Source organism: Paroedura picta, chromosome 7, assembly GCF_049243985.1.
Source record: "Paroedura picta isolate Pp20150507F chromosome 7, Ppicta_v3.0, whole genome shotgun sequence".
In the NCBI taxonomy this organism is placed as follows: Eukaryota; Metazoa; Chordata; class Lepidosauria; order Squamata; family Gekkonidae; genus Paroedura; species Paroedura picta.
This window is the reverse complement of record NC_135375.1, coordinates 20,147,438-20,366,164: the sequence shown is the minus strand read 5'-3', so window position 1 is coordinate 20,366,164 and position 218,727 is coordinate 20,147,438. Positions and strand designations below refer to the sequence as shown.

The 218,727-nt window shown below is 44.0% G+C and overlaps 6 protein-coding genes and 1 long non-coding RNA gene across 19 annotated transcripts; 5 read left to right on the top strand and 2 right to left on the bottom strand.

Moving 5' to 3' along the window:
- The first annotated feature begins 6,224 nt into the window (after positions 1-6,224).
- Positions 6,225-12,073, top strand: LOC143842172 (uncharacterized). Of its 2 annotated transcripts, none has more exons than XR_013233016.1 (3): positions 6,225-6,302; positions 10,807-10,982; positions 11,537-12,073. It is a non-coding gene; the product is annotated as an uncharacterized LOC143842172 (long non-coding RNA). The 2 variants fall into 2 exon arrangements; XR_013233017.1 differs by having other exon boundaries at positions 6,230-6,302; positions 10,839-10,982.
- Positions 12,074-46,791: 34,718 nt separating this feature from the next.
- On the top strand, positions 46,792-95,866 carry RANBP3L (RAN binding protein 3 like). 6 transcript variants are annotated; one of them, XR_013233011.1, is made up of 17 exons: positions 46,792-47,319; positions 65,088-65,146; positions 66,119-66,155; positions 68,056-68,133; positions 69,931-70,005; positions 73,969-74,037; positions 75,145-75,275; positions 77,164-77,246; positions 78,365-78,449; positions 79,695-79,797; positions 80,320-80,450; positions 81,353-81,473; positions 83,282-83,424; positions 85,414-85,588; positions 88,690-88,841; positions 91,809-91,965; positions 95,589-95,866. XR_013233011.1 is itself a non-coding variant. In XM_077346978.1 (15 exons), the coding sequence occupies exons 1-15, from the start codon at positions 47,178-47,180 to the stop codon at positions 95,630-95,632; spliced, it is 1,464 nt and encodes a 487-aa protein (XP_077203093.1). In that variant the 5' UTR covers positions 46,792-47,177; the 3' UTR covers positions 95,633-95,866. The 6 variants fall into 6 exon arrangements, 2 of the variants coding, with proteins under 2 accessions (XP_077203093.1, XP_077203092.1); XR_013233010.1 differs by lacking the exon at positions 91,809-91,965; XR_013233012.1 differs by lacking the exons at positions 88,690-88,841; positions 91,809-91,965 and having other exon boundaries at positions 85,448-85,588.
- Positions 95,867-103,037: 7,171 nt separating this feature from the next.
- Positions 103,038-129,764, top strand: NADK2 (NAD kinase 2, mitochondrial). Of its 4 annotated transcripts, none has more exons than XM_077346980.1 (12): positions 103,038-103,590; positions 114,883-114,971; positions 116,831-116,919; positions 117,962-118,043; positions 118,454-118,537; positions 119,877-120,013; positions 122,344-122,422; positions 123,994-124,137; positions 125,109-125,164; positions 125,250-125,303; positions 126,278-126,401; positions 127,419-129,764. In XM_077346980.1, exons 1-12 carry the CDS (start codon positions 103,243-103,245, stop codon positions 127,555-127,557), a joined length of 1,425 nt encoding a protein of 474 aa, XP_077203095.1. In that variant the 5' UTR covers positions 103,038-103,242; the 3' UTR covers positions 127,558-129,764. The 4 variants fall into 4 exon arrangements, with proteins under 4 accessions (XP_077203095.1, XP_077203096.1, XP_077203098.1 ...); XM_077346981.1 differs by having other exon boundaries at positions 103,042-103,590; positions 124,042-124,137; XM_077346983.1 differs by having other exon boundaries at positions 103,449-103,590; positions 114,883-114,977; positions 116,831-116,929.
- A 1,077-nt stretch (positions 129,765-130,841) lies between these two features.
- On the bottom strand, positions 130,842-142,109 carry SKP2 (S-phase kinase associated protein 2). 2 transcript variants are annotated; one of them, XM_077346984.1, is made up of 10 exons: positions 141,874-142,109; positions 140,206-140,456; positions 139,142-139,253; positions 137,771-137,914; positions 136,686-136,820; positions 136,115-136,213; positions 134,601-134,728; positions 132,751-132,802; positions 132,247-132,354; positions 130,842-131,369 (listed from the first exon to the last, which is right to left on the bottom strand). In XM_077346984.1, exons 1-10 carry the CDS (start codon positions 141,879-141,881, stop codon positions 131,156-131,158), a joined length of 1,251 nt encoding a protein of 416 aa, XP_077203099.1. In that variant the 5' UTR covers positions 141,882-142,109; the 3' UTR covers positions 130,842-131,155. The 2 variants fall into 2 exon arrangements, with proteins under 2 accessions (XP_077203099.1, XP_077203100.1); XM_077346985.1 differs by lacking the exon at positions 136,686-136,820.
- A 101-nt stretch (positions 142,110-142,210) lies between these two features.
- Positions 142,211-177,882, top strand: LMBRD2 (LMBR1 domain containing 2). 2 transcript variants are annotated; one of them, XM_077346976.1, is made up of 18 exons: positions 142,211-142,432; positions 149,446-149,675; positions 150,910-150,998; positions 152,246-152,341; positions 153,576-153,743; positions 155,592-155,802; positions 157,215-157,289; positions 158,606-158,719; positions 159,897-160,080; positions 160,808-160,989; positions 162,288-162,421; positions 163,040-163,145; positions 164,604-164,701; positions 165,808-165,911; positions 167,310-167,356; positions 168,607-168,712; positions 170,125-170,254; positions 172,497-177,882. In XM_077346976.1, the coding sequence occupies exons 2-18, from the start codon at positions 149,502-149,504 to the stop codon at positions 172,555-172,557; spliced, it is 2,079 nt and encodes a 692-aa protein (XP_077203091.1). In that variant the 5' UTR covers positions 142,211-142,432; positions 149,446-149,501; the 3' UTR covers positions 172,558-177,882. The 2 variants fall into 2 exon arrangements, with proteins under 2 accessions (XP_077203091.1, XP_077203090.1); XM_077346975.1 differs by having other exon boundaries at positions 142,212-142,432; positions 170,122-170,254.
- Positions 177,883-181,602: 3,720 nt separating this feature from the next.
- On the top strand, positions 181,603-193,957 carry CAPSL (calcyphosine like). Its single transcript, XM_077346974.1, has 5 exons — positions 181,603-181,723; positions 186,286-186,422; positions 188,717-188,894; positions 189,920-190,129; positions 193,822-193,957. Exons 2-5 carry the CDS (start codon positions 186,286-186,288, stop codon positions 193,921-193,923), a joined length of 627 nt encoding a protein of 208 aa, XP_077203089.1. The 5' UTR covers positions 181,603-181,723; the 3' UTR covers positions 193,924-193,957.
- Positions 193,958-197,080: 3,123 nt separating this feature from the next.
- Positions 197,081-213,133, bottom strand: IL7R (interleukin 7 receptor). Of its 2 annotated transcripts, none has more exons than XM_077346972.1 (9): positions 213,067-213,133; positions 212,771-212,900; positions 208,910-209,054; positions 206,400-206,557; positions 204,239-204,396; positions 202,030-202,204; positions 200,971-201,061; positions 199,080-199,155; positions 197,081-198,091 (listed from the first exon to the last, which is right to left on the bottom strand). In XM_077346972.1, the coding sequence occupies exons 2-9, from the start codon at positions 212,862-212,864 to the stop codon at positions 197,573-197,575; spliced, it is 1,416 nt and encodes a 471-aa protein (XP_077203087.1). In that variant the 5' UTR covers positions 212,865-212,900; positions 213,067-213,133; the 3' UTR covers positions 197,081-197,572. The 2 variants fall into 2 exon arrangements, with proteins under 2 accessions (XP_077203087.1, XP_077203088.1); XM_077346973.1 differs by lacking the exon at positions 213,067-213,133 and adding an exon at positions 210,331-210,462 and having other exon boundaries at positions 212,771-213,036.
- Positions 213,134-218,727: the final 5,594 nt, after the last annotated feature.

Genomic DNA, 218,727 nt, shown 5'->3' with positions numbered 1-218,727 from the left:
AAGCAGGGTATAAATCTCTAAATAAGTATACATAAATATGCTTATAGGTTGCAATTTTCGATGTCTGAGTTTAATAGGCTGGACATCCCCAGAAGGTGCTCCCTCCCCGGGGCAGTGGTGGCTCTTATGGTAGGGCATGGACAGGCAGGAGAGGGGAGGTTTATAGATTGGTTTCTGCTGCCAGTTTTGTACATTATTGTTACGTATTGTATGTGGGTTTTTAAGATTTTATTGTAAATCACCATGAGCCGGCAGGGTCCGAGAACAGCAGTTAATAAATGTGGATATACATAAATAAAATAAATAATACAGTATGGTAGTTGAGGATGTATCAAGATAGATTCAAGTGGGTAGCCGTGTTGGTCTGAAGTGGCACAACATAGAATCATAGAATCAGAGAGTTGGAAGGGGCCATACAGGCCATCTAGTCCAACCCCCTGCTCAACACAGGATCAGCCCTAAGCATCCTAAAGCATCCAAGAAAAACAACAAAACAAAAAGATTATTCACCTGCTTATAGACGATTTTATGTATTGTTCTTTGTTCTTATGTAAACCGCCCTGAGCCTCGGGGGAGGGCGGTATATAAATTAAATAAATAAATAAACAATAAAATAAAAACAGAGGATTTATCCAGTTATTGCTTCATTGAAGGCAACTCCTGTGATTTTTAGGAGTTGGCTCCTAAAATTCTGCTGAGCTCTCTGAACACGAAGTGCACTATTCAAACAGTAATGATTATTAATCCATCCCAGCCACACTGAGCTTACTACCTCCGTGACATGTGGACCTTTAAAATGTTCCTGTGCATTGCTGGAACTTGCTCCCATTGGCCAGCCTCATCCCGCAGTGTTGGCCCGAGACCTTTGTTCCTGGACGCATCATCCATATCTTTGGTAACAAGCAGGTTACCTGAACTTGGACCGAGGACAAATTGTGCAATGCGGCGAAATACGAGGAGAGCTGTCCAAGTGCTGCCGATTCAGCCATATAAACAAGGTATAGTTGCAGCCAGTCTAACAAGTCCCTGGGATAAAGACTGACAAAACACATGGTTTATTGAGATCCACAATACGAGGGCTTTGTACCAAATGTTAAGGCATTTGCAGCCATTCAGTGGGTAATGTTATCCAGGCTAGGTGAATTTTGACATCTCTCTTTCTTCTACTCATTTGCTCCTGTTTGCATTCCCATACAATGAGCTTCCAACCCAAGAAGAAACTGTAGATTTGCGGTTCGAAGGCAACTCATTTTCAGCCCTAGATACCAACAAAAAGGCTACTGTATGCCATTGAATGGCCGTTCTGGAGCTTTATCAAATGACAGGGTCACGTTTCAAAAAGCTGATAACCAAGAGGCTGTGTGAGGGCTTGTTTATTGTGCCAGGACCTGCACAGAGAGCTGGATGTTCCTGCAATGTGTTCTGTCATACGTCCTACAAGATATGCATGTGCACATTTATACATTTATGCAGCTCTGCTGAACGGACATGGTTATGGAATAGCATGAGATGTTACTTGGTTACATCCCCATCCCAAGCCAAGCTGTATAAGAGCGTAATTTTGGATTAAAGCCCAAACTCAGTGGAATCAAGGGTAACAAAAATTAGACCACCACTAAATACACTAAATAAGAGCCTCTTGTGGCGCAGAGTGGTAAGGCAGCAGAAATGCTGTCTGAAGCTGTCTGCCGAGTTCGATCCCAGCAGCCGGCTCAAGGTCGACTCAGCCTTCCATCCTTCCGAGGTCGGTAAAATGAGTACCCAGCTTGCTGGGGGGTAAACGGTAATGACTGGGGAAGGCACTGGCAAACCACCCCGTATTGAGTCTGCCATGAAAACGCTAGAGGGTGTCAACCCAAGGGTCAGACATGACTCAGTGCTTGCACAGGGGATACCTTTACCTTTAAATACACTAAGGACATCTGTAGAAAGTCATTGCTTGGCTTTCCTTGGGTATCTCAATGGCCGAGAAATCAATGCACGGAAGATTCCGTTTGACCTTCATGAGGCATGCTAGATGACCTTGGGTGGCTTTTCTGTTTGCCATTTGAAATGTGAGAGTGAAAATATTGACCTAATTTACTAGAATGTTGTAATGTTGACTGAAAAAGAAAAAGAAAATATGGTTTTCATACTCAGGTTTTTTCCACCCGAAGGAGTTTCAGAGTGGCTTACAATCACCTTCCCTTCCTTTCCCTATAACAGACACCTTGAGAGGTGGGGCTAAGAGAGCTCTAAGAGAACTGCTCTACAAGTCCTGTAACTAATACAAGGTCACCCAGCTGCTGTCATGTGGAGGAGTGGGAATGAAATCGGGTTCTTCAGATTAGAGTTCACAATTCTTAACCACTAATGCTATGCTGATAGCCAGCTTTTCCACTCAATTTTGTTTAGTTCATCTTGGGACTTTTCCTTGTTTTCATTTTCCTTGGCTGTGTGTTTCTCTTGCCTCTGGTGTATTCATTGGTGCATTTTCTATACATGTTTTGCTCCCTCTAGTGATGGATTTGATATTACATGCTTTATGTCCCACATAGAATCATAGAATTGGAAGGGACCTTCAGGGTCATCTAGTTCAAACCCATGCACAATGCAGGAAGTCACAAGTACCTGCCCACCCTTCTCTCATCCTGTTATATTACAACTTTTGTTCTTGATTTACTTTTTAGCCTGTGGGCACCTTGAAATTCTGACATCATGGTGGGTACAGCAACAAAATGGCTGCCAGAGGAGGAGCCAGATACAAAATGGCTGCCGTGGCTTTCCTTCAGCCTCACAGTGAAGATCCCTGTGCTATTTTGGCAGCTGCTGTCAAGGCAACCTTTTTAGAAACTCTGCATTCCCAATCAAATCTTCAGTGGCCAGTCCAAACCTTGCTGGGCAAGATTCCCACTTGGACCCTCATATTTTCTTAAAAACTCTCAGTCGGTTCTAGGAAAGGTGATCATGAGTACCATGCTACTTGGGATGCCATGCTGGGAACCCCTGCTGTAGTCACTGAAATTCTCTCCTGCAGAAGGTTGGCAGTACTATAAAACTCAAGGGCTCCATGCTTTACTGCCCGTTCCAAGTCTCCTTGTAGATCTCCAGTATCAATCTACTGAACTATTTATATGCTCTACTAAACACATAATGAACCATGTTTTAAAAACATAGCCTTGGTTAGGAAAGAGCTGTAGGCCTCCTAAAGGAAAATCTCACAATTCTCTACTCAGGAACTGCGAAATCATTGATAGATGCACAAAACGACATCATATCGCTGATTTCTTCCAAAATCATCGTACTTGAATTAAATGTGTCTTTGGCATCTGCCTCTCAAACTTTCCTCAAGCCGTTTAAAGTACAATTAATGGTAAAATACTCCATTCTCAAGGCCACCAATGAATTCAAGTTCAAAAACAATTGAGATTTGTGCTTAGTATGCGGATCAGATCAGCTCAGACTGAAAAGAAGGGCATTAGGATTCCGGACACCTGGCCTTGCCTGGCTGTGAATGGAGAAAAGGGTTGAATGTTGGAGTCCAGTTGTTCAATTCTGGATGTTAATCCTCTTTGTAACGGTCGATTTACATATTAGAAAATCTAAAGGCAGGAAGTACAGAGAGCCTTGCTTTCAGTGTTTCTCTTTACAGTTTTCCTTTTCCTTTTTTTTTTTCCTTTTATGTGTTCAGAGACAACCACCCCAAATTTGTGAAAATGAACAGAAGATACTGATTGGCTAAATGTATAACTCTTCAGGAGGGTAGCCATGTTTGTCTACAGTTAGAAGAAGAGCTGGGCGTTTTTATACCCTGCTTTTTACTACTGAAATGTGTATCAAAGTGCCTTACAATCGCCTTGCCTTCCTCTCCCCACAACAGACATCCTGTGAGGTAGGTGGGGCTGAGAGAGCCCTATGAGAACTGCTCTGCAAGAACAGCTCTAAGAGAACTGACAGAGCTCCCAGAGAACTGTGATTAGGCCAAGGTCAACCAGTGGGCTGCATGTGGAGGAGTGGGGAATCAAACTTGCTTTTCCAGATTAGAAATGGCCATTCAACCACAACATCACATAAGATTTTCAGGGTGTAAACTTTCAAGACTCAAAGCTCCCTGAAGGAAGTTTGGTGCAGTAGTTAGGAGTGCGGACTTCTAATCTGGTGAGCCAGGTTCAATCCTGCACTCCTCCACATTCAGCCAGCTGGGTGACCTTGGGCTCGCCACGGTGCTGATAAAGCTATTCTGACCAAGAAGTGATATCAAGTCTCTCTTAGCCCCACCAACCTCACAGGGTGTCTGTTGTAGGGAGAGGAAAGGGAAGGTGACTGTAAGCTGCTTCTCTACCTTTGGGTAGACAAAAATGGCAGATAAGAACCAACTCTTCTTCTTCTTCTTCTTCTTCTTCTTCTTCTTCTTCTTCTTCTTCTACTACTACTACTACTACTACTACTACTACTACTACTACTACTACTACTACTACTTCTCCCCAAGTCTTGTTGGTGGCTAAAGTGCTACTATACTTGAGTCTACAGATCAGGCACAGTCCAGCCCACGTTCAGCATTTCTAGAGCACATGATTTTCAATAGGGAAGTTAGCTGTTTGCTTCTGCCTCTCCCACTGAAAGCAACAAGACATAAAAGAACCCACCTTTGGTTAGGCTATGCTCATTTTTTCATGTATCGAGACATCTGGAAGCATCATGTATGCAAATTTCAAAGCAATAGGGAAAGGAAACCAACATGCAAGTGGAAAGAAGGGGTCATCTGACCTTGTTTCTTGCAACTACATGGATCTGTGGGTAGTAATTGCACGTGTTTCAGGTGGGGCTCCCCACACAGGTGGGATACCATAGAGTTTCTATCAGCAATTGCCTTTGGGACAGAAAGGAATTATCCTTTCTCCAGTGTACTTTGCTAACAAAATAGTGCAGAATAAAATTAGCTAGGCTCTTAAATACAGTGTTGTAGTAACACCATCATCACCTTCAAGACATTTTGCCGATCTCATCAAAATTCTTTAAATTTTTCACTGAAGTTCCATACCTCACTTTTTACCACTCAAACGTGTATCAAAATGCCTTACAATCCCCTACCCTTCCTCCCCCCACAACAGATATCCTGTGAGGTAGGTGAGGATCAGAGAGCTCTGAGAGAACTGTGACTGGCTTAATGTCACCCAGCCAGCAGACCAAATCTAGGCAAAATAGTATGAAGTTCACTTGCATGTTCCTAGTGGGCTGTGTCTTAAAAATGGCACAAGGAAACTTGAATTTCCTGTAGTGCAATAATAAAATTCTCTACTTCATCCACAATATACTTGCAACATGAAAATATTTTAATATTTACAGCATTATTTATGTAGATTTCTGTCACCTTCTCTAAAAGGGTTAAGGTAGATGGTGTAATTGTACTTTGAATTTATAGCATACTTTCACGACTCCAAGGGCTTTTCTGCACGCCATTAATTTAGTGTCATGCCTACCATCTGAGAGCCTCTTGTGGCGCAGAGTGGTAAGGCAGCCATCTGAAAGCTTTGCCCATGAGGCTGGGAGTTCAATCCCAGCAGCCGGCTCAAGGTCGACTCAGCCTTCCATCCTTCCGAGGTCGGTAAAATGAGTACCCAGCTTGCTGCTGGGGGGTAAACGGTAATGACTGGGGAAGGCACTGGCAAACCACCCCGTATTGAGTCTGCCATGAAAACGCTGGAAGGCGTCACCCCAAGGGTCAGACATGACTCGGTGCTTGCACAGGGGATACCTTTACCTACCATCTGAAGACGCTATATTCTGGCCACTCCACATGATGTCGCCAAACTCCCATGTCTGGCCAGAAAACTGCTTGCTACATCCGCAATTTTAAATCACGAGTTGGAGAATCTCAAAAAGTAGATTCACCAACCTAAAAAGTGTTATCCCCTGGTGGACAACCAGCAGGCCACCAGTACAAGAAATGTATGTAGGCGAAGAAGCGCTACATCCGCCTCCAATGTCCTGCCCTCACACCTGCCTACCTCTTCCCGGGGCAGGAAGTTCTTTTTTAAAATGGAGAACTGCCTGGAGCAACGAATTGGCCGTGACGTGCGGACAGGTATTTATATTAATAAGTCTATTAAAAACATTTTTTGGTGGTCACTGTAAATTCATATGTCAATCAGCCATGCTGGGAGGGAATTGATTGGTGACAGTGGTAGGCAGGCCAAATCGCAACAAGACTAAAGCGGCTTCCTCTTTCTTCTCGCATTTCCGGCAGCGAGCGAGCGAGGAGTGCAAGATGCTCAAAAAGCACCCGGAAACATTCAAGACAACTCAAGAGGTGTGGAGTACCGGTGAGTTGCGATTATTTCTCACACTTTGCCATGCGGCAGGCTTCACGCGATAATGCCCATTGTGCGGAAAAGCCCCAAGTATTTCACAGATGTTTTTGCAGTCTTCTTTCAATAAGGCTAGTATCCCCAAAACCTCAGAAAGGGGAGTATGGTGTTGAAAGATATCGATTTCAAGTGGCAACCTCCATTTTGAGAATTTATTCCCATCCTCATTATGCTGAACCAACTCTTGTTTCAAGAAGCCCTCGTAAAAGACTAATATTTGTAATAATTACTTTTGAGCAGCTTCATCCATCTTTTCCATCTTGCACCATTTAGTTCTCAGGCTTCCTACCCCGGCCCCCTTTTGGGTTGTCTCTCTACAGCTTGGCAGGGGACGGGAAGTTCCATCACCATAGCAACCCCGGGGACATGTGGTACTGCATGTGTGCAGCATCTTTCAAGAAGGTACGGAGCGCCATGGGAACCGAGTTGTTGACTCCTGTCAGGCCTGCACAGAGTAGCAGTGGGGACCAATCAAATGGCCCACTCGAGCCAATGAGAAAACCTGCCCAAAAGCAAAACAAGAGAAAGCTTTCTGTAGGGGTCGTGAGAGCATTCATGACAGAGATTTTTCTGCTACCCCCTTGACAGTAGTGGAAATTGCTTTTTTAAAAAGTGCACATGGGTTCTTTAAGTCAGCTGGCATATGCTCAGTAGAAAGCCATGGGAGAGTTGGACACAACCTATGGGAGATCTGTATGGGGAGTGTAAGTTTTGTAAGCTTATCATCTGAAAGATTGCCTTGAGTTTGTAGAGTTATGTCAGTAATTTACTTTGGAGCTTTGATTGGCTGCTGTACATATTTTATATGTGTTAAGAACTGGGGAGTGTTAAAATCAGACCTTTGAAGAAGGCCCTATAAATGCGTCAGTCAGTTCATATAGTGCATAGCACACTGTTTTGCAATAGACTATGGGCTGTATATTCAAATACTTTGGCCACCTCATGAGAAGGAAGGACTCCCTGGAGAAGAGCCTAATGCCGGGAGCGATTGAGGGCAAAAGAAGAAGGGGACGACAGAGAATGAGGTGGCTGGATGGAGTCACTGAATCAGTTGGTGTGAGCTTAAATGGACTCCAGGGAATGGTAGAGGACAGGAAGGCCTGGAGGATGGGGTCACGATGGGTCAGATACGACTTCACAACTAACAACAGCATGGGCTGCATATATTGGCAGTCTTCAAGCAAAGGTTGGATACACACTTTTCTTGGATGCTTTAGGATGCTTAGGGCTGATCCTGCGTAGTGCAGGGGGTTGGACTAGATGGCCTGTATGGCCCTTCCAACTCTATGATTCTATGATTCTATATGTTTTTAATTCATAAATCTTTTTTAAAATTGTGCACAAGAAAAGGTATACAATTTTAACTTAAGATCAAATCAAGCCTGAACTCTCCCTAGAAGCTAAAATAATTAAATGGAGGCTATCATACTTTGGTCATAATATAGAAAAACAGCATATAAGAACCAACTCTTCTTCCTTTTCTTCTTCTATCTCACAGGGTATCTGTTATGGGGAGAGGAAAGGGAAGGAGACTGGAAGCAGCTTTGAAAATCCTTCTGGTAGAGAAAAGCAGCATATCAGAACCAACTCCTCCTCCAACTCCTCCTCTCCTCTCCTCCTCCTCCTCCTCCTCCTTCTATTCCTGGGCTTGAAATATACAGGGTCCAGATGAATTAAGATGCAGCATTTATGAAACTGGTTCTTACGAAGGCTTTTTAATGGGTTTGCAGAGGAGTTGCGGAAGAACAGATTCTTTCTTGGAAAGCTCCCTCTCCTGCTGCCCCCTTTTCATAGATGAGCAACTTAAATTACATCATTCCGACTCGTGTCCAACTGGCTAGCGTTGGGCAAGACCTTTTGAACTGTGAAATAGGGAAATGTAAAACTGCAGCGTCCCTCTTGCCTGTAAATAAATCTTGAACCTTTTATTTGATCTTGCTGCGTTCCCGAAGGCCGATTGGGGAGTGTCCCTCCCCACGGAACAGCCTGCATTGATAGTGAGCCATGGAATTGGAACCACGCAGGGTCATGGTGAGGACAGAAAACAATACCTGCATGCTAGGACTGTGATTCTCATGGATTAAACTTCAAATGAGCCATTCCACTTCAATTATACTTGAGTGGGAAATGGCTACAGCTTGTTCTTACATCTGAGAACAAGATCATGTGTTTTTGGGGGGTGGGGGGAGGCCTGCTCAGTGGTGTATATTGCAGTGAGTTTATTTTTTCCTTTGCTTGTTTAGACAGACAAACAGGCATCATTGTGTGTGTGTGTGTGTGTGTGTTATGTGTCAAACATTTTCAGTGTAGTCTCTAGAATCCAAAAGGTAGGACAAAGACTCAGTTCGGCCCCCTCCCCAAGCCAAAACAAGGGAACAACAAGCAAACAAAAAGAGAAAGCTACAAAAGGGGTTGTAGGGCTGGGGGGGGGAGAGTTTAATTAGGCAAAGAGGGCAAAGCACCAAGCTGCTTAAAAGAATAATGTAGTTTTATTAAGATGAGGGACAAACTTTGTATAGAAAGAGGGGACAGAGAGAATCCTAACATTTCTTGGTGAATCAGAATCTGTCTTGCTTTCTCTATAGCAGCTCAACAGGTGCAAGAAATGTCGTTTTACAAATCTGCAAAGAGACCAGTTCTGTTTGGAACTACAGCATGATGGTAGGAGGGGCTGTGACCCCTAAACACACATACACACACACAGTTTTCCCCAGCTGAAGCTAACCTCAGTAGGGAATTAGATAACTTCTTGCCAGGACCATTTCAGCTAGGGAAAACAGTGCAGGAGGGAAGTTTATTCTAGGCCAGGGGTAGTCAAACTGCGGCCCTCCAGATGTCCATGGACTACAATTCCCATGAGCCCCTGCCAGTGAATGCTGGCAGGGGCTCGTGGGAATTGTAGTCCATGGACATCTGGAGGGCCGCAGTTTGACTACCCCTGTTCTAGGCCATGGGTGGCCAAACTGTGGCTCGCCAGATGTCCATGGACTACAATTCCCATGAGTCTTTGCCAGTGCTGGCAGGGGATCATGGGAATTGTAGTCCATGGACAACTGGAGAGTCACAGTTTGGCCATCCCTGTATGTAGGCACTAAAATGTTTTTCTGTGTTGGTGCACAATCTGTCCACTAGAAACAGAATTGGACCATCTGAGAAAAACATCAGTCCCTTAAAAAAAAAAAAATAAAGATTAGCCCCCAGCATCGCAGAGAAGAGGATCAAAGTCATACATTCTTTACACTTCGCTTATCAGTGCAATTCCCTTGGCACTTCCATTGCTCTTTTTATCTCCAGACATTTTACTTGTGTTAATAACTGTCAGAAGTGTAATCCCCTTTAAGCCTTTCAATTAAGTACATGATTTGAATTCTGTATTGGAGATGGTAAATGGAGGCAGGTGATATATGCAAGAAGAACAACTGTTCTTCCTAGGCTCCGTCCCTGAATCTGCAGAGGTTTCCCAACCTGGATCTGGCAACCCTACCCCCTCCATACCCAGCTGGTGGTAAGGGGTGACCTGGCTACCCTAATCAATCCTGTATTCAGTGACATAGTCTAGAGCAGGGGTAGTCAAACTGCGGCCCTCCAGATGTCCATGGACTATAATTCCCACGAGCCCCTGCCAGCATTCACTGGCAGGGGCTCATGGGAATTGTAGTCCATGGACATCTGGAGGGCCGCAGTTTGACTACCCCTGGTCTAGAGTCACTTTCCCTTTATAAGGTAGCTCCCTGAACATTATAGAAGAAGAGTTGGTTCTTATATGCCTCTTTTCTCTACCAGAAGGAATCTCAAAGTGGCTTACAATCACCTTCCCTTTCCTCTCTCCACAACAGACACCCTGTGAGGTGGGTGAGGCTGAGAGAGCCCTGATATTACTGAAGAAGAAGAAGAAGAAGAAGAGTTGGTTCTTATCTGCCGTTTTTCTCTACCCGAAGGAGTCTCAAAGCGGCTTACACTTACCTTCCCTTTCCTCTCCCCACAACAGAAACCCAGTGAGGTAGGGGAGGCTGAGAGAGCCCTGATATTACTGAAGAAGAGTCGATTCTTATATGCCGCTTTTCTCTACCCGAAGGAGTCTCAAAGCGGCTTGCATTCACCTTCCCTTTCCTCTCCCCACAACAGACACCCTGTGAAGGAGGTGAGGCTGAGAGAGCCCTGATATTACTGCTCACTTAGAACAGCTTTATCAGTACTGTGGCGAGCCCAAGGTCACCCAGCTGCCTGCAGGATGGGGGGGGGGGAGTGGGGTATAAACCCGGCTCGCCAGATTAGAAGTCCACGCTCCTAACCACTACACCAAGCTGGTCCTATTATCTTTAGAAATCCCCTCCTTTTTCGTTACATGTACAGTATGAAATTATTCAGTTAATTATCTGAGTTTGTTTTCCTGGTCTGTTTCTGATGAGAGTTGCTACATTCACCACTGAGGCACTGTTTAAACCTTTTTAACAATTAGGGCTTAAATCCACGGAGGTTTGTTTTTCTAAGGGCTTCCCGGAGACCACAGTGGCTTGGATTATGGCCCTGAAATTCTGGGAAATGAACACCTCTGGACCAGAGAAGTGTGGGACTTCTGGACTGACTAATCAACGGAGACACTCTGGGACTCTGGGCAACGCAATCTGCTGAGAGGTAATGAGACGGTCTTTGTCTCCTCTAACTAATGATGAAGCCCCCTCGCCACAAGCCGACTCTGCTTCCCGTCTCTCTTTCTCACACACTGCCCCACATTTCCTGTGGCTGAGGAATGCTAGCGCCTGACCGGAGGCTGCTGGCCAAACGGAGGGGGAAACCCCAGTTGAGACACTGGGAACCAAGACAGGCTGCACGGTGTGTACAGTCTATGTACACAAATTATGAAACCCCCCCCCCTGCCCGATCTCCATCATATCGGACAACTTACCCTTGAAGATATGCAGACGATGCACACATGCCTCCCTCTGTTCTGTTATAATTTCTCTTTGACTGTCTATGATGATATAGCTCATACTGCTTCTTAACTTATTCATTCTAAACAGATTATGAAAATTTTGTTGGGTGGCCAAAGTGTGGCTCTCCAGATGTCCATGGACTACAATTCCCATGAGCCCCTGCCAACATGCCATAGGTTAGGGGCCTGCCTTCACTGACAGAAGAGCCAGAGTGATAAATATAACACACATTAATGTCTGCGACTTGTTTTTCAGGCCTGAAACTATTTGTGGAGGATCTAAGACGATGGCAAATGCTGGGGTTGATTTAACAGCACATAAGCGCCACCTTCCGGCAAGATGTACAATTAATCTGAAATGAAAACACTTTTAAAAACTTAATTGTACAGTGCAATCCTAACGAGATTTACTGAGACCGATTCCGCATGGAGGCGTAAAACTCGCTCTGCATCCTGCTTGCAAACACACGGTTGTAAGCCACACATTTGGAAGCTTCCTGACGGGAGCAAGGGAAAACAATATGAATTTCTTCCCCCATATCTTGGCTTGCCGGAGGATCATGCCACAACAATAAAACATTCCCTCCTCTTTTCGGGATTCTTGGAAGAGTGCTTGCACTCAAAAGCTCACACCTTGAATAAATCTTTGTTAGTCTTAAAGGTGCTACTGGACCAACATGGCTACCCATTTGAATCGGTCTCTATTTGTGTTTGGGTAGATTTGTGATATGTTAGCCATGGTAACTGGACCCCGATGAGTGAGTGACTGTTCACAGTAAGGTGTTAAAATAAAGAGCATGGATGCCTAGCTGATCGGGTGAGGGCTGCTTTATCACACACACACACACACACACACACACAAGCATTCCCTGTTCATACACAAATGGGAATATATTTTGGCCGCCCGATCCCAAAATTACTGTGCACAGTGAGGAGAACATTTTACTTTAACATATAGCATGTAGCTTTGTGGTGCCGCAGCAATATGGACCATGCCATAAAAAAAAATGATCAGGAAATGGAGAGGGGAGAGTGGGTGCAAGGGTGGGCAAAAGGCTGCCGAGACTATTGCATGTTTCTTCCTCAACACAGGATTGCCTCTGGTTGCTTCCAGGATTGCTGTGTGGCAAGAAGTTGCAAATCCAGTTTGGATGATTTCCCTCATTGCAGAGCAAATCTGCCAAAAATTCATGCCAACCCCTGCCCAGCCTGCTGCTGACGTCATGTGGAAGCAACACTAAAACCCTGCTCCCCCACATGCAGCCAGCTGGGTGGCCTTGGGCTCCCCAGGGCACTGATGAAGCTGTTCTGACTGAGCAGGAATATCAGGGCTCTCTCAGCTTCACCCACCCCACAGGGTGTCTGTTGTGGGGAGAGGAAAGGGAAGGCAACTGTGAGCCACTTTGAGCCTCCTTCAGGTAGAGAAAGGTAAAGGTATCCCCTGTGCAAGCACCGAGTCATGTCTGACCCTTGGGGTGATGCCCTCTAGTGTTTTCATGGCAGACTCAATACGGGGTGGTTTGCGAGTGCCTTCCCCAGTCATTACAGTTTACCCCCCAGCAAGCAAGCTGGGTACTCATTTTACCGACCTCGGAAGGATGGAAGGCTGAGTCAACCTTGAGCCGGCTGCTGGGATCCAACTCCCAGCCTCATGGGCAGAGCTTCAGACTGCATGTCTGCTGCCTTACCACCCTGCGCCACAAGAGGCTCTCAGGTAGAGAAAAGTGGCATATAAAAACCAACTCTTCTTCTTCATCAGTAATATCAGGGCTCTCTCAACCTCACCCACCTCACAGGGTGTCTGTTGTGGAGAGAGGAATGGGAAGGCGACTGTGAGCCACTTTGAGCCTCCTTCAGGTAGAGAAAAGCAGCATATAAAAACCAACTCTTCTTCATCAGTAATATCAGGGCTCTCTCAACCTCACCCACCTCACAGGGTGTCTGTTGTAGACAGAGGAAAGGGAAGGTGACTATAAGCCTCTTTGAGACTTCTCCAGGTAGAGAAAAGTGAGGTATAAAAAACCAATTCTTCTTCTACATGGGAAAAGGCCAGAGGCTTTTCTCCTTTCACTAATGGATGTGTGCAGCATGATGATATTTTCAATGCTTGTCTGAGAGAGAAGAAGAAGAAGAAGAAGAAGAAGAAGAAGAAGAAGAAGAAGAAGAAGAAGAAGAAGAGTTGCTTCTTATATGCCGCTTTTCCCTACCTGAAGGAGGCTCAAAGCGGCTTACAGTCGCCTTCACATTCCTCTCCCCACAACAGACACCCTGTGGGGTGGGTGAGGCTGAGAAAGCCCTGATATCACTGCTCGGTCAGAACAACTTTATCAGTGCTGTGGCGAGCCCAAGGTCACCCAGCTGGCTGCATGTGGGGGAGCGCAAAATCGAACCCGGCTCGCCAGATTTGAAGTCCGCACTCCTAACCACTACACCAAACTGAAAAGTGGGCATCCAGATTTTCAAAATAAGCAAATGAAACCCACGCCTACATCATTTATTGCCAAAGGCGACATGCTGAGGTCTTCCATGAAGAACTGTTAGCTCTCGCTGATCGGGAACTCTGTATTTCATGGGTGGATGAACGCGCTCACATGTCTGGAGCAACTATGCAATGCTAGTTGTTATGAATTATGGAGGCTTTGTCCTGCAGGGCGATGCCTTTAGAACTGTGAACAAGCAGAGTGCACTTGGCAGCACAAAAGAGGCTTTAAATATTTTGGCAAACAGCTCCCCAATGGGGAGCAATTGCAGGGAGCATCCTTAAAGAAACAGCTGGCTGGGCAACCAACCCCTAGATGGCACCAACAGAGAACGTTATTTTGATGGGAGCCTCTCCGTTTGTTTAACTGTGGGGTTTTCTGCTTGCGAAGAACAGATGTCTCGAATTAGGTACTGCTGATGTTTCTTAATGTTGTTGCAGGTGACAGCAAAAAGGATTCAGTGAGAAGACTCAAAAGCAGATCAGTCTGCTGAAGGCTTAAAGGAAGCTATCCGGGAGGCTTTTGTAAAAGACAATAAGCTCAATACATGAGCCAGCTGTGACTGTTATCCTCTGTTAAGTCATATATTTTTCTGTTTCTTTTTATTCATCTGTAACTTATTCTTCCTTGGAACGCCCAAAGCTGTTCACATAGACCTCCCACCCAGAGGTGAGAGGTTCGCACATCTCAGGGCTCAGCCACCCGTTTCTTTCATGTTACGTCAAGTACTTTTTGCACCAAATTCCACTCCCCTCATTCCCCCTCTCTCTCTCTCTCTCTTGTTTATTAACAGTTTTCTCTCTTTCAATCTCTCTTCCATATTTGTAGCACCACCCAGTTTCTTTTTACACAGTTGCAAGACAGAATTTGTCCACAGTTACCAACCCTCATTCTGTACAGGAGTTCCCAACTAGTCTTTTGATCTAAACTTGTCTTGTTCAGAAAATCTCTCTCTCTCTCTCTCTCTCTCTCTCTCTCTCTCTCTCTCTCTCTCTCTTCCTGGCAGAGTAAAAACATCAGGCAGTGACCTTATGACAGTTGATTTGTTACCATTGACTGCATGTTCTGAAGAACAGAACTCTAATAGAGCTCTAATAGCATCATAGAGTTGGAAGGGGCCATACAGGCCATCTAGACCCACCCTCTGTTCAGTGCAGATCAGCCTAATTCATCCATGATAAATATCTCTCCAGCCGCTGCTTGAAGGCTGCCAGTGATGGGAAGCTCACCACCTCCTTAGGCAGCCAATTCCACTGCTGAACTATTCCAACAACGTTTTCCCCCATGATATCTAGCCAGTATTGTTCTACACACAGTTAAAGCCTATACTGCAGGTCCTATTCTTCGCTGCCAACAGGAACTTTCCCCTGCCCTCCTCTAAGTGACAACCTTTCAAATACTTAGGGGCTTTTTGCATGCCTTCAAAATAGCACAATGGTTGCCAATTGAAAACGCTACTGATTTGCCGTTTTGCACAACGTCGTCGACAATCTGCCACACACCTGAAACCAATCTGCAAAAAGCGCTTCCTTGTAGCGCTTTCAGGGAAATCCCCAAAAGTGGATTCACCCTCCGGAAAGCGATACGCTCCTGCAACCAATCTGCAACACTAGCGAAAAAGACCTGTGCGTTAACATTGTTGCGGTTTCTACAAAGTCCCTCCCCCTGGCTCTCTCCTCTGATCTTCCGGCGAAGCGATCGCCATTTTTTTTTTCTCCGAGCGAGCGGGGATAAACGCACCAGCGAGCCTCTTTCTGTTTAGAGGCTTCCCTGGCTTCAGTCCCTCCCCTTTAGTCACTAAGCACAAACCACAGAAAAGCACGTTTGCTGAAATAAAGTCCCTTTATTTTTTACACATTAATTCAGCCGAAAATCGGGCCCGTGAGAGGGGGGGGGTTTCACTCGGAGGGAGCGTGGCAACGATCAAACGATCAAACGACAGCTCAAACACACCAGGCAGCTGGATGGGTCTCTCCGTTGCAACGAATCTACCCAGATTCGTTGCTATGGGTCTGTTTTTTTTTTTTTTTTTAAACCTTTCTTAAAGGGAAAGGGGCTGTTTGGGAGCATGCTAACGGCTGCCCATTGGCTGCTTGACGGCCAGGGGCGGGACGAGCTTGGCAATAGCGCTTCCTTTCTAGCGATTTCTGCCGAGACCGGAAGCCTGTGGGAAACGCTACAAAACGCAACTGGATTCCACTACAAAGGCAGGTATGCATAACGACGAATTCCACTACTTTAAATGGCCATTTTTCATTCAGTGACCAATTTGCAACAAAGATCCCGGTGCGTAAAGCTCCTTAAAGACAAGCCGTCATGTCCCCTCTCAGCCACCTCTTCTCCAGGCTGAACATTTCCAGGAACCTCAGCCTTTCCCCATAGGGCTTGTTCCCTAGGCCCTGGATCATCTTCATTGCTCTCCTCTGTTTGTGACAAGGACAGACTCTTGGTGTGGCATTAAAATGATTTCAAGGAATAAATTGTGTCCTTAATTCTACCAATAGAATTAAGAATGACTGAGAATTAGAATTTTACCTTCATCTGTACACCACCCGTGGCGCCATGGGCGCCACGGACTAAATAAAAGAGTAAGGGGTTGTGGGGAGGAGTTAGGGCGGGACCGGTCCGGGATAAAAACTCGGAGGCGTCCAATCAGGAGCCACGAAGCAGCTCCTGATTGGGCCCCTCCGAGTGCCACTCGAGGGCCAAGTGGCCAATTGGGAGGCGCGCTATGCGCGCTTCCCTATTGGCCACTTGGCCCGCCCTGGACTGGCCACCCACATCCGCCCACTTGCCGCTGAGCTGGACGCATCTCCAGCAGGACCAGCGCCTCCTCCTGTCGCCAGTGGCCCGCATACGGCTGCCAGCAGCCCGCCTTGCCGCCCTCCCAACCGGCTTCTTCTCGCCCGCCGACACACTCGGCCGTCGCCCACCCACCGCCGCTTTCACCTGCCCCAGTGGCCCTGATGCGAGCCGCGCCGCCGCGAGAGGCGCAAAGCGCCTCCCGACACCTCAGCCCGCCGCACAAGCTGCCGCCGCACGAGCCCCAGGAGCCGTCCGGCAACATCGCTCCCTTCCCCAGGCCGGGAATCGCCCCCAAAAGCCGCCGCTGCACGAGGCCCGGGAGACGCCCGGCAGCATCGCTCCCTTGCCCAGGCCGCCAATCGCCCCCAAAAGCTGCTGCCGCCGCCGCCAGAGGCCCGGGAGACGCCCGGCAGCCGCAGGGAGAAGCCCAACTGGCGCCACGCCCTGAAACTACTCTTCACCGATCTGGAGCTGCACCACCTCGACGCCAGCCGCCCGGTGAGTGAGCTGGGGCCAGCAGCACTCCGCACGGCTGCCATGTGCTCCCTGCGGCAAGAGGCTAGCGCCCATTGTATTTAGACATACAATGGGCTTTTTTACTAGTTGTACTAATAATTCTGTAAGGCTGAGAGGGGTAGTCATGTAAGTCTGCCTGAAGCAGCAGAAAAGAGTAAGAGTTCAGTACAATCTTAAAGACTGGCTACATTTGTGTGGGGAAGACGTGAAAAGCGAATCATGAATCACAGAAAAGAATCATAGAGTTACGAGGGATTTCCAGGGTCATCTATTTCACCCTTACAACTTTCAATAAGAACAGCTTCTGAATGAGGAGTGGTCACATAACATAACACAGGGGGGGAGGGTTGCCTGTGGTTAAGCAGCTCAGAAAGTTTTTTTATAGCAAAAGATAAATAAAAATAACATCTGTTCCCCTTAATATGTCTGGTAAGACCTTGGAGACAGAGCATGTCTCATGGCTTAAGTGCCACTCAGCGCTTAACACCCACTCAGGGCAGTTGTCCCGCCCCTGAGTGCTTCCTGACTAAGGTTCCGCAGGGCCTGGGTCTCTTTGGGCAGGGCATTCCACCAGTGTCGAAAAAGCCCTGACCCATGTCGAGGCCAATTTCATTTCCTTTGGGCCATGGATCCTGAGCAGATATTGTTCTAATGATTCTATTAGCTGGGCAGATTTTTTTTTTAATTATGGCTTTGGCATCAGCTGCCACTGGAGCACAAAGATCTTCAGTGCATGGCTGAAAGTCAGCTGTGTGTATGCTGGAAAAGATGTGTAAATTATATGCTTGTTTAAAAAGACATCCTGGGCTCGGTACAGAATCTTATTTTAAGTCGCACAACATCCAGAAGGTGTCAGCCTTTGCTTTCAGAGAATGCAAAAACTCTCAGAGTGTTCCCTAAAGCAGGGGTAATCAACCTGTGGTCCTTCAGATGTCTATGGACTACAATTCCCATGAGCCCCTGCCAGCGTTTGCTGGCAGGGGCTCATGGGAAATGTAGTCCATGGACATCTGGAGGACCACAGGTTGACTACCCCTGCCCTAAAGTAAGGACTTTGTAGCCAGCACAATACCAATTTACACTGAACGTTTTTTCATGCTGTTGTGGGTTCAAGTCGACGTGCTGGCCACGATCCAACAGAATCCCAAGCATGTACACAAAACATTTAAATTTAAATAAAGTAAAACAGAATTGTTTAGGAGGGACACTTTTACAAAAGGAGTAGCATGGCATGACTATGGGGATTATTAGATTGTTTATTGAATTGCATTGCACCATAGTTGGGTAGAAGAGCCTCTTGTGGCGCAGAGTGGTAAGGCAGCTGTCTGAAAGCTTTGCCCATAAGGCTGGGAGTTCAATCCCAGCAGCCGGCTCAAGGTTGACTCAGCCTTCCATCCTTCCGAGGTCGGTAAAATGAGTACCCAGCTTGCTGGGGGGTAAACGGTCATGACTGGGGAAGGCACTGGCAAACCACCCCGTATTGAGTCTGCCATGAAAACGCTAGAGGGCGTCACCCCAAGGGTCAGATGTGACTCGGTGCTTGCACAGGGGATACCTTTACCTTTACCTTTTATAGGTGGGTAGCCTGTTTGGCCAAAGTGACAAAACCAATGCAACATTTACTTGTGAAGATGCTGACATTCTGGCAAATAAAACTGGGTGGGGGAGTTGGCTAGGCATGGTCAGATATGCTTTTAACCCCTCATTTCCTTTTCCATTGGGAGGGTGGAGTGGACGAGGCGCCCTTTCCAGAGCTGGTACTATATCCTACTCTGAGCACATGCTAAGCAGCACACAAGGCAATTGTAGAATCATAGAATCATATAATAACAGAGAGAAGGGACTTCCTGGATCCTCTAGTCTAAGGGTTGTCAACCTGTGGTCCTCCAGATGTTCATGGACTACAGTTCCCATGAGCCCCCACCAACAAACGCTGGCAGGGGCTCATGGGAATTGTAGTCCATGGACATCTGGAGGACCACAGGTTGACTACCCCTGTATAGTCCAACCCACTGCACAATGCAGGACACACACACAACGCTATAGCTCATCCACTGTAAACTGCCACCTCCTTGAACCTTCACAGAATCTCCGTCAGATGCCTATCTAGCCTCTGTTTAAAAGTTTCCCCACCACCTCCCAAGGAAGCCTGTTTCACTGAGAAACCGCTCTGACTGTCAGGAACTTCTTCCAGATGTTTAGATGGAATTTCTTTTGAATTAATTTCATCCCATTGGTTCTGGTCCGTCGCTCTTGGCCAAGAGAGAACAACTCTACTCCATCCTCTATATGGCACCCTTTTAAATACTTGAAGATGGTTTTCAGATCCCCTCTTAGTCTTTTCCTCTCCAGGCTAAACAGACTAAGCTCCCCCAATCTTTCCTCATACATCTTGGTCTCCAAACCCCTTACCATCTTAGTTGCCCTCCTCTGGACACGCTCCAGTTTGTCTACATCCCTCTTCAACTGGGGTGCCCAGAACTGAACACAGTACTCCAAGTGAAGCTGAACCAGAGCAGAGTAAAGCAGTACCATCACCTCCCATGATCTGGACATGATACTCTGTTTGATACAGCCCAAAATCCCATTTGCCTTTTTAGCCACCGAGTCACACTGCTGACTCATACTCCATGTATGGTCTACATGCTGGTGTTCTAAATTATTCAAATCAAAATCTGCTTTGTACCTCTGCTAGGGGATACTTCGTATATGCGCCTATATATTCAGTCTTATCAATCCTTCACAGCAGGAAAAGTCTGCAATTTGTTACCTTGCCTGACTTTCCAGCCGCGTTCTGATTCCCTGGCTGATTCTGGAACTCATTCTGGAACACAGGGTCCCTAAATTTCTGTCCCCAAAGCGCCTTGGAAAACATATCTCTTTCCCTCCATGTATCCTTAACCGTGTGCGTCAGAAGCCGTACTTGCAATGGGCAGTCTGTAGCGCAGAGGCACACTAAAAATATCCACGCCGGACAAATATTTCATCGTTTTAGACAGTGGACAGCAGCATGCTGCGAAAATAATACATTGGGTGTACAGGGTGATCTCCCACAGTTTTCAGGCAGGCAAAGCCCTTGGAGGTTGGGGTACAACTATGTACTCTCTGACCCCTAAAAACTCAGGAAAGCAACACACAAAAAGGAGCCAGAAAGCAGAGAGAGGAAAAAAACAATGTGACACAGCATTCCAGGGTGTTTATGAAGAGACTGCACAAACACACACACACATACACACACACATACACACATGCACCCTTCCCGATGGGTATGGCTTGTTCCACTACCAATAAAGCACACACTGGAAATTTCCACTGCCAGACACGGCCTTTAACCCTAAATCTCCTGAACTTTCGCAACTCTTTATTGGTGGCGGCTAAAACGCTCAACCTTTACTTTAGCCGAGATAATGACTTGCAATCTCTTTCTGGATCTCATCTTCACAAATTGACGAATAATGAAACCATTTGTTTTTGACATTTTTATCAGGAAGTACCCTTCAGCGGTAATGATCTGAACCGGTCGGCTGCTTTGACAAACTCTTTTCCCAACAGAACCATCAAGTAATGCGAACAAAGAGATGACTCTTAGAAAAAGCAAAATATACTTTAAAGCAGGGGTAGTCAGCCTGTGGTCCTCCAGATGTCCATGGACTACAATTCCCATGAGCTCCTGCCAGCATTTGCTTTACCCCTGCTTTAAAGGATTTGTTTTATTTTATTTCAAACTTGCGTGTGCTGTTTTTCCACTTATCAGGGTCCCACAAGGCACCACACATTAAAAAGCATTAAAACAATTAAAACAGCATTAAAAGCAGAAAATAATTCCATAAAAACACATTACAAAAAATAGAGGATGAGGGCCAATACCTGTGATTGGGGGTATGACTAAATGAAACAAGAAAGTCTTCACACTGGTGGAAAACACCAATAGGGAGAGAGATGGAGGAGTTTCCCTTCGACATAGTTCCGACATTTTGGTGCCACAACCAAGAAGCCCCTTTCTTGCCTTAACACTTGTCTAGCCTCATATTGCTATGGCAACCAAAATAGGGCCTCTGGCGATGAGCAGATAGGTCCATGTGGGATAAAGTTGTCCTTATTTATGACATGTGCAGCTATATAATTAACTAGAAATTAAGCCCGCCGTAGCTAAAATACAGTGGGCGCTAGTGGATTGGGAAGAATAAGGGAGGAAAGGAAGGTAGAAGAAGGAAGGTGGGATGGGAGTGAGAAAGGAGGGCAAGGGGTGGATGTGTTATTGGTTGCCTTGCAGAGGATGTGGTCTTTTTTGTGAATGTGCTTGGGTGGCTTGCATCATGGCTTGCATCAGATTATAAATCATATCAAATGCAAATTAAAGCAAAAGAAACTTTAAGCTAAAGCAATACTAAAACTCTTAGTCAAATCACTCCGTCCCATAAACTGCCCAACAAGTCAGGCATGCCAATTATATGGACCTACTGGGTGGACTGGCTCAAGATGGGGCTCACAAACTGGGCAATAACCCCAGATGTGGGGTAGGGGGGGCTATGTTTGGAACTGATTCTGCCCCCCCTTGTTACCATAAGCCAGGCGTAGTCAACCTGTGGTCCTCCAGATGTTCATGGACAACAATTCCCATGAGCCCCTGCCAGCAAACACTGGCAGGGGCTCATGGGAATTGTAGTCCATGGACATCTGGAGGACCACGGGTTGACTACCCCTGCAATAAGCCACCTTAAATCTCTCGCAAGAGGACCAGCAGGGATCTGTCCAGGGCTCAGCCATAAATAAAACTAATCCAAAACAAATAAATAAAATTCATGCAAGCTCACCTCCCTGCTCCCTCCTCAGTCTGAAGCGCTGCAGTTAAGACATAGGCTGTGTTTATTACTTTCTGCATTATTGATTTCTCATTCCGCATTTTGCATCTTTGGAGATACGATTCCGCTCATGGTGAAGTGGAAAGTTACAGGTATGCCCAGGACTATCAGGAAGTGAGAAGGTGAGGTCAGAGAGAATGCATGCAGTACCCTGGCTTTTTATAAACTAGGACAAACAAAGCACTGGCTTGTAAAATATTTTGAGCAGGGTCTGACTTTTCAGCTAGCAAGCAGCGTCCTGCCTTTCTCTGCTGAGTCTGCGAGATCTTTATTTCTGAGCAGTAGAACAAACAAACAAACAAAAAAACTCATTGGGAATTCAGCCTAAAACAGCCCATTTCTAAGGAAAACCATGAAAGCAAAGTTCTGAACACTTTCCAGGGAAAATGGAACAACATGACCAGGGCTGAGCCAAGCTGCGACTTAAGCCGACCAAGCTGCTCACCCTGCCACAATCCCTGTGAAAGGGTCATTCGACCCCCAAAGGGGCCCCAATCCCCAGGTTGAGAACCACTGCTCTAGACCATCCCAAAAAGGCCAAATTAGAGAGTCACCGAATTGCAATATATCTCCTGCCGCCTGGCTAACCTTTCCTCTTAATATTTAAAACAACCAGTTTCGGTTTAATTTATGTGAAAGAACACTTGCATAATTTCATGGTTGGGGGTCACCGCAACATGAGGAACTGTATTAAAGGGTTGCGGGATTAGGAAGGTGAGCACCACTGACCTAGAGAAAAAGCAGTATATTGTGAATGAGAGCAACAACCTTTCCAAAAAGACCTGCATATCAGAAGAGAATGAGATAAGATCTTGGTGTTATGAATCTAGACACAGAATGGAGGTGTAATTATGCCTTTTGATCTCTGGTTGGATGTCTTGTTTGTTCTTGGAAGTAATATAACTCAGGGGTAGTCAACCTGTGGTCCTCCAGATGTCCATGGACTACAAATCCCATGATTTGCTGGCAGGGGCTCATGGGAATTGTAGTCCATGGAAATCTAGAGGACCACAGGTTGACTACCCCTGATCTAACTGGTTTATCCATAGGCTGAGGGCATAATCAGACATAATGCTGTCCTCAGGTCCATCTCAGGGACTTCCACTTTTCATAGTTGCAGGAAAGACTGTTTAAAATAGAGGTTCATTCCTGGCTGGGAGGTCTCCCCAATGATGTTTTTCAGACCTTCAATGGTGCCATGAGTGAGTGTCAGGAAATGCACCCTCTGGCCCTGTCTGGGGTTGGGAAATCACTGTACGTAGGGATAGGGTAGTACCTGGAGATCTTAGCTTTACTCTGCTCTGGTTAGACCTCACTTAGGGTACTGTGTTCAGTTTTGGGTACCACAGTTGAAGAGGGATGTAGACAAACTGGAGCAAGTCCAGAGGAGGGCAACCAAAATGGTGAGAGGTTTGGAGACCAAGACGTATGAGGAAAGGCTGAGGGAGCTTGGTCTGGTTAGCCTGGAGAGGAGACAACTTAAGAGGTGATATGATGCTTGAAGGGCTGCCATATAGAGGATGGAGCAGAGTTGTTTTCTGTTGTCCCTGAGGGTGAGACCAGAACCAATGGGATGAAATGAATTCAAACGAATTTTCGGCTTAACATCCGGAAGAAGTTCCTGACAGTTAGAGCAGTTCCTCAGTGGAACGAGTTTCCTCAGGAGATGGTGGGTTCTCCTTCCTTGAAAATTTTTAAGCAGAGACTAGATAGCCATCCTACAGAAATGCTGATTCTGTGAACTTAGAGAGGTTATAAGTGGGTGGGCAGAAGGGACTGTGTCTGAGCTTGGCTCTTGTGGACTTTTCTTGCATGGCCAAGGAAATGTTGATTGCCACTTTGGGAGAAGGAGAACTTCCTCCAGACCAGACTGACCAAGGATTCTGAAGGGTGTGTGTGAGGGGGGGAGCCTCCTCTGGACATGGAATTGAGGGAACTGTGGGTGGGCAGATAGTTGTAAATTTCATGGACTAGATGACTCTGGAGGTCCCTTCCAACTATATGAAGAGCATAAAGAGCAAATGACATGTGCAAAGCTGTATAAAAGGGTAGAATGCACTTGCATTCAGCACTTTTCCAATATCATCTGAACTCGATACAAATTACCCTTCTCAAATCTCTATTTGTCTATTGTTTTGGAGACCATATTCCATGCAATAGCCACTACGGAACTGGTTGTTTTAAAAACATTTAGGATAGAATAATCACTTTCTGTTTTCAACTTTTATTAGAGCCCCCAAAGCTTTCCAGATGTCCTTGACCCAAATAATTAAATCTGCACAGTACATTATGTTGTCCCTAGTCAGAGCATGTTAGAGAGTTCCCACATGAGGCCATTTAGAATCATAGAATCATAGAGTTGGAAGGGGCCTTCTGGGTCATCTAAACCCCCTGCACTATGCTTACAGCGGGGGCTTACAGCGTTCCGCAGGGCCTGTAAAACGGAGCTCTTCCGCCAGGTCGCTGAATGAGGCTGGGCTGCAAGGAAGATCTGCCCCCCCCCTTATAGCAGCGTGGCAGCAATAGCAAAATGTAATCAGCACCCTCTGTTTTCCATCACCCATCACCCCTCTAGAATGGGTTATCTGGGGTAACTTATATAGATATTATTGGCCACACAGGCCATCTAGTCCAACCCCCTGCTCAACGCAGGATCAGCCCAAAGCATCCTAAAGCATCAAAGAAAAGTGTGTATCCAACCTTTGCTTGAAGACTGCATCTGTATTATTATTTTATTTTGTGTATTACTGTGTATTGGGGTTTTATGGATTTTATTGTATGGTTTTATTGGGGGGGTTATGCTGTAACTCACCATGAGCCTCTGGGGAGAGGTGAGTAACAAGTCTAATAAATAATAATAATAATAATAATAATAATAATAATAATAATAATAATAATAATAATAATAATAATAATAATAATAATAATAATAATAATAATGCAGGACACTCACAACCCTATTGCTCACCCACAACCTTAAGCCTTCACAGAATCAGCCTCTCCGTCAGATGGCTATCCAGCCTCTGTTTAAAAATGTCCAAAGATGGAGAACCCACCACCTCCTGAGGAAGCCTGTTCCACTAAGAAACCGATCTAACTGTCAGGAACTTCTTGTGGATGTTTAGACGGAATTTCCTTTGAATTAATTTCAATCCATTGGTTCTGGTCTGTACCTCTGGGACAAGAGAGAACAACTCTGCTCCATCCTCTATATGGCAGGCTTTTAAATACTTGAAGATGGTTATCAAATCCCTCCTCTCCAGGCTAAACAGACTATGCTCCCCCAACCTTTCCTCATAAGTCTTGCTCTCCAAACCCCTCGCCATCCTTGTTCCCTCCTCTGGATACACTCCAGTTTGTCTACACCCCTCTTCAACTGTGGTGCCCAAAACTGTGTGTGTGAATGAGAATGTGTTTGTGCGAAGAACATTCTTTAGTCTGGGAAAAAGAAAGACAGAGCAGTGAGACGGCTGAAGCTGTGAAGTAGTTCATGGTGCTTGTTGTCATGGTTAAGCTTGGTGTAGAGAGCTAGCTTGGTGTATTGGTTAGGAGCTCCAACTTCTAATCTGGTGAACTGCCTTTGATTCCTTGCTCCTTCCCATGCAGCCATCTGGGCAAACTTGGGCTCACCACAGCACTGATAATGCTGTTCTGACAGAGCAGTAATATCAGGGGTCTCTCAGCCTCACCTACCTCACAGGGTGTCTGTTGTGGGGAAAGGGAAGAGCATTGTAAACCCCCTTGAGATTCCTTTGGGTAGAAAAAAGTGGCATATAAGAACCCATTCTTTTTCTTCAGTAATATCAGAGCTCTCTCAGCCCCACCTACCTCACAGGATGTCTGTTGTGGGGAGAGGAAAGGGAAAGTGAATGTAAGCCACTTTGAGACTCCTTCGGGTAGAGAAAAGCAGCATATAAGAATGAAAAAGAAAAAGAAACAAGCAGCCCCCCCCCCCACTTTGCCTGTAGAGGAGACGAGCGGCAGGAAATAAACCCCTCTCCAGCTTTGTGCTCCTTCAATGTTGGCTGGAGCTTCACAACCACCGCTCCTCTCTCCCCTCTTAGCCTCCCTAATCAAGCGGGAAGGCGAGAGCAGCCAGACAATTAAGTGTATTTGGGAAAAACAAAAGCGGAAGACCCAGGTTCAGATCGATCTGAATTCAGCAGGATCGACAACGGAGAAAAAAAAGGAAGTGCAGATCCAGCCTTAGACTGAAGACCTCATTAATTAGTTTTCCCTTGACTAATCAAGGTTAAATTTGGGATCTGTTTTGCTCTCTGCTGGCAGCACTCAGGACTGGAAGAGATCTTTACATATTGATGAACCAAGTTTTGGCAAGGCCTTGGTGAGAAATCAATCTTCGTGTTCCACTTTCAACAAAACTTTTGTCTGTACTCTAAAAGCAGCCCAAAAAACAAAAACAAAGCAAAACACTGGGAACTGTTACACCAAAAGGAGGCAAGGGAAAGAATTTCAGAGAACAAAGAATGGCTGTTGGACTGGTATCTGTTGAGGAAAGAATAAGACCAAAGGGAATTGTGTAGAATACAGTGGATGATGGAGTAATTTTTCATTTATTGGCAGCAGACCTGCAGCATTCTGGGATAATGAACTTAGGAGAGAACCTGTGGGATTGGTGACATTTAAGGGCTAATTCAAACTGTGTTCCTCACTTCATCTACCAGTTGTGCTCTGCAAATTCTGTGCTTGGAACTTATTTCTCAGCTGTGCAATGCGGATAGCCTTCCACTATGAACATTTTCAGTCCTGAAATGACCCCAGGGAACTGCTGCTCATTGTGGAAACTTACACATGACTTCATAGAATCATAGAGTTGGGCCATGCAGGCTATCTGGTCTAACCCACTGATCAATGTAGAATCAGCCTAAAGCATCCAGAAGGAGTATCTGTCCAGCCCCTGCTTGAAGACCACCAGTGAGGGGGAGCTGACTCCTCCTTAGGCAGTTGATTCCCCTGCTGAATTGCCCCCTCCAGGAAATTGATCTTGATCAGCTGGAGCTCAATTGTAATAGCAGATATCCAGGTAAGACCTGGAGGTTGGCAAATTTATGTGGGAATCATCTATTGGAACTCTCCATCAAATCTAAAATTAATCATGTAGGAATAGCCCCACTGGGGAATTTCTCCTTTGGGTGGAGAAAAGCGGCATACAAGAACCAACTCTTCTTCTTCTTCTTCTTCTTCTTCTTCTTCTTCTTCTTCTTCTTCTTCTTCTTCTTCTTCTTCTTCTTCTTCTTCTTCTTCTTCTTCAACAAGGCATTGGGCCCTATTGCCACAACTTATCGGGCTTCGCTTTGGCACCAGGCTCCGGATGCAAAAAATAAAACAGCGCTCATCACTGCTGCATTCGGCTGAGCGATCGCTTGTCGGATTACTCCGACCACGTTTGAGAAAAAAACCTTCCATCTGTTGAAAGGGAGCCAAAATATGCGCGGGAGGAGAAGCCAATTGCCAGTGGTGACTTTGTTTTGCCCGCCACTTCCTTAGTCAAGCACATCAAGTGCCCCTCTATCAGCTCTGGGATCAGATACCTTGAGATTCGACTGCCCTTTGAAAAATTTTCCTGAAGCTTTGACACTGTAGTGGAAAATCCCCAGCTCTTAGGAGGCATGAAGGGAGAAGTAATAATTTACCTGATACGCTGTATATATGGGAACACTGCTGGCTTTCCATGTATGCATTCCTCCGTGTAAGAATATAGGGAACAGGAAGGAACAGGAAACAATGCAAAGAAAGCACAGCTCACACCTCAGCAGGGCTTTTTAATGGTGGTACTTAATACTGGGGGGGGGGGGGTCTGCCTGTTGAGTCCTGTCTAATTGCAGTGGATACTGGCAATCTCATAGGATTTTCGAGGCAAGAAATTCCTCCTTAAATGATTAGCCCCTCCATTATGATATTGACAGTTCCTTTGCATGAAAAGGGAAGATTGTGTTGCAGACGACTCTCTCCGTATGCGCATGTTCACTATTTTGTGTCGATGGAGCGTTATCTTCTGCTGTGCAATGGAGCTCCCATGAAGTCTAGGAATGAATGGACAACGTCTAGTTGAATGTCTTGTCTCTCTCTTCTTTTGCCATCACATCACAATCTGACTTGGGGCGCCTCCGCAGAGTTTTCAAGGAAAGAGGCTTTTAGGAGTGGCTTGCCGTTGCCTGCCTCCACTTCATGGCTTTGGAGGCCTCCCATCCAAAAGCTACCATGTGTCAACCCTGCTTCGCTTCTGAGAGCTGACAAGTTGAGACTATCCAGGTCAGTGCATATATAAGAAAAGAAGAAGCTGCTGGGTAGTGAAAAGCAGGGTCCTCTCCCCAAAACAGACACCCTGAGAGGTGGGTGAGGCTGAGAGAGCCCTGATATCACTGCTCAGTCAAAACAGCTTTATCAGTGCTGTGGTGAGGCCAAGGTCACCCAGCTGGCTGCAGGTGGGGGAGTGGGGAATCGAACCTGGCTCACCAGGTTTGAGCCTCCTTCGGGTAGAGAAAAGCGGCATATAAGAACCAACTCTTCTTCTTCTTCTTCTTCTTCTTCTTCTTCTTCTTCTTCTTCTCTCTAAAGTTTGCCTCTAAACAAAGTCCACGCTCCTAACCACTACACCAAGCTGGCTCTCTTCCCCTGGATCCTTTCATTGGGAATGCCAGGGATTAAACCTGAGGCCCTCCACCTATAAATTGCTGAGTCAAATTCTTAAGTGTATTCTTAAGTGTATTAGAAGTGTATTACAATTAAGTGTATTAGAAGTGGCTGAACATTGTTCAAGGCCTCTAAGATACAAAGCACCTACAGATATAAAGCTGCTCCAATGAAAAGTGCCCTCTCACAGACGGGAGGCGGGAACCCAGCTCTGCATCGGTAGGCCCCATTGGTTAAGTTCCAGGGTGTTGATTGGCAATTTAAATTGATCTATGGCATGACACCCACTTTAGGGCTTTACAGCATGGCAGTAAATCCGACCCTCTTAGTATGCCGTAGCTGGCTAATTAATGTGTTAAAACAGGTGTTCGGAGGCTTGGGGTATTCATCTGTGGAATGCGTGAAGCAGCTGAGTTCCAAAAAGACATGAGGGGGGAGGGACAGAAGGGCGAAAGAAGAGTAGCAACTCTCAAATCATAGAAAGCATTTCCAAGAATGAAGTGAGCTTTCACTCTTGAAAGTTTATGCCAGGTTTGCTCAGCCAGGTTTTCATGAAACCCTGGGGTTTCTTGACGGCCCTGGGGTTTCTTGACGGCCCTGGAGGGATTTCTCGATTGGCTGGGAGTTAATTAATATAAATAATTAATATTTTTTAAAAATCGTTTAACACTTATTGGGTGAAATGACCATATATGGTCATGTTGACCTCCCCCTCTCCCAAAATGGCCAATGATTGGAAGGGAGAGGGTGGGATGGGGAGGGGCCCTGGATGGGCGTGTCCACAGCCTTGATTCCTGACCATATTCTGCATCATCAGGCCACTCCTGGAGTTTCTCAAAGCCTGAAGAATGTCTCAATGATAAAAAAAAACCAAAGGGCTTTCCATCATTCTCTTGCCCATCATTTTATCTGCACATCCCTGTGAGGCAGGTGAGGCGGAGAGTTTGTGACTGTCTCAAGGCCACCCAGCAACCTACCTGTACCCTATTCTTAGCAGGCGGAGTATACACTACACTACTGGAAATAATTCACTTTAGCTCTCCAGTTTTCTTCTAGTGAGTCTTAGAAGGTATTATTTGTTGAGGATGCAAAGAATTCATTGTTGGAGTGATCCTTAATACTCCATTCACAAAGCTGTACCTCAGTTCAAGCATGCAGAGGAGAGACAGAAGAAACCAGGTTTTCCCTTGGTCATCAACAGGAGATGGGGGGTTAGAGTTACCGGCTCCATGCTGGGAAACTCCTGGAGATTTGGGGGTGAAGCCTGGGGCAGACAGGGACCTCAGTGGGGTACAATATCATAGACACAATCCTCCAAGGCAGCCATTTTTGCCAGGGGAACTGATCTCTGTAGGCTGATGACAAACTTTAATTCTGGGGGATCCCCAGGTCCCGCCTGGAGACTGACATCCCTGGAAGAAACCTATGCATGGTAAAATAAGAATTTATTATTGGGCTTGTAGATTGCCCCTCTCCGACAACAGTCTAGGGTTAAAATCCAGTAGACAATTTTAAACAGTTTAAAAACTATTTTCATGTACAAATATAAAATGCTTCGACAATAACACTCAGTTGCTTCTGTTTTGAGCTTCATGCTTCTAATTCGGGCCCCAGAATCCTCATTCCGCTGGTGAGAAGGAAGAGAGGTGGTGTTTCTGCACTTATATTGGCCCCAACCATAACCCTGGCAGAAGAGTGCTGTTTTGCAGGCCCTTCGGAATTCCGATCGCTCCAATAGGCCCGGATGTGTGCAATCCATACCCATGGCCATCTGCACATCGTCCGCTGGTTTCAAAACCGCAGGAGAACTGTCTGTGATTTGATAAATGACCTTTAGGAAAGAGATCACCTATTTAAATGGAGCTACTTCTCGCTTGGCAAGGCTCCTCGGGCCCTTGGCCAAGACGCGAAAGGAATTCAGAGCATGTCACATGTTCATTCACACCCCGTGGACAGTGCTCTGAGGTTGAGGCTTCTTCCCAACTTGCTCTTTTAAAATAACAAACCAAACAAACCAACACTTGCAAAAAGAAAGAACTGGACCTCCACCCAGAGGGAAGACAATTCAGCATGCAGGAACATCAAAAGACGCATTGATTTTTGTTTTGTTTTTAAGCTCTCGGGAGGTCGCCACTTCACCGGCCTCTGAAAACATTTGCAGTGATGCAAGCTACAAACATTATTAGGGTCATGAAAATAGCACCCCTTCGACAAGCCGAGGGCAGGTGTTTTTGGCTGTGTGCAGCAGCAGCAGCAGCAGGGTTGTGGCCATTTCTTCTCGACAGACAACTGAGTCCATCTTTTTCAGTGAAATTAAAATATTCAGTCTATTCACACTCCTGACAGGTGCTGAATCCAATCTCCTCCTAAAAACTTCCAACAAAGGAGACTACAGCCCTCACCCGAGGCAGCAGATTCCATCTACGAACAACCCTCACCATCAGAAAATGCTTTGTAATATTGTAGTGGAAACTCCTTTCCCGTAATTCTAACCCATTGCTCTAAATTCTTGCCAGTTTGGTGTAGTGGTTAGGAGTGCAGACTTCTAATCTGGCATGCCAAGTTCGATTCTGCGCTCCCCCACATGCAACCAGCTGGGTGACCTTGGGCTCGCCACGGCACTGATAAAACTGTTCTGACCGAGCAGTGATATCAGGGCTCTCTCAGCCTCACCTCCCTCACAGGGTGTCTGTTGTGGGGAGAGGAATGGAAAGGTGAATGTAAGCCGCTTTGAGACTCCTTTGGGTAGAGAAAAGCGGCATATAAGAACCAACTCTTCTTCTCCTTCTCCTTCTCCTTCTCCTTCTCCTTCTCCTTCTCCTTCTCCTTCTCCTTCTCCTCCTTCTTCTTCTTCTTCTTGTCTCTAAAGCTCCAGTAAGCATGTTGGCCCCCTCTTCAACATGTCTACCTTTTACATAGATTCAAGTGGGTAGCCGTGTTGGTCTGAAGCAGCACAACAAAACAAAATCAGAGTCCAGTGGCACCTTTAAGACCAACAAGGATTTATTCAAGGTGTGAGCTTTCGAGTGCAAGCACTCTTCCTCAGACTAAGAACTACCATCATGACAGTGGGAATACAAAGCTAATTCTGTTAAATTAGTAAACTGTGTACATAGTTAAACACAGCTGTCGTATCACTCTGTACCCTCCTCTTCTCCAAGCTACACATACCCGACTCTCTCGATCTCTCTCAAAGAGACAACTGCAGCAGCTATCCCTATTCATGGCATATTCCAGCCTAAGCATCTCCTAAGGAGCCTCTTGCATTATGCTGTGGGACCACCAGGCAGCACCCCTGGAGCTGATGGAGAAGAAATAATGGCTAAACAAAGGATCCAAAAAAGAGATGAAGACAAATCAGGGTAGAGCGTCAGCCGGTAAAGGTATCCCCTGTGCAAGCACCGAGTCATGTCTGACCCTTGGGGTGACGCCCTCTAGCGTTTTCATGGCAGACTCAATAGGGGGTGGTTTGCCAGTGCCTTCCCCACTCATTACCGTTTACCCCCCAGCAAGCTGGGTACTCATTTTACCGACCTCGGAAGGATGGAAGGCTGAGTCAACCTTGAGCCGGCTGCTGGGATTGAACTCCCAACCTCATGGGCAAACAGCTTCAGACAGCATATCGCTGCCTTACCACTCTGCGCCACAAGAGGCTCATTGTCAGCCGGTACAATCACTAAAAGAATCGTCACCTTATTCCAGCTTGTGCTTTGAGCCTAGTTTAGGGTTTTCAGGACCCGCTCTGGCCACCAGCAGGGGATGTGGGGGGGGGCAGATTTGCTAAATCCAGGGCCCATTCTGCACACATTGGATAATGCACTTTCAATGTGCTTTGGCAGCTGGATTTTGCCCGGCGGGCAAAACAGGAAAATCTACTTCTAAAGTGCATTGAAACTGCATTATCTATTATGTGCAGACTATGCCTAGGATAGGAAACTCCTGGATATTTGGGGCTGGAGCCTGGGGTGGCTAGGGGCCTCAGAGGGGTAAAACGCCATAGAATCTACCTTCATTAGCAGCCATCCAGAACTGATTTTGCTTAAATGAGCTGTAATCCTGGGGATTCTTGGAGGCTGCATCCCCAACCTACTTCAGAAGAGAGGTTGCGAAAGTGCTCTAAGTTTGCCATATGCTAGACTGATATGCTCACCACAACGCCTTGCACGAGCGCCCCAGACATCTAGATTTGCTGGTGCCTATTCCTCTTCCTTTAGGGCTCCAGACCAAAATGCGGTTCACTCTAGCTAAGGTGTCTAGGCTTACTGGGGATTTGGGAGGTGGAGACTGAGGGGGCAGGTCTTGGGGAGGGGAGGGATGAAATTAATTCAAAAGAAATTCTGTCTTAAAATCAGGAAGAAGTTCCTGACAGTTAGAGCGATTTCTCAGTGGAACAGGCTTCCTCGGGAGGTGGTGGGTTCTCCATCTTTGGAGATTTTTAACCAGAGGCTGGATAGCCATCGGATGAAGAGGCTGATTCTGTGAAGGTAAAGGGGTGGCAGATTACAGTAGATGAGCGATAGGGATGTGAGTGTCCTGCATAGTGCAGGGGGTTGGACTAGATGACCTATGAGGCCCCTTCCAACTCTATGATTCTATGATTCTATGAGGGACCACAGTAGGGTGTAATGCCATAGTTCAATGGTTGAATTCTAATTTTGTTCTTTTTATTAGAATTTGATGTTGTCATTTGTGAGTATTTATGCGGAGCGCCGGAATGCAAGTGGTTTTAATTCCGCAATCAATAATATGTTCCAATCTCCAGGTAGGGGCTGAAATTCTGCAATGATCACAGGTCTCAAGGCTATGGAGATCTATTCCCCTGCACCGATTGGCAGCTTCAAGGACAGACTCCATGACATCTCATTGCTGATGAGCTCCTTTCCTTCCTCTCCCCAAACTATGCTTTTTTCTAGGTACCACCCCCAAATCTCCAGAAATTTCCCAAGCCAGAGTTGGCAACCCTAATCCAAGACAGATTCAGATCTAAGCTCAATGAAGAATGAATGGATTTCTGCTTGCCAGGCTGTATTGCACTATGAAATTTGCCTTCCTTTAGGATAAGGTGAACAGTTTTTAACATTGGTAAAGCGGGACACCATTGACCGGGGGGGGGGGGGCTTTATTAAGAATTTGGTCTGTATAGAGCAACAAAAATTTTCATAGAACACATAGAATGCAAAAATAGTATTGTAATATATATATATATAAATTTCAACATAAGTACAATTTGCCAGCTACCCCCAGATGTCCCTCCAAAAGTGGGACAATCTGGTCACCTTACCTAAGGAAGATAATTGGTTTCTTGGATGTTCAGACGGGGATGTGAAAGGCTTGTGTTAGTTGTTAGATCCGTGAGTTCAAAGACCAGGAAACTGAGGGTTCATCTCAGCTCTTTATTGTGATCCCAGCTAGATGGTACGCAGAGAATAAAACTGAACTAAGAAACCCGCACAAAACCACAACTTATATACAAATACGGATCTTCCCGCCAGTGTGCGCTATTGGTCAGTTTTGCCTTGAACCGACTGGATCCTGCAGAGGGGATCCGACCACGTGCTGGCCCATCGTGTTCCCAGAATTACAATCCTCAGCCTCAGTGCTCAACAGATCTATAGACACAACATTGGTAACTGGTTTTCTTTTCATGGTCTTCCTACTCAGGAATATGGGTGCATAGCTTGTTCTTTGCAAAAGATGAGTAAGGTAGCTTTACAGCTTTATAGTGACCGCTTTATAGCTTTATAGCTGCCTTACACTTAAAGGTAAAGGTATCCCCTGTGCAAGCACTGAATCATATCTGACCCTTGGGGTGATGCCCTCTAGAGTTTTCATGGCAGACTCAATACGGGGTGGTTTGCCAGTGCCTTCCCCAGTCATTACCGTTTTATCCCCCAGCAGCAAGCTGGGTACTCATTTTACCGACCTCGGAAGGATGGAAGGCTGAGTCAACCTTGAGCCGGTTGCTGGGATCGAACTCCCAGCCTCATGGACATCGCATTCCTGCTGCTTACCACTCTGCGCCACACTTACCCTGCAGCAATACCTTTATAGCTTTATAGCTACCTTACTGCAGAGGAGCAAGAGGGAATCCCTGCTGTCACTACCAAACACCTTTCCTCCCAGTCTTGGAGAGGTTCTCTTTGAAAATGGAGCAGAGGTGCATTCAGTGAGTGGCAGCCCACTTTTGGCCACCCTTTTTCACTGCTATATTCCGCAAGCAAATACATTACAGCAGGGGTAATCAACCTGTGGTCCTCCAGATGTTCATGGACTACAATTCCCATGAGCCCCTGCCAGCATTTGCTGACAGGGGCTCATGGGAATTGTAGTCCATGGACATCTGGAGGACCACAGGTTGATTACCCCTGCATTACAGGACATGAATAACTATGGAACTTTCCATTGGCATATTTTTTTCCCTACAGATGGAAAATTCCATGGTGCAGTTGTACGGGGGAGTCTTGCCTGTTGGGATAAATACTGTTTTTAGTAGCTCCGACAGTCATTTAGTAGCAACGGCAGTAAAGTAGCACCTTACTGTACAGTCCTTCTCTCCTGGCTTTGCTTTTGTTTTAGAATCTGTTATAATACGTTATTATAATTTGTTTCATTATAATTACAGCTTGGGTAATGGAGGTGACTATGCAGGAGCCAGAAATGCTGCAGCTTCAACATTATATATATATATATATTAAGGTAAGAAAGAGAGCTAGCATCTGCATGACTAGTATCTATATCTGAGGGTTGATTTCAGGAGAGGATTAGCCCTTGAACTTATCAGGAAAGTTCTTGTTGGTCTATTGCCCTGGATGGCTGCTAGTAGCCAAATGCAAGCTGATCCGAATAGCCGCTGTGGTGTGAGCAGTGCCACAGGATGTGTTTGGCTAGGACCTGGGCTGTGGTGATATTAGGCAAGCCTAAACCTATTGTCATAATTGCTGTATCCTGGAGAGGCCTTGTAGGACATCTGCTTAGCTCCTGTCAGGGTTGTTTTGACATCCTAGCCTATTCTTGTGTTCTTTAGCATGAATGCCATCAATAGTAGCAAGTTCCAGGTTACGGAATACCTGGACATTTTTGGGGGTGGAGCCTGAGGATGGTGGAAGGAGAGGACTTCATGTTACCCAAACTGGTGTTTGAATTTAGTTGGGGGGATTAGCTTAGCAAGAGAGGGGTAACAACAGGACCTTCTCCTTTGTATACCAGGTGGTCCCCTTAAGAAACTCTAAATAAATCAGCCCAGTATAAACTGGAAAGTAGTTTTAAGGAGAAGCATGCAAAGCAAGCTCCTAAAACATACACACAAGATTTATCTAAGGAAAATAAAGGGTGAAAGGGAATAGCTTTGGGGAGAGAATAGTTACCATCACAGTGTGAAGAAGACAAGTCCACAAATTCAGCAAAATAGTCAGTGCTTCATGGAAAGACGATGGAAACCTACATACAAGTAGGAGGTGTATGCAGGATACCAAAGGAAAAACAACACACATATTGCTTCTGGGTGCTCTATTTTTATAGGAAAATGTAACCTTGGGCTATAGCTGCCATGCTAGACCTTCAAACAATGTATAGGTGTGATTTCCTTTGTATGACAAAGAACTTAGGAGGCATGTGATGGGTTTGGCCAGGAATGGACTAAGTTCTGGATCCAACCACAATGGATTCCCAGGAAGTTAGACAATAACTGCGATTGCTCTACTGGAGTAGAACTAAAGATGTTCAAGTTTCTTGATGACCCCTTGATTGCTGGACAGGAAACCCTCAAGGTGACGCAATGTGTTAGTAATTCCTAATTGAATCCCATGGGTGTGTGGGGAAGGAAAGATTGGGAGAGGGATGAGATTGGTACCATTTCCTTGGTGAGCTTATTGTCCCAAAGATATGCATCTCTTTTGTGTGGGGTGAGAAAGACAAGCTTCTCTTGAAATCGTGCAGAATCTAATCTAAATGTCCAGATAGGTCCAGGAGATTGATATCTGGCTGGCTTCCATGGTTTCTATATGTTTATGTTTATGTTTATGTTTATTCCCTGGCAGGCTTGTGGCGGGTTACAGCATCTTGTAAAATCCCCATTAAAATCCCCATTAAAATCATAAAAACCCTACATGACGGGAAACCCACTCACAACCCCCACTACTAGCGGGATGGAGAAGGAGGTCTGCTGATGTACTACTCAAATCTCTATACCTCCTTGGGAGTAGACAGTGCATTTTGGTAGTTTGCAATGAAAGTGACCTGTATTCCAGTGTCCATTCCATCCAGGAAGTATGCTGCAAATTAACGTTTGATGTTGAGAGGTGTATATGCTACCTATAAAGAGGTGTATATGCTACCTCAGTGTGAGGAGGGGTCTGGCTGCTAACATTCAGTGGGGTATAATGCTATAAAGTCCACCTTCCAAAGTGGTCATTTTCTCCAGGTGATCTCCGGATTTTCAAGAAAAGTAGGTATGATCCACATTTCACTTGGTCTCCTGGACAACATTGCAAATACAATAAATTTTCTACCAACATTTAGATGACAATTGCTGAACAGAATAAATGACTATACTTTAAATACAAGTTTTATCATTTCCTTGCCACTGAGGCAAATGACTGAAAACATTCTGTAATCCGACCCCAAAATCTCCAGGAATTTTCCAGTGGAGTTGTCAATCCTAAATTGCTTGTGCTTTTAATAGAGTGAGCATATCACCGGTACAAGATTAAAAAATAGGGTTAGAATCTAGATTTGGGGCACTGTCTCTGGAGCAGGCCAATTCCTTTTAGCATTTTTAGGATCTCTTCTCCTAAAAGCCCAGAAATCTAATAGAGCTTTCTTTAAAATGTTTTTAACTACTCGGAGCAGAATTTGCTGGCAGAATCCAGCATTTGCCTAAGTGTTCAGGGGCCAATGAAACAGTGGTAAATCTCTGCCCCACCTCTCCTGATGTTAGCATTACAATGTTCCATTCCCCAGTGAGGAGAGAGCAGCTCATTTTTATCATGGCTGTATCTGTTGCTATTCCTGGTCCCGTTGATCCATGAACATTCTGAGAATTTCCCACTGTGGCACTATCCCACAAGCTGGGAAGAGCAGAATGAACTAATCCTGACCCCCCTCTTGCATCTTGATATAGCAATGAGTCACCTGTAGAGAACTGGAGTTTTGTACCTCACTTTTTACTACCTGGAGGAGTCTCAAAGCAGCTCACAATCGCCTTCCCTTCTTCTCCCAACAACAGACACCCTTTGGGAGAGGTGAGGCTGAGAGAGTTCAGAGAAGTATGACCAGCCCAAAGTCACCCAGTTGCCTGCAGGTGGGGGAATCCAACCTGGTCTCCCAGATTAAAGGCTGCCATTTTTCTTTATTATTGTTGTTATTATTACTATTTAGAAGTATTGGTTGCCCTACCTGGCGGCAGGCTCCAAGTGGCTAACATTAATAAATATATATATAAAGTAGATATAAAAACATTTACAAAAATTTACACTAAGAACCCGATTGAGTGCTCTGACTCGGCCCACATAGGTCAGAGTAATTCTGGCATTGATGTTAGATCCGGCTTTCAGGTGGAGAGGGAGGTGGAGAGGGAAGGGGGGGTCTTTCTGATGTCACATTGTGCTTGTGTGGACCTCAACCATATGACTGGCAGAAGAGTGTCATCTTCCAGGCCCTTCGGAGGTTTGGCAGCTCCATAGGGCCTGGATCTTGGCTGCGAACTCATTCTACCAGGCTAAAGTCAGGGCCAAGAAGGTCCTGGTTCTGATCAAGGCCAATCGTAGTTCTTTGGGATCAGGGACTACCAGTAAATTGGAATCTGCAAAATGCAATGTTCTGCAATGGATATACTCTGAGACCTGGTCCCTCTGGTCACAGGTCCCGGACTGTGTAAGGCCTTCAAGTTAAAACCAATACCTTAAACCGGGTCGTCAACCTATGGCCCTCCAGATGTTTGCTGGCAGGGGCTCATGGGGATTGTAGTCCATGAACATCTGGAGGACCACAGGTTGACTACCCCTGCCTTAAACCTTATCAGGAATTCAACCAGTAGCCAGTGCAGCTGCTGTAGAGCAGGTGGAATGTATACTCTCCAGGGAGTCCTGGTGAGGACCCAAGCAGCTGAGTTCTGGAACAGCTGTAGCTTCTGAATCAAGGTTAAGGGTAGGCTCTTTGAAAGCAAGGTACAGAAATTTAACCTGGAGGTGACCACTGCATCTCTGTGGCTAGGTGCCCTGGGGCCTGCTGAGTTCTCCTTGAGATCTGTGCCTCCACAGAAAAGGAGGCTTCAAAGATCATCCCCGGGTTCTGAATGGTATGTGCTGCTTCTAGTTGCACCCCATCCGGACAGGGGAGGCACACTTCCTATTCTGGTCCCTTCTTTCCTTCTTCAAGGGATTAAACTTCAGGCAGCTTTGTTGGAGTCCCTTCATCACAGCTCCAAAGACCCCTGGCCAAGGATCTGGGAGGAATGTTCGGCCGGCTGCTCATCAACAGGTAGAGCTGGTTGTCATCTACATGCTGGTGATACCCCAGACTGTGTCCCCAAACAAGCTGAGCTAAAGTGCACTTTTAACCACTACACCAAGCTGGCTCTGAGCATATGAGCAGAAAGAGATGGAGGTTGTCACTATGACTGGTTGGTTATAGCAGGCAAGTAGGCAAATAAATGAGGAAGAAGAGATTAAGGGGAACAGATGATTCAATAGCTTTGCATATCTGTTTTCACAAGGGCCCAAGCCCTGCCAATGTCCCCCTTGTTCATTGTTTCAGGGGACTTGGGGTGGCTTCATTATTTATCCCATGCCAAAATTCTTGCAGAATCATTTCTGGAAGCCATTTCTTCTTATGTCCATGTAAAATGGGCCCCTACCAACTGCATGGATTAGTAGCAGTCAATCCCAAAGGTCCACCTGAATCATACAGTCCCTATATTCCACGAACTAGCCACATGGCACACATGGATGGCCCACAAATGAAAAATCCATATATTGGATTTTCTCCAATGTGGCTGGTGCACTGCAGGGTCCATGTGCTTCTGATGCATGACTAGCAAGCTTTTAGTCTGCATGGACAAGACATCTGAAAAAAGCTCACTCCTCTCTATACAAAACTATTTGTCTTCATGATAAAACTATTTTATTCTTTTAAGCTTTACACGCTTGCATGTTTAAAAAAAGCTCAGTCTTGAGCAGAATTACACCCCTCTAAGTCTACCGGGCTGCACTTTTAAGTCTCCCACTTCCTGGAGATCCCCAGCAGTTGACCCAATTTCATGCTGTGCCAACTTTGGTGCTTTCTCCTCCTGTGCTTTCTTGGCATTAACTTCCTCTGACAGCTGAAAGTAAAAGTCTACAAGAAAAGAGGCAGAGGGATGGAAATGAGATTACATCACAGCAGGTGATTAAGAAGACAAACAGGGTGCAGAAGAAGCGGCCAGATTCTTAACTACTACTGCTTCACATCAGACACATTTCCTATATCAAAACAATATCAAAAAGTGAATTTGCATGCAGTAAACCTCGTCTTGTGTGAAGTAGCTGTTTCAAGGTTTGAATAGGCTTGCCTGTATTGGAATGTGCAAGATCTATAATGTGCCAGATTCAAGAGCATATCAGGAATATCCTCTAGGGGGCATCAGAGGAGATGATTAGCTTTGATTAAATTAATAATTTAATTTGGAAAGTTAAATAGTTATCAACTGTCATTAATGTCACTTCACTGCATGTACATGCCTGTTGTGACCCGCCCTGAGCCAACTGGAAGGGCGGGCTATAAAAATAAAATAAAATAATAATAATAATAAGTTGAATGTCAAAGAATTGAGGTTTTTGAACTCTGGTGCTGGAGAAGACTCTTGCGAGTCCCTTGGACTGCAAGGCGAACAAACCGGTCAGTCCTAGAGGAGATCAGCCCAGACTGCTCCTTAGAGGGCCATATCCTGAAGATGAAACTCAAATACTTTGGCCACCTCATGAGAAGGAAGGACTCCCTGGAGAAGAGCCTAATGCTGGGAGCGATCGAGGGCAAAAGAAGAAGGGGATGACAGAGCATGAGGTGGCTGGATGGAGTCACGGAAGCAGTCGGTGCAAACTTAAATGGAATCCGGGGAATGGTAGAGGACAGGAAGGCCTGGAGGATCGTTGTCCATGGGGTCGCGATGGGTCGGACACGACTTCGCACCTAACAACAACAACATCCTGTCCTGCCTGTCAGGCTTAAGAGCAAGTCTAGTGAAATGGTTTCCTTCTTGGCAGAGCTCAAGCAGGGGGAGGCCAGGGGAGCCCTTGGCTTGTGTGGAGGCTCAAGACCTTCCAGGATTTTGTCATGAAGAATCAGTCATTGCTTCACGCCTGTTTGCTCCGGCAAAGGGGTAAACACATTTCCAAATCTGCATTAGGGCACTGCAGAAGTAACCTTGGGAAGGCGCCCCCGAACTTGTCTGTCGCCAGGTGAACCTGATGGGTTCAGGTTTGAGCCACTTCCTTCTTGCCTGCGTCCCCGGCACAGACACTTGATCCGGTTTCACGCACCTTGTTTGTGTTTCTCCCGGCCTCTGACAGAACAGATCGGAACAACTGTTTCCACTCGTGCCACTGCCTCCGCTCACGTGCGGTGGTTCCTTCATCGTTACTTTCCCCTCTGGTTTCAACAGGCTTCCTCGAGGGCCTTCGGCATGACCCAAGGTTCAGGGAAGCTTTTCGACCTACGTGACATAAAGAGTCAGGGTGCCTTTTTACAAAGTGTCAAAACCACTGCGAGAGAGCTCCTTGGACACTCAGGCAGTAACCGGAGAAACAAGGAGTGTCCTTTATAGCAGTGGTCCCCAACCTTTTTATCACCGGGGACCACTCAACGCTTGACAGTTTTACTGAGGCCCACTGCCCTAACGCTCTCTGACTCCGGTCGCTATGGTAATGTTTAAACATCCCTTCAAAATAAGATACAGACACGCCACAACAATGAACATAAGGAACATTTTATTTTCATGGAAATTTTAACTCATGACAATGACAAATCAATGGGAACCCTGAGCTTGTTTCTCTGCAACGAGATAGTCCCATTTGGGAGTGATGGGAGACAATGACACCCGAAGTGTGTTGTAAAGGGCCGGGGGGGATGAAGTAAAGGGCCGGGAGGGGAGGGAAGGTGTCCTTCGCGGCCCACCTCCAATTAGTCGACGGACCACATGTGGTCCACAGTCCACAGGTTGGGGATCGCTACTTTATAGCTTCTCTTCTTTGGTCCCCCCCATTCATGGCAGCTGGGAGCTACTGTGTTTCTGCTCGTTGTTTGTGTAGTCTTGGAAAAAGAAGGAAGAACTTGACTTGACTGGTTCAAGAGGATGCCCTTGAAAGCAGAAGTGCAATGGGGATCCCTGGGATAAGTTTCAGAGAGCACATCTGGCCTGTTATGTCCAGAGCACATTCCATCACAGGGAAAGAATATCACTGATATGTGCACAGAGCATTTATATACCTCCAGCTCCAAGGCGGGCATAATACAAGTGTATTCTCTGCTTCAAGAGATGCTTAATCAAAGCAATATGGGCAATCTCCAGCTGATGGGGAGAGTATCACTTCCAATCCATCCACTTATCAAAAAGAGCCTAATGTCGGATCCATCCAGGATAGGCCATCAAGAGGGCAATTCTACCTTTATTCCAGCCCGTCTCCCCGTTGTTTGTCAATGTGCTTTTATTAATTAATTTCTGTTTTCTCTCCTATAAGTTGTGTTTTGCTGTCATTTGGGGGAAGGGGATCAATAAAAATGTTCCACGGAGAGGATAGCCTCATTACATTTCTAATTTTCTGCCCATTTGAGCTTGAGTTGTTTGATTACCTTGTTGTTTTTTCTACCGCAAGGGACAGTATTTTTCTTTCTCCCTTCAGTAAATTGAACTGTGCTGTCCAACACCCCCCCCCCCAAGTCCTAAGACTTTTTCTCATATTTTAAAAAGAAGTTTAGTGTTTTAATGAAAAATTTAAATAAATGCTTGTGCCTCCCCCAACCCCCATTGTGTGGCTCCTCCACCCCCAACCTAAGTGTGTGTGTGTGTGGGTGGGGGGGGGGTGAGTTGCAGCCAATTCTCTTTTTATAACCCCCCCCCCATTGCAATTTCTCTTCTCTTTTATCACGGGCATCCACAGTATGGCTATGGAGCCGTGGGGAGCTTTTTAAAAACAAAATTACACAATAATAATGCATCATCAAGAGCCTCTTGTGGCGCAGAGTGGTAAGGCAGCCGCCTGAAAGCTTTGCCCATGAGGTTGGGAGTTCAATCCCAGCAGCCGGCTCAAGGTTGACTCAGCCTTCCATCCTTCCGAGGTCGGTAAAATGAGTACCCAGCTTGCTGGGGGGTAAACGGTAATGACTGGGGAAGGCACTGGCAAACCACCCCGTATTGAGTCTGCCATGAAAACGCTAGAGGGCGTCACCCCAAGGGTCAGACATGACTCGGTGCTTGCACAGGGGATACCTTTACCTTTACCTTTAATGCATCATCATTATAACGAAATTATACTGTTTCATAAATAAAATACTCCCTCCAGCTGGCTGCATGTCGGGGAACGGGGAATCCAACCTGACTTGCCAAATTAAAAGTCTGCACTCCTAACCACAACACCAAGCTGGCCATCGCTGGAAATTCTATAGCAAAATCCAGAGTTTCTGGTGATTGCTAGAGAGTGCTACTGTCACATCTGGGTTTCCCAGGAAAATTACACCAGTCTTCTAGGACTTGCCAAACACCTGCTCTTGAGGGCAGCAATGGGCCCACCCCCTCCTAGGCTCACGCGGGCAAGCGAGCAGGTCCTCTTGAAGAGGCAGAAAGGGAACAGCCCTGAAGGGCACAAGAGCTCTGGCCCCTGATCCCCACGAGTCTTCTTTAGAGAAACACTCCTGCTTGTAGCTTGGTTTCTAGCAGGTATGACCCATGTTGCAGCAGTGGAAAGATAGAAAACCGTGAGAACGGCTGAAGCTGAGATCCTAACACATGACTTTCTCTTCATTTTTACAACACTGGTCACCAGCAGACTACCATAAATTCTGGAGCTCACATGTTGTCATCCAGCACTGCAACTTTGTTTATAGTGCCCCATCCCCACATTGTTCTGTTTTGTAGAACAGATACCTTTTTACTGTGAAAAATAATTTTCTACCTCCTTACTTTAAAGATGACTACTTGAAGACTGGCAGTCTTCAAGCAAAGGTTGGATACACACTTTTCTTGGATGCTTTAGGATGCTTAGGGCTGATCCTGCGTAGAGCTGGACTAGATGGCCTGCATGGCCCCTTCCAACTCTATGGTTCTATGATTCTATGAATTAAACAGCTTGCCTTAGGACAGTTTTCTCAACTTTCTTATTGTTGAGAAAGACATGAAACATTCTTTAGGCTTCGAGAAACCTCAGAAATGGTGTGATTGTGCAGAATGTGGTTGGGAAGCAGAGCCGTCTGCATGCCCACCAGGGCTCCTTCCCTTCCTACCCCCTCCAGGCCCATAATTGGCCTTTTTGGGAGGAGGGGAGGGGTTGACATGACCATATGTGGTCTTATCACCCAATGAATGTTTAACAAATTTTTAAAAATATATTCAAAAATAATTAACTCCCGCCCACTCAGGAAACCCTTCCAGGGCCATCAAGAAGCCCTAAGGCAGGGGTAGTCAATCTGTGGTCCTCCAGATGTCCATGGACTCAAATTCCCATGAGCCCCTGCCAGCAAACGCTGGCAGGGGCTCATGGGAATTGTAGTCCATGGACATCTGGAGGACCACAGGGGACTACCCCTGCTCTAGGGTTTCATGAAACCTTGGTTGAGGAAGCCTGCCCTAGAGAGCAACTCCAGCACATTTGGGACAACCAAGGAAAGCACTACTCTCTAAGTTGGTTACAATTGGTGCCATATGACTGATGTGAAGATTCTTGTTCAGTGAACTGAGAGCAGCAGATGGAGGAGTATTATGGTGTATCATTAGTAATAGCCAAGGCTGAGTGATTTTCCTTCCTCAGCTCCATGAGTCACAATCTGTCATAGCTGTACTGAAAGCTATCACTTGAGTTGGATGTGGCGGAATAGATATTACTGGGAAATAGATATTGTTTGGTGAAAGTCGTCCATCAAATGTTAGAACAGCCTCACCCAATGCACCTTTATCATTCTGGGTCACCTGAATCTTTACATAGATTATTCCCTGCTGCCACTCAAAAGGCATTGCTGCCCCAGGAATCCCCTTGGGTTGCTGATTCCATGCTACACTATCATTGACCTCATCAAACCGAACATCTGGCTCTGCCCTTGAGGTCTCAATCTTGCTTGAGGTCTCAATCCAGAACCTTTAGTCCCTTCTCCTCCCTTCTCTTACAAATTACCTTTTGTAATTTCCCACTCTTGTCAAGTTGTAGTTTTTATCCAGACAGACTCTATTCATTGTTTTAAGATGGCTACAGCAAATCCAACAGATTGGCTCATAGAACACCAACAAAAGAAGTCTTAGAACATTGGTAAGGAAAATACACTGATAAATTCTAAGCACCAAATGTCAGATGCTCAGCAGAAGACCACAGCACAGTTCTCCACCTTTTGTGGAATCTGTGATGACAACAAAGAGATCTCCCAAACCAAGTAACGAATGAGCCACTGCCATTGTCAGTTTGATAAGATTCTTTGGACAAATATTTTTCTCCGTTCTATGTATTAGAAGCTATATGGCAGGTAATTATCATACTAGACTAGCCTTTCTCAACTTTTTTACCATTGAGAGGCTCTTGAAACATTCTTTAGGCTTCAAGAAACCTCAAAAGTGGTGAGATTATGCAGTGTACATGCCCACCCCAGGCAACATATAAGAATAAACTCTTCCTCTTCAATAATATCAGGGCTCTTTCCAAGGTCATCTAGTCCAACCCCCTGCAGAATACAAGAGAATTACCAGCAGAATTCAGCACATGTCATATTGCTTATGGTCTATTCCAGTGGTCCCCAACCTTTTTATCATTCTTCCAGATGTTTAGACATAATTTATTTTTAATTAATTTCATCCCATTGGATCTGGTCCATCCCTCTGGGACAAGAGAGAACACCTCTGCTCCATCCTTCAGTGGTCCCCAACCTTTTTATCACCGGGAACCAGTCAACGCTTGACAATTTTACTGAGGCCCGGGGGGGGGGTAGTCTTTTGCCGACGGACGTCACTGCTGCCGCCTGAGCCCCTGCTCCGCTTGCTTTCCCGCTGGCTCCCCTGATTTCCCGCCACCCACTGGGGGGCACTGCCAGCAGCAGTTGTGCAGTGCCACACCGACGGGGAGCCCCAGCCATGGCAGCCACCGGAGAGCACCAAAGGTGAGCCGGCGGCAGAGTGGCAGGGCACCCCCCGAAGCAGCAGCCTGGGAGTAGGACGAAGAGGAGCCGTGGCCCACTACCGACTGATCCACGGACCGGTCCCGGTCCCGGTCCCAGTCTCTGGACTGGGGGTTGGGGACAGCTGGCAGCCTTTTAAATACTTGAAGATCATTATCAGATCCCCTCTCAGTCGTCTTCTCTCCAGGCTAAACAGACCAAGCTTCCCCAATTTTTCCTCATATGTCTTGGTCTCCAAACCCCTTACCATCTTTGTTGCCCTCCTCTGGACACGTTCCAGTGTGTGTACATCCCTCTTCAACTGGGGTGCCCAAAACTGAACACAGAGCAGAGTAAAGTGGTACCATCACCTCCCATGATCTGGACACGATACTCGGTTTGATACAGCCAAAAATCCCATTTGCCTTTTTAGCCACCGAGTCACACTGCTGACTCGTGTTCAATATATGGGCTACTAAGACTCCTAGATCTTGCCAAGACAAGTCTCCCCCATCCTACATTGGTGTATTTGGTTTTTCCTACCTAAATGCAGAACTTTACATTTGTCCCTACTGAATTTCATTTTATTCAGCTTAGCCCAGTTCTTCATGATTAGCTTTGATTAAATCCTCAGTTGTCAGTTTGCTAACCGACATTAGCGGTGGGCTTGGCAAAAGCACCTCTGCAATGAAAGACTTTTCTTCCGACACATCTGGGACAGCAGCAAAACTTCTCCCTTTGCTGCGGGTAAACATTCTGTGCACCAAGCCTAGCGTTTCCCACCACCCCTCCCCTTTTTATGTAAATCTTTCTGGCTTGACATGTCTCCTCCCAAAGCCCTGCCTCTATTAAGCACACCGCCCTGAGCTGTCAGAAACAGAGCAGGCTGGCTTTGCGAAAGTCTTTGCTTTCCTTTCGGCTGCAGTGCTCAGCAGAAGGGTGTCTCTTTAGTCTTTGGATGTGTTTTCTTCCTAACCACTGTGATCGGGTGGAACTACAATTTCAAGCTTGGAACTTCTGTAAAAGATTTGGCAGTGCTGAAAACAAGAGGGGGGGGAAGCAGCGTTTGAGTACCTGTTTTGAACAGTGTCGCTGAAGTTTTCATAGGGGAGAGGCAACAGCGTTGTGCCGTGTGACATATAGAGTTGTATGTTTCTAAATTCCCTGGTTGTGAGAAAACCAGCGAGTCCCTGCAAATGCAGGAATAGAGGCTCCGTGTACAGCTCACCATTGTTACTTGACAGCCAACTCCGTGCATCCGATGAAGGGCAGACCTCATTTCACCAAAAGAAAGGACTGCAACGACTCATGGACCATGAACCAAGCCAGCTGCAGTCCTAGGACAAATGTCTACTTGTTCCACAGTTTGGGAAGCAGGAAGCAAAACGAAGAATACTACGACGGTAAGTGATTTTAGATACAGCGCGTTAAAACTGAGAGCCAGTTTGGTGTAGTGGTTAGGAGTGCGGACTTCTAATCTGGCATGCCAGGTTCGATTCTGCACTCCTCCACATGCAGCCAGCTGGGTGACCTTGGGCTCGCCACGGCACTGATAAAATTGTTCTGACCGAGCAGTGATATCAGGGCTCTCTCAGCCTCACCCACCTCACAGGGAGTCTGTTGTGGGGAGAGGAATGGGAAGGCGACTGTAAGCCGCTTTGAGCCTCCTTCAGGTAGGGAAAAGCGGCATATAAGAACCAACTCTTCTTCTTCTTCTTCTTCTAAACTGTGTTGGGGAGAGGACAAGACATATGCTCTTGCAGCGCCAATACTTCAGAGCAAGGGTGACAGGAAAAATTCCAGTGGCTCCAAAATAATCCCAGCCATGGCATGATGAACCGAATCCATCTGTCACTGGAGCTAGTAGGAACAATCACTAGAGCTTGTGTGGTGTGATGGTTAAGAGAGGTGGACTCTAATCTGAATAGCTGGGTTTAATTCCCTGCTCCTCCACCAGCTGTGTGACCTTGGGCTAGTCACAGGCCTGTTAGAGCTGTGCTCACAGAGCAGTTCTCTTAGAGCTCTCTCAGCCCCACCTACCTCACAGAGCGTCTGTTGTAGGGAGAGGAAGGGAAAGGTGTCTCTAAGCTGTTCTGGGCCTCTGGATAGTGAAAAGCGGTGTATAAACAAAAACCTCTTCCTCTTCTCGTCTTCTAAATGTTTTTTGGGGGTCGTGAAAAGCAGGTATATTTGTTTGCTTGTTTGTGTAAGTGACAAAACTAACTGCTTTATTTAAGATATAAATATGAAATGTAAATGCTCCAATAAAAAAAAAAAAACATCTCTTCTCTTCTTTGATAACTGGTAGTGGAAAATGGAGACAACGTATATCAGCCCAACCAGGCTTTTAAGGCAAGAGATTATCAGAGGCTTTTTTCTACTGCCTGGCTCTGTGCAGTGACCCTGGGACTTCCTTGGTGGTCTTCCAAGTACTCACCAGGGCTGACCCTGCTTAGCATCCAAGATCAGATGATATCGGGTTAGCCTGGGCCATGCAGGTCTACATTTTGATTTGTAAAAAGGAATTCTGAGCTTCTTCTCCTGCTCCCAGATGTCAGATCTGTTCATGTAGCATTTCGCTTCTGGCCATGTTCAGATCTTCAGGACAGTACAGCAGTTGCAAAGCGATTCAGCCAGAATCGTCCTTAATTGCTCTCCCCCCCCCCCCCGCACGCCTTTCCTGTAAAAAGGGAAACAAGGATCAAGAGGAAGGGCAAGGCTCTAGGTTTTGCAAGGGGAAGAACTGTTACTAGTGTGATAATGAATTCTCCTGAGTATACAACTAGGAGTATAACTCTTCCCCTTCATCTCTGTATCCAAACATCTTTATTAGGTCTAATCCAAAGTAAGGAACAATTTAAGCTCATATTTATCAATGCTTTTTTTTTAAAATCTCAGCTTTGACTGAATTGATACTTTACAAAATCTTTGAAAAATCCCAACTTTGAAATCGCTCATTGCTCATTATAAAATATACTTTGGCATTTCTACTAAGAACCTGCTGTAAGCACAAAAAAGCCCAAAGTCCTAAGAACAAATGATTAAAAATACAAAAGACACCAAAAACACTAATAACGTTTATATGTTAAAAACATTTATTTGTTTATATATTTTTGCCATTGAGTCACAGCTGATGTATGGTGACCCCAAAGGGCAGGGATGGCCCAACTGCAGCTGTCCAGATGTCCATGGACTACAATGCATGCTGGCAGGGGTTCATGGGAATTGTAGTCCATGGACAGCTGGAGAGCCACAGTCTGGCCATTCAGAGGGAGTTTGACATTCCCAGCCTCTGTTGCACCCCTGGTATTACTTGGAAGTTTCTCATCCAAATACTGGCCAGAGTCAATCCCAGTTCCTTTCTGAGATCTGATGAGATTAGGCTAGCCTGGGCAATTCAGGTCAGGGCAATAGGGTTTATAATGCGTGATCAATCCAAAAGATTTTTACTCAGCATCCGAGAATCACTGTGATATAGTGATTAGGATATGAAACAGGGATATAGGAGGACCTGATTTGAATCCCCACTCTGTCGTGGAAGCTTATTGGTAGATAAGTCTAGTTTAGGCTTAGTCTCAGCCTAAACTATCTCACAAGGCAGTTGTTGTGAAGATAAAATAAAAGAAGGGGAAATGTTATAAGCCGCTTCCAGCCGCAGTGGTGAGATAGTCTGAGGAAAGGTGCTTGTACTCGAAAGCTCACGCCTTGAATAAATCCTTGTTGGTCTTAAAGGTGCTACTGGACTCTGGTTTTATTAAGCCTCTCACTAGTTGTTACAAACCAGGAACATTTAAAGTACTTTCATTTTCTACCATGGGATTATTTCAGGGTGAGCATTTGAAGATTGCAGTTAGCACTCAACCAACCAACTGCATGGCCGAGTAGCTCTTGGAGATGAATCCCCTTGAACTAGGACATTGTACCGTCCTTTGTGCATCGTTGGATAAATTGCACACTTGACTGCATAAGTTTTGCAACTTCTGGTAATTCTTCTACTCAAAGTTTTTTGTTTGTTTGTTTTACCTCCCCCCCCCCCAAAAAAAGTAGACACTTAGAAAATTACAGGAACTATCAATCTTCTCCGAAATGCCAGTAAAATGTTCAGATTAAAGAAGCTTTGCTCTTTTGCACCCTCCTTTCCCATTGAATCTGTTCTTATTTTCCAAACAATGCTGTTGTCTTACACTAGTTCTCCAAAACTAGTCTGGCTTTTCCTGGTTCCTGGCAAAATTTTATTTTCATTTTCATTGACTCAGAAAAAAGCTATTTAAAGGAGGGGGGTAGGATAGATGGAAATGAAATCTTGAATTTCTGAGCAATGGAAATTACTGTTCTGCGATCTGCTTTTTGCACAGGGCCTGGGAAAGGGTCATGGGGGAGAGAGAATCTCACAGGGGTGTATTCCACCTAGAGGAATTAGCAGGTGCTCCTGCCGGAGAGATTCATTTCTATAGGTACTCTGTGTACAGTATTTCCACTTGCTTTCAAATAGTGACCTATATTCTGCACACAATAGATAATGCACTTTCACTGCTAGAAGTAGATTTTCGAGATCTGCACAGGAAAATCCAGCTGCCAAAGCACATTGAAAGTGCATTATCCTAGGTGTGCGGAATACACACTTTGGGAGAACATTCTTGATTATATAACCACTAGGATACAGTTTACTATCTATTCCACTCTGTACTCCCCCACATGCAGCCAGCTGGGTGACCTTGGGCTCGTGGCTGATAAAGCTGTTCTGACTGAGCAGTAATATCAAGGCTCTCTCAGCCTCACCTCCCTCACAGGGTGTCTGTTGTGGGGAGAGGAAAGGGAAGGCGATTGTAAGCCGCTTTGAGACCCCTTCTGTTAGAGAAAGCAGCATATAAGAACCAACTCTTCTTCTTCTTCAGTAATACCAGGGCTCTCTCAGCCTCACCTCCCTCACAGGTTGTCTGTTGTGGGGAGAGGGAAGGGAAGGTGACTGTAAGCTGCTTTGAGACTCCTTCGGGTAGAGAAAAGCGGCATATAAGAAACAACTCTTCTTCTTCTTCTTCTTCTTCTTCTTCTTCTTCTTCTTCTTCTTCTTCTTCTTCTTCTTCTTCTTCTTCTACACAGTGATACTTTAATTACCATCTCTAAAATAAAACCCATTGTTTGTCTACAGGTTTAGGCAAATCCTGCTTTTAGCTCTAAGGCTTTAGTGATTCTTCTCACCAATGTTAGTATGGGTAGAACAGGCTAAACATATCTCATTACACAAACGTCATCGTGGGCTCTAGGGAACTGTGAAATGTAGCAAAAAACCAAAGATTTCTAAACTCTTATCTAAAAGGAGAATGAGATGAAAGAGACACCAGGTATAATTGCTCTGTGGGAATATTCAGAAGAAAATTGAAATTTTAATGTAATTTACTGCCATTCCTTATTAGAGTTAATTAGGGGGAAAAACACATTACACCGAACTATTCGTAACAGGTTCCTGTACCGAATATTCAAGCATGCTGGGTTTTGAAAATTTGATTCTTTGCTACATAAATTCTTACCATTTAGTGGTGAAAACTGAACTGAAAAGAATGTCAAAACAGCTGATAGCAGTGGAATATCAGATGTCCTCTTTTAAGGAATGTGTCCTCCTTTTTTGGTGTCTGTTCTCTTTTGGGCCCTTTTTAAAAAAAACTGAAGAAAATGTCCTCTTCTTGGCTTGGAAGGTTAAGGATATTCCTATTTAGTAGCAATCATCACAGCATAAATAGTGGGGATATTTAAAATGAGGTTTATCATAGTGATCACTTGTTTGAAGCAGCCAGTCAGGAAGAAGAGCTGGTTTTTGTACCCAATTTTCACACCCTGAAGGAGTCTCAAAGCGGCTTACAATCGCCTTCCCTTCCTCTCCCCACAACAGATACCCTGTGAGGGAGGTGAGGCTGAGAGAGCTCTGACAGAACTGCTCTCTGAAAACAGCACTGTCAGGACTGTGACTAGCCCAAGGTCACCCAGCTGGCTGTATGTGAAGGAGCAGGAAATCAAACCTGGCTCGTCAGATTAGAAGCTACAGTTCTTAACTACTACACTGAGGCTGCTTTCTGTTTTACCTTTCAAAATAGGCCCTCTTTTGTTTTCTTCCAAAAATCTGGTAACCCTAGACAGCAAGCAACCTGATCCTCTTTCTTTTCTGAAGCCCCTAAATCAGCATGAAGAGACTGAGGAAAAGCTAAGTGCTTGTTTTGCCCTAAGGAATTGATACTTGACATATGTACTCAGCTGTACTGAAATCAGCACGATTTACTTCCAAGTGAATGAATATATAGATGTGCATTTGGGAAGCACCTTCCCACTATACAAACCCACAAATATATCTAGCCTTTTCAGCTCTGAACATGCTAGCTCTGCATGGCTGGTACCTGTGATGTCAAAAAGCTTTTAAATATATTTGGTGATTTGAAAAAAAATTGCAACAAATTAAAATTGTTGTGGGGAGGAGGAGGGTAGGCGATTGTAAGCTGCTTTGAGACTCCTTCAGGTAGATAAAAGCATGGAACAAAAAACTAGTTCTTCTTTCTCTCAGTTGTAAAACTGAGAGAAAGTTTGGCTTAAATCAAGATTTAAAAGGTCTTTTACCAGTCCTCTTACTTGTCAAGCTTTTGTGTGAATCTGAATAATTTAAGAGTCTGTAGGGTTGTCAATAACTGCTTTTTAAAAGGAACATAAGAACATAAGCGAAGCCATGTTGGATCTGGCCAGTGGCCCATCCAATCCAGCACTCTGTATCTCACAATGGCTAAAACCCAGGTTTTCTGGATTGGCCTTGGTGGCAGAGTTAGAGCAAAATTTAGCAGGTCAGGAACAGAGCTTGAAGGAATTTGCTGGCCAAGGGATCCAGAATGGAATAAACTGACATCCCTGCAAGGGATGGATTGTCATTGCCTGCCTCTGTGTCATGGCTCTGACATTCCTTGGAGGTCTTCCATCCAAATGCAGCTGGGAACAATTTGAGGCAAGCTGAAGACAAATATATAACAGGAAGATTTTTAGTAGCTACCGGTCAGTGTTGCCTTTGGAATTTTGGTTCCCCAGATGACATATGAAATCAGGAGCCTTTTAGAGACACCTAAGCCTAGTCATTCCCTGACCCGGATAGCCCACGGTAGACTGATCTTGTCAGATCTCAGAAGCTAAGCAGGGCTGGCCCTGACAAGTATTTGGATGGAAGACCTCCAAGGAATGTCAGAGCCATGACACAGAGGCAGGCAATGACAATCTATCTCTGAATGCCTCTTGCATGCAGCATCCAACTGGGTCATCAAAGGTCAGTTGTGATTGTCAGCAGGGCAAAAAAGTCAAGGATATGCACAAGCTGTAATTAGGGCCCATTCTGCACACAATAGATAATGCACTTTCAATGCACTTTAGAAGTAGATTTTCCTGTTCTGCACAGGAAAATCCAGCTGCCAAAGCACACTGAAAGTGCATTATCTATTGTGTGCGGATTAGGCCTAGGATAAAGGAGGAAAAAAGGATTTATTGATGGAACGCTATACTGTGATAGTGCAGCGGAGGGACAGGGAGATGTCTGCTTACATAACTACCTAAAGGAGAAGAGAGAAGAAGCTTCCTAGAAGAAGGAGGAAATTGCCTGGAGAGTAGCAATCTAGGACAGACAAAGGCATACTTAAAAGATAGAAAGGTCCTGAACTCTCTGACCTATCTAACAGTCTTCTTGCAGTCTTCTTCAGTAATAGTTCTCCCCGTCCTTTCCTTCAGCTCTCATTTACTATAGTTGCACCATGCTGGGGTCCTCTATTCTGGGTAAACCAGGGCCTAGTCTGCACACAATAGATACTGCACTTTCAATGCACTTTCGTAGTAGATTTCCTGTTCCGCACAGGAAAATCCAGCTGCCAAAGCACATTGAAAGTGCATTATCCTGGTTTCCAATACTGAACAAATCCTCGCAGTGCTTTAACTGACATTGTTCTTGTTAGCACCGCACCTGGAACACAAATAACAGTCTGAATGAGGGTGCCAAGGGAAACGTCACATAACAGCATGGACCACTACAGTGTGATTTTAACACCCCACATAATGTAGTAGTGGCTGCTGGCAGGGCTTAGCAGAGTCATGATGTTATAGCAGAAGTCCATGCATTTAATAGATATTGTCAGAAAATGCTTTCTAATATTTAAGTGAAACCTCCTTTCCCGTAATTTGAACTTGTCTCTAAAGCCACAGTAAACAAGATGGTCCTGTGTTCGACATGTCTACCTTTTACATAATTAAACTCAACTATCATGTCACCCCTCGCCCTCCTCTTTTCCAAGCTACACATAATAAAATTCTCTCAACCTCTCCTCATAAGATATGGATTCCAACCACTCAACCAACCTGGTCACCCTTTGGATTCCAGAAGATCTCCAGGCTCCATCTGGAGTTGGCAACCCAATTACCATGGTGTACCAGTTTATCATAGAGAAAAGCAGATGGAAGAGTACTCTAGCATCTTTTCCTGACATCTCCAAACACTTCTGTATATGTTTGCTGATCTTTACATCCACCCATCCACCCACCCATCCATCCATCCATCCATCCATCCATCCATCCATCCATCCATCCATCCATCCATCCATCCATCCATTGCTCCGATCTTTTGGCAGTAAAAAAGTTCCCCTAGCAACTCACACTTAACAAATCAGAAGATAAAATGTACATAAAGCCAACCTAAAAGGACTGCCCAAACCCGAGAGTGCCATGTTCAAAATACTACTTGGCTCAGCCTTTCAAAAGTAAATAAAAATATTTTAACCGGCTGTCGAAAACAAATCAGCCAAGGGGCATTTCTTCACACTCTGAGGGAATTGCCACAGGCCTTTCCTTTTAAGGGAAAACGGTTGGGAATACACCCTCAAAGCATAAAGACAGTCTGAAAAGAACAGCCTTGTTTTATTTTCCTAATACCACAGCCTCAGAAGTCTTTGGGACTGGCAGAAAGGAATGGGGAGTCCTCCTCTGCAGGCCCTTTTAAAGGGGCCCCGACAGATTTGTTGCATCGTCTTCCCTTGGCACGGGAGGGGGGGTTATTTCTGTCCCAACGGCCAGAAGCAGCCCACTTGGCAGGCTTCTGCAGTATCTTTTCCAGCAGCCTCTTCCACTCAATGGTGAAGCTGCTCTGGACTGGAGCAACCCGGTCTCATCCAGTTATTGCTCAAGCAGCCTGTCACAGCATGTCCCCCGCTGCTTAGGAAGAGGAGGAGCCCCCCCCCCCGTTGCATCTAATCCCATCCTTTGCCACTGCTTCCATTCATTGTGCGTCCTCAAAGGCATCAGATGGGAATTTAATCTGGGCTGCCTTTGTATGGGACTGTGATTCTGAGCTACTTTCCCTGTTAACCCCTGCTGTTGCTGAAAGAACAGGCCATGGGTTGGATCCAGAGAGCTCTTTCCCTCAACATACCTCAATGCCCACACGTCTGTTGTCAATGCAGGCCCCGTGTTCTCTTTGGGTGATCAAAGAGGTCCCCATCCTCTGTTCTTCACCAATGAAAATGCAGGTTAGATCCAACTCCATGCTCTCCTTCCCCCCTTTCTTAAAGCCAGCTGCTGTTTATTCTGTCCCAAGTAAGCTGGTATCATTAGAGGTACCATAATGAAGAAGAAGAGTTGGCTTTTATACCCTGCTTTTCACTACCAGGAGGAGTCTCAAAGCGGCTTACAATCGTCTGCCCCTCCTCTCCCTACAACAGGCACCCTGTGAGGTAGGCGAGGGTGAGAGAGCTCTGATAGGAACTGCTCGGTCAGAACACTGTTTGGTCTCAGAGGGAAGCCTAAGACATTGCAACTGGAGTATAGCCTTCACTTGCAATACATTTTGGAGCCACAATGCCATACCTGTTAGAAAAGAAATATGGGGTTTCTATTAAATCCCTGGGTTCAGTAAGACATGGACACTTACCTCCAACAAGTTTATTGGAACCAGAAATACTGAACAACAGACAAGCAAACGGTGGAACTTATATTCACTCCTGCCAAGGGATGTGATCGGTCCTTAACAGAGGCCCATGACTGGATCTTAAGTCTGGCTCTTGATTGGTCCATGAGTCTCTTCTAAAACTGGTTAAGAGCTCAGGGCTGGTGAATCCTAAGTAAGGATCCCAGCCTCAGGTCTCAAGTTCCCAGTCTTGCATAGTCTCTTAATGTCTGCATCCACAACAGATCCCAACCCCATCGTTCTAAAGCAGAACAAAGGCCATGGAGAGAGACACTGAGAAGGTTGGGGGCATCGTCCTTCATCTACACTTGGATTCCCCCACTGAAAATACCCTTCAGGGCAGAATTTTTCCCTTACCAGGACTCCAAATGCTGAAGGCAAAACAGGAATATTTTTCCTAGAAGAATCAGCAGCATTGGGAGGGTTTCCATTGTTTTGGCCGATGTAGATGTGGGACCATGTTTTATTTATTTGTTTGTTTGTTTTTGTATTTATATACCGCCGCATTCCCTTCGGACTCACAGCAGTTCACAATAAAATGATAAAAACCAGTATAACCCTGTTAAAACCCATTGAAAAATAACATTAAACAATGAACATTAAAAAGAACATTAAAATGCAGAGTTCCAACCCCCCGCCCTCTCCCTCTGTCCAATTATATGTGTTATGTTGGGGAGAAAAAATCCCTCACTCCCACTGTGTGAAAATATATGCTGAGGGAAATTTACCTCAGTTTACAACTGCTGCTGCAAGTGAAGTGGCCTGCAACAATGCAGTGATTGCCTCATTGCTCTACACCACAGCAATACAGATAGTCATTTTACAAAATAGAGATTTTTTTTTCCAATGAAGGGCTGACCAAAGTAGTCAGGTTTGAACTGTTTTTTTTTCCTTTTCTTTCTGTAAGGCTGTAACTGTACAGCCAATGACAGACGCTAGGGCCAAGCCTAACAGCAGTTAACACATCTATACTGTATTTCCACATATTTTAGAATATGCTTAGAAAGGTTACATTAACACACCTAATCTGAAACGGAGCCACAGCCAAAAATTATTTAGGAGCTGCCTGTTGTAGAGAGTTTAGTCAGCTTTTTTTTTTCTCCTTAAAATCTTGTAGTTCTCAAAATTCTCAGTTTTTCCTGTCATGTGTGCAGAACAAGGGACATCAATGATCAAGATCTTACATAGCTGGCTTTTCATTTCTTTAAATTAATGACCCACTCCACAAGGCTTCTTCAAAGATCCAGAAAGCAACACTGAGGGAGGGAAAGATTAAGTTTTTCCTTTAGCTCTGTCTCTGCCATCTAAATCCTGCCTTTATCCTATCAGTTATCGCCATGGAGTGAAAACGGCAGGAACAGACACACATGGTTAGGCAGCCGCTGTGAACTTGTTTCCCCATGCACGCTTCCATTCTACTATCCACATCTTCTGAGTTATTCCCATTCTTCAGTCTGTTCTCACAACATCTCAGCGAGGTAACAGGCTAGTAGAAAGCGACTGTCCAAAAGTCACAGGGTGAGTTTTAGCCTGAGCTGTAACACCTACACCACTGTGCCTCAGAGCAACACAGTTCTGAGTGCTTCGCACCCAAGAACAGACATGCATTTCCTTAGGGAAATTATTCTATAGACCCCGAATCTTTTAAAAACCTAAGCAGAAGATAAGCCTTTCCCATTCAGTTTCAGTGCCCTTTGAAAGAAAGCACTAGTATTTCACCACTAACAAAAAATTGGCTTTTATTATTATTTTTATTCCAGGAATAGAATAAGATTTATTGTTTTAATATGCCCGGTATCCCAATCTCTGGTTTGTCTGCCAGTCATCCAGCCACTCAGAAATCTTCTCTCTGTTCCTCCCATTCTGGAGTCTTCTCTGTTGCTACACTTCCCCCTCCCTAGTTTTGGCATAGGATATCAGTGACTCTGGCCAGCTTCCAATGGCATTCCTGTTTCAGTAAACGGTTATTCATAATAGCTGACAGCAAGAAACAGCGATAGTCTTCTCAGATCCTTTCTTCTTTGCTTTGCCTCCCCTTAAATGCAATATGTGGCAAGACTTTCAGAGTGGATGGCTTTTAAAAGGTTTGAGGTTTTCCACAACAAGGTGGGTGGGTCAGATATTTGACTCACTGGCAGTTTGGATACACACTTTTCTTGGATGCTTTAGGATGCTTAGGGCTGACCCTGCGTTGAGCAGGGGGTTGGACTAGATGGCCTGTATGGCCCCTTCCAACTCTATGATTCTGTGATTCTTTCTAATGTCAGATATTTGAATGGGAAGAAAGAAATGGGGAAATGTCTGCGTCCTCCATTAAAAATCCCTCGGAAATAGGGATGCCAACTTTAAATGGGTCCTTCTTTTTTTTTTAATAAGATTTTTATTTTTATTTTCCAGAATTAAAGATAGTAAAATACATGCAATCTACATTGTTAGTACAGAAAAAAGAAGGGTTATGCTCTTCATTTAATACATTTAGTTCCCCGTTTCAATCCCTTTTGTATTATTTTCTTAAATAGTTCAGGTAAGGGCCCCATTGTTCTTGAAAGGCCTCTTCTGTTCTTCCATTAACTATTAATGTCAGTTTAGCCATCTTGGCAAAGTCAGCTAGTTTATTCAGCCAGTCTTCTGTCGAGGGTAGTTCTTGCGTTTTCCATTTCTTGGCCAATTCTAGTCTTGCTGCCGTCGTCGCATAGAAGAAAAAACTTTGTGTGTGGGTTGGGAGGCACTGCGGAGGAACACTTAATAACATAGCTTCAGCTTTCATAGGAAATCTAAGACCCCACATTTTCTGCATAATAATATGTATTTTTGTCCAAAACTTGGGTCCTTCTAATATCAATCTGACCTGTGGGGGATACTATAAAATATGTTTACCTCCATGCCATACAGTTTAAGTCGCTGGGAAATGAGAATGCTTTTCTCACCTGGTCAGTTGGCAACCCTAAGATGTCACATCTGTATTCATTTGGGGGGTGGGGGCGACGACACAGTTCTGTTAGCTTTTGGGTAACAGGAATAACCTTTTTCATTTCCACGTGTACTTGTTAAAAGATATTTTTTCCTGTCTTATTTCTTGCTGAGAACTTTTCTTGCTGGTTTTAAATGGAAGTATTTCCCCCTGCTGGCTTTCAAAGTAGAGTGTTGCCTCTTTCTTTTCTGCTTCTTTTAATGATCTCATTGACATTCTTATTGATTTTTATGCTTCTTTGGGGTTTTTTTAGTCTATCGGTTAATAAGAGATAAAAATTACATTAGTAGTGTTGGGTAGAAGTCTTGTACATAAGTAAATAAAGGGGATTCTAAAGGGGAGGCACCTATACACCTCTAAAGTCATACACAAACATTAAAAGGAGGAATTTATTTATTTGTTTGTTTATTTATTTGTTTGTTTGTTTGTTTATTTGACCGAAATAAAATAGACGGCTGCTACTGCCCTCTGCTGAGTTTTGAATTGCATCAGAACTGGTCCTCTATGAATATCAAAAAACATTTATGGCTGCTTAAAAACAAACAAACAAAGGTTTCCTTTTAGATGAGTTAGAGGGGAAGGATTGTGGTTTGGGTGTGAGAAAGTCAGAGTCTTCTAAATGTTCCTGCTATCAAGAATATTAAACTAGTGATAAGGTTACCCAAGGAAGGACCTACAATCTTTTGTGGATTTCTAAGTGGATTCAATTAATTATGTCAATATCTGGCAGACATGTATTTCCATCTGTGCTGGAGGGGGGCTAATGGGTGAGCTTCCTTACTCCCCCCCCCTCCATTTCAGCAGGCATTTTATCACTGAGGGAGGGAGAAAAAACAGAAGCTTGTTACTCAGCAAACAAGGGGAAAGTGGTAAGAGGTTTTCAGATTTTATCATTTTGTACAGTAGGAATTACCAGCTACTCATACTAGAAGCATATGTTACCTGGAAATGAATTTCTGGAAAAGTACCAGAAATGAAGCTTTTGTCTAAACAGCACAAAGAAAAATCCAACAATTTTTTTTAAAGCCTGGATTGGATCTTTTGATGTGTCCCTCTGTTTTCTAGTGTTGCCAGAACACTCTGTGGAGTTCCCCTGACACCAGTTCCTGCCTCCCAGATGCTGATCGGCTGGCCAGCTGGAGGACTTACCAGGAAAAAAATGAAGGCCCAGGGCATGTTGCTGGCATTGCATAGACAGTGACTGTCATGGTCCATGGCAATTCAGTGACAAACTCAGGGTCCTGTTTAGAACATCAATAGTTTACTGAGGAGACTACAAAGGGTTACATAGGTTTCATTGCTAAAGCTAGAGGCACCAAAAACTTTGGAACAGATGTAGGGCCAGCCTTGCCCCTTATGCCATTTGTTCCCACAGCCTGTGATCATACAGTATGCATCACCTTATCACAGTTTGCAGCTTGATACCTAGAGGCAGGAAAGAACAGCCATAATATTCGGATGATAGGAGACCAGATGGCCTCGAAACAGACCAGATGGCCTGAGAAACAGGGAAGAGAGACTTGACAGAGGAAACCTTCCAGCTGCCCCGAGAGGATCCTGGGACTCTGATCAAGGCAACCAATGTCAGGAGCCAAAGGTGAACATGACAGTGATGTCATAATGTCATAATGCCAATGACTTCCAGTTGATACTTTGGAATTTGGGCAAAACTCTACAGTAGAAGCCAGTTTTACCATAGAGTTTTTGCCCAAATACTAGAGTGACACTCAGAAGTCATTGGGATGATGACGTCACATCCTGTGCAACACTGGCATCATGGCCTGGGCCTTTCTTTTTCTCCTGGCAAGTCCTCCCATCCCCCGCTGGTTTCCAGGAGGGATCTGGTAGCAGTTGTTGACCTTTGGCTGCCAACCTTTTAGTGAATGCACTGGCTGCTCTACAGTAGAAGAATCCTATAGCTGTAAGAGAATCCTGTAGCTAACCATGTCAGGTTGGCTATCAGCCCCTATACCCTATTGCCATTCAACAGGATGATGGGGGATGGGGGTAAACAGGCAGGTTATAACTGGAAGTGAAGCTACCACATTGTGGGATGCTCTAGGATTCACCAAAACTCTTTGATTTTTGTATATCCCATAACCCAAAACTCAGTGTGCCCAGGATGCAGTGATGTCACTTCCAGTTATATAGCTGAGAGTGATTTCACAGCTTCCTGGGGTGATGTTTATGTAAGTCACTTCCTATGCCAAAATTTCCATTCTCTTATTGAAGCTTACACATTTGCAGCCTAACCTGCAAACCTGGGGCATTTTTTAGGTTTGTAGAAAGATCCGTCATGTCTGTCCATGGCTCCACTCTTTGGATTTAAGTATCTGCAGGTTTTGGCCATGTTGACTATATTGATTATATTTATGTCCTGTTTTTCAGCCAAATCTGGCTCACAGAACTCAAAAACCTGTGCCAAGGACAACTGGAATATCTAGCTGACCTGGATCCAGATACAAAGAATAGGTGTCTGGCTGCTTTCTACCCTCCTCTTGATGGCTCCACTGATAACAGTTAGAAACTGGAATCCAGGGGCTATTATGCAAATACCAGTTTTCTTTGCAGTCAGTTTGCTGACCCTTTTAAATCGTCCTTTTAAAAAACATTTCCGTTTATGTATGTGCTCTGATACTGCGTGTGTTCTTGCAGTGATTATGCATTTGAAACTGTTGGGGGGGGAACTTGCTCTGTTATGCTGTAATGTCACCTGACCACCACGCTGGCACATACTGCTGGCAGGGACTCAGGGGAATTGTAGTTCATGGACATGGAGGCATTTCCATGGGATTACACAGGCTTCTGAATGCCAAAACCACCACCTTTTCCCCTCTGAGGTATACTGTTCCTTGTAGAGAGTGGGCACGATGAACCACAGCAGACCAAAGGTTCCTATACAAATGTAAAGCCTCCACTATCCCATCCCTTCCCTCATGAAGGTTTTTTTTTAATTACTGGTAACCCCAAAACTGGAGCCTCCTCCCATGACTTGAAGCAGCTCTACTTCCTCACTCTCCTGCAAGACAGAACTAGCATTTCAGACCCCTATGCTTCATCAGCCTGATAAATTTTCAAATGTACCCCACCCCACCTGCCATGGTCACTGATCAGAGGTAGAGCTTTGTAGTCTCAACAGCATTCTCAAAAGTCTGTAGCAGGAAATGCCATGCATACCACAGAGGAGTAATCCTAATTTACATGGCTATACAGGTGGCTAAGTTGCCAGAGAAACTGGCATGTTCATGTGATTACTGACAGAGGCAGATAATCAGCAGCAGGTACCTCGAGCTCCCATTGGTGGGCAAGGGACTGAAAGCAGAAAAGGGGCTGTCATAGGGGGAGGAGACTGACACATTAACATTTATGCAGGAAAAAACGAATGTCCTCAGTACTGTCACAAAAGAAAAGTCATTGCACATCTAGTTTTAAATACTACACTGAAAAAAACGCGGTTGACACTATGAGGCGGGGGCACCATGTAGAATCAAAAATATGACACTGGGTTTTGCACTGCAAAAACACTGCAATGTGCAGAAATAAAACAATAACGTCTTTTTGGGCAAACTTTTTGTTTCCTGCCAGGCGTAATACGCCCAGGAGGCTCTTATCAAGAGTAGAAGCCAGGCAGAGGAGTTAATTCACGAATTACAAGCATCTTTCTTCATATAGCTGTGCTATTAATTTCACATTTCTGCAGCTGGCTTTATAAGAATTAAATGGTCTGATAGCCTAGCATGTGTAATGCAAATATTTGATTGCCTATGATTTTTTCAAGTGCTTTGGCAAATATATACACATGGGCTTACACAGAGAGAGAGGGAGGGGAGAGATTAAATATAAGATGAAAATAGATATTATGAATATTTAAAAATGTATGAGGACAAGTCCAGCCTGTATTTAGGAACTGATTATACCATTCATAATGTTCTAAAAACAGTCATTCTAGCTAAGCCAAGATCAATATTCTCCTCTCTGCAGTTTCTTAGTTGAATTTGCAGTGAATCAATGAATATTTTAATTTGTTGCTTTTGTGGGATGCCTCATATAAATTATCCAAGTCTTGTGGGTTAGCTCTACAATTTATACCTTTATGGGATGTATTCAACTTGATCTGCAGTTTTAAAACATGTGGTTGAATTATCAATAACCATTCCAGCAAATACATTTCTGCCTCTGTGCAGTTTCACTGGCCTATAATTTTAAGGACTTGGGAGAAATTATTTTTTTTTCTTCTCTTTAGATAAATACACAAACAGCAATTTGTATAAAGAGGGCTATATGGAATATACTAATCTGGACCCTGATGCATTTTAACTAAGTGATTCCTTCAATGGAAAGCTTTGTTGGAGGTTGCAAAGAAACAACTAAACCTTTCATTTTATTTGTCAGCAAAAGAAAGGGACTGTGCCCAAATGAGGACAACTGGAAAATAAATAATCCCTATTGTGGTTTGAAGATTTGTATCCTAAAGGAAAATGAACAATGCATCTTTTATAAAGCCTCCATTATGGATCATCAACAATAAAGCTATGAAATACTAGTCATACTGTAATGCTGCTAGTATAATATCTTTCTAAATTGCTCAGATAGAAGAAACTTCTTCCTTATCAAAAATAAAATCCATACCTCTGCAGCAGTTGAAAAAGCAGTTGGACTGAATTCAATTTATTTGGGCCAGAAAAAAAGAGGTAATTTTCTAACAAACTTATAAAGGCAAGTCACATAAAAATGAATGGCTGGCTGGCTGGCTGGGCCTGGTGATATCCTGGAATTAAAACTGATCTCCAGGCTACATAGATCTGTTCCCCTGGATAAAATGGCAGTTTTGAAGGGTAACATTCTCTGATATCTCTCCCCTCCTCAAATGCTAGCCTTCCCCTGGTCCACCCCACAAATCTCTAAGAATTTTTTAAAACCCTCTGAAAACCCCAGAAATGAGAAAACACAATAGTGTTATATATTCCTTTAACAGGTGCGTTTTGTTTTTGAAAGACCACATTGTGGATCTGGTATCCATACATAAAGTTTCACCAGTTTTCACTAATTCCCCCATGAGGACTTGAGAAGCCCCTCCCCCAATGTACCACCATGAAAAAGTCCTTCCTTGAACAAAATTCATAACAAAACCTGCATGGAAATGGTGGGTTGATTAGAAATTAATTTGATTTGATTCAGCCTTGATTGAGACACAAATCAGCCTGAATCCTGTCTGAATCACCATTTCCCAATAAGTATAAATAGCCAAATCAACCATGCTTGAATTGTTTAATCACAATTCGGCATTTCAATCAAGTGGCTGTTTAAACTTTAAAGCGAAAGGGGTCTTTGGTCTTTCTTGGTCTGTGGAAGGGTGGTTGTTTGAGGAAGAGGTACCAAACTTGTAGCATGGCTGCAGGAGCCTCTCCTCAAAAGAACTCCCAAGTTGCAAAAAGATTGGACTAGAGGGTCCAATTCTAGGGGCACCCTCTAGGGGCACCCATCCAATCTCTAGTTTCCTATGGTGAGAACAAACCAGAGAATTACCATAAACTTGAATGGCACCATTGGATTCAACGGCACCAAATCAATTCAGCCAAATCAAAACTACGCTATAAGGGATTCAGATGAATAAATTCAGATCAAATAAAAAATGGACTGATTCTTCTCCTTGCACATGCCTATTCCCCCTACCAACACTTAGAATAATCCTTTAAGCTCTAGTGCCGTGTGTTTCCATGGGTTGCACATAGGGTTTCATTACACTGCAATGTCCATCTATGTCATGCGCATTTCCTACAGGCAAAATGCTCTTGAGGGAGGCCCCATTACTGGCATTCCTTGCAAATTTTTGCCACATAATCTTTTATGTTTCCAATGTCTGTGCATTAAATCCTATCAACTTGCTTCCAAATTATAGAGACCCTATGAATGAATGTCCTCCAGAATTTCCTATAGTAATTTCAATTTGGTATATATCAGTATATTTATTGAGTACAGGTCTGTGTATTCCAGATACAAAGAGTCACTGGAAATTATTCATGCACACCTATTAACCATTCCTGAGGGAGATGGAGAGTGTGGCTACATAGAGAGCTTTGTACGAAAAGATAAAAATTGGCAGTCCTGCAGTACAGAATGATGGAAAAAAACTCCAAAGAATTATTATGATGGGGAAATTTTTTTCTTTACAGCAAATAAAGCATTATTAGTAATTGCATGCTTTTTAATATAAACTTTTCTTCTTCCCCTAGACAAATCACTGATTGCACAGCCCATATTTGTTTTCAAGAAGAAAGACCGACCTTGCAAGGTATTGTGCTGAAACTTTATTCTGCTGCTCCAAACATATAGAAATGTAAAAATTAGGATGATAATATGTTTCACCAAGAATGAAGATCTCTGAAATTGCTAGAAGTGTTATTCAGTCTAGGGCAGAGTCTGCACTTACTTTGTTTATCACATTGTCAATCCTGTTGAATCCAGATCGCTTTGAACTCGGGTCTTCCTCCCCCCCCCCCATTGAAACAGAAAAGTGTTCTGAATGTGGTTAGGGTAGTTCAGAGGGGGGGGGGGCAAGCCTCTTTCTTTCTTTTCTTGAAGGGGGGGAGAGGAGCCAAGCAGGGAGCCTCTTTCTTTTCTTGGAGGGGGGGGAGAGGATCGAAAAAGGCAGAGAAGGGAGAAAAAATCCAGGACCGACAGAAGTTGAGAGAAATTAGGGGCTTCCCCTTTAAGGCAAGCTTGTCACATAAGCTGATGTGGCCTATCATATGTTCTCTGCCACGGAGCTTGCTTTCCCAATCCGGATTTGAAAAATATTGAGGGTTAAAAGCACTCTAAGATATTGCACAATAAAGGTAGGGTCACTCCGGATCAATCCTTCTTGCTGCAGAAGGAAAATTTAAATCGCCCCAAATCCAAACGGAAATCACATTCTATGTAGAGGGCAGGGACTGAATCAACCTGGGATTGGAATAAATGCTCTGTGCAGTTTACGCCTAGTTTGGAAGGACTCTTCCCTAAATAATCCAGACAATATAAAAATAGCAATTTTATAGGAAGGGGTTTCCATTGTCCTTTAAAATCAGGATGGTTTGTTTATCATGATAGAGGAGGGCCATTTCAAGATGTGTTCAGCTATGATGCTGGAGGTGGTTTGAAATAGAGGTACTCTCCATTGTAGCCCCAGAATCTATGAGTGGCATTTGAAAACACAGCACCTTTAAAAACAGCTGCCACATGGAATCTTTCAGCCTTCTATTAACTATTGTTTCTTTCTGTCCAGAGGCCTGCAGAAGACTATGAATGCAAGACTGAAAATGGTAATCATTTTTACACGTATTTTTATTATAAAGTCTGCAGTGCCATTTTATCTAGTGGCTTTGGATTCACCTAGGTCACAATTCCTGAGCCTTTCGTGTCACCACTTGGAACTCACTCATCCGAAACAGGGATTCCCATGCAAGGAGAGATCCTTGCAGCCCTCTACTTTCTGCCTTCCTCTCTGGCAAACCTAAGAATTAGCTGTTGAGTGGGGAGGCTGACTCTCTTTGGAAACAAACTCTTGTCTACCACCATTCTCTTTTTTTTAAGGGGTAATACATTTATTACAGTAGTGTTTATTTGTTTGAGTTTAAATTGCAACGAAATGTGCAAAACAGCAAGTTATTTATTTTAAAACTTTACTCAGCTGCTCTTCTGCATTGCAGAACTCAAGGAGGATCACAATATAAATAAAACAATGATAATAAAAACACCGAAAGACCACAGTTTAAAATTCCCAACCAGGACTGTCAATACATAAACATGAAATTAGTCAAACGTAGGGATGTCAGCCTCCAGGTCAGACCAAGGTATCCCTGGAATTACAGCTCATCTCCAGACTATGGAGGTCAGTTCTTCTGGAGAAAATGAATAATGCAGCTGTCCCGCCCCTGAGAGCCTCCTCCTCCAACCAGCTTGCCTGTCTGTCCAGCGGTCAGCCAATAAGCTTTTGTTCCCCACCCCTGACTACTCCCTCCTCCTTCCATTTCCCTCTGAGGCTTGGAGGCTGCAGATCCCTGCTGCATGAGAGCTACCCTTGATGGTGAGTTCCCTGCAGCCTGCAGCCTTTCCAAGTCCTGGTTGGAGGGGGAGGCCATTCTACCCCCCCCCCTGATCTAGCACCCATTGTATTCCTGAATGCAACAGGCTTGGCCTCTAGTTAACTAATAAGGCAAGATACACATATCTTATTATTCTAATTAATATAAAAGTGTCTGGAAGAGCTCAGCTTCCCAGTCTGTTTCCTTTCTGCATGAGGCCCTCCAGAAAGAAGCAGTTCCCCTCTGCCCAGACTTCTCCAGTGCACAAACCAATACAAGCTTCTGAAGAGGGCAAGGCTGACCATGCCATGAGGCTGTAGCCACATCTAGTCTCTTACGCCCCACAAGTTATAGTCATCTCCATCAGTCACTAAAGCTGTGACCTGAAGCTTTGTCCAAGCTGGATGTTGTAGGACAACCTTTTGCAAGGGTGGGGAGATTAGCCTTTGATTAGTCCTGACAATCATACGACAGCAAAAAAAATAAACATAAGTTAGCAAAACTCACTATGAGGATAATTCATGGATAATCAACAAGGTTGATCTGAGGCTGGGGAACCAAGCCCTATGAGAAAGGCTAAGGAACTTGGGAATGTTCAGCCTGGAGGAGGTGGAGAGGGGGGGATAGTTGCTCTCTTTAAGTATATGAAAGGTTGTCCCTAGGAGAAGGGCAGGGAGCGGTTTCTGTTGGCAGCAGAGGAGAGAACCCATAGTAATGGCTTTAAACTACAGAAGAAATTTAGAGTCCAGTGGCAACTTTAAGACCAACAAAATTTTATTCAAGGTATGAGTTTTAACTAGGTTTAAAATATGTGTAGAACTGGCTAGATACTGGGGGGGGGGGGGGATTTCACAGAATAGTTCAGCAAAGGAATCAGTTGCCTAAGGAGGTGGAGAACTCCCCCTCACTGGCAGCCTTTAAGCAGCGGCTGGGCAGATACGTAACATGGATGCTTTAAGCTGATCCTGCTCTGAGCAGGGGGTTGGACTAGATGGCCTGGATGGCCTCTTCCAACTCTATGATTCTATGAACACTTGTGTGCATTTCTAGTTCACTATTTTGCTTTGTTTATGACTTGCATGAATTGCTGACATGAATAGATTGTGATGCATAATAACATGCTTTAATTCCCCCATAGTTTTCATGGATTGTTCCAGAAAAAGGGCAAGAGCTTCTTCGTTTTCTTTTCACACACCCAGCTCCCAGTCTCACGAAGGTATGACTTCATACTCTTCATCCCTGTAATAACGTTGGGAAAAAATTCATTCTAACCCCAAGCGTGGCTAAGAACCAAATCTTCCATTGCAGTGGCTATGCTATTTCAGCACTTGAAAGGTGTGGAAGGTGGGGGAGGAGAGACAAGAATGCTTGATACCTCCAAAGTGAAGACCCTAGCAGCAACTTATAACGTGGTGTCAGTGTCCATGGGGTGGACTCATGGCTGCCATAATGTGCAATTTGGCTGTTAGAAAAGCTGGCATTCACTGTAGTCAGTAGGAATTAAACACTGAATTATTTGTTTTGTTTTGATTAGGCTTTAATATCTGTTTCACTTAATATTTCTGGTAAGGGCTTGGAGGAGTGTGTCTCATGTCTTAAGTGTCACTCCGTGCTTAACACCTACTCAGGGTGGCTGTCCTGCCCCCGAGTGCCTCCTCCTCCAACTGGCTTGCCTGTCTGTCCAGCAGCCAGCCAATCACCTTCTGTCCCCCACCCCTGACCACCCCCTCCTCCTTCCACTTCCCTCTGAGGCTGGGAAGCTGCAGATCCCTGCTGCGTGAGAGCTGCCCCTACTTGTGAGTTCCCTAACAGCTGCCTGCAGCCTTTCCAGGTCCTGGAGGGAGGGGGAGGCCGTCCACAGAGTTCTTCCACTCCACCCTCCTAATCTAGCAGCCATTGTATTCCTGAATGCAACGGGCTTGGCCGCTAGTCTATAATATAATGTAAGCTATGCTAGCAACTAGTTCCTGGTGAGAGGCAAGGTTAAAACATTTTAAAACGAGCATAACAAAGTTTAAGTCCAGTCGCAACCTTCAAGATCACCAGATATCTCACAAAGTGCGCATGCACATGAAAGCTTACGCCTTGAATAAAACTTTGTCGGTCTTAAAGGTGCCCCTGGATCCAAACTTTGTTCTGCTGCTTCAGACCAACACACAACACACCTGAATCTAAAATAAACATTCTTATTCATGACAAAGGATTTAAGCATAGCCCCAGGTGGATGATAAGTCTCCATGTGACAGTAACTGCAGAATTACATGTATCAGGTCTTAGTCTTTAGTTAACTTCTAGGGCTGCCAGGAGCCCTTGGCTGTGGGTGAGGGTTGAGAAGATAAGGTTACCAGATCCAGGTTTGAGAACTCCTGGAAATTTGGGGTGGGGGGAGCCTGGGGAGGACAGGGATTTCAGTGGGCTACAATAGCCCACCCTCCAAAGCATCCATTGTGGCCGGGGTAATTGATCTCTGTAGTCTGGAGATGAGCTGTCATTCCAGGGGATCCCCAGGTCCTACATGGAAGCTGGCATCCCTGTAATAACATCTGACAAGTTCTGCTGGAGAACAAACATGCTGGTATCATTATGTCTGCATCCTGGTATAATTACATTTGCCGTGACCTGGATGACCCAGGCTAATTGGCTCTTATGAGATCTCAGAAACTAAGGAAGATCAGGCCTGGTGAGTACTTGGATGAAAGACCACTAAGAAAATTCAGAGTCACTACATAGAGGCAGGTAATGACGAACCATCTCTGAATATTTCTTGCCTTGAAAAGCCTATGGGATTGCCATAAATTGGCTGCAACTTGATGTCACTTTCCACCCCCCACATAATTATATTTATATTTGTATTTTAACATCATGTTTTATCTGGGATGCACTGTATAAATTTCCTCTGTTATATGTCTGGTGCAAACCATAATAAAATATCTATCTTTCTATTTACTAAATCTAAAAAAAATGCGAGGTGCCCTTGGGAAAAGAAATTGCAGCTTCCTTGCTTTATTTTCAGAAACAGCACTCTCCCCAAAACGAATGAGGTCCTCTTCATTTTCCATCCTGCCAACATTTCCACCATCTCCAACAGGTAAATTAAAAATTGAGCAAATACTGAATACTTAAATGAGCAAAGTGGTCCATCACAGGGGTGTTATTTGCCCTGGAGAGAGTTTTGCCTCGCTGGTTATTTTTTAAAGGCTTTTCCAAAAGGATACAAGACAGGTTGTTGTTGCTAGGTACGAAGTCACGTCCGACCCATTGCGACCCCATGGATAATGATCCTCCAGGCCTATCATTCCCCTGAGTCAATTTAAGTTTGCACCCACTGCTTCAATGACTCCATCCAGCCACCTCATTCTCTGTCGTCCCCTTCTTCTTTTGCCCTCGATCACTCCCAGCATTAGGCTCTTCTCCAGGGAGTCCTTCCTTCTCATGTGGCCAAAGTATTTGAGTTTCATCTTCAGAATCTGGCCTTTTAAGGAGCAGGCAGGCCTGATCTCCTCTAGGACTGACCGGTTTGTTCGCCTTGCAGTCCAAGTCTTCTCCAGCACCAGAGTTCTGGAGACAGGTAAGAATGCACAAATGAATAAAAGAGAATTAAAAATTTAAAAACCAACTACTATAATAAACACACAATCAGGGCAAGCATACATATTTCACCATCAGCCTAGCCAGGCCTCTAGATTACAGCCCAGCTATAGAAAAGCCTCTTTTACATAGCTCATTTTCATGCTTCTAGAATGAATACAGCATGGAAGAACTCCTGAACATGTCATTGTAGGGTAAAAGCTCTGCAGAAGAAGTTCCAGCCGGGGCAGAAAATGACTTGATCTGCCTAAAAGTGCAGTTCTCAACAGACCATGAAGAAATTGTCCTGTCTCTTTAATAGAGGCAATAGGTAGACCTCTAAGGGCATCACAGATTAAGTCTAAATCAACTTTCATTTGTCCATAATGAGAATGAAAACCTATGCTGGTGAGAAAGTACAACCTCCATGAACTTGTCTAATCCCTTTTTAATGCCAACTCAACTAGTCGCGGTCACTAAATCCACTGGCAGTGAAACTACTGAATGAGAATGCATCAATAGGCCTCATTGTATTAGCAAGAAGCTTAGCAGATCTAACATCTTTCTTAGCCTCTACAGGTAGAAAATGGCTTGAATAATATTTGCTTCGAACGATATCTGAATGGCTATTGTGGGTATCTTGCATTAAAATTCCACAAGGCAAACTAAGGCATCTGATTGGTCACTGGGGGAAACTGGATTCTGGTTTAGAAGGGCTTTGGTGTAGTCCAGTAAGGACTTCTTATATCATAGGATGACAGATATTTTCATGTTCTTGGTCCAGACTTAAATCAGCAGTTGTCTCAAAGTGTGATTTAAAAATAGACTCAAGCCGATTCTGCACCAGTGGCCCCACTCCAGGCTGCTGGCGGTGTGTTGCAGTGGGGCACCATGCTCCATCGCTTCCTATGTCCCCAGAGGGGACTGATTCTAGCAGTGGACTCTGTCCAACACAGATTACTGGGTCCCTGTGGATGCATGTAGGGCGGAAAGGTTCCACGACAGGGGGGGGGGCAGTGGTTTTTTTCCCCTTTGTATGAAGGTGGGATTGCTTGCAAAGAAAAAAAAATACCCCATTTAGCCAGGAAGTGCCACAAAGCGCCGCAGAGCTCAATGGGGCATTTTCTGTCCCCTCCAGGCTGCTGTAGAAGGAGAGGAGCCAGGCCTGGAATGCCCAGCTCTTCCACATCCACACAGGCCTTAGGCCAGACGGACTCCATTGGCTTCCGCGGCTGACCACGGAACATGTTCCATGTTCCCTTTGTGCGGGGCATTGTAGGCCCTAATGTGCACCAAGCCCGGGAGGGGGCTGGGCCAACATCATGTGGTCATGGGGATTAGCCCCATTGCCGTTTGGCCACCTTTTCCGCCCGTGTGGAATCGGCCTCAGAAGTTTTTTTGATTGTTAAAAAAATTATTCTGCAGGATCTGAAATCTGCTTCAGTGTACTACTTCGGGATATCTGACGAGCAATTTGTACTCTCAAGAAGGAACGTATTTTTCACAAATTTCCTCTAATGTCCTTAAAAGCCCTCACAGAAATTATGCCATGCAAACCGAGGAATTGCATTCGTTGAGCTGATATGGTCAAAGATATTACTTGTCTCATTGCCCTAATCACAGCAAGGCCAACAACAAATCCCCCCCTTGAACTCTACTTCCTTTTGACTTTTTGTCAAGCAAGCAGAAAACGGATTACTTACTAGAGAACAAAGGCACGTTCTGTTGGAGGAAAAGCAGCATAATTAGCTCTGGCGGCAATTGAGACTTTACATTCTTATTTGTGTGATAGACTGCTTGAGAGAATTATTTTTTACTTGTTTTGTCGACAGAAGCAAGTTTTTTTTTTAAGTACTTGTTGACCTGTCGTGCTGAAATAATATTTAAAAATATTTAAACATCATGGTGTCAATTGAAGATGCTAAGTTCATCTTCAGTCTTAGAGATCAGAAAGCAATGTAAAAGAGAAAGTGTTGTCCAGGTTTCCCTCACATCCCTCCCTGTTACCGACTCTTTGCATTTGTTGTTTTTTAAGGGTAAAATTTGTTGAACAGGAATTACGTCAGTAGTATAAACTGTGAGTGTGTTACATGCACATAAATGGTGGAATGCAGTTATCTTTCCGGAGGTAAAAACAAGTGAAATCAGTGGAGATCTGTGATTGGATCTTTCCAGTATATTAGAGTTAGTGATTTATGAATGGAAAGGCACACTCATTTATCCTATGGATGCCAAGCTCCAGGTGGGGCCTGGAATTTTCCAGAAATTGCAACTGATCTCCAGACTAGAGATTTGTTCCCCTGGAGATCCCTTGATATCACGTCTCAAGGGAATGGGCACAAACCGGCTCATAGATTAAATTTCATGAGCCATTGTTTGTGGACATGAAAGCTACCAGCAACTTCCATGAACTTTGATGCATGGACAGCTCTTCCCCAAAAGCAGCTGTTAAATTTAAATGGCTCTGATTCCATTTAACTCTCTAGTTCTGCTCCTACCTCAAAGCAGTGGAAAGCAGCGTTTAAATGAATCTGAGCCAGCAGAGATCTGGGAATTAAATGCCTCCCTTACCGCTCCTTTCTGCTGGCTGTGGAAGTCCTAGGAGACACTACCCCATATTTAACCTTCTCGTTTTGCTTCTTCCCCTTTCACAATAGCAGGGAGGGTTTAAATTACTTGAGAGGAGCAGAAAGCAATACTATGTATGATCTCTGCAGATGTTCTCTTCCACTCATACAATGGAACAGTCTGTCCCCTCTCTCTTCTGTTTCGTTTCATAGGCCAGAATCCCAGCTTCTTATTTCTGTTTGTTAGTTAGAAATGTAGCATGAAGCATGTCCTGAAACCAGTTGCTCCCATCCCTAAATGGAGGCTGTTTCCAACCACACCCATCACTGCTGTCATGAACCTTAATGATTTGGAAGCAAAGGGAAACATGCCATTATATCAGATGTGGTTCTGTTACTTCTTTGGGTCTCCAAGCACTGTTTAAACAGACTCCAAACTATACCTTTTATTCAATCCTGTGTTTAGGAGACATCCGTTCTTTACAATGTAATGAGGTTGCTTGAATAGATGGTTTGGTCACTAAGCTAAGGAAAAATGGCCAACACTGCATTGCCCAATTCACACAAGACAGTAGGGGGGCTTCCACAGGTGTCTTTTTTCTCTGAGTTTTCTTTGTGCATTGTACTCCCAGACTGATTCCGCATGAGGAATTTGCCCCCTGGACAGCTTCTTGTTGTTCATGGGTTTTCATGCTGCTTCCACATGACGTTGGCAGCTACCCAGAGCTCTCAAGTGGCTGGCGAGAGTTTTTGTAAGATTTGCTCCACAATGAGGAACATCGCCAAATCTTGATTTCCTTCATCTTGCCATGCTGCATTCCGGGGTGCAAACAGGGGCAAGCCTATGTGGAGGGAGAAAGGCGTGACTGATTATAAGACTGATTTTACTCAGTGCCTTAAACATTTATTTTTTGTAGTGAAGAACAACATATTTATGACATCAACATTATTGCATAAGAGCCCTGACATCAACATCACAGAAAAAGGTAAGCATATTTCTCACAACATAGTAGAAAATACACACACACACAAACACATGAAAGTGAAGAAAATGTATAAAGAAGGGGAAACAAAAAAAGACTGAGAAGTTCTTACTGAGCTATTCCAGTCATTCGCTTTCTGTGATGTATGTCCATAGAGTTATAATAGCAAGAATCTGTTAATTCTTGCAAAATCAGAGTATAGTCATTCTAACACTGGCTGCTTCTACACCATGACAATTCTCTGTAAAAAGGCCTTTTATCCCCTAGCATGGCTATGCCCTTATGTCATCTTCTCATTGTAGATTGGTACGAGACTGCAGTACAGACAGAATAAATTATTGCCCTCAGAATTCTTCTTGATAAATTTCTGAAGTGAATATTTTTAGGCTGTTTTGTTTTGCAATATCATTTGACATTCAGAGTCGTGTTCCAGTAGAGTCCCACATAATGTCTGACTGTTTGCATTCAGTAGCAGTCAAAATCTGAGGAAAAACATTGGTCAGAGTTTGACAATATTTGATAGTCTTCTTGTAATAGTAGTTATTTACCCAAAGACATGAAGTGACAATCAATGTCAGAGCCGTTGTTGTGTAGTGGTTAAAAGCTTGCTGGGTGACCTTGGGCCAATCACACTCTCTGCCTAACTTACCTCACGGGGTTGTGTTGAGGATAAAATGGAGGAGAGAAGAATGATGTTAAGCTACTTTGGGTCCCCACTGTGGAGAACGGTGAAGTATAAATGAATTCAATAAATAAAAATAAATAACAGTAGCCAGTATTTAATGAAATCTGAAAAGACGTACAATAGCAATCAGTATTTTATTCGTGAAATGTTGGTTGTAAAATGTTGAGGTCGAAATTTCTAAGATCTCAGAATTTTGCATTTTCCCCACCACCTCTACTGCACAACATGTAAATTTGGAAGGCCCTAAGATGACTTAACAGCAGAATTCCAAGTATGAAAACCCAGACATCCATTTGCCTTCCATGCCATGATAAAGGACATTTTAGCTTGTTCCATAAAACCAAGAATTGTGTTATGAAACGCTTGCAGAAGAAGGATATGTAGTGGCTAGCAAATGAAATCTCCTTCACTGTCTGTTTTTTGAGGTCTTTCATCACCAACCGTGCAACGGGTCGTTTTAAGGCCTGCTCTTCTACAGCCTCCCCAAACGCCTTTGTGTAGTGTTGAAAATGCTCTGGAGGATGGACATAAAGCAAACTTGGAGGTAAAATGTTGGGTAAATATGAACTATGAGCTACTGCTATTCGATATCCTAAATGAGAATATTTTATGGAATAGAATCTTATATCCTGATTTTCTCAATGAGAATGGATCCTTTGATATCTATGACTGTTAAAAAAAAAAACATGCTGCTACCGTAACTCCTATGGGACAGCAAAAACTAGCTGCACTTAGTGAAATGAGCCTTCTATACAATTATAAAAGATCTCCTCCCTCCTTGGCCAGCATGTTGACGACATGTTCATGTTATTGTTAGGAATGACCTGAAGATGTACATTTTTCAGTCACTTCTCATATTGTAGAATCCTTGGCATATTTTCCTGGAAAGAAGTTCTGTTGATCAGTTGTTCATACTTCTAAATAAATATTTTTGAGGGCTTGATATAAATAGTAATAACCCCCCCCCAAAAAAATCTGGAGCTTTCCCTCTAGTTTTTTTCACTATATAAATTACCTCTCCTTCCATTATGTGTGACCCACTAGGAAAATATATACGTCTCTTTCAGCCTCCATGTGGCACCTGGAGATCTTCTGGAATTACAGCCGATCTCCAGAAAACATAGATGAATTCCACTGGAGAAAATGGCTGCTTTGTAGGGTGGACTGCTTGACATTATACCCCACCAAGATCTCTCCCCTCCCCAAAATCCACCCTCTACCCCCTAATCTCCAGAAATTTCCCAGCCCAGAGTTGGTCACCCTAGTTTCAGAACATATCATAATTCAGAAGAGGACACCAATTTACATCAGGGTTACCCTGTCCATCTTTGTCTTGCCTAGGTTGTCAACTCCAGACGGGAGATTCCTGCAAATTTGAGGCAGAGCCTGGGGATGGAGTTGGGAAGGGAGCTTCTCTTAGAATCTATGCTATGACACAGAATCTGCCCTTCAAAGTTATCACTTCCTCCAGGGAACTGATTTATTGTCCTCCAGAGATTTTGGGACAACTTCATGCCCTACTTGGAGGCTGGTAACTGAAACTGCAGCCCAATCCATTTTGGGAGGGGGCTGCAGTTGCTACTTGTAGGAGTTTTAAGGGCTGGGACACTAGAATCTCTACTGGTTTGTCTAGTGCTCATGTATTCTGTGCCTGACATCAGAAATGAAGCAGGAGACATTTTTCTCACATTTTATTTAGTTGCTAGGGAAAGCCTCAACTGCTATATTTCTGTCTCAAGCTACTGTCAAAAGGACAGTTGCCACCTTTTGCTGTTAGACCTTCTACACCTTTAATATTTGCAAAACTAGAAGAAATGCAGCAGGTAAAGCTCTTTTTCTGCATGCAGATTATATTAATGGGGAAAAGCTTCACTAGGACCGTTTATGCACTGGAGGTTTCATGCTGGGCTGCAGGCTGGATTTTTAGTCGTGGCAGGTTGCCCCACCTCTTCCTGCACCCACATGGGGGAGCATTTGGCCTGGTGCACCTCATCCACCCCCTATTTGTGCTCCTGCATGGGAGCTGGGGCAGTGAAGTTCCCAGTGCATAAACGGTCTAGCTGAATTTTTGCTATATATTCCCTGTCATGTAAAAAAATCATAGTCTGACAAAGAGTGCTTGCACTCGAAAGCTCACGCCTTGAATAAATTTTTGTTGGTCTTAAAGGTGCTACTGGACTCTGATTTTATTGTAGCTGAATTTCTGTTGAAGATGCAGCTATTATAGGAGGAAAAGTTCTGCTTTCCTCTCCTTAAGAAAATAGTTCCAGTAAAACAAGAGGCCTGCTTGTGCAGGTTATGTTTTGATGCAAATAACTGGTTCACTTTTCTATCGCATTCTGTTTGGTTGGAATGCTGCAGTTTCGAAACAATTGTGATTTACATGTGTGAATTTTTAGATATAAAGCGAAATATACCCTGTTGTTCTGATTAATTGTTCTTAGGTGCCTGAAGAGACTTATTCCCTCAGAAACTGCTCCGAAAATGGATTTCTTTCTCTACAGCCTTCAGGCTCTGAAACAATAGAGTAAGTTAACTGGAATCCATTGTCTTTGTCACAGAAAGAAAGAAGAGTTGGCCCAGTGTTGTAGAACAGGGACCTCAATCTTTTGGACCCTTTGGAATTCTGACACAGGGCGGTGGATGCAACATAAAATGGCTGCTTTGGGAGGCAGTGCCAATCACATAATAGTCTCATGTACACACAGAGAGGAAGTCCCATTGCAAGGAACAACAGGAGTAATTTTTAAAAATACACTGGGGAAAACGAGGAAGATCATGAAGGCGAGACTTTGGTGCCAGCTGCAGCTGAAATAACATTATTTGAATCTGCTCCGACCATCAGATTTCCAGTGGTTGATAAAAAGCCCTTCTGGGCAAGGAACTCATCTGTCCATGCCCACTTTCTAAAAACCTTGGCATGAATCAGGAAAGGTTTCCAGTGGGCGCCATATTGCCTATGGGGACTGCTGTTCTAGAATCTCTTCCTGTAAATGTCTTTATCTGGGGTTGCCAATTGAGTATGGGTGGGATTTTTATAAGGGGCATAAGACTCATAGCAAGGATCAGAGGCTTACACTTGAATATATTGAAGTTTATATTGTAATAATGCTTCAACATTACCTTGTACCAACTTTGTGGCTATTTCCTATTTATTTAGATATTTGCCCTGCTTTTTTATAGAAGCCTCTTGTGGTACAGAGTGGTAAGGCAGCAGACATGCAGTCTGAAAGCTCTGCCCATGAGGCTGGGAGTTCAATCCCAGCAGCTGGCTCAAGGTTGACTCAGCCTTCCATCCTTCCGAGGTCGGTAAAATGAGTACCCAGCTTGCTGCTGGGGGGTAAACGGTAATGACTGGGGAAGGCACTGGCAAACCACCCTGTATTGAGTCTGCCATGAAAACGCTAGAGGGCGTCACCCCAAGGGTCAGAAATGACCCAGTGCTTGCACAAGGGATACATTTATCTTTACCCTGCTTTTCACCACACTGGGTACCCAAAGTGGCTTACTTCTCTTGGGATTTGAAAGGGGGATGACTACTGCACTTGTATTTATGGAAACCATCCATTTCCACCTGTATATTTTTATTACTTATTTTGCAAAATCTTAAGTGGATGACCTTTTCTCCTTATTGTTTTATTTTAGCAACCAGCTAGGTGAAAGCAAAACATCTTCAAATGAAAAACATCTTAACTTTGTGTTTGGAGAAAATATAGTAGAAAGAGTTTTGGTAAATACTTTTTTCATCTCATTTTGGAACACACACTCCTCAAATTAATTTGTAACATCTATGAAGCAACATAAAATCACTCTAATTTTGCAAAAACATTTTCCAACAAGCCTGATTTTTTAAAAACTATATAATTCTATAATTTTAGCTACTGTGCCTGAAGCTGTGACATACTCATTTGTAAGGATGTTAAATGATTAATTCAAAAGTTGCTGCTTATACGTTTTCTGAGTCCTAGATGTAAATACCTCCCAATTTTATTAAACATAATATTAAACAAAATTTGAGCAAAATTTGCTCAAAAGTACAATTGTAGGTATCATGACCAACTTTCAGCCCCTCACGCTGGAACGTTGCTTCAGATTTGGGTAATCCTAGTCCCATTACATTGCTTATTAGATGTCCCATCCTATTGGCTGCATTGATTTATATTGTGTAATCCACCTTGAGTCTCAGTGAAAAGGAAACATTATAAATAACATAAACAAATTTGAACTGCCACTGATCTGTAGCAGTTAGCAGGTGATAACCTCTTTCATCTGCTGTAAAAAAAAAATTATCAGGGGCTCTCAGGGAAGTTCTGCTGTCAAGTTCTGATTTTGCCACAGTTGTTTACCATCCTGTACATTTAAAAAGACTGCTATGATTTTAATTTTCAGGCCCTGTTTCAAAAAGGATTGTTTTTCATGGCTTGCATTTTCACACATGGCATTGTACGCCATGTAGGGGGTGCCAGTTTTCAAACCAGTCCCTCTACTCTGTCCCTTAATATCAGTTTGATCTTCCAGCAATTATCAGCCAGTTACTTAATTTTTCACCATAGAAAGCTTCAACTGCCCATGTCCACTCATTAATCCCCCCATTAGAAGGATGGGACATTCGCTCTCCCCTGCCCCATTCAATTGGCCACCTTAATGCCACAGCGTTATGACAATATAACTTAAATGTCACCAAATTCTGTTTCTGTAGGACATAATTCCATGGGACGTTCCCCTTCATGTCAGTGTGCAGAAGAATTTCTCACTGGACTGTGTTGACATTGTGTTTACAGGAGATTTACAAGGGCCGCATGTTAACCCATTCCATTAAAATCAGAGAACCAAAGTATATTGCCCATCTTTCATCCCCATCAAGTATCCTATGATGCAGCTTCTTCTTGTTTGCCTTTCATTGTACATGTTTGACATGCTTCAATGCCTCTCTTTCCATTTCTTCAGTTGTAACGTCTTTCTCCAATTTTCTTAGAGGCCCGAGCAATTGCCAGAGCTTCATTCTGCAAGCAAGTCACATAACTGTGAAGAAGAAGCTGCATTCACAATTCATTTTCCTATCAGTTCTCCATGGACAAGTAGGTGTTCTACTGTAGCAAACAGTATAAGTTTCACTGCTTTGACCTGGATGACCCAGCTTAGTGGGATCTTGGAAGCTAAGCGGGGTTTATGTCTTGCATGGAAGCTCAGCAGGGTCTACCCTGGTCAGGATTTGGAGAACTCCAAGGAATACCAGGGTCACAACACGGAAGCAGGCAATGGCAGACCACCTCTGAACTCTCTTGCCTTAAAACCCTTCAGCTAGGTCAAAAGCAGGGTATAAAAAACAACTCTCCTTCTGAGAAGAAGGGCATATAAATCTGGCCAACAGCTAACCTTTGGGAGGAAAGCACCATTAAAGTCCCCTAAACTTGCTTGATTTTTCAATAACTAACATATTTGAGTACCTATTGAATGATATATTTGTCCAAGCTAGTTTTTAGTTAAATGTTTCAATCTACTTTTGACTCAAAATTAAGCTAGGGCAATTATGTTATTGCAATACATTTCTCTTGTAAGAATTTTAGTATTTTCTATTCTCCTCCTTTATTTCCCTGCAGCTCCAATGGTCAAGAAGACAACACTAGTAGAATCAGCTGCTGCTTATGCATCCAAGCAACCAACACAGCAATGCTTATTAGATAAAGTCGAAGTTAGTACTGGAGAAGAATCAGAACACAATGTGTTGCAGGTATGACTTTTCCTAGAAGTCCTGTTATGAGCATTTCCACAATATTTATTTAGGAAATGGGCCTGAAAACATGTTGGATGGAGAAGAGAGGAAATCATCACCAAAGCAGCCAATAGATGAAATGAAGTGGTTACAGCAGTACCTTGTGTTGTCAGCCCCCCTCCCTGCCCTTCTGAAGGCAGCAGATCCACCATCTTTGATTGCCATGCCCCCCCCCCCCCAATCCAGGAAACAGGGGTGGGGGCAGTAAGCTTCAGGTTGAGAAACTTCTGGAAATTTATGATGGAAGCCAGGGGAGAGTGGTATCAGTGGGGGTACAATACCATAAGACCACCCTCCAAAGTATCTGTTGTGTCTGTAGACCTCCCTAGGACTGAGCTTGAGGTCTGAGGCAGGATTATGGCTTAACTAGTAATCAAGCCCGCTGCAACTAATAGGTTAGGGAGCCCCCGGCAGTCGGGCGGAGCGCGGCTGCCGGGGGCTCCCTTGGCCGTTGGCCTGACGCGGCGAGAAGCACTTCGCGCCTCTCACCGCATCACGTCGGGGGCTCCCTGGGTCGGTGGCCTGACGCGTTGGGAGGCGCTTTGCGCCTCCCGACACATCTGGCCGCTGGGAAGGAAGCAACTGCGAGCCGCGCTCTGCGTGGCTCGCAGTTGCTTCCTTGTCGGAAGGGCGGGAATCGGCCGGGCCAATCGGCAGGCGCGAAGCCGATGGTCTGTCAAAACTCTCAAGTTTTGTCACTGAATGCACTTGACATGCATCTGCAATAATTTGACTGTCATTTCCTTTAAAAAAGGAGCGTGACATTTTCGTTGCATAATAACTAATATATGACACAGGTTTTTTTAAAAAACCAAAAATATGCACCGATTAACCATTTCCATTAAATTTTCACCCCTTAGATCAACTGCCAGCTGTTCTTATTTAATAAAGCATCAATGTCCTGGACTGAAAGAGGGAGTGGCTCTTTGAGACTTAACGACACATCCAGCAGCCAATATGGGATGCTACAGTCAAGACTGGGTAAGAATCAAATTTGTTTCCCATAGGCCATTGTTAATGCAGACCATGCAACTAAAAATATCCTAAGCAACAAAGGGCACATCGAAATATCAAAGCCACTGTCTGGCTTGATGCATGTTCTGCACATTTCATTCTATGCTGCAATGGAGTTGAAGAAGAAGAAGAGTTGGTTCTCATATGCGGCTTTTCTCTACCCAAAGGACTCTCACTTACAATCGTCTTCCCTTTCCTCTGCCATTCCTCGAAGTCCATTTAGGTTTGCACCAACTGCTTCAGTGACTCCATCCAGCCACCTCATTCTCTGTCGTCCCCTTCTTCTTTTGCCCTCAATCGCTCCCAGCATTGATTAGGCTCTTCTCCAGCGATAGCTTAGGAATATTTCTTGTTGCTGGTTTAGCTTTTTCCCCCTCTTTTTTTTTTTGCCTTCAAGTTGTAATGATTTATTGCAACCTTGTGGAGCTTTCCAGGCAAGAGCCATTCAGAGATGGTTTGCCATTGCTGCCTCTACGATACGGCCCTGGTATTCCTTGGTAGTCTCCCTCCCAAATACTGATCAGGTCCAACCCTGCTCAGCTTCTGAGATCTGAGGAGGTCATGCTAGACTGAGCTGTCCCCTCAGGGTTAGAATCATAGAATCATAGAGTTGGAAGGGACCTCCTGGGTCATCTAGTTCAACCCCCCTGCACTATGCAGGACACCCACATCCCTATCGCTCCTCCACTATAACCTGCCACCCCCTTGAACCTTCACAGAATCAGCCTCTCCCTCTGATGGCTATCCAGCCTCTGTTTAAAAATTTTCAAAGATGGAGAGCCCACCACCTCCCAAGGAAGCCTGTTTGATTACCATATTTAAAGGTAAAGGTAAAGGTATCCCCTGTGCAAGCACCGAGTCATGTCTGACCCTTGGGGTGACGCCCTCTAGCGTTTTCATGGCAGACTCAATACGGAGTGGTTTGCCAGTGCCTTCCCCAGTCATTACCGTTTACCCCCCAGCAAGCTGGGTACTCATTTTACTGACCTCGGAAGGATGGAAGGCTGAGTCAACCTTGAGCCGGCTGCTAGGATTGAACTCCCAACATCATGGGCAGAGCTTCCAGGCTGCATGTCTGCTGCCTTACCACTCTGCGCCACAAGAGGCTCTTTTACCATATTTACTGAATTTTAATCCAGTATAGAATACTGGATGACTGAGCTTCGAAGAAGAAGAAGAAACAGCAGCTGTTTTTTTCATACCCCCTTTTTACTACCCAAAGGAGTTTCAAAGGGGCTTCTAATCGCTTATCCTTCCTCTCCCCACAACAAACACCCTGTAATGTTGGTGAGGCTGAGAGAGATCTTAAAGAACTGTGACTGGTTCAAGGTCCCCCAGCTGGCTGTATGTGAAGATGTGGGGAATCAGACCCAGTTTTCCCAATTAGAGTCCACTGCTCTTCACCACCAAACTGGCTCTCAAGAATTCTACATTCTAATAAGGATTCTATTTTCCTAAACTGTATTTTGTTATGCCGCAATGTCCAATTCTGAGATGTTTCCAAAATACAGTGATATTATTTGATGTTCCTATATGTTGATGGGAGTTAAAAAGAAAAATCCTTCCTTATGGATTTGAATGACCAAGATCATAGAAGTAATAGAAGTAACCTAGAGAACAATTTGAAACAGGTCTACTCCAGGCAAGCCCCCATCTTATTCAATGGGGGTTACTCCCAGGAATGTTTGTGCTAGAGCCTTGATTTGGAAGCACTGCATTAAATGAAGTCGTTGGCTTCACTGCCTGTTTTAATGTTCAGTTTCTCTTCGCTGTAGTCATGCGGAATCAAGGCAGTATGAGACTCATCCTGAATGCTAAACTCTGGATCCAAATGATCATACGGAGAGCAAACCGGAAGAGTCTGTGCATCACAGCAACAGATCTGGAGGACCAGTCTGTCAAGGTGTTTCTAATACAGGTGAGAGACAGAAATAAAAGGACTGAAATTCCCCTCTTCATCTTAAGTGTCAGTAGCCTAGTACAGTCTCCTCCAAAACCTAAAGGAGCTGATCAACCATGAAATGTTTAAGAAAAGATGGCCCTTTAATCATGCTAATTTAAGTTCTGTGGGTTATATGAGGACACTGACTCACAATTTGTCAAGCTTTTTCTAACTGGTCTGAGCTGCAATCCTCAAACTGGTTACTGTGGAAGACACAGGAAATTTTTCCATTATCTGGATAAAAATGTAAATTATACATTACAGATGAAAATGTGCAACTCCTACCTACGGATTCTTCCCCGCTAGCGTTCCCTACATATAAATATATGAGTTCATTTGGCTCAACCTCTTCCTTATTTCTCTTATTAGCTGCACATGGGCATTCTGTCCCTCTTGCCTTCCACTAATCTGTTCAGATTTTACTGATTTGCCCCAAAATGCATGTACTTGACATGGCAGAATTTGGCAGAATGTGCTGCAGTCTTGCACTGACCGATAAAGACATGTATTGGCTTACTTGGGGTGGCTGAAATGAAAAGCATGAAATACTGTTCCAGTGGTTGCACTCCAGGCTGCACAACCTACAAGCTATGGTGTATTTTAATATGTTGAACCCATGAGTAGAGAGATTAAATCCAGTGGTAAAGAATTTTGTGATTCTCCCTCCATCCACCAGTACTCTTTGCCAAGCCCTGGTAATATGGCTTGGAGAACAGTCCTCTATAGGTTCTTAGAGTTTGACTGGATTAATATTTGTGCATATATTCACCACCTGGAAACCCTGCATGCACACTGGAGAACTGGTAAAGTAGTTGGTGTTACACTTCTACATCTGTATAAAGGTAAAGGTAAAGGTATCCCCTGTGCAAGCACTGGGTCCTGTCTGACCCTTGGGGTGACGCCTTCTAGCATTTTCATGGCAGACTCAATATGGGGTGGTTTGCCAGTGCCTTCCCCAGTCATTACCGTTTACCCCCCCCAGCAAGCTGGGTACTCATTTTACCGACCTCGGAAGGATAGAAGGCTCAGTCAACCTTGAGCCGGCTGCTGGGATTGAACTCCCAGAGTTACGGGCAGAGATTTCAGACTGCGTGTCTGCTGCCTTACCACTCTGTGCCTACATCTGTATACACATCTCCAATGTAGCATATCCATCCTGCTCAAAAAAAGGGAGAAAGGAAGAGCATGTACTTGGGGGTGTACATGCTTATGGAAGAATGTGCAACCTTTGTTGAGAGTTATATAAAACATAGCTCTGACTTGGGGCCCAGGCTAGCTCGACCTCATTAGTTATTGGAAACTAAGCTTGGTCAGCCTTGGTTATTATTTGGATGGGAGACTAACAATGAATTCAAGGGATGCAAAATAAAGTCTGGCAATAGTAAACTACCTCTGTTCCTCTCTTGCCCTGAAAACCTTGTGGAGTTACCATAAGCCGGCTGGGATTGGATGGCTATTCCGGTCATCATATGAAATACGTGTGGTGTCCTATGCTTCCAGACCGACAGTCAGAGCTAGTTTATCCATGTAGAACGTGTAGCATGTACTATGGGCCCTGCACTTCCAAGGACCCCGCAAAGTGCCTTCTCCCCATGGATCAGGGCCATAGCCTCTCTCCTCCCCCCTTTCCCCTTGTTAAAAACACTGTGGTGAGCCCCTCTGCCCCCAGTCTAACTAGTCCCACTGCAACTGTACTCTGCTACTCCACAAATCCTTAAACGGCTCTGGTACTACGGGCCCTGCAAATCCTGAAACCACTTCTACCTACAGTGTATGTATCACTAGACAGAGTATGGCCCAGTCTGAACACCTATTAGAATTGCGCATGAAGTCTTTAATTCAATAACTTTTGTTCCGCGTGGGAGTCTTTTAGAATCTTGTGGTCCATCTTTTTCATTAATGAGCCAGAGAAACAGTTTCTAATACAAATATCCTCCCCTTTTTGTGTGTGTCTGTGTTGCGCAGGCAAGTTCAAAAGACATTGGTTCTCTGTATGCAGCGATCCATCATCGCCTGGTGGCGCTAAGGAGCTTTGCTGAGCAGGGATGTGATGCAAGCCAGGGGGATCTGGAGCTGCCAAACTGCGACAGTGATGAAGAAGAGACTGAAAAAATAACTCCTGTGGAGGACAAGGAATCAGGTAAGCCAAGCTTTCTTTCTGCAAAAGAAATTCTGTCTCAACATCCGGAAGAAGTTCCTGACAGTTAGAGCGGTTTCTCAGTGGAACAGGCTTCCTTGGGAGATGGTGGGTTCTCCATCTTTGGAAATTTTTAAACAGAGGCTGGATAGCCATCTGACGGAGAGGCTGATTCTGTGAAGGCTCAAGGGGGTGGCAGGTTACAGTGGATGAGCGATGGGGTTGTGAGTGTCCTGCACAGTGCAGGGGGTCAGACTAGATGACCCATGAGTTCCCTTCCAACTCTATGATTCTATGATTTTAAGGTCAGGCAAAGTCTACTCAAGCCACATGTTCAAAATAATATGACTACTGTTTAGTTTAGTTTATTATGATGATGATCCGAGATCAGCAGTCAAGAATATCAACAATAAATAATACCTACTGGATGGATAAAATAGATATTCTGTACAGGAAATGTACAATTAATAGTAATAATAAAATTATTAAAATGTTAAGACTGTGCTCTTCAGCTATGTTAAACACAACAAAGCTGCGAAACTTGAAAGCTTCATTGAAACAGTTGGCAAGAAGAGAAGTGTAAAAATAATTTGTTTTCCCAGATAGCGGGACAGCATTGGGATAATGTACATATTCTGAATGTCCTAGTAAAATCGGCAATGTAAGTAGACATGTTTGGTTGTAGCAATGTAGTCCATGGTACCATTACCTGAATAGCCCAGGCTATCCTTCTCTTGTCACTACTTGGAAGCTAAGCAGGGTCAGCCCTGATTAATCCTCAGATGGGAGACCACTCAGAAAGTCCAGAGTCTCTATGCTGAGGCCACCCAACAATGTGTACCTCTTGCTTTGAAAATCATACCAGGCTGTTGTAAGTTAGCAGCGACATGCCCACTCTTTCCACCACAGTCTATGGTCTTCCTCCCTTTGGCAAAAAGGCACTTCTGCAAGGCAGCAGACCCACTTCTAGCCAACTTTGATTAATAATAGGACCAGGTTGGTGTAGTGGTTAGGAGTGCGGACTTCTAATCTGGTGAGCCAGGTTTGATTCCCCACTCCCCCACATGCAGCCAGCTGGGTGACCTTGGGCTAGCCACAGCACTGATCAAGCTGTTCTGACCGAGCAGTGATATCAGGGCTCTCTCAGCCTCACCCACCTCACAGGGTGGCATATGAGAACCAACTCTTCTTCTTCTTCTTCTACATATAAGAATGGTGTGTTATGTCTTGAAAGGCTACATCCAGGAAATATTGTTGGTCTATAAGGTGTTCCTGGACTCACATCCAACTATATGTTATCTAGATAGATGGGTAGCTATGTTGGTCTGTCTGTAGCGACAGAAAACAGCAAGAATCCTTATGGACTAACAAAATTTATTGCCAAGTAGGAGCTTTCCCGAGTCACTGTGGCTTGCACGTTTTAGGGTGGAAAACCCACTTTTCTGAATTTACCGCAACACAAGTTAAAAATGGGGAAATTGTGAGCCGGCTGCTGGGCAGCCTCTGAATGTAGGCGACGTCATGTGGAGGAGCCTGATTATGTCGCCAACATTCGGAGGCTGTCCAGCCACAGTTTGCACATGCGGAAAAGGCTCTATATCAGTGGTTCTCAAACTTGGGGTCCTGACACCATTTGGGGTCACCTGTCCCCATCCGCGGGATTGTTAGGTTGGTGGCCATGGGCAGTGGTGGCCCACAGCAGTAGCAGGCAATAGCAGGCAGCAGTGGCATGCGGCAGGGGTGGGCGGAAGGGGGTGGTGCGGGCAGAGACGGAGGAGCGATGACGCTGGTCGCCTCCACAGCGTTTCCCGATTGTTGTGCGCCTCAATGGTCCAAAAACTAAGAAAGTCTGGCCTAAGGAAACGGGGTGCATATAACAACATGTGCAACAGTACATCGCAGCATCACAAACATCTTGTAAGGATTACTCAGTGACAGACTAATTAACTCCTTAGAAGTCCTGATTGGGTTTGTACGACAGTATTTATATTAAGAGCATTGCTAGAGATTTGTTAGAGATTATAATGAAGCTTCTGAAAGATAGCTAATACTGTTTCGCCTGTTAATAGGCAGTGATCGCCTGTGGACTTCAACAAGAAATCATATTGAAGCTGCCTGGCTCCTCCCCCTCAAGAGGAATTCCTTCACTAGGAGGGGGTGCCGGCCAAGAGGAGGGCTCATCGACAGCTTAGCTTTCCCATGTTTAAGATACCATATGTCTTTCAGGATAAGGTGGTTCTTCAACTCAGGTTCATAGACATGTCTGCACAAGGACTACCACACACTAGAAGTAATCCAGTCTAAATATTTCAGATCTTTATTTGGAGTACCTCATTGTGTACCCAATGATCTGCTTAGGCTAGACACAGGGTTGGTTCTGCTAGAACAGGGGTAGTCAAACTGCGGCTCTCCAGATGTCCATGGACTACAATTCCCAGGAGCCCCTGCCAGTGAATGCTGGCAGGGGCTCCTGGGAATTGTAGTCCATGGACATCTGGAGGGCCGCAGTTTGACTACCCCTGCGCTAGAAGTACGTCCCAGGTTATAAGTAACATGTATCTGAGTTGAATTAAACTCCCCCCCCCACACACACACATACAGATTAACACTTCCAGCCAGCTTTCAGTTTCTTCTGTCTTTTTGGTCATTACAAGTTTGGCACTTCTACCTTGTGTACTGGGAAAGTGTACTACAAGTGATCAAATGTATGCTCACTTTTTTCCTGTGTGCAGGATGGAATGTGTTTGTTCCAGGTTTGGTAGGCACAAATGCTGCTGGAAAACACATTGTTGATACAAAATGGTGAATGCACATACTCAGAGGATTTTTCTTGCATGCTCTTCTGGCATGTGGGAGTGCCACAGTTGTAATAAACAGGGGCTAGGGACACCAGTCCCCAGTGGGACCTGGGGATCCTCTGGAATTACAGCTCATCTCCAGACTAGAAATCCATCCCCCTGGAAGAGATGGCTGCGTTGGCAGGTGGATTCCAAATTCCCTCCCCGCCCTAAAGCCCACCCACTCTTGGCTCCACCCGCAAAGTCTCCGGGCATTTCCCATCCCTGAGTTGGCAACCCTAAGCAGGGCTTCTTTATTTCTTCCAGGCTCCAAACTGCTGGCCGTCCTCACACCTCCGTGACTCCTCAGGTGGAGCATGACATTTTCTCCCACGTTCTGGTGGCCAAATCACATATGAATCCCTCCATTGTCCGAAAAACTGCTCTCACTGATGGGCAGCTGCCCGAGAACCCTTCTGGTAACACTGTTTCTTATTTATTTCAGCACAAATGCTACAGTTTATACTGCTTGTCACCCTTTTCCAGTGTCGCCTAAGATCAAGCTTGAGACATTTTCTTCTCTAAACAGAATGTGGTGTTTCTGTAAGACTATAAAGGGCCTGCATTCATGTTTGTTTCTTTTTGTAAACTTTCATAATCTTAAAATAAGGTGTGAATTTGTGGTTTCTTCCCCCCGGCCGTGCCGTGGATGGCATTGACCCAAATTCTGGAAATGGCCGCTACTGAAAAATTGAATGTGTAAGGGAGGTCCCCAATCTGCTTTCCACTGCTGAGGAGCTATTGCTCCCAGAGGAAAGCAAAATGGTTTTTACAGACATGCAAATTGCCTGTGTAAATGGATTAGCTAGGCAAGGACTAATGCAATTTTGGGGGGCAGAAATGAAGTTGCTGATTATTGAAATTTTATTACCCATAAGGGTTTCCATCTCTACACCAGTGTAGCCTATGAAATCCTCTAATATTAGAGAATAATATTAGCAGATTTTGCCAATGTGTGCCCAGTGCATGCATCAAGGACAAAACAGATCAAATTTTAGGAGCTATGCAAATAATTTAATGTTTTCTAGATCAGTGTTTAGGCACAAGGTTGGGGTTAACCATTTTCTCTCCGCACCATTACCTTGATCTCATTCATCGCCAGTTAAAATGAACACATTGCGGGTGATATTTAAAGATCTCTGCCTGAGACAGGTAATAAATACCCTTGCAATGACCTGACAATTTGGCTTTAGTGGTAAAGCCAAGGGGAAAAAAAGTACTCAAGCCAAGAAAGAAATGTTGACCTCCTAATCTTGAAGGTTAGCAGCATCAAGCAGCAAGCTAACCTGGCTTGAAAAATGAATGGAATGAAGAAATCCAAGTCAGAACAAATAAAGCAAGGCTTTAAAAGTCAGGGGGTTACACCAAGGTTTATTTATTTAATGAATTTCTATACCACTCCTTCCAGATAGTGGGCTTCGGGTGGTTTACAATACATAATACAAATAAACCAATATCTTTCCCCTTTAATTGCCCTCCGCCAGCCTAACTGGATTGGGAAAATCTTAAATGGGGGAGCGGGGAGAGGGACACCTTTATTATTCCCAATAACTATGGCCCCTGCCATAAACCTGGTGCAACAGAGCTATTTTGCAGGCCCTGCAGAAACTTGACAGCTCAGTCAGGGCCCTGATTTCAGCAGGCAGTTCATTCTACCTGGTTGAAGCCAGGGCCTTTTTGGTCCTCTGGTCAAGGTCTGAGGAATGCTTTTGGGGCCAGGGATTACCGACAGGTTGATATTATCAGAGTGCAAAGGTCTCCGGGGAACATATTGAGAGCGACGGTCCCTCAGATGGGGCATCTAGCAATTACATGAAGATAAAATTACCTAGGGATTCAGAAATAGCAAAATGAAAGGACTCATCATGAGTTACTGCACTGTTTAATACATTGGTGCACTGACAGGATCTTCTGTGCCCCATTAAAACCCCATTAAAATGAGCACTTGTACTATTATATGGGTTTTTCCCAAGGCCCGTGGGGTCACTTATCTTTGCCTGCTGACCCTTGAATGTTTTCTCTAAATCACGGGTCAGTGACCTTTGCTTGTCAACATGACTGTTTAACTTGCACATCAGCAGTCTTTAGTCAGATTGGATGTTACCTTTAGCTCTGTAAACAGATCTGCTGGGAAGTCTGATAGGATGGTTAAAACGGTTATGCTCCACATCAGATCTACAAAGGAAGCCTCTAGCATGGAAATGCTAGATTAGAATGCATCAAGGAGTTTGGCAGTATCTACTAATGAGCTTATAAGGGCTTGGGATTCCTGTTTATTAGCTTCACAAAATTAGAGAAATGGAATCATCACCGATTACTCCTGTTATGAACGAACGCTGTGGTTGTCTTGATTGCATTTTCCTTTGACATAATTGTCTTTCACTTTACCTCCTGTATTTCATGATTTTTTTTACCCTGCTTTTTGCAGCTTTTGTTTCTTCATAACGGGGGAGGGAGCTGAGAGAGAAGGGAGGTGAACACAGGGTTGCCAACCTCCAGGTGGTTATACAAAAGAAGAAAACTATGTGTAGTAACAACTAAGCAAGAGTTTATACGACCTGGAAAAACTTGATCCAGTGCTTTAGAAGCACAAAGACAATAGTGCAGTGTTTCAGAAGTGTGTAATTGTAGGAATGCCACTGGAAATTCCAAAATGAGGAACTGGTGGAGCCTGTGTTTTACTTGTGACGGCTTCTTCAGTGGACCCTAACCATTATAACACAGAATCATGAAGGTCTTCATTAGAATATGAATGTTATTCGAGAGGGTTCTAGTCACTTGTGCAGTAAGCTTCATTTTTACATGTTTCCTTTTAATATTGAATACCGGTGGAAACATGGTTGATGTTACTCTGTATTTTTTGCAGCTATGTTATAATTATGAGCCTCTTATGGCGCAGAGTGGTGAGGCAGCCGTCTGAAAGCTTTGCCCATGAGGCTGGGAGTTCGATCCCAGCAGCTGGCTCAAGGTTGACTCGGCCTTCCATCCTTCCGAGGTCGGTAAAATGAGTACTCAGCTTGCTGGGGGGTAAACGGTAATGACTGGGGAAGGCACTGGCAAACCACCCGGTATTGAGTCTGCCATGAAAACGCTAGAGGGCGTCACCCCAAGGGTCAGACATGACTTGGTGCTTGCACAGGGGATACCTTTACCTTACCTTTACCTTTATGTTATAATTGTTTGTATTTCAAATTCCCAGTGGCATCCCTACCGTTACACACTTTTGGAGTATTGCAGTGTTGTGTTTGTGCTTTTAAAGCATTGGATAACCTCTCTCCATAGTGCATAAACTCTTACTGAGTTGTGTCATTACTACACTGTGAGTTTCCTTCTTTTGTATAACTGCCATACACTGTGTACCCCATTTTGTATTTCTGAACCTCCAGGTGGTGGCTGGAGATCTCCTGGTATTATGAGTGATCTCCAAATGACAGATCAGATCCCCTGGAGAAAGTGGCAGCTCTGGAAGATGGACTTTATAGTATTTTACCTCTCCTCCCCAAACGCCACCCGCAAAATCTCCAGAAATTTCCCAGCTTTAAGGTGCCACAAAACTCCTGTTTATTTTTTGCTGCAACATAATAAAGGGTCTCCTCCTCTTCTGGAACGATGCTAGATGGTGTTCTTGATCACTTTTTCTAAAGATGTGCTTCTTATAACCACTTGAGTGCCACTTGATATTCAAGACCACCATTCTGGCTGGCTTGCTCATTGTGGACCGCTGCATTTTTCTTTTACCTTACAAATGTGGGAGAGGCTGTTTAAAACAGTTTGAATAAAAACTCAGTGGCTGTGTTTTTGTTTCCTAGGCTATGATCTAAATATACTGGGATCACTCTGTTTGTTCAGAAATAGCTGGGGGGAGGGGTTATTGATGTTTCAAATGAATTGCTGAATAGGGAAACTGCTTTTTAGCTTTAAATTTTAAAGAAACATAGCTTGCCTCTTCAGCATGTAATGGAGAATGCAAGAGTAACCTCTGGTACTTTCACCGGTGAAGGATTAAAGTTGGTCTAAAAGACATACAAAAGGGTAACCATATGAGTAAGGCCTTTGAAAAATTGGCAGGCATGAATGGACGTGTGCTGAGTGCTCAAAATTCCCCCTTGCTTTGTGTTTGAAAGTTCTGTTCCAGTTAGAAGTTAACCCTTTGAGCAGTTCCAGCTTTGTACTAAGAACTGCTCTATTCCTGAGAAAACAGCATTGTCTTCCTTGTTTTTATTCAGACTTCCCTAATCTCATTAGTGATCTGACTATCTATGTATATATGCCAGTTTGTCCATTTTGGATGGCACAGTTTGTATGACTTAACTGGAACCTGGTGAGAGAAAGGAAGGCAGCATGTTACAGCCCAATCGAAGAAGAAGAAGTGGTTCTTATATGCCACTTTTCTCTACCCGAAGGAGTCTCAAAGCGGCTTACAGTCACCTTCCCATTCCTCTCCCCACAACAGACACCCTGTGGGGTGGGTGAGGCTGAGAGAGCCCTGATATCACTGCTGGGTCAGAGCAGCTTTATCAGTGCTGTGGTGAGCCCAAGGTCACCCAGGTGGCTGCATGTGGGGGAGTGCAGAATCGAACCTGGCATGCCAGTTTAGAAGTCTGCACTCCTAACTACTACACCAAGCTGGCTCTTTTGGCTGTGAAGCAGGGTCAGCCCTGGTTAGTACTTGGGTGGGAGACCTCCAAGGAGGACAGGGAAGGAAGGCAATGACAAACCATCTCTGCTTCTTACTTGCCTTGAAAGCCCCTTGCTGGGTTGCCATGAATAGGCTGTGACTGGTCTGGGAAGGGGTCTCCCACTCCAGACATACCTCATCCCCCCAAACTTACCCAAACCTGGAAGAATCCTGCATTTTAACACAATGTGCTGAAATCACCTGGTGACACTCTGGTTTTGGGACAAAACTCCATGGTTAGCAGCAGATAGACTACAGGAGTCTAATCTCAGTTTTACTGTGGCATTGATCCTGGTGGTTTCTTGGCAACTGGATTGCTCCACCTCCAAAACCAGGATTATTAGCTGGTTGGCTGGCACTCTGTGGCCACATTCCCACTGTATTAAGGCTAAGGCTGTAATTGCATGGACTCTTCTTTGAAAGTATGCCCATTTAAACAGGAACAGCTTGTGTAAATTTGCATAGGCCCTTTGAAGTTCCTTTGGAACTAATGGGGCAAGTTAGATTGTGGTACCCTATTTCTTTCGAAGGTACTTAGCCTTAGCTACCTTTAGCCCAACACAGCAGACTGAAAGTAGGTACCTCCGTTGAACAGAATCCTACATGCTGGCTTCTGGATGTTGACCAATGCAACTGAGCTAAAAATATTTTTCCCATCATGAATCGTTCCCACGGAGAATAGCAAGGCGTTTGCTTTCAAAACACTCTTCGTAAAACCAAACAATAGCCCCACACTTCATTTTATGGAGATGACATTCCTAGCTCATTTTGCACAGGGATGTTTAGTGTACAGCAGCTGTTTGTTCACTTTGAGTAAGATGCGATTGAATTCATTTTTGCCAAAACATCTCTATCTCATCCTGCAACATTTCATCAAGCATAGACCCCCATCAATTCGACAACCAAAACCTCTCCTTTCCCAATAGATTAACATTAAACAGTGTTAAAGGTAAAGGTGAAGGTATCCCCTGTGCAAGCACCGAGTCATGTCTGACCCTTGGGGTGACGCCCTCTAGCGTTTTCATGGCAGACTCAATACGGGGTGGTTTGCCAGTGCCTTCCCCAGTCATTACCGTTTACCCCCCAGCAAGCTGGGTACTCATTTGACCGACCTCGGAAGGATGGAAGGCTGAGTCAACCTTGAGCCGGCTGCTGGGATTGAACTCCCAGCCTCATGGGCAAAGCTTTCAGACAGCTGCCTTACCACTCTGCGCCACAAGAGGCTCTTCAAACAGTGTTATGAAGACTTTAATTGCAATGTTTCAGTTTCCTCTCCAAATTAAAGCCCACCTTTTAATTAATTTCTGGTGGGTCTAGAGCAGGGATCCCCAATCAGAGTTCTGGGGAATTTTGGGTTTACACAAGACCTCCCCGGGGGTTATGTGACCTTTCCCAGGAGTTTGGATGGCTGCTGACATCACTAGATCTCACTGGAGCCCACTTTCCCTGTTGCACTACAGGCCCAGTCTCTTTCTCCACAATGGAAATGCACAACACTACTTGTGACATCAGGAACTCCCCCCCCCCAATCCTCCCCTGAACAATTTTGCAACTTTTAAAATAACTGATTCTGGTTTTTGTTTTTAAAAAAACATCCAGTGGATATGGGGGAAATGGGGGTTGCCAGAGGACAGGGAGAAAAGAACAGAGAATAGGTCAGTGAGAAATCTCCATTGCCGCTTAAAAAGCCCTCTACTTTCATAGTGGCAAGAATCCCCAACAGGGAATTGTCCCCATGGGGGAGTTCCCTGCATTGTGTTGGAGATTCATGGCTGGTTTTAAGAAGATGACGATGACTTGGTTTTTTATACTCCGCTTTTCACTGCCCAAGGGAATCTCAAAGTGGCTTGCACTCACCTTCCCTTCCTCTCCCCACAACAGATACCATGTGAGGTGGGTTAGGCTGAGAAAGCTTTGACAGGACTGCTTGGTCAGAAAAGCACTATCAGGGCTGTGACAAATCCGAGGTCACCCAACTGCCTGCATGTGGAGGAGCAGGGAATCAAACCCGGATCTCCAGATTAGAACCCACTACTCTTAACCACTACACCATGCTGGCTCTTAAGAGCAACCAATTAAACTGTTGATGTTAAGGCAGGGAGTTTTTAATTTTCAAATTAATTTATCAGAAGCCTGTTGGACTGGAAGCACAGGGTGGGCACCTAGGTTTTGTAACCCGCCATGAGCCGACTTCGAAAGTGGTGGGAAATAAACCGAAAAATAAATAAGTAAATAAACTTTTAACCTGCACTGTTTCCCTGGAAGCCCTACCCTGAGCTCCTATTATCTCGATGGAGAAAAAAAGACAGGCAGTCTGGAGGTGACCATTGCATGGATTACTGTGGCTGAGTTTTCTGGAGCCGGGAGCTGAGTTTTTGTCTGTAGTATTTATGATGGTTCAACTCATTTACAAATAGCATTTTGTGATTTAGGTGATGCTGCTTTTATTAATCACGTCAAGTAACAGCAACTTTGCTTCCTTCCGCAGATCATTCTCAGTGGATCCGTAGACAGTCCGTGGTTTGTTCATGACAACACACTACCTTCCCATTCAAGCAATAGGGACAGAAACTCATCTTGCTGAACTGTATCCCTGAGTGATCACATGGGTCTGGGGACATTTTGTGCATTTGCTTTGTTATTGAGCAGGCCCAGATGAACTTCTCCCGGTGGACATTGAAAGCAATATATTTTGTGAAGATGCACTTTAAGGATTCCAATCATCATTCCTTTTCCTTGGCTTGGAAATGGCCCGTTTTTTTTTTTTTTAAGAAACACAGTTTAAACAATTTTCAAATGTTGGTATTAATGAACTTTAAGAACAATTGTAAAGAAAACAAAAACAAGATCCCTGCATTGATGGAATCCATCATTTCAGTATTTATCGTGTTGTTTCTAAATATTTATCTATACAGTGCCGTTTTCTGAAAATCTGTGTAAAATCCACTTTGGACATGATTAGAAAAGTTTTGTAACATTTGAAATCTTAATAGTTGGCGGTTCTTATTTATGCCCAAATACTTTGTGTATGGTAGGGCTATTGGAGGGGATTCCCCTCCCCCTCACATACTCTCTCAAGTAGATACAACCGGTCCTAGTGAGAAAGGCAGATCATAAATGAGAAATGCATGTTCCATTCCATAGGCTCCCTCTCTGCTTAAAACCTATTTACTGAGCAGCGTTTATTAGAAGGGACAACAGCCTAGTCTAGATGGAGCCAAACACTTATAAACACTGTTTCATTAAAATTGTATATTTTTGGTTTAATTTGTTGCATTATTGGATATCAATATAACATCAAGGATAGGGCATCTTACAGTCCTCAGCAGAGTTACTCCGGTAACTCTGAGTTACTTACTCTGACCCCATTGAAATCAATTAGACTGGAGTGACTCTAGAAGACTGAATGCGGGTCATGCTCAGTTTATATCACTTTCAGTACAGTTTTGTGGACACTTTTCTGGGAGTCGGCCCCATTGAGTGGGATTCTGAATAGACCGCACTGCGTGGAAGTGATTAAGTCCCACTTAATAGGATCCCGAATAGACTAGCACTGCTTGACCCTATTATAGGGTTGTCAGCCTCCAGGTGGGCCCTAGAGGTCGCCTGGAATTACAAATGATATCGAGATTCCTAAAATCAGTTTCCCTGGAGAAAACAGCAGCATAGAAGGGGGGTGGGGTCTATGGCATTGGACCCAACTGGGCTCCCTCCCCTACCTGCACCAAGACCCACCCCAGGATCCATCCCCAAATCTCCAGGAATTTCTCAACCCAGAGTTGGCAGCAAAGATCTCAGAAATAACTTCCACTTTCGTCAGCAGGGCTAGCTTCTCAGAAATTGTTCTTAGAATTACAGCATAACAGTACAAAGTAGAGTTATACTCTGTAGTCCACTGAAGAGGATTGCAGTGTTTTACTCCAGAATAATATGTGAACGTTAGGTTTTGCCTGAAGCTTTCAAGACTGCAGGTAACAAGCCAGCAGCATTTGCAAAATCCCTCCTTTTGCCTGATTTAAATAGAAAATTGTTACAGTTACATATTTTGCTGGCACAAATGGTTACACCAAAAACATTCTGAAGTCCCGCTGAAAATGTTGCCTTACATATATGAAATGTCCCATGCCAAAGGTAATTGCTTTAATATTTACATACAACATTTAAAGGCCTGTATTGTTTTCTCAGCACGTCTCTCTGAGTCTTGCATACACAATAGTCCAAAGAATATTTTCAAAGCTTCTGGTTGAAACCAATAAATGATATAAATGGCTGCTTTTTAAAAGGGGGAATATATTTAGGAAAATATAGTTTCTAATAATGGTACCTATTTTTTCGCTGATACGCTGTACCATTTAGGCATTATACAAAGCTGAGCCATTATCTTGTGGTCTGACAGTCTCTGTTCCTTCTCTTTGTGCACAGCATTTCTTGTTTGTAAAGTGCTTTTAAAATATAATTAATGTGTACAACTCCCCTGCCATGTGGGCTACCTGCCTTTCTTTCCATTTTACATATCAAGACCTGAGTCTGCAGCTGTCCCCAATTGTATACCCCTTTTCAGTCCCATTAATTTGGTGCCAAAGGACAGTGCAGCCTGAACTAGATTGAGCTTCTTCATCCAGGATGGTGTTACCCTAAAACAGAGGTAGTCAAACTGTGGCTCTCAGATATTCATGGCAGGGGCTCATTGTAGTCCATGGGCATCTAGAGAGCCAGTTTGGCCATCCCTGCCTTAAAACAATTATTCTAGGAAGCTGGCTGGAGCCCTAGTGGTAAAACCCATGAGTCAAATGGAAAGTAATTTGTTCATATCTATATAGTGAGTCTGCACCTAAATTATTAATAGAATCTCAGTTCTCCCAACGTATTTTAATAGATTATAGCTACAATCAATGTTATCTGAGGGGCCTCTTCAGTGAAGGATTAATATTTTAAATCTCCAACAGGTTATAGAGATTTACAAAAAGGCCCTGAATAATTTCTTCCAAATGACATTCCATATATATCCGTGGGGGACCGAAGAACGTCCTGCAATCTAAGGACCTTCAGGTTCTACATGTTTTCTAAGACAAATCCGTTCTTTGAGCCATAAACCAACACATCAGACTAATCAGTTGGCAAGGCTAAAGAGATGCTTGTTCCTACAAGGACGGAAATATTACTCTTGTTGACAAGAGCATAGCCAGCTAACAGAGGGTGGTTATCATGGTGAGTCCGGTGGGCTATGGCTTTGGGATCAGTGCAAATGGATGCTCAAGTAACAGCAAAAGCAAAGATTGCCTGTGGAATTTACCAGATCACACCATTAAATCCTTCCTTTAAACAGTTACTAATAAAAGCTACTCAAACTCCGGACGTCTCCTGGACAATTCCTATCCAAATACAAAGCTATAAACCTTATCTGTTTAGCTAGAGGTCATAGGGGCATATGTTGTTCCATTAAACACTCTTTGTAGTGTTTCCCCATTGACTCAAGAATCCCATTCAAGGTCTATAACCTATCAAGTAAAATCCTGCAAAAACCTGGTGTAAAGAATCTAAATTAACAGTCTAATCCTAGACACAGCTACACCCTTCTAAATCTACTGACTTCAGTGGATTTAGAAGACTAACATTTTTAAAGTCATTCTTCTTTCATTCAATGTGGTGCAATAGCCTGAAAAACAGAATCTCCTCTTTCTGATCACAAAATGCTTAGCAAATAGTTGGAAGATACAGAATGACAGCAACATTTTCCCCAGAAGCAAGAAATTCAGATTATGGCATTTATTCCCAAAATTGGGGGGATGCTGTGGATATTAATACACAATCCTAGTCTTACCTAAAGGAGAAAAAGCAGAATGTGTGTTTTGAAAATAATAAAACGCATGTATTTTGGAATTAGGTTTAAGAGTGGGTGTAAAGTAAATAATGTCTACAAATAAGTACAAACCGAATAATGAATAAGCTACTTGTACAGGATGTGAAATGGCTGTCTGAGGAAGCTTTACAAATGGCTAAGGAGAGAAGGGAAGTGAAAGGCAAGGGAGAAAGAGAAAGATACACCCAATTGAATGCAGAATTCCAGAGAAAAGCTAGAAGAGATAAGAATGCCTTCTTAAATGAACAGTGCAAACAAATAGAAGAAAACAATAGAATGGGGAGGACCAGAGATCTTTTCAAGAAAATTGGAGATATGAAGAGAACGTTTCATGCAAAGATGGGTATGATAAGGGACCAAAATGGTAGGGACCTCACAGAAGCAGAAGAGATCAAACAAAGGTGGCAAAATTATACAGAAGAACTATACAAGAGCGAGCTTAACATCCCTGATGACCACAATGGGGTAGTTACTGACCTGGAGCCAGACATCCTGGAATGTGAAGTCAAATGGGCCTTAGGAAGTCTGAGCAACAATAAAGCTAGTGGTAGTGACAGCATTCCAGTTGAACTATTCAAAATCTTAAAGGACGATGCAGTAAAAGTGCTACACTCAACATGCCAGCAAATTTGGAAAACTCAACAATGGCCACAGGATTGGAAAAGGTCAGTTTACATTCCAATCCCAAAGAAGGGCAATGCCAAAGAATGTTCCAACTACCGCACCATCGCACTAATTTCTCATGCTAGCAAAGTTATGCTCAAAATCCTACAAGCTAGGCTCCAGCAATATGTGGACCGAGAACTTCCAGAAGTACAGGCAGGATTTCGAAGAGGCAGAGGAACTAGAGATCAAATTGCCAACATACGCTGGATCATGGAGAAAGCTAGGGAGTACCAGAAGAACGTCTACTTCTGCTTCATTGACTATGCTAAAGCCTTTGATTGTGTGGAGCACAACAAATTGTGGCAAGTTCTTAAAGAGATGGGAATACCAGAGCATCTTATTTGTCTCTTGAGAAATTTATATGCAGGTCAAGAAGCAACAGTGAGAACTGAACATGGAATCACTGACTGGTTCAAAATTGAGAAAGGAGTTCGGCAAGGCTGTATACTGTCGCCTTGCCTATTTAACTTGTATGCAGAGCACATCATGAGAAATGCGGGATTAGAGGAGTCACAAATTGGGATCAAGATTGCAGGGAGAAATATCAACAACCTCAGATATGCAGATGATACCACTCTAATGGCAGAAAGTGAAGAGGAACTAAAGAGCCTGTTGATGCGGGTGAAGGAGGAGAGTGCCAAAGTTGGCTTGAAACTCAACATCAAGAAAACAAAGATCATGGCATCCGGCCCTCTCAATTCCTGGCAAATAGAAGGGGAAGAAATGGAGATAGTGACAGATTTTATTTTCCTGGGCTCCAAGATCACTGCAGATGGGGACTGCAGCAAAGAAATTAAAAGACGCTTGCTCCTGGGGAGGAAAGCTATGGCAAATCTAGACAGCATCCTAAAAAGCAGAGACATCACCCTGCCAACAAAAGTGCGTTTAGTCAAGGCTATGGTCTTCCCAGTTGCAATGTATGGCTGCGAAAGTTGGACCATAAGGAAGGCCGAGCGTCAAAGAATTGAGGCTTTTGAACTCTGGTGCTGGAGAAGACTCTTGCGAGTCCCTTGGACTGCAAGGCGAACAAACCAGTCAGTCCTAGAGGAGATCAGCCCTGACTGCTCTTTAGAAGGCCAGATCCTGAAGATGAAACTCAAATATTTTGGCCACCTCATGAGAAGGAAGGACTCCCTGGAGAAGAGCCTAATGCTGGGAGAGATCGAGGGCAAAAGAAGAAGGGGACGACAGAGAATGAGGTGGATGGATGGAGTCACTGAAGCAGTAGGTGCAAACTTAAATGGACTCCGGGGAATGGTAGAGGACAGGAAGGCCTGGAGGATCATTGTCCATGGGGTCGCGATGGGTCGGACACGACTTCGCACATAACAACAACAGGATGTGAAAAAACATTTTAGCTCTATAATTCTATAGAGGAAAAAGTTTAAAACATGCCATTATAGGGAAACCATATTAGCTTAATTAAAAGAGCTGCATAAACGAACAAAGATTTCCCCTCTTGATATCCTTACTCTGTTTTAAATGTGTGCTGCTGTTTTAATATATTATTCACATATACAAAGCTAGCAAAGTATTATAGCAAGGATGTACAGAAAAAGAAAATAAAATGATGTTAAGTATATGGATAATGAAAAGAAATGAAGTTGTAGCTTGTGTTTCTTACACATTTACACTTCAGCACTTCTGGGATCAAATATTATTAATAATTTTTATTATTATTATCACCATCATCATAATCTATTCATAAGATGTGACACTTTTTTTTCCAGAATTCAGTCACAGCATTTCCACATTTTCAGGACAGTTCATTATTGCCATTTTGAATCATTTTTTTTTTAATTCCAGCAAAACACACAATATAGAAAATGGAGATTGAGGGGAATGCCTGTCGAACTTGCTTGAACAACCTTAGAATTGTTATGCACGGGATTGCACCACATGTCCAACCCAAACACGTGCAATATAATAAAAACATATATCTAGCTAATCCCCCACCATTTGTTTGTCTTAGGCCAAGATTTAGGTTGTAATTTTTTTGACATAACAGGAACGGCCTTCCCTTATGTCCTGTAGTATGTCGATGATACAAAATCATTTAAAATAACTTTTTAGGTTTAAAGAATAGTCACCCAGTTGAACAGGAGCACCTTTTTAACTGATCAAGATTTCTGTACTGTGGATAGGTATCTGGTAGGGTTCCCAACATCCAGGTGGGGCCTGGAAACTTCTTGGGATTACGACTGATCAGTTTCCCTGGCTGCTTTGAAGGTCAGACTCTATGGGCTTACACCCTGTTGAGGTCCATCTCCCACCCAGTATTCCTCTCCATGAATTTCCTAATCCGCAGGCACAGAAACATAACCAGCAACCCATGAGTTGAACAAGAAAATATATTAAAATTAAAATACAAATATTTATTAAGTGCATATTAAGATTAAAACATAAGAAGGGTTGAAACACGTTTCATCTATGGTCGTAGTATGTGCAACCACTGATACTGTATGTACAATACTGCAGACTCTAATTATGTTTTAACTGTTTAATCTTAATAATAAATATTTGTATTTTAATATACGTCGTTTCTCCACCTTTAGGTTCCTGACTTATTTTCCCAGGTTAGTTTTTTTGTTCCCTTGTTTTTTCAACAGAAAACATAATCAATAGATTGGTGTAAGTGGCAACGTTTGTATATCCCCTATGGTTTTGCAAACAACTGAACCCAAAGGTCAGATTTTGTTATTCTAGCAAGGAACTAACCAATCTTCGTCATCATGTTGCATATCTGTTGTGATGCCCTTTACCAGTTCACTGCTAGTTTAACTCCCTCGCTATATCTGTCTTCTTATGATCCCTGTCCAATTGCCTAAGGAAGCTATATTATATTTATTTATATTTATTGCCTTGAATAAATCTTTGCTGGTCTTATAGGTGCCCTTGGACTCGGATATTGACTTGCACATGTGGCCCATCTACTTGATGAACATTTCACTCCACTCCTGTTTTCCCCAGGATCAAGCCCCTGGTGGTTTCCTTCCGAGTAAGGCCACGGGACATCTTCCCACACAACCCCTCTCCTCCTCAGCGCATCGACCCCCACGCTCACATTTAACAAACGGCGACCCATCCGCGCATGCGCAGCATCAGAGCGTCCCCTCGCGCCCAGAAGCGTTCGGAGCCGCTCCGCTTGCGACGCCTGGCAGCAGCGGGCGCAGGCGCAGTGGCACAATCGGAACCTGGAAAGCGAGCGAGCGGGATCTTTGAGCGAATAAGTGGGAGGGGCGGGGCGACGGCGGGCGCGTCCCCGCGAAGCCTCGGCGGGATGACGCCGGGCGCAGACTCGTCTTCGGCCACGCCCCGTTTCCTCCCCTCTTGCCGCTGAGAGGTCACGGCGTACTCACGAGGGAGGAGAGGTGGGTGGGGGTGCCTGTCAAGCGGCAGCACGCGCGGGTTCCTCCGCATGCGCAGTGGCCGCGTTCGAGAGAGACAGAGACAGAGAGAGAGAGAGAGAGAGAGCGCGCGCGCGCCCTGCCGTTGAGGCTCAGCCTGAGGGCGGGCCGGCCGGCGGGCGGGCAGTCGGTCGGCTGTCTGGCGTCGCTCGGCGGCGGCAGCAGCGGCAGTCGCGGCGCCCGCGGGACGCGCCGGAGCCCCCGGGGCTATGACCTGCCTGCCCGGCTTCTTCGGCGGCGGCTCCCCTTGCGCCGCCCTCCGCTCCCTGCTCAAGTCCTCGCGGCGGCGCCAGCAGCCTCCGCAGCCGCGGCGCTTCCCCCTGACGACGACGCTGCCCCTCCTCGCCGCCGCCGGGCTCTCCGCGGGCCCCGGGCCCTCGCCCCCCTCGCCCCGCCGCCTCAGCGCGGAGGCTTCCCCGGAGCTCCGGCCGAAAGACGGCGGCGGCGGCGGGTTCCGCCCCTCCCGGGTGGTGGTGGTGGCCAAGACGACCCGGTATGAGTTCGAGCAGCAGCGGTACCGCTTCGCCGGCCTCTCCGAGGAGGACCTCAAGCAGCTGGTGAGTGGCTCCTGGCCCGGTGGGGTAGAGCAGGGGTAGTCAACCTGTGGTCCTCCAGATGTTCGTGGACTACAATTCCCACGAGCCCCTGCCAGCGTGTGCTGGCAGGGGCTCATGGGAATTGTAGTCCATGAACATCTGGAGGACCACAGGTTGACTACCCCTGTGGGTAGGTAGCTGGTGCAGGAAGGCGGTTTGGGCGGGTAGCTTGCAACACGGAATCCAGAGGGCTTGGGTCGCTTCTTGCTGGGCTGCTGGTGGTGTTTTTGCAGAAAGTGGCTTGATGGATTGGTTGATACCTCGCCACTCCTGGCGTCGTTGGCTCAGGACGGTTTACAACACAGTCATAAAAACAAAGGCAGTACATTTATGAATGGTTTATAGTAAAGGTAAAGGTATCCCCTGTGGTCGTGTCTGACCCTTGGAAGTTGTCAAATTTAAAATAATAAACAAGCAGTCAACTGCGCAAGGAGGACGAACAATGGTCAACAAGGCCATCTTGGTCTGCTGCATGGGGGTCCGTTGATCTCTTGTTCTGCAAAGGATGGATAAAGCACCCTCGGTGTGCTTTAGAAGCAGATTTTCCTGTTTAGCTTTGCACACCTTGGACAGTGCACTTTTAGTGTGCGTTTGCAGCTGTATTTTCCTGTGTGGAACATTATCCATGAGTGTAATGGGCATGGACAATCCAGCCACAAAAGCAAATTTGAAAGTGCATTGTCCAACATGTACTGAATAGGACTGACCTTTTGCTTGCTTGTGCACATAACATAGGCAACGGTCTGTTAAATGCATGCCTGTGAATTCCCTGAACATAACTTTCTGTCAGACCTGTGATACATACATGCAATCAGTGTTTGTAAGGGGAGTGGGAGGAACAAGACTACACTTATTTGCTCTGTCCTTTGTTTCTTCCATATAGCTTCTGCAAGAGTTTGTACATCTACAAACTATGACTATGGGCCTGCTTTTATTTATTTTATTTATTCCTTGGATTTATATGACCGCCCCTCCTGGTAAGCCAGCTTGGGGCAGTTAACAGCATACAGTTTTGCTAGGGTTTGTCATCATGCCTGTGTTGGCTTGAATATGTATGCAGCTGTGTTACCTGTGGTGGAGGGAGTAAATCACCAATGCCTGTCCACTTGTTAAGGTAATTAAAAAAATAATCAGCTATGTGATGATCCGTAGTCAAATAAATGCAAATTGAATTTGAACTACGAGACAGACTAAATTATGGTGGGTGGGTGGCAGCAGGGAACCCAGCAAGACTTGATTCACTTGATCCTTGACATAGTGGTTATATTGTCATTAATAAGCATATGAGAGATAGGGAGTTAGCTGAAGGCACCTCCCTGTGCCTTCTGGAAAAGATTATATTGCTTATCAGAAGCATGAATTTTTAGTAGTCTTGGCTGTAATGAAAACTTGGTTCAGTTTCTTTAGCATCAGAAGTAATTTTTCAGTTGATGATCTGCTTTTCCATGTTTGAGTGGCAGCCCTGCAGCTTTCCCTGAACTTCTAGCAACCTTCTGAGGTGAGGGCCAGGTCAGTTTCTATATGCAAGTATCCCATGTCTCCTTTTGGTGTCAAAGGTTTGGAGTAGGATTCAAATTGAAAAAAAACAGTTGGTGGAGCAATAGTCATGTACCACCCTGTTTTGTTTTTCTTGCTCCAGATCTCAACTGTCCAAGGCTGCGTTTCAATTTTATAAAGTCAGAACAGTCTGCACGTATGTGTGACATTTGGTTTGCCCTTAGTAGCCATTCAAATATATGTCTTCTAGAAGTTCTCCTGTTAGGCTTACTTTATATACAGTTGCTTATTTCAACTATACTTTCCCACTTTCAGTAATTGTTATGACCCACTCACTGGTCCTAAAATACGTTGGCTATCAGCACTTTGCTCCCTAGATATTTTAGGCAATATACCCTGGCTGATATTGAGTTGTGGAAGACCACTTCACATTATAGCCATTTTATTTAGGGAAGGAGAACCTGTATATGGTTGCTCATCCCCAGCCATTGTAACAGACCCTTAAGGATAGTGACCACAGCACACATAAAGCACAGTTCCATTTGTCACTGGACAAATATTTAGTCTTCTGGTAAGTGGCCTCACTAAACATTGTGTCCTCACTAAACACTGTTACATCAGATCTTTTCAGCCTTTGGTGGTATACATTATACATATCTCACACGTGTATGATATGCCATAGATTATAGAAATCTATTAATGCGTTTTCTACACAATCACACCTAGTCAGTCTACTTGGTCTTATTTTGATATCCTTGAAATAAGTACATAGGGAGCATAACAGTAGATCTGCCAGGAGATCCATATTTGAATGACTGCACAAACCAGATGCCACAGGCAGATGTGTACCTGTGATGCATAAATAGATCAGTCACCAACAGAAGTATTTATGAATCAGAGTGGATATTGACTTTTCCAGTCAAAACACTGGTCACATCAGATTGATGTTTGTTGATCCGTGGAAAACCAGCTAGATGCACAGCCATTTTCAGAGCTGTTGTGTTTATTGCAGGGCAGTGTTGTGAAGGCTGAATGTGTAGAACTAAAATCCTCTCTACTGGGCCTTTCACTCTGGAAAGGGATAAAGGCTGGGGCCAGGTAACTATCAGAGGAATATGGTAGAAGTGTGAAGAGGGGTAACCGTTTGGGGAAATGACAGCAGAGTGAGAACAGGAATGTGCATTAGCTCTACATGGATAGTTACTGCCAAGGCAACAGGATACATTTGCTAAAGCTAATTAAAATTATATACAAATACATAATTATATACATTATATGTACATATTTTAAATTTAAATGAATTATGTATCTAACACTTCATGGTAATGCATGTAAGACATCATTTACTCCCTAGTCTACCTATCTCTGTAATAATCGTATCTATTTATTGCTTCAATATTTATGACTGCCCCTCTTGGCGTAGCTGTCTTGGGGCGGTTTACAGCAATTCAGTAACAGGAACATTAAAAAACACTAACATTAAACACTCTTAAACACCATAGCTGCCAGTTGTTGCCGTTAGGATGGACTCTGATTCCCTGCTCAGTTCCGGGTGGGAGATATGCAGGGGAGGCCCCTTTTTCTGTGTGTCGTTTCTCATTGGCCCCAATCAAATACCTCTGTTTTGCAGGCCCTTTGGGACTGTGGAAGCGCCTGTCTTGCTTGCAGTTCTTCCAGTAGCTCATTATGCAAATTCCCTAAGTGCTGTGCTTTTGTTTAGTATGAACTCCCTGAAGTGTCTTTGGCACTTCAGTGTCTGTGTCCATTTTGACAAGTGGTCTGTTAATGCTTGTTGCATTGTCTGTAACGTACAGAACACGGCAGTCACCCTCCCTCAAAGCATATACATAACAATCTTCAAGGTCAATGGGATTACTCAGTTCACTTTGTATGTAATGTATAACGTTGGGAATCAATCTTTCTGTACTGAGTCTCTTAACTCATTTTGAGTGAATTTGTGCACCTGGATGCCGCAGCTATTCTTATGGTAACAGTCATAGCATCTTCTTCCTGGACTTATCAGAATTCCTTTTGAGGTATATGACCTACATAGACAGTTTCTCCCCCTCCCCCATTGTTGGGTAGTGTGTATTGCCCTTCTGTTTCAACTTGCTTTTGGCTGCAGCTGTGCTTCAAAACCAGCTCTAATTCAAACTACTTGCTGCAGAGCAGTACTTTTATGCCCTCATGAAAAATGTGCAGCAGGGCTAAGATTTCATGTGGGAAATAAGGTGCTATTAAGTTCTCATTTTCCATTCTAAACTTCTTACTGTTTTTCCCTTGGCAACAAGAGGGAGTTGTCTTGACAATACCCCAAAGTGACACAGCCTTGCCAAACTATATTCTGTTGAGCCCAGGCTGTGAAGGCAATGGTTGCAGATCAAAGAATTCCACTAGCTCTGATTCTGCCGTTTCTTTGGCACAATCTCAGGCTTTCTTTTCTCACAATCTTGTAAATTCTGTAGGCTGATATGAATGCCTGTCTGTTCATTCCAGGCAAAACAGTTACTAAAGTAATTTCTTGGAACAATGTAGCATTCTTAGAATTTGTTTTTATAAGGCCTGTGTCCAGTGCTTCAGAACATAATTGTTATTTTCAAAGTCTCTCTTGTTCTATCTAGGGCAGCCTTTTTCAACCTTTTGACCATGGAGGAGCCCCTGAAATAACTTTTCAGGCTTGGCGGAAGTACCCAGACCATTAGGCCTCCTTTTGCTCCCTCCCTCTGCTTTTACTACTACTCTGGCAGCTCTGCCTCATGTAGGCTGGAAAGAAGAGCAGAAGACAGGCACGTCATTTCAGAGCTCCCGCAGATCCCCTTCAGAGAGCCCACAGACCCCTGGTTGGGAATCCCTGATCTAGCGGTTTGTTTTGTTTTGTATTGACAGAGCTTTCCGTTGATTTACATACCAACTTGCTTGTTCTCGCTTCTTGGCATTTTAAAGCTTGGGATTAAGTACTGCACCAACAGCTTAATCTCTGAAGGCTATTATAGAAAAAGCCATTAATAATTTGACACTGACCTCTTTTCCCATTTTAGCCTTAGACTCGGTCTGCTAAGCTCTCAGTGCAGGTTTCTTTATGTATGCTGTAAAGATTAGTTTGGGGCTTAATTGCTACCAAACTGATCTAATGTGACATTGATACCTTTAAATTAACTTCGTTAATTTCAGCTCACTATATATTTATTATAAAAGGGGGATGTTCTAAATACAAGTGAGTTCTCCCTGGATTGGAGGACATCTGAGTTGGGTTTTTTCATCCTTCATTCAGGGAGGCAGGTTGTTGAAAAAACTTCACCCTCTTTCCTCTTCCTATCATGCACAGTACGGATCTCTCACCAGTCTTTCTCTTGCCTTTTGATAGGGATGGCAGCATAGTGAGAGCTCTACTGATTTTCAGTTTTAAATTCCTTTTATTTTACTCATTTGCCCTTTCCCTCTTTTCTTACCTTTTTTCTCCTCTCGGCTCCCTTTGAGACCTTTGTCTGTGAGGGAGTAGTCGGATGAATGGCTGTTTGCAGCGATAGCCAGCACTATGCTGAGCATCCTAGTACGGAGCTATATCCCCACTGGCTAACTAAGGCGGCCAGGAAGAGGGGTGCTCCTTTGAATGTAGAGTATGATTCCTCTGATTCTGAACAGGTAGAACAGTATAAAAAAGAGGGTGAGCTTCTCTTGGATGAGGAACCTGTGGAGGAGCTGCAGGTACCGAAATAGTAGTATGTAAGGTTTTTTTAACCCAAGGATTACCATCCCATGTTAGAGTGGTGGCGGCCGTCAACCTGAAGCGGTCTGAGGAGGCTGAACCTCAGGATGCACCTTTAAAAAAAAGCCATGTGGCCCTTGGCTCAGAGGAATTTTTTCCCACTGTAGAATATGCTCCTAAGGTGTATTCACTCCCTCTGGCTTCATCAATGAAGAGCCTTTATCTGGGAGTTGTCATGGATACGTCACTGGGGAAGTTCTTTCTCCCAGAAAAGAAGGCCAAGACCAGAACCCTAGCCCTGGGTTATATCCGGAAGTAGAATGCATCCTTGTTGGTAATGGCAAGCCTGATGGACACTTTCATACCCAACACAGTGGGGCTGGTGGCACTCCCGAGGTCTGCAGGTCTTTCTACATCCTTTTCAGCTTCAAATTTCTAACAGGTTGGACAGGTCAGTCTGCCTGAACCTAGCTCTGAAACATAGATTGCTCCAAGCTTAATGTTCAAGTCATCCTTGGCTTCCTTCAGGAGGGTTTGGTTCAGGGGTTGCAACCACAGAAAGCTGGCAGCCATTGCTAGAGTGGTGCCGGAAGTACACAGCTTCAAGCTTGCAAGGCATCTTCATGTCTCCAGATTCTTGATGGGAGCATCTGCCAAATCGCCTCCCCCAATGCACAGATTTCCAACCTGGAGACTCAACTTGGTTCTCAGGGTACTGATGTCAAAATTATTCAAACTGATCTCCTCAATTCCACTCAAATAGTGTCAAGGATGAAGACACTATTCCTAGTGGCAGTTATCTCGGCCAGACAAGTCTCAGAGCTAGGAGCTTTGTCCATTAAGTCGGAGTTTTGTGTATTCCACAAGGACCAGGTCATTTTACGGACAGATCCCACCTTCCAGCCAAAGGTTTTTTCAGTCATCCACATATTGCAGCAGATCATTCTTCCATTTTTTTGCTTCAATCCTCGTCATCTGAAGGAGAAGGAGTGGAATACCTTAGATGTGAGGAGAGCCCTGAATGCTTTCCTCATTAGGACTGAAAACATCAGGAGGTCAGATAGCTTGTGTATGTCAGTCTCAGCTCCCAACTTAGGTAATAAGATTTCTAGGGCAGCTATTAATTGGTGCCGGCATAACTGCACCATTGATGCATATAGTTCTCAGGACCAGATGCCTCCTCAGGGCATCACGGCAAACTTGGTGAAAAGTGTGGCAGTAAATGTGGCTTTCTCTAATAGGTCATCTGCCTTAGAAGTATGTGAGGCCGCTACCTGATCTTCCCTTTCTACCTTTACAAAGCACTATAACAGGGGTAGTCAACCTGTGGTCTTCCAGATGTTCATGGACTACAATTCCCATGAGGCTAATGGGAATAGTAATGCATGAACATCTGGAGGACCACAGGTTGACTACCCCTGCACTACAGGATAGATGCTAACAGTTCTTCAGGTGCCACTTTTGGTCGAAGGGTTCTGCAACAGGTAGAGGACAAGAGAGACGACCTGGGACTTGATACTATTTTAGAAGGTCCCAACTCAGATGTCCACCGATCATTGGGGAACTCACCGAAAAGGGTCCTTCTCCACTGGAATCAGGAGGACAGTGAAGGATGAGAAAACCCAACCCACTTCAGATGTCCTCCTGTTTCCAGAGGAGAAGGACCCTTTTTGATGAGTTCTCCAATGGTTGATCTACCTTGTGGAGATGACTAGAAATTTCAGTTAACCTTACTATCTGAGTTGGATTCTGTAGTTGGCTTTCCCCATTGTCCACAACCATTTCCATCCCTGGGAAATATTCTTTCTGGGATTGAGAGGTCTGTGTGGAGTGGGTCAGGAGGCTGCACTGGGGAGAGGGTGAAATTGTTTCCTTCTTGTGAGGGAGAAACTCCACTGACAAAAGAGCAAGATAGAAGCAATTTGCTCTCTTCCTACTGCTGCTGCCATTCCACAAGGGGGCTGGGAATTTGGGAAGATTGGGGTACTTGTGTAGATCTTGCAGTGTATCTATAAACTCATGCTAGCAAAATTTTACACTAACCATGATGCTCTTAGTTGCTCTTTTGTTCCTTATTTTGGTATCTTCAGTGTTGAATGCAAGATAATTATTTTGTTGGTGTACAGAACAGGAAGCATGCTTTTTAGCTCCTTTTTATTGGAATGTGCCTCTTCCAGGACAGAGTTTGTGCATACATGGTTTCTGATAGTGTGTATTTACACTGTGATCTGATAAGACAATCCAAAGGTCAGATTTTTGGACACATCTTCAAATGATGAAACACTTTTGTTTGAACAAAGTTCAATTCGCTGTGCATTTTTGTTGAGCGGATATTTTTAAAAGCCTGCCATAACAATCCATGCAATATTTTCTATCTTGGCACTCTTGACCTTGTGACGAGGCTAAAGACACAGATTGGGTATCTGTTCAGATTTATATGGATTATTTCCATAGCAATCCTCTGAAACCAGAGCTGTAGTGCACATGGCCCTGGATTATCAGGTTTTTAAGGGTCCACTCTGTGGCCACAGCACTCCTGACTGTACTCTACATAAGTGTCGCTTTCAGGCAAAGAAGCCACAAATTGTTGGCTGGCATCTTTAGGAGTATATCACCTGCCACTTGAATTACCTCATAAGTTTTTGCTTCTTGAGCAAGCAGGGCCATGAACTGCTGCATGAATGTGTGAAATACTGTTCTACTAGCATTAGAAGAAAACAGTCCATGGCATTTTTGCTCTTAAGGCCATTGACAAAGCAGCAGCTCTTCTTGCATTTATTTCTAAAACGCACTTGAAATGATGGGGCATGAGGGATGTTGTCATCTCAGCATATTCAGTTTTAATTGGGATCCTCTCCCAAGGGGTAGTCAAGTCACCTGTCTCCTGTATTCAGCAGGTTGGTCAGTCCCATTTATTTACAATTCATTGTATTGCTTGTACGGCTGTAGAGTTAGGTTGAAATCTAACTTTCTATCAATTATGTACAAATTATTCAATAGGCAGTCTTGAAGCATCAGCTGTTACTTTTCATTGGATGCTTAGTTTGTATGCAGCTTACTGTAAACCTTGAGTCCAATTGCCAACTAAGGCCAACTAAGTTTTATTCAAGGTGTAAACTCTTGTGTTCTTACTTTGTCTGATGGAATTGGGCTGTGCACAAGTAAGCTTACCCCTTGAATAATTATTTATTTATTATTTGAATAATTATTTATGATGATAAATAAAAATATGATAAATAAAAATAAAAATTAGATGGTCTTAAAGGTTCCAGTGGACCAAAACTGTATTCTGCTACTTCAGACTAACACAACTACTCACTAGAATCTTACAAAAAACCTGTAGAAGATGTAGTATTCTCTCAATTTAGTCAGTCTGTATTGGTAAGCACTTTGAAGGCTGCACAGAATTACAATCAAGTAAACAGGTTGACCAGCCAGAATTCTGAAAGCTACAGAGAATTTGAATGAAGCACTTACCTCCATTAGAACAAGTATACAGTGGCTTTTTCCAGCCTTTCCTCTGTGAGTTTAACGATGCAGTTTGACATTTATATATATTGTATATATAAATATATCATTTTTTTGAGCTTGGTATCTAAATCCTCAATTTTCTACAAGCACCTTAAAGTGCATACCCATGTGGTACACACATAGTTTCCAAGCTGCCAGTGGAAACTAAATTTAATTCCAGTAACAATCAGGTTAAGCGTCCAGTATACTCTACTGCAGGAAGAACAAATCCTTTTAAAGCCTCTGGCAATACAAAGAGGTGTACAGGGCACCTCGTCCCAAGTGTCAAGCTGCATCTGTGTCATGGGCTGGTGGTATGTAGTTGCTATGTACACATACCCTGCAAAGGCTCTTTTCTAGCCCAAAGGTATAATTTCTTAGTGCTTTGCCTCTTTCAAGCAAGAAGCAGAATAATAAACCCTTGTTGGCCCCCAAACCCAGTAAGAATTGATCGACTACTTTATATTCTTTGTTGTATACATTACATTCATGAACTCCGTAAGTATCTTAAATAGTGGTTCTTAAAACTGCAAGACAAGTCTCTCTGTTAGATGCAGGGAGTTGATTGTTGAGGCCTAAAAATAATACAAAGGCAGTGGAAACTGTGTAGAAATAATGTAATTGCTTAACTGGTGCAGTTTCATGCCGTGCCATCTGGCTATATAGTTCTTTGGCAGACATCACGTGGTCTGCTCATGAATTTGTGATTTTTCCCCTAAATACAACATGGATTTCTAAAGTAATTTGAAAATAATTGAGGCTAATTGAACCCCAACAATTCTGGTGGGGTTTGTGACAGCCCCTAAACTGAATCCCCTAAACCAAACAAAAATACCCTGAACGGAACAGTTTGCACCCATGCTATGGTTGGGAGAAAGGGGGGGAATCACCAATCTGTTTTGCTCCCCTCGCTTAAAAGGGGGGTGGGGACAAAACAGACATGTTTAGTGGCTTTTAGTCATTTAAATCTAGTAGCTAATAGGGGACCCACCCTGCTCAGCTGTTAGGTTTAATTCACTTGAACATCCAAACCAGGCAAAAGTCTGGTAAATGTTCTGGAAAGGCACCTTCACTAAATATCAGTTTGGGGGATCCAAACTGGTTCAAGTTCTTTCTGAATTTTGGCCCATGAATCAGTTTGTGCCTGTCCCTATAAAACAATGTAAGACCAGTATGAAACATACAATAATACAATATAATAAAGGAGGGTTACAAAGAGAAGCAATGAAATAAAAGCAGTATAATACTTGCTATAAGCTATTGCAGTAGGGAGAAAGGGACAATTAAACTTCAACCTGTTTCCTATAAAGAAGTGTTCTCTGCCATAATTACACTTTACTACTTCCTGTTGTCTTTGTAAGACTGCAGGAGTTCTCATTGTGGAACAACTGTGGTCATGATAGTTGACCATGTTTTTGATTCTGTTGTTATCAGCCAGTTCTTCAACTGAGTTTGGGAAGTACGAATCTCTTCTTTAAATTGTTTGCCATGTCTTCCCTTTTGAGATTGCACACTGTGGCATTTCCATGCATACTCTTTGAATGAAACGGAGATAATTTTCAACTGCAGCTTTTACTGGAGTAGATCAATTTATTAACTATTTTGAGATCAATAAATTTAGAGGTGTAAGGCTTTGTAGAAATGTAGAATATGCAGAAATATCCATTGTAAGCCGATAACAGTTCCACGCTCCATAGAATAACTAATGCAGAGCATTTTCTTCAGTACATGATTACTAAGGTAGGTGATTTTTCTAAAAAAAAAAAATGCCATGAAAGAGATCCAAGTACTCCAGAGTCATAAGTAATTACAATACAGAATATTGTTTAAGTGAGTTTAATTCATGAATACAGTACTTAAAGCTTAAATTGAAACAACGCACCATCCACAATCAAGAGAGAAGAGCAGTTTTGTACCTCAACAGCAGGCAGGGGGCATTACACAGCCTTGCAGGGCCTAAACATTTGAACATAGGTGGCATAGAATTTATAAGGGGAAAGTAGTCTCTATAACAGGGGTAGTCAACCTGTGGTCCTCCAGATGTTCATGGACTACAATTCCCATGGACATCTGGAGGACTACAGGTTGACTACCCCTGCTCTATAAGACCCAGGCAGTGAAAGGACTTAAAAAGTAAGCCTCAGCATGCTGAAAGAGTCATGGAAACAAATGGATAACAATTGCACATGGATGCAAAAATAGTTAGATGTTGTTACAATTCCTGCTATTTGTCAAAAAAGCAGGTAGTGGCTTCTGAGTTGAGTGATTTCAGTTTATGAAGGTTATCTTCATTTATCAAACTGATCTTGCATGTAGAATTTTACTTTTTTAACTTTTTACTTAAACTTTTAATGTAACAGGGAGAGTTTGAGATTCATGTTCTTAATTTTTACCAGTTCCAAGGGTATTAATGTTAAATAGACGTTGAAGATATTTGGCTGTTCTAGTTACATCAGGATAGCTTGACAGTTTGCATCCTTTTGCAATGGTTCCTGGTGGCAATTACGCTCTTTGCTAAATTGTGTTTTTATCTTTTGCAGCTGGCATTAAAGGGATCTAATTACAGCGGGCTACTTGAGCGACATCATATTCATATTAAAAACGTGGAGCATGTTGTAGATAGTTTAAGGTAAGGGTATGTATCAAGAATTTTGACTTGATTATTTGGAAATTTTCTCAGTAATCAGAGTTTATCTCTGTAATAACCTCAGTAATCAGACTTTGGAACATGCTAGTCTGGGAGTGGCGGAAAACAGAAACAAATGAACCCCAACCCACCCAGCTACCAACAAGCCAACAAAGTCTGTCCTACAAATATATATATTATTACAATGGTTCTGAGCAAAGCAGTTTTTCACATGTAAAAGGGATTACATATGTCTACCTTCACTTCATTTAGTACTTACCAGCATACAGCCATACAGACTTCCTGAAAATTTGAGATTCAGAAGCATATTATGTTTCTGCAAAATGGTTGGGGCTATATAGGCTATAAATTGTGCCCAGTATTCTCAGAACTCAACTAGCCAATGGTATGTGAATTGTCTGAACCTGCATCAAGTAGAATAGCATAAATCTAGACTAATTCCAGTCTAGCTTGGGGAGAAACAGTGTTATTACTTTGGCTGATGTCCTTCACTGGAAGAAGGGCAAGGAGAAGAGTCCCTTTTCATTCTCTTCAATCCTTCACCAGCTTTTTAGTTCAATTAATTGTATCCTGGTAGGTTGAGGTAGGTTGCACAGGCTGCGATATATTCTATTTGGGGCTGCTGCTGAAGATTATGTGAAAGCTTCAGCTCGCTCAAAAAGTGGTGGCTTAGCCTGAGCATAAGCATTTTAGTGTGTCAGTTTTTCTTCTGTAAGCTGCTTTTGGGCCCCTTGGGGTAAAAAGTGGTTTAAAAATCCCCAAGGGGGACAGGCTTCACGGTTCACATCTCACCTGTTTCTAACTCTCAATTTGCTGTGTGGTGAATGTCAAAGCACTGATTATTATTGTCCATAGAGCAGTACATGATTTGGTACTAGGGTACCTCATGGATCAGGTATGTGACAGTTAAAATCCTCAACACCAGAGGCTGTACGTGGCATAACCCCACTTATCAAAGGCTAGGTGAGTGAGCATCATGGATGGTAACTTTCCAATGCGGAGACTCGGGCTCTGGAATTTTCTCTGGCTGAGATGTTGAATTTTCAGTCTTTATGTACCAGGCAAAGACATTTTTGTTTTCTCAAGCCATTTAGAACTTTTGTAGCCTTTTAGCTGTATCAAATACAGGCTGCTGCTGGGTTGCATCCTGCCAACTTTCCCACTGGTTCAGGAGGGAAGGTTGTGCCAGGGATCATAGAACCTGCATGAACAAAAAGCCTTTCTGAAGGAGCCTGAAGTGATGAAGGGAACTAGTAAGATTGCCTCGGTGTAAAATCCAGTGTCTGTGTTATAACTTTCAGCAGGTTTATGCTGTGACATTTTAGAATGTTATGATACTGCTATAATACAGTGTTTCAGTTGCTTTTGTCTTATTTACTGGTTTGATCTGTTGCCATTTATCTTGTGAACCACCTCTTAAATATTTTTAGTGAAGTACAGCATAAATATTTTAAATAGCAGCATTTTTGCGAAATAACCTCATGTTAGACTGCACACTCTAGTATGCATCTGCAAATCTTGTTGACCCCAAGTGGACGTGTTTCATAACAACCCAAAAATCCCCTGATGTGTGTTGATTGGTGTTCCTGGGCCAAATCCTGTTCAGTGTAAATAGTTGGGACTTTCTATGAAGTGTTTACTTATACCTTGGTGCAACTTACAGTTACCCTGATGAAGCTCACTTTCGCACCACTAAATTTGATAGTCATGGTTAAGTCTGCTTTCTCCTTCCTAGAGCTATTGTTTTACATTCATGGCCTAGTTTTTTTTAACCTGAAAGCTTGCACTCCTTGACACTTGAACTTGACTAACTAGAGCTCCTGTTTCCGTAAACCTTCTAGGAATGAGAAAATTGAGGTACGTCTTGTGAAACGCAGAGAATATAATGAAGAAACGGTTCGGTGGGCCGATGCTATTATAGCAGCAGGAGGTATTAACTTGTGAGTGGGGAATGGTGTCTTGAGTTACAATAAATTTGGTTGGGTGGGCCACAAAAAATGGAAACTGAGGTATCAGGATAGTGATTCTGATGCCTTTTAATCCTAGAGATTTAGTCTCTACGGTTTTAAGCAGAATTATAACCTGATTAGAACTTGACTTTTAAAGTGTTTCTCAGTATGACCGTTTATGCACTGGGAACTTTACTGCCCTAGCTCCCGTGCAGGAGCACAATTCAGAAGCGGATGAGGCACACCAGGCCAAAAGCTCCCCCGTCTGGGTGCAGGAAGAGGTGGGGCAACGTGCCATGACTAAAACTCCAGCCTGCAGCCCAGCATGAAACCTCCAGTGCATAAACGGTCTATGCATAATCTTTCACCAAATAAGATAAATAAAACGATCCTTACCCAATTTTGTACCTCTATGATTAGATTTCAAAGTTACTGATTCATTCAAAAAGTTTATGCGGTTGCTTACCAGGTTTGAACTTCCTTGTTTAACTATGACAGATAATTTTGTTACTTGGCTTGAACACAGTCAGCATATCTGTTCTGCTGCTCCTCACAGTTTTGTAGGCTTTCTGCGTGGGAGAATCTCATAGGATTCTTTTAGCTAACTGCTCAGAAGTTACAACGAAAGTTGCAAAAACATGCTTTTAAAAAGTCCCTCAAAAGACATGTGCCAGTTAAGAAAAATTGCATTATATTTCTGAAGGGGAGAGGAATGGGAAGGTGACTGTAAGCCACTTTGAGCCTCCTTCGGGTAGAGAAAAGCGGCGTGTAAGAAACAACTCTTCTTCTTCTGAAGCATGCACTGGCGAATAACTAAGTTTTTTCTGCATCTATCTTCATAGAAGGTGCTTTCTGATGGCAATTTGTGTTTCATGTTAAAGTCTGTCTTTTGGTATAGTGTTCTACAGATCACATAAAACCATACAGGCATATACCTGCTTGTACATGACACTTGAGAATAATACATATTTTTAAATACTCTTACATAAAAGCAATCTGATCTCAACTGTGTACTCCACCTAGGTGATGGCACAATGCTTTTGGCAGCCAGTAAGGTGCTGGACCGATTAAAACCAGTCATTGGAGTAAACACAGACCCGGACAGGTGAGCCTAAATCTCTCAGATATCTTACATTACATACCATAGATTTTGAAAGCCATAAATATTTCCTTATCTTGGATAGAGTAAATTTTGTATCCTTTATTTATATGGAAAGGTACAGTTGTTGATTTTAATAAATTATGTTGCGTGTAATATCATTAGCGTTCAGTCTTTCCTTTAACCACATGAACTCCCAAATAAGAATTGTTATGAAAGTGCTTTGACAAATTTGGCAGTCCTTGTGTAACAGTTGACCGATAACTTGGTCTCCCAAGAATACTGTCTAAAAGTCAATAAGTAAGACAATACCGGATTACATTTGTGTTTTAGAATGGGTAAGAGAGACCAGCTCTCTCTGAAGGAGAGTAAAAAGATCACCATTCTCATACTTGCACTTCATTTTTTAAATCTAGATCTGAAGGCCATTTGTGTTTACCTGTACGCTATACACACTCTTTTCCAGATGCTCTACAGAAACTCTACCGTGGTGAGTTCAGGTAGGTAAGAGCTGAATTACCCCTAAACCCCTATTTTATTTTATTTATTTATTTAGATTTCTATACCGCCCTTCCCTACAGTTAAACATGAAAGGAAATTCATGGCTGCACACTTGTGGATGATTATAAGATGGATTGATACAAGGAAACAAATCATGAAGAAATACTGCCACATCACATTAAAACATGCTGTACACTCTTGCTATATTTTGGATCATTTTGAAATGTGTAACCTTGTTTAAATTACTTTGCATCATACTCTTATTATTTTTTATTTATTTTTTATATTTATATACCGCCCTCTCTGGAGGCTCAGGGCAGTTTACATGGAACATAAGAACAGTACATGAAACTGTGAAAGACTGAATCTAAGCGTGTGTTCAGTTATCCAAGGCTTTCAAGTGGACAACCTTGAAAATTTATTTGACCGAATAGCTGTTTGGTGAGAAATAAACAGCAAGACCAAGTACTGGACAGACTCGGAAACTGGCTTGAGGTTTATTTCCCATATGCAAAGGATAAGAAATGTCTTATTTTGAGAGAAAAAGTACAAGAGAGATTTAGTATGTTAAAATCAATGTAGTTTTGACAGCTTTTATTATTATTTTTTGTACCAACTTAGGTTTACACTGTTGTAAAATCAAGTGTTCAGAAGAATGAAATCTTGTGCTAATCGGGCTTAGTTATTGTGTGCAACATTTATCAAGTCAGTGAACTATGTCTTAACACTCTTAACACTCTATTGAAACATTTATCAGTGTTTCTGTCAAATCGAAGACATTCTTAACCATGACTTAAAATAGCTGCTTTCAACAGGAACATTAGGTCTTGTATTTGACTAAGAGAAACCCTTTGTAGGTCTTCTAAATAACATGGTTGTGGGAGTACCAGTTACACTGGCCAATGTAATGCAAAGTGTTCTGCAAGCCTAAATTAGGTTGTGATATGATTAAATCTAGTTTCTGCACCTCCCCCCCTTCCTCCCTTTTGTTTTTCTCTGATACCAGGGATTGAACCTTGGACCTTCTGCATGCCAAGCATGTGCTTTGCCACTAAGCCACAGCCCCTCACAGCCAGTTTTTTGCACAATTTCCTTTTATTGTATGCACCGTCCCTCACTGCTGTATTTTATTTAGAAGCAGTTTTTAAGGATGTAAGGCATTTCTGGGGAAAGGCCGAAAATGTCTTGTGTGAAGTGTATGTTTGGACATAACCAAATGATTTTTTCGTTGTTGATAAACTTTATAATACTTGAAACATATCTGTACAGGTGACCCTTGTATTGCTGGTGGAAATGCATTATGTATTTACGATTGTTTTGGTCTGCCTTTTATTTAAGATGGCAGTGGCGGCAGCGAATCCGATTGCACCTTGAAGGGACAGGTATTAATCCTGTCCCTGTTGACTTGCATGAACAGCAGTTTAGTCAAGAACAGCATAGCAGGGCCCATGTTAACGGAAGATTTCAGGATCAGAGTAAGTATAATCTTTACTTTGAAATCAGCTCAGCTTGAAGCACCTTATTTTCACTTGGAGAGAGAAGGATGCAGACAATAAAGTACCCTCCTACACACAATGCCCAGAGTCAGGAAGTAGGCTGTTCGCTTCCAGACGATACGGAGTGCCCAATATCCTCAGTTCTATTTTCTGCCTCCTCTTGAGAACAAGGCAAGGAAAGAGCTCCATGTTTCTTCCATCACGCACCTTTACTTACTGGATCTCTACTCTTCTTTGCCTTAAAAAAAAGAAAACAGAGGCTACTTCTTTTCTTCTCCTTTTACTTTCCATTTCTCTGAGCCCTCCTAATCTGTGGCAAAGGCCTCAGCAGCAAGGTCAAAGGGCAATCCAAGATCGTGCATCTTCCCACCATCAGCATCAGTGAAGTTCAAGCCCCGCAGGCTCTTAAACAAGCAATGGTGTCCATTTGCATTTTGGAAGGGAAACCCAGATTCGCCCACTGGGGAGGACTGCAAGCAGCATGCCCAAGGCCAAGGCTCATACCACTGGGAAAGGTAACACTCCAAAGTGGTGAATAAACAGCAAGTGGGATTTCCTTCGGTGCTTCTGAGTCTGGGGTGGGGGATGCAGAATGCTTCTCAGTTCCCATGGAACTCATGGCCTGGATGGAACAACTTGTTAATGCCCAATGGGACTGCAGACTGAGGAAGATGACCCTGAAGAATTCTGGAAGGACTGATTCTCCCTCCTCCAAACCCCATGGCAGCAACATTATTCCCAGTGGGACACCAGATAGAATAAAGTCTGACCTATTAAAGCAGCCATGAAAAACACAGCAAATTTCCTCCTCCTGTTTTGGGTCCCATGAAGAATATTATCCAGCCTGCTCTGATCATGACTTGGCCAAGAAGGAGGAGTGTTCTGTCATGATGAAGAATCCCCTCCCTCCACTCAGCACACCAAAGGGCATTTTTTCTCGGAGGAATTCTTACTGCTCTCTCAGACCCTTCAGGCTGGTTTCAGCTTCTTGGATGTTCAGCAAAGTTCATGATGAGACAAACTTTTGATTCAATTATTCTCCAAGGCCTCCAAAGGTATTAATTTGACCATTCACTGAAGAGCACCTGACCCGATTGCAGTCTACTTTTCATCTAGGTACTGTCATAGATTCCACCGGAGACACGGTCTTCTTCCCACCTGAGAAGGGACAGAGCAAGCAGTCAGTCATGTCCAGTTGGCATGCTTGGCTGACTTGCTATTTTTAGCCCATATCAAAGCCTCATGGTTTTGCCATCGACACTGTGCTAGAGTCAAGGGCACACTCACAATTGCTTTGGATACTACTTCCTCACCAAAATGAATCACAGTGGATACCTGGTGGGGTGTGTCCTTCAAGCTACAACAAAAGCTGGCAAGATTGATGTTGTAGGTCAAAACCAACCTGAATTTTTTGGGAGCAGGGGTCCTCTACATACAGGCAGAGACTGACTGAGCTGCAGGTGTCTGGACCAAGAGTAATGGGAGTTTAACTACTCATTGGCTCAGCTTCAAAACCCATAATTTGGTCGGTCTTTAGAGGACCTCTATGTTACTTCCCAGAATGCCAGACTTCTGAGATTCTCTCAGATGCTCTCATACCACTGTGGCTGTTGAGATCTCTTTATGTTCTGTTAACTCCCAAAATCATAAGCTCAAGCAGAAAAAGGTAGAACTTGGCCTTGGAAACCCTGGTTCTCAGATCTCCCCCACAGAGCTACAAGATAAGCACATTCTGTGATTAGTTTACATTAGTTAAGGAAGTCTCTGAACTGAGGATGGTGGGCACTCTCCTCTCCACTGGAGACCGAAGGAACAGCCTACTTTCTGTCTCCAGAGGCTCTTGGTGGGAGGATATGGTTAGTGCCCTCCTCTTGAAGTAAAAGAAACGTTCATATAAACATGGATCTTAAAATACAGAGGTCTGTTCTTAATGAACCATCTCAAATGAGATGGGGAAACTTCATACTGTTTAGAATGGAAGCTAAATACACACAAATGGATCATTAGGCTTCTGTATAACTAATGGGGTATATTCAGCAGAGGGGTTTTCATGAATAGAAGGGAGCTGATGCTCACTGATTCCTCACTGTTGTTGCAGGTGTCGTCATGCTGTTCCTGGGAGTCCCGTATTCCCCAGGAATGGCATTTGGGACTCCCTAAGAAGTGGGGAGGAGAGGAAGTGTTCATATCTGTGTGCAACTATGTCTTGTTAAAAAAAATTAAATCTGTAACAGTTTTGCTGTATCAGTCTCTAGAGACCTTTATCCTCTGCATTTATATTTATGCAATGTAATTTGATCATTCCGCAGGATCCCAGATCTCTGCACCACATCTGTTGCCAGTGAGAGCATTAAATGAAGTTTTCATTGGAGAGTCCCTCTCATCCAGGTACATAAAGTGCCATCTACACCAGAGCATCATTGTTTGTCACAGCTTGCAAACGTCAGTAAGGAAGCCTAGGAATATGATTTTGCTTCTGAACCTGTGGCTAGGCAGTTGTACTGTTTGCTTTTCCTTTGGAACCATACATCCTATTTTTAATTTTGTTTTAAATTGCTTTTGTGTCTGTGAATTACCTCTCGCATGTTGCATGTCAAGTATTTTATGCATGGCTGATACTGAAGTTCAGATCCTCCACGTGCCATCGTTGTCATTCCTTGTTTAGGAATTCACCAGTGTAATTTCTGAATCAGAGATTCCAAAAACACATTGAATGCAGCTGTAAAAGTAACTTACATTTCTTACTGGTGTGGTCTGTTAGGAGTCTGAAAGGAGAACGTGGTACATACCACTTTGTGCCAGCATTGCATACTAGGACCGAAGTGGACAATAAGCTCAATCGCACCCTGGATGAAGAGCTATCGAAATATTTTTCATCATTCTTCGTATACAGTAGTGTTTCCCAACCACGGTACCATATGGTAATGCAACCGACCTTCAATGGTACCATGATATGGGGGTATTCAAAATGGCGGCTGGGAAGAGCTCTCCCGTCCTGTATCTGCTGTTTCCAGCTCCAAGTGAAGAGGAAAGAAATTTATTGGGGCAGTGGCCATTGATTGACCTGGAGGGGGTGGGGAGGGGAGGGGCTCCAGCCATTTAAACCTTTGCCGGCCAAGACTCCTCCCACTTCCAGGGGGCATGGCAGTTCAGGTACTACTAAGACCCCCCTCAAGCAGGGGCTGCTGAAAAGTTTGAAAAGGAAGAGGACCCAAAGGATTTGCAGAGACTGGAACAGGCAGTGAGCTGCAACTGTCCATGAATGAAATCCTCCACCTCAAAGCTGCCAGTGAGAGTTCAGAACACGGGGCACAGGGAACACTTGCTCTGCTTGTCTATAAGAGCAAAGAGGGGAGGCAGTTTCAGCACAGTGACTCTTTCTACAGTTGATCTTTGCATGCAGAATGAATAGATGAATGTATAGATGAGTGGGATTGCTTTAATTCTAGTGTGTTGCTAATACAGTGAAGGGGTGTGAAGACAAAAATGCTAGATTTTATGCACCATAGAGTCTAAACTATGGAGATATTTATGTAGCAGTACCATGAATTTGTATTTTTCAGCTGAGTGAAGGAAAGTTTAACTTGTCTCAGGTGAGAGTGGGAGATTCATTTGTAGTTCAGATATATTCTTAATTCTAGTTGAATGTGTGTACATAGGTAGAAAATGTTATTGTGCCTACATGTGCTTACATGTAGGGAAACGTTAACTTGTCTTAACTACAAACCACCCACAGTATATATATTAATAATAAATTCTAAAAGGCTTTCAAAATGGCTTGCTGGATTACTAACGATTTGTGTTTTGAAATGTGGCAAACTACCAATCAAAACTAATCCTGACCTTTCCTTTTGAAAAACGCTGTGCTAAATTCAGTCATGAAATGTTGAGCCATATTTGAAATTGGCCCTTTTAGACTTGTACATGCCTGATGTGGGGCTGTGTTCTGTCTTATTCAGGGTGAACTATAAGTCCTGCAAACCCAGTTTTAAATTCTCCCTTCATAGGGCTTCTTACTATGAAATATCAGTTGATGATGGTCCCTGGGAGAAACAGAAGAGCTCAGGTCTCAACATATGCACTGGAACAGGATCCAAAGCCTGGTAGGTTGGGGTGCTGCTGTGGTGTCGGTTACTGATTTAGCTTATTCAGATTCTCCATCAGAATATAAAATATTAAATGCTCTATTGCAGTACAGGCTGCCCTTTCAGAGAACCTACATGTCCTGCAGGGCTTTTTATCAGCCTGTCAATGCCAACCTGTGGCAGTCTTGGAAATTATTTACAATTTAGTTTGTGACTGTGGTGGGTCAGCTGTTCTCTTGAACAAATATGGGGCAGGTGAATTGAAATAAGGACCTTCATGGGTGTATCAGACTAGCCGATTGGTACTAGATTGTTGTCTTTTGGATGGTCCAGATATAATGGCAAGCTGTGATGAACAAGCCTTGTGTTTGCATGCCTTCCAGTTTAGTTTTCTGTGTCAGAAGTTATCAGCAAACAAGGGTTTGTGTCGCCTTCAACTCCGGATTGAAAATAACGGTTTAGGGCTAGTTTGAATCCTGTCCGAAATGGGAGCACAAGCAGTAGCTTGGTCTCAGTGTAAAGGCAAGTTGTGGTTTCTGCTGGTTTGGAAGTCGCTAATAAATGCAGTTCATGCCAGGGATGTTTGGATCGTAGGAAACAAGATGTTCTGAGAGTAACGCCATCAAAAATCTGAGCTCATAGGGATTTAACGACCAACTTACAAAGTACATTGGGTTAGTTATATGTAATTGGGCCCTTAAAAATTAAAATGTTAAAACCAGTTTGTTTAAATTCTGTTGGGCTGTAACGAAATCTGGGTTAAGAAATATATACTTTAAGGTTTGTTTTTTATTGGGTCACAATATTTTTTAAAAATTTACTAAATTTTAATCAAGACATCTGGGGCAAAGCTGAATGGATCCAGGGGCAGTGAAGAGATCTCTGGTGGTAGCCTCTGGCCCCAGCTTCAGCAATTCCAATATCAGTTTTGGGTATTATAAACTGGTGAATTCATGTATTTAGTCACACTTGCTTTATTCTGTTTTTAGGTCTTTTAATATCAACAAAGTAGCAAATCAGGCTGTGGAAGAAATCCTTAAGATTGGTGAGTTGCCCCCGGCACACCTGTTAAGTAGCAGTGCAGAAGATAATGACATCTAATTGAGACTCTTCTTCCTTTGGTTCAATAGCTAAAAAGTACGAGAGTTTAAACCTTCCAATGAACAAGGACCTAATACAAAAAGGTTAGTGAGTACACTTTAAGTGTCTTATTGGCATGTCTGAAATATTAATAGAGCCAGTGTGGTATAGTAGAATCATACAATGGGAAGGGACCTCCAGGGTCATCTTATCCAACCTCCTGCACAATGCAGAAACTCACAACTACCTGCTTATCTACAGTGACCCCAATTTCATGGGCAAAGGACATCCCCCCCACACACACACCAAAAATCTCCAGAATCCAGCCTGGCCTGGAGGGAATTCACCTACCATCCCCCAGTGGCGATCAGCAATTCCTTGGGTATGCAAGGAAGGGCCACAAGAGATAAACACTAGCACACCCCCTACCCACCCATCCACAATCTGTCTAAATTTATAAAATTAGCACTTCAGTGATTAAAGAATGACAGACTCTAATTTGGAGAACTGAGTTTGATTCCCCATTCATCTACACAAAGCCAGCTTGGTTCCCCTCGGGATAGTCACAGTTCTCTTAGCGCTGTTCTTGCAGAGCAGTTCTCTCAGCCCCACCTACCTCACAGGGTGTCTGCTGTGGAGAGAGGAAGGTAACAGTGTTTGTAAACCGCATTGGGGCTTCATTGGGTAGTGTAAAAAACCAGCTCCACTCTCTTTCAATTTGTGCATCTCTGACGCCTTGTCTCACATGCTGTAAAATGCTTTTTGTACTGAAGAAGTAAATGGATGCGTAGCAGTTTCTGAGGTTTTAATCCGCTGTGATTTAAAGTGGCCAGTTTAATCCGATAGTAGTTTAATATTTCACTTTAAAATATTGTGTACCCAAAACTTTTAATATGGTACAGGCAAAATAATTTTTAAACTTCTTGTAATTTGAGTTATATCAGCTGCTTTACTCTAATCTTTTCAGGATATATCTGTAAACCACCTGTTTTGCAAAAGCAAAACCTCCAAACACCAGTTTACTAATTTGTGGTGAGCTGGTTTGTAGAAACTGAACATCTAACTTTTGTACTTCCAGTAACAAATGAATATAATGAATCACTGTTGTATGATCCAGAGGAACCCAGGATGTTTTTCAGCATACGGGAACCAATTTCGAATCGTGTTTTTTCAAGTAGTCGGCAACGGGGGTTTGCTTCAAAGTAAGTACTGGCTGCTGGCGTTGGGCCTTGGGTTAGTTTGAAAACAGGGATCTTCTGCAGGCTTTAGATTTTTCCCATATTAGTCTTAAAGACATTCGTTTGGCTGCTGGTATGTAGGCTAATAAGAGCCTCTTGTGGCGCAGAGTGATAAGGCAGCCGTCTGAAAGCTTTGCCCATGAGGTTGGGAGTTCAATCCCAGCAGCCGGCTCAAGGTTGACTCAGCCTTCCATCCTTCCGAGGTCGGTAAAATGAGTACCCAGCTTGCTGGGGGGTAAACAGCAATGACTGGGGAAGGCACTGGCAAACCACCACGTATTGAGCCTGCCATGAAAACACTAGAGGGTGTCACCCCAAGGGTCAGACATGACTCGGTGCTTGCACCGGGGATACCTTTATGTAGGCTAATTGGCATTATTGCGCAAGGTGTGTGGTGGGGTCACATTGCAGGTCTAAAATGTTGACCTTTTGTGAATGTCTTTCAGAGCTACTCTCTTAAAGTTGCTTGGCTGTTAACGATAGGACACTTTCACCGTCATTAATTCACATTTATGTTTTAACTGTGTATAAAACCTTTGATGTAAGCCAACCCGGGTCTGCTGGGGAAGGAGGGGCGACCTAAAAATCAAATAAATAAGGTCACCATAAGTCAGAAATGACTTGAAGGCATGTAACTTATACCTACAAGAGGTCTTCAGTATACATTGAAAAGTACAAAGTACAACCGGAACAAACTAGGGTTGGCCGTGGCTTCCTCTTGAGCAGTCTATGCCAATATCCTGCGTTGAGCAGGGGGTTGGACTAGATGGCCTGTATGGCCCCTTCCAACTCTATGATTCTAATATCAGAATTGTTGTCCTCCTGCCTATGAGCACAGAACAGAAATTCTCTTGCTGAGAATCCTTGGGAGAGAGGCAGTAATCTGCCATCCCGGGAGTTTTTTGTTTGTGTGCTTCTGCGTCCGAGAATGTTCACTTGGCAAGCTGTCTGTAAGTTTCCCTTTTAAAAATGTATTTGCAGGGTGTGTGTCCGCTCTCGTTGTTGGGATGCCTGTATGGTTGTGGATGGAGGAACTTCTTTTGAGTTTAATGACGGTGCTATAGCATCCATATTGATTGATACAGACGATGCATTGTGTACTGTTCTCCTGCAAGACTGAAGAAGTGCATCAGAAGCGTTCAAGCCTCAGAATGCACAGATGGAATGCCTGGCCAACAAATTGGAATGCTGCGTGTCCCAGATGGGGCAATTGTGTTTTCTCTATAAGCAGCCACTTAAGAAACAAAGATTGAAATGGCTCATGATTTCTTTGGAGGAGAAATTCTTGTAAAACTGGTGTTTTGTCATTTATTGCATCTAATAACAGGAGACTTGCTTGGCAGGCTTCAGATACAAGTCTTCTGTTGTGACTTTCAAAACAAATCTTAATGTGACCAACACTTTTTAAACTAATGGGGGTGGGGGGGTCAGACTACTATTAATAATTGTACAGTTTTGACAAATTCATCAATACCTTGATTCGTTTTCTAAAAGCAAATGCTGTCAAAGCTCATTAACTTGAAGGTTAATGTTGGGATTTGTTCACCCAACTAATTAAGACAATGTTGGCACCAATAATTTTTACCTTTTTAATATTTGTAACAGTACTCAATAGAAACATCCGTCTTGAATTCACACTGAAAATTACAGAAGCAAATAGGGACTGGAAATATCTGTCTTTTCTCATCCCGTTTGAGCATTGTGCTGCTCAGGTTAACTGGTTTCAGCTTGAGGAACTTATTTGTGATCACTTTGTCTTTCTAATCAATTTAAAAACCATTTTTAATACTAGTCTAAATTGATTTTAAAAAAAAAACCTCTGTACATTTCCCAGAAGCTGTGGTATATAGTAATCTTAGGCAAAAGTTGCATACTTAAAATCTGGAGCTTAATTTTCTTAAGTAATGAAAATACCATTCCTTGTAAATTTCAAATTGTTAAAGAGCATGTGTAATGTTGGATGCGTACAACCTAAAACTCATCTGTGTCAAATGAGCATATAGTTAGTCTCCCTCAACATCATGCATTTTGGAATTATGTTTTATGTAAAGCAAATACCAGTCAGAATTCCTACTTGCCATATCAGTAATGGGCAACAACCCATAAAACTTTGACCATAGCCAGTGACTTGCCATTCTTATTTATTAAATTAGGTGTATGGGGTTTTTTTATGGGGGGGGGAGGGTGCAAATAGTGATTGATATTGTATTTAACACTAGAGAACTTGCACGGTTCTTCATCACCACCCGAACAAATCACTGCCAAATTCATTGTTTTTACATTTGAAACAATAATGAACCTTCACTTCAGTGTGAGTCAAGTTGAAGACCGTTCCAAAAACATTAAAACATTTTAAAAGCTGTTTTGAAATGATTGTGCAAGTGGTGCTTTTAAGGCTGGGAAGGGGGGGGGGGATAAGTCTGCCTTCATGGTGGAGAAATAGCAAAGCTATAAAATCAAAATACAGACAGCTGGCTCTGTGAACTATATTGTAAGAGCTCCAAATGAAACCCTGCCTGCTGCCAAAACAGCATTTTGGTTGAAATGCTGGATGAGCTGTTGAGTCAGCGATGTTGAAGTCAGTGGATCTTGCTTCTGAATAAAGGTGCTTGGGAGCAGGAGGCATAAACATGTTTTGTAAACTAAGAAAGCTGTGAAAGGGGGTACTGGTTGGTGACTTTGGTTTTCAATCTAAACCAGTTTCAATATTTAATAGCTGTATTTCATATAGGTACCATGGGAGTTTATAGCTATGTTTCTACATGCAGTCTCACAAGCTCCTTGTTTCCCTTCCCTACCACACACAAAATCACAGGCCTCCTATTCCCACTGTCCTAATATGCCACCTGTCTATAGAGGGCAGGGGAGACTATGGGGCCCATTACGTTGAATGGGTACTGTGGTAAGTGATATCACTTTTATGATGAGCCAATTTTGGCTGTGCCAAAACCATGAATAGTTTAAAAAAAGAAAATGATTTCTGAAAGGAAACAGATACCCCCCTCCCCCCCTAAAAAAGACTGGTTGGTGGGAGATGTGAATGCAAATTTGTACAGGTATCAGAAGGCACAGACCCACTATTTTACATATGAAGTGTTCTTGGACCATCGACAAATATTATAGTTTATACTTTTTAATTGTTGCTGTCTGTTTGGTAACTGAATACAGAGAAGTGAGCGGTGTTAGTATGAAAGTCGTGGACAAATCTTTGGAAACTTAATTCAAGATGTTGAAACCATTACTGAATTCATTTTGTGCTAAAGAAGTTGACAAAGCAATTTTGAAATGTGCAAATAAATTTAATAAATTTCGGCTGTGTAGCTGAAATGATCTCAGTTGCTTAATTTCAGCATTTCTCTTTCCATTAATTTTTAATCTGGACTCCAGAATTAAAAATAAAGACATTGGTTTGGTTTAATTAAAAGTGTACACTGTACTTGAAAAGTCAATAGTTTTGAAAATATTTACAGAATTTATGGTAGACTTGTCAGAATTCTCAGCAGAAGACATTTTTTAGAACGTAGAATATTTTTTTTCTTTCATTCTTTGTAAGTATGCCCTTATGCCTGTGTAATGCGAATTCTGCATCTAATAACATGACCTGTAGTGCTAAAAATTCATTTTTGTATTTCAAATAGTTAAAATAAGAAAAGCACCTTTTTTCATCTTTTAACGTAATACAAGAACTTCCAAGTACTGGTAGGAGGTACATTATTAACAATAATAGAGAGGATAGGAGCCGGTTATAGCTCAAGCTTGTACTATTCTTTCTTTGAGCAAGAACATTTGTTCTAAACTGTGACACATACACAGTAACTTCAGAATCTACACAGAACTGCATATCTCAGGATCCACCCACCCAACCCAGTATGCAGAACTTATCCTCAAAATGGGTGAGATCTCCCAACTGGTTTGCTGCATAGAAGATGCATTATCCCCCACCCAGTGACTGATTATAAAGGATAACAACTTACTTTTCTGGGAATTAATGTGCCAGTGTCATTGTATATAGAGGTAGGTCCCCCCCCCCCCTTTAAATCTCAAGCTGAAGTCCTTCCAAGTAAATTAGTAACAGTCCACAAAACTGTTGCGGTCCTCATTTGTATAAACATTTAAAAAGATGATACTACAAACATTTTTCATGCAGAAAGGCGGGTGGAGCATATTTGAACAGAACCTAATTCTTTGCAAGAGGGCAAGAGTTACACCCTTGGATGCAAGTGTCAGTACCAGCAGAAATTAAAGACAGGCTTGTTTTTCTCAGCTGCAAGAATAAAAGTCTTGTTTTTAAAAAGTGGTTCTAACACCTTGAGAAGCCACAATTATAGCACCCCAATAATGCTGTGACCAGGTACTGGGCCCAATGAGTGAAAGGAACATCTGAACAGGCAACTGAAGCAGGTATATAAAAACATGGAGGGTTTTAATTTTTAAAAAATTACAGTATAAGAATAAGTATCTAAAATGTTTCCAGGGGCAGGGTGTGCCTTTTGCTTTATTTGACCTAATATTTTTAAACGTGATTGGCATGTCTGACTGTAATAGAAAATAAATCTGAAAAATGAATGGCACGATAAATTACTGCACATAAAATACAGAAATCAATGGGATTAGGTCAGTTAAAACAGTTGGGGACAACTTTTCAAGAACTCCATAGTCCGGGGGCTTTGAAGAAGTGAAACATCTGTTGCTGGCTTCTGGAAGCCCGAGAGGCTACGTTAAAAAACAGCTGGATGTCTTAAACTCAGTCTGCACTGGATCCCCCACATTTCTTGGTTCTTTTTATAGCCAGTGGTGGGCCTTGCAATAGTTGTAAAATGAGAGGAGTTTATCTTTATATGAGGAAGTGTTGCTTTCAGGAGCTGGAGAGAAGGGGGAGTCACGATTCCAAAAACCTGGAGCGTTTTGAGTGTAGAAATTTCACCAAGTTCGCTAGAATGGAAGAGAAAAAAAATTGCAATGAACACAATTGCAAACCAAGTATTCTCCCCACTGGCTGTGCCAAGAGGGGTGGTTTATAAATACAATACATCAAATCAATCATAAGAGGGGGCTAAATCAAAACCTCTGTGAAAATAGCAGGCAGGAGAGATGGAGGAGAACATGACAATGAAAGGAGAAAATAAAGCCTTAAACAGAAACAAGTAAGATGGTAGAAAAATTCATCTTATGAAAAGGAGGTGATGGGAAAACATGCAGCATTCATGAGAAAGCACTAGATCCTCTTCTTCTACAGGTAGATCCAGGTTTGTGTCTTTGTCATTGTGCAATAACCACCCCTATTCCCACAGCTGAAGCCCAGAGCAAAGGATTTTTATTTAATCTCCCAATGGTTTGAAAACAAACTGAACAGATGATAATTTTGGGTATCAACATGTTCACTCCATGCTCAACTCAAATACTTTAGCCACCACATGAGAAGGAAGGACTCCCTGGAGAAGAGCCTAATGCTGGGAGCGATTGAGGGCAAAAGAAGGGGACGACAGAGAATGAGGTGGCTGGATGGAGTCACTGAGGCGGCTGGATGGAGTCACTGAGGCAGTAGGTGCAAGCTTAAATGGACTCCGGGGAATGGTGGAGGACAGGAAGGCCTGGAGGATCATTATCCATGGGGTCGCGATGGGTCAGACACAACTTCATGACTAACAACAACGTTCACTCCATTTAGTGGACAATTATAGAAACTTGCATCTCATAGTACTTGTAAATTTAATTTCTGTGAACTAGCTTAGAAGCCATTTCCATTCTCTCTGAAAACACACACAGTAATTGTTCAAATTGGCTTGAAGAACAGCAGATTATTACTCACAGTAAGGCCGCAGGTGGTATCTGGTAGCACCGACTAAGAGACAAATGCTCCAGGTAAGTGAGCTGGCAGAAGTACTGAAAGCATTCAGGTTTCAACATAACACTGTCGCTGCAACAGAAATATCTGATTCAATGGTTTCCAGTAAACAAAGAGAAAATGTGTAGCATAAACCTAGTTCTAAAGCTCCGCCAACAAAAGTACATTTCTTATCAAACTTCACATACAGCACAGCAACTGATGGTCTTCCTGAGCAAATTAGAGGAATCCATGGGAGTTTTATGTTTTAATGAAGGGAATTGGCCATTAAAAGCAAAATCCCCATTTGTTTAAAGGATGCCTGATCTACTGCCTCGATGTAACACATGGGACCAAGCATATTTCCCAGTGTTCTTACCAATATTGGAAACACGGTGCTTTTTCTGGAAGTCCCATTATTGGTTTTCATTTATCCCTCAACAGAGTCCCAACAACAAAACATATTCAATAATCTTCAAATACTCTTACCTTAAATCTAAATGTACTAGATGGTGACACCTCTCTAGTAACGTTTTAACGTCTGAAATGAGAAGGCAAGTTCGATAAGCGCTATAAGCTTCTCACAAAAAATACGGAAATGCCAGGAAATGGCTCAGATGAACATGTCAACATTTGGCAATTTTGATGCGGAACATCAACAGGCGCAGTCCCTATAACGGAAATGATAGCGGGTGTGACGTCCGTTGTCCCGCCTTAGGGAGCACGCCAGTAGATGGCCCACAGTGGTGGCGTCATCGTCAGAGCAGCAAAGCCCACTTTTTTGCTCTGGTGCCACCATTGTCAGTCTTCCAAGGCCGCTCCTGCCCACGGAGAAGTAGAAACAGCCTCAAATGACACTCATCAACAAGCCGGGCTCACTGCTCTGGCACCACAGCTGCCAGTCTTCCGAGGCTCCACCCACCCTCCAGAGACAGGAGCAGCCTTGGAAGACAGACAGACGTGACAGCGTAGTGCCCATGAGCCACGAAGGTAAGCGGGGGAAAGGAGGAGGAAGTGGGGGTGGGAGGGAATCCGGGTTTCTGAGAAGGGGGAGTGGGAAGGGGACAAGGATTCTTGCCCCTTATGTAGATATTCCATATAAGGGTCGAGAATCTTTGTCAGCCGATTTGAGTATTAAAGCTTTCCTTTGAGCCACATCCTTCAATTCAAAAGATGAGTAAGTTTAAAAGTACTGCTACTAGGATTCCAGTTCATACACGGAGTTTATTTCTCGGAGGACACAGGACAATCACAGGGGCTTATGATGGAAGTAGATTTTTAAAAAAATAATACTGCATTGGTGCGGAAAAGGCCAGGAAAAGGTTTTTTTTTTCATCACAACAATGCATGTGCTCATTCTCTGAGAGCAGCAAGGGGTGTTCTACAAGAATTTAATTGAGAAACGTCACCCCATCTACCCTACAGCCCTGATCTTGACTCTGTAGACTTCTTTTTGTTCCTCAAAATCAGAGAACATTTTAAAGGAACAAGCTCTGAATCCCTCGAGGGTGCCAAAACTGCCTTTTTGACGTGGTGTAAATCGAGGAGCACAATATTCTTTGGGGAACCGTTAGAGAGAAGGAAACGCTGCCTTCAGGAATCTATATACCCAGATGGAGGATATGTTGCAAAACAATAATTTGGATATTCTTGTTTAATAAAGATTCCTATGATTCTGCAGCAATACTTTCTGACTCACCCTCATATTTTGTTGTACTAGAGAAGCATAGTTTCCACAACTTCCACTATGATTACCACAAGACAATGAGTTAGGATGAATTTCTTTATAAATTAAATGTATGTGTATTCTCTTGGAAATTGGCGTGAGTTAAATGAAGCCTGACTCTCAAGTAAACATGCATGCAAAAGCAGCTTTAAACAGATCCCACTCAAATATTCTGTCCATTACACCAGGGGTAGTCAACCTGTGGTCCTCCAGATTTTCATGGACTACAATTCCCATGAGCCCAGGCCAGCAAATGGTGGCAGAGGCTCATGGGAATTGTAGTCCATGGACATTTGGAGGACCACAGGTTGACTACCCCTGCACTACACCACACTGGCGCTACATTGCCGAGTGTCAGCAGCTGGGGCGAACTTGTATATGCATCTCTCCTGCCTGCAAAGTACTTTGGGTAAGCTTCTTAAAAATTCGTTGAGACAGCGCTTTAGCGGAGATTGCCATGCAAAATGTAATCCCAGAAATGAGAGTGGCTCTGAGCCCCTCCCCCAACCCCAAATTTGGAGCGGCTTTGCATTCTCCCAACTCAATGCAGTGACTCCACGATGGGTGGCAGGTGACCTGAGCTAGATATTTCCGGCCCAAACGGGCTGCTCACCTGACATCAGTAAATTCTGCCTGTAGCCACTAAGGTTGAGCTGTATTACGGTGGAAGGAATATGGCTCACCGCTGTTCTCACATGATCAACGGTAAAGTCGCACCAAGCCAAATTCAGCTCTTCAAGCCTGTGTGCCAGTTGAGAACAAAATTCATTATAAAAATCCAAATGCTCAGATCAACAACCATTTAAAATGGCAAGAACAGATATGACATTCTGTTATCTCTAGTGCCAAAGTTTAGCTTTCTCTAACTACAAAATCAAGAGCCTCTTGTGGCGCAGAGTGGTAAGGCAGCCGTCTGAAAGCTTTGCCCATGAGGCTGGGAGTTCAATCCCAGCAGCCGGCTCAAGGTTGACTCAGCCTTCCATCCTTCCGAGGTCGGTAAAATGAGTACCCAGCTTGCTGGGGGGTAAACGGTAATGACTGGGGAAGGCACTGGCAAACCACCCCGTATTGAGTCTGCCATGAAAACGCTAGAAGGCGTCACCCCAAGGGTCAGACATGATTCGGTGCTTGCACAGGGGATACCTTTACCTTTAACTGTACAAAAACAGTTAAGTGGTTTGCAATGACTTGTGTGGAATGCCCATGGGCAGCAAAGTCAGCTAGTGGTCCTAGTTAAGCACTAACCAAGTGCCCAGGTTAAGATTTCCTTAGCGAGCAGGAATGCCCAAATGTACCGATTAATATATACCGCATGGGTCTGCAGAGGTCCTGACCGAACACCTGGAAAAGATCATGTGATGGATGGGGGCCAACAAAGTGAACAATGAGATGAGTGGGCATCCATTTTCACACCCATAATTGATTGTGTTCCCTTCAGGTCCTTGAAGATGGCTATCATATCACCTCTTAATCGTCTCCTCTCCAGGCTAAACAGACCAAGCTGCCTCAACCTTTCCTCATACATCCTGGTCTCCAAACTCCTCACCATTTTCACAGCCCTCCTCTGGACATGCTCTAGTTTGTCTACATCCTACAATTGTGATGTGCCAAATTGAACACAGTACTCCCAAGTGAGGTCTGACAAGAGCAGAACAAAGTGGCACCATCACCTCGTGTGATCTGGACACTACTTTTGATGCAGCCCAAAATCCCAGTTGCCTTTTTAGCCACTGAGTCACACTGCTGACTCATGTTCAGTGTATGGTCTACTAAGACCCCTAGATCCTTTTCGCACATACTACTGCCAAGACATGTCTCCCCTATCCTATAATGATGCATTTGAGTTTTCCTATCTAAATGAACTTTACATTTATCACTATAGAAATTGATTTCAGCCTAGTTTTCCTGTATCCAGGTTCTGCCTTCGGATGTGTTTGCTACCCCTCCCAGTTTAGTATCATATAAAAATTTAATAAGCACCCCCTCTATTCCTTTATCCAAATCAATTATAAATATGAACAACACAGGCCCCAGAACAGATCCCTGAGGCGTTCCACTTGTCACTCCTCTCAAAGAGCATGATGAACCACTAACAAGCACCCTTGTTAATGTTGGCAGCCTTCCTACCTGGAACAGCTGTTCAACATCGCCTCCAAACTTTCTGTACAGAATCCAGAGCATCCAGAGAGGTTCAATCGCATCAAGCTGGGGTTCTGTGCTATTTTTCTGAAAGAGAAAACAAAGACGGCACCCTCAATAATGCACATTGACTTGTGTGGGCATACATGAATGCCATCCTTAGCAGAGTTCATACCCTTCTAAGTCCAGAGAAGTCAATGGGCTTATCTGCTTAGGAAGACACAGTTAAATTTCCATGCCAGCACCATTGACCCTGGAGGAGAGCTGGGGACTTGCTGCACATGTACATGTACAATCAAATGTGGAAAATCAATTCATTCCCTTAGACCAGCTTTTTTTACCACTGAGAAACCCCTGAAACTCTTCAGCCTTTGAGAAATCCCAGAAGTGGTGGGATCATGCAGAATATGGTTGGGAAGCATAGCTGTGAACACACCCACCTGGGGCCCCTCCCCTTCCCACCCCCCCTCCAGGCCTATCATTGGCCATGGGGGAGGGGGGAGAAATAGGTCAACATGGCCATATATGTTCCTTTCGGAGCGATGCTGTGCTCACCCACCTAAGAATGTCACTGGAAAGTTTCAGCCCTTCCAAGCTGAGATTCTGTAGGCTCTGACACCGATCAAGAATGCTCTGGAGGTCTCCAACCCGGATTGTACTGCTGGACAGATCCATATGCTGCACGGGAAGAAGCCTGGAAACAGGCCAAACCGAATGATGCAAGAGAAAGACAGAGAGGAGAACATGACTTCCTCAAAATACTTTCCAGGTCATCCCAGCAGCCCAGTTTAATTCTGAGTCATTCAAGAACAGGATGCACCTGGGAGATCTAGGAGAACACTAAGCTGCTTCAAATGCAGTTTCAGAAAGGAAACTGCAAGAACCTTTAAAACATGCATGCAACAGCCTGAACTGCCCAATGTAGTCCAAGCTTGGAATCTAAGCAGGGTGGGCTATGGTTAGGACTTAGATGGTGGTCCTCCAAGGAAGACAAGTGTTGTTTCCTAGAGAAAGGCAATAAATAGCAAACTGTCCCTGTTTCTCTCCTGCTTTGAAAACCCCATTAAGGGTTGCCATACGCCAGTTCACTTGATGGCAGTCAATTATTACAGTTCTCACTATCAAATGAGCTAATGGTGGGCTAACACTGAAACAGAAAATCTGTTTTTTTATACCCTGCTTATCACTAAGTGAAGGTGTCCCAAAGCTGCTTACAAACCAATCTCTTCCTCTCTCTGCAACAGACACCCTGTGAGGTAGGTGAGGCTGAAGCCTCTAAAAGAACTGCTCTGCAAGAGTGGCTCTGAGAGAATTGTGACTAGCCCAGGGTCACCCAGCTGGCTGCATGTGGAGGAGTGAGGAATCAAACCCGGCTCCCCAGATTAGAGTCCGTCGCTCTTTAACTACTACATCACGCTGGCTCTCTTGAGAGGGCCTTGTGGGGTAGCAGAAGTTTGAATCTGTCTCTCCCCTCCAAACTCAATACACTTGCTCTGTATGTTGATTCTCTAAAAACTCCATTTTGGTCCAGCAGAGAGGTTCCCTTTCTGCCTTTGCAAAAGAGATGAGGAGTCAAAGGGAGAAGACACCAAAATGCTCAACAAGAATGAAAAAGGGGGATGCTTGCTCAGGGAGCGGCAATACCTGCTTGTCTTAAACAAAGGATTCCCCACGCAGGACCTGGGGCAACGGAAGGCAGTGACACCCAAGGGCAGCAGCTGTCCAATCACTCCTGGCAGCAAATTTCTCCCAGTGAGATCAAGAGATTTCCAGAGGGATTCATCCATTCTAAAGAAAGAAAACAGGTTCGCTAGTTAGCAGACTAGGGGATGTGGGCGTGGGAGGAGAGGGAGGGAGGGAGGGAGAGGGAAGGATTTCCCCTGCCCCATGATTCCCCAGATGCCTTTTAAAATTATATTTTCCTCATTTCCTCATGGAGTTTCTCTTCTGCTAGATTAGCGGCCCCCAACCTTTCTCAGGTCAGGGACCGCCTCCGGAGTGAGGGAAGAGCCGACGGCCCGGGTGCTGCGAAAACGCGCACGCGCAATTGCCGCGCATGCGTGTTTTCGCCACCAGCCGGCGCTAACGCGCATGTGCGGCAACTGCACGTTCACGTTTTCGCCACTAGGGGGCAACAGCACACATGCGCGTTTGCGTCACTGCCATGCCGGCGGCTGCGCCTGCCTCTTCCCTTCCTTCTTGCTGCCGGCGGGGGAAGGCAGGCATGGCTGGCGGCAGCCCGGTACCGTGGCCTTTGTGGCCCGCCACCGGGGGTTGATGACCCCTGTGCTAGATGAAATATACCACACCATAAACCGACGTTGCTGCTTCTCTGTTTCATACCCCATTGCTCTTATGCTTGTGCTCCAGCACTCTCTAAAGATCCATTTGAGCAGATGTGGGCATGGCCAGTAACAGATGGCTTTAAAAAGGGTTTAGACAGATTCATAGGAGATGGTCACTAGCTAAGATGTATTAGGGGAAAGCGTAATGTTCAAAGGCTACAAATCTCAGAATACCAGTCCCAGGATGCAATATCAAATGGACATTTTGGCCTTTCTATTCTGTTTGTTAGCCCGCCTAGGCCAACTGGATGCTGGACAAGGCAGAACAGTGGTGTGATCCAAAGCACTGGGGTAATCCAAAGCAGCTACTCACATATCTCTGGGTTCAAACCAAACTGGCAGTCTTCAAGCAAAGGTGGATACACACTTTTCTTGGATGCTTTGGGCTGATCCTGCGTTGAGCAGGGGGTTGGACTAGATGGCCTGTATGGCCCCTTCCAACTCTATGATTCTATGACTCTATGATTCAAACATTGCACAGGAATTGTTCTCAAAGGTTATTTCCGGTCATGTCATAAGAGATAACTAGAACCTCTGTTCTTTATGCTTCATAGTCCTGGTCCAAAGTAATGTTATAGATCCAATGCCAAGAAAAGTCTCTGACCATTCAACAACCACCGAAAAGCTATACTGTCCCCCTTTTTTAAAGTCTGTCTCATAAACCACTCACGATAGTCGGTGCCATCTCCTGCAAACCTGGGAAACTTTTAGCAGGTCGGCTAAGGTTAAGTAAGAGAAGATCCCCAGCAACAATTCATCAGGCAGGGTATCCCAAGAAACACCTGGAAATGGGAAAAATGTTACAGAGTTAAGCCAAAACTAAGATCATCTCATTCCCCAAAGGGCATCAACAAATTTAAATTCATCCAGTTGAATGGACATCACACGCTTTTAAAAAATACGACGCACAAGCTCTGAATTGCAATTAAAAACTGTAACAGTTCAAGAGTATCTCTCCCCAACTGCACTTCACCTCTAGAGCCCTTCCCAGCAGCTGGACGCACTCATCCCAGGCTCTTTCCCCACTAGCCCTTTGTGGCCAGCACTGCCCTAAGAACTTCACATTCTATGGCCACAGAGACAGCTAACTAGCTGTGCTCTATGCTGCATGTTTCCCGCCATACCCTACCTATTGGCCAAGAGCAGTCCCTTTTCCCACCCACACCATGTCCCTGGCTTCTGTTTCCATTACTCCTGGTCCCTCCTTCTGGGTGTAGGGCTGGACCACATTCTGCTGCAAGAGAGCTCTGTGGCATAGTGGTTAGGGTGGCAGACTGGATCACAGAGATCCGGCTCTGAATCTCCGCTCTGCCATGGAAGCTTGCTTGGTGACCTTGGGCCAACAGATACAACGTCAGTTTAACCTACTGTCCAGAGGTTGCTGTGGGAATAAAACAGGAGAAAAGTATAAACTGTTTTGAGTCCCCACAGGGGACAAAGGCAGGTAAAAATGCAGTAAGATTGTTCATTCCGCTAACAATAAGGGAGCCAAAACGGGGAAAAGCCCAACTAGAAAAGACCCTGTTATAAAAAATTGGTTCAATTTAAATAATGATTTGCCATTCTAAATAAAAACTCAGTTCAAATTTCCTCCTGTGCCTATGATTCATACCTTATACGTTACTATATTATTATTATAATAAAAAGCAAATCAGTATCACTTAAATCTCCCTCATTACAAATTGGCTACAGGCGACATTTTGGATGTTTTATTTTCCTGTGCAAGTTCTTTACCTCCTGCTGCTTCTCGAAGGAGCCTTGGCCTGCGGGCAAGCACAAATTCCTTGTCTTTCACTTTCTGTCGCTTGGGGGGCGGGCTCACGCATATCAGCAGCTCTTGAGGGGTATTCTCATTGGCTAGCTTATCATTAAGGACAGACACTCCCATGCCCAAGAGCAGCTCCGATGTCTTGCTGGGATCCCATGCCCAGGTGAAGCTAGTGGTGACGTTGCTGCCCGAATCTGGAATTTCCTGGAGATGTCTCCTGTAGGGAGAGAAAGGCCCAGAGACCCAGCTTTATATGCTGAAGTAAAGTATCTAGTCAGGGTTAATCTTCTTGCAGGTGTTCCCACAACCAAAAAAGGAACAGCACAGTTTCTGAACTACATTTTCAAAGGTAACACACAAAGACTTTGACTTAGCGACTCCATGCACAAACCCTTTCTGCTCTAGCCAGCTGCACAAAGCTAGAAGGGCTTGCTTGGCAACCTAGCACAGCTGAAAGCTACAACTTTGTTCACCAGAGCCAGGCCGAGAACACACTGCAGATGGCTCCAACAACAACCTAGAAAACTGCCTGCATTGGAGTCAACTGTGCACGGGAGAATTTGGAATCGATCTTTGACATCGTCTGCAAAAATGACTCTGGGCTCAGTTAAATTACAGAAGGCAAAGAAACAACTTGAAGTCTGTGCACGTGATAATAATAATCTTTAATCTTATAGCCCGCCCTTCCCCATAGGCTCAGGGTGGGTAACATCAAAATCCAACCACACATTCAAATAAATTATATAAGAATAAAAACAAATATGTTAAATTATAATTTTCAATTAAATTAGGTTTTAAGAGTCATTGCTGCATTTCAATAAAAAATCTTAGGAAGCGGTGCTCGGTCAGTGCTTGGCAGATATCTTACAGTTGGGGAGGCCAGCATTTTGTGTTCGTTTCCTGGCCTCAACCGTAGGTCTTGCAGAATAGTTGTTGCATTGGTTTGGCTACGGAAAGACCATGACACATTCTTTGAAAGCAGATTTAAATCTCCCCAAGACTCAAGCAGTGGCCTTTCAGTGCTCTTCCAAGATTCTTTGAGCTGGAGGTGCTGGGGATTGATTTGAGCCTTACATGCATATGCATGCAAAGCAACAATGCGCCAGAAGGCGCAAGAATTTAGCAGGAGACAAAGCAGCTTCCCCATCCCCCGTTCCCTTAGAAGAGTAACATATGCTCATTCCTACATATGCTCTGAGTCTACAAGCCTTCACGCTCAACACATGCACCGTGCGAATCAGCAATCGGCACATCTCTCTACATAATACCTCTTTGCACACATCAAGAACAGACCCCGTGGGAAGAGCACAGCATGCGTTTGCAAGCTCGGCCACGAAGCAACGTAACGACGATTCTGTAGGATGTGACGGCAAAACCACGATTCCTGCTTCGATGGGCTGCGTGATCAGTAAGTCTAAAACGATGCACTTGCAAAACAAGCCATCAAAACAAGCCCTAGGGACAACTGCTGCTTTTTGGCCCGCGCAACTGCTCTCTTAATCCTAACCTGCACATCGAATGGCTACTGAAAAGCGCGCTGCAGCCTTTTACAACCCAGATCCCAAATGCGCGCGCAGCTTTATGTTTTTTAGGCGGGATCCGCTCGCCCTGAATTCTCCCCCAGCCCCCTTTACCTGTGCATGGCTCTCTAACGGGACGATGCATCGAGAGCCGCTTTTATCTCCCAAACGCCTCCGCCTCTCGCTGCTCCCGATGCAGCATCCACGCAACACCTCTGCAAAGATCCAGCCGCGCTGCCTCCTCCTCTCTCTCTCCAGCCCGCGCAGCCCGCCCGGGGTAACGTTCTAACCACTCGCGCAAGGATCCCTGGGAGTTGTAGTGGCGCCATGTCGACGGGAAGCGCACGGCCGGCCGAAAGCGGGCCGCCGCGAGGGCTTCTGGGCGTTGTAGTCCCGCTACAGAAGCAAACGAATACTTAAAAAAAAAATCCCTTCAGATTTCCTCACGAGGAGGAGCCATGACTCGGCGATGACGGCGCGGGAGTGGGCGAAGCAGGAAATGTCAGCAGCAGCAGCAGCAGCGGCCGCCGCTCGCTCGCTCGCCGGCTCGGTCGCTTCCCTCACGGAGTCGGGCCTGGTTCTGAGGCCTGGGCGAGGCGCTCGAGGGGACGAGGCCGCCTGAGGCGAAGACGAACCGCCACGCGGGTCGGGGATGGAGCGCGGCCAGGCCTGGGTGAGTCTCTCTTCGGCGCCTGCTCTCCCCCGCGGAGGCTCCGGCCGCCTGGGGGTCTCCGCTGGGCTGCCTCCCCAACGCCCCGGCTCCCCCGGGCCAAAAGGCCCCGCAGGCGGGACGGGGAGAAGAAGAAGAAGAAGCCATTGAGGAGGCCGCGGGAGCCTGCCTGTCGCCCCCCGTGCGGCCACCGCAGTCCTGGCGAGGCCCAAAGGAGCAGGGCCCAGGCCAGCCCATGCCTGGCCGGGCTCACCCCCATGGGGGTCAGGGAAAGGTTTGCTGCTCGTGTGGCTGAGGCGTCAGCGCGTCTCATTTTGCCTCATCCATCCTTTCAGGGGTAGTCAAACTGCGGCCCTCCAGATGTCCATGGACTACAATTCCCATGAGCCCCTGCCAGCGAATGCTGGCAGGGGCTCATGGGAATTGTAGTCCATGGACATCTGGAGGGCCTCAGTTTGACTACCCCTGCTTTCCTTGTCATTGTTTAGCCGTGTGTCATAACCTCTTGCCGTTTCCCCCCCCCCCTATGTTGTCTCGAGGAGACAGTAAGATTGCAGGGCAGTTATTATTGTTTGTTGCTTTGATTAAATTTTGATTCCATATGTTATTAGACGATTGTATGCTGGGGGCATAAACCTTTCCTCCCAAACAGCCCCACAGAGAGTGATCTGGTCTGGAGACTAATAGGCAGTTGGTTAATCTGGAGGGTGCTATGATTTAAATGCTGCAAAATTGTTTTTATCGTGATTTTAAAAAAAATCAGGCTTTATACTGCTCGTGTTTGATGTTTTATTTGTTATGTTGGTTTTAATCCATTCTTAATCGTATTATGTACGCCGCCCTGAGCCATTCTGGGAAGGCTGAATAGAAATTTGATGATGATGATGATGATGATGATGAAGTGGGATGATGCAAAGATCCAGTGAGCTAGTTGAGACAAGGCCTGCTGGGATTTTGGCTTAGCATAATAGGATATTTTTGTTTGTTTATATGGTTGTTATGGCTTCAGCTTCAACAACGATTGTTCTGAATGCAAGATTTAGGAAAATCAATCAAGCCAATAATTCCAAAGGATCAGACCAGATGAAGCAAAAATACATTTGAAACTATAAGAAGATCACAGGGCTGAAATAAAAATCTCTGCCCCAGCTATGCAGGCACAGATCTTTGGCAACTTTTCAAACTTTAAACTTATTCATTCATTAAGGCCATGCTTACTATTTTTCCATGAATGCAGTTGATGGGTAAGAATGTCTACAGTGTATAGCAAGAACAGTTCGTCTTGCTTCCCCCCCCCCCACACACACACACACACAATTTTTTGTTTAATGTTGACTGGCTGCCTTTGCATGTCAGGGTTTACGCATGGGGGAGAAAGCAATAAGTAACAACAGTAGGGTACACAGTTGAAACATTATAAAAGAATCCCATGTTGTGGACTAGAGTCAATATAATAACTCTGAAATGAATCTATATGTGACTCCAGTTTATGTAATTTACTTGAAGAGACTTTATCAAAATGAAAATCAAGACTTATTTGCTTGGCTAATCTTGGTTTTAAATAGAAAAGAAATTGCTAGGTCAGGAGACTTTTCCATTACTGGAAAGATTTTGGAGAGAAAGGAGTAATGGGTAGGTATGACCTTTTGTACTACAGCCTATGTCATGGAATTAACCAGTTCTCTCTCTTGGGGAGGGGGGAGGTTAATCACATGATCAAGTTTGCACATGTTCTTGTAAATGTGCATTTGTAATACTATGCCTGTGCACTTGCCAGACTATACTCCTTAGGGAGGCTTATATCACGCATACCAAAACTTCACACAGGGAATGTTTGGGCCAATACTGGAGTGTTAATTGTATTAAAATTTTTAACCTAACTGGACTGGATGGCCATCTGTGGTCTCTTCCAGCAATGTGTGATTCTGATTGTATTTTAGAATGGAATAAGCTTTTAATCATGTTGTGATCTGCCCTGAATCTGCCGAGAGTCTCTTCCACCCATCTTTGGAAGAGAAGTTATAGTTCTTGAACAGGCTTTAACACAAGATGACTGATTCAACAGGGACAGTCTATAACAGGTTAGGGTTATTTATTTATTGCATTTGTATACCACCCTCCTCTGAGGCTCAGGGCTGTTCACATGGAACATAAAGAACAATACATCAAACTCAGTTTTGCATCAAGTAAAATACAGCAATAGTAATAACAACAACAACAAAAACAACAGAATAACTATTTAACAGGATAACAATCAAACAAGTCCATGGTTCAGTTCAGCTACATGGATTCCTGGGAGGGAGGTTCAGGGGCCCAGGACTGTTACTGGTTCTGGTCGACCTCGACCAAATGCCTGTTGGAAGAGCTCCCTTTTGCAAGCCCTGCAGAACTGTTTTAGGTCCGTTAGGAAATAAATAAACACACACACCTATAAAATGTTTTGGATTTTGGATAAGGTGACCAGATGGTCCTATTTTGGGGGGGACATCTGGGGGCACCTGGCAAATTGTACTTATGTTGAAATTAAAAATATATATATTACAATATTATTTTTGTGTTCTATGCATTATATGAAACTTTTTGTTGCTCCATATAAACCAAATATTTAATCAAGAACCCCCCCCCCCAATGTTAAAATCTGGTCACCTTAGTTTTGGATGCAAAGGTTAATCCACTTAGTATCTCCAACCACACATTTCAGGTAGGTGTCAAGTGCAGCAAGAACTCACAACAAGCTTCTATGAAAGGAAAGCGTTTTATTGAGAAGTAACTTCAGACACCTAAACTAGAGAAATCAATTCTGCCAGCCGTTACATTTGCAGACCCTTTTCAATAGGATTCTCCCGCCCAAAACTTGAAGGGTTCCCAAGGGAGGGGGGAGAGGAGCACCAGGTGCAATAACCAGGGAGTGTTACTTCTCGCACGTCTTTGGGCACCCCGGCGCCAACTGACAAGATAACTACTTTTGTTACACAGAGCAGGCCTTGCTGGCCGGTTCAAAAGACAAATAGTTCACAGCAAATCATGATAGCAGGGTACAGCAGACAGGTTTCGATTTCAGGCAGGCAGCTAAAAATATAGAGGGTCGAGGTTACATAGAGACCCAAAAGCGAAAGGTAAAATGCAGGCTAAGCAAACATGGAGAAACCCAGGCCAATCTAATAATTCAGAGCAGGCACTGATCCTGACAGTAGGATCATCCATTTTAATCACACCCTTTTCATTTAAAGCAGGGGTAGTCAAACTGCGGCCCTCCAGATGTCCATGGACTACAATTCCCAGGAGCCCCCTGCCAGCGAATGGGCCACAGTTTGACTATCCCTGCTTTAAAGCCTTCCATCAGTGGAAGTTTCAAATTGTGCTATTTTTTGTGCTGTAAAAACTGTGTAGTAACAGTACATTTCTAAATATTTATTTCTCAGGCAAGTTATACCTCTATACTTTGACAGGTGAAAGCATAATTGGTATGCTCTTGAATTCCTAGCAGTGATCTTTGGTATTTACATGTGTTCCCTGACATGCATCTGTCAGATTGATTACTTCTCATCAACATTCATCGCCTTGTACTTATGCAGGATTTTGATCAAATCTTTTCTAGGTTTTCAGTACCTGTTTAGGTCCATAATTTTGAAATGTAGAGAATTTTTGAAGGCCAAACAAGATTTGATGGTGGTAGACATATACAAAAAAATCAAATTTACTGAAGAAACACATGATACATGATTTGTAGGAGTCCGGGAAGGCAGAAGAGGAATCTTCTCCGTCGCCTCATCCCCCACCCCTTCCAGTAGCTAGTCAGATTTCTATGTAACCCAATGCCAGATGAAAAATTAGCATTGGAAGTGAAAAAGTATAGGGACAGATACAGTTTCTTTCTTACTGTCTGTGCTGCTTTTCAGTCACCTCCCACCTGCTTGCTTTAGGCTTGTTTAGGTAGACGTGGAATTACAGGATGCTCCATTGTGCAGTCAGTCCTAAGCAGAGTTACACCCTTCTGAGCCTATTGACTCCAACAGGACTGTGTTGTAAACAATATACTCCTAGTTACTATCTTGGGTTACCGATGCAGGAAAAAGAGGGCATGTATAGTATGGCTTTTAAAAATATATATATTTCCCTGGTCTGATTAAGAATACTCAGGAATCAGAATTGCTACACACTGAAGGCTAGATATCAGGAAAATATTTTTCACAGTCAGAGTAGTTCAGCAGTGGAATAGGCTGCCTAAGGAGGTGGTGAGCTCCCCCTCACTGGCAGTCTTCAAGCAAAGGTTGGATACACACTTTTCTTGGATGCTTTAGGATGCTTAGGGCTGATCCTGTGTTGAGCAGGGGGTTGGACTAGATGGCCTGTAGGGCCCCTTCCAACTCTGATTCTATGACGGGATCTATTTAGGATTTCTTAATGCATGGTTACTGTTTCACCCATCTGTAATCTTCTGTAACCATTAATAAAGCTGGTAAGGGGTGCTGGAAGGAACTGGGACTCACCGTCTAACCACCAATCAGGTCAGCTGTCCCATTCTTGATTGGACGTCCGTCCAGTGAGTGGCCAGTCAGGAAGGATGTACTGCCCCTAGTTGCATCCTCCTCCAACTTCTTCCATTTGAAAGAAATTCAAATGTAAGCATGAGCTGGAACGTCCGTCCAACGAATGGCTAACCAGGAAGGATGTACTGCCCCTAGTTGCATCCCCCTCCAATTTCTTCCATTTGAAAGAAATTCAAATGTAAGCAAGAGCTAGGAGGGAGGGCAGAGGATCTGAGACTATGGGCTGGTGGCGGGGAGAGAGCCCCTGCCAGTGCTCCGCTGCCCTGAGCAGCTCCAGCTGTGGCCTAGCCAGGCCTCGGTAGAGCTGCGGGGCAGCGGGAGGAGGAGTGGACTGCTGTCCAGTGCTCCCTTCTGCCTCAAAAAGGCCCGCCAGGCCTCTGCTGGTCTTGGCTGACCTGCCCAGGGTGGGGTGTGTGTGGCCTAGTGCCTGTTATATAGAAGGGATACAATAGGCTTTTCTACTAGTCATACAATGATTTGCTTGAAAACTAATTGAAAGGTCCAGTACACCTATTTGAGAAACAGGATGTCTTTAATAATTAGCACTTACAGTATAAGGTAAACAAAAGATGAAGAAATAAGTGGACACTTCCTTCTGAGAAGCACATTAGAGCACTGACCTTAAAATATCTTGCAAATGAAATGAAAACATTCTTTGAGTAACATATTTTGATGTGGTGAAAGTTATATAGGGCTGTATTCAATGTGCTGCTAAATGCAAGCTCTTCCTAAAGCAGAAGAGCTTCTTTTGTGGAAAGAAGGGTTGATGGTGGCTGAGACCAAAGATGCCACCCTTTGTACTTATTCAACATCTCATGAACATGTGCAGCTACTTTATACTGAATCAGACTGTTGGTCCATCACAGCCAGTACTGCCTACTCAGGCTGGCAATGGCTCTTCAGGGTCTTAGGCAGAGCTCTTTCACACTACCTGCTGCCAGATCCTTTCACTGGAGATGCTGGGGATGGAACCTGGGACTTTCCTTATGTCAAGTGCCTTGTGTTAAGTCCACTGAGCCACAATCCCTCCCTGTTTAAACTGAGCTGCTGTCTTTACAAAGCACAGGGAAGCAATGTTCTCTCTCCAGCATCAGTCTTAAATCAAGCCCAGCCTTAGCTAATTGGAGAGGTAGGATGCAAACCAGCCTGGCATAGTGTTGAACTAGGGTGTGGGAGACCCAGGTCTGAATCTCCACGGCGCTCATTGGTGACTTTGAGCAGTCACACACTCTCATCTCAGCCTGACCTACCTCCCAGGGTTGTAGGAATGAAATGCAGATGGGGAGCATGTTGTAAGCTGCTTAATTAATGTTGTGCTCTGCTTAATACTGCTTAATTGCATGTGGGATATCAAAGCTGGTCTAAAAAGGAATGGGTTAAGAAATTAATTCATCTATCACCAGTGAATGGTGTAAAGTTAACATGTAAACAAGAAGTGACGAGAACTTTCTGCATGTGTATTTCTGTGTCCCTACAACAAAATGTGTTCTGATGTGAAATGAGAAGTTTGTACTTATCCTAAAGGTAATGAAGACACACTTCAATAAAATCATTGCTAAGATCACTAGTTGGCACAATGAAAATGTTAGGTGTCATGGCAGTCTGGGGCCAGGGTTTTGTTGAGCCTTATGGGGATATATAAATAAAATTTGTGTTCTAAGTAATAATCCTTCATTGATGACAAGTGTATTTGATGCTTAAGATTTAAAATAATAGAATCATAAAGTTGTAAGGGACCTCCAGGCTCATCTAGTCCAACCCCTGCACAGTGCAGGAACCCACAACTACCTGCCTACCCACAGTGACCCCCAATTTCATGCCCAAGTGATCCTCCCCAATAGTTTTTTCCCCCCTATCTCTCCTATTAGGGATTGTAGTCTATGCCAGGGGTAGTCAACCTGTGGTCCTCCAGATGTTCATGGACTACAATTCCCAGCGTTTTCTGGCAGGGGCTCATGGGAACTGTAGACCATGAACATCTGGAGGACCACAGGTTGACTACTCCTGGTCTATGCTACTGTGTTTAGCTTGCTGATACTTAGTACGATTCTGTACTTTTTGCATCATTCAGTGTGTCCTATTAATATTTATGCTTTGCTTCTCAGTTCTGTTCTTAGATTTCCGATTGGGTCTACAAGCTCATCCCATTATATTAACTGTCCTATCCTATCAATCATACTGACTGTGGGCTCGGCCATGAGTCCAAGTGGGAAAGGTGGGCTATAATTCTAAATAAATAAATCTCACAGTCGCCTATTCAAAGCAGTTCTGGCGTATGGCAGCAGAGATGGAGAGCCTCACAGCCCTATCATTGTATCATCGATCCAGCTGCAGTGGCCATGGTGCTGTACTTGAAGGGACAGAAGACTTGCTTGTTGGGATGTGGGTGAGAAGAAGTATGTTCGTTGCCAGCCATACATCACAGGACTTAACGAAATGGCATTTTGTTTTGTTTTTTTATTACAGCTATGAGACCCTTTTATAAATGAAGTGCACACCCTGGCTGGACTCAGTGGATAATAATGAGTGGTGCGGCTTTGGGCATTGAGATAGTATTCGTCTTCTTCTTGGCTTTAATCATATTGCATCGCTATGGAGACTTCAAGAAACAGCACAGACTCGTGATCGTAGCAACACTACTAGCTTGGTATCTTTGCTTCCTCATGGTTTTTATATTGCCTTTGGATGTCACCTCGGTAAGGAATTTAATGTCTCTTTGCTTAGGTTAAAAGGTAAAGGTATCCACTGTGCAAGCACCGGGTCATGTCTGACCCTTGGGGTGATGCCCTCTAGCGTTTTCATGGCAGACTCAATACGGGTGGTTTGCCAGTGCCTTCCCCAGTCATTACCGTTTACCCCCCAGCAAGCTGGGTACTCATTTGACCAACCTCGGAAGAATGGAAGGCTGAGTCAACCCTGAGCTGGCTGCTGGGATTGAACTCCCAGCCTCATGGGCAGAGCTTTCAGATTGCATGTCTGCTGCCTTACCACTCTGCACCACAAGAGGCTCTTTGTTTGGGTTAGGCATCCCTAAAGCACATTCGGCTGAAATAGTTGGAGGTAATCACTGATTTCACACCTGTACCTGTTAGGTAACTGTGCAGTGTTATTCCCTTTGTAAAAAGCTAAACACTTATTTCAAAATGTTGATTTTTTTCCCATATACTCCTGGCTATTTATTTATTTGTATTTATTTATTGTTTCGACTTATTGCCCGCCACTCCCAAAACTGGCTCATGGTGGGTTACAACTGTCCGTGTTAAAAGTCCCATTAAAACCCCTTTAAAACAATTCCGGACATTCATACAGACTCCTAAAACATTTAGAATGTTACTGTTTGTCGTGTGTTGTTGATTTGCCTTAAATTACGTAAAAAAGAAGCAAAGTGAACCTAAATGTTCATCTCCATTCAGGTTCCATATTTAGATGCCAGCCTTATATCCACTTCTCTTATGTGACAGTGGCATTGTATATAGATGAAGTGAAACTGAAGTCACCAGCCCTTTTCCATCATTTTAAAAGCACCTTCAAGGTGTCCTGCTGTAGCATCTGTACAAGGGGACTGTTTCCCTTTATTTGACGTACTCTACCATAGGCAGTGGAAGATCATGTCCTGTTTCGATTCCCTTCCTGTTTTGAAAAGCTCTCCTGATTAACATTTCCTTGCCACATGGGAGCTTTCCCCACCATCACTATGATGACCAGTGATCAGCCCGGAGGGGGTGGGAAAGGATCCTCTCACTTCCAGGGGCATGACAGGGACACATGGCCAGCTGACATCAATTCCTGGTACCTCGAAGCCCGAAAAAATTTTTAGCGGTACTTCCACAATCAAAAATTTGAAAAAGTCTGATCTAAATTGACCTTTACATCTTCCATTCCCAAAAACTGCACTTTTCTCTAACTGCTAATATTTATTTTGTTTTCTAGACTATATACCATCGGTGCACGCGAGCTGTAAACTCTAGTCCATCTGAAAGTAGCAGCAGCAATGAATCACATACCCCTCCTGCTTCAGGGTACAGAAAACTGATATTTTTTCATATACATGCTAAAATAGTTTTGTGACTAGAAAATGTTTTGTTATTGAACTATAAATTGTTTACCTATCTTCTTAAGAAAGTCAATATGTTAGTATCCCTCCCTTGTCATAGAATAGATTTATTCTAATGCCAGTAAAGGGACTCTGATTCTACATAGATTTAATTATGCAAAGCTCTCTGCTACTCTGGAAAAGCTTGGAGCAATTCACATGTTTAATTTTTTTTAGTCCATAATTCAATTGACTTTCTTCCACTTCCTATTTTCCTAGCATATTTTCTAGCCACCCAAGAAACACGTGGCTAGGTAAAAAAAGGGCAGAAGTTTTAATTACAATTGATAAGAAAATAATTGTAGCTGAGTTACTATTCTGAGTCAGGTTTTTGACTCTGAAGCAATATACTTAATTTGCATGTATGGGTTTCATAATGCCAGTCAGGTTTTAGATGTTTTCTTCTTTAAAATATTCCTTTGATTATTGTTGTAGCAATAAAATACCAAGCAGTATATATTCCTGAATAAACTTAACATTTTCCATTTCTGACTGGTTTGTGATGATGACTGTACTGGATGGGCCACGTATAAAGTATACCGTATATACTCGCATATAAGCCGAGTTTTCCAGCCGTTTTTTAAAGTTGAAAAGTCCCGCTCGGCTTATATGCGGGTATTTTTTAAAAAGCTGCCAGACAAGACAGAAGGGTGGGGTGGGAGACAGAAGGGAAAGAGGGAAAGAGCAGTCACTGCCTCTCCCTCCTCCCTGTCTTAACGAGGCTAGCATGTGTAGCAGCTGCTGCAGGAAGCTCTGAAGCCTCTGTCTCAGAAGGAGAGCAGAGAGCAGGAGAAGGAAATGCCCTTATAGGAAGGAATGGAAAGTGCACTTATGTACACTTAAGATGAGGCTTAAATTCCTGAAGAGCCAGTGCATTGTAGTGGTTAGAGTGCCTGGGAGGCCCGTGTTTGATCTCACTCTGCCATGGAAGTTTGCTGGGTGACCTTCGGCCATTGCCCCACTCTCAGACTAACCTTACCTCAAGGGGTTGTTGTGGGAATAAAATGGAGCAGAGGAGAACAAAAATAGCTGCTTTCGGTGAGATATAAAGCAATTAAGGGAATACGATGGTAATGTTACATTGTAGTTTGTTAGTAACATGTAGTGTTGACTGGAACAATTAAAAAATATGTTTTGGAGAAATCCAAATTAATTTTTAATCTTTCTTCCCAGACACCATGAGTGTTTCAGACCATGGAGCTATATTCCTCGTGAAATCATGCCTGTCTTCTGGCGCATTGTGTACTGGACATCACAGTTCTTAACATGGTGAGGAACTCCTGAAATGTTTGAATCTTTTCTAGGTAGTATAGTCAAAGAAACCACCACATTGCTTTCATTAATGATAAACACCTATGTATTGTATATTAATGTCAGAACTTGCAGAGTGAGTGTTTGCTTGTGTTTGTGTGTACTGGGGGTTAATTTAAATACTTGAATTAAATTGGGGTCAGAGGAAAGGAGCATTAAATATATCCCCAGCTAGTTTTGCTGCGGCCAAATAATTTTCACCTCCTGTATTTAGTCTGTTACACCAGTGCTCCCCAACCTTTTTATCACCGGGGACCACTCAATGCTTGACAATTTTACTGAGGCCTGGTGTGTGTGGGGGTAGTTTACTCCTCTACTCTCAACCACTGCCCTAACGCTCTCTGATCGCTATGGTAATGTTTAAACATCCCTTCAAAATAAGATACAGACACGCCACAACAATGAACATAAGGAACATTTTATTTTCATGGAAATTTTAACTCATGACAATGACAAATCAATGGGAACCCTGAGCTTGTTTCTCTACAACGAGATAGTCCCATCTGGGAGTGATGGGAGACAATGACACCCAAAGTGTGTTGTAAAGGGCCGGGGGGGGGGGGGGATAAAGCGTCCTTCGCGGCCCATCTCCAATTAGTTGAAGGACCACATGTGGTCCGCGGCCCACAGGATGGGGATCGCTATGTTACGTGATAGTCTCATTGAACTTGCTAATTGCTACAAGTGATATGCTTGCTACCCTCTGCTGACTGCAGGCTTTCCACTTGCAAATGAACTCCTGTAGTGTTATGGGTTTCAAAAAGGATAGCTATAATTCTTCCAAAGCTGATGTTGATGTTTGGAGAAATATATATCTGGTAGATTTCAGGTACATTTTAGAAGCGAGTATGACAGAAACTTTCTTGTAGAATGGCAAAAACTTTCCTGTAGAATCTCCGAGGGTCGGACACAACTGTACAGATAACGTTATCCTCATGACTCATAGAATGAGGAGTTCTAACAATCTGGCTTTGAAATAGAACTCCGGACTTTTAAAAAATGTGTTATTTCTGTTAAAAAGTGGTAGTTTTATTGCTCTTAACCTTTGGTTCCAGTCTGCTAGGCAAAAAGTGGAACTGTTGGGGTTTTTAAAATAAATAAATAATGTCGAGAATTTGTTGTTAACTAACCTAAATGGAGATTAGCTGAGGTGGAACGGCTTTGCTTAATTAATTCTGTTGTTTGCTCCTAGGATTCTGTTACCCTTCATGCAGTCATATGCTCGGTCCGGAGGCTTTTCCATTACTGGAAAGATTAAAACTGCATTAATTGAAAATGCAATATATTATGGCACCTACCTTATGATTTTTGGAGCATTTCTAATATACGTGGCCGTAAACCCAAACTTCAGCCTGAAATGGTAAGAATAATAAACTCCTGGTATTTAAATGCTTGGGACAGGGCTTAGCAATCATAGTACTACTTGTCTTCTACAAATCTGTCATTGACTAATTTTTAAGTACTTATGTGCCTATGTATGATAATTCAAAACAAAGCATTTTAATTTTTATAATGGGATAAAATAGCCATGAATCAAGCACCTGTGCCACAGCCTCAGCTACCCAGGAAAGGGCGGGTTACAAACAATAATAATTATACTACTATTATTGTTCTCTGGGATCTTCTCTTTGAACAGCAAACTCCCATGCAAATGTCACACTCTGCCTTTGAAGATGTTTCAGAAGTGGTTGGACTCAGGGTAACAGGAAAGAGTGCATGAAAATAATTTGACAGCCATTGGCTGACTTTTTCAATCCTGGCCTCAGCAACACAAAAAAATGTACAAATATCTTTGAAATCTGAGAGCCTTATCTGGGATGCACATCCATATCATTTAAATAGATTCAAATGGGTAGCCGTGTTGGTCTGAAGTAGCACAATAAAACCAGAGTCCAGTAGTACCTTTAAGACCAACAAAAGATATATTCAAGGTGTGAGCTTTCGAGTGCAAGCTTGCACTTGAAAGCTCACGCCTTGAATATTTGTTGGTCTTAAAGGTGCTACTGGACTCTGATTTTATCATATCATTTAAAATTATCTTAGTGAAGGATGTGTGGAATGTGTGTACTGTAAACAGCTTTTAAACTGTTTTACCATAGAAACACACACTCCGGCTAAAATTATAGCCATTAGCCCTGGTGGTCTGTGCAGAGGAAGAATATCAGCACCAGCTACCCTCAGACTCTCAGTAACATTTGGAAACAATGTTCAGGGAGCCCATTCTGCAGAGCAGGTGCCATGCTGGAAAAGGCCCAGGGTTTTGGTCAGTGCTGGGCAGGCCATTTTAAGTGGTAGATTAGCCAGCAAATGGCTACTCGATGACTATGGCACACAGGACATATGGGAGGAGACATTCCTTCAGATATGCAGATCTGAAGGCATAACCAGCAATGATGGACCAGTGGTCGGATTTGTAATTATTAATATTTTTAATTTTTGACATATGCTGGGCCATTTCTTTTTTTAACTAGCAAAAGTTATTCTTTTGTGGTACTGTTTGTCTTGAGGAGCTGACCTTCCTGCCATTCGATCTCAGCAAGGCAACAGTCTATTCCTCCAATGTATTTTAAAGAAAGTAAAGTATGTTAATTCTTTTAAGTTACTTTATTTATGGAAATCCATTTTAAAAGCATCTCTAAAACAAAAACCAAGCATTTTATGGCCATTTAGGAAGCTAGCTGGTTGGGTATAATAAAGCTATTTTTATTACTGCAAAGAGTGGTGCTTGTCATTTAATACAATAGATCTTAAGCAATTGGCAGTGTAATGCTGTGCAGAGCTACTCCAGTGTAAGACCCCAACTTGAGTAAGATTGCCTAGGCTTTATTGTTGCTCCCCCCCCCCCCCCCGTACAAGCACTAGAAGCTTTGGGGAAATAATGTGGCACTGTAAGGTTAGCTATTGTCAGTTTTTCAGTTAGATATTGTCAATGTTTTGTTGATATTCACTGTTTCAACTGCTAAAGTTGAGGGGGACTTGGCAATTCCTAAGTGGGAGACTATTTGCAAACAGGGTGGATTTCTTGGAAGCACAATGGAGTTCAAAAAGTACTCCGTACAAATAGAGCTAATCCACTTAATAATTCACATCTGGGTATTTTTCAGATGTCCATGTCTTCAATTTTTAATATTGTTTCTGTTTTGACAAACTATTCCCTCCCTCTCCACTTATCACATGTGAAATCATTGTCTACTCTCTTCTGTTTTAGGAACCAACTTCAAACCATTGGGATAGCTGCTGCCAACACTTGGGGCCTCTTTCTTCTTGTCTTGCTGTTAGGGTACGGCCTGGTTGAAATTCCACGTTCTCATTGGAACGGAGCAAAGAAAGGTTACCTTCTGATGAAGACTTACTTCAAAGCTGCCAAGCTGATGACTGAGAAGGCAGATGCAGAAGAAAACTTGGAGGATATAATGGAGGCAAGTAAACTATGCCAGCCACATACAATGCTTAGTGCAGGGGTAGTCAAACTGTGGCCCTCCAGATGTCCATGGACTACAGTTCCCAGGAGCCCCTGCCAGCATTCGCTGGCAGGGGCTTCTGGGAATTATAGTCCATGGACATCTGGAGGGCCGCAGTTTGACTACCCCTGGCTTAGTGGATGAGAAGGAAGCTGTTTCTATTGATCTCCCCTTGCCCGCTGCAGACATCTGTTGTATTGCACCCCTATGCCACTCCCATGAATTTCCTGACCCACCGGAGGCGCACTGTTGCACCTGTAGCATGACAGTGAAGGCGGGAATGATCCATTCCATTTTCATTGGACCCAGGTCATACTGTGCTTCAGGCTATACTTGTGAAATTTCTTTGCAGTGGTTGAAAACAAGAACAGTTTTAGTTCTGAAGAATGAGTGTGCGTTTCAAATACTGTATTTGAAACATGTACTAGGAGGAGCAAAATGGACATCTGGAGAGCTACAGGTTGCCCCACAGTAGCCTCTTGCACCCCCCCCCCCCAAATGTTCTTTCTAGAGGTCAGATTCCAGTAAAGGCATGAGCCGATCATTGCCTCCACCAAGATAGCTGTTGTTATTTCGACGGCTTTGACGGCTGGTCCTTGGAATGATTCCCAGTTGCAATGTATGGCTATGAAAGTTGGACCATAAGGAAGGCCGAGCGTCAAAGAATTGAGGCTTTTGAACTCTGTGCTGGAGAAGACTCTTGCGAGTCCCTTGGACTGCAAGGCAAACAAACCGGTCAGTCCTAGAGGAGATCAGCCCTGACTGCTCCTTAGAAGGCCAGATCCTGAAGATGAAACTCAAATACTTTGGCCACCTCATGAGAAGGAAGGACTCCCTGGAGAAGAGCCTAATGCTGGGAGTGATTGAGGGCAAAAGAAGAAGGGGGCGACAGAGAATGAGGTGGCTGGATGGAGTCACTGAAGCAGTAGGTGCGAGCTTAAATGGACTCCGGGGAACGGTAGAGGACAGGAAAGCCTGGAGGATCATTGTCCATGGGGTTGCGATAGGTTGGACACGACTTTGCACCTAACAACAACAACCACCTTGGAATGATTAAGAGCCACTTACTTCCTCCTTGCTGCCTGTCTTCCGTTGGAGAGAGAAAAACTTAAAAGCAACATGTTGAGGTCTTGCCAGTCCCCATACCCTGTAGTAAAAAATATTCCTCCACATGGTAGAAATAAACCCCTCAGTATTATTTTCTATGATATTACGTGCTTATTTTCATTGTACCTTCCCAAGTTACTCATGAATTTCACAGCAGAGGGGAGTCAAAACAAAGAAAAACTGCCTTGAAAATATGCCTCCTTTTTCGAAACACGTGAAGTTGAATAAAATGCATTTCTGTTCTTTCCCTCTCACGGAGACAGGAAGTTCGCAAAGTTAACGAGAGTATTAAATACAACCACCCCCTAAGGAAATGTGTGGACACAATATTGAAAAAGGTAACTAATTTGTTATGTTTTGATTAGAAATTGTTGCCTATGTGGAATTATAAAACAGGATATTGTTGTGCTCGACGCATGCCTCAAACGGAACTTCTGTTTGACTTCAGTAAGATTAGTATTAAAGTCTACATGTGGCATCACAGTTATTTAGAAGTTACTTTAATGATACCCCCCAGCCTTCCATTCTGGGATAGAAAGGGGAGCACTTGAACAAGGCACCATTTCAGTTTTGTAATGTTGTTTGTAGTCCGCCTCTCTCATTTGGACTCAAGGCAGATTACAAAGAGCGAGTCAATACAATCGACAGCACGGGGTATTCACTAAGTAGTCCAGTAAGATTAGAGTTGTAGAACCAATCAGAAATCTAGAAACAGCCCTGAAGCAAAGCATATGTCAATGTGAAAAACTAAACGATGCAAAACATACACAGTACAATATCAATGATATAAACAGGAGTTGCACAACAAAACATTCTGATCGATTCCTATCGATTTGAGATTAACATAGAGCATCCTTGTTCACAGTACCCTTTAAAGGAGCACCTTGAATTCCCTGCACTTCCATTGCCTTAACTCAGAGAAACCATTTGCCATTATTTAAAGATGAAAAGATACATACATGCGAAAGAAAAACATTTGTCAGCATTCCTAACTCTCCCCCTGCTGGATAGTCAAAAAGATCACTACAGAATTAGTGCAGCCTTATCTCTGGTTCCACAAAGGACAAACCCACAAAGACATCTCTAAGCATAAAAGAAAAATCATAACGGAGACTATCATCTCTCCTCCCACAACTTTAAACGGACAAGAGCGGAAGATGGGACATTATTAAATAAACTTTTCTACTACATTCTCCACAGGATTCCCAAAGTGGTGTGCCAAGTAATTGTCAGTGAAATACAGTACAAACAATTCAACACATACAGTAAAGCAGCGGCATAAAATTGTCCATAGTAGTCTTAAGTAGCAGCTTATATATAAAAGAATAAAAGCCTTAAAACTTGAGGTTGGATAATAGCCCAGAGGGAAGGGGGCCCGCAGTTAACACAGGCCTGTGTGAAAAACAATGTTTCAGCCTGGCACTGAATGGTTTAGTGCCAACCAGATGGTTTCAGAGAAGACATTCCATAGATACCTCTGCAGGTCTCTGACTGGGGGATCAGTACAGTGGAGGTGGGGAGAAGCCGGCAGGCACCGGATAGGAGTGGATAAATGAGCTGTTAGCTGCTTCATTACTTGTTGCAAGGTTGGCGTTAGCAATGGAACTGTCATGCTGCTAATGTGTGCTTGAGACGTATCATCTTTTCATCTCAGTGTCCTACTGAGTACCAGGAGAGAATGGGTAGAAACATGGATGACTATGAAGACTTTGAAGAAAGGCCTAATGCTTATCCCACAGAGAAGAGTCTGGTCAAACTTCATAAGCAGGTAACCGGATAACTTCCATGAAGTGGGTTCATTGCATTGGTTTTGAACTATTAATTGAAAAAAAAAACAGGTTCAAGTCATACAGACCCCTTCACATGTTTTCCTAGTTAGTAACTTGCTTTGATTTTATAGTTTTCTGTACTCTTTCCAGAACTATATACTTCTTGTACTAGATGAGGCGAGCATCTGACCTATATAATTTTTGTGAGGCATTTTTAAAAAGTTGTGTTATGTTGCAAACAGATGTGATACAGCCTAGAACATGAGAATATTCTACCCGAATGTTGCCAAGAAGGCAGAAGAAAATGGCATCTGCATGAATTGAGGAATTATAAAATGGAAAAAAAAGTGACAGTGGGAAACAAGTGCCTCTGGGTTTAATTATATGTTACAAATATTACATTTGGTGTGCTGTAGTGGTTAAGGACGATGGATTCTGCTCTAAAGAACTTTGTTTGATTCTCTGCTCCTTCACGTGAAGCCTGTAGGGTGACCCTGGCCCAGTCACAGTTTTTTTCAGAACTCTCTCAGCCACACTCATCTCACAAGGTGCCTGTTGTGGGGAATGGAAGGGATGGTGATTGTAAGCAGGGTACTTTTCTTCTGTAGGAACATAAATTCGTAGGATCACTATCTGTGAGCTTTCCCTCCTTTTTTGGCATCAGTCCCTCTAACAGTTAAATGGCTGGCCCCCATTGTGATGATGAAAGCAGAAAAACCATGCCAACAATAGGGGAGGTGTTGGTATTTATCTAGAGCAGGGGTAGTCAACTTGTGGTCCTTCAGATGTTCATGGACTACAATTCCCATGAGCCCCTGCCAGCAAGTGCTACCAAAAAAAGGGGGGGTAATAAATTAACCAAAAGAAGAAAATCCCAGAAAACAGCTTGATTATTCCCCCAGGAGGCATTAAATGTTGTCAGTTAGGTAAAAGAAGAAACAGGAGGTAGAGGAAATCAGCCTGTTCAGGTCCCAAAATCCTATGGGGATTATAATTGCCCCCCCCCACTAGACCCTAGCTTGTATTTTTAAGCACACCCTTTTTAAAAGGCAGTGCTTTCTTCATCCATTGTTTTATCTGAAGAATTTGTCGGTACAGCATATTTACCACAGCTTATTTCTCCATCTCCCGCTGTTTTCATCACAAATAAGGAGAACATTGCTTTTGTTTCCTTAGGTAATTTATTCTGTTCAGAGGCACTGTCGTACACAAGTCCAGTGGCGAATTCTTTTAGAGCAAGCCTTTTACCTGGAAGACGTGGCAAAAAATGAAACCAGCGCCGCTCGGCAGTTTGTCCATACTTTTCAGCCTCAGGAACCTGAAAACAAAGTTATCCAGCATCTCTACACGCCAACTGTGGGTAAGTGCCGTACTGCCTGCCATGGACTACAGTGCCCCCCCCCCCATTGCCAGGAAACAAATCCTTATTCATTGTTGTTCCTCTATATATTTGTGAAATAGCCTAGGGAGTGGGACGTGTCTGGCTGTCCAAGTTAGAATAGGGCCAATCAGTGCAGCCAGCTTTGCCCTGATTGCCCCCCCCCCTGCAGCTCCCGCCCTCCGTCCCTGGATTCTAGCCTCTTTGCTCTCAGACACCTCAGTGCCTAGAGCCAGCAGCAGGTAAGGGGAGAGGCCCTGGGCAAAGGGTCATGGTGGAGGGCCTGCTAACGAGGGCCTCTTGTCCTGCTGACTGCCTGCTAACGAGCTGCCCAACTCCTGCCCACCCCACTTGATCTGGCTGTGAGCTGCAGCCCAAAGCCACCTTAAGCTGCCTGGCCAGGGGAGGGGACCCTTTCAAGGCCCATTGTTAGGAAGGGGATTTGAAGCTAGCAGTAAATAAAGAGCACCATCCAGTGCACCATGAACTCATGGAGGTTAAGTGGAGCGTTGCTTCCCCACCTATGGGCATTCCAGGGTGCACACAGCATAGAGAACAGTTAGGGGAAATATATAATTGTGTATGTCTCTCTCTGCTTCATGCCCTTGCCGTTAAAGGAAATGGATTTAAATGACTTCTGCATTCCCTAGCCTTAGCTGTCTTCTCATTTGACTTCTTTTCTAATCTGTACACCATTATTCTTCTGCAGAATGGTATTGGGAGTGCCTCCTGCGGCCGTGGTTTCACAGAATCCTTGCCATTGTTTTGGCCACCTTTTCCGTCATCGTCGTGTGGTCGGAGTGCACATTTTTCAGCACCAATCCTGTTTTGTCCCTGTTCGCAGGCTTCATACAGCTGGCGGAAAAGAGTTACAACTATTTCTATATAGAGGTCAGTGTCTCAAATGTGGCTTCTTGAAGCTCAGTTCTGTAGGTTTGGGCTCTTACCATTGATGTGTACATGGCTACCATCCAGTATTTATATAGCTTCACACTTTTAAGTCCTACATGCAACTTAAAACAAAAAAATACATTTTTTTGGAGTCATTTTCGTTTAGTCAGACTGAGATGGACCATTTGAAGAAGAAGGGTTGTTTTTTTGTACCCCGCTTTTCACTGCCTAAAGAAGTCTCAAAGTGGCTTACAATCATTTTCTCTTCCACTCCCCACAACAGACACCCTGTGAGGTAGGTGAGGCTGAGAGAGCTCTGATGGAACTGAGACTGACCCAAGGTCACCCAGCTGGCTGCATGTGGAGGAGGAGTGGGAATCAAACCCAGTTCTCCAGATTAGAGGCTGCCACTCTTATTTGTTTGTTTGTTTCATTTTTATCCCACTGCTCCCAGCACAGCTGGCTTGCAACAGCATACAGATTACAGTAAATAAATCCAATCAAGCCTTAAAAATCCCCTTCCAGCTTCCCTGACTACCCACCCTCGTCCTAGTAAATCCCCATACCAGCCAGTCATGACTGCCCTATAAGCCCAGGCAGATGTTGCTGGCAAGCATCAGTGTCAGGGGACAACAGTAGATGGCATCGTAAGGACACCGGAGGAGGGGCTGGATTTTCCACTTCTGTAAGTGATTTGTTTCTTAACCACTATCCCATGCTATCTTTGCAGATTCATGACTTGCAATTTATTTTTTCTCACTTCAGTCATGTGACCTGGTTGCCAGCCCCCTTTCATTCCCACCATGCCCTCATCATAATAATTACACTGTTAGTTTAACAGTGTTGCTTTGCTACACAGCTGACCTCTGATATTTGTGGATTTCACTGTGGTGGGCCTGGGAACAGATCCCTGTGAATGATAACTACGTTAGTGATCCATTTAGCTGACTAGATAGCTGTAGTACTCCAAAGTCTCAGCCAGCGACTTTCTTTTAACTAGACATGCTATTAATTGGACAATTTCTTGGTTGCAAAGCATATGCTCTGTTCTCTCATGATTGTGCTTGAAGATAATGCTACTGACCCATATTTTGTCCAAATATCTGCATGCTTGTTCAGTTTGTCTGATTTCTGTGCATTATAATACCTTTCTACAAAGAGTGGGTGCAGTGGAAACTGCCATCAAGTCACAGCTGTGTAAACCATCAATCAAGAGTAATTAATTTGCTTGCCAACAAAGTAGCAACCTATCTGTGCACTTAAATGCAACCTGAATTTGTTTGTCTCTTTTTATGTAGATGGTGTGCTTCTTTACCATCTTTTTCCTAAGTATCTGCGTTTACTCTACCGTCTTCAGGATTCGTGTGTTTAACTATTACTACTTGGCATCCCATCACCAGACAGACGCATATAGTTTGCTTTTCAGTGGCATGTGAGTAGTCGGCTAAGTTTGTTACTTGAATGACTTAAATAAAGGAGATGCACTTACAAAAGCACTTTAAAATGTTTAGTATTATGCCTCTAATTTTTTGCTGTCAAGACACAGCCGGCTTATGATGACCCTGTGGGGTTTTCAAGAGAAGAGGCATTCAGAGGTGGTTTTCCATTGCCTGGCTCTGTGTCATGACCTTGAACTCTCTTGGTGGGTCTCCCATCCAAATATTAACCAGGGCCAACCCTGTCCCCCCCCTTTTTTAGAGAATGCCTGGGGGCCCATAAAATTTGACCCCTTGGGCTAATTGACTTGAAACTTGGGGGTTATAGGGACCAGCAGCTCTGCTGCAATTTTGGTGCCTGTACCTTTAAAAGCAACTCCCCCAGCCATTTTCCATAGGGAATATTGGAAATATTGTGATAAAATACACAATGACAAATATTCACAATGACAAATATTCACAATCTATGAACATGAGTATATAGCTATCGAGCTGTAAGTTTTTTGAAGTTCATGTGTAATTGGTTGATAATGACTCAGTTATGTAGGAGGGCAGAGAAAGGATACCAGAGGCAGAAGAGAATGGCTTCAGCTTTTTCTGTTATTTCCATGCAGGTTATTTTGCCGTCTTACTCCTCCAATGTGTCTTAATTTCTTGGGTTTGACTCATATGGATTCTTCGATTTCTCACAAAAACAATGAGCCAACTTCATATACATATGTAAGTAAACCAGCACAATAAATTGTACTCCAGCCTTCATAGCTGATGCTGAAACACTTTTACAGGACACATCTTTTTTTGCTGCTCTTTCAGTCCAAACAAATCCTAAATCGGTTTTTAGTAGTGTGCTTAGCATTTTGTCAGCAGTTTTTCCATTAAAACACTGATTTCAAAACAAATATTTCAGACCTGGATAACGGCAACACTACTATTTAGAATTTTCCATATTAAATTATTTCCACACACAGGGTTTTTGCCAGGACCATCTGTTTCGTTTGCTATAGTTCAGCACAAGGCTTTGAATGAGCTCTCTAGGACCTGTTTGAAGATTCATTTGAAGCCATTATGCTGCTGTATTATATGTCTAGCCTGGCTGTAGATTATAAACCTGCCAACAGTAACAAAACAAGTAGAATGAAATTCTTGCTTGTTACTATAGAATTCTTCCATGCCTATTTACTTTAGTAGTTAGAACAATGTGTTCAAGAGCTGTCTGAAGTGTTTGGCTTTTCAAAACATACACAGAAGAGTATCTCCCACTTTCAGTAGAGAACACCCAGCCAGTGTCTCAGAGGGCATACACTGAATATCAGGCCTCAATGCTGAAATGTGCATTACTGAAGTCACCTGTTGCATTATGGAACAAAAAGCATCTCTTTCAACTGTACGTTGTTCAGTCACCGCCAGTTGATCAGCAGGTGGCAGCACAGAGTAAGATTTGACCTTTAAGTTCAAATATGTAAAGCACAGCGGCCCTCCAGATGTCCATGGACTACAATTCCCATGAGCCCCTGCCAGCAAATGGGAATTGTAGTCCATGGACATCTGGAGGGCCTCAGTTTGATTACCCCTTATGTAAGGAATAGGGATGTGCACAATTTTTTTTTTTTTAATTCAGGTTGATTCACCTCTGATTTATTCACGTATATCCAAATCACCTGAATCACTGCCTCGGTACGGTGATTCAGTTCCATTATAACCTATGGAGCCATTAAAGTCTGTGGGTAATTTATTCTGTCTGTTCAGTGGCCGGGTCATGGGGAGGGAAAGGTATCAGCACCACATTTATATTTGTTCACAAAAGAGAATTTCTAAAGAAGACACAGGTGGAGGGGGCATTTTTGTAGGGTCAGCTGCAGCACCACTGCAATCAATGAATGTACTAGTGCCCAGTTCGGCACTAGTTGGCTGTTACTGGATTTTTCTGCTGAGCCCTGAACTAAGCAATATGCTAAATAAGCCATTCTGTTGTAGATTATAATGCAGTTTCATAGTGTGTTAGCAGCTCTCCACACTACCCATGGAGATGAATTCTGCTGGAATATAGTTTGCACTGCCTTGAAGTTGTGGCAAGAAAATCATATAAGCAGTAATCAAAATCAGACTAGAAAAAAACTTAAAAACTAATCCTAGGCCATACTAACCTCTCTTGCTTTTTACTCCCTTCTCTCTCCTTAGATTATGGGATCAATGAAAGTATTATCTTTCATCGCAGATGGGTTTTATATCTATTATCCCATGTTGGTTGTAATTCTCTGTATTGCAACCTACTTCAGGTAAGCAACTGGGAATCTAGATGTATTTTGCTTCTTAAATATTGGTTATGCCTCTACTGCTGTCTTCTTCTCCTTTTCGCTGGACCCATCCTCAGCATCCTGCAAGACAGGACATATCAAGGTGGATCTGACCATCTTCCAGGTAGCCAAAGAAGACTTCTTCTATCCTGTGGCTCTTCCTCCAATGAAACAGCCATTTAATTTGGAGGAAGTTTGCTTAGACTGTAAGAAGGTTTCAGACTTGACCCCAAATGAAATGTTTTCTGTTGTCCCTAAGGGATCAGAACCAACAGGATGAAATTAATTCAAAAGAATTTTCAGCTAAACATCCAGAAGAAGTTCCTGACAGTTAGAGAGGTTCCTCAGTGGAACAGGCTTCCTCAGGAGTTGGTGGGTTTTTCTTCCTTGGAGGTTTTTAAGCAGAGGCTAGATAGACACCTCACAGAAATTTAGGCAGATAAATGGGTGGGCAGAAGGGATTGTATCGGAGCTTGGCTCTTGTGGCCCTTTCTTGCGTGCCCAGGGAAATGCCGATCACCACTTTGGGGTTGGGAGGTGAATTTCCTCCAGGCCAGACTTGCCAGGGATTCTGTTGTTGTTTTTTTTTAATGTTCTCAGAAGTAGCCATTGTCCCGTTCAACCTATGTTTTTATTTAATTTGAACTAGTTCCTTTTTCAGAGACATTCAAATGCTCTCAAGGCTTCAGATTCAAGTTGAACCTTAGAGACAAATCTCCCTTCATCGGCTTTATCTCTCAAAAACGTATGCCATTAAATTGTTAGGCGATACTGAACTCTAGTTCAGCTCAGCTAGACCAACAATGGCTATCCTCTTGAAACTCTCACGGGACCTTGTCTCAGTCAAGATCTGGTTAAGACCTTGGTTCATAGTCACTCCACTATCAAGGGAACACAGACTCTGTCCTTGGGGTCCCCCAGTCAGTCACCATGTTTTTTGGGTCACAAAGGAGGACAGAGAAAGGGCAGGAGAGTGAGACCTAGTGATCTGAAGAACTGCTCCCAGACTTGCCCCAAGTAGAATTCTGGAAACAAAGTAATAAAAGAGTTGAGCAATAAAAAAAGATCTTTGTCATTTATTTTACCAGTTTAGGCACTCGGTGTTTGAATCTTCTTGGGTTCCAGCAGTTCATGGGAGACAATGAGATGACCTCCGACTTAATAGATGAAGGCAAAGAATTAATCAGGAGAGGTAATGTGTCTTTTTTGTATACATTTTGATTTGCAGCACATTTGGACTTGATTTAGTACAAACCCTTAAGTTGCTGTTTGTCATTGCTTTCCCCCCTTGAGCTCCCTTCTTAGACTCTCAAATAGTCATCGGCCGGATATTCCTGAAAAACTCACAAAGAGCATGATAGAGACAGAAGTCCCATCTGCCTTTCAGCCAGCAGTATCTTCCAATCAGTATTATATGATTAGCCGGCACTTTGTATTAAGGCTGATATCCTTACGTTTCCATATTCGGTTCATGCCTAACATTGCATTCCGGCCCAGTGTTACTCACCGTCTGATTTCACAGCTACATCCATCACTTTGAGTGATCAACGTGCTATATATATATTCTAAAGTGTAAGGATGTGTCATTGGCAACCCAGATCAGCTTAATGCCATAGCATTCCCCATTTTTATGGACAATGAAGAAAGCTGACCGCAAATCAAGCCTGAATTCTCCTTAGAAGCGAAAATGACTAAACTGAGGCTGTCGTACTTTGGTCACATTATCTGAAGACAGAAGTCACTGGGAAAGACCATAAGGCTATGAAATGTTAAAGGCAGCAGGAGAAGAGGAAAACAGAACATGAGATGGATTAACTCAACCGAGAAAGCCACAAGGGCCCTCTTTTTGCAAGACCTGAGCCAAGGATGTTAGAGATGGGACACTTTGGAGGACATTAACTCATAGGGTCACCAGAAGTAGGAAGCATCTTGACAACACTTCACACACACTCATGCCCACATATGTTTCTGTTCCTTTGTACTCTTCAGTGGTACTGGTGCTCCTGTAACAATATTACGGTGCTTTAATTCAGAAATATTCATCCCCCCATTGGCCATCTACATAATCCAGTTTCCAGATCATGCAGTTAAAAAAAAACCTCTTAGCTAATCATTCTTGCTTCTCTCTGTGTAAATTTTTATTATTATTATTATTATTATTATTATTATTATTATTATTATTATTATTATATTTATATTTATATTTATATTTATATTTATATTTATATTTATATTTATATTTATATTTATATTTATATTTATATTTATATTTATATTTATATTTATATTTATATTTATATTTATATTTATATTTATATTTATATTTATATTTATATTTATATTTATATTTATATTTATATTTATATTTATATTTATATTTATATTTATACCCTGCCTCCCCCCGAAGGCTCGAGGCGGCTTACATAAACCCGTCCCCTAAAACCATAAAATGACAATAAAAACCAATGATTTACAATAATTGTAACAGCGATGGCGTAGCCTACTCATCTGCTCTCCGCATCCTCATCTACGGTGGGGGGTGACGCTCTCTACCACCTCTAAATTTAAATAAGTATATTTTTCTCTGTAGAAAAAAGAAGACGGCAAAGGCAGGAAGAAGGAGAAAATAGAAGAAGAGTAAGTGGGCAATCTCTTTCCCCTAAATCCAGAGAAGTTAAGAGGCTTGAAGTGAAATCTTCTATTGCTATTTGAGAGAGCTTTAGTTATTGACAGTACTGTAATTCAGTCCTATGCAGAATTAAGTATACCTAAGCTTAGGCTCTTAGATGCCTAACAACCAGGCTGAATAGCCTGGGCAAGCCCAGTCCCATCATATTTTGGAAGCAGGATCAGCCCCAGGTAGCACTTGGAAGGGAATTCCAAGGAATACCAGGGCCATGATGCAGGGGCAGGCAGTGGTAAACTACCTCTCAACATCTCTTGCCTGGAAGCCAGCAATCTTAGGATCTCCAGGCTATATTAGACATATGCCTTTCAATAAATTTATAGCAGGGGTAGTCAACCTGTGGTCCTCCAGATGTTCATGGACTACAATTCCCATGAGCCCCTGCCAGCAAACACTGGCTGGGACTCATGGGAATTGTAGTTCATTGACATCTGGAGGACCACAAGTTGACTACCCCTTCTCTATAGCATTGCAGCCTTAATCATTGTATTTAGAACGTTGTTAGTTGTTTGCCACATCTTTTTTTTCTTTTGAAAAATGAACTTTGCTTACTCATTCTCTGACTTAAAATGGACATTTCATTAACTGAAAGTGTGTCCTGCAGAATTCCTCCATGTAGCCATTTCTAAGCTACCAGGGTCTTTGAAGGAAACAAACCATAAATTCAAAAAAATAATAGGCAGCTCTACTGCCTTCTGTAATACATTTTTTTCCTAGCTGGTATTCCACGTTCTGGTAAGAGGATAGAATCATAGAATCATAGAATAATAGAGTTGGAAGGGGATTCCTGGGTCATCTAATCCAACCCCCTGCACTCTGCAGGACATTCACATCCCTATCGCTCATCCACTGTAACCTGCCACCCCCTTGAGCCTTCACAGAATCAGCCCCTCTATCCGATGGCTATCTAGCCTCTGTTTAAAAATTTCCAAAGATGGAGGTTAATAGCGCAATCCTAAACTCCACTTGAAGAGGCCTGACTAGGATTCTGAGGCTTAGGATGGCACTCTTACAGACATATATGTTTATTGGTTATGTTCTTCCTTCTTTTCTTTTTTTTACTGGACTTGATTTCAGAATATTGGAGCATAATGCCTTAATATTGTTGGAATTATACTCTAGTCATCTTTTTTCAGATGTTAAAGGGGTTGTTCTTTAACATGCAAACTGTACATGTGTGTGTTTTTATGTTTTGGGTCAGGAGTGGAAAGAACGCTATGGAAACAACCGGGAAGATTCTGCTCGAAACCGAAATGTTCAAGCAGTCCAAAAAGAGTCTAGCTTCACAGAAACTAATGCAAATAGATGTAAGTATTCTCTGCTGTGGCTATGATTAAAATGCAAACTGCACTGAGGTTACACTGCAGTGCTTGAAAGGGACTGCAGTCTTTTTCTCCAGGGTTTTCAGAAATCCCAAAAAACAACTGTGCAACTGGGAATAGGGTGCTTCCTGCTGTTTTTGTAACTTTTGCAGGGAACAGAAAGCAGGAGTTCAAAGAGATTCCAAGTCCCTTTAAACCCCTGCTTCCTGCTCCACCCATGAACTACCACAAACTGCTCTAAAATTTATGGAAATTTGTGACGATAGACCCGTCATGAACTTCTGTTTGTGAACCACAAACAAGGCAAAATTTGTGATGTATTTTGTTTCATGGTTTTGCCCATCCCTATTTTTTATCTTGCAGAGAGCCCAAACAAACGAAAGGTTCTGAGCTCACAAGCAGTGACTTTTGTCAAAGCATCAAATAGTGCTTACTGAAATGAACAAAGAAAATGGAGTCAGTGACTGGTTTTCCCACTGCCATTTTTGCAGTTACTTTGGAAGGGAAACCAGTGTGGAACCCACTCAAGGTGTGCTGAGAGGGGGACTGAAAAGTTCTTAGCTTAAGTACAAACCAAACGTATCTGTTAGCCAGAAAACTTTTCATCTCAATATAAGGCCTTCAGAGGGACCAGGTATCCTTCCTCCTTGTCTCTGTTTTGATCAAATCACCACGTTCTATCTCTAGGGCAGAATCAGATGTAATAATTTGTTCTTTGTGTTGGATTCTACATGGAAAACTTAATGTGCTCTTTGCTACTTGTGCTGCAAAAGCTGTGTACGTTTCTTTTTCCTGAGAATCCTGTGGGACAAATCAAATCTAACAATCTTTAATTAAAATGGTTGGGCTTGTAGGCCCAATTTTTTATTTTTAATCAACAAAATCTGTAGCAACAGACATGACCTACTTGCCCAAATATTCTAATTTAGGATGACTCCACTGTGAAAGCTTCAGATTAAAGAAAACATCTGTGGCCAGTAGGCAGCCTGCTAGTGTGTGAACAAGAAATTGCAAACTTGCTCTTGGTTAAATAAATAAATAAATAAGCAAGCAAGCAAGCAAGCTATCAGAACAAGGATTTTTGTGGATTCCAGTTAGTTTCAAATATGTGATGCCTGTTAGTTTAGGACAGGGGTAGTCAACCTGTGGTCCTTCAGATGTCCATGGACTACAATTCCCATGAGCCCCTGCCAGCGCTGGCAGGGGCTCATGGGAATTGTAGTCCATGGACATCTGGAGGACCACAGGTTGACTACCCCTGGTTTAGGATATGTTTTTATTTGGACAATATTCATTATTTCAGGCAATCCTAACTGAGAGAGTTTCTGGCATGCTTTTTTTGGTTATTCGCCTGAAAGACTGTAAAATCATTGTTTTTTGGGGTTCTGTTGCAGCAGTTTCATCCAAGTACACCAGAGCAAATGGGAGGAATGAAAGAGATAGAATTGAGCTGCTGCAGGATGCAGAACCCTTGGATTTCAACGCTGACACAGTCAGCGAAGAGCCTCTTGACTCGGACTCAGGAAGGTAAGGGATATTCAGAGCTCAGACTGTGACTGGAGGAGGCAGGGATGTGTGTAAAAATCTGCAGTAAGTGACAAGGAGGCATGAATTCATAAACAGAAATTTTCCCTGCCCGGGAGGAGTAAATTCTACAAGGCTAGCCTAGTGCAGGGGTAGTCAAACTGCGTCCCTCCAGATGTCCATGGACTACAATTTCCATGAGCCCCTGCCAGCGTTTGCTGGCAGGGGCTCATGGGAATTGTAGTCCATGGACATCTGGAGGGACGCAGTTTGACTTCCCCTGGCCTGGTGCATAGAGGAAAATGTCTGCATACCACAAAGGGAGGGGCCACGGTGCGGTCTGTGTTATGCGTGCCAAAGGAAGTGTAACCTCATACCCGCAACAGTGAATGACTAACAAACTTCTGAAATCCATCAAGAAAGGCCAGGCGTAGGGGGAACCAGTGCAGAAATTAAAAGATTGTATTGAGCTGTCTTGCATGAGCCTATGCAGCTTTTTGGATTTTGGTCATAATGTTACCGTTAAGTCCTACGCTGTGTACAAGAGAGAGGGCATGCAGTATCACGACTGCTGCATGAATGAAAATCCTCCAAGTTACTCATTGAATCACATTTCTGCTGATTTAAGACTAATTCTTCCACTGTAATGACTTCGCCAAACGTTATTAGAAATAATAACTGTTCTAGTATCAGTTATCAGTTAATATCTGCCCAGAACATTATTTTGGACTATTTTATACTCAGTCCCCTTGATTTTGTTATTTATGGGTAATTGTGCTCCTTAATTCTCTGTGAACATAGCATAATAAACGGGCATGTTTTGTTGCTCTGCCAAGTCTGAATTTTCCTGATTAAACAAAATACTTGTCTGAACTGTCTCCTCTGGAATTGTTACAAAATGCAACAGTATACTTTGCAAGGCCATTCCTGCATCTATGATAAGGCAAACTGTTCACAGGGTATGGTGGCCATTGATTTATATTGAGGAAACCTACACCCCACCATTCGAACTAAAATCTGCTTCTATCTGCGTAGACTGACCCTGGCTTCTGTTTCTTGGTTGTGCGAGAGTGAGAAGACTGTTAAGAACTGTCATATGGAGAGGGAGACAAATTGGGGGCTCAGTCATTGGGAACCCCACCACCCCACTCTTCTGCCAGTATCATAATATAAGCTCCTGGGGCTTGAATACTATTTTCCTAGGTTCTTTCTTGGTGTCCCCTGCTCAGTCTGAGGCAGGGAGAGCTTTATTTTTGTTGGTAAAGGTATCCCCTGTGCGAGCACAGAGTCATATATGACCCTTGGGGTGACGCCCTCTAGCGTTTTCTTGGCAGACTCAGTATAGGGTGGTTTGCCATATCCTTCCCCAGTCATTACCGTTTACCCCCCAGCAAGCTGGGTACTTATTTTACCGACCCCCAAAGGATTGAAGACTGAGTCAACCTTGCTTTTTTTGTTAGAAAAGTTAAAATTTTAGAAGTGACATTGTCTTTGAGCAGTCCTGATCTGCTGCACTACTTTATAGCCACTTGGCCATCAAGCCTGCTGTTGGAAGGAACAGAATTAGGGCCTGTGAGGTATTTGAGGCAGAGGAGAGAGCAGATTAAACTGGGAAATTCATACACTTAAAAATGAATCACATTCTTCGCTCAGGAACTTGAGCTGACAAATTTTCACCTTTTCCTTTCTCATTCACTGTCTCAACTGCCTTCAACTTTTTGAGACTCCTGGAGCACGTTCAATATGCAGCAATCCATTTTGTGTGTATTTACTTCTCTTTGGGTTTCATGACAGAGATTTGCTTGGGGTCGGGCAGATTGCATGCCTGGGGAGTCCCCCTAGTCTGTAGAAACTCAGGCCTTGATTACATGTGACCTGGTTTTGCTGGCATGAGCTGTTGTGATAAAAATGGCATAGATCTTAACAACCCACTAGAAGAGGAGTTTTCACTGCCATTATTTTTCTGTCTAGTCTTCTTTGAACTGTAACCAACACATTTTGAAATAAGCAGAAGGTTACATAGTTTAGTAAGTGATAAGTCCTGACTGTATAATAGTTTACTGTTCTAATATCAATCAGTTATTCTTTAGCATGTGAAGAAATAAGGCAGCCTAAACTTGTCACACGTTTTTTTAAAAATTAGAGTAAATCTTACTTAAACGTATAAAGTAGCCTGGTTCCTAAGGTTATGTATAACTTATAACTGTCTATTGAAATTACACAGAAATTCCTTTGTGCCCTACAGGCATCAGCCAGGTGGAAGATATCTGTCAATGTCGCGAAGCCGAATCTTTGATGACGTCTAAGGCCACTGAACCCTTGAGTCTCACCTCCATGGCTTTGGGAAATGCTGTCTTTTGGTAACATATCCTGCAACCAAAACAACCTCTCCAAAATGAAGGGTGGGGAATGAAGGAACTTTATATCTTAGAAATGCACTTTGCGTAACAACTTTCCCGATTAACAACTTGACCGATTCTTGACGGGCCAGACATTGGTCTCCAAAACAGGAATCACCTTAGCAGTGCCTTTTCCTTGTTTTCCCTTCAATTCAATGACCCATTCTATTGCTGCTGTCATGAACCAATAGCTGTGTGAGCTATAGGTAGATGCAGAGGAAAGAAAGAATGGCGTGATATTAAAGGGGGTAGAGAGAAATAGGATTGTAGGCAAGAGAGCCTAGCGGCAGGGAGCCAGGGCTCTTGGTCCTGGTGTTGCTGTTATCCAGGCAGTGCCCTCTTTGGTACAGGAGATCTCTCAGAAAGGCCTGAGAAACCTCTGCTACTGTTCACTTGTCCTGGCAGCCATAGCATGATACAGAAAAGATGGTCAGAAATCTCACAGCTTTAGATTTGAATCAGGAAAACAATTCTAAATTCAAGGTTAACGTTTTGTTTTTAAATAAACCAACCTAGAGCTCAAGCTGAGTAGTCAAACTTTCGAGATTGGGGGGGGAGGGGGGAGATTCCATTTTTTTTCCTCTGGAGGACTCTTGATTTTTGATAAGCTAGTCTAATATAGTCGCATCATCCGTTCTAATACAATACAGTTCAGATTATTATATTTCAGTGAACGTTTGTGGATAGCCGCCTATATAAACTTCAGGGGTGGCAGAAAACGGCTCTGGTGAGGTCACAGGCTGGACTGTGGCTCACGTTCTTGAAGAGTGGGAGAAACTGAAGGACAGATCTGTACAGAGTAATAGGGCATAATCTGAAATGTTTGCACGTCAGTCAACACAACTGAGAATGATTCTTTATCAACCTTATATGCATACGAATGGTGTTAGCATGCAGGGGCACAAAGGCCCCACAGAATCGTAATCTGTCACTGGTACTGTTTTATACTTTATATATACTTGTACACAGCTAGCACGTGTTCAGTGAAATCCACCGCACATACTACTTTTTGAGACCTTATATAGCAGCTGCTATTGCAGAATCTTGGCTAAACCCACAAATTGCAAGTCTATTGACAACACTTAAGTCATCTCTGCTGGATTTCGTCTCATCAAAAATACTGTACAGTTCAAATCGTTCTGGTGATGAGTGACAGTCGGCCTTTTTTAAAATAACTGGATTCCTGCAGTGTGATTCAGGCTGCACCGCGATTTTATTGCCTTTCACATCTCCATTTCGACGGTGCCTCTGCTTTTTACAGCCTCGACGGGTTCACTGCGAAAGGATAAACGCTTCATGTTTCAACGAAGACGTTCAAGAAACATCCGGCCGCAAGCAATGCGGACAAAAACATTTTGCTTCACCAGCTCCATCAGCGCTAGGTGGAAATATGTGCTGTGTTTATGGGCCCCAAAATCAAATACATGACCTGGAGAACAGTATGTTTTGTCCTTTGTTCCCCCAGCCTTAAGTCAGCAAAAGTAGGATAGGGAGTAGGCATGTGCAACGGCCTAAGCATGTCCTCCACTCTGTTTCATACATGAGAAAGAGCTGCCTCATTGTGAATTTCGTAGGTGTTTAAAGAAAAGCAACCAACGCAAGTGCATTAAACACTGAATAAGGCTCACGGTTTTGCATGCAGACTGGTTTCTGTCCATTTCATTTGGGTCTAAGCAGCATTGATTCTGTACAAGGCCTGCAGCCTTGGAGTTCTAACATACATTGTGAGAAATACAGAGCTGCCATTAAATTCTGTTTCCTGGCCTTCCTCAAAATGCCTGGTGCGGCACCAAGCAGAGGTATGAGATCACACTACTGTGCGTTGATCGGCTTTGTTGGCCGCCCAGCAGAGCAGGGCAGTGTGAAGAGGCAGGGATGTCATGTGATGCATTGGGTTTATCTAGAGTTGAGGAGGAGGAGCAGAGGAAGTCAGAACAGCAGCTGGTCTGCATCTCTCTCCTACTGTCTAGTTAAAGTCTTTCGGACTTCATAAATTGGTGTCTAGCAAGATTCGTGGTAGCTTCCGTGAAGTGTAATCTAAGGAGTGCATATGTTGGAAGTGGACGGTAAAATTATGTTACCTGTCTTACCAAAATTTGTGATACAGCTGTCACAGATGCAAGAATTTAGATCCCCTGTATCTGTTTATACAGATGCCTAAATAAATGTAAGATTGAGACAATGCTGAACCCCAGTTCATGCACATCTCGGAAAGCAGACCCTTCCTCCAAGTATATCTTCTGTGCTGACATCATCTCTTAAAAATGTATTTTCTGTGATGGTGGGAACAAAAATCCAGAGCATTTAGCAAGATACAAAACCATTAGCAAATCTTCACTTTAGAAGGGATTTTCAAACAACGATGGGAGTTATTGATACATTTTCTTAATAGTGAGTAGCTCAATAGACTCGATTTAGTGGCTAGCAAACGTTTGGGGTTTCATGAAATTTGTGCCTGTATAATTTTTACGTCATACCTTGTGTTATAAGGAAGTCTTCAAAAGCATTTTGGGGGGGGTTTAGATTTGCCATTTCTATTCCCATAACGGTAAGGAAAAGTTACTTTTAGAAATACCTGAGAGAACCATGGAGTCTGCTATGGGTTTTTAAAATCACCCACAGAGATTTGATTTTAACAACCTGCAGCTTTATAACTGGTGAAAAAATTTGTTACTACTGAAAGCTCACTTGATTTCCAAGGACATTGGCTTGAATGCTGGGCTAGAGATTTAGCAGCTCAGCTCTCCTTTTATGAAGGATGTATAAGTGGGAAGTTTACTTGTGACCTCAAGAGGCCCTACTGCTGCTGGTTGCAATGGTCTTCAGAATGAGCAGGGGCACATTGGCATTCTCACAGGGTGCTGCGGCCTCACTGGAAACAGGATTTCAGGAAAAGGACTCACCCATTGCTCATCCTCTAAGTCATCCATGTCTGAGGACTCTGGGGGTTTTCTGCAAAATGAGACCCCGGGACCGCCAGTGTAAGGGCTGAATCCACCCAGACTGAAATGCACAATGCTGAGGTTGCTAGCAGTGTCTTACTTTCTTACTACTGTAAAACAGCAAACCAAAACAGCTGGCAAGGCTTTTGCTTCTGCAGCACAGCTTAACTACCATGTCGGTGGAACGATGGATCATTGAAGCAGATAGCGGACAGCCATGTAACTTTTTACTTTGTAAAGTACCATTAGGATCGGGATCCCACTGTATTAATGATTGACTAGTGATGCTTACGAGCTAATTTTTAATTCACGAGAGTTTTCTAGTAAACGTTGGCACTTTTTGTTTCAGGATTTTGGATTTAGTTCCTCTTTTGTAACAATGCCATTTGCTTAGCGGTTGTAATCATGCAAAGCCTGTGTTCATGCCTCTGATTTCTTCCTCCCCTGATGCTGTCCCATTAAGAACAACAGAGAACAATTGTTTTGTCAGCAATCTTGAGTTTTAGAGTCATGAACAGTGAGATGTATATTTACTGCCCAGATGTATATTTACTGCCCGGATGTGATTGTAATTTATATCTAACATGGGGATATACAAATTGTAGTATTATATACAGAATTATATTTTAACTTATTAGTTGGAATTAAAACGAACTTTGTATTACATCATGTTTGTCTGATCATCAGTGTTTGCTCTGTCATGGCAAAACATCAAAGAGGTTTTCAGGGTGAAGTCTGGATAATCCCATTAAATAAGAGCAGTTTCACATGGTATGATGAAGGGTATTTTTTGAGAGAATTCATTCAGATTTTTAATCAAAAAATTGAATGCTGCTGTTTCACTGGGGCACAGCTAGTGAGTATAGACATAGCTCTGTCCCCCTCACACTACTAATTTCAAATTTGACCTCTTTTATAAAACAGCTTTTCTGGGGGACATTTCTCTACATTAGAAATACGTTTGACAGTTTTGAACGGAGAGGAATTTTCTGTTGCATATTAGCATGCTCTACACTACAGGGTCATCCTATGCAGAGATACTACCCTTCTTAGCCCATTTACTTCAATGGACTTCTTTGGCTTTGGTATACTATTAAAGTTCATAATGGGAGTGGCTGGAATAAAGCTTATTTTTCATACAGCTAGAAATGCTAAGGCAGCTTCTTTAAAGTGAAAATCTATGCTGCTGTACTTTATACTGTCAAAGAAAACCAAATTGAATGTCATTTGCGAACTGAATATAATCAAATAGGCCAGAAAATTAAGAGCATTGTAAATATCACAGAATCTATTTTCCTGGCCTCTCGTAACTTCAAAAGCTGAGATACTCTAATATCAAAGCAGATATAATTCTAGGGAGAAGTAATCTTCATGTAGGTTTCCCACTGATTTGACCATTATGTACATACATGCCTGGATGGTCAGATTCCTGTGACTAATTTTCATGTTGATTCATGCACAGGTTTTTAAGCGTGTCTAAAAATCCAAAGAAGTAACGGAGAGGGTTTTTCCAGGAAGTATTTCTTATATCTGTCCAGTGTACTGAGATTATCAAAAGCACATCTTCTAGCTGGTGTTTGTTGGCAGTCCTGTATTCTGGTATTCCTATCTGTGCCTCTCTTCCTCCCACATGAGATCAGTCAAACACACTTCTCAAATAAATCCATTTTCCTCAGTTCCTTAACTGGGGCAAGAGTATCTGTTTCTTTTGCCATATTGAATTTATTTCTACACTACAGTATCACAGGGTAAGAAAAGCACTAGCAAGCTGCACCAAGAGATATGTTAAAGGGGGGGGGTGCAGTTGGTTTCAGGACTCTCTTAATCCAGGGAGTTTTATGATCTTTCATGGCTGGAAACAAAGAAACCATAGAACTTTACATCCTTGGCCATACTGTGGAATTAACCCCGTGGCCATGAATCGGTGTTCCTCCTATAGTGGTACGTAATCAAGCGTCTCTCTCTTTTCCATTGCGTGTTTTGCATCGTGACATCTAATGAAGTATCTGAATGTAATGGGTTGAAATCAGAGATGCCTTTCTCTGGAGGCACAGAGGTCTTCTATAGATCAATAAAGCAAACCCTTCCCAAAATGTGAACAGGCACTGAGAGATTTACTGTTTGTAGATAATTTCGTCTCATCCATGCAGGCCTTCACAGTATCTTTGATATTCACAGGACTGCAATCATGTTCTGTAAGGGTAACTCGTGTATTTGATTTTTTAAAATAAATTGTACATTTTGTGCTAATCAAGAATAAAGTTTGCATGGGACATGCGTTTCTACAAGACGTTTCTGTTTGTACTGTGTCATTGCTGTAGTCATTTTCCTCCTTTGGGGTAGAAAATTCTTACAAATGAGAACAGAGTCTTGTGAGGCTGAGTTCTGCAGGGCATGTAAAATTGAGTGGTTCCACCAAGCCTACAATTGAGGCCTAAAAGCATCACTGAACAGAACTGGCCTCCCTGTCACCGTCCCAAATGTACATCATCTGGGACCAGTAAGACTCCTCTGTTCCCTCTCTCCTTCCTTGCCAATTCTACCCATCAGGATAGGCAATAACTCAACTGTGTTTAGGCATTTTAGATTTTTAACTATTTAAGGCATATTATAGTTATGTTATTTTTATTCTGTATGTTTCAATAGGACATATCCTGACCTGAGTCCAAAGACAAAAGGGTGGGAAACAAATATAACAAATAATTATAAATATAGCGGCACGGGAGAATGGATAGATGAAGTTCCTGTGCGTAGTTTTAGTCAAGGCAAGACTATCTTGTTAATGGCATCTGTTGATTTTAACAAGAGCCTGAGCAGGGCCTGAGTGTTATAATGAACAAGTGATAGACTCAGATTTAAGGTGCAGGAAAAGGAAATACTACACCCAGTGGATGGGTGATGCTGTGTGTCATGGAAGCAATTGCTGTTTGTCTGCCAGTAAAATTGATGGTTGAATGAGAGATTACTTCTTTCAAGGACAGTTCCTGCCAGAGTGCAAAAGGTGGGTTACATTGTTGTCTGTTTCATGGAAAACCCAGGCCAAAGACCTCTTCCAACCAATTGTCATGCTGTCTCTAAGGTGCCATTGAGTTAATCAGTAGGCCTGGTGGAGTGACCTCGGTATTCTTAGATTCAAGTGGGTAGCCGTGTTGGTCTGCAGTAGCACAACAAAATCAGAGTCCAATAACACCTTTAAGACCAACAAAGATTTATTCAAGGCGTGAGCTTTCGAGTGCTTGCACGCCTTGAATAAATCTTTGCTGGTCTTAAAGGTGCTACTGGACTCTGATTATGCTATACTTCTTGTTACGTTTTGTCCTGCTGGGAATTTAAAAAAAAAAGACTTGTGTTGTCTACCTTTCTGATAGATTTCTTAACAGCATGACTCAGATTTGTTAATGGCATGACTCCTTCCTTATCTTAAGTGGGAAACACTTGGATTCATGTTTAATTTTTCTCCAGGCCAGACAGGCTAAGGATCCTGGGTTTTTTTAAAGGGGGTTATCATCTGGGCATGGGATTGGGGCCACTGTGGGTGGGCAGGTAGTTGTGAATTTCCTGCATTCTGCAGGGGCTTGGACTAGATGACCCTGGAGGTCCACAGTTCTATGATTCTAGCAGGATCTCTCCAGGTATGTGGGGGATAATTTAAATTTTTTAAGAGAAAAAAAAAATCCCTAAATCCCTTTTTGATAGGAACAGGACTTTAGAGGCAATTAAAAATCCTGATGGCAAAAGGGGAGAGAGCTGCTTTCAAAATGACTGTTGCTACTTGCTCACAGCTCTGGTAGACTACGGGGGGGGGGGGGGGGGGAAGAGGCTTAAAGAAAATAGCCACAGTCTCCAGAGGGAGACTTAGCTACAGAAAGAATCTGAAACAAGTAGTCCTAAACAGAGAAGAATGCAAGCATAGGAACATGAAACATTAGGCTAAATGGCCTGTAATTTCCTGGTTTCCTTCTAGAGCCTTTTGAAAAAATTGATGTAACGTTTGCTACCCTCCACTTTTCCGGTGCAGTAGCTTAATTTAATGATGATAAGTTACATATATGGGTAAACAGATCAATAATCTTGTTCCCTAAAGATTCTCGGTGTATGCATCAGGGCTTGGGGATTTATTGGCGTTTAAATTTCCCAAGTAGGTCTAGAACTTTGTCTCTTCAGATCTCCAAAGATATCTGACGCTAAGCAGGGTTGACCTGGTTTACTTGAATTTGGATTGCCTCTAAGGCACACTAGGTCATGATACAGACATTTCTTGGCTGGCTGCCAGGCCATCCTAGGATATCCTGGATATATTACACACACATAAGTATATTTCTCAGTTCTTACGCCTCCCTAAAAATATTGGTTGTGGCGAAGGTGCATGCCCCATGTACCTATCAAATTATTGGTTGTGGAGTAGGTACATGATGTAGGTACATGCCCCACATTTTCCACAGTGAACACAGATGCAAAAAAAATTAGTCAGGCGTCTCTGCTATCTCCCTATCTTTCATTCCTTGGACATCTAGTGGCCCTACTGCTTCTCTTAACTGATTTCCTGCTCTGTGGCTATACTTAAGGAAATGTTTACTGTTTTTCTTCATGCTTTTAGCAATCTTTTCCGTAAAATCTCTTTTTGCATGCCTAATCACTTTCATTTCTGTTCTGCTCATTGGGGCACACCATCCCACTTCTTAAATAAGCCTTTTGGTTTGTTGTAGTTTCCTTGACTTGTGTTGTTAATTCTATTAGATTTGGCAGTGCCTTTCCAAACCTGGGGGATGTATTTTATCTGGGCTTCAACTAATGGTGCTTTAAATTGTGTCATTTCCACTATTCCTCTCATTTTTGTACGTTTCCCTCATATGAAACCAAACGTTAGTTTTGGACTTCAGAGGCAACCCGGAAAAAAACAGAAGTGACTTCATGCCTTTCTAGGAATAATGGGAAACACTATGATAGAAGCATAGAGTTCTCGGCAGTTCCTAGACAGAACTGGTGTTACTTCAAGGGGGAAATGGGAAGTATCACCATAAGATTTCAGTGGTTCCTAGAAGGGCATAACATCAGTTCCAGGTTTTCCCCAGATATGACATCATGCCAGAAGCCTGATAGTCATTTGTAAAAATTTTCTCTTTGTAAAATTTTGAGCAGGAGTAGGAAAGGGGAATTGGGAGATCCCTCACCTCCACCTGCGGATTGGCAATGCTAGTTCTAAATCCTAGTTCTGTCACATAGTAAATGAGTTCATAAATGCATTTCCATGCCATCTCAGGATGAAAATGAGAGGATAGACACGTAATGGAAATATCCTCTCTGTACAAAAATTAAAACATGAATGTGGCAGGCAGAACAGCAGAATCGAGCCCCATTGACACGCTAGTTTTCTATGTTCCTGGATTTTATTTCTCAATATGGATGAGGTGGTCAACTTACAAGCCTCTACCTGCATTCTGATTGGGGATTGTGCCAACACAGATGTATCACCTCATCGGCTGTTTGGAAGAACCATCTACTAATTGTGCCTATTCTACAAAACATCTTTATACATCTCCATTTGCAGACTCCGTTCATTCATCTAATATATATTTTGGAAAGAACAGAAATGCTGCAAATGAGCAGCTCCAATATTTCCTGGACAACATAGGTGAATCAGCTTAGGGCTGATCCTGCGTTGAGCAGGGGGTTGGACTGGATGGCCTGTATGGCCCCTTCCAACTCTATGATTCTATAATTTTACTCAGTCGGTTGACCCTCTGCTACCCTGAAGAGAAATCTTCCTTCCTTCAATCGTGAAGGGAGAGGGGAATATCCATGAGGCACAGAAGCCACAAAATCCCAAGCAGCGGGTTACGCTGGGCCTTTCATAGCCGCCCATATCTCCTTGGAAACAAGGCAGTAAACTCCAAGCAGGGCAGGGACATGTAAACAAGTCAAAGGAGGTGGACGGGCACCAGAGCCTTCCAGTCAGCGATCAGCCTTTTTTTCATGGTTCTGCATTAATTATCTGAGTTGCCCAATCAGAGGCAAGAAGATATGAGCCTGGGGAGGGAGGGAAATGCGGGGAAGAACCAGGCCCTCTTCCCCCAAACTGAACAAGGGAGCGTCCGTAGTTTCAGGTAGAAGCAACAGGTAACAGATTCAAGGTAAAGGATTTGATCTCTTTCCTTTATCCTTTATCCGTTGGGTCCGACAGGTTACCATCCAGGGGTGCATGGCAGTGTGATGTAGCTTTTTGTTGTGGTTGTGAACTTTTAAAGGCAGACCTGTAAGCATCAATCTTTCAGGTGTCAGCACACTGGGAAAATGCTGGTAGCAAAAAATTGGAAGGGGGGAATCACTGATGGCACATTTCCAAAAAAGCTTCTGGAAACAATTACACACTGGTAGATCGGCTGGTTTCATACCCTTGATAGAGAGAGAGAGAAGAACGTGGAAGTCAAGATGGGTATCCTGCTCAGCCCTTGAGAGTAAGAAATAAAACTCTTAAAAGACGAAATGATCCGTTGTGTCGTAAGCATTAGCAGGCAGGTGCTGGCCAGATTCCTTTTAGTGGGAGAACTCTAAGTCAGATTGATTACGGTCCTCGCAGTTTGTGCACAGCTTTGTTTCTGGTTTCTTTTAGAAACCTCCGGATCAGTCAAAGAATACATGCAATTATTAATGTTTAATAGTTTGAAAGGACTATTCCCCCTCCCTTTGCCTATTTGCCCTCCTTCTCCCCCCCCCCCCCTTTGCCTATTCCTTCTTTCTCATTTCAGAACAATTGTTAACTTTGGAAAAGAAAAGCAATTGCAGATCTGAATTCTCTATCAAGTCCCACATTGGGGCAGCTGTTAGAATGCTAAGTTCACACTGGTGGTGTCTCTCAAGGCGTGTCACAGATGAAGCTGTTTGAAGAGGATTTCACTTAGCGGCTATGCTTTCCCCCAGGCAACCACCTGGGGAAAAAAGAACCTCAGATTAGCCCTGCTGGTTCAGACCAGTGGTCCATCTAGGCCAGCATCCTGTTGCACACTGTGTCCAGTTCTGTTGGAGGGTCACAAACAGTGTATAGAGACTGAGGGCTTCCCCAGTGTTGCCTCCTGGCTCTGGGATTTAGAGGATTAGTACCTTTGGTGTAGTGTTAGGAGCATGGACTTCTAATCTGGTGAGCCAGGTTTGATTCTGTGCTTCCCCACAAGTAGCCACCTGGGTGACCTCTGGCTCGCCAGGGCACTAATGAAGCTGTTCTGACTGAGCAGTGATATCAGGGCTCTCTCAGCCTCACCTCACTCACAGGGTGTCTGTTGTGGGGAGAGGAAAGGGAATGCAATTGTAAACCACTTTGAGACTCCTTCGGGTAGAGAAAAGTGGCATATAAACACCTTCAGTAATATCAGGGCTCTCTCAGCCTCACCTCCCTAACAGGGTGTCTTTTGTGGGGAGAGGAAAAGGAAGGCAATTGTAAGCCACTTTGAGACTTCTTTGGGTAAAGTGGCATATAAGCACCAACTCTTCCTCTTTGAATGTGGAGGTTCCTTACAGTCACCACTTCTAGTAAGCCGTAGAGCAGGGGTAGTCAAACTGCAGCCCTCCAGATGTGCATGGACTACAATTCCCAGGAGCCCCTGCCAGCGTTCGCTGGCAGGGGCTCCTGGGAATTGTAGTCCGTGGACATCTGGAGGGCCGCAGTTTGACTACCCCTGCTGTAGAGTTCTGAGGCTAGTAACCATTGATAGAGTTATCCTCCATGAATCTATCTAATCCCCTTTTTGAGCTGTTCGCTACATTCTCTGGCAGTGAATTCCACAATCTGTGTAGAGCAGTATTTCCTTTCATCCCTTCTGAACCTACTGCCCATCTGCTTCATTGTATGCCCTTGAGCTCTAGTCTTTTGGGAGAGGGCAAACATTCTCTTCGTCAACTCTTTCCACTGCAGGCATAATTTTATAACCTTCAACAATACTGTTCCCACTTAATTGTCTCTTTTCCAAGCTGCAAAGTTCCATACTCTTCAACCTTCCCCCTTGGAGAAGGTGCTCCAGCCCCCCTGATCACCTTGGCTGCCTTCCTCTGTAGTTGTTTAAAAGGTAAAGGTATCCCCTGTGCAAGCACTGAGTCATGTCTGACCCTTGGGGTGATGCCCTCCAGCATTTTCATGGCAGACTCAATACGGGGCGGTTTGCCAGTGCCTTCCCCAGTCATTACCGTTTACCCCCCAGCAAGCTGGGTACTCATTTCACCGACCTCGGAAGGATGGAAGGCTGAGTCAACCTTGAGCCGGCTGCTGGGATCGAACTCCCAGCCTCATGGGCAGAGCTTTCAGTTTGCATGTCTGCTGCCTTACCACCCTGCGCCACAAGAAGCTCTTCTGTAGTTGTTGCAGCTCTGCAATCTCCTTTTATAGATACGGTGATGACTAGAATAGTACACAGATTTCCAGAAAGAGCGAGTCTGCTAGCACAGAGAAAACTGCTGATGCCGCTGATGAGTAGCCATTTCAGATTAACACCTTGCACCACAGCAGTCTCTCACGCATAAACAAGGTTATTTCCCTCCATGGCAACAATTGTGAGATTGGCCACCTGTTCTTTTTGTCGTAAGGAACAGTTCCTTTTTTAGAAGATGTGTACATGTGCTGTAAAAGCAAAAGTCAGCTTGAATTCAACACATCACAAGAAGGGCCTGTTCTAATACAGTACAGCTCATGTCCTGACAGCATCAAGAACATAATTAATGCCTTATTTTGGAGCTGGACACACAAGTATGAACCCAGCCTCGGAACATTTGGATTAGGCAAAGAACAAATTTAAGACACTTTTGAGCCCTTCTTCCACTGTTCTTTTGCAGCTGTGGAAGAACAGTGTGTAAATATGAGAAAACGCAAGTCGTTTTTAAAGGGCTTGGCCACTTTCAGCTTTAAAGGGGCTTGTTTTAGATTTCTCAACAGATTGTTGTCCACACAAAATGGATGGATTCACAGTCACATTCTAGCCTTTCTGCACTTTATGATTGCTGTCTCAGTTTGGCATGAAGCATGTTCTGTTTGTCTGAATGATAACTGGGTGTCCTGTTAGGTTTGGTGTTTATTAATACCATCCTTTACGGCAAGTCAAGGCAGTGTAGTGGCTAGAGTCTCAGGCTACCATCAAGGAGATCAAGATTCAAACCCCAATTCTACAGCAAAGCTTTTCCCTTTCTTGATACATCTCCTTCCTCAGGCATATAGTTTGATTGGCTTCCAAGATATTTGGCAGATCGTTATTTTCCATATAAAGTTAATTTGACATCCGTTCCTATTTTTTGTATACACTGTGATTCTAAGCGTTTAATTATTTAGATAAGTTCAAATCACCTATTTATTTCATTATTTATTCATTATTATTTATTTCTTCAAAACGTTAAGAAATAACTTCTGTACAAGTGTCTCTGTGTTCCCCAGATGGATTTCTATTAAACATCAGGGGCATTTGCTTTAATTTCCTGGTGCTGTCTTCTTTCAGCAGTAATGTGTTTAATTTCAATTGAAACAATGATTTTGGATCGTTAGATATATTGTCCAAGAGCCAGCTTGGTGTAGTGGTTAGGAGTGTGGACTTTTAATCTGGTGAGCTGGGTTTGATTCCCTGCTCCTCCCCCATGTGCAACTAGCTGGGTGCCCTTGGGCTTGCCATGGCACTGATAAATATGTTCTGACCGAGCAGTGATATCAGGACTTTCTCAGCCTCACCTTCCTCACAGGATGTCTGTAGTCTTCTACACCATGAAACCACTAGCTTTGATTCATGGTCCCAATCTTTTTGACAATCTTTGCTGTTGCTTTTAACAGTAGGTTGACTTACAGTTGCTAACATTTGTTGGTGGTATGGATTCACACTAAACTGCCTGTTTCCACCAATTACCTTTTACTACCCACCCGGACTGCTCCTTAGAAGGCCAGATCCTGAAGATGAAACTCAAATACTTTGGCCACCTCATGAGAAGGAAGGACTCCCTGGAGAAGAGCCTAATGCTGGGAGCGATCGAGGGCAAAAGAAGAAGGGGCCGACAGAGAATGAGGTGGCTGGATGGAGTCACTGAAGCAGTCGGTGCGAACTTAAATGGACTCCGGGGAATGGTAGAGGACAGGAAGGCCTGGAGGATCCTTGTCCATGGGGTCGCAATGGGTCGGACACGACTTCGCTACTAACAACAACAACCCCCCCCCAATTATGTTGTTCCTCAGGGTCCCCTGTACTCCCGAAGTTGCATTTTGTGGAGATCAGTTGGCTTCACTGAGGTAGGGAAGGCAGGAAGCTTCAATTATGGCACTGGAAAATTTAGTCTGGATCCAAACCAAAGTGTATCTCCACCAGCTTTCTGGAAATTTCTGCAAAATCAGCAGTTAAGGGGTTAAGTGTGGCACTAAAGGCACGAGAGCAGGTCAAGTAACTTTGCCTGGTCCATCGGCAATCCTAAAGGGATTGTTCAGAAACTACTGCACAGTGTCGAAGGAACCACTAGGCTAAAGTGACCCCAAATGGTGATCCCAGCCAAGCCCTGCCCCTCCCAATACACGTTTCCAAGAGGAAAGGAAATGAATATCGAGTCTGTGGGCAAAACCTGCTTTTTCGGGCTTTCCAAAGGTTTGGAGGGCATGAGTTTGTTTTCCTTCCGAAGCATGTTTCGTAATCTTTGTGCCTCTTATCTGCCATTTAGAAATATGAGGTCCTTTTCCTTCTTCCAGATGGCTGGTACAGCAAGGCATGACCGGGAGATGGCTATCCAAGCCAAGAGAAAACTGGCCAGTACCACAGATCCAATTGAGAAACTGCGGCTTCAGTGTTTGGCCAGAGGATCTGCAGGCATCAAAGGCCTCGCAAGGTAAACTGAGTTCATGAGGTAGATTATTAAGCCATCCCTAGGATCTGTGGGCCTGGAGGTTGCTGAAGCGAGGCAAACAATTTCTCCAATTTCCACCTCCCGTTTCGAGAGGTTTAGATATGATGTGAACCTCCCCGAGTCAAGAAAATGTCAGAGTGTGTTAGAGACAGAGTTAGAGGCTGCCCGCGGCTTCTTTACGCCTGGAATTACTTCACGCCTCATGGATTTCTTTAATTGTAAGGAGGATTAAGGGGGAAAGCGAACAGTTTCCAAAAACTGCAGATTATTTATAAAGAAAAAACGGAAAAAATTAAAATGTCATCAGGTCCAATCAAAGTACTTTTGTGGGGGGGGGGGGAGAATAGTCACAACTCAGGTTGCCGTCTCAGGTTTGAGAAATTCCTGGAGATTTGAGGTTGGGACCTGGGGAGGGCAGGATTTGAGGAGGGGAAGAGCATCTGTGGGGTCCAATTGTCAGGTTCACTAAGAAACCTTAGCTCCATGGCATTTTGAAAGTTTATTGAAGACTTAGCATGAAGGTCAGGATTAGTCCTGGCTTAGATTGTCAGAGCGAATCTGTTCCACATAATATATTGCTGGTAAAGGCTTGGTGGAGGAGTGTGTACCATGGCTTAAGTGCCACTCAGCGCTTAACACCCACTCAGGGTGGCTGTTCCGTCCCTGAGTACTTCCTCCTCCAACAGGCTTGCCTGTCTGTCCAGTGGCCAACCAATCGCCTTCCGTCCCCCCTTCTCCTCCCACTTCCCTCTGAGGCTCAGAGGCTGCAGATCCCTGCCATGTGAGAGTAGTCCCTGCCGGTGAGCTCCCTGACAGCTGCCTGCAGCCTTTCCAGGTCCTGGGTGGAGGGGGAGGCCATCCACAGAGTTCTTCACCCACCCCAATCTAGCACCCATTGTATTCCTGAATGCAACAGGCTTGGCCCCTAGTTTAGTATAAACAACCCTACATTAACCTAAGTCATTGGTCACACACCTCTACAAAGCATCATGTGCATACATCAAGCCTACCTCATAGGTACATCATTAACTAGGCAATTCTAAAACTTTTCTCACAGTTACCATAAACATCCTGGCTCCAATCAGATGCAGATAAGTTTAACATTTTTTTTTCAGTCACTGGTGACCCAACAGACTGAAACTAACAGCTTTGCTTACCAGATTAAGATACTATGTTCTCAAGCAAAATTTGCCTTGCAGCTGGACTTTATGCACAAACAATACTTGCAAAGCACAAGCTGGCGGTTCAAGCCATAACAATGGATGGCATCTCATTCAGAAACTCCTAAACCCCAGAGTTAGGGTTGCCAGCTCCAGGTTGGGAAATTCCTGGAGACTTTGGGCTGAAGCTAGCAGTGGGTGAGATTTCGGGCAGGGAGGGACCTCAGGGGAGTATAATACTATGAGGTCTACCCTCCAAATCAGCCATTTTCTCCAGAGGAACTGATCTCTTCCATCTGGAGATGAGCCGTAAAACCAGGACTTCCTAGGTCCCACCTAGGGACTGATATCCCTACTCAGAGTCTGTCCCTTGCTAAGTATTATTGTTGTTGTTGTTGTTGTTGTTATTAGATTTATTTCCCACCGCTATCAGCTGTCTCACAGCAGGTTACATAAGATAAAATAGTGATAAATTAATGTTGCATGGGCTTCATTTTGCATACTTTAGTTTTGTGCAGTTATCTGCTGATTAAAATAACCATAAATTTGATCAGTACTAATCCCTTGTACAAGGAAGAAGAGAGTTTATTTGAAGAAGAAGGAGTTGGTTTTTATATCCTGTTTTTAACTACCTGACGGGGCCCCAGAGAGGCTTACAGTCACCCTCCCTTTCCTCTCCCCACAGCAGACATCCTGTGAGGGAGGTGAGGTTGAGGGAGCCCTGGTATTGCTGCTCAGTCAGAACAGCACAATCAGGGCTGTGACAAGCCCAGGGTCACCCAGCTGGCTGCATGTGGAGGAGAAATGGGGAATCAAACCCAGATCACCAGATTAGAGGCTACTGTGCTTAACCACCACTCCAAGCTGAGCCAAAGACATAAACATTGGAATGGTACAGATGACAGACGGAGGGAATGGGACCAGCCACTAGAGCTTAAGTGGCAAAATCTGAAAGTGAATTTGAACATGGGAACTGATTTCTTGGGGGGGGGGGGGAAATTAAAATGAGATGTTTCTTTTCTCCTAACCTTTCTCCCAGGGTCGGTATATTTTTGTTCCCCATTCAGCTCACTTGTTCTTTGCATTACAGTTTCCGATCCCTGCTTTCATCTTTAGGGTCTTTCGTATCATGGATGACGACAACAGCCGGTCCCTTGACTTCAAGGAGTTCTTGAAAGGCCTCCACGATTATGCTGTGTTGATTGAGAAAGAAGAAGCGGAACAGATTTTCAAGATTTTTGATAAAGATGGGAGTGGAACCATTGACTTTGATGAATTTCTCCTAACATTAAGAGTATGTTTCTTATAAAAACACTTTCTTATGTCATGGTGACATACATCACACAAACACCAGCTGTCCCTATTTCCGATTATCAGTCCCCACCTGCAGTGGTCTCATCTCAGAAGCCACGCATCTCATTATTACTCCAAACATCTGGATCAGCAGTCCTTCCCCACTGTCTCCACTAGCACAGGTCCTCCACAGATGGTCATAGACTGGTGCAGTCAATCTGCACAAAGATAATTTGCACCCTAGCACCTCCACTCTACAGTGGGATCCTGCTTGAAGAAGGCAGTCCTGTGCAGTGAGTTAAACTGGAACAATTCTACCTGGGATTGCACAAACAGACTGGGATGGTAGCTAGTGTAGTCTGTTCAGGAGTCGGAAAGGAACTGGGGCTGACTTCATGAGCTGGTGGGTATGAGCAGTGCAGGCCCTTGCAACCTATTTCCCTGCTTCCTATATAAACCAGTCTATATAATCAGCGGAATAGCTAGAAAACTTTTCCTGGCCTGCTTCATCAGGGAAGAGGGCTTTAGCCTATTTCCACTTCCCAGGGCACATCACCTGGGCCTTTGTCACCGTTCCCAAGATTGGCTTTGCGGGGTGGGTCTCAGCGGGCTGTTGGGGGAAGATCCATTTTGGCATGCTTGTTGCATTTCATTGGATTCAACCTTACATTCACATCTTTCGATCAATATTGTGAAAAATTCAACTGAAGTTCTGTACATCTCCTGTGCTCCTTAAGAAGTGTTGGTTTATATACTCCACTTTTCACTACCCAAAGGAGTCTCAAAGCGGCTTACAATCCTTCTCCCCACAACAGACAACCTGTGAGGTCAGCGGGGCTGAGAAATCTCTGAGAGAACTGTGAGTAGCCAAAGTTCACCCAGCTGGCTGTATGTGGAGGAGTGGGGAATCAAACCCAGTTCTCCAGATTAGAATCCACGGTTCTTTAACCATTATAAGTAATAGTGGTGATGCTGGGTTGAAGGTGGAACTCTAATTCCCATATTTCTATGTTATGTCTTGTTCAGCCTCCAATGTCAAATGCCAGGAAAGAAGTCATCATGCAAGCTTTTCGGAAGCTAGACAAGACAGGGGATGGTGTTGTCACCATTGAAGATCTGCGAGGAGTCTACAATGCAAAACATCACCCCAAGTATCAGAATGGTGAATGGACGGAAGATCAGGTTTTTAGGACTTTTCTAGATAACTTCGATTCACCCTATGAAAAAGATGGGCAGGTAAGTGAAATAGCCCTAAGAGACTGAAGAGAAGCTCTTTTACTGTAGCAGAGGTGACCAAACTGTGTCTCTCCAGATGTCCATGAACTCCAGATGTCCATGCATTCATGGTAATTGTAGTCCATGGACATCTGGAGAGTCACAGTATGGCCACCCCTGGTGGGGTGGTATCCAGATTTTCATCCCTGGTGTTGCAGCCCCCCAAATCCTCATTTTGATTTTGCTTCTCCATTGCACGAGTTGAACCTGTAACCCCGCTGATATTCATCAGGAAGATGGGCAGGCTGCTTCAGAATAGGCTGGGAAGGGGAATATAGAACCCAAAAGGTCACTCTGTGAGCTTCATGGTGACTTGGGCCAGTCAATATTAATCAGGCTATAAATGCATCATTTTATCATATGTGGTGGATTTGCGAAAAAGAAAGGAAATATTGTCTTATGATTCCTAATGAGATACAAAAGATACTGAAAATTAACTTTGTATTAGATAATGCATGTTATTAAATGTGATACCAAATAATGTTAGAATATATAGTGAACTTGTTAAGTACATGGTAACAGCTGCAAGGATTCTATATGCATCAAGATGGAAAAAATAAACCCCACCAGAACTTACGGACTGGTCAAACAAAATGGCCGGCTATGAAACAACAGCAAAACTTACATCTCTGATGCACATCAGACTGACATCACGCCTAGAAGAAAACGGGGTCCTATTAGACTATATTGACTATATTCATCAGTAAAATGAGATGGAAAAGAATTACTGAGTTATAAAATACAAACTGCAATATTATGAGTCTTTTCCTCCTCCCCTTTCTTCTAAAAAGCTATCTTCTAGGAAAATATTTGCTCCCCCCGCCCCATTTATTTTGTATTATAAAACAGCAGCTTCATGTTTTTAAGAAATAACAGTTCTGTAATCTGCAGTGTAGAGCCTCTTGTGGCGCAGGGTGGTAAGGCAGCTGACATGCTGTCTGAAGCTGTCTGCCCATGAGGCTGGGAGTTCAATCCCAGCAGCTGGCTCAAGCCTTCCATCCTTCTGAGGTCGGTAAATGAGTACCCAGCTTGGGAAAGGCACTGGCAAACCACCCCGTATTGAGTCTGCCATGAAAACGCTGGAGGGCGTCACCCCTAGGATCAGACATGACTCAGTGCTTGCACAGGGGATACCTTTACCTTTAATCTGCAGTGTATTACTTTTAAATAACCCATTTATATTTATTCAACCCTGGCATAAAACTGTATGAAATAAATAATAAATTATAAAAAACATTCCCTTCTCCCTTCCAATTAAAGATAACCAGATAGGATAGGAAGGAAAGACTCTGATATATCATATTCATTCAACAGGAAAAGTCAGCAAGGATCCCATTCTTAAATGTCTTGAGACCTTGATTTTCTTGAAAAGTAGCTATTCCTTTTCCCTGAAACAAATCCCTTTGCTATTAGCCATGGCAGGGGAGAAAGAAGGCATGCAGTCTTCCTTTCATATACCCCTCTCCCCCCAAAGGAGGTGAGAGCCTTTCAAAAATCCTGGAGTAAATGAGGCAGGGAGCTAAACCCTTCCTCCTTTCATGCCTGGCCCTGTGCCTTGCAGGGTTTGGACTGGAAGGAAGCCAGGCTTAGAGAAAAATGCTGAAGAATTAACAGAGTGCCCTGAAGTTGGGTAATTGGCACAGGGGGGCAGTATTTAGCTCTCTCCCCCCCCCCCCGTACACTCTGTTTTTATTTCACAATTTTACACCCCGCCTCCAACTCCATATACTGTTTGAGGATTTTGGGGGGAAAGAGGAAATGTCACATGGTAGTGTTGTCTTCCTGTGCTAGCCTTGCAAATGAGAAAGTTAATTGTGCTTAAAATAAGGATCTGTTCTTCTATCCTTCTGAAACTTCCCAAAAAGATTCCATTCTGTGGTCATGATTCCTAAGAATATCATTCCAGTTGGATAGAAAACAAAAGAAGTTAGAGCTCCAAGTATGTTTCCCATTAGCCTTATTGTGGCAATACATTTGGGAGTATCCAGCTGCATCTATTCATTCATTCATTCATTCATTCATTCATTCATTCATTCATTCATTCATTCATTCATTGCCTCTTTGTATATCCAGGCTTGGGGGAGGGTACAACATATTTTACAACAAAGTTAAAGTCAGAATATAAAAACTATACAATAAATAATTAAAACTCAGTCCCAATGCCTCAATATATCTGGATGATATGGATATTCTGGGGATAGGGAGGATGTAGTTTGTCTGAGCGACTTGGCTTCAGCTGTATGCCTGGTAGAATACCAAAAGCACAGAGTCATAGAATCATGGAATCATAGAGTTAGAAGGGACCTCCAGGGTCATCTAGCCCAACCACCTGCAGGATGCAGGAAATTCAGAACTGCCTGCCTACCCACAGTGACCCCAATTCCATGCCCAGATGATGCTCCCCCCCCCAACCAGAATCCCTGGCTAGCCTGGCCTGGAGGAAATTTCCCTTCGACCCCAAAATAGTGTTTGGCATTTCCCTGGGCATTCAAGAAAGGGCTACAAGAGCCAAACTCACACCCAATCCCTTCTGCCCACCCACTCACAATCTGCCAAGTTCACATGCAACACTCTTTATCCTCCCAGTCACTATTTCCTCCCACGTTTGTATGAAGTTGCAAATACGGTTGGCACCCTAATCAGTCAAAATGGTAACTGCTTCTACATGGACGGCCACAGGTAGCATGTGGGCCCAGTGCATGTTGCTTGGCGTCCCCAACCGTAACATCTGGAACGGGCCACTGAAAACCACGAAAGAAAAAGTGAGATCTTGGACCCTGTTCATAACTTATCTCTGTGGATAACCAATGACACGTCTCTCTGAAGCCGTCTCATCCCCCTTTGAATCCCATCCTGATTCTCACCAATGGGAATGCAGCAGAGTGAACGGTTCGGCAGGGCTTGTAAAACAAGGCTGTTCCGACAGGCCACTGGTTATAACATTGCTGAGTTGAACTGGTCTCCCTATCAAAGCCCCAACTGTACATCAATTGGGACCTATAAGACTCCTCTGCCCTCTCTCTCCTTCCCTTCTACTGAAACGCAGAACAGGCAATTATGGACAGAACTGTTTTTACCTGTTTTTGACTTTTAATTATATATTTTATGTTTTATTGTATTGTATATGTTAGTATTTTATTATTTTGTGTCTTTTTAATATGATGTTCCCCAACCCTGAAATCAAAGAGAAAGCAAAAAGAGGAAGAAGTTGTTTTTTATACCCCGCTTTTCTCTACAAGAAGGAGTCTCAAAGGAGGTTACAATCTCCTTCCCTTCTTCTCCCCACAACAGACGCCATATGAGGGAGGTGAGGCTGAGAGAGCCCTGATATTACAGAAGAAGAAGAATTGGTTCTTATATGCCGCTTTTCACTACCCGAAGGAGTCTCAAAGCGGCTTACAATCTCCTTCCCTTCCTCTCCCCACAACAGACACCCTGTGAGGGAGGTGGGACTGGGAGAACTCTGACGGGACTGCTCTGTGAGAACAGCTTTGGCAGGATTGTGACTGGCCCAAGGTTACCAAGCTGGCTTCATGTGGAGAAGGCATGCGGAATCAAACCCAGCTCTCTAGATTAGCAGCCACTGCTCTTAACCACTACACTAAGCTGATGATGATACTATTATTTTTCTCTTTCAAATTTCTCCACTTTAGGTGACAACGGATGAATTCATGAACTATTATTCCGGTGTCAGCGCGTCGATAGATACGGATGTCTACTTCATTGTGATGATGAAAAATGCGTGGAAAATCTGATTGTGTGATTTTATAAAATAACCTCCCCCCCGCACCCCGCTTCTTCTGGTTTGTAACATCTCCTGAGCCTCACATCCAGAATAGGACAAGCATGTTAAATAGAACTGCCTCATGGAATAGGCTGCCTAAGGAGGTGGTGAGCTCCCCTTCACTGGCAGTCTTCAAGCAAAGGTTGGATACACACTTTTCTTGGATGCTTTAGGATGCTTTGGGCTGATTCTGCGTTGAGCAGGGGGTTGGACTAGATGGCCTGTATGGCCCCTGCCAACTCTATGATTCTATGATTCTAATGTGGTTGCCACGCACATAGCATTAAGGTCTCCACTAACTTGGCTGGTGTTTTGGCAGGATCACCCCTGGGGAAGAAGAGCCTCCTACTTCAGCAAACCCACATGACCAAAATGTGGAATGTGAATAGGGAGGCATTTTGAGCAGAAAAGTGGCAGGCCGTAGGGTCAGAACTTGACTCTTTCCTGCCTGTGGTTCTTTCCAGAGGTGGTCTATCCTACTAGCGCAGTGGTTCTCAACCTGGGAGTCAGGACCCCTTTGGGGGTCGAACAACCTTTTCACAGGGGTCGTGGCAGGGCAAGCAGCTTTACCGGAGGGTCGCCGCCACTGTTCCTGCAAGAATGGCATGGTGGGACAAGAGGCAGAGCTGAACTGAGGAACCCTGGGAAAAAACAATTTATATACAATCATGAACAGTGGATCTTCACGCCATTGGTCAGTTTCGGTTTAAGTTCTGTGAAAGAACACTTGCATAGTTTTATGGTTGGGGTCACTACCACATGAGGAACTGTATTAAAGGGTCGCGGCATTGGGAAGGTTGAGAACCACTGGACTAGCACATTGTGGACCCCACAGATTCTGGATCCTCATGGTGCTTGTATGATTAGGGGGGCTTCGCACTGTGATTCCTAGGGGCCTTTCATACTTCTGCAGCTCGCGAGCCCAAAGGACTAAATAAGGAAGCTCTCAGTTGCTTCCCTGGGAAGGGTGCCCCACTGCTACGGCACAAGTAACAGCGCCAGTTCTGCTCCACTTAGGCCGCACAAAGCCTTAAATTGGCTTTGGTGGTTCAGGCCCTGCAAATCCTCAAACCTATCCTGGGTCTTTCCCAAAGTGGTCTTGCTTTTGTATTCTCCCATCAAAGAACAAAGAGGTCTGTCCTAGGGGGGTGGGGAGAATTCCAAAGGAGAGGTGGGGGAGGGGGAAATACCTCCTGCCTTGTTCATATATGGGACCGCCACTTGCTGAGGTCACAGACTGTGGTGGCAGTAAACACCATGCTGCGAGGAATATGCTCCCCCTCAGGTAGGGACAGGAGGTCTAGGGCCCCTGCTGTGGGTGTGTAGGGGTGTGTGTGGCGGGGGAGGTGAGGAGGTCTGGCATTCGAGGCCCTTTAAAGGGCCCAGACTGTGGCCTGTGGTCTCTTTCCCCATCTTTTAATGTCTTTTCCCTGACATTGGGTTGGATCCAATCATGACTGTACAGAAGAGGCAAAAAGAGTAATTTCATCACCCTTCCCCTCCCTACTGCAACCTCCAAGCCTTTGGGTCTATTAATCCACGTGAGCTTGGGAATGAAGCTTTCTGTGGGCAGAAATGGCTGCTAAGAGAGGAAATCGGAAAGGGTCTCCAGCCAGCAGTGCATTCCTGGAGGAAAGGAGGTTGAGAGGGGACATGATAGCCCTCTTTAAGTATTTGAAAGGTTGTCACTTGGAGGAGGGCAGGATGCTGTTCCCGTTGGCTGCAGAGGAAAGGACACGCAGTAATGGGTTTAAACTCCAAGTACAATGATATAGGCTAGATATCAGGAAAAAATGTTCACAGTCAGAGTAGTTCAGCAGTGGAATAGGCTGCCTAAGGAGGTGGTGAGCTCCCCCTCACTGGCAGTCTTCAAGCAAAGGTTGGATACACACTTTTCTTGGATGCTTTAGGATGCTTTGGGCTGATCCTGCGTTGAGCAGGGGGTTGGACTAGATGGCCTGTGTGGCTCCTTTCAACTCTATGATTCTATGATTTCACTGAGAGATTGCTAGGGTTGCCCTGGGTGGGGCAACGCCTGGAGACTTTGGGGTACAGCTTGCAGAGGGCAGGGTTTAGGGAAGGAAGGGACTTCCATGGGGTATAATGCCATACAGTTCACCTTCATTTTCTCCAGGGGAACTGATCTCTGTTGCCTGGAGATGAGCTGCAATTCCAGGGGGTCCTCAGGTCCCACCTGGCATCCCTATTGTTGGATTCCACCCACTTTCCCCCTCTTTTTCTACCTATGAAATCTGCTTCTACTCAGACCTTTGAGAATTCCTTCCAACCCTCAAATACCATCACAAATTTAATGTAATATAAATCTGATCTTCTGCCTGCAACCAATTCCTGAACTTACAATTTAGACCTTTCACTTCCTACCACATAGAAAGGAGACAAACGTTCCTACACCCTAGTTGGTGATAATAAAATTATAGGCCAAACAAAGTGGCCATCAGCTTTTTAAATTAAAAATAATATTTATTTCAATGGTGGTATGTGACATTATTCAATGTTTAAGGGAGAACCAGGAAGATCATGAAACCAAAACGTACGGGAAAAACACACCTTCTCCACATGCTATGTTTAAATGGGACACACATGACCACATGAAACTGAATTAGAGCCTTGATCCAACAAGCTCCATATTATCTACTCAGACTGAAAGCAGTTCTCCAGGGTCATACGGCAAGAACTCCTTCACATCACCTATTGCTAAATCATCTTAACTGGAGATTCCAGAGACCGGAACTGTGCCTAGCGGATGGTGTACCACTGAGCCATGGCATCAATGGGTGAAACAGTGCTTGAGAACTCTTCATGGGATAAAAGTCCTGAGCACCCACTGCCATAGAATCATAGAGTTGGAAGGTTCCTCCTGGGTCATCTAGTCCAACCCCCTGCACTCACATCCTTATCGCTCATCCACTGTAACCTGCCACCCCCTTGAGTTTTCACAGAATCAGCCTCTCTGTCGGATGGCTCTCCAGCCTCTGTTTAAAAATCTCCAAGGATGGAGAACCCACCACCTCCCAAGGAAGCCTGTTCCACTGAGAAACCGCTCTAGCTGTCAGGAACTTCTCCAACAAATTCATGGTCTGCAATGGCTTTGATTAAAACACTTGTGCTGAAATTGAGCAGCAACATTTATTTATTATTGCATTTGTATTCCGCCGTCCCCGAAGGCTCCGGGCAGTCTACATGAAACAGGATCGATACACGTAATTCCATTTCCAATAACGCGATGATAACAATAACATTAACAAGTGGCAGAGGATAGCGAGGAAAGGAAGATTATTCTCCAGGTACACATTTCAACAGCAGCAAAGGATTTGTTCTTACGCCAAATCCAAAGAAAAGAGTAGGTAGGATGGCCAGAAGATCCATCATTAAAACTCAGTGAGCCAACAAGGGCAATCTCTGGCTAAGCAGCCAATGTGGATTCACTTGGCCATGGAAGATGTGGATCCACCTGTTCAAAGCTCAGCAGCCCCCATCAGAGCCATTCTAGGCAAAAAGGAAGAATCGTATAATCATCGGTAAGGCTGAAATGCGACCAGCACAAAGGGTCTCACCATGTGCCCGCATAGTTAATTCTACAAGGCCACACTTCTTTACATCTAGTTTCCTGGGTTTCCCTTGCTTTCGAAAAAGCTTGCCATGGTGACGTAGGCTTCCTCTTTGCTTGATACCTTAACTGGACTGTTGGCATAAACTGGGTGGTTTGCCTGGCAGGATTCTAATCCAGGTGAAACGGTGGGATCCTGCAATGCATTTGAATGGGTGCTACTGAGAGCATTGGGACAACTAGGCTGACCACCAGTGCTGCTCTGGCTACAGAGGTTGGCTTTGATGAACTCATCACTGTTGAGATGGCTACTTCTGCCCAAAGGCCTGCTCAGCAACTCGGTGGGCCAGATTCCTTCATAGGCCAGGCGCAGTTTCAGCCAGCCATGATTGATGTGACTCAGGTTGTTTGTTGGCTCCAGTCTGCTCCCAGCCTTCTCTGGAACGTCCCCAGACCAAGGAAGTAGCAAGCTCTGAAAATGCTCCATTTCTGACTTGGCTCGAATGCTGTCCACTTTGTGGATGTGAACGGACCCGAAACTCTCAGGATTGAAGAAGCTTATCTCAGAGTTCTGTAGGAACAAGGGAAGGGTTGGTATCAGCACAGCTTCAGAACGTCCGGTTTTATTGATTCATTTATAATTCAATTTGTAAGACTGCCCCTCTTGGCCCAGTCATTTCTGAGAGATGTTTTCATTCCCCCCTAAAGTATCCTTTAGCAATAAGGTGGTGGTGGGGGGGGGGGGGGAAGGGCAGCCCAAAGATTTATAAGATTTAATTCTGCTGTGGTGGCAGAATTAGAAAGCAACATTTTAGAAGAAACTGTTGATGTTTTGTGCTCCATGGCATCACTTCTGAGTCCTCAGGGAAGGGTGGTATACAAATATAAAAATAAATAATATCTGGTGGGGACATCTGGTAGCTCTTGGAATCAGCCAAAACTTTATGGGTTGACTCTAAACTTTCTGGTGATTCCTAGAGCTACCCCACATCCCTTCTGGGTTTTCCCCAGATGTGACATCGTGGTGCAGTTGTCCCCATGCCCCCCCTCCCAAGTTCCTGGTCCTAATAGCTCTGCTCTGTATCACCAGAATAAGAACATTTTTGTCCTGGTACAAGGGGATCACCAGAACCAGATGCCCTACAAAATTTGTAAAGTGAACCATGCACCTGCTGTTGGCTACCTCTACAGTCAATAAAATTTACACAGAATACGTCAGCATGACCTTGGCACCTGCTGCATGACCCTGTTTTAAAAAGACATATTGGCAATGAGCCAGGTGGGTATAGTGGTTAAAGGTTGGCAGCCTCTAATCTGGAGAACTGTGTTTTATTCCCCTCTCCTCCCCATGCAAGCCAGCATGGTTCTCTCAGAGCTCTCTCCGCCTCATCTAACCCACAGGGCTTTGAGACTCCAGGTAGTAAAAAAGGAGGTACAAAAACCCAGCTCTTCTCTCTACTGGTGAAACATAATGAATAAACAGGTGAAAGCATGTTCAAAAACATTTCTTTTCTTCTGTGAACTTGCAGAACTTTTATGGGAGTAGTAGGATTACAAACCTTTCTGAGTTTGTTGCAGAGTTTATCCAAAGTTTTCTTGTGGTTAGGGATGGCTGGCCACACAACGGGTTTGATCCTGAAAGAAAAAAGAATCATAGAATCATAGAACCATAGAGTTGGAAGGGTCCATACAGGCCATCTAGTCCAACCCCCTGCTCAACGCAGGATCAGCCCAAAGCATCCTAAAGCAACAGTGATGATAGAAATTAAGAGAATCATTCCAGTGGTATCGTCTACAAAGGATCCTAGGAGTGCGACGACAGGACAGCAATGATGCCCAACAGCCTGCACAGACTTTGCACCTCTGTCTTGTTGATCCTCCAAGAAGCTACACTGAACTTCTAGGTGTTCAACCTTCAGTCAAAGTACAGCTTTTTCAATGTATCTCCAGATTCCAACAGGGTGTGGAGGTGGGGAGGAACCGAATATTTCTCATTTAAAATTTGCCAACACCCCACAGCTATGGACCACCATTTACTGTATTTTGGCAAATTCCAAATATATTTCCGCAGTGAAGGACAATAAGCAGACCAGAAGCAGTAATCCAGTGGTTCTCAACCTGGGAGTCAGGAACCCTTTGGGGGTCGAATGAATCTTTCACAGGGGTCATGGCAGGGTGAGCAACTTGGCAGGTGGGGGGGGCACTGCCACTGTTGTCACTCCTCCTGCAGGTGTCTATCTGGAGCAGGGGGAAAGAGGGAGATCGGCATGGTGGGACAAGAGGCAGAACTGAACTGAGAAACACCAGGAAAAAAACAATTTACATACAATCATGAACAATGGATCTTCATGCCATTGGTCAGTTTTGTTTTACTTTCTGTGAAAAAAAACACTTGCATAATGTTATGGTTGGGGGTCACCACAACATGAGGAGCTGTATTAAAGGATTGCGGCATTAGGAAGGTTGAGAACTACTGCAGTAATCAGACCATTTCTGAACACTGAAGATGAGTGATCTACAAACTCCAAATCCACATATCTGTTCTTGTCTACCAAGTGTGGACTCTCAAGAGAAGCAGACTTGGGGGAGACATTTCATAATTTTGCATTAAAATGGCCAGGAAAATGAAGCATTAAAGTGATTGGGTCTGCTTATACATGGTTCCTAGTGTTGGATCAAGCTATGTCTGATGTACAAAGAAGAAAAGAAAACCCTGCAGGACGGAGCAAGAAGACTATTAGATAGAATAGTGAGGTCAGGACCTTCTCTCCTGTTAAGTGTCATTCTTTGCCTCTCCAGATTGCTACTCTTAGGGGCAATTTCCTGCTTCTTCTCAGAAGCCAGGACTTATTCTCTCTCTCTTAGGGTTAGGGTAGTCAGCAACTATCTCTGTCTCTCCTCTGCACTATCTAGTATGTTAATTCCTGGATATACTGAGAGAGCCCTGAGATTACTGAAGAAGAAGAAGAGTTGGTTCTTATATGCCGCTTTTCTCTACCCGAAGGAGTCTCAAAGCGGCTTACATTCGCCTTCCCTTCCCTCTCCCCACAACAGACACCCTGTGAGGTAGGTGAGGCTGAAAGAGCTCTGACAGGGCTGCTCCATGAGAACAGCACTATCAGCACTGTGAGTAGCCCAAGGTCAACCAGTTGGCTGAAGGGAGAGGACCGGGGAATCAAATCCATCCCTGCAGATTAGAGGCCACTGCTCTTAACTGTTACACCGCGTGGCTCCAGTGTGGACTGGAATATAATTTCTGCGATGTAGAAAATGCAATTTCTGGATGAAAGCAGACATTCTGTTATCTCAAGTCATGCAATGGTATGTATGAGAGAAGGTTGGGATATGCATGAGGGAAGGAGACCATGTCACAAATTTGTATTGGATCAAACCCCAAAACAGGACAAGGTTCTAGTAAGGAGCAGTTGTAAGGCCAAGCATTTCAGATACCTGCTTTCCCAAAATATCAGGATCAGAGAAATTAGGATGAGCAGTACGAAGAAGACCACCAGAGATGTTGTCATCAGGATTATATTATTACCTAATGAAAAGAAAATAATATAGTGTATTTCATGTCATAATTAAAATTCTATAGTGCGACTCGGTATTACCAGTTCACCAGTTCATGGGCAGTTCACATTATTTAAAACACAAAAAAGTGAACAAATTATCCAAAACAGTTAAAAATACTCTAAACCCACATCAGCCAAAAATCTTAGTTTCTGCAGACCCCTGTCCTGTTCATGGGTGGGTTTATTCTTAGGGAAGGTCAGTTCAGATTAGGCTTGTGCGATTCGGCCGCCAAAGCGGCCGTTCCCTCTGGGTGCAGCCAGCCTGCGTGGTTGTGGCCGCTGTCACACCGCTGCCGGCACCGCCCCCCCCCCCCCGCACCACGGCGCTGGCTGCGCCCGGAGGGAATGGCAACCCTAGTTCAGATGGCATTGGTTACTGGCCCCAACCAAAAGCCTGGTGGGAGAGCTCCATCTTGCAGGCCCTTTGGACCTAAGGAAGTTCCTGTAGGGCCTGCAGCTCTTCTGGGAGCTCATTCTACCAGCTGGGGGCCAGGACCAAGAAGGCCCTGACCCTGGTTGAGGCTGGACATACTTCTCTAGGGCCGGGGATCACCGGCCAAATCATATTGGCTAGGCAAAATGCTCTTTGGTGTGCATGTGGGAATATAGTCAGGGACAAGGGTACGTCCATGTTAAGCGAATTACAGAAGTCTAACCTGGAGGTTAGTTCTCACAGATTTCTATTAAAGTTATAGTATTTTGTCTAAAAGCCTATGTGCTCTGTGGACTTTTTTGAATAAACGAATAAATCAATGCCCCTTTAAGCACCCTGGTCCCAAGCCATTTAGGCTATAAAGTAAGAACCGTCACTTTGAATTGTGCTTTGTTTAGACTGAGCTTTAGTGTATCAGTTCTCATCCAGTTTAGAGGGTTAGGGTTGCGGACTTCAGTTGCTTGCAAAGACATGATGCAAAGGGGAAATGATGAACCAATGTACTTATTTCCTCTGGCACTCTCTGCAGAGTCCGGATGTAGGCGGAAGAACTCCATTCGCTCCATGAGCCTTTTAAAAGTTCTCCTTCAGGCTTGGACCGGACTTTTAGTTCATACTTTTGGCTTGGTTGAAATTCCCTTCCCAGAAGTGTTAACAGAACACCGTTAAATACTTTGGTCTAAAACGAGAGAAACGATATTTAGTTACATTTCAAGAATTTAGAAAACAGAATCTTTTTCAGAAATTGTACAGTAAGCATTGGTAACATTTATTACCCCCTAGGCACCTCCCTCCAGTCTCCTAATCCCAGAAAAAGAAACCTATCCAAAGGCAATACAATAAACTTTGTACCATCAAAAACAAGAATAGTCATAGAATCATAGAATCATAGAGTTGGAAGGGACCTCATGGATCATCTAGTCCAACCCCCTGCACTATGCAGGACACTCACATCCCAATCGCTCATCTACTGTAACCTGCCACCCCTTTGTCTCTCCTTATATGTTCTTCTTTTTCTTATTCCTTTATTTGTCGGGACTTCTACCAGAACAGCATCTTGGTAATGTCCATTTTCAATGGAAAACAACTTTCTTCAGTGGAAAGTCCTCCAGTTGGTCAATTTTCAAATGCAATGGATCTCTATCCAATAGCTTATCTTAAACCAGTAATAATATACAAACGGCCACCAGCTCTAAGAAGCGTAGGGAGAAACGTGTAAATTACTACGTTCTTTGAAGGCGTCTGATTTATCTTGTTATATCCTGAGTCAATTCAGCAGGCGTGGGATAAGAGGGCGGGTTCTCTTAGGGATTAAAAACCATTTAAATGACAGAGAGCAAAGAGCAGGAATCCATGGACTGCTCTCACCATGAAGGAAAGTAACCCGTGGGGCTCCACTAGGATTGCTCTTGAGTCCAGTTCTAGGCCTATTCTGCACACAATAGATAATGCACTTTCAATGCAGTTTGGAAGTAGATTTTCCTGTTCTGCACAGGAAAATCCAGCTGCCACAACACATTGAAAGTGCATTATCCTATGTGTGCAGAATGGGTCCTAGTTAATTGTTAGATCTATTGCATTGGCGCCACCCTCTTCTGAATATTATGCTCCCCACCAGGCTGAACTTGGGAAGTCGGGTAGATACGATCAGAATTATGACCACCGCCGCTTATATGTTATATGTGACTTGTTGTTGATGAAAATTGGAGTTTTTATGGGGATTTTATTGTGTTTTAACTGTTTAAGTTGTAAACCGCCCTGAGACCTATTTGGAGAAGGGCGGTCTAAAAATTTAATAATAATAATAATAATAATAATAATAATAATAATAATAATAATAATAATAATAATAATAATAATAATAATAATTTATGATCTGAAACGTGGGGTGAGTGATGTAGTGTCCGAGTTTGCAGCTGACACAAAATGACTTGTGATGGTGGAAACCGAAGGCTGGCTGTGAAGAGCTCCAAGAGGAGAATGTTGCAGCAAATTAAATTCACTCTTGGTAAGAATAAGATGATGTACATTGGGGCAAAAAGAAAAAAAATCAAAACTTCAAGTCTAGGCTAAGGTGGGGGGGATTGCGGAGTATCACTCTAAAGGAACATAATCTCTCCCTCCCCAAATTCCACTGTCCCCAGACATTGCCCCCAATATCCCCCATGGGACAATTTCCATCAAGAGCTGGATTTTACAGATACATGAGAAGCATAGTAAAAAAAAAAAAATCTAAAATATTTAATTGTGGCTCTCCAGCCTGTCATGATATTTGATGTGAAACTGGGGTGGTTCATGCGAACCATGGAAGCAACATGAATTGAAAAGGCAAGGGTTTGTACATATTGCCTTTGAAAAGGCAAGGGTTTGTACATATTCAGGGTATTTCCCAGCAATGCAGAAAAATATGCCTTCACCCAATGCAAAAGATAGACAGTCTCCGTAGCCCTAGCATGAAGCATTTCTAGATGGATTTAAGTGGCCAAATGCATTTCATCTAAGGAGGGCAAGGCTTCCAAGGAGCTACGAGGAAGAGAAATGACAGTGAAATGAGTGGAAACCTCATCCTATGATTTCTTTCATTAATCCACTGGATTTGACAAAGCCACTTCGTTCCATAACGTTCAACCAAAAAACAAACCTGAAACAGATTTTTTTTTTTTTTTTTTTTTGCAAATAGCCATCCTTAATTGAAAGTGGACCAAATGCTCACTTTGTTACTCGTGGCGTTTTCAGGCTTGTAGACTATTTGGTGCCTTAAGGACCGTTTTAGATATCCTTGTGATGAGGGTGGAAGGGAGAACTGAACCAGATAAACATCTTCCTTTTCTTGGTATGTGATGTTTAAGTCAAAGGGTGCTTCGGGCTTAACTGTAAGAGACAGTGTAAAAAGAAAAAAGAGAAGAAAAAGATATACTACACATTTGTCGCTTCCTTATGGGGGTAAATCACATTAAGCGGCAGTTGTTTAAGTAGCGACGGCTACCCTTCAGCTTAAGCATAGCTCTCCTGCGATTCTGTGATCTGCCATATTTTCAGTGAAGTGCCAACCACTATGGCCACAGATTCAGAATTTGCAACAACTTTCATGCTGCATCCCGTGTACAAGAGCACGAGATGGGCTGCATTATTATATGTATCTTATGTATGCATGTAGTTCATTAAAAAAAGAAATCCCAGCCTCCTTCCAACAAGCTCAAGAAAACATACATAGATATTTCCTCCTCTATTTTTATATCCTCATATTCTAAGGTCTCCCAGAAAGCTCCATGGCAAGGGGAGATTTGAACCCAGGACTCCCCAGTCTTAATCCAACACTCTTAACCATCACCTCAGACTAGTTCTTGAATTTATAACTTAAACTTTATCTGACCAGACTGAAGAGACAAGAGGGTTGGTATACCTTTGAGTGTAGGAAATAAAGAATCTGGGATACATGCATATGTTGTAGTTTCATAGTGTGGAAGAAGAGAGAAAAGCAGGACCTGCCAAAATTCCTTCCGACATATCCCCTGACGATATAGTAGATGATATAGCATTCATATTGCAGCCCTTCCACAGAATTACTCCAATCTAAACCCATCTTAAAAGGTAAAGGTATCCCCTGTGCAAGCACTGAGTCATGTCTGACCCTTGGGGTGACGCCCTCTAGCGTTTTCATGGCAGACTCAATACGGGGTGGTTTGCCAGTGCCTTCCCCAGTCATAACCATTTACCCACCAGCAAGCTTTGTACTCATTTTACCGACCTCGGAAGGATGGAAGGCTGAGTCAACCTTGAGCTGGCTGCTGGGATTGAACTCCCAGCCTCATGGTCAGAGCTTCAGACAGCATGTTGGCTGCCTTACCACCCTGTGATACAGGGAATCAAATTATACATTACATTTTTTCACTAGTTCACCCAGCACCTGTGGGGGATGAATAAAATCATGTATAAATAAGTAGGGGGAAATGTAGCATATAGTTTGGCTCTGTGTACCACAGATATAGATTTTCTTGTTTCCACCCTGAACATCATTGTGAAGTAGTTGAGCTGGTTGAGAGCCAGCTTAATGTAGCGGCTAGGAGTGCAGACTTCTAATCTGGCAAACCAGGTTTGATTCCGTGCTCCCCCACATACAACCAGCTGGGTGACCTTGGGCTCGCCACAGCATTAATAAAGTTGTTTTGACCAAGCAGTAATCTCAGGGCTTTCAGCCTCACCTCCCTCGCAGGGTGTCTGTTGTGGGGAGAGGAAAGGGAAGGAGAATGTAAGCTGCTTTGAGACTCCTTCTTCAGTAATATCAGGGCTCTCTCCGCCTCACCTCCCTCACAGGGTGTCTGTTGTGGAGAGAGGAAAGGGAAGGCGAATGTAAGCCGCTTTGAGACTCTTTTGGGTAGAGAAAAGCGGTAGATAAGAACCAGCTCTTCTTCTTCATTTGGGGGAGCACGGACTCAAACCTGGCTCCCCAAATTAGAAGTCCACACTCCTAACCACTACATCAAGCTGTAGCACAGGGTTGAGCCGCTTCTGAGGGAAATGGCTTTCTGCCATTTTCTACCCCTTCATTGGGCTTCTGAACTGCTGGGGTGTGTGGTTTCAAAGGTCCCAAAAAGGTCCTTGAAAGATCATGCAGCAAAAAAGGGTGGGGGGGGGGGAAAGTGGAACTTTTAAAAATGACCACAGATTCAGATCAGAGCCCTTATGATAATTTCTTTAATAACTTTGGAACCGGCAGCTCCAAACCCGTCACAGATCTTTGGGGTGTGTGAGCCCGTTTTTGGAAATTTAGAGCAGATTCTAGCTCATGCCATGACGAGGAAGTGACCCTGAGGCCAGTTTTTACCTGGTGCAGATAAAAATCAACCTTGAATATTGCACACAATGCAACTTACTGATCTCATAGAGAATTAGAGTCTGGCAGTATCTGTATTGCTGTTCCGTGTGTATTGTCAGCCAAGCTTCGACAGGATGATAGATTTGAGTACTCCCGAGAGAACATTTGTATTCCAGCTGGTTTTCCTCTGAGCACACATGGTCGCTTTTGTCGTAACTGTGGAGAACATCGGTGCCAAAGTGAAATTTCTGAAAATTTAAAGAGCTGCTGAATGGTCAACATTCAGACACTGTCGTTGAAAGTTGGCATGAAAATTTAAGAAGAAAGAAAACTGCAGGGCTGCACACTGCAGGATTCTGTCCACATTTACACAGAAATTATTCTCTTCCACCTCAGTGGAACTTTTTACCTCAGGAAGTGCATTTAAGGGGATAGTCTAAGACTTATCTTGTGTTTCATTGATGAGAGGGGCGTTGCTGGCAGTTCAGGGGGGGATTTCCCAAATGATTTCTCCATATGAGTGAGAATCTGTAAGTCTTTTAAATGGTGGTAAAAGACCACTATTGCATTTAATATTTTTTAACCCTCTGAATTCTGATCTGTTGGCAGAGGGTTGGATAGTATAAGGCCCTCATGGTTTTTACACTGTATTGCATCAATGGAAAATTGCATAGGATCCTTGACAACCTCAGCCGTAACATGCACTTTAAATATCTCATGTTAGTGCCACACCGAGGGGGAGCCCCAGACATGGCGGCCGCTGGAGATCACCAAAGGTGAACCAGCAGCAGAGTGGCAGGGCAGCCCCCAAGGCAGCAGCCGGGGAGGAGGGCAAGGAGGAGCTGCGGCCCGGTACCAACTGATCCCCGGTCCCGGTCCCCGGTCCGGGGGTTGGGGACCACTGGACTAAAGTTCCCCTGAGCCCCACTTCTTTTTCAAATTTAACAATGCAAAGAACCGGTAGGGAATTGGTTGCAGCAAGTCAGATGGTTAAACTTAAAAAGAAGGTGAACAGAGTAGAATAGAATCATGTTGGAGGGGGCAATCTGGTCCAACCCTCTGCGCAAGGCAGGATCAACCTAAAGCATCCAGGATAAGTCTCTGTCCAGCCACTGCTTGAAGACAGTCAGTGAGGGAGAGCTCACCACCTCCTTAGGCAGCCAATTCCACTGCTGAACTGACTGTGAAATCCCCCCCCCCCCCGATATCTATCCGGTGCCATTGTACATGCAGTTCAAAGCCATTACTGCAGGTCCTCTCCTCTGCTGCCGACAGGAACCTTTCCCTGCTCTCCTCCAAATGACAACTTTTCAAATACTTCAGGAGAGCCATCATGTCCCCTCTCAACTTCCAGTGGGTCTGGCCTTGTCATTTCAGGTCAGAGTTATTCTAAATCCCACGTATTTTTAATCCCACGTATTCTAAATCCCACAAATCAGGTCAGAGTTATTCTAAATCCCACGTATGTTTAGTTCTTGTAGAGTTTCCTTGGGAGAAAATAGACTTAGTCAGTGTTCCTCTTCCCCCAAAAGTAGTGGATACCCTAAATGGGAATTGGCAAGAGTTGGACATCCTAGTACACCAATGAGTTCAACAATATACGGATGCAACCATTGTACTTGTGGGATGATTTTAATGCCCAGACTAGGAGCTCTACTTGTAGGGAGTCCAAAAACCTCAGGTTTTAGATATTGCTGCTGGCAAGAATAGTCACTATCAGATCTGCCAGGACCCGTGGGAAGTATATTTCCTGCAAGCAGTTACTGGTAAGAAGAAGCCACTAGATGCACCCAGAAGGTCTTCACTATTCAGAGGTGGCCAGACTGTGGCTTTCCAGATGTCCATGGACTACAATTTCCATGAGCCCCTGCCAGCTAACACGGGCTCGTGGGAATTGTAGTTCACAGACATCTGGAGAGCCACAGTCTGGCCACCCGTAGCTCTTCACTATAGGTGGCTTTCCCCAGCTGCAGAATGAACGATGCTGAAATGGTATAGAATAAATCTTGTTCAGAAATTGCCGCAGAATTATGAAAGGTACATTTGTTATGAATAGAGAGAGGGTGTGTTTTCAAGCATTCCCTCTGCTCGCAAAAATAATACTTCTGTGTTTGTTCTAGGTACATTGTAAGAGTAGTGCTGTTTGCATCAGGCATGTCTGATCACTGGGTGTCTTTAAACAGCAGCTGGACAGATGCTTATCCTGGATGCTTTAGGCCAGGGGTAGTCAAACTGTGGCCCTCCAGATGTCCATGGACTACAATTCCCAGAAGCCCCTGCCAGCATTCGCTGGCAGGGACTTCTGGGAATTGTAGTCCATGGACATCTGGAGGGCCGCAGTTTGACTACCCCTGCTTTAGACTTATCCTTCACTGAGCAGGGGGTTGGACTAGATGGCCTGCATGGCCCCTTCCAACTCTAGGATTCTATCTCCGCCGTTAGTCTCAGTTGGAGAGAGGAATGTGGAAGGAGAGGATTTTCTGTTTCTGTCTCTCTGTTATTATGGACTTTGAGCAAGGTCATCACCACAGCCAAGCAATTGGATTTTAAATGCACCAAAGTTCTTACCGTAGAATGAAATTAATGGGAGTGTCATTTGAGGGTACCTCCATCCCTGAGATTCTGCAAGTTAGGGTAATGTCACCATTTAGATGGTCTGCAAGTTGACTTACACACTTGAAAGTGTTATCCGGCTCCTCATCTTCACAGATTTCTGAGAAAGGATGGCAATCACGTTAGCGCTCGAATTGCAAGTGCAGGCTCAAAATTCGTTGTGTTTTTTTTTTTGTTTGGCATTTATCCAGCCCTGCCTCCCAGGATATGAATAAAGTTGTCAGCATTCAATGTGGGCCCTGGAGATCTCTCAGAATTAAAACTGATCTCCAGACCAGAGATCAATTCCCTTAGAGCAGGGAAGGCAATTGTAAAGTGGGGTATAAAAACCCAACTCCTCTTCTCTCCTCTCTTTTCAATGAGGGGCGTAAACAGTCATGTTTGTAGGTTGCCTACTGCTAGGGCACTAAGAAAGGAGAGGTGTTAGGTAAAGGTATCCCCTGTGCAAGCACTAGGTCATGTCTGACCCTTGGGGTGACGCCCTCCAGCGTTTCCATGGCAGACTCAATGCGGGGTGGTTTGCCAGTGCCTTCCCCAGTCATTACTGTTTACCCCCCAGCAAGCTGGGTACTCATTTTACCAACCTCAGAAGGATGGAAGGCTGAGTCAACTTTGAGCCGGCTGCTGGGATCGAACTCCCAGCCTCATGGGCAGAGTCAGACAGCATATCGCTGCCTTACCACTCTGCGCCACAAGAGGCTCGGGAGAGATGTTAGTTCTCCCTATAAGAGGGAGCTCAATTTAAGAAGAAAACCTTTAGATGATGGAACTTCTTATGACTCAATTCAGTTGCACTCAGAGTTTCACTTACTCGTTACCTAGAATGATTGCACAGCATTGTTGCAAACTCAATGAACTACACTCTACGCAGGCCTACCCTTATCTTTGATCCGGAAACTACAACTGGTGCAGAATGCCATGGCCAGGATTCTCACTAACACACCTTGGAGATCCCACATCCGGCCTACTCTTCAACAACTCAGCTGGCTCCCAATTGAATTCTGGATCAGGCTTAAGGTTTGGGTTCTTACCTTCAAGGCCATATGCAGTTTGGGTCCAGTGTACCTGAGAGACCACCTCCCTGCCTATACCCCCCCAAAAAGCACTACGCTCCGCCACCTCCAAATGGATGGTGATCCATGGCCTAAAAGAATGATGTCGGACCTCAACAAGGGCCAGAGCCTTCTCTGTCCTGGCCCCCATTCACAATTGAACTCTCCCTGAAGAGATCAGGACCCTGCCTGAACTCCCACAATTCCGCAGGGCCTGCAAAAGGGAGCTCTTCCACCAGGCATTTGCTTGAGGCCAACCCACCCAACAACATCTGCTGGTCCCCCCTCAGACACCCCGTTCCATGACTGAATAATCTGACCTACCTAAGGGATCTGTTCCAGTTGAAATATTGTTCTAGTTGATATGTTATATTTGTTACGATGTTCTATGTAACTTCCCTATGATGTTTTATGTAAACCGTCCAGAGTCGTATGGAAGGGGCAGAATTTAAAAATCTACATAAATAAATAAATAAAACAAAATGTTTACCATCCACCCAGCTAAATGCATCGCCCAAAGGATACCTGTCCATTCTAGGGACAACATTTGCATATGTCAAGAGATTATCACTTCTTCTAGTGATGCAGCGGCATCAGTGACTACTTAAATAGGAAACTGGGAACACAGATTTTACTTTGCATTTGTTGGTTGCCCAAATTCAAGACCACCATGTCAGAAAACCTATTATTATTATTCGGAGTCAAATCATTGGTGTCTCAAGGCCAGTATTGTTTAGGCACGTGCAAAAACACCCTGGTATTTTTGCGGGTTGAGTATACTGGAAACAAAAAACAGCAGTATTTCCTGATATTCCTGAATCACAATCCTGGTCTGGTATTGGGATTCAGAAAATATTCAGGAAAGCCAAATGTGTTCAGCTCCAAGACATTTAAAGGGATTGAGATCCCTTTAAATGCCCAGGAGTCAAAATTCACTGAGTCAGTTCCCAGAGCTTTCAAAAGTCTGAATCTGAAGCATTTAAAGGGACCAAGATCCATTTAAATGCTTCAGCATCCTGGTATCTGAGTGGGGTAAGGAGACATGTCCTTAACCCAGTAAACGGTGGCTCCTCCAAGGATTCTACTGTTGGGTTTTCTGAAGTGCCCAGTAGCAGCTATATTGGAAGTTGGGCATATTCTGTAATCTGTATTCAGTTTACAAATATCCGAAAATACCAATAAGGTATTTTATTAGTATGTTTTCTGGCTAAACTGAGTCAAATACACACTTCTAATATTATTTGACTGGCAACAATTCTCAAGAGTCTCAGGCCGAGGTCTTTCACAACGCCAACAACCTAATCCTTTTAATTTAAGATGTCAGGAATTGAACCAGGGGTCTTGTGCCTGCCAAGCGGATGTTCTACCACTGAGCCACCGTCCTATCCCAATACAGGGGAAACTGTCTTATTCCTGATAAAAGTTCGGAGATTCGAGTTTAGATCCTTATATCTGACAGCTCCGTGGGAATTTGGCATATACCCAACTAAGAGGTGATAGGATAACCATCTTCAAGTGCAGGATGGAGCACAGTTGTTTTCTGTTGCCCCAGAGGGTCGGACCAGAACCAATGGGTTGAAATCAATTCAAAAGAATTTTCGGTTAAACATCCGGAAGAAGTTCCTGACAGTTAGAGCGGTTCCGCAGTGGAACAGGCTTCCTCGGTAGGTGATGGGTTCTCGTTCTTTGGAGGTTTCCAAGCAGAGTCTAGATAGCCATTTGCAAGAAATGTGGATTCTGTTAACATAGGCCAATTGTGAGTGGGTGGGCAGAAGGGACTGTGTCGGTGCTCGGTTCTTGTGGCCTTTCTTAGATGCCCAGGGAAACGCCGATCACTACTTTGGTGTCGGGAGTCAAATTTCCTCCAAGTCAACCTGGCCAGGAATTCCAGCTTTCTTGGGGAGGGGCCATCATTTGGACATGAAGATGGGGTCACTGTGGGTGGGCAGGTAGCTGTGAGTTTCTTGAATTGTGCAGGGGGTTGGACTAGATGACCCTGGATATGACTTCCACCTCCATGATGATGTGACGGCATATAATTATAAACAACAGGATTGCTCCCTGACTCTTCCATCAAATGCAATGTAAATGAATTTCAGGGTGAGAATATAATGCACCCACCCTCTGCAACGAAGCTGCCTGCTGTCTATTCAGACTACAGGTCCATTTACTCCTCTGACTGGCAACTGTTTCCCAGGTTCTCAGGCAGAGGTAAATTTCCCTGGCTGTCCTTTAAGAAGAGAAGAAGAGTTGGTTTTTATCTGCCACTTTTCTCCACCAGAAGGAGTCTCAAAGTGGCTTAAAATCACCTTTCCTCTCCCCACAACATACACCCTGCAAGGTAGGTGAGTCTGAGAGCCCTGATCTTACTGCTCCATCAGAACAGCTCCATCAAGACTGTGACTAGCCCAAGGTCAACCAGATGGCTGCATGTGGAGGAGCGAGGAATCAAACCCAGCTCTCCAGATTAGAAGCTGCTGCTCTTAGACACTACTCCAAGCTGGTTCTCTCTTTAAACATAGAATCATCGAATCATAGAGTTGGAAGGGGCCATACAGGCCATCTAGTCCAACCCCCTGCTCTACGCAGGATCAGCCCAAAGCATCCTAAACACAAATTCCAGAGATTGATGGTGGGCCTTTCTGCATGCCAAGCAGATGCTCAACCTGAACCCATCTCTGCTGCTCCAGGTTCCTCAAAGTCGCATGTCTTTCAAAATTGCTCTGGGCTTTGAGTAGCAGGGGGGATATGTAAAACGACTCACCTGAGCCAGTTGGTGCCCCAGAGCCACTGTCTGCAGCCATGGTGGGAAGAAGAATAAAAAAGTAAGTACAGAGCATGGACCGCGTCACTGCCATCCCGAGCTCCTGTTCCCTCCGCGCAACTCAGCATGCCTGCAAGTCAGTGACAGAGGAAGAGAGAGAGGCGCTGGGCTTGCTATTTTATAGCCCTCCTCAGTCTAGAGAGAACGCTTTGATAAGCCGACCGCAGGCAGGGATAAAGTTGTCAAAACAATGACAAGCAGGCAGAGAGCGAAACAGGAAACGCGGAAGAACATACTTGCTGACTGAGGTAAGATGAAGAGACGACCCAGAGCCACGTCTGTTGCTGCAAGCCCCTCTCCCTCTTCTGCACCGCAGGATTATTCTGAAGGTTGAAGTCCAATTTTGGGGGAAGGGTGGATGAGACAGGCTGAGCATCACAGCAGAGAGCTGTTGTAGCAAAAACCCTCGGCATTCAGGTGCAATTGCAAAAAAGAAACACTCACTTGTTTCTTGTTCTTGCTGTATAAGAACTGAAGGGACTCTTGAGGAACCGGGTTTCAGGTAAGGATGAGGAGGTTAAAAAGGAACCACACAAAAATGTTATTTTCTTTTTTTTTTTTTTGGGCATTTAACCAGGAATGCCTCCAAGAGTAAGTCCTGAATCCTTGCTTTGATTCTCAGCTCTTCCCTTCCTTAAGTGGCACCAAAGTGCTCCCAAATAAAGCACATGGAGTCTTAGGAAGAGTTATAGCCAAGCGGTCATCTGTGGGAACAGGATGAGCAGAGGCAAAGACCTAGCCTGAAATCTTCACAGCATCCCTATAACCAGAATTTTTTCTGCAGCAGTGTGTGTGTGTGTGTGTGTGTGTTGTTAGAATCATAGAATCATAGAGTTGGAAGGGGCCATACAGGCCATCTAGTCCAACCCCTGCTCAACGCAGGATTAGCCCTAAGCATCCTAAAGCATCCAAGGAAAGTGTGTATCCAACCTTTGCTTGAAGACTGCCAGTGAGGGGGAGCTCACCACCTCCTTAGGCACCCTATTCCACTGCTGAACTACTCTGACTGTGAACATTTTTTTCCTGATATCTAGCCTATATCGTTGTACTTGAAGTTTAAACCCATTACTGCGTGTCCTCTCCTCTGCAGCCAGCAGAAACAGCATCCTGCCCTCCTCCAAGTGACAACCTTTCAAATACTTAAAGAGGGCTATCATGTCCCCTCTCAACCTTCTTTTCTCCAGGCTGAACATTCCCAAGTCCCTCAACCTATCTTCATAGGGCTTGGTCCCTTGGCCCCAGATCATCTTCGTCACTCTCCTCTGTATTGTTAAGTGGCAGTAGCATGGTGTTGGCTCAAGGTGCTGCTGGGACCCCAGCTGATGCCAGTTCTGCCCTGACGTGGCCTGCAGCTGCTTCGCCCAGTGACCTAAGTACCCTCTGGGGAACCCTACTGATGCAGCCCCCCCTGGTGCTCAGCTTCCCACCATTAGCCCACCTGCCAGGCCCATGACTGGGGAGTCCAGATGATGCCAGTTCCCCCCACGTGGCCCATGGCCCCTTCCCCCTGTGGCCCAAGTATCCACATGCAACAGTTTGTCCCCTGCCTCTGCTGCCATGCTACCCTTCTGCCCGGCCTGTGGGAATATGCTGGTGTACAATAGAATCTCAATCCACATTCAGTCACACTGTCCCCTTTGCTGCTTGACAGTGCAGCTTGAAGGATGTCCAGTAGCCTTTCATTTCTCACTTTACACAAGCAGCAGCTTTAAAAAGTTTCTCCAGTCCTGGTTTGTGCACAGTGGCATGTATTGTTGCAATGGTCTGCCAGGCATAGCTTCCTTTGGTTCACCTGTGCAGCCGACGGCATCTACCTCGATGGTAGAAAGAGACTCAAGATTCGCTATCAAGAGTCATGGATGGGTCCTGAGTCTTTGGGTAAAGAAGGTGACTGAGATGACCCATTGGTTGGCCCTGTGGTGAAACCAATGGGGTGTCAGAGCATCTGAAGAGAGAAGACCCTTGAGGCTTGATCAAAGGACATTTCAAGTCCATTGCCAATGGGCCACCATAGCTTGTTCTGGGCTGGAGAGTGGTGGGAAGATGGAATCATGACTTGGCTTGGGACCTTGGGTGAATTACCTGGAAGTGTGTTTCAGAGGAAAGCTGTGTTGGCCTGCAGTAGAAGAGCTAGATCAGCCCTTTTCAACCTTTTGACTGTGGAGGAGCCCCAGAAGTGATGCCAGCAGGCCACGCCTCCCTGTCACGCCCCCTGGAAGTGACATGCCACCGGAAGTGACATCACCACCCACAGCTTTTGCCCACCTTTTGCTCCTCCCTACATCTTTACTGCTACGGTGACTCTACCTCCTGTTGCCTTGAAAGAATGGAGGGAGATGAGAAGGCAGCCCAGACCTCCCCCCCCCCACATACCATGACACAACTGACTTTGATTTTTGCATCCATGGCCTACCCACTGAGCCCTCTGGGTGGAGGCAGTCAGTTCCATAGCTTGTGGCCAAGTCCATTAAAGTAGGTGGGGAAAGGCCATGAACCTCCTCCAGAGCTCTCTGGGACCCCAAGCGATCCATGAACCCCTGGCTGAAAATAACTGAGCTAGATTCTATTTCAGTTGCACCTAGGTACCTGGAAGAATGAGTCCTTGGTTGGATGACTGCTTTGATTTTGCTGAAGGTAGATACAGGAGAGAGAAAAGACAAGAGCTGTTTTTTTGTACCCTGCTTTTCACTACTGAAGAAGTCTCAAAGCAACTTACAGACACTTTTCCCTTCGTCTCCCTACAACAGACACCTGGTGAGGAAGGTGGGACTTAGAGAGAACACCCAGGGGGCTGCATGTGGAAAAGTTGGGGAACCATACCTGGTTCTCCAGATTAGAGTCGGCCACACTTAACCACTACACCACGTTTGCTCTTAGCCACCACACCATGCAGGAGCATAGCGGATTGACTTTTGGGGTTTTCAGTGAATCCCTTAGCAGAGCAATTCTCTATGTTGGTGTTAGCTTTGTCTAGAAGAAGAAGAAGAAGAAGAAGAAGAAGAAGAAAAAAAGTTGGTTCTTCTTTGCCGCTTTTCCCTACCCGAAGGAGGTTCAAAGCGGCTTACAGTCGCCTTCCCATTCCTCTCCCCACAACAGACACCCTGTGAGGTGGGTGAGTCTGAGAGAGCCCTGAGATTACTAAAGAAGAAAAAAAGTTGGTTCTTATATGCTGCTTTTCCCTACCCGAAGGAGGTTCAAAGCGGCTTACAGTCGCCTTCCCTTTCCTCTCCCCACAACTGGCACCCTGTGAGGTGGGTGAGTCTGAGAGAGCCCTGAGATTACTAAAGAAGAAAAAAAGTTGGTTCTTATATGCTGCTTTTCCCTACCCGAAGGAGGTTCAAAGCGGCTTACAGTCGCCTTCCCTTTCCTCTCCCCACAACAGGCACCCTGTGAGGTGGGTGAGTCTGAGAGAGCCCTGAGATTACTAAAGAAGAAAAAAAGTTGGTTCTTATATGCTGCTTTTCCCTAGCCAAAGGAGGCTCAAAGCGGCTTACAGTCGCCTTCCCATTCCTCTCCCCACAACAGACACCCTGTGAGGGAGGTGAGGCTGAGAGAGCCCTGATATTACTGAAGAAGAAGAAGAGTTGGTTCTTATATGCCGCTTTTCCCTACCCGAAGGAGGCTCAAAGCGGCTTACAGTCGCCTTCCCTTTCCTCTCCCCACAACAGGCACCCTGTGAGGTGGGTGAGTCTGAGAGAGCCCTGAGATTACTAAAGAAGAAAAAAAGTTGGTTCTTATATGCCGCTTTTCCCTACCCGAAGGAGGCTCAAAGCGGCTTACAGTCGCCTTCCCATTCCTCTCCCCACAACAGACACCCTGTGAGGGAGGTGAGGCTGAGAGAGCCCTGATATTACTGAAGAAGAAGAAGAGTTGGTTCTTATATGCCGCTTTTCCCTACCCAAAGGAGGCTCAAAGTGGCTTACAGTCGCCTTCCCATTCCTCTCCCCACAACAGACACCCTGTGGGGTAGGTGAGGCTGAGAGAGCCCTGATATCACTGCTCGATCAGAACAGTTTTATCAGTGCCGTGGCGAGCCCAAGGTCTCCCAGCTGGCTGCATGTGGGGGAGCGCAGAATCGAACCCGGCATGCCAGATTAGAAGTCCGCACTCCTAAACCACTACACCAAACTGGCTCTCTACCATGGTTTAGCAAAACCTGCCATGCTTGGGCTAGGGTAGATAGATGCAATAACCAGCCTAACAATCGCAGTTTCCTCACTTATTATTGGCTCCTCATCTTTCCTCTTCCTTTCTTGTCTAGGAGCTGCCCTGTCTGAGCATGAGCCAGAGGGCTTTTGGGTTGCAGCCAGGGGCCTACAGCAGCTTGCCAGTGAAGTGGGACCTGCTCAGGCGATATTTATTTTGTTTAAATTATATTGATTTAATATGATTGTCCGGGGAATTTCTGTAAACTGCTTTGGAGCCTTACAGGGATAATATAGACACAAAAATACACAAATGAACTCCAGTTGGACCAGACATTTACTTAAAGATACCCCAACAAATTTGACTTTGACTGAAGGCTTTTGGATCAGAAAGCTTTCAGTTACACTAGGCAAGACACCGTCCATCTAGAGCAGGGGTAGTCAACCTGTGGTCCTCCAGATGTCCATGGACTACAGTTCCCATGAGCCCCTGCCAGCGGCCACGCTGGCAGGGGGTTCATGGGAATTGTAGTCCATGGACATCTGGAGGACCACAGGTTGACTACCCCTGATCTAGAGCACAGGCTGAGAGAACCTCAAATCTGAATTTCTTCCAAACCATGGGGACACGATAGACAACACATTTAATTTACAAGTTGCTACACAGAACAACATTGAAAAGGAGGATGTGGAGTTTCAAAACCTAGCAGCACGAACCGATATTTTGCTGATCTGCTGCACTGAAATCGCCTCCGTCATCTCGGTTATTGTCTGGTGGTTTTCAGAATGTCGCAGAAGAATCTCGACGGTTCTTGGTGATTTACTGTCACGTAAACGCCATCAGAAGATGTGAGCGGTGACTCAGGAAAGCTCCAACCCTGCCACACATTGCATGACTCTTTCAGGTGCCTCTGGGGGGGCTTGCTCTTTTCGAACTTAAAAACCAAAGAAGACAAAATGGTAAAAAGCACCCATAGTTGCCCCTCCTCAAGCCTGCAGTCATCTTCATGAGTTCTTCTAGAACAGGGGTAGTCAACCTGTGGTCCTCCAGATGTCCATGGACTACAATTCCCATGAGCCCCTGCCAGCGTTTGCTGGCAGGGGCTCATGGGAATTGGTCCATGAACAACTGGAGGACCACAGGTTGACTACCCCTGTTCTAGAACATGGGTGGCCAAACTGTAGCTCTTCAGATGACCATGGACTATAATTCCTGTGAGTCCCTGCCAACATGTGTGGTAGGTGAGGCTGGCAAGGGCTCATGGGAATTGTAGTCCATGGACATCTTGAGAGCCACAGTTTGGCCACCCTTGCTCTAGATTCAATAGGTTGGAGAATGTTGAGGGAGCAAGGAAATGAGGGGGCAGAGGATTAGGGCGCTGTGGGGATGAAAGGAGTTAGCAAACAAATGGAAGATGGAGAAAGGGTTAGGCAGCAAAGATACCAAAGGTCTGTGTTTTATTAAATAAATAAAAGATCTGTGACTGCAACACCATCTCTGTTTAGTTTTTTAAATATCAATGGAAAGGGAACTCTAGATTAGGCAGGAAAGAGTATAATAATAATAATAATAATAATTATTATTATTATTATTTCGATTTATTTCCCGCCACTCCCAAATGGCTCGTGGCGGGTTACAGTGTCTTAAAACCCCATTAAAACTCCCATTAAAAGACTTTAAAATGTCACAGCATGGCGGCACAATCCTTCCTCTTGTGATAGGGTTTCCAGTTCCAGGCTGGGAAATACCTG

Excerpts from the sequence above, each read along its gene's own strand:
- RANBP3L (XM_077346977.1), top strand. The coding sequence starts at position 47,178 with ATGAAGGGCAGACCTCATTTCACCAAAAGAAAGGACTGCAACGACTCA. Across the intron at positions 75,276-77,163 it reads ACTTGGAGGTAAAATGTTGG|GTGCCTGAAGAGACTTATTC; the intron begins GTAAATATGAAC and ends AATTGTTCTTAG. Across the intron at positions 79,798-80,319 it reads TATCAGTTCTCCATGGACAA|CTCCAATGGTCAAGAAGACA; the intron begins GTAGGTGTTCTA and ends ATTTCCCTGCAG.
- NADK2 (XM_077346980.1), top strand. The coding sequence starts at position 103,243 with ATGACCTGCCTGCCCGGCTTCTTCGGCGGCGGCTCCCCTTGCGCCGCC. Across the intron at positions 124,138-125,108 it reads GGAACAGGATCCAAAGCCTG|GTCTTTTAATATCAACAAAG; the intron begins GTAGGTTGGGGT and ends TTCTGTTTTTAG. Across the intron at positions 125,165-125,249 it reads GGAAGAAATCCTTAAGATTG|CTAAAAAGTACGAGAGTTTA; the intron begins GTGAGTTGCCCC and ends TTGGTTCAATAG.
- SKP2 (XM_077346984.1), bottom strand. Across the intron at positions 132,355-132,750 it reads CTAGTACATTTAGATTTAAG|CGACAGTGTTATGTTGAAAC; the intron begins GTAAGAGTATTT and ends TTTCTGTTGCAG. Across the intron at positions 131,370-132,246 it reads ATACCACCTGCGGCCTTACT|CGAACTTGGTGAAATTTCTA; the intron begins GTGAGTAATAAT and ends CTTCCATTCTAG.
- LMBRD2 (XM_077346975.1), top strand. The coding sequence starts at position 149,502 with ATGAGTGGTGCGGCTTTGGGCATTGAGATAGTATTCGTCTTCTTCTTG. Across the intron at positions 153,744-155,591 it reads CCAAACTTCAGCCTGAAATG|GAACCAACTTCAAACCATTG; the intron begins GTAAGAATAATA and ends CTTCTGTTTTAG. Across the intron at positions 160,081-160,807 it reads TCTCTACACGCCAACTGTGG|AATGGTATTGGGAGTGCCTC; the intron begins GTAAGTGCCGTA and ends ATTCTTCTGCAG.
- CAPSL (XM_077346974.1), top strand. The coding sequence starts at position 186,286 with ATGGCTGGTACAGCAAGGCATGACCGGGAGATGGCTATCCAAGCCAAG. Across the intron at positions 186,423-188,716 it reads GGCATCAAAGGCCTCGCAAG|GGTCTTTCGTATCATGGATG; the intron begins GTAAACTGAGTT and ends TTTCATCTTTAG. Across the intron at positions 190,130-193,821 it reads CCTATGAAAAAGATGGGCAG|GTGACAACGGATGAATTCAT; the intron begins GTAAGTGAAATA and ends TCTCCACTTTAG.
- IL7R (XM_077346972.1), bottom strand. The coding sequence starts at position 212,864 with ATGGCAGTGACGCGGTCCATGCTCTGTACTTACTTTTTTATTCTTCTT. Across the intron at positions 209,055-212,770 it reads TGGGGCACCAACTGGCTCAG|AAATCTGTGAAGATGAGGAG; the intron begins GTGAGTCGTTTT and ends ATCCTTTCTCAG. Across the intron at positions 206,558-208,909 it reads CCCATTAATTTCATTCTACG|TTACGACAAAAGCGACCATG; the intron begins GTAAGAACTTTG and ends TGTTCTCCACAG.